Source organism: Cryptomeria japonica, chromosome 6, assembly GCF_030272615.1.
Source record: "Cryptomeria japonica chromosome 6, Sugi_1.0, whole genome shotgun sequence".
Classification (NCBI taxonomy): Eukaryota; Viridiplantae; Streptophyta; class Pinopsida; order Cupressales; family Cupressaceae; genus Cryptomeria; species Cryptomeria japonica.
In genome coordinates this window covers 679,488,738-679,777,095 of record NC_081410.1, presented here as the reverse complement: position 1 = coordinate 679,777,095, position 288,358 = coordinate 679,488,738, and the positions used below count along the sequence as shown (strand labels likewise).

Below are 288,358 nucleotides of genomic sequence, written 5' to 3'. Positions count from 1 at the left end.
GAGAGGGAATGGAATGTGAGATAGACATGAGAGAGAAATAATGGGAGAGAGAGAGAGGGGGGATATAGAGAGACCTGAGAGGATAGAGGGATTGTGTGTGTGTGTTTGAGAGAAAGATATATCAAGTGAGAGAGAGGGGGAGTAGGAGGGAGGGAGGGAAAGAGTGGGAGAGAGAGGTCTGAGAGAGAGAGAGAGAGAGAGAGAGAGAGAGAGAGCCCAAGTGAAAGAGGGAAAGAGAGGGAGAGATACCTAACAGAGGGAGGAAAGGAGAGGCAGGCCCATAGGGGAAAAGAGGGAGAGATACTTCAAGAGAGAGGGGGAGGAAGGGAGGGGTTAAGAGAGAGAGAGAGAGAGAGAGAGAGAGAGAGAGAGAGAGAGAGAGAGAGAGAGAGAGAGGTGGGGGTTGAGGAAGAGACTAGAGAGAGAGATCCCAAGTGCAAGAGAGAGATATGCAATAACCAAGATAGAGAGATGGGGGACAGAAAGAGAGAGTGAGAGATAGAGAATCTAAGTGAGAGGGGGGAAGGGATGGAAAGAGAGTAAGAGACCAAAGAGAGAGATGAAGAGAGGGAAAGGGTGAGAAAGGAAGATAATGAGAAAGGGAGAGGGGGAGGGGGGAGAGAGAGGGAGAGAATGGGAGAGAGATACACCTGAGAGAGGAGACGAGATAGATAAAGAGATAGAGAGTGGGAGGGAGAGAGACTTAAGAGAGAAATAATGGAGAGAAAGAGAGAGGGGGAGAGAGAGAGGAGGGGGAGGAGGGAGTGGGATGAAGAGAGGGAAATAGAGAGAGACTTGAGAGAGAGAGAGAAAGGGAATGGAAGGGAGAGAGGGAAAAAGAGAGACTTGAGAGAAAGAAAAAGGGAGGGAGGGAGAGAGGAGAGAATGGGAGAGAGAGAGAGACCTAAGAGAGGGGGAGAGAGATAGAGAGATAAAGGGTGAGAGGGAGAGAGACTTGAGAGAGAGAGGGAGAGAGACTTGAGAGAAAGAGAAAGGGAGTAGGAGGGAGAGAGGGAAAGAGAGTTAGAGGGAAAGAAAGAGACACTTGAGAAAGAAAGAGAAAGGGAAGGGGAGAGAGAGAGAGAGAGAGAGAGAGAGAGAGAGAGAGAGGGAGAGGGAGATAATGGGAGAGAGAGGCACCTAAGAGAGGGAGAGAGAGTGAGAGATAAATACTTCAGAGAGGGAGAGAAAGTGAGATCCCAAGTGAAAGAGGGAAAGAGAAGGAGATATACTTGAGAGAGGGACGAAAAGAGAGGCAAACACCTAGGGGGAAAGAGAGAGAGATAACTAAGAGAGGGAGGGAGGTAGAGAGGGAGAGAGAGGGATATGGAAGAGAGAGAGATATGGGGGAGGGAAAGAGAGGGATACACCAAAGAGAGAGAGCGGTTGAGGGAGGTGGGAAAGAGAGGGAGAGAGAGCAAGGGGGAAAAGAGAGATTGAGAGAGAGAGAGAGAGAGGGGGGGGGGGAGATATAGAGGGACCTGAGAGGTGGATGGATGGATGGGATGGGTGGTGAGAGAGAGAGAGATACTTGGATAACCTTGAGAGGTGGAGGGGGGATGGTGAGAGAGAGGGGGAGGGAGGGAAAGAGTGACAGAGAGAGATACTTGAGAGAGGGAGAGAAAAAGAGAGCCCAAGTGAAAAAGGGAAAGAGAGGGAGAGATACCTGAGAGAGGGTGGAAAAGAGAAGCAAACCCCTCAGGGGAAATAGAGGGAGAGATACTTGAGAGAGGAAGGGAGGGGCTAAGAGAGAGAGAGAGGTGAAGGTTGAGGGAGAGACTAGAGAGAGATCCCAAGTGCAAGAGAGAGAGAGACTTGAGAGAGATATATAGTTCCCAAGATAGAGAGAAGGGGGAGGGAAAGAGAGAAAGAGAGAGTGAGAAATAGAGAGAGCCCGAGTGAGAGGGAGGAAAGGATGGAAAGAGTAAGAGACTAGAGATAGAGGTGAAGAGAGGGGGAGACAGAGACAGAGAGAGTGAGAGAGTTCTCAAACCTTTCTTCAACAACTTCTGCACTTGTCTATTCAGTTCTTCATTCTCTATTGATGTCAGGCGGTGTGCAGCTTTGTTAAGCAAACTAGCTCTGGGAACCAAGTCCATGCAATGACTAATACTTCTTACAAGTGGCAATCCATCAGGTACATTATCTGAAATGATGTCCTCATATTCTGTCAGCAGATCTCTTATCTCTTCTAGGTGTTCTCCTTCCAGTTTTGGTCTCTCAGTCTTCTAAGGAACTAAGGCAAAACATGTACATTCTCATGTCTCAGTCCATCCATGAATTTCCTTCCATCTACTAAACAGATTCTGACATTCGTGTACAAACTTTATTCTTCAAAGGTTCCTCCAAAGGTAACAAGGTTTGCTTCATCCCATTGGCCACAATAGTGTATGTGTTCTTCCTCCCATCATGTATTGCATGTCTATTAAACTACCAAGGTCTACCCAACAAAAGATGACAAATATCCATAGGCAAAATATCACACAAAACTTCATCATGATAATTCCCAATTTTCAATTTCACCAAACATTGTTCACTAACTAACAACTTGTGTTCATCCTAAATCCATGTTATCTGGTAAGGCTTAGGGTGTTTTAATCTCTCCAATTTCAACTTATTCACCATCTCCTCTGAAACAAGATTATCTAAACTACCACTATCAATAACAACTTTACAACACTTATCGGATACCTTACATCTAGTCTTGAAAAAATTCTTCCTCTTCAAGGGCTCTTCATCTCCTCCTGTATGACACAAAGCTCTCCTCATCATCAACAGTTCTCCATCTTTCAGTTTATTGTCTGACCCGGTGGGGTTTTCTTCCACAACTATTGCTCTTCTGGTAGCCTCTATCTTCTTACACTTGAATGCACAGTGTCCTTCTCCTCTACACTCAAAGCAAGTTCCTCTAAATGTCCTCATGTCCTATCTTCTAAAGTTCTCATTCCATTAACCATCCGGTTCTCTCCTCCGATAGAAATTTTTATCATCCTTCCGGTATGAATTACCTTCTTTGCTCACTTCCTTGTCCTTGTTATGATCTATACTAGTTCCTCTTCCTCCAGTATATCCTCTTCCTCTTTGAAATCTTCCTCTGGTAAACCTTCCACCCCTACCTCTTTGTCTCTGCTCATGTCTTTTGTTCAATTTCTCTTCAGCCTTTACGGCATACTGGTAAGCCTCTTCAACACTCTTCAATTTCATCATACTAAAATTATCTTCTATAGACATCCGCAATCCATTCAAATATCTTGCAATTTGTCCAACTTCATCGGCAACATCTTCAGATCTGATGTTCAACTTGTAAAATTCTTTGGTGTACTCCTTCACACTAGGTTCCTTATGTCTCAGATTCTGCAACTTCCGGAACAAATCCACTTGATAATTCATCAGCACAAACTTTGATTTCAACTTAGCAATCATCCTATCCCACGTCTTAATCTTCTCTTTACCTCTTCTCTATTTGTCAACTTGCAAATTCTCCCACAAAAGAGATGCATGACCTTTCAACCGGTTACATGCATATTTCACCTTCCTCTCTTCAGCAATGTTTTCAAAATCGAAATACTTCTCCATCTTCGAGGTCCAATCCATCAATTCATCTGAATCTAACTTCCCATCATATTCCAGTGGGGTAAAATGAGGTTTAGTGTTGTTGGTGTAAATAAATATTCATTTTGGATATTATTACACTTACTTAAGTTAACTTAGGATAATGCATCTCTTCGTAGTTTGGATTTGAGACACTTAGGGAAGTGTGCACATAGGGATAGAGCTTGTAGGAGAAATTCCACCTTTTGTGATCTTATTTTGCTGTTACACTCCACATTCAGTGGGTCATCCACCTCTTGTGGAATATTATATTATTTCTCCTACCTACTCCTAGTATTTCTTACCTACCCTTGTTTCTCATTGAGCCACATGTCATATTTGTGTGCTCATACATCCATAAGGCCTTGCCTATATAAGCAAACCTATATTCATTGTATTGGTTAATCCAGTTGATCATTTGCATATTAATGAGAATACAGTTTGTTCTTGTCATTCTATTATCTCTTGTATGCTTTTCATTGTGCCCTTGATCTTGGCAAAATCCTACATGGTATCAGAGCTATTGGGGCTTCATTGATTGGTTTTTGGAGACATCGTGGAAGGCTTCTATTTTCGGATTTGGGGATCTTCATTTTTTGGGGGCATCATACAGTGATTTGGACATCACCGTTGAATCCGGGAGGCTGTTTCCATAAATTTTGACTATAAAGTCGACCTATTTTGGTGAGAAATTTTTTTTCCCCATTTTCACCATTATCATACGGATTTCGAAATTTAAAAAAAAAAAAAAAATAAAAAAAAAAAAAAAAATTTTGCTATGTTTGGGGGTCCGCAAACCCCCCCGTACCCATAGTACGCGTGTTGCAGGACGTACCCGCTGTCAGAACCGTGACCCTTGCCGCCGTCGAGTCCCGCCGTAGTCGCCGCCGTGCACTTTCCGCAGAGTCTAGGTTTCCCGCAGCGCCGCCCGTACCTCCCGGTCTTTGTGCCCACACCGGCCGTGTACCCTCCAAAGCCCGTCGCCGCCACCAGCTGTCCCGTCCTCCCGGCTTCCACCGCGCCCCGCTCGCTGCTATCACCGCCACCAGCCGCCTCGCTAACACCGCCGACTTCCCTCGGCTCCTAGCCCACCGGGATATTCTTCTCCGGCAACACCTCTTTCCGTCGGTAGTTTTTAAACCGGCGACCCACGTCCACCACGTGGCAGGAGGCCACTGGCCCGTGGCCTCCTCTATCTACCACGTCAGATCCGTACGCCCTGTCAGCCGTACTGCACAGTCACCTACACAGTCATCTACCCAGTCAGCAGCTCATACAGTATAGATGCCAGTCAGCAGGGAGGCGAAGTTTTCGAGATGGTCATACGGTCGTCAAATTTAACACAGTAAATTGCTGATGTCAGCGCCACATCAGCAGTGTTTTGAAATTTTTTTAACCCCTCCACATTGAGCTTTTCAGTTTTGCAGTCCAACTTTGAAAGGCCATATCTTGCTCATTTTTGCTCCTTTTTTTGTGCAAATTTTTTTGAAATGGGCTAAAATTTCATGATCTTCGTAGTGGTGTGGTTATTTTCTAATTTTGGTGCACAGGTTTTTTGGAATTTTTGGATTCTCTCAGCTGTACCTGTCCAATCCTCAATTCTGCAACTTCAAAGGCCTCGTTTGAGCTCATACAACCTCCTTTTCAGGTGCCGTTTTTTTTGAAAGTGCATATTTTTTCGTCTACTTTCATAATCTATGATCAGATTTCATAGATTTTGAGTGAAAATTGTACTTTCAGATATTGGTCTTATTTGGCCTATTAGGTACTTGTAAATTGCTTGGATCTTAGTTAGATCTCTTGCATTATCAGTTTGAGACTCTTTTGGCCTTATTGAGGCAGTTGTAAAATTGTAAATCAGAAGTCCACTTTTCCATTTTTTGCAAGTGGCCCATTGTATAAGCACTACTGATAAAGTGCCAAAATCATCACTTTTTGGGGGGGGTTCTTTGATTGAGTGAATTTGGGGGAGTGTCTTGTGTGATTGTGCCTCTCTTTGTGCTCTTTCCATTTTTGTTGCAGTGAGTCCTAATAAATTTCCACCTTTAACTCCACATAATTATGCATCATGGAAAATTAAAGTATGGAGTAAATTAATGGAAAAGGGTCTCACACATTACATAGATGGAACAATAACAACACCACCTGATCCTAAAGCTGATCCAAATGCTCAATTAGAATGGCTCACAAAGAATTGCATGGCTCTTGGAACCTTGCGCAAGTATGTATCAGATGACCTCATTTTTCACATTGAGAAGTGTAAAACAATCAAAGAGGCTTGGGATATGTTTCAGAAATTGTATGAACAAGTTGATGAAATCAGAGGCTATTAGATTGACAATGAGCTCACCAACTTGGATCCCAAGAGTTTTGATACAATCCAAGATTATGTCACCAAAGCAAATGAGCTAAGAGCAAAGCTTAAGGATTGTGGAATTGACAAAAACGATGCTTAGTTGATATTCAACTTGTTGGACAAGCTTGCACCAGAATATGCAGCATTTGTGTCTAGCTTCCAAACTTATCATTTGACAGTGGGGAGTTCTTATGTTATACCTTCATTTGATGCTTTCACATAAATGTTAATATTGGAACAATCTAAGTTGTTGAACATGGGGTTTCTCAAGTCTTCAAAGTCCAAGGCTTTGGTGGCTAATCAAGGGAATCAAGGAAGTCAAGGCAAAGATTCCAACAAGAAGAAGAAGCACTCTAAGTCTAAGCCACACCAAGAAAAAGGACAATCATCCTCTCCATCACAAGGCGATTTTTCATCCTCTTCCAAGAAGGGGACACCACCTAAGAAGGATAAACCAACTTGTGCATATTGCAAGAAGTATGGTCATGATGAGCATCGATGCCACGCAAAACAAGTTGATGAGTTAACTAATCTTCTCAAGAAAAACAACATCAACTTGCCATCCGCCTACACAAAGAAGGATTCATATCCTTCCTCTTCCTCACAGTCTAAGGGAAAAGGGCAAGCATTTGTGGCTACAACAGGTTCTTCACAACAATGGATACTTGACTTGGGTGCCTCATATCACATGGGTTCTACAAAGGAGCAGTTTTCTTCATTGGAGCCATCTAAGGTACCTCACATTTACATAGGTGATGATACACAAGTAGAGGTTGAAGGGAAAGGTTCAGTTGACATGGATGATGGAACATTTGAGAATGTTCTCTATGTTCCTAACTTGTCTACCAACCTTCTCTCCATCTACCAAATCACTCACTATGGGAATGGGAAAAAGGTTGAGTTTACACCAGACTCAGTTGTGGTAAAGGAACTTGATGATGATGCCTTGGTAGTAGTGGGACAAGTCAATGACAACTCAAGGCTTTATTCATTTTCCCACTTTGTGCCAAGTTCACCTTCTAGGGCCTTGCTTACTCATTCAAATTCAGAAAGTAAGCTATGGCATGAGCGGTTTGGTCACCTCAACTACCGCTATCTTCAGCAGCTTAGCACTAAAGACATGGTCACAGGTCTACCTTGAATCAGTTTTTCAGAGGGTGTATGTTCAGGTTGTTCCATGGGCAAGCATCTCGAAGAGATGTTTGATAAAGGGAAAACTTGGAGAGCTTTGGAAGTTCTTCAGCTTGTTCACAGCGATGTAGCAGGTCCATTTCCAGCACCTTCATTTAGTAAGGCCCGCTATGTTCTCACCTTCATTGATGACTACTCCCGCTTCACTTGGGTCTACTTTCTCATTCATAAGAGTGAAGTATTTGACAGATTTCAGGACTTCAAGACTCGTGTGAAGAAGCAATCAGGGAAAGTGGTCAAGATTCTTCGCACAGATAATGGAAGGGAATATGTGAACAAAAGACTTGAGGATTTTTGTACATTTGAGGGGATTGATCTTCAACATTCGGTCGCATACACTCCACAACAGAACGGGGTTGTAGAACACAAGAATAGAACTCTCAAAGAAATGGCTAGTTGTATGATACATGCACATTCTCTTGATCCCGCCTTTTGGGCAGAGGCTATCAGTTGTGCCACACACATCCAGAATCGGGTTCCTCATAAAGCTTTGCAAGGTATTACTCCTTTTGAAGCTTGGGCTGGTAGGAAACCGATTGTGAGACATTTCAGAGTCTTTGGGTGTCCAGCATGGGATCGCATACCTCCGCAGAAACGCAAGGCATTGGAACCGCAGAGTCGGCCTTGCATATTTGTTGGATATCCTAAGGGTGTTAAGGCATACAAATTGATGGATCCAGAGACACATGAGGTATTCATTGAGAGGAGTGTTCACTTTGAGGAAAGCTCTCCTAGCTTAGCCTCTCTACCTCCTCCACCTTCCTCCATTGTGGATAGTGATGTTAGTGATTTAGATGATGAGACTCCCTCAACTCCGACTTGCAGGGTTACACCTCCGTAGGGTCCACTTGCAGTTGAGGAGCCTCGTTCTCCACCTCCACCTAGACCTCGTTGGGCTTGAAAGACACTTGAGTCTGCAGGTTCTCTTGTTGGGGATCCTTCAGATACACAAAGAACTCGATCACAACATCAGGATCTTCCACATGCATTCATTGCTACCGCTTCCGATCCACAAACATTTAGGGAAGTATCAAGGGTTCCTGAGTGGGACCAAGCTATGGAGGAGGAGTATAGTTCCTTGATGAGGAACAACACATGGAATCTAGTCCATCTCCCTAAGGGGAGAAAGATGGTTTGATGTAAGTGGATCTATCGAACCAAGTTTGCAGCGGATGGTAGTGTGGATAAGTATAAGGCTCGGCTTGTTGCGAAAGGTTTTTCACAGGTTGGAGGTGTTGACTATACTAAGACCTTTGCACCCGTAGCCAAGATGAACTCCATTCGTTTGACACTTGCTATTGCTGCAACTCATGGTTGAGCTGTACATCAGATGGATGTGAAGAGTGCTTTTCTTCATGGTGATCTTGATGAGGAGATTTATATGGAGTAGCCACAGGGTTTCATCCAGGATACTTCTTTAGTTTGCAGACTAAGGAAATCTCTCTATGGCCTTAAGCAAGCCCCCAGGGCTTGGTACGCCAAGATGGATTCCTTTCTTCTCTCCGCAAGGTTCACCAGGTGTCATTCCAATCCGAATGTCTACTTTTTGCGACAGGATGACTCTCACTTGATACTTGTGCTCTATGTTGATGACTTGATCATTACAAGGAGTACTTCATCCATCATTAGCAGGGTCAAATCTGCTTTGCATGACAGATTTGCTATGACTAACTTGGGTCTTTTGCACTACTTTCTCAGGATAGAGATTTCACAGTCACCTTCCGGGATTACACTATCGCAGCCCAAGTATGCTTTTGATCTACTTGCACGCTTTCATATGGCTGATTGTAAGCCTGCCCTGACTCCCTTTCTTTCAGGAGTCAAGCTTGAGGCTCAATGTTCTTCTCCACCAGTTGATGCCACTTTGTATCGTCAGCTTGTGGGTAGTCTCATCTACTTGACTCATACATGCCCTGATATTTCATTTGCAGTTGGCATGGTTTCCCGCTTCATGCAGGAACCACATGAGCTTCATTGGAAAGCCGCCAAACGCATCCTTCATTACATCCAGGGTACACATCACTATGGGATTCACTATGCAGCAGGCACAAGACTTCGCTTGGTTGGTTACACAGACTCCGATTGGGTTGGCGATCTTGATGATCGTAAGTCTACTTCTGGTTATAGTTTTCACCTTGGTTCAAGCCCCATTTGTTGGCAGACCAAGAAGCAACATGCTATTTCTCTCTCTTCGACTGAGGCTGAGTATCGAGGCGTTGTTAACGCAGCGACTGAGACCATTTGGCTCCAGCAGATTTTCACAGAGTTTGGATTCACCACTCCATGGCCGACAGTTCTACATTGCGACAATCAAAGTGCTATTGCAATCTCGAAGAACCCGGTCCAGCACCAGCGGACCAAACACATCGAGATTCATATGCACTATATCCGAGAGCTCATCCAGGAGCAGGTCATTGATTTGCAATATTGTCCTACAACAGAGCAAGTTGCTGACATATTCACCAAACCTTTCACCGAGAGTAAGTTCCAGCAGTTGAGAGCTCTCTTGGGGGTGAGGGATGTGTCATTAGGGGGGGTCAGCTGACTTCTCCTTCCTCTCTTATGGGGGGGACTTTTTCCTCTTTGAGGTTTTGTCCTTCTTCTTTGAGAGTCTTTTGTACATTCATCTCTCTTTTGTGGGGGAGTTTTTTTTCCCACTAGGTTTTCTCCCTTTCTCCGTTTGTGAGAGATTGCATTGCATAGTTTTGCTTGCATTTGCATTTTGTACATGGGTACCTATCATGGCCTAGTAGCCAGGACCCATCTTGCATTGTTGACTTGAGTCTTCATTCCCCTAAGTTGCACTTAAGGGGGGGTGTTGGTGTAAATAAATATTCATTTTGGATATTATTACACTTACTTAAGTTAACTTAGGATAATGCATCTCTTCGTAGTTTGGATTTGAGACACTTAGGGAAGTGTGCACATAGGGATAGAGCTTGTAGGAGAAATTTCACCTTTTGTGGTCTTATTTTGCTGTTACACTCCACATTCAGTGAGTCATCCACCTCTTGTGGAATATTATATTATTTCTCCTACCTACCCCTAGCATTTCTTACCTACCCTTGTTTCTCATTGAGCCACATGTCATATTTGTGTGCTCATACATCCATAAGGCCTTGCCTATATAAGCAGACCTATATTCATTGTATTGGTTAATCCAGTTGATCATTTGCATATTGATGAGAATACAGTTTGTTCTTGTCATTCTATTGTCTCTTTTATGCTTTTCATTGTGCCCTTGATCTTGGCAAAATCCTACAAGTGTTCGCCCTACTCAAAACCCTCAAAAACCTTTCTTCATCTAGATCAACTGTCGGTAGGTTTATCGGTTTTGCTGAGGCTTCTTCTCCTTCATCTTCACTCGCATCTTTAATGTGTTGGCCTCTTCTATGGTATGTCTCCACGACTTCTAACCGGACCGCTATTCCACGTAATATCTCCATCACATCAGGGTCTGCATTCCCATGCACTCCACCATTCCTATTTCCTCTTCATGCCATCGATCCATGCTAGTCCTCTACAATTGCAGGTCGGATCCGTAATTTGCCACCCTACAACAAAAAAATTTAGGACACACAACCTCTGGAACGAAACTTCGCTCTGATACCACTTGAAGTAGTCATCGGTGAGGAAGGACCTCAAAGAAATCAATCCAGAACGACCAACAAGAGTAAACACTATGGAAACACAAAGATATGATGGAGGCAATGCAGAACAGATTGATTAATTGCATGAAATTTGATTAAATCCAACCGGTAACTACCGGGTTACAACATACCGGCTCACAGGTCTCGTAGAATAGGTCACAATCGGGACCTTGAATTGAAAGATCTATCTTCTATACACTATCTAGCTATTGGATTCCCTCTTTGATTGCATTCTAAAGCATAATTACAAATATATATTGATCCAAAGGATCCAGTCAGCCCAAAAGGGATCAAAACCCGAAGAACAAGACCTAACATGAAAATAACAAATGTCAGTCTCCACCAAGAGATTCCTCTAGAAAATCCAAATGATGAAACGTAGATCGCGGGAAAAGGTTGGCCATACACCAAGAAACAACAAGATCAATGCCCAAGGCTCCGCAAGCTTTGATATGGGTTCCGGTAGAACACCAAAATAGGTCTTAGGCAACTGGTAACAAAGGAACAACCAGTAACAAGAATCTATCATTGAAACTGGTGGCAATATCTTGTCGGAAAGTGATCCAAATGCGATGCGATCTGAAAGAAAGAAAGATGATCAAGTCTTCAAGTAGAATCCAACTCCACAGGATCTGGTGAGCCAAAACCAGGATAAACAAAAAGGAAAACTGAAACTGCAAACATAAAGAAAAATGGAAAGGAAAATGTTTTTGGTTGATGCAAGATTGTTGTGAACTGGGGACGCTGCTGCATTAGCAGAAAAGATGCTCTTATACCACTTGTACTGTCCCCTTAATTAAAATCTTAAGGTTTGGGGACTATTCACTTAGAACTTCAATTTCAAAAGACTTGTTTCTATTAAAACCCTTACAAATGCAAAGTTAATTCTCTGAGCACCTATGCAAGTACTAGATTGTTGACCAAACTTGTATAAGAATGGTGACCCCTATGCTCAACTAACTGTGTAAGTCTTGTTGATATGTATATAATTGTAATGAACTACTGATATGTAGAACAGATCATAATATGGTGATATGTATTAAATGCAATACAATCTGATGTACATGATATGTCTTCTCTTTTCTATATGAATCTTATATTATACAAGATTAAAGGATTATATCAATATCAATGTATTGATCAACTGGTATCACCGATATCTTCTTGAAATATACATGTAGTATACTATCCCACAATACCCTGCTATGATCCTTGATGATGATATAAGTCAATTAATCTGAAGTAGTATGTTGGTCACTACTTCAGAATCCTTGTTAAACTAATTTTTGTCTTCAATAATGGTTTCATATGATGTTGACTATCATTGTTCCTGATATGTAAATCCTCTTGCTTACGTGGTGAATTCTAAACTAATTGTGATCCTTAAGGGATCCCTTGAATTCTGATTGAGATTTCTATTAGTTTACATGAGCACTCAAACTTGAATAACAATAAAACCTCAATTCCTCCCTTGTCTCAAGCGATCACGCACCCATAAATACTTATGCGGTCGGAGATACAAAGGCACGTCTCTTAGTCGCGTCCTCTATATGTTGGTAGCCATCTAGATATGACTTTTAAGAAATGGGATAATATCCCCATGTGTTTTCACAAAGTAATAAGCATCGTTAAACATAATAGTTAATAATTAATTTATTTAATAATTAGTTACTATTTTGTCATTAATTTAATAGTTAATAGTTATTCATATTAATTAGAATCTAAATAAATATATGTTTCTGTTATTGTCTATTGTGAGGAGACAATCTCTGACACAGTAGTTTACTTATATTTAATTTAATAATTAACTTTATTTTTAGGATGATTGTTATTCTATTCTATATTGTTTTTATTGAATAGTTGTTTTTCTGAATTTATTTATTATTATATTTGTTTTTTAATTACTTTGTTATTTTGTCAATAATATTATATTGTAAAATTTATATTAGTATTTGGTAAATATGAAATTAATATTAATATTTAATAAATATAAATTATATATTAAATCTTATTTATTAGTATCATTAAGATTTTATTTAGTTCATTCTATCCATTTATTTGGTTATATCTATCTATCTATCTATCTATCTACCTATCTGTATGTATGTATGCATGTATTATTATTTAGTATTAAATTATATTTTAAAGCGGGCATCATCATGTTTTGATGTCCCCAGAGCATGAAATTTACAAGAAAAAGATGTTTGTATCAATTGAAGATTTGCCACCAAGATATAACAATAATTCAGAAGTTCAAAACATCAATAACATAACTTCTCTTCCTGAAGATATGGCAGTCTTTGGTCAAAAAGAGAATAAGGATTTGCATTCTACATTTGAGGGAACACATGGTGCAAGCATGGGTTATGATGATGTGAATAATAATACTGTTGAAAATGTTGTCATTGATGTCGAAGATGCCAGAAGACAAATTAATCATTGATGTCAAAGTTCACAGAGAATTCATTTGAGCAGATAGTAGTCATGCATGAAAATCATTACACGGAGGTTGTATATCAGTTTGCGTAAAGTGGTAGCAATATATTCAAAGTTGTTTATACATCACAATACGAGAATTCTACAAATGGTCTACAAAGAAAGAGAAACTTTGCAAATTTAAGAGGTTTCTTTTATAAATGGCATGATAATAAAAGCTTAATCTCCCAAGTCTTAGAATGATGTATCAATGAAATAGTTGTGATTCAAAATCATCGATTGATTGTTGAGGATCCTGTTACTATGGAGTATATCACTTGTAATATTGCAGGTCTCCAACAGAAGTACACACTGGGCGGTGGAGTGAGGCACTTTGGTTTGTTGACACACATTATATGCTTTGTTCCATATACAAGTTTCCTTATCTAGCGAAGTGATTATGGCGAGAAAGATGCATGTAAGAGAAGTCAGCGATGATTAACCATTAGTCACAAAGATTCGGCAGTGGTCATGCAAAGAGAAGATAGAGAATTGACAGTAATACGTGTATAAGAGATAAAAGAGTGAATGTTTGGACTAGTGAGGAATGCATAAAGTCATTATGATGGAGCAGCGATTACATTCATTAAGGGGTCAAAGGAAAGTAGCGATTGAGAGACTTCATATATATCTAACTACGATTATATATGCAAATCTGCAAACCAACTTCATCATCAGACAGGAAATTAAAATAGCGGCAATTAACTCATCCACTGCAGCGTCTCAAGTGACAAAGGTTATTATTGTTTGCCAAAAAACGTGAATAATATTATGATCAGCGATCAACAAATTAAAGACAGTACAAAGTGCGATGGAGAGTGATGATCACAATATTTGTGCGGCGACCAGAATTGGTTTAAGATGGCTGTTCCTGTGAATAAACATACAAACAAATGGCTTAATGAAAGATATAAATGAATGAGTCTCAAAGGGTATGAATTAGTGAAGGTTCCAATTGATATGTATGAAAGATATGTCTCCTTAACAAAGGGTATAACTCTTAGATGACGAGATATGTATGGGGAGGGTTTGGAATTAAAAAAATGTGCAGTGCATGGCATGAAAAAGGAATATATATAAAAAAGTGAGTGGGAAATATGATGCTGAGATTACAATACAGAAAATAAAGAGTTCTCGGAGTTATGTGAATGTGAGAAAATAAAAGAATATATATAGGACAGATAATTGTGAAGAGTATCTCAGATTTGTTTTGTTAAATCTATGCAGTCCATTCATGAAGATTTGTGAAAGATCATCGCAGATTTATGTAGTGTATTGAAGAAATTGTAAGGAAACAGTAATCAGCTTTTTATGATAGGTTTATGGCCAAGTTATAACAGATTTGATTAGGAGGTTGTGGCTGATTTAAGAAAGAAAATTATGACAGATTAATGAGCAGATTATGATCAAATTTATGTGACTGATTCGTAATATTTATCGCAGCAGATTTGAGAAGATCAAATTGTCTATCATCCATTGTTATAGCAACATTGTCAAGGTGGGAATTCAGGATTATGTGAAGTGGGTTGGTGTAAACAAAAAGTGGGGGTTGGTGCCTTTAGTAGATTGGTGCCTACGAACATTGTAAAAGAAGATATTCATATAAAAGCATTGATTTGTCGTGGTTGTCTCCCGTAAGGGTTTCCACTTATATATCTTGTGTTCTATTTGTGTTAATATTAGTTAGATCCACTAATACATTTGGCCTAAATTTCCGATGAAGGTTTCTGACGGAGAAGGCATATTGCGACCAAATTTGATTTTTTTTTTTAAATGCCCGTATTCGTTGGAATTCCGATGATAATTCAACATTTTGTTTTGATGGAGAAGGAATTGGCAATGAAATTTGTGTTTTTTTGAAAAAGTGTTCGCGTTCATCGAAATTCCGATGACCGCGGGCATTACTTAAAAAAAACCAAAAAAAACCAAGTCATTTGATAAACATTAATCCCGCCTCTTCGTCCCGTCGACCTCTGCGATATTCACAAAAAAATTGGGCATTACAAGGAGGGAAACAGTTCTGGATTGTGGTGCCGCCAAGATCCGGTTGAAGGAAAAAGGTAGGGTAATCAACCAATTCATTCAAGCAATGTTTTCTTGAAGAAAAAATCATTATGTTTGTGACAATGTGTCGAATTTGGTTTATGTAGTGATGAAATTGCTTGAAATATACATAGGAGGTTGCATTTGTGTTGGTTGATGATCAAGTTTTATCTTTATTATAATGAATTTTCCTGCTCATAATTTTTTTTCCCTAACTCATATTCAGTTTGGTAAAAAAAGAGAAAAATAAGATTGATTTGGATGGTTGATCAAATGAAATGATCAATTATCCTCTTTATAGGCATAACCTCTTAGGGCAGACCCTAATTAAGGACCAGGATGACCTAAACCTGCGTGATCAAATATGGAAGAACACAGATTGTGTCACTCTTGTATCCGACATCCATTGGAAGTGGCCTGAACGTAGGGTCTAGCTGAGGAGCTTACCTTGGGTATGGATGTTGGTATATATGGTTGTGATAGAAACTCCCTGCTGTAGGACCGTCAGACCACTGTGTAGTGATCGAGTGCCATTTTTTGTCGGTGTTTTAGAAGGGAGGATAAGCGTACCATGATAGGAAGGTGGTATAAAATGGAAGGTGAGAGGTATAATGTTATGAGGTGTGGGTTAGGATAAGATAGGGAGGTAAGGGATGAAGGATATAATGGTGAAAGAGTAAGTTAGGATATGTTAGGGGAGATAATGAACTCTTTTGTGAGCTAATTTAACAGGTGAATCCCTCACAAAATGCATTGCTCTCAACCAAATCAATTTTGATTTAGATTAACTTATTTGTAAAAACACTTACAAATATTTCCCACTCTGCACTTCATGCTTGAAATTCCACTTAATTCAACACCAAACATTTAGTTTTCCCAGAAATCCTTACTGAAACTACTATTAACAATAAAATTAGGAACAAACAGACAATTTGAATACTTTCAACATAAAATTAATGATTCTTAACTTAGCTTAGCCATGTCAAAACTAGGGGCAGAAAAAAGATTCAAATTTCTTTCCCTCAAAATTGAATCTTGACCTCATTTAACCACATTTATTAACACTTGAAATGATCACTTATCCCAATTACATCAAGTTATTCACCTAGGGTACAAATTTCAAGGTACATGGAGTAAGGAGACACTTTAAAAGGTGCACAACATATTCAAATAATAAGTTAGACCATGATACCAATGGACAAAGTGCCAAGGTTATGGTACCAAAAAAATGGGGCACATCCAAGATTGACCTTTGTTGATAGATCTTAAGAATGTGTTTCACGCAACCCTTAATTCACATCAAATTAAAGGAGGCCCATAAACTTACCCACGATTTTCTGTGAAAACAACAACAAAAGCTTTAAAATCTGCAACTCTCCATAAAACCATTTGTTGCAAACTACTGAGTGGCTATCTAATGCAACCCCAACAATGACAGGGCGAATTCCAGATAAAGGTTCAATTCTCTCACCAAAAAAATATTATATTTTGATCTCATCGTAGAAAAATTCAAAAATATTTCTTGCCCCAAAATTACTGAGTATCAACCATATTTAACAAGCTACATGAATTATCTAAAAGATCACTTGATCTATTTTACTTTATTTTGACATAGCATAGCCAACCATGAGTAGTAGCTCAAAATGTTATCAAAGCTAGGTTAGGTTAGGAGCCCCAAGAACCTATAATGTGTCTTATGATGGATCTTGAAAATAATCTACACTCAAGCCAACAATGGAATGGTAAGAAAGGGGGTGGTAGCTCAATGGTAGAGAAATTTATTAACAAATAGAATGCCTTAAGTTGGATTCCTAGCTATTTTATGAGTATTAGCTTAACTTTTTTATGCGTAAATAATATCTACTCCCACTACCATAGATCCAACTTCCACCATTTTTGCTTCCACAACCTCGAGTCACCTTCATGTACTAGAGCCACTAGTACCACTCCTTTAGTATGAAAAATCCTTCACTTATCATCCACCATATGGCCTATTTATCAAATTTATTTCTTCTACATGTAAAAGCCATATGCACAAGATGGAATGACAATTGGTAGATTTAAAAGCCATTTACTATGTAGTGATCGAGTGCCATTTTTTATTGGTGTTTTGGAAGGGAGGATAAGCATACCGTGATAGGAAGGTGGTATAAAATGGAAGCTGAGAGGTATAAGGTTATGAGGTGTGTGTTAGGATAAGATAGGGAGGTAAGTGATGAAGGATGTAATGGTGAAAGAGTAAGTTAGGATATGTTAGGGGTTTGGAAGGTAGGAAAGTGAATGGGGGGAGATAAAAGGATGTGAATGATGGAATGGGGTTAGGTAAGTGAAGTAAAAGTAAATTTGTATGAGGTTAAGGTTTAGGATAGGATGTAGGAAAGTGAAGGAGGTTAAGAGAGGGGATATGAAAGGTAGATGGAAGGTAATAATGATAGGAAGTGAGGTAAAGGTTATGAGGTGTGGGTTAGAAAATAGGGTGTAGGAAATGGAAGGAAGGGTCATCCATGTCGTAGTGCTTCAAAAGGAGCACATTCACATGAAGGATAAGAAGAGTCATTTCATGTCGTAGTGTGCCTCCTTAAACCTTCCACCAATACCAAACTCAATAACAAAGTCTTTCCCAATCTCGCTAATGGACTAACTCAACTCACTGTCAAATTGTGACAGTCAATGCAAGGTTTAGGACAGTAGTAATTAGGATCTTCTAATTATGACGGGGCCTAGCCAACATAGGTTTATATGAGGTAGGGGTAAGTTCAACACTGATGTGTATTAGATTGTCATCAAAGTTTCCTGTTAGTGTTACTTTGTATCAGCATTAACCACTTATTGTCATTTCATTATAATCAGTTTGTTATTCCTTATAAGAATTTGCAGTATTACCATAATTTGCATAGCCTAAATTTGATTGTATTATGTATTCTTGAGATTATGTGCAGATATATATATATTTATATGTTATGTTTGGCAGTAACGTTATGTTATTTTAATGTTGTTTGAATAAATAGATAAAATTTACCTTTTTAACTTAATATGATATTAATTGTCATTGACTTGATTAAGAACATCTTAATTTATATTCAATGATGCACAAATCTGAATTTAAATATGTATATCATACTAGCTGATATATACTCTAATGCTAACTCAGGAAATTCATGCTTATACATACTTGACACTGAACTTACCCCTGTCTTTATCCCTGTTGGTAGACTATCATTATTCATCTTGGATATGCTCTCTAAACTTGGGCATTAAGGTTGTCCTATGCATTATCACATGACTATTTTTTTATGTTCTTAGGGTTGCCTATTTCTCTAAACATGATTAGGCTTTTTCACTATGTTGACTACCACCTTTAATGGACTTCCATCATGAAGACTTATTACTATTGCCCTCTTTAACTGCCACAAGATGACTAAAATGTTTGCATAGATCTAGGACTAGTAAGATCCTTATATAGTTACTAGAAGTCATGTCAGAGACACATAAAAGCATGATACCCAAGTTAGTAAGATCCTCTAATACTTAGTCATAGATCATATTCTAACAACAAATAGAAGTCGTATCTTGGTAACCTAACTAGTCCATGAGTAGTAGCTCAAGATGTTATCAAAGCTAGGTTAGGTTAGAAACCCCAAGAACCTATAATGTGTCTTATAATGGGTGTTGAAAATAATCTACACTCAAGCCAACAATGGAATGGTAAGAAAGGGGGCAGTCGCTCAATGGTAGAGAAATTTATGAACAAATAAAATGCCCTAAGTTGGATTCCTAGCTATTTTATGAGTATTAGCTTAAAAATTTCATGCATAAATAACATCTACTCCCATTACCATAGATCCAACTTCCACCATTTCTCCTTCCACAACCTCTAGTCACCTTCATGTACCAAAGCCACTAGTGCCACACCTTTAGTATGAAAAATCCTTCACTTATCATCCACCATATGGCCTAATTATCAAAAATTATTTCTTCTACATGTAAAAACCATATGCACAAGATGGAATGACAATTGGTAGATTTAAAAGCCATATTCCACAACCTTTGCTAAAATCCTTTCTGCCAGTGCTAAAATGTGAGGTTTGTAACAGGATGCGACATCCATCAAAGCATAATAGAGATGATATTTCATAATGTTTTAACGAATATATCATAGTTTTTCCAAAAAATGTCAAAAGCTTGCCTAGTGTTTACCGAGTGGAGTAAATAATGTATAGTTTGGTCTCCCATGCATATAAATTCACTCAAATGTGTGGGAAGGCCTTTGTTCATGCTATGCATCATATTATGTTGTGTGCAGGGCTCCAAATTAGATTTGGTACGTGTTTGGGCATGAGGATAGTCTGATATCTCTATGTATCAGACAGTAAAAGGCGGTAAGAGTGAAGAATTTGGTGGGAAGACCAAGCGATTGGTATTTTGAAGTGGTTGATGACAGAGAGAGGGGTGAGGCGACCCTATGCAACCTCGGAAGGGTTTGTGGATCAAAACCAAATGAAATAGATTAGATTTCCATGATTGTCCTAAGGGTATTGATTGTCACAATCATAGTTTTACTAGTGATATTGTTTTTGTTTTGATAGAGTTGTGTTTGTAAACCCAAGTGTGGACATGTAATGGAGTCATGAGATGTCTTAATACTACATCAATACTTAACAAAAACATAGTGTGTAGGCACCTAAAATATGAAAAGATTACATATTGGAAGGCGCGTGTGATGATGCCATGAAAGGTCTGATATCCCTATGTATCGGACTAAGAAAACCAGTGAAAGACAAAAAAAAATGCATTGAGAAGGCAAAAGGTTGAATTGCTTAATGTTTGTTGTTGAAGTGATGTGTGGGGACCCTGCCAAGTCAAATACCTTGTTGTAGTTTCAAAGGGTGGAAAAAGAATAAGCATTTTATTTACCGTCCTAATAGACCATCCATCATAACAATTATTACCAATGATGTGTGTGTTGCAAACAAAGTTCTAGAGGAAGGCTCTTTCTATTGTAACACCAAGTGAGTGTTCATAGACCTTGTGTAGGGTTCTCCAAGCCTAGAGTAAGGAGTTTGAAGCCTACATACATTTATTTTGCCTTGTGGTCATCAATGAGTGTTAACCCAATAGGGGAAGTCTTGAGACTGACAATTTTGGAAGTGTGGCATTTTTGAGAGCCAACACTTATGTGTGAACCCCGTCTTCACGTATTATGATTAGTTGCCATGATACTTGACCCTATCCTCATGGTGTTGGCTTAATTCATGTATTAGTGTGTTTTGTTGAAGAAACATTATGTGAGAAATTTGATACAGAGGCAAGGGTAGATCTCAATATTTCATATAAGGACAGCAACCACATTGATTAGGCAAGTCAGATAAGGTCTCTCCAAAGTTTAGGATACTGAATTCACATTAGACACTCATGGATTACCCCAATTAGACATTAGTCAACTTAAGATATGATACAAGGATTGCATACCACAAAGCCATTAGATATGTTTTCAGATGAAAAAGAAGAGTTAAATTGTTTTGGTACAATGATGATAATTTCTATTTTCAAGTAATTTAATTTGGTATATTATACTGAAATGTGATTTCATAACTAACATTTCAACTTCTATATAACTAGTTCTATATCCTGATTTTCTTGCCTATGAAGAAAGACCATGTTAGACAATATCAACGAACAACAAAATAAGGAGACAATTGCTAGATTGTGGTCTAACTTGAAAAGAAAAGGTGATGGAAAATGTTTTTATCCCTGCAAAATTTGTAAGGGGTTAAAGACTAGAAGACTTCTAATCAAAACCGCTAAGAAACATTGTAGGTTGCATGGTCACATTGAAGGTGGACATGATTATCATCCATTGGTAAGTTTTTCATTATATCATTTTAACAATTTATATACATAATAAATCACTTGATGATGAGATCATGATCATGGTTTATTTATGTTTATCAATTTTATATAGGTCGAGCACCCCGGAGCACATGATATGGATCAACACAACCCAGAGAATATGGTTTTCAAAGTGGACGAACATGGAGGTGTGAATATCGAAGCTGAAGATAATGATCCCATGGAAGATGACGATCATGAGCCACAAAACATAATTGAAGATGATGGTACAAATACATTGATCCATGACACATTTAGTACTCGCGCGGCTGATCATGATGATGAAGATGACCTTAATGTTGTTCATGATGTCCCTCTACTTGAGAAGGCATTTGAGGCCCTTTACGAAGGCTCGTAGACAACTCTTCTCTTCGTTGTATTGTTGTTGGTGAACTTGAAGGTTATGAATGGTTTATCCAACATAACAATCTCACATATGTTAAGGTATGTCATTATATATGTCATAATAAATGGTGAATCATGTTGTACCATTAATATTCTTTATATTAACAAATTATATTTTTTTGTTGTAGATTGATAGGTGAGTTTTTGTTACCACCATCAAATATTCTACCTCGCTCATACTGATAATTATCTGCCATTATGAAAGATATTGGAATGGAGTATCAAGCAATAGATTCTTGTCCCAATGATCATATTATATATCACAAACAACATGAAGGGTATGTGCACAAAGATGGTGGTCAGAAAAGTGGACACCACCCAAAAAAAACATGGAAAAACAAGCAGCACGTACGCGGTTTTAAAATTTGAAATTCTCGTGTACGCGCTTAGGTTTGTTCTTCCCAATCCTAGAGAGGATAGCGCGTACGTGCTGCTTTTAGGAAAATGAGCGCGTACGTGCTACACCTAGGAAAATGAGCGCGTACATGCTGCTCTTAGGAAAATGAGCGCGTACACGCTAATAATCCAAATATAACCACATACGCGGTGCCTAGTAAAAATAAAAAAATAAAAAAAATTGGGTCTCATTTACCCGTGAATAGCGTGTTTTTTACTTTGTTTTTACCCATTTCTTCTCCTAAACCGCAAACAGGGTGCTAGATTTGTCCTCCAAGCTATGAATCAAGGTTAGTTTTTGTTTATTTTTGTCTTTCTTTCCCATTTGTTCAATTTGTTTTACATTTTGAATTTAATTTCATTAATTTTGATTAGGTTTTTTCATTTTTTGTTTCAAAAACCAGATTATTCTAATCCAGAACAAGAACAACCAAATGCACCTCCTAAACATCCACAAGAACAACCAAATGCACCTCCTGAAAACACACAAGAATAACCCCCAATTCCTCCTTTTGACCACACACCCAAAACACAGGAACAATTAATTAATCAATTAGGACAAAATACATCTAAAATCAATAGACTGATAAATTGAAAACTTTTGAACTTGAGCATCATCAATCTCTCGCCACTAGCCTAGAAACATTAGCTAGTGGTGCCATAGTTGTTTCCACATAAATTACCAAATGGGGAAGCTTTAGGGATAAGTGTCGTCAATTTTATGTCAATGGGCTATCATACGATGAAGTAAAAAACAAAAAATATTAGTAAACAACAAATATGTGCCCTTTTCGTTGATCCCAAAACTGGTCAGTCATTACCTCTTAATGCAAAGAGGTTTCTCATACATTGGTGCACCAATGTGCAGATGAAGAATCTTTTTTGGCAGAGGTGGTGGATGGTATTTGATGATCCACCTTGTAATAATTATGAGGTGCCATTATATTTTTTGAGAAAAGTATATTGTGAGTTTATGCTCAATTTGCGCCCAAACTATTTTGACATGAGAGAGTTCTATGGTAAAGGTGGTGGCTCTTCCCAAGATAGACTTGGAGTCCGTAGGCGATTACTCGTGGAGAGTCGCCGCCCCCTAGCACCCAAACCCAAGGTGCATCAGGTTGTCCCAGTAGATCTGAAAGAGTCTGTGGAGCTACAGACTCTTTAGGCAGCCACAACATTGATTGGTGCCATCATCCAGCATGGGAAATCATTAGAACACCCTATTGTATTGGATGATGAGCCATTAGGTAGTGATAGAGAGGCCATCCAACATATGTGTGTCAATTGCTCGGGGATATGCTCGGGGGTAGATGATGCAACCAGTGCAGATAGATCCTCATCTCATCTATGCATGATTTGCAGGAGTAGATGTCAGGCCCACGCGGTTGAGGATTTCGTGCTGAAAGATGAGTTGATGGACATGGTGTTTTCCCATGAGCCACAGACACAGGTGTGTTGATTTGAATTCATAGCATTTTATTTATCAGTCATTTTAAATTTGTAATCACATAAATGAATTTTCATTTATATATCGATTTAAATTGAGACAAATAATATGCATTTCAGGATGCAACAGTGGTATCCCGTACTCCTCCCCCAGTTACTATAGTTGCAACTTCGATGCCTGAGGTATAAATTTTGTAACATGTTAAAATAGAATAGTACACTTTGAATTCAAAAAAATACAATATATACTAACTATCTTTAATGTTTGGTCCAATTTTTGGTTTGTAGGTGTTGACAGGGGACGAAATGTCCCAGATTGATGACATCACACTCTTAGCGATCGATTTTGGCCTCCAAGGCCATACGGTATCATATTTTGTAAAACCCTTTTCATGTATTGTTTTGATGGAATATGCCAGTCATTTCATTTTAGATTTTTAAAATTATGTTTAATTTATTATCTATACTAATATCTCATGTTAATTTTTTTTTCAGGGTACCCCCTTCGCATCTAGGGCTCATCCTAGGAAAAAGGATTCCTCGAAGACGCCAAAACGTAGGAAGAAGGTAATTGAACACATTTTTAGTTGTACAATTGTTTGAAAATGTTGAAATCAAGTATTAGTTGAGGTTTGTAGATTGATTAGTGTTTTTTGTCTATTTTACATGTACATCGGCCATTGAGCTATGTGGATTTGTTGAATGCACCAGATTCACCCGTGGACCAAGAGAGGGCGGAGGCATGTATCTCTACTTTATTTTCTTGATTTCATGATTATATGCATGCATACATGTGAACTTGTGATATATTATAATATTATAATTTTTTTATACAGGAAATATCCATACCTATTTCATCAATGGCGAACCCTCCTCATTGCACTGGAGAAGCATCTCAAGATACGGTATAGTTTTGTTTGATATGTAAAATTAATTGTTTTTAACCTTCAATACTTATCACTATATTAATTATGTTTAATCTTTGAACACTTTTTGTATAGGTAATAGCGATAGTTTCTACATCGATGGTGAGTCATCCTCAGTCCATTGGAGAAGCATCTCAGGCACAGGTACGTCATTGTTCTCTATATTATAGTTTTTAAGTGTTTTTGATATATTTATGTTAGTACATTGTATTAATTGTACATTTAATCTACAATAGACCCCTTCGCGGTACGACCATAATGTGGATCCATTTAAGTATGTCTTCAAGAAAACTCCTAAGAGTGACAAGGAGAGGAGAGCGAAGACATTAGCTCCTAGATCAGCCGATGAGGTAATCCACATTTCAATTGCAAAGGAATTAAAGTTAAATGCATAGTTATGTTGTTAATTATGAACTATTTTTTACAAAAGAATTCTAACTTGGCTTTTTAATTGTGGTTTTGCAGCCATCTACAGAGCCGCGTACTGCATCGAAGAGGCTTGATTTTGATGACTGCCACAAGTTTAGGATCATATAGTGTTAGTTTTGGTCATAGAATGACCAATACATATAGATATATTCTACATTTTTATTGTATATCGATTTGGACATGGCATATGCCACATTTTTGTAATACTTGTATTGACATGGCAGACATGCCTTTTTTATATATATAGATATCGATATTCGATCCAATAAATGTGTACGGAGTTCATTATTTTGTATTTGTTGTATTTTGTGGCTGTCTTTTTATAAATTTAAATGAATATTTGCATATGTAGTCAACAATATGAATATAAACAACAAAAATATATGATATAAAACATTGCAATTGTGGAATATGATTTGATAAAATTTCTAAAATGTTGAATTAACCCTACAAAACTCCTTGTATTCAGTTCACTATTGTGTATTCGATGTATTTGGTGGATGCTCTTTTATAAATTTAAATGAATATTTGCATATGTAATCAACAATATGAATATAAACAACAAAAATCGATAATATGAATATAAACAACAAAAATCGATAATATGAATATAAACAACAATATGTGTTTGGTGTGAGAGCACCCTCATGCTTGCAATGGTCAAATTTTGTTCGTTGTGTGCAAAATCTCGCGAGCGCGTTCGGGTGGGCCAGTTTACGCTAGGCATGCCCCTGTCATGTATCCCAAAGCACTGGAACGTCAAGAGTCATACCATACCGGTGCGATTTTTCAAGTGCCCTAAGTCCAAAGAATTGTCAAAACTTAACGGACTGTTTCTTCAAATCCAGGACACATATGTTTGATCCGTTTGAAACCATGGAGTCACGTGAGGCTCCTCTACAATGGTCTGTCTCGATTTTTTATGACTCGGAGTCATTTTTTATTGGTAGCATTTTTTCGCCTGTAGCAAAAATTGTTAGTTGCATGCAATGCAAAGTTGTCAGATTGGCTATAATTGATTTGGTTCGTCGTGTGCACAAACAAACATCACGAGCGCGTCCAGGTGGGCAATTTTATGCTAGGCATGCCCCATTCGTGCATCCCAAAGCATCGAGATGTCGAGAGTCATACCGTACCGATACAATCTCTCAAGTGCCCTAAGTCCAAAAAATTATCAAAATTTGACGGATTATTCCTCACATCTAGGACACATATGGTCAATTAATTTGAACCCGTGGGGTCGCATGAGGCTCCTCTACAATGGCCTGTCTCGGTTTTTTACGATTCGGAGCCATTTTTTATTGGTAGCATTTTTTCGCCTGCTGCAAAAACTGTCAGTTGCATGCAATGCAAAGTTGTCAGATTGGCTAGAATTGATTCAATTCATCGTGTGCACAAACCGATGTCATGAGCGCATCTGGGTGGGCAATTTTACACTAGGAATGCCCCTGTCATGCATCCCAAAGCATCGAAACGTCAAGTGTCATACCCTGCCAGTGTGATCTCTCAAGTGTCATGAGTCTAAAAAATTGTCAAATTTTGACAGACTGTTTCTTCCAATCTAGGACACATATGGTTGATTTGTTTGAACCCATGAGGTCGCGTGAGGCTCCTCTACAATGTCCTCTCTCGGTTTTTGACGACTTGGAGCCATTTTTGATTGGTAGCAATTTTTGCCTGTTGCAAAAGTCGTCAGTTGCATGCAATGCAAAGTTGCAGGATTGGCTAGAATTGATTCAGTTCGTCTTGTGCACAAACCGACGTCACGAGCGCATCCGAGTGGGCAGTTTTACACTAGGCATGCCCCTGTCATGCATCCCAAAGCACCGAAACGTCGAGTATCATACCCTACCGACGTAATGTAGAAGTTGTTTGACAACTTTTTTGACAATTTTTTTGACAACAATGACAATTTCTGCTCAAATTGTATCTAGTCTCAATCTATGACCCCTATGACCCGATAATGACTCAAATAATTCTCCATGATTATACAAGAATCAAGAATGCTCATGATTGACCAAGGACACATCACATATACTTAAAACATAGTCACAAAATATTGACACACAAAATAGTCACAAAACATTGTCACATATTATTCAAAAATTTGCCTCTAAATATGGTCAAATCAGCTCTTGGCTATTTGATTATACAAAATAATGTCTTAAAAATCATCTCATGGGATTTTATACAAGATTTGGCATTACAATATGTGCGATTTAACTCATCGCCATTTTAATATACAAATCATCTCATGTGATTTTATATAAAATTTGGCATTACAATATATGTGATTCAGCTCATCGCCATTTTAATATACAAAATTTGGCATGTACATATGTACAAATCCGCTCATTGCCATTTAAATATACAAAATTATGCCCCTAAACATGTAAAAATCAGCTCATGGGCATTTATATATACAAAAAATGAATATAGACTAATTCATCGACGATTTATACAAAATTCTCAAAATCATTCTACTCTGAACCATAGAATCAATCAAGTGAGCCTTCAGGATCAGCTCTAACCCGTATTGTGTCAAGTATTGTCTCGTGGTCAGATTCACGAACTTTCCATAAAATCTTGTTATGAGGTCTACCACGATACTTCATCAAATGAATATTTGTTGCAACAACAAGGTTAGAGAAATGAAGAATATGTCTATGTGTTTCAAAGTCCTCAAACAACCAAACATCAAAATTATTGATAGGGTATCTCTGAAGTCATGTTCTTGTCATGACAATAGACCCTAATGGGTACTCAATACCCTCTTCGTCAATGATTGTGGTTGTCAATTTTTTTTTAGGCTCAACACAACGACACAAATAGTAATTTGTTCTTTCTTCATTGTTTTCTTCTGCAACAAATGCATACACATGACCTGCATTTTATAAAGTGTTAATTAATACCAAAAATAAAGTATGATGTACAACAAAATGAACCAAAAAGAATACTTGCAAAAAAATTAACTCAAAAAATCACTTGAATCCACTAGATCGGATACATGGTCAAAATCCACTGATGTCTCTATCTGGCTCAATTGTAGTGCTTTGAGAATTTGATATGAATCAATGGGAACCAATGGTCTACAAGACCATTTGTCAACCCACTCTTGTGATTCACATTCTTCCCACAAACAATACATGCATGAAGAACAAAAGCATACCATTTGTCTCGTATAAATTACCAAAGAACTTGAATTTGAACTCATAAATGAGTGCATGTCACTCGATCTTGCAACTATACAACAATCTAGATAGTTTTCAATGTTATATTCAGTGATCAACCAAAAATATCTACGAACCATTGACGTACCTGGATTATCTAGACCCATCATAGACTTACACCATCGCACAATTGTTTCTGTATCTATCAACTCAGCACCACCTTTGTACTTCAATTCTTCCCTAGCTAGGGCTCTTTTCACACATGCTCCAGCACCATCGTGCTCTCCCTTACCATGTCCAGCCTCAGTGAAATTCCAAAAATGTTGTACACTGCTTGTCATATGCATCCTTGTCAACCAATAAAACATCCTCGCATTCTTGAATTGTGTGGTGCAATTATCTGACCATATTAAGTGTCGGTTGTATCGTATGTTTCTTTCCCTTAAACTATCATAGAAAACTTTAAAGCATCCTTGTACAAACTCCGATGAATGAGTACGATCATCACTTATGTAGAAGTGATACTCTCTTACAACCTTTCCATCCTCCTCTGTGCTATCATCTACATGCATGAATGTTGTGTACAAAAATAGAAACTTATGTAGAGTGATAATACATGGATTGCACTTCATTTTGAGGTTGTAGTGTTTAATTTTCAGCGAAATCAACGATAGAGACAATGGTGCCAAGAGAAAATGTGTCCTTACATAACTTGAATTGCTCATCTAGCCATCGAGCTCTATGTGTTTGCATTATGTACTCATAAACTAGTTTCTCTTGAAACATTTTCATAAATTGAGTTACACATATGTAACGCCATAAAACGGTTAGTCCAAGGGTTAGTCAAATCAACATAAAACTAAACCATTAAAAAGCATTATCAAGAAAGATTAAGCATAGAAGCATATTAGAGATAAAAACGAATAAATATTAAGACTTCACTCATGATGCTCCCTACGCCATTAGCTTTCTCTTGTTCCTCTCCTCTCCAAGTTCCCAAATGAGTGTAGCTCTCAGTAGCTTTTTGCACTATTTTTGGACGTCTTATGGAGATTCAAGAGTATGAAGTAAATGTTCATGAAAATGCAAACATGAACAAGCTAAGAAATGAGATATTATGTAACTAACTAAGATTAATTCTAGACCAAAGTGAATTATGCTAAATACTCTCTAGATTTTACTATAAGCTAGATGCATGCAAGTTTTCAGGATCTAGATTATGAAGAAATGGGATCTATTTATAGGAAAAATGGAGCAATGGATGGTTGAGATCGAGCAATCTCAACAAGGGTCAAGATTGAATGATTTGAGATCCATGTTTGCAATTTGCACCAATGAAATGGTGACAAGTGTCAACATAAGACTGGTTGAGAAAAGGGGTTGGAGACATTAAATGTCTGAGAAGACCTCATGGTTATCTAGAGGGTAAGAGTCAAGCCTAAGTTAGGATTACCCACTGGATTAAGAGTTAATCCAAGGATAAACCTTTGTGCAAATGATTAAGAGATAATCATGGTCAAAGCATTAAAGGCCTGATGAGACCTTTGGGTTGGGTAAAGGTTGAGTCAAAACAAATGTTTTAACCATGTAGGAGGGTTTGAGTTAACCATTAATGGTTTTTGGAGACTTTGGGGGATTAAGTGGTTGAAGGTTGGAAGCCTTCAATGGTTATCAAGGACTTTGAAGAATTAAGTGGTTGAAGGTTGAAAGCCTTTAATGGTTATCAAAGACTTTGAGGTTTTGAGAAGTGACTTCCCTTTGCTTAGGGATGTGACAAAGTTTAAAAGATGGGTTAGGCTAATTAGAAGCGATTAGAAGAGTCTAGAAGGGATTAGAAATAGGTTTTAGAATGCAAGTGGGAGATGTAGGAAAATGCAAGTGGGGGGGGATTTATGATTTAAATAAATGTTTTATTTAATTTATTTAAAAGAGGAAAGAGGATTAAATTGAATAAATAAGATTTATTCATTTAATTGGGTGTGAATTTGGTTGAATGAATTAATTAAAATAAATTGAATAATTTATTTAATTAATAGGAGAATGTTTGAAGATGAATTAATTAAATATTAATTTAATTAATTGATTGCTTAATGGATTTTTAATCAAATAAATAGCAAATATTCATTTAATTAAAATGGACATTTTTATGTGACTACATTTGCCCCTCTTTGAGATGGTGCGGTTTATCGTGTCGTTTCAAAGAAAGAAAAATAGGTGTGAAGAAATGCCCCATAAAATGTAAATTTAATGGGTGGTATGCCCCTCGAGAGATGGGACAAATTTTTTTTATTTTTATTTTTGAAAAATCGGACGATCTCTCGAAAAAGAATGAAAAGTGGAGGGGAGGTAGAATAGAAGAAATTAGAACTAATGATGAAAGAATGGGAGAAATTGGAGTGAATATGAAGAAACAACAAGCCAGCGAGTACCCTAAGGTCATGCAAGAGATACATAGCAGATGTAGTGTGGGGTTTGGATTGATGCAATACAATTGATCAAAATTGGTTGGACAATCTGGTGCAATCGGTTTAATTGCTCCGGTCAAGTCAAAGCGTGACAGTTGATGTCAGTTGGTCTCTTGGACATGATAAAGTCTGAGTAAGTGAATCAAAGTGACCTGATGTGACTTAGACAATTGATATAATTGTCCGATGAAGTCAAGGTATATGAAGCAAAATACTCGTTGAGACGTAGACAATTGATGTAATTGTACGTTGGATTGTGTTTGAGTGGTTGATCAATTGATAGTGTGTGCATGTGATGGATGGTTGTGGAGAATCATGGCAACCCCGTTAAGACTAGGTCATTATGATAAATGCCTGATATAGTCTAGGATTACCATAATCGATTACCTGTTGAGACCCGAAGATACTTGATCAGAGTATCTGTTGATAGTCTAGGTGTGTGGGAGTCGATGTATCTATGGAGACAGAGTAACTGGCTTAATTTTGTGGATGAGTGAGAATGCGAAGCGATGAAGGGATTAGGATGATGTTGATGATCAAGATAGGGAGGGTGAGGGGGGATTTGATGTTAGATAGAAGATATGGAGGACTAGGACCGAGTCCTATGGAAGAAGATGAGTAAAATAGAGTATGCATTATTATGACTATGTATGCATGATATGCAGCTATTATGAATGTATGGATGGGTGGAATGCAACGAAATGTAATATATACATATGAGATGGAATGAGGATCCATGGTGCTTTATTTTTCATCATTGAGCTTTAAAATGTTGTAAGAAAATACAAGCAACTTGACATAAAGATTCAAGATGACCAGAGTATTTCTTACATGGATTTTATATAGCAAGTTAATACAAGCAACTTGATATAATGGATCAAGTTGACCTGAGTATTGCTTGCAGAACAGACAAGGATTATCTCCTTTCATGCATGACTTGGATCGTCCTCCTTGATCTTAGGCTGATCATATCCTGAGACAAGTGCATACCGTAATAAGAGATAAAACCTTTATCTAGTTTGGATGAGGTAGGAGGAACCAAAGAAAGAGAATTGTACCTGCAAACAAACAATATATACATAAAGAATAAAGAATATGGATCCTTGGTAATGGTTCATGCTCATATGGTCGAGGTATACACTGTAGTCAGCAAGCCGTAGTGATCTATGACTATATTTTTTCCTATGATCACATAGCTTAGTGAACTTCCCACGTAGACACCATTAGTACATGCCCCAAAACTTCATCGGAATAATGTGTCGAAGATACACAAACAATGTCGTAGGAACCTGATATAAATTACTAGACCATAAATCAACCAAGTATTTGATAGCGTAAACATAATTTTCTTGTCAAAGAAAATGTCATCTTGTCTTTGTTTTGGTAAGGAAGGATGCATCCTTGTTGAAGACAGTTTTGAGTGTTGATGTTGATTGTGTGGTCGATTGATAAGTGGTCATTTTGTGGAGTATATCACAATGTTTGTTTGGTATCTGTGTGGATGAGTATGTACAATGTGTTGCCATGTTTTTGTTTTATTTTTGATGTTTTTTGATGTTTTTTTTATGTTTTTGGATTTTGTGAGACCTTTTTGAATATTTTTGGATTTTGTGAGACCTTTTTGAATGTTTTTGGTTTTTTGAAGTGTTTTGGATGTTTTTGGATTTTGTGAAATAGTTTTGAATGTTTTTGGGATTTTGTGAAACAGTTTTGAATGTTTTACCCAATGAATCACCAGTAATGTAGAGTTCACTTCCACCTACTAGATTTAAGGGCATTGCCCCCAAGTGTAGACATGACTATGACAAAGCGGGATGCAAGACGCATGAAGTAATTTCTTTGATTACAGATCAAATAACAAGCCATGGTTTAGATGGATGGATGTGTGGATGCATGAATGTGATTGCAACAAATCTGAAAGATACTGGAGCCATTGTCTTTACGAGTGGCGCCTATTTGCCAGGTTTTCACCATCGCACTTACCCAAGGTGCCACCGGGGTGGTTGTTCACCGTTTGGACGCATGATTTTTCTTTACTTTTTCGAATGTTTTTGTATTTTCTTCAGGACATTTTTTTGAATGTTTTTGGTATTTTTTGGTATGCAGGCGAGCCTATGCTCTGTACAGCTTAGGTATAAAACCGTTTTAGGTGCATGCTGTTGATTGGATCTGCAAGCGGTTCTCCTTCTGATGTAGCCAACTAATATGCCCCGAACCCGAAGATAGCAGTGACAACATATGGGCCCAGCTAGTTTGATTCAAACTTGCCTTGATGTTCTCTGTTTGGTTGATTGCGAGGATTCTCTCATAGAACAAGATCTCCTACCTCAAATGTACGAGGTCTAACTCGATGATTGTAACTTCTGCTCATGCACTGCTGATAGGCTTTGAGATGGTTGTATGCAGCTTGTCACTTCTCATCTAGTAACTCTAAGTCTTGAAGACGTGAGACTCTGTAAGCTTCGTCATCTATCAGATTATGCAAGGAAACCCGTAATGATGGTATCTCGACCTCAATAGGCAAGATAGCTTCTGCACCATAGACCAATGAATAAGGAGTTGCACCTGTAGGGGTTCGAATGCTAGTTCGATATGCCTATAGTGCTGGATTCAATTGAACATGCCAATCACAATCGACATCATTGACCATCTTCTTGAGGATTCTTAATATGTTTTTATTGGATGCTTCAGCCTGACCATTGCCTTGTGGGTAATAGGGAGTGGAAAAGCGATGTTGGATATGAAATTTCTCACAAAGTTCGCAGACATCCTGATTTTTGAAAGGAAGACCGTTATCTGTGATGATGGACATGGGTACACCATACCGGCAGATGATGTAGTTGAGGATGAATGAAGCGATCTTCTTGCCGGTGACTTGGGTAAGTGGAACAACTTCGATCCACTTTGTGAAATATTCAATGGCGGTAATAATGAATTTATGGCCATTGGATGAAGATGGATGAATCTTACCCACAAGGTCAAGACCCCATTGACAAAAAGGCCATGGTGTTGTGATTGGTTGCAGTTCCTGAGCTGGTGCATGTATCAGGTCACCATGAACTTGACATTTCTTGCATTTTCTGACAAAGTAGTAGGAATCCTTTTCCATAGATGGCCAATAATATCCAGCTCGCATGAGTTTCTTGGCTAGTGACGGACCACTTGAGTGAGTCCCGCAAATTCCTTCATGTACCTCTTCCAAAACCTTTGTGATCTCATCTTGTTCCAGACATCGAAGGAGAGTACCATCAAGACCGCATTGGTATAGGGTTTCAGCAATAATGGTATATCGAGCAGTTTGGCGAATGAAGGTTTTTCGTTGGTTATTCGATTGGTTGGGAGGAAGGGTATGATCGTGGAGATAGGTGTAGAAATAACCATACCATGGGGATTCAGAACTGACAAGGCGACATATCATCTCAGATTCAGGGATATCATAAGCGGGGATCCAAAGTTGTTCTACCAAGAACTCATAGCGTGTTGAATTTTGTGGAAGATCTAGGAGAGATGCGATGGTAGCCATAGCGTCAGCAGCTCGATTCTGATCTCTTGGTATCTGCTCAAAAGTGATAGTAGTAAATGATGTCTTTAGAGTGTCCACCATTTGTTTATATGGCATGAGTTTATCATCCTTTGTCTGATATTCATTTGTTGCTTGTCGAATGACCAGTTGTGAGTCACCATATACTTGTAGTTCTTGTAATTTCCATTGTACGGCTAGCTTGAGTCCTGAGATCAAGGCCTCATACTCTGCTATGTTGTTTGTGCATGGAAATGTGAGCCTATAAGACTTCGGGATGCTATCACCCTGAGGTGTGATAAATAGAATGCCTGCCCCCGAGCCGTGCCTAGTGTATGAAGCATCAAAATATAGTTTCCATGGTTGTGTTGTTGTGATCATGAATATCTCTTCATTTGGAAAATTGGAAATGAGAGGATGATCGCCTATGAGTGGTGCATCGGCCAACTGATCTGCAATAACTTGACCTTTGATAGCTTTACGGTCCACGTACTCAATGTCAAATTCACTTAGAATCATCACCCATTTGGCCAAGCGGCCTGTCAATGCTACTTTGTTGAGTAAATACTTGAGTGGATCAATCTTTGCAATGAGTTGTACTTTGTGTGTTAATAGATAGTGCCTTAGTTTAGTGGCTGCTAAGATTACTGCTAGGCAAGCTCACTCAATAGGTGTATAATTGAGTTCATAGCCCACCAGTGTGCGAGAGATGTAGTAAATAGCACACTCTTTTCCTTCTGCATTATGTTGTGCCAGTAGTACACCCAATGTTGTACTTGTTGCTGAGATATAGAGTAACAATGGTCTACTTGGATTTGGTGGCATCAGCAATGGTGGATTCATGAGATAGTCTTTAAGCGTCTGAAATGCTTGTTGGCATCGGGCATCCCACTGAAAGTGGATGTTCTTGTGTAGTAGGTGTGTGAAGGGGTGACACTTATCAGCCAATTGTGCAATGAATCTTCGGATGGATTGAAGTCACCCTTGTAATGTCCTTAGCTGACTGATATTCTTTGGTGGTGGCATATCCATGATTTCTTTTACCTTTGCTGGGTCGACCTCAATACCTTTGCTTGAGACAATATATCCTAGAAGTTTCCCAGAGGTTACTCCAAAGACACATTTCTTTGGGTTGAGTCGAACATGGTATTGTTCTAGTCTATCAAAGATTTTATCTAAGATGTGGAGATGCCCTTCTTTGGTGAGTGATTTTGCTAGTAAGTCATCCAGATAATCTTCCATCATGGTATGCATCATGTCATGGAAGATGGTGGTCATTGCTCTTTGATAGGTTGCTCCTACATTCTTTAGACCAAAAGGCATTACATTCCAGCAATATGTGCCCCATGGACATGTGAAGGCTGTCTTATGTTGATCTTCTGGTGCGATCTTTATCTGATTGTATCCAGAAAAGCCATCCATGAGTGAAAGAATGGCATGTCCTGCTGTCAAATCCACTATGATGTCGATATTTGGAAGGGGGAAGTCATCCTTAGGACAGACCTTATTCAGATCTCTGAAGTCAGTACAAATGCAGATGCCCCCTTTTGGCTTGCCGATAGGCACAATATTGGAGATCCATTCTGCATAATCAATTGGTCTAATGAAACCAACATCTAGGAGTTTCTTGAGTTCTTTTTTGACTAGCACTGCAATCTGGGGATGCATCTTACGAAGCTTCTGCTTGACAGGTTTGACTCCTTCTGCTACGGTGAGGTGATGCATGACTAAATCAGGATCAAGCCCAAGCATGTCTGCATATGACCATGCAAAGTTGATCTGACGCTTCTAGAAGAACTCTATAAATTTAGGTTGTTCCTCTGGAGTGAGAAGAGATGCCAGATGTATAATATGAGGATTTTCAGGAGTCCCCACATTGTATTCTTTGGTTTCCTCGATGAGAATCGTTGATCGTTCCTGTTGTGTACTATCAGGGAGAATGTCAAACCCTTCATCCTCAGGCACCTCAGAGAGGTTTTCACCGTTGGATACGCTCTTTCTTTTTACTTTTGTCGGATCAAACAGTGCCACATTGTGGTTTTCACTGGAAGATCCATGTTTTATTGTTATATTCTTGCAGCCGAAAGGTTTGGCATCCGCCCCAAAGTATGTTGCGCTATTAAGTTCAATGGCGAATCCAGCTTTGTGATCCCCGCTTGGTAGGTTATCCCTTAATTCCAAAAAGTCAATGATAGCCTCATCGTTTTGGAAGAAGTCAAGACATGGGGGATTTGGTTGGTTCCATTCGATGAGTTCAGGGTGGATAATGGGCATTACTTCATCGATTAGGTTAAGTGCATTAGATGTATCAGTGAGGGTTAAGATGTTATGGTGAAGGTCGTTGATGGTACTTTCCCTGTCAGAATCAGGTGTAAGATGAGACATAGGGTCTGTGGAAGATGTTTCTAGTTCAGGAACCCAAGTGGTCTTTATCTGTGCTTCTCCATAAATAGGGATGTCTTTGCGTGGTGGAGGTGGTGATGTGTCTTCCTCATCTGAAGTGTTAAGCTATAATGAATCAAATTCCCACTTATGTGAGTCGGTCTCTGAATCACTTTCCAACATCCGATTACTATACCATACTGGGATGTCCTTTGAGTTAAATATTGTAGGTGTGATTGGTTGATGTACCTTTGTAATGATCGGTGCTCCAAGGCGGTTGATGGGGATTAAAGGATCTGGTATAGGGAGTATCGGTAATGCTGTCTTAGTGGCTTTTGCTACAACTGTTGGTGCCATAGATGCTACTGCAGGTTCTGATACAGTTGTTGCTGCTAGTGGTGCTGCTGGTGGGTTTACGGGTTCATTAAATGGCTTTGGTGATGGTTGCGTTGGGTTTGTGAGCGTCGATGGGGCAGTTGGGATGGTGCTTGAGGCTGCTTTAATGATGAAAGGTGTCCTTTTTTGCCGTAGGCAGACAAAATGGTTTGCTGGGTTTTCCTTTGAATCTGAGTTTAGGAAAGATCTCTTTTTCAAAGCCTAGGCCTGTATTACCTTTGGGCTTTAATTCCGGCAGAAGGGGTTCATGTCGTCCTTGTTTGCAATATCCCAAAGCACTTTGACCATCATACCCCATTCTTTGCATAATGAGGAGACCTTTGCCATACTGATCCGTAGGAAGTGTAACTCGTGGTATATCAGTGGTGATGGGATCTTTATAGATCCATTCCGCTAGGTCCTCATCTTGTGTTTCTTCCTCTTGACTCTTCCCAAGAACGAAGGGCGTCAAAGCACATGCTGGTATGTTTAGTGGTTGCTGGAGTACCTGTTGTGGTTTACCATGTGTTCTAGGAGAAGTGGGCATTTGTCCCACACAAAAGAGTTGACTCAAGTTGTATTCCCCAGGACCTTCCTCTGCTATCTTCATCTTAAGCTTTTCTTGCTTGGGTATAGTGGTGTTTGAATGGGCAAGAGAGGTGGGACTTATATATGATGTGGAAGAAATGGCTTCTCTATTATTAGGAACGGTAATCTCTAGTTGATGGCTGATATTATGGCAATATGCAAAGGGATTTGCATCGCCCAGGATTGTGATCTCTACACCGTTATGTGGGAACTTGGTACATTGATGGTAGGTAGATGGAACGGCTTGCATGGCATGTATCCAAGGTCTTCCTAACAATAGATTGTATGGAAAAGGAAGGTCCAGAACCTAACAAATGATGTGCTTTACCACGGGACCCACTCGGATTGGTAGTACCACAGCTCTTTTGGATGAACGCTCTACATCGTCATAGGCTTTGATTGTGATCTTCTGACGAGGATCCACTAATTCTACTGCATATCCCAATGCTGTGACCAACTGTAGTGTACAAATATTTAGGCCTGCTCCATTATCGATCAAGAGTCACTTGATCCGATGCTGGTTAAGAAATCCTTCAATGTGGAGTGAGGTGTTATGCGGTTGTTGGAAGGAAGAGTTGTCACTTTCAGAAAAAGTGAGACAAGGTGATGACTTGAGACTTCCAACCATGGCTTGAAATTGGTCTGTATTCAGATTTGCAGGGACTGATGCCTCTTGGAGTGCTTGATCCAAGATAGTTTTATGAGAGGGTGATAGGCGCAAAAGCTCTAAAATGGATATAAGTGCAGCGGTTTTGTCTAATTGTTCCACAAGATTGTACTGCTTTGGGGTGGAGGTGGTGCCTTGTGGAGCTGCCTTTATGGTAACTTTGCCACGACGCGTAACAACATTGCAATTTGAATTGGTATTTTTGAAGGTTATGGTTGCAACTTGTTCACTGGCATTATACAGATGATTTACAGTGTAATTATACGCAGCCTGTGTATAATCAGTGGTATCAGTGCCTCGCCTAGAAGTGGAAGGACCCCTTTGATCTTGTGATGGAAGTGGATTTTTGAACATCAGATGATCATTATTTGTTGTTTTTGGGTCATGTCCTTCAATTTCAATTTCTCCTCGATCAATAAGATCCTAAATGAGATCTTTCAATCGGTGACAATTACTTGTCTTGTGTCCTCTTCCTTGATGGAATTCACAGTGTTCAGTATCTCTCCACCATGCTGGTTTGACCTGAGGCTCATAGTTTGATAGTTTAGGTAGAGTGACCAAATTTTGAGAAATGAGTTGTCGCAATACTGTTTCAATGGGTTCCCCTAAGGGAGTGTAGGTGCGTTTTTGTTTTTGCTGACGAGGTCTAGGTTCATCATGAGATGTGATGCGACCTTGATTAGAAGGAACATTTGTGTTGTTTTGAGGTGGAGGATTTTGTCCTGCAAACCAAACCACAGGTTGTGCGTTTTGGATAGTCCGGGCATCAACAACCCCATCATTGACGATATTCTTGTTTTTATTCCAGAAGTTTGGTTTATCGCTATTGAAGCGTGGGCGAGGACCATCTTTTGGTTCATTAAAGATTTTGATGAGTCCTTTCTTGATGAGTGCCCGTTCACATTTTAAACCCTTAGTGATCATATCATTAAAAGAGTCTGTGTCTTTGACATCCAGGTGAAATTCCATTTCTTCGTTTAAGTTAGAAATGAATATTTCCACTAGTTCTTGTTCAGGTAACTAAAGAGAACGTCTGCTAGACATTTGACGCCATCGTTGCAGGAATACTAAGAATTGTTCACCTAGTTTTTGTTTGGTGTTGCACAGATCAGCCATGGTGATGTCGTGTTCAATGTTATGAGAGTAATGAGCTAGGAACTTCTAGATGAGTTCCTCAAATGTTCTAATGCCTCCTGGTAGTCGGGAAAACCATGATGTGGTTGTTCCTCCCAAGCTTTGGGGAAAAAGGCGCATTAGGTATGTGTCTTCATATGCTACTTCGAGACAAGTAGAATGAAATTCTCGGACATGATCGCGGGGATCCCCCTTTCCTCTATATTTTTCAAATTTGGGTGTTTCGAATCCTCGTGGAAATGGTGGCATGTAAAGATTCCTATCAAAAGGATAGGGACAGATGTCATTGAGTGAGAATTGGTTAGTCTTGACACCACTATGAAATTGTTGGGCAAGATTCTCGACTTGTTGCCGCAACATCTCAATTTCATTTGGAGGAGGAGGTGGTGGGTTACCTCGGGGAATATTATATCTGATGGCATCTCTACCTCTTTCCTCTTCATGACGACTTTGTCTTTCTGATGCTTGTCTTAATTGGGCAAGATCAAAGTCAGAGGGGATTTTTGCTCCTTCTTGAGCGAGTCTTAAGAAGTGAGCATCCGCATTGCTCCTGAGTATTTCATCAAAAAGTCTATTAAAGAGAGGGTTATGCTGAGCCCTTTCTATTGTTGCAGGAGTGGGAGTACTTGGGTTTTCGTCATCTGCATTTCCTCCAAGTGCTTCTTGAAATTCATTGAGATTTTCCTCTTCTTCTTCTTCCCTTTCTATTTCTCGTTGCCTGGACTGTCATCGGGTTTGGGCCATTTTGTTTATAAGCTTTTTGTTGAAGTTGTGTGAAAATGATGATGAGTTTTTGTTGAAATGAGAGGTTGATGGTTGGTGAATTGTGTTGCACGTGGATCTCTAGCACCTTTAAGGTGGATGTAACCGAAATTCCTTCTTTGAATTGCTTGTTTGTTTGATAAGTTTTGATGTGATAAGGTGTAGAGAAATCTGAGATGTGTTACAGATTTAACTACCTAGTAATGAGAGGATTCACTCATGAACTAGTTTTAACCTTCATAGATGTGTCTCTTAGGATGAGCTTATCCTAGATGTAGAAACAATCTAAAAAGTGATGTGATGTGTTTGATTTCAAGCAATATCTAAAAGAGAACTTGGGACAAGAACCTCTTAATGTTTTGAGAGTTGGAACGGATTGATGATGAAGTGATGATGTATGAATAAGATGATGGATGAAATGTTTTCAACTTCAATAAAAACTTTGTGTTACAAATGGGACAAACTCTACCTCTTCCCTTTCGGGTGTTGGTGGTATTTCTTGAGCTACGTTGTATGTGAGACAGACGTTTGGGAAGAAGTTTGGATTAATCTTTCCTCCTTGATTTTTGTGATAACTCAGAGCTCTGTATTGCATAAAAGATCTGCGGTTCAATGACTCTGAATCAAATTCGTTTGTTTTGCCTTGAATGTATAGACGCATGCGATGTAGAAAGACTCTATGGGAGACAAAGATTTGTCGATTGATATAGAAGAATTTCCTCCTTTTGATCAAAGCCTTTGAGCTTAATGGTCTTCTTTTCAAGTTGATATTATGATGACACTTCTTCTTTCGCAAGATGTGAAGAATGGTCATAAAATTTGACTCTTTGTTGTTTGTACCTTGTTTTTGATGTGTTTGTTTGTTTTGAGAAATGTTTGGTTGGATGAATACTTTGTTTTGAAAGTGATTTTTGATTTTTCTTTGACAAGAAAACAAAGCAAACACACAAACACAAGATTGTAGCCTCAAAGGCACAAATGAGTATGGGTCTAGATCAACCCAATCCTTGGACTTGTATATGACCCTTCCTTTAGATGTATTTTAAGGTGTATTTCCAAAGCCTGAAGTCAGCTCAATTTGTACTTGGTCTTTAAAATGAACACACTTCAAACACTTTTTATCCCTAAGGTCAAATGGCCAGTTGTGATAAATTTAGCCCACATCTTGATATTTCTTCGACTTTGGTACTACATACCTTATGAATCCCGCCTTGGCAGGTAAGGATGTGATATACTAAGTCTTGCACGAGCATAACAAATAGATGATCCCTATGATGGGGGAGTCACCACTTTTATCAAGCCACAAGTGACTTTTCAAAAAGCTATGTTTCTACTCAAGGAAATAAGTATGGTGAGTATCTTGGGAGTAAAACCATCTACGCTCTTGCACTAAATTATATCACAAATATCCTCAATCAATAGAACGGGTGGGCTACTATTTAAAGGTGTTTAGTCATGTTCGATGTTTTTGGACTTAAGTTCATTCTGCAGTGACTCACTTAAGAGCCTTGTAACTGGTGGTGGGGCCCATTTGTCCTTTCGGCCAGTTACACTATAGGAACAGCTATACCCAAGGCTACAGCTTTCGCTCACTCCTGATTTCTATAGCGGCTCGAAGGATTTACCACTCAAGGTCGTTCCCAAGAGTATCGATCCCTTGGCAGGCCTCTCTTAAAAAGATAAAATTTTGAGTGTTACTAACACTTTTCTCTTGCACCTAGGACCACGAAAGCCAAGGGAGAGGATAGTGTGTATTAGAGGTAGGACCACTCGACTGACTTTTTGCACAAGTGTGCCAAGCACGAAAAACACTTGTTCTTTTTAACCCATCATCGCAATGTGATCTAACTATTTGGAGATGTTGCTCCAATAGCCATGGTGTTCTTTTTAGCCAAGATAGAAAAATAAAGTGTTTGTTTTTATCCAAGATTGCAAAATGATTGTTCTTTTTAAACTTTGAAAAATAGCAAGTGGATTGTTCTTTTTAGCCCATATTGCAAGATGTGAATGTTCGTTTTAGCCAAGATTGCAAGAATGATAGTTTGTTTTAATCCAAGATAGCAATGTGCAATTGTTCGTTTTAGTCCATATGGTAAGATGTGTTTGTTCTTTTTACCCAAGATTGTAGCAAAATGACAATGTGATTGTTTCTTTTAACCGATTTTGCAAGATGTGAATGTTCTTTTTAACCAAGATTGCACAATGTGATTGTTCATTTTAAACCATTTGTTGAAAAAAATGAAATTGCCTACCCAAGGATTGATCAATTTTGCCTCATTAAATGATTTAAAGAAAATATTGCAATTTGAACATCTTCAAACCTAGCAAGACAATTTGTTAAAAATACACTCCGTGATGTCCTGCACAAGATGTAAACCCAAAATTAGTCTATAAAGTCAAAAATAGATTGATACTATCGAACAAATTAACATGTTGCGAAATATTAATCTAAAAATTAATCTAATCACACTTACCAAATTTAGACTTAAAAAATAAAAAAAATCTAAATAAGAACAAAACTTAACTACCAAACTAAAATTTAAAAATTAATTAACAAACTTAAGTTTAAAAACTAATTTAAAAAAAAAAAAAAAATTAAAACTAACTAAATAAAAGAAACTAATTAAAAACTAACTAATTAAAAGAAACTAATTAAAAACTATCTTTACATACAATTATAAAAGCTATTCTAAATCAGAGAAAGAAAGTAAAAGTAATACTCCTTTAGCTTCCAAGATGTTTCCATTTTTTTTTTTAATTGTTTTTTTTTTTAAGAACCTTTTTGGTAGGATATGCCTAATAAGAATGTTTTAAAAAGTATTTTGAAACTTTTAAAACAGAAGCAATTGGCAGGTATAGAGCCATATTCTATAGTCTAACAAAACTGCCTCACAGAGATGTCAACTCGGAAAAGTAATGACTAGAGGATATTACCAAAAATGAATTTGTTGTAGAAGGCTTTAGAAACTTTCAAGTAAGATGTAAATGACAGGAGCAAAGCCAAATTCGATAGCCTTTGGACAAATATGAATGCAAAACATGGAAGCATAGATTAAGGCATGGTTTTGACAGAATGCCAATAAAGAGATGTCATTTCATAGATTGGATATGCATAAAATGGATTTTTTTGGAAAAAAAAGCGTTTGGGAATTTGCTCAAGCAAATCCAATTGGCAGGCTGCGAACCAAAGTCCACATGCTTCACCAATGTCCTCACCACCTGCGCTGGAAGGGATATTGTGTTCTTTAGACAAAATGCCTCAAAGAGATGTCAATATCATGGAAAGCATTTTGAAGTGACAATGTTAAAGTTCCCTGCCAAAAGAAAATACACCAGAGCCATACATGAAAATCAAAAGAAATAAGGTATGATCAAACATATACGCACTATTGAAATCTCTTCTAAAGCACTCAAAAATAAAGAAGATTGTGATACAAAGACAGAACAAGAGATTGAGTTATCTAAGCAAATATAACAAAGTAAAGATGGATTTTACAACTCGAAACGTATCTGAAAAACAGACTGTATGGAAAGAGCAACTTAAAAATTTATGCCATCAGTGTGTATATGTTCTAAAATAATGCATAAATCTTTCAAAGAGTTGCGATCTTGAGGAATGCAATGAATTAGCAACGATATGGAAATGAATCTGCATACACATGCGTTAATAGATTTCAAGAAAATGCACTTTAGAATTGTAAAAAAAACTCATTTTTACAACAAAGAGATATTAGCTCACGAAATGCCATAAGTGCAGGGTCCGATTCACGTCGGGTTCACCAAATGTAACGCCATAAAACAGTTAGTCCAAGGGTTAGTCAAATCAACATAAAACTAAACCATTAAAAAGCATTATCAAGAAAGATTAAGCATAGAAGCATATTAGAGATAAAAAAGAATAAATATTAAGACTTCACTCATGATGCTCCCTACGCCATTAGCTTTCTCTTGTTCCTCTCCTCTCCAAGTTCCCAAATGAGTGTAGCTCTCAGTAGCTTTTTGCACTATTTTTGGATGTCTTATGGAGATTCAAGAGTATGAAGTAAATGCTCATGAAAATGCAAACATGAACAAGCTAAGAAATGAGATATTATGTAACTAACTAAGATTAATTCTAGACCAAAGTGAATTATGCTAAATACTCTCTAGATTTTACTATAAGCTAGATGCATGCAAGTTTTCAGGATCTAGATTATGAAGAAATGGGCTCTATTTATAGGAAAAATGGAGCAATGGATGGTTGAGATTGAGCAATCTCAACAAGAGTCAAGATTGAATGATTTGAGATCCATGTTTGCAATTTGCACCAATGAAATGGTGACAAGTGTCAACATAAGACTGGTTGAGAAAAGGGGTTGGAGACATTAAATGCCTGAGAAGACCTCATGGTTATTTAGAGGGTAAGAGTCAAGCCTAAGTTAGGATTACCCATTTGATTAAGAGTTAATCCAAGGATAAACCTTTGTGCAAATGATTAAGAGATAATCATGGTCAAAGCATTAAAGGCCTGATGAGACCTTTGGGTTGGGTAAAGGTTGAGTCAAAACAAATGTTTTAACCATGTAGGAGGGTTTGAGTTAACTATTAATGGTTTTTGGAGACTTTGGGAGGTTAAGTGGTTGAAGGTTGGAAGCCTTCAATGGTTATCAAAGACTTTGAGGAATTAAGTGGTTGAAGGTTGAAAGCCTTTAATGGTTATCAAAGATTTTGAGGTTTTGAGAAGTGACTTCCCTTTGCTTAGGGATGTGAAAAAGTTTAGAAGATGGGTTAGGCTAATTAGAAGCGATTAGAAGAGTCTAGAAGAGATTAGAAATAGGTTTTAGAATGCAAGTGGGAGATGTAGGAAAACGCAAGTTGGGGGGGGATTTATGATTTAAATAAATGTTTTATTTAATTTATTTAAAAGAGGAAAGAGGATTAAATTGAATAAATAAGATTTATTCATTTAATTGGGTGTAAATTTGGTTGAATGAATTAATTAAAATAAATTGAATAATTTATTTAATTAATAGGAGAATGTTTGAAGATGAATTAATTAAATATTAATTTAATTAACTGATGGTTTAATGGATTTTTAATCAAATAAATAGCAAATATTCATTTAATTAAAATGAACATTTTTATGTGACTACAACATATATCATTTTTCACTAGCTCACATCTTTTCAAATTTTTCCATCTTTAACTCCATATGTGACTGTCTTGTATTTTCCGAAAGAAACTAGTTTCGTACGAATTTTATGTGTGCTCTCCAAATGTACGCATCTTGGTAAACGTTGCAAACCACCACATATAGCACAAGAACCTTCCAAACAAGGCATCTTATAATAAATGCAACCATCATGTCTATTACATAACACACTTGAAATAAATTCTCTTGCCGGCTTAGGAGGTGTTTGTATATTACATTCCTACAAAACATCATTAGTGTGCAAAGTAGAACAAATATGATGAAAAATATCATAATGCATGGAAAATTCAATATGCATCCTACAACAACATGTGGTGTGTACATGATTAATCTTAATATAAAAAGGTTTTACCATTTCAAAAAATCTTTGAGAAATTCTTATTTGAGGAAACTTTTGAAGGAATCTTTCATAAATTTTAGTTTGAGTCATATCCAAATAGTGTTTGGCATGTGGCTCATGATTTGTAGACCCAATACATCTTCTAACAACATCTTTTTGGTTGGGTGAAACTCTTGTGTTGTCTTGCCAAAAAATTTCAATTAATGTTTTTAATGCATCAACAACAACCTTGTCTTTGCGTGGTCATCTACCCAAGAATGCCCAAAGAGAATTATTGTTAGGTTCCTCTTTTTTTTCCCACCTCTTTAATGCTTTACTTAATGTTGTTCTACTAATGTTTAATGACTTACTTGTTTTGCTTATCAAATGATCTTTTTTTTATTTTCTTGCTCATTATGGTTGATGTAATGACACATCGAGTAGCATTAGAATATTTAGTACGTGATTTTCAACCAATAGCTTGATATGCATCAAATAGATTTCTCACAATAGTTCTTTCACTGTTACTTTTAGATGATCTTAGGCCTAGAATTTTCATTCTCTCTAAAATTCAAATTTTTAATCATTTGAACAATTAATTGACATCTTGCGGTTTGATTTAAGTTATTATAATAAATATTTCATAGTCTTTTAACCATTCTCCTACAGTTCGTTCATTCATTTTATTGGGCATTGACTTCAATATATTCTCATCAATGTCAATTAGATACTTTGGTTTCCTATGAATGATTCTAGGAGGTGTTAACATCAGTGCATTATGTACATTCAATTCATCAAGTAGAGAAGGTGTAATATGTCCATCATTTAATTGATTATTCAATGCGCTATCTTCTTCAATTGCATTAGGTTCAAACGGTAAATCAAATGTCTCTTCTTCAATTGCATCAGGTGCATTATATTCGTTTGGTAAATCGAATTGAGATGTTGAGGATGACATACCTTTTTCTCCCATTGTTCTTATGTCACACAATTTTTTCATACGTTGTCTTTGTCTTTCCTTTTGAGCCTCTCGTTGTTCCATCGTTCTTCGCTTGTTATTTCTCATGGTTGATATCAATTGTCCTAAATAGAATCATATTACATACATATGTAAACAAAAGTTCACAAACAAACAAATAACCATAAATATGCATCTTATCACTATTTTTTGGAATCAAACTATTAAACAATCACAATACTGTTGACAAAAACTAATAAGAACAACAATTCAATCATTTGAAATCATGCAAAAACAAAAAATTCACTTACTTCTATGTATAAAACAGTGATAGAAGTGCAGACACAGTTCTAATGGGGCCTTCAACGACCTCAAAAACTTCTTTTGAGGTCATTGAGGCTCTTGGGCAACTAAAACTATGTCTATAAACCGTGTACGTGCTACATTAATAACCGCATACGCGTTGTTAGTCCATAAAATGTTGACAAGCCCAACGATATTCTTTTTTCCCATTCTGGGCTAATAAGTAGCGGGGTGAACTCACAATACTGGTTCCCACTTTTTGACCAACTTTGACACTTAGATGAACATTTTGCAAAAAACCTTCACTTTCCGACACCTATAACTTTTAAATCATTAAGAATTTGAAGATGATGTAAACTAGTGATTTGTAACATCCTTTTTGTAGATTCTAAATATATTTTTTTCAAATTTTTTTGAATAAAATTTTATTGATTTTTCCATCTCCCTCAAAAGTAGTTTTTTTATAGAAAACAACATTTTTTAAGAGTGATGTGCATCCTGAAACATATAAATTTTTTTTTATAAATGATAAAAACTTATCTCTTTTAAATTTTGGTTTGTAACATCAATACCCAGGGCATGCAGTTGGTTTGATAGTGATATGTTGAATATTTTTTATTTTATTAAGTTTTGAAGTCCGATTAATTATAATTTAGATATAGGTGTACGTTTGAACACATAACTTGCTCTATATATATCAAAATTAAGTTTTATTTTTTTTGTTAGAAAGAAGACATCAATACCTAGGGCATAGATATTTTTCAGAATTTTTTTGAATTAGTTTGTTATTTTTCCCAATGCATTGAACAAAGAAGTTCATTTTCGGTGAAAAACCTACATTCATGAAAAATAAAATAAAAATATATTAATAAACTTAAATATATTAAAAATTATACTATTTGGAAAGCTTATAATAAGGACTAAATCCTCATGAAAACAAAAGTTCTAAATGAATTCGTTTGACCCCTCAAAAGCTAATGTAAAATTGGTTTTTTATCAGCATTTGATAGATGCAAAGGAGACTCCATTGCAAGTATGATTTAGAAGTAGAGAGGTTCTATCCAAGAAATTTTGATCTAAGAGCCTTTGATCTAACTCTCTTCAATTAATTACTTCAAATGGGACCTCTTAAAGCTTAAATAATTATATTTTCCAAAAAATGTATGATTTCAACAAAAATCAGGATGTACCAAAATGTGGGAACCAGCTTTGTGAGTTCACCTAGCGCGTACACGCTCCTAAGCCTAAAAAATGTTATCGTATGGTAACGAATAATGGGCTCAGTAAAAGTAATAAGTACCGCGTACGTGCTCTTTTGCCTTAAAAAAGTTATGGCAAGGCAATGAACTAATAGTTACAGTACCCCGTACGCGCTATTGGTAGTAGAAAAGATGTGAATGAAAAGGGAGAGAGAGAGAGAGAGGGGTGGAGGGAGAGAGGAGGGGGGGCGGAAGGGAAGGAGAGGTAGAGGGAGGGAGAGAAGAGGGAGAGAGGTAGAGGGATTGAGAGAGAGAGAGAGAGGAGGGGGAAAGGTGGGAGAGAAGAAGGGGTATGGAGGAAGAGAGGGAGAGATAGAGAGAGAGGGAGAGGGGGAAGAGGTAGAGGGAGGGAGAGAGGGAGAGAAGAGGTGGAGGGAAAGAGGGAGAGGGAGAGAGAGGGAGAGGGAGAGAGAGAGGGAAGGAGAGAGAGGGAAGGAGAGAGAGAGAGAGAGAGAGAGAGAGAGAGAGAGGGGGGGGAGGTAGAGAGAGGGAGAGAGGTAGAGGGAGGGAGAGATGGAGAGAAAAGGGGAGAGGGGGGGAGAGGTAGAGGGAGGGAGAGAGGGAGAGAAGAGTGGGGAGGGAAGGAGGGAGGAGGAGAGGGAGGGGGAGAGAGAGAGAGAGAGAGAGAGAGAGAGGGGTAGAGGGAGGGAGAGAGGGAGAGAAGAGGGGGGAGGGTGGGAGAGAGAGAGGTAGAGGGAGGGAGAGAGGGAGAGAAGAGGGGAGAGAGAGAGGGAAGGAGGGAGAGAGAGAGAGAGAGAGAGAGAGAGAGAGGGAAGGAGGGAAGGTAGATAGAGGGAAAGAGGTAGAGGGAGGGAGAGTGGGAGAGAAGAGGGTGGAAGAGAAGAAGGGGTATGGAGGAAGAGAGGGAGAGAGAGAGAGGGGGGGGGAGAGGTAGAGGGAGGGAGAGAGGGAGAGAAGAGGGTGGGAGATAAGAAGGGGTATGGAGGAAGAGAGGGAGAGGGGGGGAGACAGAGACAAAGACAGAGAGAGAGAGAGGGAGGGGGGGGAGAGGTAGAGGGAGGGAGAGAGGGAGAGAAGAGGGGGGAGGGAAGGACGGAAAGGGAGAGAGAGAGAGGGGGGGAGGGAAGGTAGAGGGAGGGAGAGAGGGAGAGAAGAGGGGGGAGGCTGGGAGAGAGGGAGAGAGAGAGAGAGAGAGAGAGAGGGTGGGAGAGAAGGTGTATGGAGGAAGGGAGGAAGAGAGAGAGAGAGAGAGAGAGAGAGAGAGAGAGAGAGAGAGAGAGAGAGAGAAGAGGGGGGAGGGTGGTAGAGAAGAGGGGGGAGGGTGGGAGAGAAGAAGGGGTATGGAGGAAGAGAGGGAGAGAGAGAGGGAGAGGGAGAGGGAGAGGGGGGATAGGTAGAGGGAGGGAGAGAGGGAGAGAAGAGGGGGGAGGGAAGGAGGGAGAGGGAGAGAGAAAGGACACAGGACACCATATGACTGATCTCGATTGTGACTATAAGAATTACAAAAGAAGATAAAGAGGGAGGGAGAGAAGAGAAAGAGGGATGGGGTATGGATGAAGGGAGAAGGGGAGAGAGCGAGAGAGAGAGAGGGACAGGGTATGGAGGAAGGAAGAAGGGGAGAGAGAGAGGGAGAGGGAGAGGGAGATAGGGAGAGAAGGAGGGGGGACAGAGGGAGAGGAAGAGATATTGAATCCGAGACACAATATGACACTATATTATCCCTATAGCACACCATAGGACCTATAACGACACCAAATGGTGTCCTAAGGGTCATAGAACACCATAGGACCCTTTAGAACACCATATGGTGTTGTTATGGGTCATTGGTGTCTCGAGGGGTCTTAAGGGGTCACAGGACACCATATGACCTCTTAGGAAACAATACGACCTCTAATGACACCTAAAGCATCATATGGTGGGCTAATAAAATGATATATTAAATTTAAAGTTATAAATAGAACATCATACAATGAGACTCCAAGCGAACAAACAACGAGGTTTCGCTAAAAAGCAAGTGTAAGAGCTTGACCTAACCCTAAGACTACTTCCTAAGTTCTAAAACATATGATGCTATTAAATTTGCAAGGTTATAAGACTGATCTCGATTGTAACTATAGGAATTACACACTTGATTTCTTTCATGGGTATGTACCATTCCAAGATGTTTGACAAGTGATGATCATCATATACTACCACTGCCATGCATACAACAAAGTTTAATTTCTTTATGTGACAGACGTTGTGTAACAACATGGGAACTCTTGCATACCCACCACTATCATTCTACAAGACATCATCTATGTTACTCTCCCTCTTTCTCTTCCTACCCGTTGTTTCCTTTTGAAAAACATATTGCAGGTACTCTGACTCATCATGTTGCTTTGTTGACACTATTTTCCACATCTGCTCTGCTCATTAAAAACACATTCAAGAAGAATATTGTTGCAGGTTTCCTTATTTGTCATGGTAATACACTCGTGGTTCAATTTCAAACCCTATTCCTCCTATTCAATATACACACACAAATCCATCAGTCAATTTTCTTAGGAGCGCATACATGATAAAAATCAAAGAGGAAGTTGCAAACAAGAAATAAATTCACTTACTTCTATAGAAGTGAAGACATAGTTGCAGTGGGGTATGGAGGGAGGGAGGGAGATAAGAAGAGAAAGAGGGATGGGGTATGGAGGAAGGGAGAAGGGGGAGAGAGAGAGAGAGAGAGAGAGAGAGATGGGGTATGGAGGAAGGGATAAGGGGAGAGAGGGAGGGATGGGGTATGGAGGAAGGGAGAAGGAGAGAGAGCGAGGGAGAGAGAGAGGGATGGGGTATGGAGGAAAGGAGAAGGGGGGAGAGAGAGAGAGACAGAAAGGCACCTTGTATGCGTTTGAGAGGGGGAGACAATACACTTACATGTGTATATATATGTTTAATATATTATATATATATATATACATATATTATATATTATATGTATATACACATATTATATATACAATATCATATTATACACATATTACATATATTATATGTATATACACATTATATATAGAATATCATATTATAGAATAGCGCATATGCGTTGTTTATAGTAAAAAGAGCGCGTACGGGTTGCTTACACCATAAGTACCCCGTATGCGTTTTTGACTGTTTAGGCTTGGAAATAGGCCTAGATGACAAAGTTATGGTTTGGAAGTTTGATTTCCCTCCATTTCTCTCATTTTTGATGTGTTCTATTTTATCAACTTGGTTTATCGACTTTGTCATCATCAGGTTTACACTTCATCAAGTGGATATTTCTAAAATTTCCACCATATTTTCACCCATCTTCTGAGCTTTCTAACCATATAATTTTTTTCCAATTTCAACAACAATAACATATTATTATTGAATTTCTTTTACCAATGTCTCCATAATTTTCATAGACATAGGTGCACCATTTTTTGAATAACTTTTGATATACTTATCCAAATTTAAAAACCTTTATATATTATTGTAGTGCACCTGATTCATTACAATTTAAAGAAAAAAAATGTATTTTTGATTTGTTTAGTGCAACTTATGCTTCACGCACGAACAAGTACCTAATTTTTAGGATGTTCTCGATTGGAAAAATCATTAAAAAAAAATACTCAACAAAAAATTACAAAAAAATACACATCTTCTAGTGTTCACTCTTAACCATCTTTGTGTCAAAGGATTTGTCAAAATACTAAATCTAACTATGACTTTTTTGATGCACACGTCAGACACTATGTTATGTTTTTCAGAAAAAATCAAGGTCAGTTTTTCGTGTGCGAAGGATTTGACCCCTTAATCTTATCCAATTTTTAAAAAGTTTAGTAGTTTGGAAACTAGATTTCGAGTACTACAATATTTGTTCTTTGATTATCTTCATATCTTAAGTGGATGACTTTCAAATTTTGTCTCCAAGTTCAGGTTCACCAAATTTTTTAAAAAAAGTGTCCACTTGTACCCCCCTTTTTTACCACCATCTTTGTGCACTTACCTTGAATTTTGAATTGAATGCCCTGAATGTCATATCAATAGATATCGAACAGATCAAATAACAAAAAGGGTTCCTCGCAAGGTTCTTCGCTATATTCTCATTATTCCACGTATGCAACGATTATTCGAGTGCACTAACTTGGCACAATTTATGGATTACCATGCACGCAATAGAAGTCGAGATGACATTATTCGAATGCCTGTGGATGGTTTAGGATTTATGAACATAGAGGAAAAGTGGCGACACTTTAAAGAAGAACCTCGTAATTTCAGGCTTTCATTGGCAGCGGACGGTGTCAATCCATTTGGAGAGATGAGATCTGTTTACTCAGTGTAGCCTGTTTTTGTTATCAACAATAGCATTCCTCCATGGATGTCAATAAAGAGGGAGCACATAATGTTGGCAATGATTGTTCTAGGTATTTTATCATTTAAAATATAGCCGTCTTTTGTTCATTCGATTAGGTAAGTACCAAGTTAAAGATACTAATGTATATATCGAGTCTCTTATCGACGAGTTGATGGAGTTATGGAATGGTGTCACTATGTATGACATCTCTAGACCAATAGGACAAAGAAAATTTCAATTCCATGTGATGGTTCTATGGACAATACACGATGCCCCAGGGCTAACACATTTTTGTGGTATGTTATAGTATTTAAGTTGTGCATGAACATTATAATTCAAAAAATTATCATATTTAATCCAATTATACATTATCTTGTAGGTCTTCAAACAAAGGGAAAATTTGCATGTCATGTTTGTGGTCCAAAGATAAAATCTCGTCATTCAAAATGTTTAGGAAAGCAAGTGTTTGATGAGTATAGGCACTTTCTCCACAAAAACCATAAGTATCAAAATATTGAAAAACATATTTTCAATGGGAAAGAAGAGAATACATCAAAGCCACGAAGAATGACACCTCACTTGTGGAAGTTGGAATATAATAGAATTAATCATCAAGGTAACGCCATTCCATCTAATGGTTTATGTCATAAAACGGCCTTTTTATTGTGTTTTGCTTACTGATGATGTGATTGATGATCGTGAAGGTCGTCAAGTCATTAATGATCACCTTCCTAAGGGACTAAAAAATTATCCCCGAAAATTTAGTAGATTGGCCTACTACGAGTAGTTACAAATTGTACATTTGTTTGATACTATGCATATTGGAAAGAATATAACAGAGACATTATGGAAAATATTGGATGGAAGGTGTGACAAAAAAAATAAAATTGTCAAAATGTGTAGTGACATTCAGGATTCTAATCATGCAATGATAAATGTCATTCAATCAAATAGCCATGGAGACTAGATTAACATAAATGAGCTTCCTTGGTTATTAACGGACCAACAAAGCAATGCTATAAAAGAAGTCATACGAAAAATTCGATTTCCCACAGTATTTGCTACGAACATAAACAATCTCATATCAAAGAAAAGTGAATTTGGGCCAGGGATGAAAACGCATGATTGGCATACCTTCATTAAGGTAATTCATGTTCTTGTGTTTTTACTATGTATTTAAGTACTGCACGTACATGTGTTTTTCATTGTATTATGTTAGAAAAAAATGAAAAGATAATTTTATAATTGTTGCAGTACATTCTACCTCTCTCTCTCCTAAACGACTTCGACAATAATGTCAAGCAAGTCATATATGATCTTAGAAAATACATGAGGTAAGTAGTGATATTTGTTCAATTCTTTGTATAAATATTATATTTGCGATTTGTTTTAATTGTTATGTAATATATTTTTTTGCGTCTTGAATATCTTGTAGATGGTTGTCATGTAAAGAAATCCATAAAGAAGATATAAAATATTGGAAGAGAAAAATTTATCATTTAATGTATAAAATGTAAAAGTGTCTACCTCCAGCTTTTTTCAATGCACAAGAACACTACTTCATACACCAAATTGAGGAGATTGAATTGTGTGGACCTGTACACACTAGGTCAATGTGGATGGTTGAGAGGCACTTGAAATTTTTGAAGGCTTTAGTTCGACAAAGAGCACATCCTGAGGGTTCTATGATGGAGGGATATATGGTATACCAGACTATGGTGTACATTTATGAATATCTTCCTAAGTTTGGAGCAAAGATCCACGTGGATCACATTTGCGATCCCAACCCTATTAACAAATTCGAAGGGGAGTACTCGACGAGGAAAGGTAGATTGAAGAAAGTGAGAGGTAATTATAAGATGTTATTGTAGTTAATCAATTCTTAATCTTCAAAATAAATCGGTTGTAAGACGTCTATTTATTTTTTGTACAGTTGGTCGAGAGTGGGATGCGCTACATTTGTATATTGCAAACAATCTTGACTAGATGACAGTATGGATTGAACGTTGTCAACATTTTGGATGCACGTTAACATGGGAAGGTGTGGCTTCATTGGTTAAAGAAGCTTATCGTAATGGATATTCCAATGTTACGCAAAGGGAAATTGATTTAGCATATGGTTTAAGAGATAAACAGGTACGTATAAATTTATTAATCACCCATATGTTTATCAACTCACAATGCAATAAATTTTACATGTTTGACATATCGCAGGTCAAACACCACAGTGCTATGTGCTGCAATGGTCATAAATTTCACATAAAAAGTTGGATGACATGAAGAAAACTTGTGATTTTGGCATCATTGCAGTCTTTGAGGTGAGAAATATTTCATCGAGAAATCGCATACATCCTCAACAGTCTCAAAATTTATACTATGGCATTTTGGATGATATACTTGAGTGACTTTAATTCCTTCAAATTAGTTTGTTCGTCGTCAAATGGTACAGGCTACGATTGAATAAAAATGATCCTGATAGAACTGTTATTGAGCACGATAATTGTTTTACAATGGTTAATACAAGGTCATTTGAACCAGTTGGGGATGAGCCCTATGTTCTTCCAATCCAATGTGAGCAAGTATTTTACTCAACGATTTCACATAAACCGGGTTGGTCATTTGTAGATGATGATGGTGATGGTGATGGTGATGGTGATGGTGATGATGATGAGGTATGTGATTAGTATATTATCTATTTAATATTGATTTCTTGATAGAATTTTTTTTACATAATTAATTCATTATGTTTTGAATTCTAATGCGATTACATAATTAATTCATGATGCACCTTTTAATATGGAGATGGAGATAAGGAGAGTGACTATTTATGTGACATGTTTTAAACTTTGTGTTTATTTATGGAATTTGGATTGTTTATTAGCTATGTGATGGATGTTGATTTAAAATACATATGTGATGGATTACATGTTTATGATAATGCATGTGACATTTTTTGAACTTTGTGTTTATTTATAGAATGTGGATTGTTTATTACCTATGTGATGGATGGTGATTTATGATACATATGTGATGGATTACATGTTTATGATGACACATATGTGATGCTAATTGTGATGCTCAATTACATATATGATGATACTGTATATGGTGAAAATGGATAACAATAATAACAAAATTGAAAGGCTCAATGAATTCAACCACCAAACCCTAGCCTAACAACAACAAAGATCCACCATAACATATGAAGATTACCTAAGACAATGCAAATCAAATGAAATCACAAAGATTATACCATCACATGTCCAATAGGGTTTTGATCTCCCTTCTTTCTATCTCCATTGATCTGGCTTGATATATTTGCTCTCAGATTTTATGTGCACAAGAGCTCAACAAAGAACGGAATGTGGTTGCAAGTAGGATCGTAGTGTAGTCAAATGATCAAAAATAGTTCATTAGGTCATTAGAGTTTGATAATGAAGAAGACATCTCCTTAAATAGAAGACACAATATGAAATGGAGGGATAAGATTGAGAGGTGTAAAAAAGGAGGTCGGCTAGGATTAGAGGGTAGGTAAAGGAAATAATAAAATAATGAAAGGGGTAGGTAGTGTATGAATTAAGAGATGAATGACATGTGTCATGTGTAGAAAAAGGCTAATGAATTAATTAAATAAATAAAGATTTATTTAATTAGTAGAAGAAGTGGGATAATTAAATAAATAAAATATTTATTTAATTTAGGAAAAGGATAATTTAAATAAATAAATGTATTTATATAAATGAGAAATAAGGCTAGAAGAGGATAAATGAATTAATTGAATAAATAAAGATTTATTTAATTAATATAAGAATTAGACTAAGATAATTAAATAAATAAAATATTTATTTAATTAGACTGGACAATTTTGAGTGTCTACATTTTGCCCCTCTTTGAGACAATGCAGCTTGTCGCGTTGTTTCAAAGAAGATAAGATGAACTGATACAGAGTTGCCCCAAGATGGGAATGATACGCCCCCTCGAGAGATTGGATGAATATGTCTGGAAAGATCACAGACAATCTCTCGATAAGAAAGACGGGATAGAATGGACTGATCGGATAAAGTGACAAAGTCACGAGATAAAGAAGACTGACTCGGTAAATGAGGGCGAGGGCTAGGGGAGGCTATAAGATAGACCACAGGCAAAAGACATCCTCATTGTCATCCTCACATCCACGAGAGTAGAGTGCAGAGAGAGAAAAGAGCAGTAGTAGTCAGCAGTGATGGCTTTCGTTCACAGATTCGACCACGTTCGTCGATTCCAGAGGCCAGCAGAGGCAAGAGAGCCGGTAAGTACCACAAAACCTCCTCGTACTTCGATGCATTTATTTTTGTCATTAATGCATACTAGGTAATGTAATAAATGCACTTAGAATAGGGTCCAAAAATGTCAAAAAATGGTTAGGTGCGTCTGCGTTGGTGCCAGGCGCGTCTATGTCCGCTAGGCACGTTTGTGTCTTTCAGGCGCATCTGTGTTTTTCAAGCACGTTTGTGCAGTCTTTAAGCACGTTTGTGTCAGGAAAGCACGTTTGTGTCCAAAAAATGCGAATTTTCGTCTTCCAGGTCAAATCGGCAGTTCTGTGATGAACATACACTGTCAATTGGATAAGCTACTGAGAGGATACACTCAAGCAGGTCCTCTAGAGAAGACGAGGATAGATCAAGGAACTTTGTGATGAACAGTGAGTACTAAGATAGAGTACTTTGTGATGAATAGGGAGTACTAAAATATGAGCAGCACTTTGTGATGAACAGGGAGTGCAAATGTGAGCAGCACTTTGTGATGAACAAGGAGTGCCAAACACGTAGTACTTTGTGATGAACAGGGAGTACTACTAGGATAGAAGCAACACTTTGTGATGAACAGTGAGTGTCACTAGGATAGATAGCCATATGCATTTAGATAAAAAGTAGCATTTTGTGATAAACAGTGAATGCCACTATGACTGACATGTTGATTTGCTTGACTGCAGAAGTATTTGCTGATGCTAGAGTCACGGGAGAGATTCTCGTCGACACAGAGATTGCGACCTGAGTTGACACTTGAGGACCGAGCCACGATTGAGGCTATGGGATTGAGATACATTCTGTATGTACCTGAGTTTCGGGCAAACATGGGATTGCTGATGTAGCGTCGTAAATTGTACGCACTTGCTAGGGTGGTACAATTTCACACCTAGTTTAGCACCCGCCTTAGTGCATTTTACATTTTGCATTGCATTTCTCCTTTAGCACTTAATTAATCAAATTAATTAGGTCTAAGGTCCTATTTCATTGTCCATTGTATCATAAAATTGGGCCCTTTCGCTAAAGCATGTCCTTTGCATTTTATTCCTCCAATACATCACTCAATCAAAAACCCTAATTAAGTCCTATTTCGAACTTGGGGGCTTGGTTTCGGGGTCAAAACATCTCGAAATCACCTGTAACTTCAGGATTCTCTCTAAAATCATCATATCCGATGGCCCTGAAAATTTGGTGAAAAGTTGTCGGGACCGTGGCGTCCGGAGTGCACATGGTCCCGGACATTTTTCCCAAAATTTTGGGAGCACGATCCAATCATAAAATAAAGCTTAACCCCAAGAAATTGGCAGGATATTCAATCTCTAGGTCGGCCAAAAGACGAAATTACGATCTAGGGTTTCCTACATAAGAGCTCTCTTTCTTCATTTGGAGGGATCCGATTTTTGTTTTCAGGAACTTCATATGCAGCGAAAGAGCAGATCTTTGAAGACTTCAACAAAATTCAACATCCTTCTATCAAGCATCTATCAATTTCATTCCTTCACTTAGGGCTTGGAAGACATTGAAGAACAATAGGAGATTACCGACTGAAGATTGGCTTGTACTCCTCCCTTGAGGGTTGGGTATGATTTCATGTTGTTTTCATGTCTTTGCATAAGCTTCAATATATCATTTATTCATGCTTTAGATCATTTTGCATCTTGATTTAGAGCATTTACATTGTCATTTACAAGCAATTAGGGTTTACTTTCTAGGTTGCTCTAGTTTGCTTTCTTGCATTTTAGGACCTTGCACACACACTAGGTCTGCACACACAATACATTTACAATACAACTTGGCTATTCGTGGAGGTGGAAATCACCGAAGCGGGGGTTTGACTAAGGCAAAACCCTATATAGCCGCCCATACACCCTTTTTCAGATATCAGTGCAGGTTCAGGACTCGGACGACGCCGCGAGATATAGATCCGGAGAGAGTAGGTCGAGACAGCACTCTGTATCAAATTGCAGAGCAGAAGACTGGGACAGGGGCACTGGGCGCCCTGGTCCTACCAGGACAGGGGCGCTGGGCGCCCTGGTCCCTGGGATAGAGGCGCTGGGCACCCTGGTCCTCCGGACAGACAGCTTTCCGACAGTGTTTCAGAGTGCAGAACGACAGTTTCTGGTGCAGTTTTCAGGACAGTGGCGCCCGCGCTCCCGTCCCGAACATTTTCAGTCCGATTTTGACTCCGGGTACACATCTGCATTCTTATTTCATCCTTGTATTTACAGTTGTTCATTGTTTAATCTCAATTCTGCAATCTTGTTATTAGTTCATACTTGCATTTTGGGATTAGGGTTTGAACTTGTATCATTTTAGCTTTCAATTTCAACAAGGGAATAGAAATCCTAATAGATATCCCGTGGCTCTCTCTTTCACAAAAAAAAGTAGCCAATTGTGCGATATCTCTAGGCTCTTTCGTATTCCGTAATGTGTGTCAAAAGGTAGGATTAGGGTATGTTAACCTAGTCTCGCTTTTTCCCCAACACATTTTGGTGAACCGGACGTGAATCCATCATTGCTTCCTCTTGCATTGCATTTGTTAGATCTAGATCTAGATTTAGTGTGTTTTCATTTCATTTTCATTAAAAGAGAAAAAAAAAAAAAGAGTGCGTTTCTTTGCATTGTGTGTTTAAATTTTATGCAATCTTTTCAAAATGTCAGATTTTTATTTGCAAAATGTTCATGCTTTTGATGATTATTATGAGTATAGCCAAGATGAATTAGATGAAGCTTTAGATGAGTTTTTAAACCCTAAGGATGCCAAACCTTCATTTTACCAAAAACTCATAAACCTTGTTACTATGCCATTTAGGTGTGATGAGAAAGATAAGTCGAATGATTCCTCTCAAGGATACATTCCTATCAACTCTTCCCCTGAATCTAATAACATGGTTGTTTTCAATAATCCCCTCTATGAGGAGATGTCCCCTTTTGAATCAAAAGACAAATCTTTTAACCGATATGATCATGCTTTGTTGGATGATGCTCTTGATGACTTTGTGGCTTTGTCGAAATCTTTAAACAAGAACAAGACTGCTAAATTGGTTAACATGATAAACTTGAATGAACATAATAAGCCTCTCTTTGAAGTCCAAGGTGCTTATCCTTCTCCCACCTTTCAAGTTCCTAAGTCACCTCTCCTTACTGTCCAAGGAGGGTATGATCATGATTCCTTTCGTACTCCGAATAAACCAATCATCACTGTGCAAGGAAGAAAACCTATAAGTCCTTATAGTTATGCCAAGCAAATAACTAGAGAGAGTTATCATGCGGTTGCCCATACTTATCACACCAGAAATAATAGGCAACCTAATCCCCCTCCTGTTATTCCAGTTTCTCTTCCTAATCCTCAACCAAGTCTTCCTCAAGCTCCCTGTATCTCGCAAGTTATGGGTAAGGAATATGATCTCATAGAACAACTTAAAGCTACCCCTGCTAAGATATTCCTTTGGGATTTGATTCAAACTTCTTCCGCTCATCATGGAATGTTACAAGATGCCTTGAAAGATTTGAATGTTCCTCCACCGAATACATCTAGTAATATAACATCTTTGGTTAACTTTGTGATGAATCCTAAAGCTCAAATTGTGTTTACCCAAGATGAGTTGCCTACTAGTGAAATTCAACAGCAATATGATCCATTGATGATTGTGGTTATCATGAAAGACACTGCTATAAGACGAACACTAGTGGATAATGGCTCTAGCCTTAATGTGTGTAGCATTAATCTATTGCATAAGATGAATGTGGATACGTCTCTTATTGAACCTGACTCTCGTCCCATTCGTGGCTTTGACAATGTGGCTAAGACTTCATTAGGTATTATCACCTTACCTCTCACAGTGGGACCGGTTACTTTGCCTACTCCTATCCATGTTATGTCGGGAAATTTAACATATAACTTGTTATTAGGGAGGCCTTGGATTCACAGCATGCAAGTTGTCCCCTCTACATTGCATAGACAAGTTAAATTTATCTATAACAATAAGACATATACTTTGATAGGTGATACTAATTTTCAAGCTTGTCTACAAACATCTAATTCCAAAGGAGATTCTTCTAAGCCATCCTCGTCTAGTGATGACTCTTTAAACAAGAAACCTATCAATGAGTCCTCGCTCTCCGATGATCAAAATTCTTTGGATGAGTCTGGAGCTCCTGAAGAAGATTCTTCTCAACTTGAAACTACACATAAGAAGGATTTTGATCCTGAGAAGGTTCTCGCAGAGGATGATTGGGGATCTCTTGATTTTAACCCTACCTTTGTAGGTGAATATAAGGTTCCTTCTAGAGAACTTAAAGTTGAAAAGAAGGAAGAAGCTGAAAATCACAAAGTTGAAAAGAAGGAGGAAGCTAAAAATCAATCAACCTTACCTGAATCTATGAGTAATAATTTTGTGGCCGCCTCTCAAACTTCTTCTCCTCACACCTCTAATTATGAAGAGTTTGATTCTTTGTCTTATGAAAAACCACCTTCTCTTCCTGAAATGGCTGATTGTTATGGTCGTGGTTTTCGCATTTTTGCTAAGCATGGGTATCATGGAAAAGGTTGTGGTGCTCATGAACAAGGGATAAGAGTTCCTCTAGAGACTAATTTTCACAATTATGCCTTTGGACTTGGCTATAATCCCTGCAAACGTACTAAAGCTTCTAAAAGACCATGCATTAGTGTTAATGCTATCTCTACATCTTTATCAATACAACACCCTGAGTATATTGATGGGGATCCTTCCGGTGATTGTGCTTTGGATATCTTCCCTACCGATGATGCTTTAGCTGAGTTCTTGGGAGCCTATGACACGCTTCCTCGTTATCATCACAATAGGGGACTCCCTTATTGTTTGAACACTGAAGCCTATTTTGGAAAAGAGATCGATAATGATGAGATTGTGAAAGAATTCCCTCAGTTAAAGGATACTCCTCAACAAAGTAATCTTCTCATAAGTGACACCACTGATGTTAAGATGGATCCTTGCAATAAAGAGAAAGCTATTAAAATTGGGAAATGTTTGGATGAAGAGGAACAAAAACAATATGAAGATTTATTGCACGAATTCCCCGAGATCTTTGCTTGGACATACTCTGACATGCCTGGTATAGATCCTAAGATTGTTACTCATAATATTGTCTTAGTTCCTGATGCTAAGCCCGTGAAGCAAAAGATTCGAAAAATGAATCCCAAGGTGGCTCTGCTTGTTAAGGCTGAGATTGAAAAATTATTGGAGGCTGGATTTATTCGCCCTATTGACTATTCCCCGTGGATTTCAAATATTGTCGCTGTGGCTAAACCAGACAACAAAATAAGAATGTGTACTGACTTTTGGGATCTAAATAAGGCTTCTTTAAAAGATGATTTCCCTCTTCCAAACATTGACATGATAGTTGATTCTACGGCAGGACATGCCTTGTTATCCTTCATGGATGGTTTTTCAGGCTACAATCAAATTTTCATAAACCCTCAAGATCAATTCAAAACCGCTTTCACCACTCCTTGGGGTACGTTTTGTTGGATAATGATGCCTTTTGGACTTAAAAATGCCGGTGCAACTTATCAACGAGCAATGACCCTTATCTTTCATGATTATATGCATAAGATTTTAGAGGATTATGTTGATGATATTTTAGCCAAATCCTTTCTTCGCATGGATCATGTTAAAATCCTTCATCAAATCTTTGAAAGAATTAGTAAATATCACATGCGCTTGAATCCCCGAAAATGTGTTTTTGGTGTGGATAGTGGAAAACTATTAGGATTCATAGTTTCGCATCGTGGGATTGAGGTGGACACTAAAAAATAGATGCTATTGTCAACATGCCACCTCCTAGAAATGTGTCTCAACTTAAAAGCTTACAAGGAAAGATTCAAGTTATTCATAGGTTTGTGTCTCAACTCGCGGATCGTACCTTTCCTTTTACTCAACTTCTTAAAAAGGATATAACTTTTCAATGGAATGAAGATTGTCAGCAAGCATTTGAAGATTTAAAAGTGTATTTGGCTAGTCCTCCTATTCTACAACCTGCCAAGCTGTCTAAACCTTTCCTTCTGTATACAGCTGCTTCCTCTCATGCTCTCGCAGCATTGTTGGCACAACATGATAAAGATGGTAAGGAATGTCCGGTTTATTACATAAGTCGTACCTTACTCGATTATGAGACCCGATATTCTGCGATAGAAAGACAATGCTTGGCCTTGGTGTTTGCGACTCATAAATTAAGACATTATCTTTTAAATTCAGAAGTCCATGTCATGGTAAAGTTTGATCCTTTGAAGCATCTTTTCTCTAAAACTGATTTATCAGGATGTCTAGCTAAGTGGGTTATGATGTTAACTGAATTTGACCTTAAATTTGTTTCACAAAGAGCAATTAAAGGACAAGCGTTGACCGATCACTTAGTTGAGGCCCCTTCACCTTTCTCCTTCCCTAACCCTGAGTCTTTTCCCGATGACTTTATTCTTTGTATAGAGAAAGATGAAACTTGGGAGTTATACTTTGATGGCTTTAAGTGTCGTATGGGATCGGGGGCAGGTGTTGTTCTGATTTCTCCTACAAGGAAATCTATTCCCTTATCCTATCGTCTAAATTTCCTGTGTACCAATAACATTGCTGAGTATGAGGCTCTTATAGCGGGAATAAAAGCAGCCTTGGCTCTGAACATAAAACACATACATATCTATGGAGATTCGCAATTGATTATAAGACAAGTGACAGGAATATATCAAGCAAAACAAGACAAATTATCACAATATAAAGACCTTGCTATCTCTTTATTACAAAATTTTGATTCTTATACTATGGAACCCGTTCCTCGAAAAGATAATCGACATGCGGATGCAATGGCATGTGTGGCTTCTCTTGTATCTTTAGAGGACCCTGTGGTTGATCTTAAATTCGTTATTCACAACCTTATTTCTCCAGCTATTGTAGACGATTCTAGCTTGGTAACATGTTGTGGTTTTATAGACTCAGATGAATGGTACTCGCATATCGTAAGATATTTGACCGATGGTACCTTTCCTGATTCCGCTAATAGGAACACTAGGGCTAGAATCCGCAAACTGTCTGCTAGATATATCATTCTTTCTAATGTCCTTTACCGAAGGGGTTATGATGGTCTTCTCCTTTGCTGTCTTAACAAATCGGAAATCCCCGTTGCTCTTGAAGAGGCGCATTTAGGTGCCTGTGGGGGGCATTTTGGGGCCAAATCCTTGGTTCATAGATTGCTTCGTATGGGATACTATTGGCAAACTATGCAAAAGGATTCTTTTTCATTTGTTAAGAAATGTCATCAATGTCAACAACATAATAATCTGATTCATGCTCCTGCCCAAGAACTTCGTTCTCAAGTAGCTTCTTGGCCTTTCTCCGCATGGGGTTTGGATCTTATTGGTAAAATCTCTCCTCCTTCATCTCAAGGACACACCTTCATTATAACCGCAACAGATTACTTTACGAAGTGGGTCGAAGCTATTCCCCTTCGCTCTACTACTGCTGAAGTGATTTGTCAATTTCTTCTAGAAAACATCATTTCTCGATTCGGGATACCTTCCACTATTATCTCAGATAATGGGACATCGTTTAAGAACAAGGACGTGGAGAAATTCCTCGAGAAGTATCATATAAAGCATCAATTTTCTACACCATACTATCCTCAATCAAATGGCCAAGCCGAATCATCCAATAAGATAATTGAACAAATTCTTCGCAAAACCGTGAATAAGCATGGTAAGGATTGGAGTAACCAGCTAATCTATGCTCTTTGGGCCTACCGAACGAGTGTACGAATTGCTACGGGAACTACTCTTTATAATCTTGTTTATGGTGCTGACGCTATTATGCCCTTAGAGTTAGAGATTCCATCACTTAGGGTTTCTCTCAAAGGTATAGTAGATGATGACTCTTATAGAGAACAACGACTTCAACAGCTTGAGATGCTTGATGAACAGCGTATAAACGCTCTTGAGCATATTCAAGTGTATCACAAAACTCTACAACGAAGCTATAATGATAAGGTCATTCAACGTTCCTTCTCAGTAGGTGACTTAGTCCTCTATGAGAATCAGCGCAATGTGAATGCCTTACCTACAGAAAAGGGAAAATTTAGTCCTAATTGGCTTGGACCATATATCGTTATTGAGGATTATGGATCAGGTGCTTACAAAATAGCGGATGTAGACGGTACGCCTCTTAAAGAACCTATCAATGCTATGCACTTGCGTAGATATTATACTTAATTATTCGTTCCTCATCTATCTTCTTTTCAATTCTTCAACATTGGATAATATGTTAGTATCTCTTAATTAAAGCAAAATAGAATTAAATGTTATGTTGTTTAATCTATATTGCTTCATTCCTGACAAGCGCGTCTCTTTACTTTAATAGTTTGTCTTGAATTCATATATGTAAATTGTAAAAGATTTACATTTCCGTTATGCTAGCATATTATACAGTGTCTTTATGTGTTAAGTAGAATCGTATCATGTTGTGTTTAAGTTCAAAATTAAATTACATTAGTTATATGATTCTTAGACTTAATGCATATTTCTTCTTTATCATCAATGTAGTACTTGATTAAATATTTTAATTAAGTCACACATGTATCAATTTAATCATGGAGCATTGAGAAATCAATCACATGGAAATTAAATTCTGAACATACACGTACATTTACCAAATGTATTAGATTTAATCAAAACAAAATATACATTGTTTTAAGCATTAAAGATAACACATTTGAGACAAAAGAGAAGCATGTATATATACATATATATATGTGTGGATCGTATACAAATGTAGGTCACTGTATATCCCAAAATGTGACCTCTCTTTTACATCATAAAATCATCTTCTATCCCTAGGACTAGTGGCTGGAGAGTGTCGACTGGATGCTCCCTCCTGATCTGGTCGTGAAGGCGGACCCATGGGTGTGTAGCGTGATACAGATCGTGAGTGACTCCGAGAGGAACTCCTACGATCCCTATCCATAAGGATCGCATGATAGGTGGTAGCCTCGGCCTGAGCTGCTGCTAGATCTCGCCGCGCCCGCTGAAGGTCCTCTGATAGGACTCTCTCTCTCTCCCTCCATATGTCTACCTGTACTCAGAATGGGGAAAACAAGTCCTCGTGCCGACCCGCGTTCCCCTGAGGCCTATAAGCAATCTGTGAGGAACTGGGGATCTGTGCTATCATGGAAATGTCTGTCACTGCCTGCTGAATCAGGGAACACCACTCCTGCACATTAGCTGTAGCAGTAGAACAGATTTTTGTTAGTACCATTCTATATCGTCAAAACATTAATCAATCAATATAAACCTACTATACCTGGATCTCCCTCACGCCAGTAGGGATCATGATATGGTAGCATCTGTGCCTGGGAACCGCTAGGCTCCCTGCGCTCGAATAATCTGTGCACGATGGGTGTAGGATGGATGGTACTAGGAACAGGTCTCCGTATCGCCTCATGTTCCCCCTGTTGGGGAATAAGAGGTGGATTCAGAGCTATGGTATCGTCTCCTGAATGGTGGGGAGCTGCATCCGACTCCTCCTCATCATCTCTATTCTCCTCCTCGTCGTCCTCCTCGTCATCCTCATCCTCGTCCTCATCCGCATCATCACCTGCATCCTCCTCCTCCTCCTCCTCTCTATCTGTATCCTCCTCCTCCTCCTCGGCGTTGGGCTGATCGCCTGTAGGTGGATCGGGGTCTCCTGCCTCCTCATGACCCTCTCCCTCATCTGGCTCCTCTGACCTGGATCCCTGGTCCTCGTCTCGATCTCCATGTCTCCATGGGCCTGGATAGCCTGTCGGATGATCTGGTGGAAAGATAGGACCCATATATGATCTCATAAACCATGAGACGTACCTGCGCTGTGCTCCAGGCTCTGCAGAATAATCAGTGACTACATCCTGATCCGATCCCTCTATATCTGTCGTCTCGATATCATCTATCGTCGGTCTCGCTACTGCTCTAGGTCTGGGAAGGACCCGTGAGTGTCGAGTATAGATGGGCACATCGGCTGGAACACACTGCTCTAGCCCAAACTGCCTCCGTACTCGGTCGAAGTAGAATGAGACTATGATGTGTGAATATCGTCCCTGCAGTAGGCGGTTCCTCTATAGACATGCTAACTGTCTCTCCATCCCATCCCATCTGTGCATCCGTAGGTAGGGTCTCCACACTGTCACCTCGGCTGTCAGTCTGTCAAAAATCACTCTCCAATATAACAAATCTCCAAATCTCCACTCGCTGGTAAGTGGATAAGCAAACACCCTAGGTCGCTCGCTAGCCGTACTCAGCGGAAAGCCGACAGGCCTGGTGCATGTGAAGTGCTCTAAAATCCACACCTGCAGAAGTGTGCATGTCATCAAACTATAACCCTGCCCAAATACGTACTCCTCAAGGTCGTGATAGAGATGTGCAAGCATACTCCGATCCCAAGCATACACTCTCTTGTGTCTCTCCATCGCTCTGATACACCATGTGAGACCCCCATGCATGTGCGTACCTCGCCCATTAGGGCAGACGGCTAGTGCTATGATGGCGATCATAAGGCATCTCAGAAGGGGTACCTCCCCTGTAGGATGTAAGAGCCAGCTGACCATGATGCGACCTCTCGTCTCGCTTGGCATGACTCTCCCTATGCAATACACCTGCTCTCTCTGATGATCCTCCGCTGACTGATCGGTCGCGTATGTAACAGTCGCTCCTCTGATAGGAATACGAAGTATATAGTACACATCCTCGAGTGTAACCGTCAGCTCTCCTACTGGAAGGTGAAAAGTGCATGTGTCAGGATCTTATCACTCCATCAATGCCATCAGCATCGCAGGATGGAACCGAATGGCTGGCATGAGGATCACATACCACAATCCTACAATCGATAGTGTGTCTCTCTCTGCCTGAGTCAGCCGCGGAATCTGATCTCGCAAACTGCGAAGAATATGTCCCGCTGTATGCTCTCTCATGTATGGGAGACCCTGCAACACAAAATCATAACCGTAATCAGTACTCGATCATCAAAATCGCTCATGCAAACTGTCGAACATCGTATGCCAGCCCTAAAACCCCTCGCCAAGCCCTGATTGGGGACCATGGCGCCCTGATGGGGACCATGGCGCCCTGTCAGGGACCATGGCACCCTCAGGGGACCATGGCGCCCTGAAGGGACCATGGCGCCCCTGTTAGGGACCATGGCGCCCTGAGTGGACCAGGGCGCCCCACAGGGACCATGGCGCCCTGGGTGGGCCCCGGTCAGCCTTCAAGGCCCGCATACGATCACAAAAAAGTCAAAATGCGAAAAAATCAAAAGTCAAACGTTCAGTCAACTCACCTCGTCCAGTGGCTCGTCGTCGATCATGGCCTGGCGCAGGATCTCAATCCTCGTGGGATGCTCCGGTTGTCGTGAAGGCATGATGATGGCTATGTGGGCTCCGCTGCACTGAATAGTATTCTGAAATCAACAAAGTGACAAATGTAAGTGTCACTTTCAAAGTATATACTTTCATTTGCTTATCTTCACTTTTGAAACCCTAATTTTCCTCTATCATTCATTTTATCATAACTTGGGTTTGAGAGATGCGATTTTCGAGTCGTTTGTTGCGTTGGAATCGTATTTTCCTTCTCTTACTCTCGGGATGTTCCAAAAAGTGCTCTGATGAAGCCTATTTAGTGAACACCCCTCATCAATACTCTCTTACACAATTTGTCGTAAGTAAACATGCTACCCTATTTCACCTCCCTAATAAGCAAGTCGAAACAGGGGGGGCATATAGCTACTCACAGATTTCATCACTTTCCCTAGTAAGCATTAGGTGATTTTGTGATCTAACGTGTGTTTCGTAGGGTGCGGTTCCTAACTGTGTACTGCAGATACCGCTGGGGGCTTCGTCCGACAACTTATGGATATATTCTTTTTCAAATGATGTTTACTTTTCTGTACTTTAGCTTGCATATGCACGTAGTACTCATATGACCGCTAAAGTGGGGGCTAAATGTAGCGTCGTAAATTGTACGCACTTGCTAGGGTGGTACAATTTCACACCTAGTTTAGCACCTGCCTTAGTGCATTTTACATTTTGCATTGTGTTTCTCCTTTAGCACTTAATTAATCAAATTAATTAGGTCTAAGGTCCTATTTCATTGTCCTTTGTATCATAAAATTGGGCCCTTTCGCTAAAGCGTGTCCTTTGCATTTTATTACTCCAATACATCACTCAATCAAAAACCCTAATTAAGTCCTATTTCGAACTTGGGGGCTTGGTTTCGGGGTCAAAACATCTCGAAATCACTTGTAACTTCGGGATTCTCTCTAAAATCATCATATCTGTCGGCCCTAAAAATTTGGTGAAAAGTTGTCGGGACCGTGGCGCCCGGAGTGCACATGGTCCCCGACATTTTTCCCAAAATTTTGGGAGCACGATCCAATCATAAAATAAAGCTTAACCCCAAGAAATTGGCAGGATATTCAATCTCTAGGTCGGCCAAAAGACGAAATTACGATCTAGGGTTTCCTACATAAGAGCTCTCTTTCTTCATTTGGAGGGATCCGATTTTTGTTTTCAGGAACTTCATATGCAGCGAAAGAGCAGATCTTTGAAGACTTCAACAACATTCAACATCCTTCTATCAAGCATCTATCAATTTCATTCCTTCACTTAGGGCTTGGAAGACATTGAAGAACAATAGGAGATTACCGACTGAAGATTGGCTTGTACTCCTCCCTTGCGGGTTGGATATGATTTCATGTTGTTTTCATGTCTTTGCATAAGCTTCAATATATCATTTATTCATGCTTTAGATCATTTTGCATCTTGATTTAGAGCATTTACATTGTCATTTACAAGCAATTAGGGTTTACTTTCTAGGTTGCTCTAGTTTGCTTTCTTGCATTTTAGGACCTTGCACACACACTAGGTCTGCACACACAATACATTTACAATACAACTTGGCTATTCGTGGAGGTGGAAATCATCGAAGCGGGGGTTTGACTAAGGCAAAACCCTATATAGCCACTCATACACCCTTTTTCAGATATCAGTGCAGGTTTAGGACTCGGACGATGCCGCGGGATATAGATCCGAAGAGAGCAGGTCGAGATAGCACTCTGTATCAAATTGCAGAGCAGAAGACTGGGACAGGGGCGCTGGGCGCCCTGGTCCCTAGGACAGAGGCGCTGGGCGCCCTGGTCCTCCGGATAGACAGCTTTCAAACAGCTTTCCGACAGTGTTTCAGAGTGCAGAACGACAGTTTCTGGTGCAGTTTTCAGGACAGTGGCGCCCGCGCTCCCGTCCCGAACATTTTCAGTCCGATTTTGACTCCGAGTACACATCTGCATTCTTATTTCATCCTTGTATTTACAGCTGTTCATTGTTTAATCTCAATTCTGCAATCTTGTTATTAGTTCATACTTGCATTTTGGGATTAGGGTTTGAACTTGTATCATTTTAGCTTTCAATTTCAACAAGGGAATAGAAATCCTAATAGATATCCCGTGGCTCTCTCTTTCACAAAAAGAAGTAGCCAATTGTGTGATATCTCTAGGCTCTTTCGTATTCCGTAATGTGTGTCAAAAGGTAGGATTAGGGCATGTTAACCTAGTCTCGCTTTTTCCCCAACACAGCTGACTGTATTGGCGGAGAGGTGGCATTCCGAGACATGTACTTTTCATTTGCCGATGGGGGAGATGACAGTCACCTTGGAGGATGTATACAGGATTATGCAGATACCGATTGATGGGGAGTTGATTCCGTACGATCGAGACGGAGACAGGGATGCCCTTAGACGAGTGTTCTAGGATCTGGGACTGGAGATGAGGGTGGGACACGTGGCATGGGATACCATGACATGGACAGGATTAGCACTACCAATAGTGCTGGCAGAAGTTATCAGTGGGTTCCTCTGTCTGGATAGGGCGACACAAAGGGTGGTTGCAGGGGACACAAGGGCCAGGAGAGATGATCTTGGGGTGGGTCCTTCTAGGGCTCAAACTCCGTCGAGGCCAACCAGCTCTGAGGAAGGGAATTCATCATAGTCGTAGAGGGCTCCCTATGTATCAGTATTGTACCATTTTGTATGATGATGTAGACACCTGCGGGTGATTGTAGCCATATGATTTTGACATCGTTGTATCATGACACTTTATATATATATATGAGATGATTCATCTTTGCGGCAGCTATATGCATGTGTACCTATGTGATGAGATGTTCTTATGTGATGCTTATGATATGGATGCAAATATGTATATGATGCAATGCAATATATATATATATATATATATATATATATATATATATATATATATATATATATATATATTATTTTGTTCGTTTATGTTTAATATGTGTATGCATGATGCAAATGTGAATGTATGTGATGCAGATGAATATAATAATGCAAATGTAAATTGTGCTAACAGGTGTTGTGTGCAGGATGTGATGCAGTTGTGATATCTATATGTATGTATGAAATGCTTATATGTGGTAATGCAGGTGCAAACTACATGAAATGCAAATGTTTTTGGTGTGTCATTATACTCAGTCATGTGATAGTAGGCTACGCGGACTCAAGAAGGACGATGGAAGTCAATCAAGAAAGGGGGATGAAAGATAGAAGATATGAACGTGAAAGAGCTTCTTATGCGTTATCATCATTGAGCTTATTATGGCAAGTAGGTTATGACAATCGAGACATATGTTCAACCCAAAAAGTCATTGTACCTGTTTGCATGGAGATAAGACAGTCACAAACAAGGAATGCCCCAGTTCATACTAGACTCACAGTGTCCTCATATCCTTGGACAAGTCATAGCATTACTAAAAGACAATCCACAAACAGCAAATACAAATAGGTGACGATACCCCATCCTTGCCTTTCTAGTCAAAGACATCCTGGAGATAGAATCTCTAGTCAGAGACATCCCGAAAAAGCTAAAAGACATGTCACCAAAAAAGATGAAATCAAAAGAAAACCAAGACTCGACACCAACATCCACTGTAGTCCTCAAGTTTAGTGTCTCTTGTCACTTGTATAAGTCTTATTTGATTGTGGTCACAATGTTTACTTTCACAAAAAAAATAGATAACACTGAACCATATGTTGTCTGAGTCTATTAAAAGATTTGATTTTGTTGAAGCCCATTGTTGTTGTTGTCTCATCTGAAACTGACTGAATCCATGAAGCTGATACTTTATTGCGGAGAAGATGAAACTTTATTGTGGACTGGCGATGCAAATGTTGTTTTATTGCAGATTGTGCGCAGATAGACTGAAGGAAGCTAGAAGAAACTGTACTCCTCGAAACATGTGATGTTCTTAGTTCCACACCCATCACTAGACATAGGATTTGCCTTAGCCACAGATAGGATTTGATTTATTATGGATGGAAAGGGAGGTTTATTATGAATGGCTAACCAATCTTGGGTAGATCAATAACAAGCCATGATGGGAATGTGTAAGTTTATTATGGATGAATTGGTTGTGAGTGTGTGCAAAGTGAAAAGATGAAAGTGAATCCTGAAGGAGGGAGGAGCAATGTCTCTACACATAGCACTGGTGACCCAATTTTCACCATGGTACTTGCCCAGAGCACCACCGAAGTGGTTTTCACCGTTGGACGAAATTATTTCTCTTTACTTTTTTTGATTTTTCAATGTTTTCTGTGTCACAAGGCGCCTGTTTGCCAGGTTTTCACCAAGTAACGATTTTTTTTGTTTTTATAATTTTTTTGTATTTTTGAATTTTTTTTTTATTTTTTTTATTTTTTAATTAGGATACTCCAAAGAGCTATGTGTAGAACCTGCGAAGGTGCATGCTGTTGATAGGATCCTCCAAAGGTTCACCTTTTGTAGTTGAGAGCTGATATGCCCCAGATCCATATGTTGTTGTAATGATGTAAGGATCAAGCCAGTTTGGTTCGAACTTGCCCTTCTTCTTTTTGTCTTGCTGATTTTTTGGGTTTTCTCTGAGAACCAAATCACCTACTTCAAATGTGCGAGGCTTAACCTTATGATTGTAGCTACGTTGTTCCTTGATTGAATGATGTGTAGCTTGAGTGTCTGTCTTCCTTGATAAAAGAACTGAGATAGAATTACTAGTGTGTGGACCACGTAGGCCCATATGCGTGTCACCTAAAGAAGTTTGGGCATCACTGATAGCAAAGTCCTTCGAGGAAGATCCATTAAAGGTCCATGATGTATCGCCAGAAGGGAAGGGATGTGTGGAACAAGTGGATGAGTTATGAAGGCTTATGATTGCAAAAAGAAGTGAAAGTATGATAGCATGATGGAGACTTAGGATCAACAAGTATGCTTTTTGATTTGAAATTTTAGAACTTTTGCCCCCAGTTATTTTGATATTAGGGGAGATCAACTCTTGCTCTTTTTGCTTCATAGGATTTTTATCCTTGACTTTGATTTTTGCAGAGTCTAATAGCTTTTGATTTTGATTTGGACTAAAGTACTTTTCTTTATTTTTGACTTTTAGTTTTTTTCTTTCCGAAGCTTGATTTTTTATCCCCAATGAGTAAGGGCTTTTCTAATTCTTGTTGATCCAAGTTTGGAAGTGGAGTGGAAATGGAATGAGTGGATGAAATGGTAAGGCTATGTGAGTTATCAAGAGGGCTAGCGATACGCTCAATAGATTCTTTGTTGGAACCACTCTTAGGACTATTGATATCAAGAGATGCTTGCACCACTAGAGGAGATTTGCATTCAGACTTAGTAGCCACAACACTAGGTGGTTCAAACCTAATTCCTTGGCATTGCAGATTATTTATAGATTGTTCCTGTCGACTGAATGTCTTAGGAGATAGTGGGAGTTGATCAACATGAAAGATATACTCACCACATCCTAGGTCTTTAACCTTGAACTTTTCTTTGATCTCTGCTTGATTTGATGTAGAAGCTTTCAAGGATTCTGGATCCACATATGCCGATGAAGGAATAGCCTCTCGATTGGTTGGGATTGTTATTTCTGATTGAGGTCGCAGATTGTTGCAATATATGAATGGATTTGGATCTGCTTTGACTTTACTTCAACTCCATTGTGAGGAAACTTGATACATCGATGATATGTAGAAGGGACTGCGCTCATTTCATGAATCCAAGGACGTCCTAGCAATATGTTGTATGTGAGATCAAGATCAAGTACTTGACAAACCACATCCTTTGTAACTGGCCCAACTCTGAGAGGTAAGGTGACTGTGCCTTTGGATGAACACTCTTCATCGTCATATGCCTTGATGGTAATTTTGTTTGTAGAATTCACAACTTTATCAGAATATCCCAATTGTTTAATAGTGCTCAATGTACAAATATTTAGACCAGCTCCTCCATCTATCAGGACTCGTTTGATTTTATGTTTGTGTATGAAGGCTTCAATGTGTAATGGTGCATTATGTGGCTGACTTACGGAGGCATCATCGGCTTCTATGAATGTAAGGGAGTGTGGAATGGAAAGGTATCCCACCATGGCTTGAAACTGGTCCACGTTCAGATCAGTAGGAACGACGGTGTCTCTCAAGATTTTGTCAAGAATAGCTTTATGAGCGGGGCATATGCGTAAGAGCTCAAGGATTGAGATAAGTGTGGGTGTCTTCCCTAACTGTTCTACAAGGTCATACTCAGGTTTGGTTGATGAGGAAGCGATGTTCTTGGCTGAAGCACCTTGCAAAGTGAATTTACTTCGGTGAGTTGTAACATGACATTCAGAGGTAGGTTCAGAAGAAGATCCAATACCTTTTAGGACAATGTTGGGTCTCCGAGTAGAATCCTCAGACGCTTTTTCCTTGATGATAATGATAGAGACATAATTGTCCATCGATATGTGATTCATAGTTGAATCATAGTTATAAGATGCTCTGGTATAGTTGGTTTGATCATCTGTGGCTTTAGCTTTTCCCTTGTCATGCTTTGGGAATGGTTCCTTAAATATTTCATGCTCTTGATTAGAGGAATGTCCTTCAATCTCAATGTCACCTCTATCAATGAGATCTTGTATGATGTTCTTCAGTCGATGACAATTTCCTGTCTTATGACCCTTGCTCTTATGAAATTCACAATCTCATCATCATTCCACCAATTTGGTTTAACCTTTGGTTCATATGGAGGAAAATCTGGAACTGTGATTACCTTGTTTGTCACAAGCTTTTTGAAGACTGACTCAAGTGGTTCTCCCAATGGAGTGTACTTCCTTCGTAATCTAGAAGTTGTTTGAGTATTCACTTGATTGTTTGTAGAACTTGATCCCGAAAAGATGAATTTGGGTCGCACTGTATTGGCATCAACAACACCATCATTGACTGTGTTCTTGTTTTTATTCCAAAATCTTGGCTTGTCTTTTCCTTTAAAGTCGTCTTTGTTTTCCTTGAATATCTTAATGACTCCTTGTTCAATTAGGACCTTTTCTGTTGCTAAGCCCTTTTCAATGACGTCCTTGAAGGTGGACAAACAAGATTTTCTTAGATCATAGCCAATGTCTTTGTTAACGTTATGGGTGAACATTTCTACCATTTGTTTCTGTGGAATTTCACAAGAGCATCTGCTGGCTAGATTTCTCCATCTTTGTAAAAATGATGCAAAAGATTCTCCCTCTTTTTGCTTAGTATTGCACAAATTAGTGACTGATATGTCTATCTCTATGTTGTAGGAGAAATGTTGAATAAAAGCCTCTGCTAAGTCACCCCATGACTTAATTCCAGGTGGAAGTTGGGAGAACCATTCCATAGCTTGATCACCTAAGCTTTGTGGGAATAATCTCATCAAATATGTCTCTTTTGAAGCTACTTCATTGCAAGCTGTGAAAAACTATCTTATGTGTGCCTTAGGATCCCCTTTTCCTCTATACTTATCAAATTTAGGCATCACAAAGTGCGTAGGAAATGTAGGCATTGGAATGCTCTTGTCAAATGGATAAGGACATATGTCTCTCATTGTGTATGTTGGCTTCGGTGTATTTATGTCCTCCATTTTCTTTTGTAAGTCTCTGATTTGTTGCTCCAAATTGCTCTTAGGTGGAGATCGACGTCTCAGACCATACCCCATGCTTGAGGCACCAATTGGAGGAGGAGCTTGTTGCATATATGGATGATATTGATCATACACATGTTCATATGGAGGAGGTCTATAATGATGCTGCCTATATGGACCACTTGGTATAGATTCATGTTGAGGAACACCATATCTATTTTGTGCATATATACCATACTCTACAGGCATGTCATGTTCTACTGTGTTGCCCCCAAATTTGACATGGGGTTTCCTTGTGTCCAAATTTTGAGCATGCCTTTTGAATATCCAATTGTTTTGGTTGATCCATAGCTTGAGTATGTGATTGAGCATATCTATCTGCATAAGACTTCCATAATGGTCTGCGAAGGTGAGTATCATATGCTTGACCATGTGTATGTGGGACCTCTGGTTTTTGAAACAAAGATGATGGTGATTCAGGCACAAGATGTGGTCCTCTATTTCTTCCACTATTAGGTCTCCTTTGATCCATTTTGGAGTGAGTTTGTTGCAAAGGTCGATTTTCCATTATTTGAGACATGTCAAAATCATGCGGTATCTTGGCTCCACTTTGTGCCATCATTTGTAAGAAGTATTGTCTATCCCTCCTCATTATTTCCTCAACCAACCGATTGAAATGGGGATTCATAATGGATTCTTCCACATCTGTTGAATGTATTGAAAAGTTGTCCATATTGTCATTGTGTGTAGCATTGTTGTTTGTAGTGTCCATGTTCTCAACATTTGGAATGTTTCTATAGACATCCATGTCAGGTAATGTAGTGTGATCAGTATTGAAAAATATATCGTTGTCATACTCATAAGAACTCTATGTTTGTGGACTCTTGAGCCTCTTTAGTTTCTCTCCTAGATTTTTGAAGACGAGTTTCAACCATGAACTAGGTATTGACCAAGATGTGAGAGACTAAATGAAAAATGGAAAGAGTATGGAAGACCAAGAGTTGAATGGAATGTAAATGAGTCTGAAGTGTACTTGCAATGTCCAAAGTGTAAGACCAAGTATGTATGTAGTAGAGTAGGTGTGACTTCCAAAGAGGATAGTTTCTCTTGATGAGGTAAGTTGACCTTGATTCTAAGTAAAACCAAATGAGACCCAAAGGTAAGAAACCTTGATGAGGGACCACTTAGCAAAGTGTTGTTGTATGTAGTGTGTTGACAAAGTATGATGAGGACAAGCAAGTGACCTTTTGACTCAAGTTTAGACAAATGTGAATGTAATGTAAGGTGTAAAGCAATGATGGACTGTGTGAAACCCAAAGACAAGTTGAATGCTAAATGAAACCTAGAGAAATGACCTAGGAAGCTCAAGAATTTCGAAACTGATTGCTCTTGTTTGCTGGACTGTAAAATTTTTCCAATTTGTGAAGTTGTTTGTTGTGACCAAATCTAAATGTTTGACTGTTTTTCGTGACAAGAGGACACAATGTTGATGAGGACTCAATGTTTGCAAGTGTTTAGACTGACAATGACTCCAAGAAAAGTGTGTTGTTTGATGTAAAATTGTTTTGCATACACTTGAAGACACAAAAGACACAATGTTTTGCTGTTTGATCTTGAATGTTTGAATGTTTAAAATAAGTCAAGCACAATTCTTATGGCTGGCCAAGACAATAGTTGTTGATCCCACATGAGGTTTTACCCCCGAGGCTACGCTATTCAGAGCGGATACTTAGATGCTTGACCTCACTAGCTCCACCCTCGGCACTCACTTCTCGGGTCAGCCAAGCATCAGTCCCCATGAAAACTCCCCATGGTGAACTTTGTATCTCTACTAAGAACCGTATATGTGTGGGCCGCTACCAGAGGTCTGACCTCCTGCCCCAACAACTAGAAGGATTTGGGCTTCTAAAACAAAAAGGTGCTAGTAAGGGCATCCGTTCATGTGGCCATACATGCGGCACTTTTAGCTCTGTAAATACAGAAGGCTCCCAGCCGGTAGGGGTTACGCCCTACAAATGATCAAATAAATTTGATCAAACGGGTTTATGGGGAGACATAGTGTCGGTATGAACTAATCAGCACACGTTATCCGTAGTTTTCACCATGAATACATTTGTTTATAGTGGTTCGGAAGAGGTGGGTTTTCTTTGCTACCACTTGGGTCGTTCTCTTCTCACTAGTAGTCCTAATGACCACATGGGAAGACAGGCCATCTAAAGATTAAACAAAAAGAGCCTATTGCTCAAGACACAAAAGACAATGATTTAATTTTAGTGCACCAATTGAAGTGTTTGCTAGTCTATGAAAACAAGACACACAATAAAAATCCAAAAACCCTTGCCAAGGACCTGCAATAAAGATTTATTAGTAGTTTGGATTGTTTGAAATAATCACCCCTTCCTGCAAGCACACAAGTTAGGTAAACTTTAGATCCAAAAGACTTTGTGAAATAGGGGCCTTCAACAATGCGTTTTGTTGACCAATTCAAAGATTTGATTCATCATTAAAAAAACCACCTGTAAAATTTCAAGAGATTTCCACAAATGTAAGAAAATCCAAAAAATTTGCTAATTTGCTCCAAAAATTAATTTTTTATGAAAAATCATAAAAAATTCATATAAAATGCAAAATCGATCCAAAAAATCTGAAATTTTTACTGGAGAGTCTTGATGGTCTTCCAAACTTGCACAAAAAATTTTCTGCAACAAATCCTAGCAGTTTGTGAGATATGAGTAAAATAATGCAAAACCCTAATTTTCAAAGATCTTATTTTTAAGGAATGATTTTGCATCAAATTTAAAATCACAAAGAACAGATCCTATTTATAATTATGAGAGATTTCCAAAAATGTAAGAAAATCTAAAAAATTCGCTAATTTTCTCTCAAAATTAATTTTTTATGAAAAATCATAAAAAATTAATATAAAATGCAAAATCAATCCAAAAAATCTAAAATTTTTATTGAATCCTTCTGATACTGTTTCTGACCTGCAAAAAAAATTTTATGTCAAAATTCGAATCCGTTTGTGAGATCTGATCAAAATAAGGAAAAACCCTAATTTTTAAAGATCCAATTTTTAGGGAAATATTTTGCATCAAAATTAAAATCACAAAGAACAGATCCTATGTACAATTATGAGAGGCTTCCAAAAATGTAAGAAAATCTGAAAAAATTTCTCATTTGCTCTCAAAATTAATTTTTTATGAAAAATCATAAAAAATTAATAGAAAATGAAAATGTACTTCAAAAATTCTAAATTTTGGATTGAGAGCTCTTGATACTTTCTTCAACCTGTAAAAAAAATTTGGTGCAAAATTTCCAAGTCATTTATGAGATATGATCGAATCTCTCCAAGATCTTGATTTTGTGTCCAAAACCCTAGCTGCACAAGGTTATTCTCCAAATTGTTTTACAAAATAGCAATATAGGGTTAGAAAAATTTGCAAAAAAACACAGATCTAAGAAAAATCCATGTTCCACGGGGTGTGCCAAAATGTATATGGTGAAAATGGATAACAATAATAACAAAATTGAAAGGCTAAATGAATTCAACCACCAAACCCTAGCCTAACAACAACAAAGATCCACCATAACATATGAAGATTACCTAAGACAATGCAAATCAAATGAAATCACAAAGATTATACCATCACATGTCCAATAGAGTTTTGATCTCCATTCTTCCTATCTCCATTGATCTTGCTTGATATATTTGCTCTCAGATTTTATGTGCACAAGAGCTCAACAAAGAACGGAATGTGGTTGCAAGTAGGATCGTAGTGTAATCAAATGATCAAAAATAATTCATTAGGTCATTAGGGTTTGATAATGAAGAAGGCATCTCCTTAAATAAAAGACACAATATGAAATGGAGGGATAAGATTGAGAAGTGTAAAAAAGGAGGTCGGCTAGGATTAGAGGGTAGGTAAAGGAAATAATAAAATAATGAAAGGGGTAGGTAGTGTATGAATTAAGAGATGAATGACATGTGTCATGTGTAAAAAAAGGCTAATGAATTAATTAAATAAATAAAGATTTATTTAATTAATATAAGAATTAGGCTAAGATAATTAAATAAATAAAATATTTATTTAATTAGACTGGACAATTTTGAGTGTCTACAGATACATCATGTGATGCTTATGATGCTTATGATACGTATGTATTTATTGTTTATCAACTTACAAATATAGTAATGCTTATGATGCTCAATTGATGGTGTGGATTTCATGTATAGTCCGTGTGTGATGTTGTCACCTTTGGTGGGAATAGGTCGTTGACTACAGACATCGTCAACCATTTGGGTGATGATCCTGCATAGTCTACATAAAGTAAAGGTAAGGAATTAAAAAAACTTACAATGATTTTGATGACAACATCTTTTTATTATTTATTACTCTTTTTGTATACAAAGTTCATGGTGTTCATGTTGTGTACTATGTAATTTTTAGCTAATATAAGATAATTGAATTACATGTGCAGGAACCTGAACCCCTTTGACGAGGATCCTGCACAGTCTCATGGATGGACAGGTATAACTAGTCAATACACCCTATAGAAATAGTTTCTTTTTTTAAAATTACTTGGAAAACAAACTTCCTCAATTTTTCAAACCTCGACATTAGCAAAAAATTTAATACAGTTATCAACACTTGAGGCTCCAGTTGGACTTATTCCAATTTTAATCCCAAAATCAACTTTAGGACTGACTTCTTCATCAACATTACCCTCATTTGCAAAAAAAATCTCTCATTACCAATTAACTCTCTCATTTGATGGTGTGCAGGTACCCCCAAATAGGTATTTGTCAGATCTATCTTCGTCGAGTGAGGGAAATGCAGGAATAGAAAATGAAAGTGAGACATGTAGTAGGTTTACAATAAGGAGATCAACAAGAGGTCAAAAGATTAGAAGAAAATTCAATAAATGGATGAAATTTTTCCTTGCTCAAGGGGGGTCATGTTCTTATGATGATGAGACCAAAGGCGACATTCAGGTGACACTGAGGTACAAACATCTACAGAAACAATGGGTGCCCAAGGAACTTCCTCCAATAAACACCGATTTTTGTGTTAACGATAGGATATATCGCATAGCACCTTTCTCGTTACATGGTTTCGGCTTATTTTCCATGGACGGCATAAAGGTCTGTTACAACAAAATTGTTGAATTGATGGAGTTTGTAGGACCTTGTTACAATTACAATAATTGGATGCAAATTGTTAAATATAAAAAAAGTATGCGTAGGTATGCACTGTCAGCAAATTATATACAACAGAAAGATAATGATCAAAGTAAAAGAGTGGTTGTATACATTGATGGTTGGCCAAAAGCAACAGGGAATATTGCAAGTTTTATAAATAGTACGCGACCTGGGTCAACTAATAAACAACCCAATTGCATATTTGAAGCGCGCGAGGGAAATCATGTATTCGTATGTGTGATAAAATCAATAAATGCAGGCAAAGAGCTTCTAATCGATTATAGTTTGAATCGTATAGATACAAACAAAGTAAATATCATGGGGGTGGTATGTATTATATACCATTTAAATTAACCAACATCCAATTAATGAATCTAATATACCATTTTATTATGAAGTTTTTTTGTTAAGTCTATTGGTTTAATTTCGATAACGTTTTTTATATTTTTTCTTTGTCACAAGGTGACATGGATCCATCACATATCGCAAACAAGGATGTAGGTTGCGACACTTCTACCGAGCAAGTAAACCTCATTGTAATTGTACAAATTAGATATAAGCAAACTATTACATTATTATGTTCTTTTTTTTAGTGATTTAGACTAATTTTGTAATTGTTAATGATATTCTTGACACAGACGGATGTTCGGGGAAAGGGAAAGGGAGCTATAGTACCTGAGAACCTCTCTAGGGATGTGGAATCAATAGGATTAAGCGATGATGACCCTGAAAATTCCACACACCCTATGGAATTCATAAAAAAGCCTCTCAGAAAAATTACTAAAGAGATTATTGCTTTGGCAGCCATGCTTCCTATGACTAATGAGATACGAGAGAGGGTGGAAGTATTGATTCGAACAACAGAAAACTTGTAAGTAAGTAGTAATGAAAGCTTTAATTATAACAAAAGTTTAAATGGTTTATATTTTAGTCTCTTTTATGTCATTAACTAAAATATGTACGTGTTGTTTTTACAGCAATGTATCCGCCCTCATGAAAGTCGCTGCCATGATCAAGGTGTTGCAGGTACTTCAGGTGATGACGATTTTCTTGTATTATTGTTTGCTTGGCTTATCACTTTGAGTACCCAAAACACATCATACTTGATACTGTCAATCTTCAAAATAAAGGTTCATCCTTGTTTACAATTCTTGCACTTTTCATATATTTAATGCTTGATATATTTAATGTATTATTCTTCAGGTGTTGTCAATATTCCTGTGCAAATGTCGTTGCCGCCTCATCAGAGGTTAGCCCCACCTGTATTGCCGACTGCAATGTCGACAACATGTAGCATGCAGACATCCTCTACTGCACGTCATATTGGCCCACCCACTGTTGGTAGATCCCTCTTTTGCTCTATCTCCTGTTATGTGTTTATTTCCCTTCAAGCGTTCTTTCTTGGGGGCATTTCATAGTGGATTCATTTTCTGCAGGAGGAGATGCACATGAAGATGCGCCAGAGGCAACTACTATTGATAACATACCATCATTTCCTGGTTCTTCTTCTCATATTGCTAGTACGGGAAAGTTGCAGGCCACATTGGTGGTGAGCGATGAAGAAATGATTCCCTTAAAGATACAAAAGATTCCAGGTACTTTAAAATTATTATTATATATAGTCTAATTGTAATTTACTTTATGATCACTCGTTTTGGACTAATGATCCCATGAATTTTTTGTAGGAAACGATATTTTCTATAAACATCTTAGTGACATTGCATTGCAGATATTTGGGCCCACCATACATAAAAGGTGGTACATCATATGTGAACTAACCCTAATCCACTATTTTGATTTCATATCATTGCTAGAATAGTTTTCTTTTGATCCATTTCTTGAACCGTAATAAATGTAGCTTTAGTTATTTCTAGATCTAATAGGTTTGTTTATGCTTTAAAATGTGTAATGACCAAGATCGAAAAAAGGTTAAAAGATGAATTGACAAACCAAATGGTTGAGTGGTTTGGAAATGACACCCATGACAAAACCAAGCTCCTTGAAAAAGTTGGCACATATCTAAAGTATGTGAGGGACCAATACAAGACTCATTTAGAGAGGAACCTAAAGTATGAGCGTCCCCCTATGATTCCAGAGAGGGAGTGGAAGGACCTGATTTTGGATGCCAAGGGGAGAATTGAAAGGAAAAAAAGAAATACACCACCAGACGTCAGAAGAAGGTACGGGATACTATTAAGAATGTAATTATGTACTAATTAATTACTCTTTATATTTATATAATCTAACATATTTCAAATTTTTTATAGACTGAGTGACATGTCAAAGGCAACCAAGGCAAGATAAGAAAAGCACGGGCAACACAAACTCGGCTCTGGTGGTTATATGAAACTTGTTGCATGAATTGTAAGTATCTCATGTAAACGAAATATTACATCAAAATATTAATAAATTGCAAACAATTTTTTTTTTAATCAAACAATGCAAGCAAAATTCATGATACCAAGCAAAAATGCAGGGCTCTGAATTCAATAGAGCTCCCGCAGAAGATGACAAGAGAATTGTCTACCAGCAAGGTTATTCAGTCATGGTTGAACGGCTACGAGAATTGAGTGGGCATACACAATATTTGAATGCATCTGTCACACAGGTAAATATGCTAAATGGAAATTGTTTCAAATTGAATACTTTACCAATAATCTAATTGATGTTGAGTTCCAACATAAAGTGACTATATTTGTTTTAAATAAGAAAGCAATGATAACAATGTGTGTGACATTGGAATGCAGCCTGCTAATCGTGAAACACCACCTGCACATGAAGGTCTAGATGTGCATCCCAGTAGTGGAGGTATTCATTTGTTATTCAAATTTATTTATGTAGTTATTAATACAATTAAACATCTTAATTTGTAATTAGAGTGGTAATTAATGTAACCATTTTTGTTAATATTTTAGAGCATGTAGTCGGTGGTGACCAAATGGAGCATGATCTGGGTACATGATGTTCCCCACTTAGGTAAAGAGGACCACTGTTATTCTTTTAAAAAAATATAATTGCAATTGGTGTTCAGCATTAATGTAACCTTTAGTATTTCAACTCAAGATGATCTAGAGGGTGTTCAGCATGTTGAGGTTGAGGCTAAACAAAATGATGTGGCCCCGTCAGGTCAAGAGTGCAACAGTTATGTTCTCTAAATTAATGAAATACTTGTAACAATAATAAAAAATGTTTTGAATTTAACCCATTTCTTTGTTATTGCAGAGGACCCCCCATTCGCTTCGGTGTCCTCGTCCTCAGTATAAGACTAGGCATACATCGAGATCACAAGCAGAGAGTGGAACAACTGCAGAGGGGGGAAATGATGATGAAACCGATGTTCCACTTAGTCTTTTCATAGCTTCAAAGAAAAAGCAAAAAAAGAAATGATTGTAATCTACCTTATTTGATAATGACTAATTTTTATGTGTTAGTGAATGTAATTATGTGCTAATTAATGGTTATGGATGATATGTGTTAATTAATATTGATGAATGTTGTGTGTGAATTAATGTTAATCAATGTTATGTGTTAATAAACATTATGTGATAGTAATGAATGAATGTTATATTTTATTAATGGTAGAATGAATGAATGTTATGAGATGTCAACGGGGAATTTAGAGTGATGTTAGGGGGGCGGAGGGGGGGGGGGGGAGGGGCCAAATGAGCTTCCACCTTCACGTGGTTGGCCCTGTTAAGTAGATAATATTAAACTATTCTCGAAACCAAGCGAAGCTCAACAAGATAACACACTTTTCAATATTTCATTATGTTGCACAGTTAATCTTATTGACTAATGTACATTGAATCTTAATTGCAGGGTCCCAGAGAGCCAACACAAACAACAACACCACAAGTTGCTGGGTATAATGAACTCATATTGTCTTGTATGTACACTAACAATATGAGTTGCTTCTAGTGTTGATATCCATGGTGGGACTGCAAAAGTTATGAATATGCCTCATCCTCGTAAGTTTTTTAATTACTTGTCATTTTCTTTAGCATTTTGTTACTTCATGAATGAGATGTTTTCAAATGTCTATTCCATGAATACCTCTCTATTGTATGCTTCATGATCTCGCTTCTGATTCAACTCTTTATATGTCCTAAAATTGTATGAGCCTAATAGCTTCTACTCTTGTTGATAGTTTGGTGGCTCTGAACAATGGCTCCTTCGAAGAAGCATGATCCTTGTAATTTTGGCCTTCCATGATGTGAAAAAGAGGTTATGTTATGAATAATGGTCCAAATGATTTAGTTATTTCTTATTATGTTAAGTATGAGTAAATTTGGGCTTCCTTGGCTATGGTCACTATTTTGTACTAACTATTGTCATTTAGTGTGATTTAAGCATGGACTTCAAGTAATCATGAGGGTGGAAACAATATTCAAGTGTAAAGGGGTACGCGGCCTTGACCAAGGGATGAAAGTATCAGGAAAGTACAAGTGATTCATGTGTAGATCAATGTATCATTCACCTATTTATTCCTAGCAACATTCTCAAATAAACAAGCAAAGAGGTATGTTGAGTGCATATATACATTTTATGTTGTCATGATATAAGTAAGATATCAAACACGTAACTTAGATTGATTTGCAATTTCAATCATAAATATTAGATCTTCCTTGTGGATTTTTGAATGCATAATGTCTCGTTGATTTCAATATCTTTATTGCAAGTACTCTTTCCAGCATGAAAGTCCACTCATTGAGGTCTCTTACTAAATGCAAGTCAGTTATCCTATCAATGATGATATGTTTTGCATGCATTTTATGGGGAAATCTTATTAATAGCTATGGTTGGGTTGTTAATTGTTTTGTGAAAATATATACAAGTAGATTGGGACATTAGAGTTATAAACAACGTAAATTGTGTTTGAGATCATTGTCCTAATTGTAACAGTCAACCACCATTGGCCCAAGGCCACACCAACACCGTTGTGACACCAAGGTTTGTGCATACTGGTGTAAGGGCTAATCTTAAAACATTTCATTACCATAACATATACCCACCTAGTGGGGTTTCCAAACACAACTTGTTTGAGTAGGCAGTATCACTAATAAACTTGTGATTGTCACAATTGGTACCCTTAGGACAGTCATTAATATTTGGTCTATGGCACTTTTTTATGGCTTCTAAATGCTTCTATGGGGTGTGTAGGAGTCCCACACATCTCTTCCAACATTCCATCCAATATTAAAGTAATAAAGTTAATTAGAAAGTTTCAAGATGCAAAAAGGTTAAAAACATATGAAAATTTCTCCACTTTATATCCTTCCTTTTCAAATGAAAACTTCTCCACTTTATATCCTCCAATGTGAGGGAGAGGTCACACTTATTCATTATGGATGCCTTTTGGCAAGAAACACACCCTTTCACCATTAGCACCCTTTGAAAGAGTGCAACTCTTCATTACTTCTGCCCTTTGAAAGGGACACAACCTTTCACAATCAGATCTACACTTCTTATTTAAATCATATCTACACTTCTTATTTAAATCAGATTTGCACTTCTGATTCCCAAATTATCCCCCTTAAATGAGGTTCTCTTCTCCCTTTTATAACTCATGTTTGAGGGAGTTGCAACTTTTCATTTCATGCCTTTGACCATTCATTAACTTAATTAAAGTTTAATTATATTTAATTATATTCGTTATAATTTAATTTTAATTTTATTATTATCATTTATCATTATATTTCAAAGTGGGGACATTACATTTTGAGTGTAAGGATTCCACTATTTGTTTGCCGGAGTAATTTCAAGTTTCATTGAAGGTATGTTTGATTCTAATACTCATGCATTCTTTAAAATACAACATAGATTGCTCAAACTGAAGGAAAGATCATTTTTGTTATTAAAATCTGAGTACAAGAAAAAAAATTAAATAATAACTTTGAATTCATCAATACAAAGTTGACCTCAATGCTGGTTAATAAATCTGGAATATATAGACATTGCTCAAAACCTCCCACACATGATCCAATTTCTATGACAAATCAGAACTTGGCCACTTCAGAATCCATCACCCAGCAGTCCACCATCAAGTTAAAGAAAAATTGAAAAGGTTTTTTCCTATTTTGAATCTTTTTTTTTGTTTTTTTAAATTTCATTTGTCTTTTATATTTTCTTTTCATATTTATTTCATGGAACACCCTGTTAGACATTGTTAAACAGATAGACAGATTTGTATTTGTCATTGATGTCAAAAGGAGATATATAGAGATGTCATTGCCCGTAGATCATATAATAGCAGTTACTCACTGATTTCATACTCACTGAATTGATAATCATTTGGTCCTTATTAGTGGTTGTATTAATATGTATTGTGGACTGCATATTGATCGGATTTGAGATTTCTAAAGATTTTCTTATTTGCAGTCTCATGATTCATGGGGATGAGTTATATTAGGTTATCCAAAATGAGTTATATGTTTCGAATGCGAACTGTTGTTGTAAGTATCGTATTGATACAAGTACCTACACTTTCAGAACAATGTTAATGGTAAATGGTGATAAGTTGATAACATAATATACATTGAATATACAACAAAAGTGGTGTCTATCCTTACCTTTGATCTGTTCTAATTGGATGATTTGTTTACATCAAAACATGGAGATAAATATATCTTGTCTTTGTATGTTGATTGTGTTTAAGACATTTGTTAGATCCATCATGATGATCGAAGTAATTGTTATGAACCTGTGTTATGGTTAGATCGATATATTTATATTGAGTCCATCCTAGAGATTAGGTTAGAACTACTTCTTATCAGCTATGGCACAATGAACTTTATTATTGTTTATGTCTGCAGTTTATATAGTTTTATCATCAGCAATACAAAGGTGTGTTGGCATTGGTTATAGTTGTTGAAATTAGTAGCTAGCTCGGATTATATTAGTTTGGATTATCAAACTTTAATGTTGCTAAAAGCAATTAAAGTTTGATCGTTATCTATGCATTTAAACTCATTAGGGTTGGGCCCAAAATAATTGTAATTAAACTGTAATAGGTCTAGACCTATTTTGAGCGGTAAATGAAAGTCTTGTAATTAATCATGCCCTATATGTAACTTGTGGGTTTTGGCGCCAAGTTGAAGGACAAAATTAAGATTATATGTGCTAGCCGACTTAGGTGAATTAAGGAGGCCAAGTATCCTATATATATGCAAGTATCATTCATTGTATCTACACATCTTTAGCGAACTTCTCCATTCTGCAAGTTCAATCTTCTATCAGCGAAATACTTCTAAGCATCAGCGAACTATTGGAGAAAGTAAACAAACCCTATCCAAGGTCAGCAGACTATTTGTCTAAGGTAGGGAATTGATTTGCAGGTGTAGTTAAGCTCATCTACAAGACAACAGAGGCAGCAAAATCCTTCCTAGGCATAGCGAACATATCCTCGTCTGCAATTTGGTGATCATTGAACTCCTTTGGCATAGTGAACCTCTTCTCACAGTCAACAAACCATCTTGCAGGGTCAACACACATACCTTCAGGTCTGCTATTTATCAGTGATCAACAAACTCCATTTGTGGACTGTAGATAAGTTACATGCTTGTTCTATTTGCTGACCTAATACTACTGTGTTAAATACTTAATGTTCTGAAGCTAATTGTAAAGAGACCTATTGATCATTGATTAATAAGATCGAAGAAATTTGGCTGGGTTTTTCACCTCCAAGAGGGAGGTTTTCCCAGGATAATTGTTTGTGTTGTCTTGTGTTTCGTTTGCATTGTTTACTTCTGAGTTTTTTTATTAAGTCTCATCACTAAAACTAACATATGGTGTGTCCCCATGAGCACATACAATGAAAGGCAAGCCCGCACATGGAGCGTTGGGACTTGTGCAAAGAGACATACGATGACACTTCCTCCACTACACTCTAGAATCTAATGCCTTGTGTAGTTTTAAAGTAGTGACCCTATGTGGATTCATTACTTTGTATCATCCTTCTCTATTGATGTTGCACTGTATTGTTCCATTACTTGTGTCATGTATGCATCGTGTATGGCATGTGTGAGCATATCATCCCCCTTGTATACTTTGATTGACTATTTGGAACTATCTCCACAAGCACGATGGGGTGGACCTAAGGGTTCCACGTGGTCGGGTGGACTTAAACAAAAGAAAGGTTGGAACTATTTTATATCAAGTGTTTTGTGGGTGGTCATAATGCATTTATGTTTTCTTTTAAGATGCTAGTAACATTATTTTTAGTACTATCTTTACCTATTGTACTTGGTTATTGGACTCGATCAACCCAATAACCTTGTACATGTGATTTATTTTATTAAAGAGGATATTCATGTAGTCTGGAATGCATGATTATCATCTTTAAATATATGTTGAATATATAATAACGAGTGACTACTTAGTATGAGATATATATACACTATCTTTACCTATTGTATTTTGCTATTGGACTCGATCAATTCCCAATAACCTTGTACATGTGATTTATTTTATTAAAGAGGATATTCATGTAGTCCGGAATGCATGATTATCATCTTTGAATATATGTTGAATATATAATAACGAGTGACTACTTAGTATGAGATATATACATGTCATTCAATAGGTATATGTCATATATTGACATAGGATGACACTTTATATGAGATTATCAATTTGGGATATACTTATAAGAAATATGTGTATATATATACTAGATAAGTTTTGGTAGCTCCCAAGAACAACTAACTTAGATAAGGTAGGTAAAGTCATTTCATCTCCCTGATTGGCTTTAAAGGCTCTTGTATTTGGGTTAGCTAATTCCCTATCAACACCATTTTTAATAGGATTATCAGTACTCAGTGGTTCATACAGTCCTCTTAGGAGTTGGACCATCTCAACCATGGTGCGCCTGATCATATTAGCTTGAAACCAGTGTGCCTCATATTAGCTTCAAACCTATGCCCCCTATTGGTAGCTGATGAGGATAGAATATCATTCGATATACATATCAATGAGGTTTGCTTTACGTCTAGATAATAATTAAAAAAAAAATTTAAATAAATAGTCGTCGGAATTACAACTGAGACTAAGCTTTCCACCGACGATGGAATCGTCGGACCAACAGCGTTCTCATTGGTGCAAAGTTTATGGAGTCGTCGAAATTCTGACTCAAACTACACAAACAGCCAATGAGGATGATGTATGTCTGATGGCACTTCCTTGTCAGACAGTCGTCGACGCATATTAATGGACCGACGACAAAATCGTCGGACAAACAGCATCCCCGTTGGTCCAAAGTTTTAGACTTCCGTCGACATTCCGACGCAATCTAAACAAACATCCGACAACTTTTTTGACCGGAAGAGCGATCATGCCCGCCGTCGGCAGAGTCCATGGGGTTGTCGTATTTTCGACAATCAGAGGCATCGTCGACAAGTTCGACGATGAGTTTTCGACGGCTACTTTTGTCGGCAGTCCAACGAAAAGTAGTCCCAATTCCAACAATCGGGCGTCAGAAATCAGTCCCGAATGTACTAGTGATCACATATGAAAGTTGGTAAACAATGAATATTTTAATGAGATAAGTTATATACTTGTGAATAGTTTACATTGGTAACATTTGTTGTTATATTGATTCATCCCCCACCCCTCTCAATATAACCGTGTGTTCTTAAAATACAATCCATCATAAATCAAATTTTGTGTACTTTGGGGTAGCAGATATAGAGCATTGTCAAAGGCTGAATGAAGATTGGTTACATAAAGCTACTCAAGCAAAGATGTTTGTTGCCCAAGCAAGACAACACCTCCAAAGAGTCAAAGAATGTTGCAAGGAAACAAAGAGAATCATCCATTAGATCTTTATTTCTTCCAAAGGAAGAAGAGGACAAAGAAGATATATTGAAGAGGTATAAGCATAAGTCTGATTTTTTGAGTTTGATCAGCAATTCTCTTTCATCTAGTGAGTCAAATTTGAAACCTTGCATTGGGAACATTCAAGTAGGGATGGCTAGGTGTGAAGTTGATTCCTTCCTATCTAGAGTTGATGGGATATTGGGTGATGAAATTTGGTTGTATTTGGGTACCTGATCAGGCCTTGTTGTCGGAACCCATCTTTCCTGCTTTTAGTAGTTGTTCTAGGTTTTAGCTTCTCCTTAAGTCTAGTTCAAGGGGGGGTGTTAGAGTAATTGGGTCTTTACTTGATTAATTAAACAACATTTGTTTAATTATTTAAGTTCCCTTTATCTCTTTTACACTTAAGCTAACTTTAGGTGCATAATAATTAATTCTTTATTCTTTGAATTAATTATTATGTGTAAGCCTAGGGTTTTCCCTTTTGAGTTTCTTGACCTATTAGAGGTTAATTTTTTTCTTTGTATCATTCGATTATTACATTACACATTTTGGTAAATATTGAACTCTCATCTTTTTGAGCATATTTTCTGTGTATTTGTTTTTCCTTTGTTGCTTCCTTGTTTCTCCTTGTTTGCAGAGATCATTTGGGCTCCTATGGTGTTGTATTTCTCAACTCTGACAAGAAAGAGGGTGAGGGAGATGAGAAAGAGAGGGAGTGATACCTGAGAGAGGGAAGAAAGTAGAGAGGGAGAGAGGGAGAGGCCTAAGAGACAAAAAGGTAGGGGTTAAGGAAGAGAGAGAGAGAGAGAGAGAGAGAGAGAGAGAGAGAGAGAGAGAGATAATGCGGATATGAGCATGTTGATTACTGAAATCTGACTGTCTGAAATTTATAAGTATACTCAAAAAACTAGAATCTGCATTATAACTCTTAGAGATCTGAAACCACTCTCAAACATCCTCTCAAACATTTCTCTTTGTTTTTTATCTTTCTTATACTTAAATCTTATATTTTATGTATATATCTTGTCGAAAAACCTAATGGAATGCTCAATGAATTGCATACAAGTACATATTACTAATTTAAATTTTATTGACAGACAAACGTGTATGTAGTATACAAACTAAAACCACGTATGGGGTTTTAGTTTCTAAAGCGTGTATGCGGTTAGTATACTTTAAACGCGTAGGTAGTTTAGCTTCAGTTGGGCTTGACAAAACGAACCTAAACGCGTACAGGGTTTTTTAAATTTGTAATACCCGTGCGCGTTTTGTGTTTTTTCATGATTTTTTTGGGGGGTGTCCACTTTTTTGCACACCGTCTTGGTGCACACACCCTCAAGGATCCTTATAAACTATATGATTTTAAATCTGAATTGGCTGCTTTAGCATTGGCTTGTTGACTAAATGCTCCCTGACATTGGCTAGAATTGAAGAGTGTGATGTTTTAAACATCACTACCAATTGTAATACTGAGCTGAAACCATTGTTGTATACAACTCTTATCAAGATTTTGTACTGTCACCTTTTGCTATTCTCGTCTTCTTCCAACAATCGGACTTGCTGCCAAGGTCTATATCTATGAAGTCCATGGCTCAAATGAAATCCATTAAGTTGTTTGGAGTTCCCTTCTTGAGCCTAGTATTTCCTTTTTCCCCACTGTGTGCTTTGATTGTGTAGAAGTACCTTATTAGGATAAGAGGATGTGATGAGCTGCCATGTACCAGCTTTATTAAGATTCGTGATTCCATCATTTCTTTGGAATGTATATGTTCACAATACAAAAACTTGCAGTCTATAAAGAAACATAAATCAGCAAGCCCCCGCAAGTGAACAATGTTCAAGACACAATCATGTAGTTGTGGATTCCATCGAATAGCAAGTTTAGTTCGTTTATTCCCCAAGGACTTAATAATTTGGTTTGCTTCAGATTTTCTGACCTTGTTTACAGCAAGAGGACAATGTCAATTTTGTGTTCTTTGATTTTTCTGTGTAGTAGGTAGTGTATTCAGAGAATCTATCCTCATGTTCCAAGATAGTATGATCATTACTGTGTCAAATTCAGATCCTCTTCTTCTGATGCTATTGTTTTCGGTGTCCAGATCTGTAATCAGATTTTCATTTCTAGTCATTGTGATAGGTGACTCCTGCCATGCTGGTTCATTTCCTATTTCTGTTTCATAACTGAAAATGAATATCCTATACATTTCTTATGTGTGCACTAAGAGCATAAGAGTATACCTTTTCAGATCAATCTCTTCAGGGCATAAATGTAACTGCTTGCTTTCTCAATTCCTTGCTTTAAATTAAGTGTAAGTTGCAGTTACATTGATAACATCTAGGAAAAAAACTGGAAAATCCTCTTAATGTAATAAAATTTGTATCCTCTACTCAATCATCTTATTTCTGGTCAGAGAACCTCAACTTTGTTACAAATTAAAATTGTGGAAATCAAAAGTTAGCATTTTTGACAACTTTCACTGACCTTATCATGTAAGTCATGTTTCAAAGGTCAAAATACTAGAGTTCTTTTAAACAGTTCTCCAAAACCAATAAAATTCAATAATAAACTGAACAATATAAAAAGTTTACATTACTGGTTGAAATGAATATAACAAAGCAAGACTCTAGGCCATCCAAATTTTGTAACGAAGCAAGTGTCTAGGTCATCCAAATTTTCTAACAAGCAACAAGAAAATTACTTCTGTATATAGCTGATAAAATCTCATTTATTCACAGAGATTCTATATACAATGGAACTCACAGATGTAACATATGTTTGAAACAGAATTGTGTAGGCCAGATGCAACAGAACCAACTGTGTTCATAACAAATCTGCTCAGTGATCTCCATTTGTTGATGTTTTTGGGGTAAACGCAAGCTGACAAGCTAAAGCTAGATGATCACTTCCCCATTTCTAATAACCAGTTGACACACTGTTAGTCTTCACATCATGCAATAAGAGAATGAAATGCACATATGAAACAAGTTCTGTGTTTGAATCATCTAAAAATATAATCCCTTAGATTTTTCACATGCTTAAACTAAACAGTTACTTTACTTATATCATCCAAAAATGTTACATCATATATTGACAACATGCGTAGAGGGAAGTTAACCGAACATATCATGAATATATTCAGAACTCATAAATAAAGAAATGATCTTAAATATTGGCAAAAAATACCTCGGGAATAAAGATATGTAATCAGATGCTAGGTATCAAACTAGAATAACAGCAACACAATGAACATAATGCTAAATAAAAGTCTCAAAACTAAAGAATTTCAACCAAGCAATTCAACTCTAAAGGCTATTTGTCAAGGGAAATTGTCTGTAGTTAAAAAAAAAATTCCCAAGAAAAAGACATTTTATAGTTGAAAGAAACCCAAGCTTTACATGCTTTCCCCAGACAATATTGAGACAGGCATAGAGAAAATTAGAGATGAAAATACACATTGAGAGAGGAGACATACCCTTGTTGGAAATCCCCTTGTACGCTGAAGAACATGTATTGGTAAACTATCCAATATTTTAACAGTCTGGAGACCCTCAGTGCACCTGTATCCAAATTGATTACCTTCAATATCTAGATAGCTTGTTATTTATTTTCCGTAATATCTAAGCATTTAAGTTTGGTAAGGCAGTTTTCAAATCATGTAATGATCCTTATTGGAATAATGCAATTTTTTTGTGATTCCTGATTTACACAAAAACAGGAAAAAATAAGGAATACAAAATAGCACTATTGAAGTTCAATAATAATTAATTATTATTATTAAAACCAAAATCTGAAACAAGATACAAAATCCCATCAATCAATAAGTCCCAGCAGAAATATCATTAATATTAATATGCTGCAGAACCAACTTATAGATTTAGCGAACGAGATCATGTCACATTGTACAGCTGCTAAAGTGGAAATACTAATAGTATGGCAACAGAATAAATAAAGTTTCAACTATATGAACATGTTATGGGTCCCTCGTGTAATTTTGGCACTCCCTTTGGAAATAAAATAAAAATAATGCAAACTGCTTTGGCAGACTTGGTTGAGGAGACGTAACCTTTGATTGAAGAGTTGCTTGGTTGGGTATAAATAACAGATCCTTTTAGTTTTATTATTAGAAATCTGATTGAATATCATTCCTATTAAAGGCAGTTGTAAGCAGAACTCAGAAGCAGATTTAAGGAGCCTTTGTGAGCAGATTGTTGAAGTTTCATTTCAGACACAATGAGCAGACCTGTTTAAGTATAAGGAGCAGTCTTACGAGCAGACTTACTTCAGTTCATAAGCAGAATTAATGAGTAGACTTCTTCTCATAAGCAGGCATATTAAGTAGATTTATTGAGCAAATTTTCAGTTCAGATTTGGTTCAATCTTATGAACAGATTGTTGCAGACTTAAGGGCAAATAAGTGCAAAAAACCTTGAAGAACATAAGCAGAATTGAGAAGAATTCTTGAGCAGACTTGTGGAGGAAGATCAGATCTATCACTTATCACTTTATTCTTTTAGAGGTTGGTGCCTCAAAGAGATTGGTGTCACTTGCTGAGTTGGTGCTCAGTTGTGGGGATTGGTGTCTCCACTAGGTTGGTGCCTACGAAACCACTGAAGTGGATTAGTGTTTCCTGTGGGTTAGAGCCTACGAAAAATAAAAGCAATATATTGCTGTGATTTTCTCCCGCAAGGGCTTCCATGTAAATCATGTGTTCTTTTGTTTCTATTTGCTAGATCTTGCATTTGTGGTTGATCATGCTTTGAAGTATTACTATTGCATCTAATCAAGGTTTGAAAAGTAAAAGTTTGTTGATATATTCTTAGGTTCTCATAGGCTAAGTGGATATGGTTAGAGGACTCAATATCCTGAGGTGAGCCCTAGTAGAGGTTTTCAAAGTATTCCAACAGACTTTCTATTTTTAGCATATGGCTATTTTTAATAAGTGTTATTTTTAGCACTTGGTCTTGGCTTTTATATCTCTCAGTTCAGTGCCTTGGTGAGTTCTAAGGTTTTCAAATTGATATTTGATTTATGTTACTTAGTTCTTTTATAAAGTCACTTTATAACTTAAGTGAGGGTAATGGGTGAAGGAACAAAAATGGACCACTAAGAGGGGGGTGGATCAGTGGTAACTAAAACTTCAACTTATCAAACTGATTTAAATTCTAATAACATAAATCACTAAGCTATGAGTAGAGATATTAAACTAGTCAACACACACACATAAGAGGCAAACCCATAACACAAGATATACGAGGAAAACCCAATGTGGGAAAAACTTCAATGAGAAATGTTGTTGGAGTCTACTGCTCCAATCTAGCGTCATAGTAATAACAGTTTACAATATTTATGGGCACCAACCCAAAGGAGCTACAACCCCTGAAGTTTATGGGCACCAACCCCTAGCTTTATGGGCACCAACCCCTTGCTCTGAGCACCTACTCAAAGATTTACAATGAACATATATTGAATACAATTTAAATAACTTGTTGCAAATGAGGTTTTGCAACTCACAAATATTCTTCTCTTGAGATTGAACTGACTCGTTTCTACTCTCTGCTCTCTGCTCTCTATCTTCTGCTCGGGTCACTTCTCCCTCTCTGCCTCTCATAGCGTACATAACCCACTGTGTTATCTGCCTCTGCTCTCCACACTTTGGTCTCTGGTTTCTGCTGCTCTCTAATCTCTACTTTCTTCGTGTGTCTACAAACAGCTCTGTTTTTTGCCTACCTTTGTCTCTGCTCTGATTAATCTTCCTTCTCTGCCTCTTTGTGTGTACAACCCTCTGTGTTCTCTACACTCTGGTTTCTACTCTCTAGACTCTGATCTTTGTCATACACTTAAGTCTCCTCTCTTTACCCTCAGATCTCTGCACTCTGGTCTGACTCCCTTGTTCGCTATCTTCTCTTTGCTTTACTCGGTGTGTATTACCCACTGTTTTTTTCACACTTTGTTCTCCCTTCTTTGCTTAGTGCCTTTTTGTATCTACTTTCTTTTCTTTTATGCACTTCTCTGTTCTTTGTTCTCAGCACAACACCACCTTCTTCTCTGCACGCCTTTGTGTAATGGGGATGTTCCTAATTTACTTCTATGTGCTCTACTTTCTATACTCTGTTTTGCATTTTCTGTTTATGCTTATCTTCTTCTCTTGTCTGCTCACCTGCTCTTCACCTGCATCATTCACACCCCTCTCTATTCTACAAACTACTTCACTTCTCTACACACTTGCTACAATCTGCATCTGCCTTTTGATAATCCTTTGTGCACTGTAAGGTTTCTGGGTTCTACACCTACTCACCACTGTGTTTTCTACACATGTTGTAGCTTCTTCTCTGCAACCCTGTTTTTACAATTTTGTACTATGTTTTTACAGAGCTGCTTCACCTCTCTCTCTACACGCCAGCAACTTGCCACATTTGTCAACTACACGGACACCTTTGTCAAAATAATTCCACTTAATAAAAAACACTTTTCCTCTTAAGGTTTTCCCTCCAAAAGATAATTCACAAGAGATCTTCTGGAGTCTCAAAAAAAAAATATTTTTAACAAATTGATCGGATGCCATCATTAATTGTATCTTCTTCCTTCCTTAGATCGAACTCTGAGTACAGATTACTAAAGTTAGTAATCTTCACCTGCACACTGCACTGATATCTTGTCTGTTGAAAATCATCTGATCTTCTCGAGCCTCACACTCAATCTTCTATAGGTTTTTCATTAAATGCAGTCACCTTCCTTAGATGTAGCTTCCACAATAATCAGATTTTATCAAATGGGCCCCAGCAGTTCCTTGACAACAGCATCTAATTTGTTCCATGCATGCCACGTTCTCCACGTCATCATCATCGTCAAGTCAAAGAGTGGTCAAGCATCCATGTGAGCCAATTTTGTGTCGGCACCTGGTGATATGCCCATCGTGTTTTCAACATCGCAAACCATACCTGCGGGATCGTGTGACTGCGCACCTTCTCCCATTTTACTTATCCCGCGAGTTGTTTTTCATCACCCTTCTGAGCCGCGGGCTAGCGAGACCATTGGTTTCGCAACTTGGTATGATATCCCACAGGGTCTTTTGTCTTGTCTTCCTTGTTGCGGGTTGGCAGGGCGTGGCGCAAAACACATCGTTTTAGCTAATGCAGCAAACATTTCTTCCATCTGATTACCTCGCAAGATCATTTTAATTCATCTTCTTGCACACGGGATAGTCGGGAACTTCATTTGCTTCACTTTTTGTTATCCCATAGGGTTATTTTCCCACATCCATCTTGTCACTAGATAGCAGGAAACTTCAATTGCTTCACTTTTTGTTATCCTGCAGGGTTATTTGCTCCCATCCATCTAGCCGCGGGATAGCGAGGGCCTTCATTTGCTTCATTTTTTGTTATCCCGCAGGGTTATTTTTCCACGTCTATCTTGTCGCAGGATAGTAGGGGCCAGTGGTGATAAACACAGCGTGATATCTAAACATCTTTTAGCTAGCTACCTTGGTCGAAGCAAAACATGTTGACCTACGAAACAACGACCACACTCTGTTCTCTGTCTACGCATGTAGTGATAAACACATCGGGTTTTCAACAACATTTTTTATGAAGCTTTATTGACAAGACTCGATTGATCTCAAAAGCAGTCAAGGCATCTTGCCGAAATGAAAACTCTTATCAATAAACTCAGGAGCCCTATTGCATGTAGATAACATGGTGGGATGTCTGCAGTGCAACAATACATTTTCTGAGCCAATGCAATTTGCCCAATTCCTTCACAGCTCTATTGCCTTTTTCCTTTTATCCAATTATAGTTCCAAATAGCTGACCCCATTGCCTTCTTTATCTTTTTAGTGACTTTTGACTACATGCACCTTCCATACTTATTCAGGTTGCTTGTATACAATAAGATCTACTCAACTTTGACAACATGAATTAATCAGCTCTTCATCAGCACCACAACACCTTCAGCCAATCTGATCTTCCTTTGGGATATGCATCATCCAACATTTTTGTCCAATCTTATCTACACACTTGAGCACTCACAATTGCTCAACTCTGTCAATCTGAGACCACACCATCTCAACCAAACCTGATCTTCATCTGGGGCATTCATCATGTTGCATCTCTGTCTAGTGGATGTCTCTGCATCTTCTCAACTGTTGACATCAATGACAATCTAATGCCAACAATGGGTTTATGAAGTGTACCCCTTGTTATACACCTAGTAAAGTGGTAACTTAAAGTTGTTTTAAAAGGGGCAAGAATAGACTTCCTAATGTGACACCAAGAAAGGGGGATATTTTAACAGATAAATATTTTAGCCTCCCAAAAGTGATGCTAAGACATAAGGAGAAAATAAAGTATTTTTAAAATGTTATTTTATGAGTTCAAGGATGGGTCAAACCTTTTAGGGTTCATTTCATGTTGCTTGAAGTGAAATGGGAGGGAAAATAATTCAAATTCAAATTAAGATTGCCCTAATTCTTTCCTCACTCTTATATTGGTTTGAGCTCTCATTTGGTGATGCTTGCTTTGACAACTTAATGTTATGCTATCGATTGATTACTGGAGTTAATCTTTGGCTAGATTGAGGACAAAATCCCTTTATTGGGTAGCTGGTTTTGGTGGTGAAACATCCACACTAGCTGGTTGGTGCTTGTGGTTAAAGTTATTCAGTGATTTTGGCTTTGTGGGTTATTTTGGGTTCACTTAAGATGAGGATATATTCAATTTTCTGATGTGAGAAATTAGTTGCTGGTGTATATTTTTTGTGTAGCTGGAAATCAGATTTATGCTCAGTACTCAATGGGTCTACTAAGTTTCAATCTGGGTATCTTTCCATTGTATTCCTCTTGACTGCAGACTATCTTTTGGGCTATCATTTGTGAGTTCTGATGAAGAACAGAGTTAGCTATGCAAAATTGCCCCTACCACTAGGGGACCCCTCCTTGCTAGGTCATGGGTCTTGAGAGGAAGAGTTAATTGAGCATTGTGGGTATTGGAAAGTGGTCTACATTGGATTTTTATGTTGTTCACAAACATAGATTGCTGGAGCGGATTTTGAGCAGTTGGTGACATATTCTTATCCCAAAAAATTGTCTTTCACCATTTTATGCGTTGCATTGGTGTTGAAAAACATTTCTGAGCATTCTCTTTATGTTTTAAAGACTTATTCAAGTCTGCTGGGTGAAAATTTTGTACACTTGGGGAATGTGCAAAATTGTGGTTTTAGCCACGGCGTGTGAGTATGATACTCTCCTAATTTAGGGAAGGCTCCCCCTATCTACAAACTAAGCTAATCTAATATGGGTGGGACAACAGACTTTCTTCTTCTTTCAAAAAAAACTATACTCTTTTCTCTTCACAGAAAAGTAATAGCAATTGGAAATAAATAACAGCAAATACAGAAATGAGACTTTTTTGTAGGATTTTTGGAATATAAAGGGAAGCAAAGTTTCCATGAAAGCACAAAGACCTCTGTCACTTCCCCAAGATAGGAAAACAGAAATGAAAGCATAAAGTCTTCAGCGCTTCTACTGTTCAATCAACCTTTGTAGATGATTTTCTGGTAACTAAGCACAATATGTAGCAGCTCAAAGTCTAACCACACAATGCACCTCTTATGCACAAACATAGAAAATAAAAGTAGCACAAAGTCTGCAAGTTACCCCTTTGCTTGAGCGTCCTGCAATGGTTTCTTACGTGACAAGCAGCTCAAAGTCTGCAAGATTGAGCTCAAATCCCTCTTGTGTAACACCTCAAAACTCACAATCAATCTCTAAAAAATGTCGTCACATAACACCTTGAATCAACACAAAGTTTGAAAGCAATTTGTGTCTTTTAATTGACTGCAATCTGATTTACAACTAAGCTCAAAGTCTTGAGAGTGTACATACAAACTAACAGAGTTTTGTTGCATTGCCAAAAGATAAAGATTACAATAGATCCCCTCAAGTATTTATAGGAGAGGAGGCTTGAGAAAAAGGTGGGAGGATCCCAACTAACTCAAGAAATTCTCTCAACCACCGTGACTTATTCCAACTACAGTCCTAATTGAACTCAACTTGTAGTTGCTTTACATGTAATTACAAAAGTGCAAGTGATGAGTTCACTTGAAATTACAATTTTTTTGTTTTTTTACATGTAACTTGTCAAAACAAAATTACAAATGCATAATTAATCTAACTGTCCAAAGACACGACTCCAACTACATCATCCTTTGTTCGTGATGATCTTCATGCCACTTCAGGATGCTAGAACTTGAAGTATTCTGGATTGGTGAAGACATCTTGAACCAGAACGAGAATTTGCATCCTTAATGATCTTTGTGTCCTTGGCCAACGAACTTCAACCTTATCTTCTTGCTTGGGGTAGTACTGGCTTTTCAGGAAGGAAAGGGCTGCCTTCCTCTTTTCATGTCATGACCATCTTTGTCTTGAAAGCATTCTATAATTTGCATCCATGAATTGATGTTGTATCTCTTGTTTGTATCATCCTCCAATCTTGAAATCTGCTTGCAAAATAAGGCCCATGCCTTAATCCATTGATTTGGTAGGTCGCGTGTGCAAACAAGACAGACAAGGGAAGGGATAAATTGATGCAAAAATGAGCTTACAAGTGAATTTTGGGTTCTGGAAACTGCATTACATGTGTGGAAAAACAAGAACATTAAGTTGCAATTGTGGAGAAGAAACATGCAACTTCATATCTGTAATGGGTAACTACAAGTTTGCACTTGTAATTGGACTTTTAAGACTCATTTTCAAGTCTTTTTTGAGTGCATTTTGGACAAATTGAGTTTTGGAAGGCTAACTGTAAGTGAAGACACAACTGCAATCGGGTTTAAAAATTCGGACTGCAAGTAGACTTCAAGTGGGAAAAATGAATGAAGGTGAAATGAATGGATGAAATGGGGTTTTGACATGAGGGGAAAATGGAAGGAATGATACAAACCGGTAATGGCAAACTTGGAAAATGGGAAAAGCTCTTGTTTGCAATCAGATTTGTAAAACCCGAAATCAAATGAATGAGTCTCATGGCAATTCTTCAATATTTGTTAATTTTGTAAAAAAAAGATTAACTCTATTTACCATATGGGAAGAACAAATAAAAACCAGAATTTAAACAAGATCAATGCAACCTCTTTCACGTCCAAAATCCAAGGCTCAACAACCGGCATGAATGTAGGACACATTTACCAAAAAATGTTTGAAGAAAACGTGTTCTGCTTGAATGTAAACCACCAAGTATTAAGTGCCAAACACTACAATTTGAATGTAATGCAAAACGTGGCCAAAACATGAGCCAAAAACGGATTCAAAAACGTCTTCAACAACATCTTCAAAAACGCCTTTAAAAATGCAAAATGTATTTGCCAAAACCGTTTTTGGTGAAAAACATGGCAATCAGCATTGATTCCCAACAATTTTGCATGAATGTTGGACAGATTTTGGGGAAGAAAGCCACAAAAAACGGATTTGTCGGAGCAAATGTGCAGGTCAGGTTCTTCATTTGCAAATACAAGTACCAAATGCCTTAAAAAAGATGCAATCAGGTTTTAGAAACCCCATTGCAAATTTTAATTACTTCACTTTTCTCTTCCTTGGGCATATTCAGGTTTTAGGGAAGAAAGAACAAAAAGACATGTCAAAATAACTTGTAATAGGGAAATACAATCCCCTTTACAAGTTTAAAATAACTTTGACAAAAAGACTTGTAATAGGGAAATACAATCTCTTTTACAAGTTTAAAAGACAAACAACTAAAAGGACATAAAACATGTAATAGGGAAATAAAATCCATATTACATTGTAATGTCCCTGTTTTTGTGAGCGTCAGAGTTCGAGGGATTAGCCTATTATTTGGACTCTCGTAGGCTAACATTCGGGATAGAGAGTCTCAGTGGCAGTTTCACTTCTTCATTTCAGTCTTGGTTTCAATATCAGGGCCTTTGCAGTCAGTGTATGAGCTTAGTTGAGGGACTTCTATTTATAGTAAGTCAATCTGGTAGTTGTGATATTTTTAGTCAGCGCACCTGGACACATGGGGGTTATTCAATATTGACCCCAGCTTTTGACGGCACGTCAAAAGACTAAATATTGAAGGAGATATTAATATTTTAATGGTTAAGCTATTTAATTAACTTATATGGATATTATAAAGTCATAAAGTGACTTTATTAAAATTATAAGCCACTTAAATATTATAAAGTGACTTTATAAAAAATTAAAAGGTCACTTAAAATATTAAAAGTGATTTTAAATCATTTAAATGTAAAAGTGCATCCAAGATGAATTTAAACTATTGAAAAGTGATTTAAATACATTTAATGTATTTAAAATTGCATTTGGGCATACTTTCTTGGCATTTGTGTTGTTGGGGATATAAGGGAAAAAGAGCAATTCAAACTCCATTATTGATTATTTGACATTGCTTGATTTTTCTCTATGGATTGTCTGAGACAAGGGTTTCAGAGGGTTTGCTATTGAAGAACGTTCATTCTTCATGGATCTGTGATTCTGAGGCTATGAAAGATCAGCTGAACCATTGCAAACTAAGAGGGCTTCATTCAGAAGTCTTTATGTGCTTCACTGGTGGTTTATTTCTGCAGTTATTTACAATTTGGAATAGGGAAGGAGGCAATACAATTTAGATGCCTCACTAGCAGCATTTTGAATTCAATAAAGGCAGCCGTACCTCCTTTGCTGGCTGTACACTTTCAACTTGCCATGTGGGGGTTCCAAGAAGGACGTTTTTGGTTGGAGGTTGAAACGCCTCCCTAATTTGCATTTTGAGTGCACAGTTCCCAACGCCTAGCCTATTCAGGCTATTCTATCAACTTTCAAACTTAGAGAAATCACATTCTGGACTTGTACACCAATTTTGGTCAGTTTCCCAGTTTTGGCTGGCAAACACCAAAATTCTTCATTTAAAATAAGCTAAGGACCTACGGTTATGCAATTAGCAGTAGAATTTATTGTAGCAGTTATCTTATTCATAATATAGTTGCAGTTGTTCTCAATTTCATTTCTATTTGGTTCTATGTGCAATTCTTGCCTGGCACGTGTTATTTTTTGCTTTAAAATTGTTCAAAAACCTTGAAAATTCAAAAACACGTCAGCAATAGTAATTCAGGAGAGTTAGAACCAGCAGGGTTCTTACATACATCTAAAAATCACTAAGTAGGAATTTTTAAAAGAAATTACAAGTTCTTATAATTTTAAATTCACTTGTAATTTGTCCAAAAAGTTCCCACGACGATTTTAAAGACATAAAAAGCAAGGGGGAAATAAAAAGTAAGTTACAAGTGACAAGTTTTAAATAAAGTGCACTTGTAATTGTTTTAAAATTTCCCTACAACACTAAAACAAGAGAAAATTAAAACTAGCAATCAAAGGAAAATTTCCCACCTGCAGTGAGGAAGAAAAAACCCGAAATTGAAGAAAAAACATAGCAAACAAACTCGAAACACGATGAGATTTCAAACGTGAATCGAGGATGGATCAAAAATCAGTCCAATTCAACAAAGAGCAAAAATTTTGCCTCGAGAAGTGTGCCTTGAGAGTAAAATCTTCAATCTGCAGTGACTACTCTAAAACCCGAAATTTGCACAAATATCTAGGAAAATGAAGACCAAAACTCACCAAAACTTGGACAATGATGGCAAAAACACCCCCCAATGATTTGACACTAACAAATGTGAGTTTTGCACCTCGTAAAACGTGCCTTGGAGACAAAAATGATGCATTTTAAACAAAAATTTGTAGGGGTTGTCACATTTATGAATTTTGAAAAATGAGGACAATAGTCTACAACATGTTTTGAACCTGATTTGCAATGTTTGAATAAGTTCGATGAAGTTTGAATGAAGACTAGTTGTTATCAGTTCGTAATGTTCTAGACCATGTTGCAAAGTATCATGTTTTATGTATGTCTCTTATCTTGAACGAAATCTGAAAGAATCAAATAGCAAACTCATTTCATTGATTACATAAACTTGCAAAACATATACTACAAAAAAAAAAAAAAAATCAGGCATGGACATTTCATGAAGATAAGCATATGGGATACAAATCAGACTTATAACCAACAATCAAAATGTCATAAGCATGTATCCTTGTCACATGGGAATATTATGGTGCTCATAAATAGATAACCGGAACTCGATGAATGCAAGAATATGCTTGCCAATGTTATTCCTAGAGGCACAACTAGAGCTGTTATGCTTAAAAAAGAATCAAGAGAGCAATCAGAACATAAAAAGAAATATAGGATGCTCTAATTTTAAACAAGCTAGTTTCTACATCCCTTTGTTATTGGAGTTGGTGGAGTTGGTGGACCGTTAGCCTATTCAGTTTGGTTCTTCGTTCTTGTAGGCTAATGTGTAAGGGTTAGAGAACTTTGGAGGCAGTAGTATTTGATGTTTACTTGAGCTTCCACCATTATTATCAGCATATAGCCCTTTTCTGGAGTGATTTTGGGTTAGTCTTCCAATACTTACTATTTTTAGTAAGTTTGTTTCAAGCACCAACTGGACCAACTAGCAAGTTACTATTTTTAGTATTGTCGGTGGGTTTAATTTTGATGATTATCTCAATGTTTAATATAGTCCAGTGGTTTTAAATAAAATAACAATGTTTTTAATTTATAAAGTTAAATTAAAGATTTAAATTTATCATTATTTTAATTATTTAATGAAGGGACTATTAAGGCTAGTTATAAAGTAAAAGGTGATTTATTTTAAATGGGTGGGGCTTTATTATTTAATGCTAAATTGGGAGATTAAAAAGAGACTTTATTACATAAAAAGCATAAGTGAAAGGGGCCGAAATGCCTGGGTGAGCTAGAAAGGGAGTTTTGTGAAACTCATTCGTTATATTGAATTTTGATATTTTAATATTGCCATTTCTTTTGGAGGAGATTGATCTTCTTTGGTTTCTAAGGGCGAAACCCCTTGCAAGCAACATTCTCCACGTTGTTGAGAGATATAATCTGGAGAATTTCTTGGTGTTTTCGTACAAAAAACACAGTTGGGTTCATTTGTAATTCAAATTTCTGATATTGCGAGGGTTTGCATTGCACATTTGGTCAGGAAGGGTCGATTTTGGGGAAGTTATTTCTGCTGCTCACATTTCCTAGCTTGGCTGTACATCTTCTTGGGCTGGGCTGTACCATTTATTGCTGGCTGTACTTCATGAGCAAGCCGTACTAATACAAGGAGGGGCGTGAGGGCATTGTGAGCAGGTCATTGGCTGTTGGAGGCGATTTGTGAAGGGTTTCATGGGGTTTTGATTCTTTTGAAGCATTTCTATCTATCCTCTTCATGCCATCCAAGTTGAAAGCTATCTTGCTAGGAGCCTACAGTTTGGAGCCTTGTATTTTCTGGTTGTTTATTTGCTGCAGTACTCTATTCTTCTTACCAGAAAATGGGTATGTCATATTTATGTTTGTAATCAGATTTACCCATCCAGGTATCTTCAGTTTTGGCTCTGTAACGCACTTTTAGTTTATGCCTGATTTTAAGTATTGAATATTGCAAGCAATTCATTTGTATTTTCTGTTCTAGTATTGTATTTATTGCATTATAAATCTGCTCTTATGTTCTCTCTATCAAACATTCCCAAAACACATTTCAAAAACAAAAAACAAAGGCAAACAGGGCTGCATTATACAATTATCCACTCTATGTATGTCATTGCTTATTTAGCTGAAAATATTTGTACTTATTATCCTCATCTGTGCATCAAGTCAACAAATGACACTATATAATCTTTATTTTTTAGTGCTTGGCAATAACAGATGGAATAAACATTATCATCTGTTTCCAAGCCTGTCTATCCTAATTAATGTTAATTGTAACTAGGGATATAGGGGTTCGGATTGCCTTAAGGCAACATCCGAACCCCATTTTAGGACCGGGTCCTATCCTAGGGTGACGTGACCCTATTCAATGCCACGCTAAACTCACGCCATTTAACATTGGCGCCAAAATCCAAGGAGGCCGACTTACATTTGAAAGAATAAATGATGCATATAAGTAAATGAAAATTTGCAAGTCAATAATCAATCAAGTTCGATAATATACAAGGCGATTTAGCTTTGCTGTGCAAAGTCTTAAGAAGGGTGCGACCTTAAGGAAGATTGAGAACTTGTTCAGCTTGGTGCGAAATTGTCCAAGAGGACATAGTGGATCTTGATGCAAGCCTTTGAAGTATACAAGGAACAGATCTGATATGTGCAAATCAGATTCAAGCTAAGTATTGTACTTATGTTTAGAGGAGAATATATATAATCTGACCTGTGGGTCTTTCATGCTAGGTTTTTCCTCCTTGGAGGTTTTCCCAAGGTATGCTTGTTTGTCTGCTGTTCCATTTCTGATTTATGTTGGCTTATTAAATAATGTAAATCTGAATACAATCTAGGGCACAATTAATCTATGTTGGTTTACTAAAATACTGCAAATCTGATTACAATCTAGGGCACAATTAATCTATGTTGGTTTACTAAAATACTGCAAATCTGATTACAACCTAGGGCATAATCAAATATATGAATCTGATTAACATACCTAGGGTTTAAAATAACATGGTATAAGAGCTATAGGTGTCATTAACCTCTGATTTTAGCAAATCAATTGTTGCATATAGCTGTTGTTTTGTGTTCAAATTAAAGATGTCAGGTTTGAAGGCTGAAGATAGGCTTGAGGGAGCCATTGATTTTGCTGCTTGGAAAGTTCGTATTCTATTGATCCTTGAAGAAAATGATCTACTGAAATTTGTAGAAGAAGAAAGGCTGTCTCCTCCAGAAGATGCTGAAGAGCTGAAACTGTTCAAGAAAGATTCCCTCAAAGCTAGAAGGATCATAATTGAGTCTGTCAAGGATCATCTTGTCACTGTCATATCAAAGTTTGTATCTGCCAGAGAAATGATCAAACACTTGGAAGGGATGTATGAAGTCAACAATCTCAGCAGGGCTCTTGCCCTAAGACAGCAACTTCTTCACATGAAAATGAAAGAAGAAGACTCAATCATAGCCTACTTCATGAAGATCAATGAACTAAAGGACAAGCTAAGCACTCTTGATTGCCAAATCTCAGATAAAGATCTTGTTATGATTGCATTAAATGGCCTACCTGATGAATGGGAACCATTCATTCGTAGCATTGGTTGAAGAGCCGATCGTCCCAACTTTGAACGTCTTCAATCTGATTGCATCGAAGAGGAATCCCGAATTGAGGTAAGAGGAAAACTGAAGAACTCTCTCAAAGATAATCATGTTCTCTTATCTAAATCTAGGAATGGTGGTCATTGGAAAAAATAGAAGAGAAGCAAAGATTTTAGATCCTCCTCCTATGATCCAAGGAAAAAGTCAAGAGATTCCTCCCACATTCGTTGCTTCAGATGTGACAAATATGGTCACTATGCCAGAGATTGTCAGAATGACCCAAAGGAAAGGGAAGCCAACTTAAATGAAGTTGCCGAACAAAGTGAAGACTACCTTCTTATCTCTGCTCTTTCCAGCAATGTTCCTACGGACAGCAATACGTGGATTCTTGACAGTGATGCCTCCAGACACATCTCAGGATTTCGTGAGCATCTCTCAGATCTGATTGAAAAAGACACCAATCTTCATGTAGTAATCGGTGATGATGCTCGATACTCAGCAAAAGGTTCTGGCACTACCTCTTTAAAACTAGATTCTAGTATTTCCTTACAACTCTGTGATATTCTCTTTGTACCTGGTATTAAAAGAAATCTTATTTCCATTTCGGCTTTAGAAGATAAGGGTTTGCAAATAGCATTTTCTGAAGGGAAAGTACTCGCTTGGCCTAAGAAATCTAATTTCAAATCTGCTCGTATTATTGGAAATAGATGTTATAGTTTATATAAGCTTGCAGCTAATCCAATTCAAACTCTCAATCATGAGACCCCTGAATCATGTGAGCTATGGCATAGAAGATTGGGTCATCTTCACTTTCAAGCTCTTCCCACTCTCGGTAAAATGGTCAAAAGTATGCCTAACCTCAGTTTATCTCATGATGATACTTGTAAAGGTTGTGCAATGGGTAAGAATGTAAAGAATCCCTTTCATAAAAGCGATAGTAGGGCTAAAGAAAGGTTAGAACTTATTCATTCAGATTTATGTGGTCCTATGTCTCTAGCATCTCCTAGCGGTTTCCTATATTATGTTATCTTCATAGATGATTTCTCTAGGAAAACATGGATCTATTTTCTTAAAACTAAAGAGTCTGAAGAAGTCCTAAACAGATTTAAAGAATTCAAAGCCTTAGTTGAAAATACTATAGGAAATCGAATTAAATGTTTGAGGTCTAACAATGGAGGTAAATACACCTCAGGTAGCTTCTATGACTTTTGTATTAAAGCAGGAATTAAGAGGGAGTTTTGTGTTCCCTACAACCCTCAGCAAAATGGAGTTGCTGAAACAAAGAACAAGACCATTGTTGAAGCTGCAAGAGCCATGATACATGATCAGGACTTGCAACCTTTTCTATGGGCAAAAGCATCCAAAACCGTAGTTTATATTCAGAATAGATGTCCTCGTCGAGTCCTAAAGGATGTGACACCTGAAGAAGCCTTTTCTGGAATCAAACCAGACATCAGTCACCTAAGAATATTCGGAAGCCCTGTGTATGTTCATGTGCCTAAAGAAAAACGAACCAAGCTGGATCCATCTGGAAAGAAAGGCATCCTAGTAGGATACAGCGAATCTTCCAAAGCCTTCAGGATCTACATTTCAGGTCAAAGGTATGTTGAGTTAAGTAGAGATGTAACTTTTGAAGAAGATATTGCTTTCAAAAGATCTAAAGGTTCATTAACCAACTATAATGATATGGTGATGGAAAATCAAGATTCAATTGTTGATGCTAACCCTGAGTTACAGGAGGAGTCTACTGATCTTCCAAATCAAGAAGTTCAGAATGACTCATCAGAACCCATGCAATCTACCGATATTCCTCAGGATATTGTGGTCTGCAAGAAGAGACCACTTTGGGTTAGAAATACGATTCAAGATGCTGAAGGGTTTGCTGCTCCCAGAGGAACTTTCAAAAATAGCAAGAGTGTTCAAAATCACGCCAACTACATTTCTATGATGTGCAATATAATTGAGTCTGAACCCCACAATATCGAAGAAGCTATGTCCGATCATGCTTGGAAATTAGCCATGGATGAAGAGTATGGGTCTATCATCAAGAATAATGTCTGGGACATTGTACCCAGACCCAAAGGTAAGTCTGTCGTTTCTTCTAAATGGTTGTTTAAAATTAAACATAATGCTGATGGTAGTATTGAAAAATATAAAGCTAGATTTGTAGCACGTGGTTTTTCTCAAAAGGAAGGAATAGATTATGAAGAAACCTTTGCCCCTGTTGCTAGATATACCTCTACTAGGTCTATAATAGCTATTGCTGCAACCAAAGGTTGGGAGCTGCATCAAATGGACGTTAAGACAGCCTTCCTTAATGGTGTCATTGAGGAGGAAGTCTATATTGAGCAACCAGAAGGTTATGTAATCCATAAAAGAGATTCTCATGTTTGCGGGTTGAAGAAAGCCTTATATGGGCTCAAACAGGCTCCTCGCGCTTGGTATGAAAGAATTGATAAGTACTTACTAAGTTTAGGGTTTTCCAAGAATGATGTTGATGCTAACATTTACTTGAAAGTTTATAATGATGAGATGCTTATTTTAGTTTTGTATGTAGATGATTTATTTCTCACGGGTGAAAATAAATTAATCATGAGATGTAAAAAGGAATTAGCCTCAGAATTTGAAATGAAGGATTTAGGTCTAATGCATTACTTCCTAGGGTTAGAAGTATGGCAAAGAGCTAATGAAATCTTTCTAAGTCAGGGAAAATACACTATTGATATTTTGAAAAGATTTAGAATGATAGATTGTAAACCTATGCGTACTCTTATGGAATCTAACTTAAAGAAGTTAAATGTTTCTGCAGCTAACTCTGATTTTGCAGATCCCTCTGAGTACAGGCAGTTGATTGGCTCCCTGATGTACCTAGTCAATACTAGGCCAAATATCTGTTATGCGGTTAATGCTCTTAGTCAGTTCATGAGCTCACCTAAACATGTTCACCTGGTTGCTGCCAAGCACATTCTAAGATACCTACGTGGCACGATTGGTTATGGGCTGAAGTATTCACTTAATACCCCAATTCTCCTGAAAGGCTACTCAGATTCAGATTGGGCAGGAAGTGTCAAGGACAGGAAAAGCACTTCAGGCATCTGCTTCAATTTGGGCTCCGCAGTAATCTCTTGGGCATGCAGAAAGCAATCTTCGGTAGCATTAAGCACTGCACGCACAAGCTAAATACATTGCCGCATCTGTTGCATCCAGAGAAGTAGTGTGGCTTCGTAAGCTCCTTGTTGGATTATTTGGTCAAGCCAATGATCCCACCACCATTCATTGTGATAATCAAAGCTATATAAAGATGTCAGTAAATCCTGTATTTCATGATCGGTCCAAACATGTGGAAACACACTGTCATTACATTCGGGATATGGTGCAGAGAGGCGCCATTCATCTAAAGTACATTAGCACAGATGAACAGATTGCTAACATCCTCACCAAACCTTTATCCAAAGTGAAGTTCGAGTACTTCAGAGATAGACTTGGTGTCATGGAAAACAGAATCCTGATTGAGAGGGAGCTTCAATCTCAGTGACTATGTGTAGCACTTTGAATCATTCCTTGTGTGTGTGCAAGAATGAATTACATCCAATCTATGCTTGTGTGCTAGATGGATAATTGTAATAATGTAAAGACCCACTGGTGTATTACACTTTCTATGCTTGTGTGCTAGAACCATCCTATGCTTGTGTGCTAGGTGGAAGATGTAATTCTATGCTTGTGTGCTAGATCCATTCTATGCTTGTGTGCTAGATGGAACTTAAAGGTTCAGATTATGTATTCTCCTCCTCCCTAGTAAAGAGGGAGTGTTAATTGTAACTAGGGATATAGGGGTTCGTAATGCCTTAGGGCAGCATCCGAACCCCATTTTAGGACCAGGTCCTATCCTAGTGTGATGTGACCCTATTCAATGCCACGCTAAACTCACACCATTTAACATTGGCGCCAAAATCCAAGGAGGCCGACTTACATTTGAAAGAATAAATGATGCATATAAGTAAATGAAAATTTGCAAGTCAATAATCAATCAAGTTCGATAGTATACAAGGCGTTTTAGCTCTGCTGTGCGAAGTCTTAAGAAGGGTGCGACCTTAAGGAAGATTGAGAACTTGTTCAGCTTGGTGCGAAATTGTCCAAGAGGACATAGTGGATCTTGATGCAAGCCTTTGAAGTATACAAGGAACAGATCTGATATGTGCAGATCAGATTCAAGCTAAGTATTGTACTTATGTTTAGAGGAGAATATATATAATCTGACCTGTGGGTCTTTCATGCTGGGTTTTTCCTCCTTGGAGGTTTTCCCAGGGTATGCTTGTTTGTCTGCTGTTCCATTTCTGATTTATGTTGGCTTATTAAATACTGTAAATTTGAATACAATCTAGGGCACAATTAATCTATGTTGGTTTACTAAAATACTGCAAATCTGATTACAACCTAGGGCATAATCAAATATATGAATCTGATTAACATACTGTTGTGACCATTTCACACATCGCCCCATTAGAATGGGGACCCCCTCTTTTTTGTTTTTGTTTTGCTTGTTCTTCTCTCTACTTTTAGGGTTTTGAGTGAGTGAGTGGTTTGTTTGGGCTAGGGCTAAACCTTAGGGGTTTCTTCTAATGTTTTTTAAGCTGAGTCCAGTCAAATTTTGAAAGTTGTTAAGCGTCCTCCCTAGGATTGACGATTGAAATAAGGTAAGTCTTCCAGAGGAGTTAAATAGGTCTCAGGTTAGGTCTAATCAAGTTTTTTGGAGTAAAATCCAAATTTTGTCTAGGTGTTAGCATTTTGAAGGTGAAATCGTGTGTTCTTGCCTAAGTAAATTTTGATCAAATTGTAGAGGTAAGATGATACCTGAAACAGAGAAATCGCTCCTGTCCCTTGCTGAGGGCCCAGGGCGAAATTCATTCCAAGTGCAATTCCTTGTTTTTTGATAGGCTTGCTAACTGGTTCCTGGCCTTGAAGATGACCTAACTCTGCCTTGTGAAAGTGATTGGAGACTTAAATTTTGAATATTTTAGCCAGAAAGGGTGAAATTGCTCCTGTCCCTCTCCAAGAGACCAGGGCGAAAATGTTATTTGAGGTGTATTTGTCACTGACTTTTCTATTTTGTTTTGTGCAGGGTTTCCAGGAGAGATAATTGGACGTGACTTGATGCTTCTGAAGATTTTGAAGGCATGAAAATGATGAATTTTGAAGGATTAAGAGAAAATCACTCCTGTCCTTCACTGAAGGACCAGGGCAAAAAGACTTAGCAGAGTCATTCCTGACCTTGTTTGGTCAAATTGAAACATCAAAGGCATGGTGGAGGACGAAATGAACGTGATAGAGCATCCAGACTTGATTAAAGACAATGAAATGATGGAGTTTTTGTCTAGAAGGGTAAATTCGCTCCTATCCCTCACCAAGGGTCCAGGGCGAAATTCTTTATATGCACAATTTTAGACCTTTCTTGGACATTAACTCTTATTCATAGCGCAAAGTAAGATGAAATCTTCCCTAGCAAAGGAATTTCGAGATGAAAAATGAAACAATTTGATCATGGTGGCAAAAGGCGCTCCTGTCCCTCACTGAAGGACCAGAGCTTGAATTTCAAATTTGCACTATTTTTGCAAGATCAAAGTGATTTTATGATTTGAAGAGATCAAGGAAAACATGTTTTGTCCGTTGAATATAACTTGAGTAGTCCACAAAGGAGGAAATCAACCCAAATGACAAAAGGCGCTCCTATCCCTCACTGAAGGACCATGGCGTTTTTTCAAGATTGTCCTCTTCGTTTGAGATTTTGAGGCAAAACCTGACTTGGATGGGAGGGAGAAATGATGTTTTATGCCTTAGATGCGATTGAGGATTTAAAGAACAAGGAAATATACCAAGAAGTAAAAAGGCGCTCATGTCCCTCTCCAAGGGTCCAGAGCGATTTTCTAAAAGTGCAAATTTCTTGCAAAGACAAGGCAAGTTTTGTGATTGAAATGAATGGAAGAAGGCATGTTTAGCCCGCTGAAGATAATTTGGAAGGCTAGCAAAGGACGGATAAGCTTGAAATTGCAAAAACACTCCTGTCCCTCTCCAAGGGACCAGGGCGAAAAACCTAGTATCCAGCTCTTCTATCCAAGTTTGGACAAATCTAAGCCAAGGCGCAAGTTTGAAAGAGTGTTTAAAATGCCTTGAGGTGGAATTGGGATGCAAGATTTACAAATTTTGATGATAATAAGGAAAATCGCTCCTGTCCCTCTCCAAGGGTCCAGGGCGAAATTTCCAAATGTGCCCATTTACCTTACATTTTGAAGTGATATTTTTGTTCCCAAGACTCAAGAGGTAGTGAAGTGTGATATTCTACGCCTGGAGGGTAATTTGAAGATTGATGTGATCATGAATTTGTGCAATGGACTCAAAGGCGCTCCTATCCCTCACTGAAGGACCAGGGCGATTTTTATAAAATCAACAATTTCCCTCCAAGATTACGCTAATGGAGGGTTGTGCAAGATGGGAAAGGTCTTCTAAAGCATGGTGAACAAAGGTTTGACTCCAAAACTTGATAATCCTAGGCTAAAATGCAAAAGTCGCTCCTGTCCCTCTCCAAGGGTCTAGGGCGAAAATCTTGGGAGAACCTATTTTGCCTTGCAAAAAACAAGTTAAGCATGCATAGAGTGAATGAAGGGGATCATTGCTTACCCCACAATGAGAATTGACAAATAAAAGATGAAGGATTGGGGACAAAAGTGAAAGTTCGCTCCTGTCCCTCTCTGAGGGTCCAAGGTGAAAAAGTCCAAAGGCACTTCCCTTCTAAAAATCAAGTGAAATTAAACTCAAAGCTCCAATTAAAAATGCCATTTTGATGCCTAGATGAAGTTTTGGCGATTCAAAATGAAGAATGCAAGGCTTAAATTGCAAGTTCGCTCCTGTCCCTCTCCAAGGGACCAGAGCGAAGTTAATGACATTCATTATTTTTTACCATATTTGGGCGTTAATATCCTCCAAATTGCATTAGATGCCAAAATTGCCAACTTCGAAATATTTGGAAAAATTTAAATTAAATTGGCATTTAATAAAAGACACATTGGTATTTAATAAATTAATTTTGAGCCTCAAAAAAATCGAATTTTTTATTATAAAGGCATTTAAAATTAATTTTTGTGAAATTAAAATTAAAAAATGGAGCGCTTGAGGGCTTATTTTTATTTATTTCATCAAGTTGGCCTCTCCTTTTTGCAATTTTATTTATTTTTTAGGCCTATTTTGCCAAGTCGGCCTAGGGGGAGTAAAGTGGTGAGCGCCCTATATATTAGGAGTGTTTTGATCAAGTTTAATCAATCATTCACTCATTACTTCAAGTGCGAATTTGGAGATCAAGAAGGAAGTACGAAATCTGGCCTATTTGGAGCGAATTTATCTCAAGTGTTGGAGATTGAGAGGTGGAGTTGATTCTTGTGAAGACTAAAGGAGGCGCATGTTGCTAAAGGGAGAGCTTAGATCTACATTTCGCCTAGCCAAAATTCACCTTATTTTTGCATCATTTCTTAGAATTAATTCTCAAGTGGAGGTATGGCTAGATCATCCTAGTCCCAATGTTGAAGTTCTGAATTTTGAACTTTAAGTTTTTGAAAATTGTGTAGTTAATTAGGAAATGATAACTCAAGATTTATCATAAAGTTTCCAAATTAATATCTTTTATCTTCCTTTTGAATCTTCCTTGCTACTCTCTTAGATATTTTACTAATTATGAAATGTTGTGTAGGTGTCAAGATGGCGACTCCAAAGGCAGGAGCATCTACTAGTCATCCAGCCCTCATGAAGGAAGATCAGAGGAATGAAGAATTGGAGACCAAGATCGTGTCCAAGTGGAGTAACATCGGAGATACCAAATTGGGAAACTTCAGTGTGAAGAAGTTTCAAGAGGTCCCTTACATTGGCAAGCCATCACCTGTCGCAAAGAGAATAATTGAAAGTGGCATCATCAAGGCGGCCGGTTTCCCTCCAGCAGTCCAATGCCATGAGCTAATGATCGAATGTGCCCGCCATTATGACTCACAATCGAGATCGATCCTATCCAAGGAAGGAAACACTTTGGCTTACCTTTCAGAGGAGGCTATAAGTGAAGCTTTCCATCTTCCAGAGCATAAAGATATGACTTACAAAATCCTAGAAGGAGCCAGATCAATGTATGAAGATGATCCCGACACTTGCTTGAGTATCATCAATAAGAATTGGTTACTCAAAAGTCGTCCTCGCCTAAGCAAGATTCCCAACACACCACATAGGATCGACTTCCAGGAGGAGTACAGAGATTTGATAACTTTGCTCAATCGAGTTACAGGGGCCCCTCAAGCCTTCTACTTTGAGAAGTGGATGTTCTACTTCATCCAAGTGATGGTTCAAGGGAAAGGGACGATTCATTGGGCTACAATTATTAGCCATTGCCTGGACGTGCAGTTAAGAAGACTAAAGCCTACCAAGTCATTTCAAATGAGCTCATACATCATATATGCCAATGAGCTCATACGATGAACATCACTAGGATATTGCAAGGCGGGATTCACAATCGACTATCTCTGGATGCACAAGAGCTTGTGAAGAGGTATGGTGCTTGGTTCATTCAGTTTCAAAAGTTTACATATATCAGAGTTCATGGGTGTCCTTCACCTCCCTACGTGTTGCCGAGGTATCCGAAAGACAGGGTAGTGCTACTTGAGGTGACTAGGCAGTTGGCAGCTTATGCGAAGACATTCAGACATAGGCATGGAAATGGAATTCCCGTGCCCATCATTTTGGGGAATTCAGTTGAGGTATGTACTAATGCTCAAGCCTTGGATGATGCAGAGAAGGAATTGGCTTTATATTCATTCACGTTCTTTGCCTTGAGGGAGAATTTTGATCCTTATGGGTATATGGAAGAGACAGCTGGTAGGAAATACAAGCACGAATTTCAGGTAGAGGACTTTTGGATGAATCTTTCAAGCAATTTAGAAGTGAAAAGAGAGATGCACTCCCGATTACCTTTAGATTTCATCAGGAAATGCAAAGTCTACAGAGTGGCCGATCAAGCTCAGGAGTCACAGTGGCAGACATCTCCAGTCATCCTATGACAGAGAAGACAAAGCAGTGAAGATAGATTGGAACGAGCCTGAGATTTCAGACTTGAGAGCTTTGATGGCCCCAGTTTTGTCATGTACTCGCAGATGGGTGGATGTACAACATCAAAAGTTAAGAGAACAGAACATACCAATGACTTTTACTTTGGAGGAAAGACCAGAAGAAGGAGGAGCAAGCGCAAGTGAAGGCAATTCTCATCCTAGAGGCGCGAAGAGGAAATAAAGACCTGAGAAAAGGGAACCCTCCAAGAAGAAGCAAGAGGCCAATCGAGATCGCTCATCAGGCACATCTTCTCAATATGCAAAAAGGACAAGTCAAGTTGAAGGACAAGAGAAGACGTTGCCTAAGGTTGATGAATCTATGGAGTCGATGGTACAGAATGATAAACCTGAAAAAGGGCAGGCACCTCAGCATTCATCAAGTCAATCCCCCCAAGTTGATGAGCTACATGAAGAAAAGAATGATGATGAAGTGACATCTCCTCTCCGAGAAGATGAACCATTGCTTAAGGAAATACAAGTTAAAGAGACAAGATCCGCCATTCTAGATTGGTTGAAGGAGAGACTGACAAGGGTGATTGTGATTGAAGATGAAGATGATGTAATTGACTTAGAGAGCCTTATAGGGAATTCTCAAGAAGTAACAGAGAAGAAGAAGGCCACCAAAATATCCAAGGTGATCAGAGATGAGACAGGGTCTAGGAAGTTGCAGATAGCTACACCAGTAGTGGACAAGTATGAAGGTGAAATCCTTGCAGAAGAGTATGATGTAGAAATGTTTGAGCTTGGTCCACTCACTGCTGAGCAGACACTGGATGAGGCAATCGATTCGTTTGAAGCACTTAAAGACAAGCTTAAGGAAGAAATGGAAAAGAATAGAAAGCTTGAGAGAGAGGTCGATGCTTGGAAAGGCTACTTTAGCCATCTCAATCAGCCCTTGGGACGTCAGGATCCAACAGTGTCTCCTGTGCAAGCACTTCCCCTTGAATCAGTTGGCGAGGCAGAAAGAGTCAAGAGCTTGGTTCAGCTTATGAGCTCTTGGATTGACAAATCCCACACAGTAGTCGTTGAATTTACAACAAGAATGATGCAGACAATCCATCGAGCTATCCAGGTCCTTGAGATCGTCCACAACCTAATGATAACAGTAGCCGCTTTCGCTCACCCTAGAGATGTTATCATTCCTGTTCTGCAAGTGATCAAGCAAACACCAAGGAAAATCCTAGCACAAGAAAAGATAATGGATGGAGGAGCTCATAATTTGCTTCAGTGGTCAACTCTACTCCAGATGAAAGAGGTTCTTTTCGAGGACATCAGCACCAAATGCAATCAAGTCGAGAGCGTCATCCATCCAATTCAGGATAAGGTGTTTGAACTATTGTGTACCATTCTTGGCAGGAGGATCGAAGTTGAGACAGATGTGGACCTTCAAGAGTTGGAAGAAAGAGTCAAGGTCATCTTTTGCAAAGATGAGAATGTCATCACAAATGAGCAACGGGATCTAATGTTCACTACTATGCTCCTGATTGAGAAGATCAAAGAACTCGAACCTGGATGGGATACGGCTCTTCTCAAGGCCTTTGATTGGGTTATCCATTTGGAGGAGTGAATGAGGAATCTTCCCGAAATTCCTATGGCTGAGATTGAAGGAATTGTGTCCAGATTCGTTGCATATGCAAAGAAAGAACATTGGAAGAGGAATAAGGTTCTAGAAGAGAGGTTGTTATAAAATGATGTGGCATCTTAATTATCATTGGTCTATGTTTCCTCAATTTTTGTGCCAATTAAATATTTGGCTATGCATTTAATAATGTTCAACTAAAAAGGAACTTTTTGTAACAAACCCTAATTAGGGTTTAGGTGTCAAAATCTCAGCTGTTGATCTTCTTTTGATCTGGGCCGTTCATTGTAATTGAGGATGCTATATATACTCTCACTCATTTTCATTTTGTCATTAGATAATTAGCAATTAGAAATTAGATAGCTAGAGCTTTTGGAGAGAAGAAAGTTATTTTGTAGCAAGATTGAGCATTGAAGAGAGAATTTCAAGCAATTGTTGTCTATTTTGGCTTTGAGATCAATAAAATATTGAAGTTATGGTGTTTTATTGCAATTCTTGTGGCTATTTTCATGGTTGTTTACTTTCTTGAATCATTCTCAGTCGAAGTAGTATTTAAGTTTGAAGGACTAAGTGTTGGGCTTGATCTTTGGTGAGATTCACATTCCAAACCACTAGCTTCTTACTGATTGTAAGGACGCCTTGTGTGGTCAACTGGAGATACTTGGATTGCTTGAACCTTCGATCATTATCGAACTATTGATATGTATCTTTATGGTAGTATCTATACTTCTTGATGATTTGAAAATCACTAATCACCTTAGAAGATCACATCAATTCCAGTAGAGTTGTAATTCCTTCGCAATACTGAAATTGGTAGAATCTTACCAAGTCTAGCCTACATTGAGTCATTCTTAGGATTAGATTAGAATTCATCTCTTCCAAACCCTATCGTTTGATCTTTTTTGAGAACCTGTTAGTTTTAGGAGAATCCTGTTCCTGCAGCTCGAAAACGTAAGGCCCCTTGAAGAAACAGCATTTACAACGACCACTGCTGCTTATCCACACGTAGAGATCCTACAACGAAGAACCTTGGAGTCATCCTGATTGATCCTTTTTCGTGATATCTTCAGCAATCAGAGGCTTCACTCAAGAGAGGATAAGGTACCCTTGGGTATTTTATTCTGTGTTTGATAGTGTACAAAATACACGTCAACACATACCTAGGGTTTAAAATAACAATTAACATAAGGTTCTAAATAAACATTTTCTTGACATGTATTACTCGAATCATCACTCCATTTTAAAAAATTATTTAATGACATGTGAAAAACTAGTCATGGCAAGATGTGTACCAAAAGGATGGAAGATTGATACAGGAGAATCTTGTTGTGAATAAATTATATATTTATAATAACATTGTATGGTTTCACAATGTACTTAAAGATTGAAACCAAGTAGTAACCAATATGTCAATTATAATTTACAACTAAATTAAAGCCCCTAAATCTAATTTATCAGTAGCTGAATGATTCTGGTATTTGTTGGCAATAAAAGAATTAGACCTTAAAATAGAAAGGAAAACATACAATATAAACATAACCTAGAAAGGAAATTAAGAAAAGAAAATATATTCATGTCCACAAAAGACCAAAAATAGATCAACGAGACTGGAAGTACAGCAGGTACAATAGCAAAAGATTAGGGCGAAAACCCTCAAGAATGAGAACATTACATTATACTGGTCGGTTATCTTACCAAATATAGTCCACAGTACCCATAAATCGCCTATGGTAGCTTGTGACTTGTGGCTCCCCATTTGAGTCTTTTGTGCCAGCATAATCCTGAAAGCATGCAGTTCCTTCTGTTTAATTAATCTGGACCAATAAAATTTATGCTCAAGGCTTTCGAATATTTATAAACAAGAATTTTAAATGCATAAAAAGAAAAACCAAAAAAAGACAAATCATTAGGACACAAACAGTACTAGGCAATTGCAGTTTCAAGCATCTAGCATCAAACAAAGAAATAAAAGGACAATCCAATAAGAAGCAACACGCAAATCACTGAATGATCTATTCTCCAAACTATATCTACTGAGCTGGTGTGTTCTAGAGAACAAATTTGCAGTGTTCAGGACTAACAGACTTTCTACCCCAGTCCCTTTAATATCTACATGTGGAAAACAGGCAATGACTATGATATTCACAAGCTTTCATTAATCTTCATAATAAAGAAAAGAGGGTTTATTGCAAAAAGATTCCATAATATATACTTTGAATGTAGAAGTAAATCTGTGTCAGAAAATGACACCCTCAAAAAGATAGTGATAGAGTTCTTTCTCCATTTTTGGTTTTATGTGATGCAACAACAAAAATCACCAAAACTACCAAATTAACACCGCAGGTTGCTATCAAAATACCAAATCATAAACTCAGAAATTATCATTACTGCTGTCACAATTTCAATCAAATTCACAACTGTAAATGTTATGAATCTGACCTTTATTGTTGATATGTAAATATACAAGTTATGATTTCGAGTTTGTGCTTCCTTTCATATTTATTGCACATATACCTACAGTTGGTAGCTAAAATAAACTCATACAACACCTAAGGTCAATATTGAAATCTGTATGCTCTAAATCAGAAATGAGTATGTTTGCATGCACCACAAATACCCACTTGCTTCTCTAAACTACTTCAAACCAACTTGCAATCAAATGATATGACAATCATATAGAGCAGCTGACATTAAACGACCAAAATACCCATTAAAAGTGAAGCACTTTCCTATTAAAGTTCCCATGATCCTTTTCTTGGGCGGCAAGCAAGCTGAGAGCAATCAAACAAAAATAGGAAGAATATATCCCAAGAACTCCTAATATTTTTCCAGAGTAATCCAGGCCACTCTATCTTTACAAACTCGTAACCTTGAAATGCAATACAAGTTTAGCTAGCAATTAAATCAAAAAACTTACCCTAAATGGTATGGCCTCATAAGTGCAAGCTTGAATTCCATCTAACTTATTATTTGGAACACAAACCTTGATAAATTTGTAACCTACAGCATCTCAAAAACTTAATACCAATGAGGAAAAACATCTCTTCTTCAGCACCAACTTTAAACCTTCAATCAATCTACACATTTGTCAATCATTTTTGCACATGTTCGACTCTAAATGAATCGCACAGTATTGACTAGAAAGGAATCTTTTACCACCGAAACCAATCTTTTTCATCTAAGGTGGAAGAGATGAACTATGTTCAACCTCAAAGAGAAAATAGAGTAAAAGGAAATATCTCAACTGAGCTTCTTTTGTACCAATTTCAAACTTTACAGAAATTATAATTTAAAACCAACTTTTAAGAATAATCCTTCAACTCCATAAAAGTGAATTTATTTTAATACTTATATTTTCAACAACTTAAATCACTTAAAATTTGCCTTTATATATAAATGATATAAGTTGACTTTTAATTCACCCTTTCACAACTTAAATATTAGGTATTTAATATTTTAATTATTTTCCTCACATCCACCCAAAGTTGTAGAAAATATGAAAGTAGCCCAAAAGCGAATTTTGATTTCACCAACATACTCTGAAGCTCATTGAATATCCAACTTAATGAAAACTAATACTTTCCAAAAATAGAACACTTCTCCAAGAAGTGTAGAAAGAACCTAGAATGTTGAAACTGCTTTGAGAAAGAACCAATGGATTCATCTTGATCTCTTGATCACAATTTCTACTATCTAAAATGCATTTTGAAAAGGTTGGCACCATCCAAGAAAGTTGAAGCTTCCAAAGATGTTGAAAATGCTATAAAAGGGGGGCATTACATTGCTCAGATTATTTGGTTATGGCATTTATTATATGGAGTAGATATGTCTAATGTTTGACCTAAGAGTGCAAGAAATTTACAAGTATTAGAACAAAGGTTTGTGTCTGGAAAAGTTGACATGGACTTCATTTAGCCGTCTCACCCTACTTAGTCATTGTGAATTTCTATGCCAATCCGCATTCAAACATATGGTAATTCTGGAATCCGTATTTTGCGGAAACCTACATGGTTGAGCCCTTTGTGTGTATTTAATTTACATTTTGCATTGCATTTAAATTTGAATCAAAATGGGTGTTACCATGTTTGTGAATATTAATTTCTCACATTGAATACATAATATGTATGCCTGGTAGAAAAAGGTATGTCGAATTATTATATTTTGATAAAAGAGATTAAATTTATTAAACTATTCCTTCGAGATGAAGTATTTGGCTTTATAAAATGATGACTACTAAAAAGGTCATATCCCCGTTTTTAGTATAAGTTCAAAAATGACTCTTAGCTTAATTTCCATGTTTAAATGAAAAAATTAATTAAATAATTAAATATTAAAGTTGTCGAAAAAGTGACATTAAAATACAACTTATATTTTATTATTTAAAAAGGTGTTGTAGTGATAAATTTAAGTGTTATTTGGCTCATGGCACAAAAAGGTGACAAGAAATGACACTAAAATATAGTTTTATAAATTTTCAAAAATTATTTCAAAAAGAAATTTAAATTTACTAATTTCCTCAAAACTAAGTTATAAAAAGAGAAGAGTTTCAATTAAAGACTACACATTCTTTTTGAAAGATATTTCATTTTTCAAAAATGAACACATTAATCTTCTTGCTTAGTCCTTAGTGTAAGGTTGGCAAAACTCACAGATAACACAATGTTTTCCACACGTACCAATTATTCATGTACCAGTACATTAATATGTCATAGCATAAGTAATAATGATAAACAACTTAGACCAGAAGAGTTATATCTTTATTGATTTATCCCGAATATATCCATACATAATCTCCCATGTCGAGGTTCCATCCAAACAATATATAGACCCGACGGTTGGCCAAGTTGCCAACCGTCACCAACTCCCAACTACCCAACGGGAACCTCTCGGCGACGCAACATAACCATAAACACAACATAAACACAATTATAATTATTATTCTTACTAACGTAAGTTATTTACCCCTAACATTAGCCCCCCCAAAAACGTAGTCGTCTTCCAGACGACTAAGACAAAAGAGCTGAAATATAAAACATAAACTAGGACCGAGAAGAGGGAGGAGGTGTCCCTGTAGTGGCCGAAGAAGATTGCTGTCCGATGTGAAGTCTTAGGTTCTTATCTGCCAGCAGCTGCCGTTCTCATGCCTTCTTTACCATGTGGGCAGCTTCCAACAGTTTCTTATCTTTTTGCTCCATCTGTGAGGTACCGTACTGGCACCTGGCATACCAGTACCTGTTGGTACCGTACCAACACCTGTTGGTATCGTACCAATTCTTGTTGGTAACGTACCAGTTCATGTTGGCATTGTACCGTACCAGTTCCTGCTGGTACCATACCAGTACCTATTCTTGCTAGTACCGTACCATTCTTGCTAGTATTGTACCAACACCTACTGGTACCGTACTAGTTCCTGCTGACAATGTACTCGTACCTACTGGTATCGTACCAGTATCTACTAGAACCGTACCAGTACTTGTTGATGTTGTACCAGTACATGTCGGTACCGTACCAATGTCTGTCGTACCAATTCCCTGCTCCACCATTATGTCTTTTCCTAGTACAACCTCTCTTGCCACTATTTGATCTACCGTACTGGTGCCCTTCGTGGCTTCTGCTGCAAGTACAACCAAGCTAATCTGTGGTAATGCTACCTGTCGTTGTGCTGGTGGTTCCCCTTCATTGATTTTTCGGAACAGCACCCCTATTGGTCGTACGTCTCCCACGGGGTTGGCCACCATAAGCGCTTCCTACGGTACCAAGTGTGCTGAGGGTAATTTCAGAGGTGTGAACTTTACCCTCGTACTTTTTCATTGTGCCTGTAACCTTCCGTGCTGATCCTCCTCTTCCTGCTGCTGCAACTCTGCTTCCCCTTCATCCTCTGCAATTGTGTGTCCTGCCATATGGAACCCCTCATCATCACTTTCCTGCTACTCAGTCTCTTCCACTTCCTCCTTTGAATCCTCTACGCTGCTGACACCTTCGATCTCTATGGATGCGTCCAGTTTTCTTCTCTTTTTGGTCGGTCACATGGTGTCACCTAGTGTGTCCAGGTGGGTATAGTAGTACATGGTAGGTTTATTTGGTTCCACCCGTTCGAGCAATTCGAAGGTTCCCCACATTTCTGGCAGTACTTGCAGGCGTACAACATCCAAGAATAGGCTGATGGCATGGTGGCACATGTAGAATGTCTTGTGTTCTAGCTTGAGAAAATCATGAATTCTTTCCACCAGCAATTGCCCCCAGTTGTACACTTTACCACACTTAATCCCATCCATTAACCCTATCATCCAGACGGCTATGTCGGATGCACGGCTGGCTCCTATGAGGCGACTTTTTACCAAGTCCAGCATTCTCCATTCTCCTCGTACAACAAATGCACGCTTCAACCCCCTACTGTCTGACTAGGCACTCTTCCATTGTTCCTCTGTGAGGTCATCCCTGCATAACAAATCCATCAACCATTTCTTTTTTTCCTTGGTGAGCTTCTTGGTTGGTTTCTCTACAGATGCCCCCTTCTTCGGTATGCCAAATACCCTCCTAAAGTCCTCTGGTTTGAATGAAACTCGTACCGTGCATCCCTGGAACTGAATAATGGAAGCCCTTTCCTGCGAGTTGTATCCGGATACCATAGTCCGCAGCACTGGCTCAAAATCCTTGATGTTAAATGTGGGCATCTGGATGGCATGGTCCACCTAAGCTTTTCTGAGGGAATCCTTTATCACATGGTTGAGGAAAGTTTCCTCCCACTAGGTACGACATTCACTGCCAGTCACACTCTCAAAGGCTACATTCTCTGTCGTGATTCCTTCTAGATCCTTCTGCACTTTTGGCCTGATTTTGGCCTTCTTCCTGCTGTTGGCTGGATCTGTAGCTGTCATGGTTGCGTTGCAACTGTTTTGCCCTGTTTCCCTGTCTTTCTCCCATCCTTGGCCGTTATTATAACGGTCTGCCAGTGTGACTCGCCAATTGGTACGGACCATTATACTAGTTGTTGCCTCTCCACCGTACGGATTGGTCCATACACTTCCCTCTCCTGACCGTACAACCTCTTCAACTTTCGCAAACTCTGCAGATAACTCTATACGGATGGCACGAATTTTCCAACAAATGCTTTCAATTTTTATATGTGCCTGTTCCCTGCGTGTACAAACTTCCTTGTGTCGGCCTCCATCCGGTACCGTACGGTCTTCTTCTTCCTGTTCGTACAATCTTCTCCTCCTCTATGTCGGCAGTCGTACGCTACTGTACAAACTTCTCAACTCGTACGATCTGCAATGTACCCTGTATGAACTATTCTGTTATGATTGTCATACGTTGTGTTGTAGATTTTGTACATTGTATGGACTAGTTTGTTGTGATCGACACAAACCGTACGGGTTAGGTGTGATCGTCGTACACCGTACGGTGCATTGTTATGTTGTCGTTGTACATCGTACACCATACGAGATGTTTCGTTGTACCTTGTTCGCCTCGACTTCTACTACATTCATATGCACAATCCGTACACCATACGGATTCGATGCTTGGTCTTCACGCACCTTTGTTTGGGCAATCCGTATGCCGTACGGATCAATCACTGGTTCCTTCCATTCCTCCCCGCACTCGTCCATACGGTCAGTTCATAGGTTGTACGAATTCAATCTCTCCTCTGTGCTTGGCCGTGCGGATCCTTGTCTTCTTCTGCTCGATTTCGTCCTGCTACCAAGTCTTCTTCAATTTCTTCTCTTCAATTTACTAAGGTGCCCCCTTAACTTCCTCTTTGTAGTAGGTTTATCTCATTCAAACCGGTGTGCTGGTGTGACATCCACCCGTGCCATCCCTTCCTGGTACCTACCGTACTCTAGGGGAAATGACTGCTCTTCCGTACCGCCGCTTGATTCCCCAATCTTGCATATTTGCAACATGTGGCACTCTGGGTGGAAGACCTCATAGTCCTCTGTCTGCCAATGGAAGAGTCCAGCCAATGAACTAGTTCCATCTTCAAAGCATCCGTCCAATTCTTGCACTCCTTCCTCGTTGGGTTCCCTCCCTCCTCTGTCTCCTTCGGAACCCCACTCCCATCTGTTTGAGTCTTCTGAGTCGGAGTCAGACGATGCAAGCTCTTCACTGACGGATTGATTCCTCAGATCAATCACATACTTATGGCCTTCACTGTCGATTGAGAGTGTATTCTTCTTCCAATTATGATTTGCTCTAGCCATGATCAGCCACCCCCTTCCCAGGAGGGTGTCGTAAGCTTTTCTTTTAAAGAAAGAGAAAAACAAAAAGCTCTCAGATATCTAAAAATTCAAGAAAAACAAAAGTTTCCCTTTAAAGAAAGAGAAAAGAGGCAAGAAACAAATTGAGGAGAAAAACATTTTGATTTTCATCCAAAGAACCATGGGCACCTAGCCACAGATGTCTTTGAAGGGATAAGTCCACTACATTGAATTAGTGTTAAACAAAGAAGAAACAAGAACAAAAGATAAATAGCAAGGAAATGCAAGTGCTTCCATGAGACTCAAATCGAATAAAAATATTACAAGGCAGCTATTGTAAACTACCATCCGAATAAAATGGAAGATTTTTTACAAAGCATTCCACAATTGAGGGAAATAATTGCTACCACAATAGACAATAGTTGAAGAGGAAGAACGCGCCAACAAAAGGGTTGAGATTTCATAGTAGGAACTCCAATGGATGGTGATCAAGTAATAGACCACATGCAGTTAATGGCTAATGAGGCAAAGAAACCTACCATAGTGCATATGGAGATTCTCAAAAAGGATCTAACAAACACAATCATTGATGGAAGATCATGAGTGACCATACTTCCTCAAGATACCTAGAAGAGCCTTGGTAAATCTACAATCTAGCCACTAACTTTTCAATTGGTGTGAGCTGATCAACAAGGAATTAAAGCGTTGGGGGTCCCAATGGCCCTAAAGGACCCAATAGGAATTATTGTTGCTGCTGAAAAAACTATTGGATTAGCTATTATTCTTGCAATAATCATAATAGAAAATCAACTCATAGCTATTGTACTTTCCTTTCGCAGATTATCTTTCTAGTCATTTGCTTTCCTACGCTCCTTGGTTTGATGGCTCACTTTCTTACATCTTTGATAATTAATCTCCAATCCTTCCCTCTCCACTAATTGCAACCATGATCTCAATGCTAATTTTAATTCAACAATCCCTCGAATGGGGAGTGAGAGATCTGTCCACAAACACAATCTTGCATAAACACCAACTTCTCCTTACATGACATTTTAGTAAACCCTAATGAAGGACCCAATGAATCTCCAATGTTCACTTAAATTCTAGGTCACAATATTATGATGGGAGATTATAGAGGTGTATCCATATTAGAGTTCTTGGGATTGTGTATTTTGTAGCATCAAAGTTTAATTCCTAGTCTTTGAGATATACAATAACTCCATCATCATCCATGGTCCTCCTTCGATTACTTCCCTTTTCTTCTAACTATTAGGGCATTTATCATGAAAAAACCCTTTGGGAGCAACTAAATTTCATGTCAATCCACATATTTCTATGAATCCACTCTCTAATTTGTTCTCTTGTTGACCAATTGTTTAGCAAAGAAGGCACAAACCTGCAAACAGTCAATCAATATTCCCAAGATTGATTCATCAATCTCAATTATAAGACTCACTGAATAAAGTTTCTTTAGTTTGTTCCCCAGTAGAATAGCATTTTCTTTTGATGTTACTTTCAGGGGATTGAAATTGCTTGTTTTCTCTACCCATTTCAGGTTTAGTGGATATTGGATGTAAGTTTCCTGCTGATCAAAAAACATTTGTTTTGTGATTCCTCTAGGGCTTCAAGATGGCTGGTTTTTTCCCTTCATGCCAGTGATTTGCATTCTTTTCTCCATTTGAATCAAAAGGCCTTCCATTCAAAAACCTTGTAGAATCTCTCCTGGCCCTCTTATATTCCAACCTTTTCTTTTGCTAGGATGTTTCTCTGATTTTGTGTTCTCCAAAACTGTTGTTCTTCTCTTTATCAATCCCCATTTCACTTTTCTTGCAGTTTTTCCTTCTTTCACTTGGTTTTGCTCCAATCTCTAATGGATTTGCTCCAAATTAAATTCTATCTGCTGCAATGTGACTAAGCTCGCTCCATTTTCTAAACCTTGTTATAAATATACTATGGCATATTACATCTGTTTTATTATAAAAGTGTATTGTTTATATATACATACATATACATATACATATACATGTATGTATGTGTGTATGTATGTATGTATGTGTAATGTCCCCTAATGGGACCCTCTTATATTCCGACATTGAATCACAATTTTAGTGCATAGTGATTACAATAGAGGCACGCTATTGTCAACTAAGCTTGGTCTGGACCCCGCACAGCAGATTAGTCAGCATTTCCATTATGCCTTGATAGACTATATATTCAGCATTATTATATATTGTATAATTATATGAAGGATTCAACAACCCTTGCTCTCCCTACACCAGTTTCCATTATGGAGCTCAAGGAAAATCACCCAAGGTGCCTTGAGTCTATCCCTCTCCAACAAGCCCAAGAGCACCAAGGACCTCATCAACTTGGCCTCTTGGCCTACACTCAGGGTTGGTGTATTTGCTGGAGCCTAGTGCTCTTGCTTCCTTGTATTCTCCCTCCATAATTGGATGGTGAGATCGAAAGGTATTACAGACTCCATCATATAATTTACTTAATCGTCATATGAATAGTTAGTGATAGAAAGGCATTACTAAACTGTCATACATATTGCAGTCTATATTAATATTACTATTAAATTCTACATAAGAACATTATCAGACTTCATATATTAAGCATACATATTCAACTCCTCCCCATGCATACCAGGAAGAACAAAGGTCTTACTGCCCGTAACTTAATAACAGTTCTGTTCTGATCTGATCCATGGTAATGTCACTGGATGTTTTTGATTCCTCTCCTTTATATCTCTCAATGTGAGGGAGAGGTCACACCTCTTCATCATGTATGCCCTTTGACAAGAGACATGCCCTTTCCACCATTAGCACCCTTTGAAAGAGTGCGACTCTTCGTTATATCTGCCCTTTGAAATAGACACAACCTTTCATGGTCAGATCTGCACTTTTTATTTAAATCAGGTATGCACTTCTGATTCCCCAAATTATCCCCTTCTCAAATGAGGTTCTCCTCCCTTTTATATCCCATGTTTGAGGGAGTCACAACTTTTCCTTCCATGTCTTTTGACCATTTAATAACTTAATTAAATTTTAATTATATTTAATTATATTATTTTAAATTTTAATTTTAATTTTGTTTTTATTCTTTTATATTTTAATATTATTATTATTATTTGCTATTAAATTCTATTTCAAAGTGGTGACATTACTGTATGTATGTGTATGTGTAGTCACAGGTTCGTGCAATTTCGGCCATGAAGTTTGAAATTTGGCATGCTTCAAAACGTGACCAGAAATTCGCCTAATATTCATACTTGTAGGCTGCAAGGGGAGTTGTCTTTTTAATAAAATATTTTTTTTTTTACAATTTTCTACGGTTTTCTTCTGCATTTTTTTTTGTATTATGCCAGGAGTTTTTTTACCCATTTTTCATGTATCAGGGCACGAGATTTTTAACTGGGTTTTTTATGTGCTAAACTCAGCTAAGAAACAAAAGAGGGAGTACCCACAAACAGACACAAAAAGATTCATCGAATAGAGCATTTGCAATGTCATTCAATCACATCCCTCACTTTTTCAACAGTGGTATCGTATAATATTTGCAAATAAAGTTTATCTCAGATGTAATATTTTTAATATGTTCTTAATTTGTTTTTGTTATTTATTTAGATTGTGTTTTTATATATTAATAATATTATTTTATATGTAATTTATTAGTTTTCTTTATACATATTAGTTATTTTTTTATTAATATAAATATATATAGATAAAATTACATATTTATATTGTAGAAAATATATTGTTTTTGTGTGTATTTTAATATATGAAATATTTCTTTTTCATATATGTATATATATATAATCTAATGGCCAAATAATCCACATTATTAATGTCCATATGAATTCATAAAACCTGTGAACCTCCAAAAAATCGTTATTATCATCTCAATATGAAGTATAGACAATACCTCAACTTCAGTATATGTACTTCTCAATTTTAGATCATGTTGAAGAAAACAGCAGTCGGCATTTCCTGTCGCTGCCTCAATTTCCATTGGACTCCAAGAGTATGGATCATATGGTGCTATTGTCGCCTCTGCAGAGTTTCTGGAATCAGAGACAGAACCTGAATAAAATTCACTCGTCTGATTTCTTGATTCAAGCCCCAGCTCATTTTCACGTATATCCATATCCATCCCATTCTCAACATGCAGCAGAGGGATTTTTATAACCCCATCCACATTCATAGATCTCTCCTCTTCTCCCTGACTTTCGATGTTCTTTCCAAGTGATGACTCTGATGAAATCTCTCTTATGTTCAACTCAGCACTTTCAAAAGGAAGAATAGATAGTTGATCAAATTGTTTCAAAGTCTCTTTCTGATTCATAGGCCCTACATTAGAATTGTGAACATTTGCATTAGGTAAATGCTGTTTTTCACTCACTATATCATCAATTATTCCCATCCCACCAGAGCCAGTAGTGTTATTTTCCATACTTACTTTCTCAGTATTTGCAGCAACATGTTGAAATTCATCATGGGAAACACTTTGTCCTGCATGTTCTCTTCCAACTTCTTCGGGACACAACTCAACCTGAAGTTGAGGGCGTTTGTCACTCCCAAAACCATTCGTCACTACTGAAGAGCTATTTTCATTATCATCCTCCATCACACTTTCATTCTTCTTGAACATCTCCTGTTGGTGTGAAAGTTCTTTGGTTTCCTTTACCTCACTTGGTGATGATGTCACTACTGGTTCCACAGCTGAAAGTATGCTAGAATTTGCACTTGGTGAGTGCCTCCTACAGTCATCTGAAGCATCAATAGTTAAAACTTCTCTGTATTGCAGAGAATGGTTTGCATTAAGGTCAATATTTTTCTCAATGTCACCCTCCAAAGCAACCTCCTTCCCTAACAGAGAGTGAGTTTCTCTTAATACATTTTTCAACTGGCAAGATTCTAAGGAACTGCGTTCATGTCCTGACAGTTTACTTTTAACTTCATTGGGAGATGTCTCGTTCAGAAACGATAGGGATCCAATACTACTTCCAGATGCTCTTGCTTTTGAAATAGTTAAAATGAAGTCATCCTCCTCTCTGGTTGCAGTTTCTTGAGCATTTTGCTGGAAAAGTAAATGCCTCTTTCTTTTGTCTTCTTCATTTGATACTACACTTAGCTTTTCAGCTGTGAGAAGTCTGTCATTGGAGGATGAATCTAGTGATTTCCTTTTCTGATCCTTCCATGAATCCATAGTTGACACTTCTTGCTTAGCTGACACGGGGCAGTGTCCTATGTCAGTCACAGCCATAGAATAGTCTTCTGAGGAATTAACGGCCCGTTCCATGTTTACTGTTTCAAATTCAGAGGGATACCTCTTATCCTGGGTCCCTTTCACTTCTGAAGAACTGTAGTCACCACCTCCCTCTGTCTGTGATGCATTCCTCTTAACAGTTTCCAGTGCACTTAGACATTGACTTGTTTGCTTTACCTTTCCATGGCTGACTTTTGTATCAATAATTGAACTATTTATGCATTCTAAAGTGCATCGTGGCCCTGGCGGATATTTTTCACTTTTGCTACCAGCTGACACTAGATCTTTCTCTGCTGGTAAAGATGAGCATTTCATGGATGTATCTGTCAAGGCATTTGGGGTATTTTCTTCACTGATGCTGTCCCTTAAAGTTGGAGAATTTGTGTCAATTTTATCATTGGGTACCACTTCATTGTCCATCACATTTGGAGAAATTGTACCTGCCATGCGTGCAAGATCTAGAACATCTCTGCAATTATTATAAGATCCAAGTTAACACTTTAACTTGAAAAGACAAAATTAAATTAACGAGTCGACTTCCTTAACCTGTTTGGAGGACTTTGTCTGAAAGAGGGCTTGCTCTCTGTCTGTCCTGAGATTTGGTTTCGTGCCAGGCCAGATATGTCCAACTACAAAAAAATTCCAAATGCACTAATATAAGGCTAGAATTTTAAATAGGTACAACCTCAGTTTAAAATGCATGAATGTTTATTAAAATCCAAAGGCATATGTACAAGGCGTTATTAATGGTAACATAATTTAGAGCTCTAGGTGTGATTACTGGTCACATAATTTAGAGCTTATTGATGAAAGTATAGAAGATGAACTAACCTCATATTTAGATAGGTATTCATATAATGGACTCTGTCAAAATGCAAAAACATAAGAAACATAGACCAGAATCATGTCCCAGTAAACTTGCAAAAAAAGTAGCTTTGCAAATTTTCTCTGAGCAAACAAATGAAGCTCTATCAGATTGAGGCAAGACATTTACACAGCAGCATCAGATAAGGGTTAAGTTCAATTTATACCTTAGGGGTAGAGTTGAAATCACCAGCAATCACAACAGGAGCATCATCCCATGCCTTTGAAACAGCATGTGCCCGCTCCACAAGCACTCTGACCTATCAAACTTGTCAGATAGTTATTTTTTGTTCCCAAAACATTTAAAGCATAAATAATCATTATCCCACCTTTGCAGCTGATTAGCTTTTTGTTTCAAAACACTTAAAAGCATCAAAAATCTATCTGTTGAAGAGCCTAACTTTAGCAAAAGTCACAAGCTTGGCCCACCATATGTAAATACCTTCATTTTTTAGGATATTTACACACACAATGGCAGAGTTGCATAGAAATGGATATGTTATTTCATACAGGTAAAGCGAATTTTCAAGACCTACCAATACAGATATGGATGGACATAGCAATTATAAAACTATGCATATTCAATTATTTATACATCTCAGATTCTAAATGCATAGGACATAACACTTCAAATATTTATTTACATATTTTTTGGTTCTTATATTTTAAGCTTATAATATTTAATTTATTGTATTATACTTCTGTCTTTAGTGCAGAGTTGCATGGAAACAAATACAGACACAAATATTGAATGCCCCCAAATATAGATTTCACGGGATAGGGTAATTATAAAAAAATATATATATTCAATTATGTATACCATAGAAGGATATTTATCTCTGACGGAAATTTCTGAGCAAATCAAAATATAAAGATTTTTTCAATTTATCAAGCTTAAATAGGGAAAAGGCCAGAAAAATATTGGGAAACCAAACAAACACAGAAAAATTAAAAAAAAAAAAATATAGACCTAACTGCATGGAGTTTGAGACACAGACAGATAGACAGAAAGAAAATGACAGTGTACACCGTGAATTTTGAAATATGGATTTTTTTCATTAATTTTGAGATTGCTGATTATCATGCACACTGCAAGTGCATTTACAGCATAGTTCAATTTTAAATTTCAAATCTCAAAATAAGTACAAACTTGTTAAAAGTCGTTTCTTGTTAACAGTCACTTTTCAATTCCTACATCATCATGAAATTATTGCTCATCCGATTGTTAGATGAATTTTGTTAAGTCCAATTCTCACATATCGTTCTCTTCTGAATACCCAGAAAATACAGAATGTCTTTGTCATTGCTTGATAATGATCATTTGGGTGTCAATTTTAATTACCTCATTCTAAGGGTATAAATAATCTTCCCTCTCCCTTTTGGTTCTATTATATTTGTTTTCCTAAGTGGAGACAAGAGCCTAAGTAATTGTAATATCATTTCTGCCACACTACATTCAAAGCCACAAAACATGCATTTATAAAAAGGAGTTTAAATGTAATGTCCCTACTAGTTAGAGATCATTAACCTACAAAATAGATTGTTAGAATACAATAAACATATATATATATAGAAGAAATCTAAATTGCAATCTAACTTTAAAATACTTACTTAACATCATCACAACTTTTATCTAATAAAAAGGATACGATTGCCATACGACAGTATGTCCTTAGGCAGCTGTGAAGCTCGCCTTCTTGGAACCCATCTTGGTTCCAAGCCCTCTAGGAAGTCGAAGGTGAATTTGACTCCTAGCTTGAATGTGATTTCTTACATCCAAGCCCTCCAAGAAATCGAAGGTTAATTCAACTCCTGTCTTGAATGTAATTTCTTACATCCAAGCCCTCTAGGAAATCGAAGGTTAATTCGACTCCTGTCTTGAATGTAATTTCTTACATCTAAACCCTCCAGGAAATCAAAGGTTAATTCGATTCCTGTCTTGGGTGTAACCTCTTACACCCAAGCCATCCAAGGAAGACCCTATGTCAATTCCTTGCCTTGGATGATGCATCCCATCATCCAAGTCCTTAGAGGGGACCGGCCAGATCCGTCTCTTCTTGGATGAACTTAGTCAACCAAGCCATATATATGCATATAGATATTCATTATATACTGCCCTCCAGGGATTATCATAATCCCTCCATTAGGCTAAGGGAATTTCTTCCCTATAACCTTCATCATATAATCACATTAATATTACATTTTATAATTCATTACTGTTTTCCATTCCATAATTTATGTCTTCATTTACATATTCTTTAATCTTTCTAATGATCCTAAATATACATACATATTCTACATAGATTCCTATCTTTATTGCTACATTCATATAAGTAATCATTAGAGATATATGTATTCATAAAAATGCATATGTGTGTGTGTGGCACACACGTCCACACACATCTATACCTTAAGACTTCTTAACCCCTCTTACCTGTACGCAAATTGTAGCCTACGATTGGAGTTCGCACTGTAGATGTCGCCTGCAGATTGGGAGGCATACCATAAAGAACACAAATGTTACTTCCTGTAACTTGATAACAATTCTGATCTGATCTTATCAATGGTGATGTCACTAGATGCTTTTGATTCCTTCCCTTTAGATCTCTCAATTTGAGGGAGAGGTCACACCTCTTCATCATGTATGCCCTTTGGCAAGAGACATACCCTTTCACCATTAGCACCCTTTGAAAGAGCGCAACTCTTCATTATTTCTACCATTTGAAAGCGACACAACCTTTCATAATCAGATCTGCACTTATTATTTAAATCAAATCTGCACTTCTCATCACCAAATTATCCCCCCTCTCAAATGAAGTTTTCTTCTCCCTTTTATATATCATTGTTGAGGGAGTAACAACTTTTCCTTTCATGTCTTTTGACTTTTCATTAACTTAATTAATTTTTTATTAATCATATTTACTTATATCATTTTATATTTTAATTTTATTATTATCATTTATTATTAAATTCTATTTCAAAGTGGGGATATTATTATCATTTATTATTAAATTATATTTCAAAGTGGGGATATTATTATCATTTATTATTAAATTCTATTTTAAAGTGGGGATATTACATTAAAAGTGCTTGCCTATAAGAGAATGATATAAACAAAGATGCATGAGTGAGTGTTAAGATTTTTCTTCTTTGTCTCAGTCTGCCTTTGTCAAAATAAAAAGGTCTGTTATGGATCAACCTTCATGGTAGAGGCAAGAGGAGGAAAGTATGAAAGAAACCTAGTCTTTTATTCCGCACTTCTTCAAAGTGGACCAAAGTGGCTGTTTTGCAAAAGCAACATGGAAAGTAGAACTCACCTGTAATAGGCTGCCCTATTTGCTATAATTTTCTCCCAAACAGTCTTGATTAATTTCGTCAAACAGTTGCCATGCATACGTCTTGAGAACTGATTTTCTTCTTCTTAATGTATTGAGTTGTGGTTATGTTGATACCTGGTGAGTTTAAGTGTATAATATCTTTTCATCCAGAAGTAATGTTTGTTGGTGTTGGAAATAAGCCACACCTAGACCGACGATGGACTGGTCCAAGAGGGGCCAGTAGCTCAATGGTAGAGCACTCCAGCAGTGTATGGAAGGTCCTAGGTTCGAGTCTGTTGTCCTCATTTTTAGATTCACAAAAATGTGACAACCCCTACAAATTTTTGCCTAAAAAGTGCCATTTTTGTCTCTTAGGCACGTTTTACGAGGTACAAAACTCACATTTGATAGTGTCAAATCATTCGGGGTGTCTTTGCCATCATTGTCCAAGTTTTGGTGAGTTTTGGTCTTCCTTTTCCTAGCTTTCTGTGCAATTTCAGGTTTCAGAACAGTCACTACAAGTTGAAGATTTTACTCTATGGCATGCTTCTCGATGCAGAATTTCGACTAATCCTTGGACTAGCTTAATCCTCAGTCCATCCTCAAACTACGTTTCGAATTTCGTCAAATTCTAGGTTCATTTGCTATGTCTTTCCTTCAATTTCGGGTTTTAAAATCCCGACTGCAGGTGGAGAATTTTCTTCAAACTGCAAGTTTTAATGATGTCCATCGTTTTGGTCTTTGTAGGGGAATTTTTGGCTTATTACATGTGCACTTTTATTAAAAGATGAATACTTGTAATTTGTTTTAAATTTCCCTTTGTTGTTTTTATTATTTTTATTGTTTTTGGTCTTGTTTAGATAAAATAGGGATTTTTTGGCTAAATTACAAGTAAACTTGCAATTTGGTCTAAAAACCCCTACTTTAATGGTTTTTACATGTAAAAGGGATTTTAAACCCCTATTACATATGTGCAAGTAAGTTATAACTTGTTGTAGAGGTTTTATTTCCCTTTTACAAGTGCATAAAACTTGCTTCTCTCTCCAAAAATCTTGATCTTGCCTTGTTAGTGAAAAAGTGACAATTTAAAACTTGCACTTTGGTCTAAAAAACCCGATTTTGCTCATAAAGTACATTTTTGACATTTTAAACTTGCTATTTGGCCAAAAAATCCGATTTTGCGTAACATGTTGAAAAAGTGAAATTTTGAACTTGTTATATCCTCCAAAAAACCCGATTTTCATTGTTTCATGCATTTTAAACTTGCTATTTGTTCCAAAAAACCCGAATTGCAAGGAAAAACGTTTTTTTTTAGGATTTTAGGCAACTTTTTGTGGAGATTTTTTGGGAGATAGAAGGTGTTTTGGATTCCTCCCTATTTTTATGCATTTTCAAACACCTTTCATGCCACATGGAGGTTAAGATTGCTGGTTTTTAGCTTTATAACAGCAGCCACGTTTTTTCTAAAAACCACTTTTTTTTGCCATTTGGAATGCTACGAATCAGCAATGTTATGAATCGTTTTGGCTTGGTATGCTAAGGCGTTGAGGTTAGAAAGAGTCTTGGCCATTTTCCATGCCATTTCTCATGCATTTGCTGCCACATTTTTCAGTTTTGGGCATTTTTTCAAAAACATGGCTAGGGTTTTGGAATACAATTAATTTCTTTTTAAGAGATATTCTTCTTTATTTCAAAGATTGATAATCTTTTGGAGAGGCATTTTCAGATTGGAGCAAGGTAAGATTTCTTTTCTTCTTGTTTCTTTTTTCTTGTTTTCTTGTTTTCTTGTTTTCTTGTTTTTCGTTTCTAGTTGTAAGTTTGTAAATGGTTGGTTCTTTCCCAAAAATTGGTTTTTGTGAGAGAGATTTTCCCTTGATATGCAATTTTTGAATTGCATTGTTCTTCCCCATTTTCCCTCTTTACTTGTATTCGGGATTTTAAATCCCGGTTACAAGTTGGATGAAAATAATTGTTCTTCCCTTACGGCTAAAAGATTTAACCATCTTTTGTTGAAATTCCAAGTTGCAAAGATGAGAAATACCCATCCTTTCAAAATCCGGTTTTTGGAACCGGATTGCATGTTGAAAGTTCTTCCCATTTTCTTGAAGACGATCTTCCCAAAATCTTTTCATTTTCACTCATATCAAGATCCCTATTAAATCCCGGTTACAAGTTGGATGAAAATAATTGTTCTTCCCTTACGGCTAAAAGATTTAACCATCTTTTGTTGAAATTCCAAGTTGCAAAGATGAGAAATACCCATCCTTTCAAAATCGGGTTTTTGGAACCAGATTGCATGTTGAAAGTTCTTCCCATTTTCTTGAAGACGATCTTCCCAAAATCTTTTCATTTTCACTCATATCAAGATCCCTATTCCATCATCCGTACATACCATTCCATCCACTCATTTCACACCTTCATTCATTTTCCCCATTTAAAGTCTACCTGCTGTCAGCCATCCAGAACCCGAAATTGGTCCAAAATGCACTCAAAAAACACTTGAAAATGAGTTCTAAAGGTCCAATTACAAGTGCAAACTTGTAGTTACCCATTACACATATGAAGTTGCATGTTTGTTCCCCACAATTGCAAGTTAATGCTCTTGTTTATCCCACACATGTAACGCAGTTTCCAAAACCCGAAATTCACTTGTGAGCCCATTTTTGCATCAATTTCTCTCTTCCCTTGTCAGTCAGGTTTGCACACACGATCTACCAAATCAATGGATTAAGGCATGGGCCTTATTTTGCAAGCAAATTTCAAGAAATGGAGGACGATATAAATAAGAGATACAACAACAATTCATGGTTGCGAGCATAGAATGCTTTCAAGACAAAGATGGTCATGACATAAAAAGAAGAAGGTCGCCCTTTCCCTCTTGAAAAGCCAGTACTACCCCAAGCAAGAAGATAAGGATGCAAGTTCCCGTTCCGGTTCAAGATGTCTTTACCAATCCAGAATACTTCAACTTCTAGCATCCTAAAGCGACATGAAGATCATCACAGACAAAAGATGATGCAGTTAGAGTCGTGTCTTTAGACACATGGAATAGTTTTAATTATGCATTTGTAATTTTGTTTTGACAAGTTACATGTAAAAGTATTTTTTGTAAAAAGCAAGTTACACATTACTTGCACTTTTGTAATTACATGTAAGGCAACTACAAGTTGTGTCCGATTAGGACTATAGTTGGAATAAGTCTTAAGTAGTTAATGAAGTCTTAATTAGTTATTGAATAAGTCTTGGTGGTTGAGAGAATCTCTCAAGTTAGTGAGGATCCTCCCACCTTTTTCTCAAGGCTCCTCTTCTGTAAATACTTGAGGGGTCTATTGTAATATTTATCTTTTTGGAAAGCAAGCAAAAACTCTACCAAATTTACAGCAAGAAGTCTTTGGGCTTATGTATGTGAATTGAAGGTTTTGAAGAATAAGAAAGAAGAATTACTCAAGTTTTGAGTCTTTGAGCTACATGTTTGAGTTTGAATCTTTTTATTTCTTCTATGCAAAGTGTTTCTAAAGGAGCTTAGTCTAATCTAATTTGAAGTCTTTGAGCTGCAAGTAGAGAAGATTAATTAAAATAGGAAAATTTCTAGAAGGAGCAACAAGTCTTTAAGCTTGCATCTATTCTTGAGGAAAAATTATTGTTTGATAAGAAATAGCAGCAAGTCTTTGAGCTTGCATTAGTTCTTGTCTTTGTGTTGAAAGAATAGATTATTCCAGTCTTTGAGCTGTTATCTTTTATTCATTGTAAAATTTAGCATAGCAAAGGGTAGATAGGACTTCCAATAGTCAAGTCTTTGAGCTTGATATTGTTGTCCCGTCCCGAAGGAAGTGACGGGAGTCTTTGAGCTTTCAGGAAACTTTATTTCCTTTCTCTCGTTTTCATTTGAAGTTGTTACCATTATTATACATTTTCTTACTATCACTTTTCTAAGGAGAGAAAAGGGTATAGGTTTCCTTGAAGAAAGAAGGAAGACTGTTGTCCCATCCTGTTTTTATTTCAGTTTTAGATAGATAGGGGGAGCCTTCCCTTAATTAGGAGAGTTTTATACTCACACACTGTGGTTGAAGCCACAATTTTGTTTGCTTTCACGAGTGTACAAAATTTTCAACCAGCAAAGTCCTAGCTGGTCCATATCTCAACATGGTATCAAAGCCAAGTCCAGGCTAGGAGCCCCAAGCACACGAGAGGTGTGGCTTAAGGGGGGGTGTTGGTGTTGGAAATAAGCCACACCTGGACCGACCATGGACTGGTCCAAGAGAGGCCAATAGCTCAGTGGTAGAGCACTCCAGCAGCGTATGGAAGGTCCTAGGTTCGAGTCCTAGCTGGTCCATGTCTCAACAATGTTGACAAACATTAACAATCCATAAGGAACAAATTACTTATTTGAATCAAACTGGAAATGTCAATGAACAATTAATGTTGTACTTCTTTCCAGATTTCCATTACAATAAGACATTCAAGGAACTAAGGAAAATATAGGCCTAGCATCAAGAGGTGAAGTGCCCAAAACAATTAGAACCTGGTTGGTACCCTTTGTGATGAAGTTTGTCTTCAATGGACACACAGTTACAATCCTTAGCAGCAACAATAATGTTTGCGATAGACCCGCATGGTAGGTGAATTGGCTTGGGCCGTGGGTTTGCTCCCCATTGGTCTCAGGTTCGATTCCCTGCCAGGTCAACCCAGCGGTTGGGGATTGCGAGCGGACTCATCCGCTTCCAGAGGACTAGTCTCGCCTCATCTCGCCCCTCCTCTAACCCCAACTTGGCACCTATAAGTCCAAGGTAAGGCGGGGTTGGTCGCTGGGATGAGACGTGGGGATACCTCTGGGTTACCAAAAAAAAAATAATGTTTGCAATCTCCGCACAGCAGCAACTACAACAAGGGTAAATTAAGTATGCCAGGATTCAACACCAAGTCGTCTCCTCTAACAATGTTTAAGCCACGCCCAGTGTAATGTCCCCATTTTCGTGAGCATCAGAGTTCGAGGGATTAGCCTATTATTTTGACTCTTATAGGCTAACATGTTTGGATAGAAAGTCTCAGTGGTAGTTCCACTTCTTCAATTCAGTATTGGGTTCAATTCCAGGGCCTTTGCAGTCAGTGCGTGGACTAAGTTGAGGGACTTACTAATTATAGTAAGTCAATCTAGCAATAGTGTTATCTTTAGTCAGGGCACCTGGACACATGGGGGTTATTCAGTGTTGACTCCAGCTTCAGACGACATGTCAAAAGACTAAATATTGAGAGAGACTGTTGTGCCCTGCACACGCTCCCTATCGCTGAGAGGGTCCCCCTCGTTTCTTTTCGTCTTCAACCCGCCTGGTGTAGGATTTTGTTTTTTATCCGCCATTTTGAGATTTCAGCTGGTAGTAGTGAAGTTCCTGCAGGACAGTGGGTCCGTTCGTTTGCTCCAGTCTTGAGGAGTTCGTAGGGGGGGTCAGCAATGATCCCCTCCAGGATGAGAGGACTGAATCATGAGTTGTGTAACCATTAAGTTTTGGGGCGCCTGCTAATTCAAGTCGCAAGGCCAAGGGGTCAATTTGCAAAGAGTCTCGCCATCTGAAATATTCAAGATTTCTTCCAAGGGAGACTAAGTTTTAGCATAAGCCTGAAAATCAGCTAAATAGGCAAGAGTGTTAGTTGTCCCTGGGTTTGCAAAATCGCTTTTAGGGCCGAAATTGGCTTTTAATGTCAAACTTTTCATTTTATCCTCCCAGCCCGAAATTGGGCAAGTTAGGTAAAAAGGAGTAAAGCGCTTAGTTTAGAAACTTTTCAAAAGGACATTATCGGCCCAAAATAGGGAAGGTATCGTTTTTAATAACTTTTTAGAACACCCATTTTGGCCAAAAATCGCGAAAAATATAAAAGGTGTTTTAACACTTTGCAAAGTGGTCCCTTGACCCGAAAATCGCAAGTCAAGTGAAAGTCGCGCAAAACAAAAGAGGCGTAACTTAGCAAGTTTGCAAAAATAGGTTTTCACCCGAAAATAGGCAAGCAAATGAAAGAAAAACGTTATAACTAAAACTTTTCAAAAGTACCTTCCAAGCAGAAAATGGAGAGAATAAAAAGCGCTTAACTAAAACTTTTCAAAACGCCTGTTTACCTTGAAAATTGAAAATGGAGAAAATAAAAAGCGTTAAATTTAAAAACTTTGCAAAAGTCATTATCAGCCCGAAATGGGGGAAGGCGCAATAAGACATTTGCAAAAGGTTTGCATTTCATCCTTTTAACCCGAAAATGGGCAGGCAAAGTTAAAACGCAAACTTTGCAAAACTCCATTTTGCCCCGAAAATGGGCAAGCAAAGTGAAAATCGTGAATAAGTAAAGGCGTTATAACTCTTAAAACTTTGCATTTTACCCTTTCATCTCGAAAATCGCCAAGAAGGGTTAGATTGCGGAAAATATAAAAGGCGTTTTAACTTTCCAACTGTTTGCGAAACTCCCTTGCAGGTCGGAAAGCGCTAGTTAAGGGGAGGGAAAGCGTTTTAACTTGGTAATTTTTTCAGAATGGCTTCAAAACAGAGAAAATCGTAGAGAACAGGTAGCCGCAAAGTTTGCATTTTGTCTCTTTAGCCCGAAAAATCGCCCAGCATCCAAAATCACGGAGCTATCAAACATTTTTCAAAAGCCCTCTTAAGCGAAAACGTAAGGCAAGAAGAATGGAAGGGCAGCGATCTTTCAAAGTTTGCAAAACCCTTGGTTGTCTAAAGTCGCGAAAGGCATTGAACCTTGCAAAATAGCCCAAGTCTCCGAAATTTCAAGAGTTGCAATTTGTAGAGGGTCGTTTTTGGCCGAAGTTCGTTCATTGATTGGGCAATTCGCCAAGTAAGATTTGACTCTCCTTTAGGTCTTTAATTTGTGCAAAATTGGTCGTAATGTTTAAACAGTGGATTGGAGAGTGAAGTTTCGTAGGTTGTGATTTTACAAAGCCTAAACATAGCGCAAAGGCAAATTCTGCCAAAAAATTTGATCATTGAACTAAAATTCAGACTTAGAGAAATTTTCCATATCTAAAACGAACTTAGGCAAAACTCTTCTCTAAGTGCGAAAAGTGGCGATCATTAAACACCCGAGCCCTCAGCTGCAAAATTGAACGTCTTCCCGTACTGTCGTAATTAGTCAAAAGTGGCACTTTTTGGAGCCCACTCCAAGTGGCAAATTTTAAACGAAAGCAGCTTAATTTCCTGTTTCAAGTAGCGTCTCACTTTTAGTTAATCAAGCTCTTTTATTGAAGCGTCACGCTTTTTCGAATTCGATTTGATCATTGGTTTTACAATGTGCTAACATCATCCTTTGTTTTGACTAACTCGTTCACTTCCTTCATCTCATCTCGTAATCCATGTCTGGTTGTGCAGGATAAATGCCTAGATTGGCAATAGAATCCTCAAAGACTCCTGATGCAATTGGAACATCTCGGGTCTCCAAGTCTGACATCCCCGCAGAGGCGAGAAAATGAAGTACCAATACCAAAAGGGAGGAGTTAGGGAGTCGAAAGTCCAGAGCATATGGGAGAACGTAGGTGATACTGATATGGGACACATAGACATTCAGATTTCAGGAATATGTTCGGGCAGAGCGTACAGAAGGTCGAGACATCTGGAAGGAGTATTTGCACAGCGAGGATGAATTTTTGGAAAAAAGGTCCACAGCAGGAAAGGAGAGAGTGCTTTCCTAAAATACAAGTTTCTTTTTTAAATCTTAAAAAGCCCTTTTCAGACATAAAGCTATACCTAACTACCAAAACAGTTGTAAATCTTGAGCTCCGTGCATGTGCACTTTTTGGAGCAGCTTTTTGGGTAGTTATTGATTACCTTTTTGGTAGTTATTGTTTCTCCTTTTGTTGTTGCTGATATTTTGCCTCCCATTTATGGGTATGGGCAATTTTGATAAAGGATGAATCTAGCCCCCTTGATTAAGTTTAAATCTTGGCCATTCATCCATTTTTGGGAATTCTATATAAAGGAGTTTGTTCCTCCTTTGTTGTAGGTAGAAAAACAAAGATTGTTGCCAAAAACTCTGATGAAATACATACAAGATTTAATGGATGTTAAAGCTGTGTTTGTTTTACTGTGAGTGCGTGGTCCTCTTCTCCATTTATTTCATAATTTTGCAACTGTATTTACTTTCAGAAGTTATTTATGCATGTATTTGATGGAAAATCTTGGTTCATACCATTAGGAGATAGTTGATTATTGTTTCCTCTGCATGGTTAGTCTGAGCCCCTTTTGTGCTAAGTTCGGTTATTTGATTTGGATGAATGGGTGTAAGAGTCTATCATTCGAATATAATAGCTTGAAAATTCAAAATCCTGAGATGATTGCACTGGTTTTCACCTAGTTGTGCTAATTAGCTGGCAAAGTAATTTCTATTTATTTTGAGACTTCCGTCTATGTGTTGAAATATGTTGTCTTAGTTAAATCATTTAGCTATTCTTATTCACTCTTTATCCTTATCCCTCCTTTTTTCCTTTTCTAAAGAAGCCCACCAGTCAAGCTGAAATAACATCAATTAGAAGCAAATCAGATGAGATAGGACTATAAGACTATAGGGAACCCGTACAAAAACCAATTCCGTCTAACTGTAAGTCCCGTTTGTGTTTCCAGAAAAAAACATCAACTACTAAGCTATCCTGTAGTCAAGACCTGACAACCTAAACATTGAGGTAATCCCCATTGCTCAAATTAACATAGCATTAGGGATTTCCTTATCTCAAGAGAGGATGGGATTCTTAGCATTTCTATTCTGCATTGGCCGGATGAAGTCGTAGTTCCGCGACTTTAGCCACGTCAACAGAGATATTAATATTTTAGTGGTTAAGTTATTAAATTAACTTATATGGATATTATAAAGTCATAAAGTGACTTTATTATAATTAAAAGCCACTTAAATATTATAAAGTGATTTTTATTAAATCACTTAAGTGAATTTGGACGCCCAAAAGAAAATTAAACTATGGAGAGTAAATTAAATGTATTTAAATGACTTTGGGTGTACTTTCTTGGGAAATGTGCCATTTGGAGTTATTATAAAGTTATATTATTAACTTTATTAAAGTGGGCCACTTAAATAATATAAAGTGAATATCAAAAGGGTACACCCAAATGGGGAATTAATTCAAATGTTGCATAAAGTATATTAAATACATTTTAAATGTATTTAACTCCCTTCAAGAGGAAATCACACTTTTTGGAGCATTATGCCTTTTTGGATTTATAAAGGCAAAGCAAGCAATTCAACCTCTATTATTGATTATTGATTATTTGGCATTGCTTGATTATTTCTTTGTGGATTGTCTGAGACAAGGGTTTCAAAGGGTTTGCTATTGAAGAACGTTCATTCTTCATGGATTTGTTATTCTCGGGCTGTGAAAGAACAGTTGAACTATTGCAAACTGAGAGGGCTTCATTCAGAAGTCTTTATGTGCTTCATCAGAGGTTTATTGTGATAGTTATTTGCAGAATTTGAATAAGGAAAGAGGCAATGTAGGTTAGACGTCTCATTAGCAGCATTTTACAAATTCAATAACCAGTCGTACAAGTTTCCTTGTTGGCTGTACCATTCCAGCGTAGCACATTGTAATGTCCCTACTATTTAGAGATCATTAACCTGCAAAACAGATGGTTAGAACACCACAAACATATATACATATGTAAGTAATCGAAATTTACAACCTAACTTCAATGTTCAATTAACATAATCATAATTTTAATCTAATAAAAAGGATACGAATGCCATACGAATGTATGTCCTTAGGCAGCTATGAGGCATGCCTTCTTGGAACCCCTTGGTTCCAAGCCCTCCAGGAAATCGAAAATGAATTCGAATCCTATCTTGGGTGTAACCTCTTACACCCAAGCCCTCCAAGGAAGACCCTTGCCTTTCCTTGCCTTGGATGATGCCTTCATCATCCAAGTCCTCAGAAGGGATCGGCCTGACCTTTGAGTCCTGTCTTGAGTATAACCTCTTATACCCAAGCCAACCAAGGAAGACCCTTGCCTTTCCTTGCCCTAGACGATCATCATCCAAGTCCTCAAAGGGGATTGACTCGATCCTTCCCTTCTTGGTTAAGTTTGACCCAACCAAGCCTTGTATTTACATAACATTTTTGTTCATAAATATTCCTTTATGCTAACATGAACTCTTAATGCATTATATAATTAACTTATAGATATATATATCAACATTACTTTTCATCTTTCATATTTGCAATATGTTTCTTAAAATACCTTGTATTCTTAAGTCCCTCTTGATATGCAACTTATGTGTATATTATTTACAAGATTACCTTTTTCCTATTTATATCTAGTGAATGCTACACCCTACAATGTGTATACATTCTTACTAGACAATTATGAACATGACTTATCAATGGACTTACCCATTTCCCATTGTTCATTAATTCATACTAATTAATATTATTGCGCCTTCACCCTTAATCCTACTTATTAATATTAATAATAATAAAAATCTTTCATATACTATACCTTTTATTTAATATAGGTGGGGATTCTTACCTTGCAGTCCGATGTCCTCCTTCCTTTACCCTGCAGTCCGCATCCTGTCCTTTTTCCCCCGTAGGCTGCTGCCTTCCTCCCCCTTCCTCCCTCTTGCCGCTGCTCCTTATGTATCCCGTGAGGGGTTGTGTCCCCCCATGGTCCCCTTCCGCATGAAGGGGTGCGGGGGTAATCGCAGCTTAGGCTGCGGTTACCCACGCACCACTTCGTGCAGGAGTAACCAGTCTATTTAGGAGTCGGCGGTAAGTCATGCATGGTTTGTATATATTTAAATATATTAAATATTACCTTTAATTAAATATATTTAAATATTAAATAACATTTCATTTAAATATATTAATTATTAAATATCATTTCTTTTTTTAAATATATTAAATGTTAAGAATCATTTCATTTAAATATATTAATTACTAAATAACATTTCCTTTATTAAAATGAATTAAATATATTTCCTTATTTAAATATTACCTTTAATTTCATTTTAAATATATTTAAATATTAAATAACATTTCATTTAAATATATTAATTAAATATATTTCCTTTTTTTTTTATAGATTACTTAATTTTAACCATTTATTTACACTAGCCTAATTCAATTAATCCATATATTAACATTATTAAATATTTTACATCCGGTGTAAATTCTCTTAGAGTGCCCTATATGTCCTTAATCATGATCGTTGACTGATTAGTTTCTTAAATGGTGGTTCTTGCTAAGCACAATCCTTGAACCTATCTATAATAATGGTCTTCTGATTACATTAGCAATTTTGTCTCTTTTAGAGACTCCACAAAATTGAGGACCACTAGCGATGTAATGTCCGAATACATGTTAATGTCAATTAGTCTAAATACTATTCTTGTTTGTTGGAGAAAAAGCATGTGATTACTTTGTATGTAATCTTTTCACCCATCCTTAAGTATGTATTCTTTTCACCCATCTTTATCGTTTAAGGAATATTATTAGTTATAACTATTAATAAGTGTTAATTAAATAATAATATTTAATAAATAAATAAATTTCAAATATTCCTTCGTTGGTAATTATTATATAATTTCTTCTTTTAGGGCATCTCTCTCTTTCTCTTCGTATATGTATAACGATCCAGAAGGGGACATGACACACATGGGGTCCCAAATAGGGCTTTTTTGACTAGAGGATGAAACGCATCCCTTTTTTGCAGTTTGGTGACACATTTCCCAACACCTAGCTCTGACAAGTTGATTTGTCTATTTTCTGACCTAGAGAAATTGCATTCTAGACTTGTACGCCCATTTTGGTCAGTTTCCCAGTTTTGGCTGGCATACACCAAATTTTTTCATTTAAAATAAGCTAAGGACCTATAGGTATACAATTAGCAGTAGGATTTATTGTAGCAGTTATCTTATTTATAATATAGTTGCAATTGCTCTCAATTTCATTTCTATTTGGTTCTATGTGCAATTCTTGCCTGGCACATGTTATTTTTTGCTTTAAAATTATTCAAAACCTTTAAAAAATCCAAAAACAATTCAGCAATAGTATTTCAGGGAAGTTAGAACCAGCAGGGTTCTTACACCCAGCAAGAAGTGTACGACCAACAACAGTAGTGGAGCCTAGAAAAGGGAATCGCACTAAGCTTAAGGTCTAATGCCCAGGTAAAGAAAGTCACGCCCAGCAATAATGAGGAAACTAACCACAAAATACGGCCCAATCAAGACAAGAGTACGGCCCAGGAAGAAGAAGAAGCGATCAGCAAGTCTGAAACTGCAGTCAATGCATTGTATACACCTTCCAATCACTACCCAACTTGTAAATGTTTGGCATTTCAACTCTCCATCCACCAGTCAAATACACCCTGCAATTTTCCTTGGCTGAGCTTCAACCTATGAAGTATGAAGTCCATGCCAAGATACTCTATCTCTGCAATTTTAGTTTGAAGATTTCCCAAGCCTGATATTGCACAGGTGTAGGAAATGTTACCCATGAGGGATTTCATCCTCAAGAGCCAAAAGATTTCGAGAACTAATTCCAAAAATACAAATCTCAAGACACAATATCCAAGATGTCTCCAATAGCTTTACAAGCTCACATTTATAACTCAGTTTGGGCACAATTACCAATGCACCACAAATGTGGTATTAAACATATGTAATAAAATAACATTAACTCCTTATGTCTCCCATTTAAAGGGGACTTTTAATGTTTTCCCTTTAAACATTAGTCCCAGTATTTATTAATCACTTAAATATTTAAATTTAACTTTAGTAACTTTTAATTTAATTGCCCAAATAATTATTGGCTCATTAAATTTGAACACTTGATGACAATTAATGATCACCATAAATACTGGCATTATAAAATGCATCAAGTATTTCCGGCCACTAAGCCACAGTTGACTTAATATAAATAGTAAGTATCTAGAAACCCTATCAAAACACCTCTGATTGGCCTGAAACTGAAATTGCCTAGGCCAAATCCCTCACTGATCCTTGTAAAGTCCTGGTTAGCCCTCGGGATCAAGGCAAAATGGGCTAATGACACATCATCTGTTACCTGGCTAAAAATGGGGACATTACATCGCCACATCTTCCCTCCCATATCAAGTCTATCTCCACCCTCTACTCTCCACCAGCGCGACTTGAATTATAAGAAAAATAATTGGTTCCAAATACAAGTAATATTGCCTATGTGTCAATAGGTGAATGGTGCATGTAAAAAAATAGTTGTTGATTGCATGTGAACCCCAAAACATGAAAGAGAAAATACTAAAGACCTACATCTTTTAAAAGAGTTGTTTGTTTGCATCCAAAGAATATTGGAAAGTAGTGACTTGAGGAAGAAACACATGAGGATTTGTAGATGAGTGGATATTGTGAGCTGTTGGAAAGAAGTATAGATAGGAGGCAATCCATCATGAAAAGAATATCCAAAACTACCACCAATGCTTATTCCACTTTTCAGTATGCTTATTTCCAAAGGTTTTCCATAAGCTCGGGATTGTTTATTCACACTAGTCTCTCTTCTATTTTCCTTGAAATGTTGGCTTATTGCTGATTGTAAAGCAGGCTTGATCTCCTCATTTTCAAAAGTAAGAAGTGAAAAAAAATCAAAAAGGAAAAGTGGCTAATAAGGTGTTTGAGATAGCATAATATTTCTAAAGAAAAGTGAGCTAAGTTTGGGCTTAGTTCTTTGAACAAGGAGGGTATCAAGGTAGTAACAACAATACTTTGGAATGGCAAGCATCTCAAACCAGAAAAAGAAAGTTTAACAAGTAGGCAATCGAGGGGAAGCACTAAACAAGATTTAAGCTTTGAAATTCCAAGAAGATCCTTCCAGAAATGGTCAATCTCCTTCCGAGCAGCACATTCAAGTGACTTCGTAACAATAATAGAAATCATGTATTAAAGGGTGATACAATTGAGTGGTGACATACATCACCAAACAAAAGACTTCAAATAGAAAGCTTCTCTAGATAGCTAACAGCCTAACAAAGGAAGCCAATTCCAAGAATCAGTATGCATAGGCAAAAGTTTCGCATCCCACATGTCAGGTTAAATAAATTATAGAGTTTTAAAAAGGTGTTGCTTGAAGTAAGTGTTTCAAGGAAGAGAAAAAACTTAAGAGTTCTTTGATGTGACCACTAACCAATAATTATCTAGTTGGCAAGCAGCGAGTACAGAATAATGCTCTTTGTTTCATAGTCATTAGTTAGTACATTTGTTGTGGCTTACTTAATGGATGGTGAATGCTTGGAAAGTATTGTGAGTGATGGAGGCTTCCTTCCATTTTCCATGTCCTCCTTTACAGTCTAAGGAAATAATTTAGTAATTTAATTTAAGTTGCCCAAAAACTATCTTTATTTTTATAAAAAGGCAACTTCTATTTTATTACAGAATTATAAAGTACCTAAAAGTGATATTATTAGTGTTTTTGAAAAGAGGATCTAATTGATGCTACTTGCTCAAGGGGCAAATTGAAATATTAAAACTAAAAGAAAAAGAAATTCTGGATACTTCTTCTAAAGGGTTAAAAGCAGCCAAAAGAAGATTATAAAGGAGTTGGGCTCAAGGAAAAAGCAATCCATTGTTTGTTGCGAAAACCCCTTTCTTGAAGATTGAGCATCTGTATTCATCTTTTGGCTAGAGGACGAAAAGCCCTTTGGTAACAAAATCCAAACTCTCTTGATCTCCAAATTGGGGACATGTAATTGTTAGAATCTGAGAAACACATTACAACCCAAAATCGAATTGACAGAGTTAGAATCAAATTATAAATGCAAACGAGATGAAACAGCATTACAGTGATACCGAGAGATTTGATGTAAATGCTCGAATGGTACAATAGCATCAAGAGAGATCTATACCTCCAACATCTAAAAATACAAGATAGGTAGCATGTTTATATAGACTCAAGCGAGGGGTGGAGGTGGCAATACCGGCCAATGGGGAGAGACCACCATAATGGTCTACACATAGTAAATGCACCTCCTCGTAGCATGACGACACCTCAACACCCACTTGACTTGAGTAAAAATGCTTTATTAACCTAAGCAAGCTTAATAAAAAGATAGGAAAAACCTAGGACAAAAGGGAAAATAAAACCAAACTACGAAATAAAAAACCTGCATTGGGAGAATCCTTTGGCAACAAGGTGTAATGTCCCCTTCTCATTGATGACCTTCCAGTGGTCCATTAGCCTATTCCTGAGAGCCATAGGCTAGGTGGAATGAAGAATGAGGGTCCAACATTGATGAAGCGAGGACTTACTGTTTTTAGTAAGTCAGGGAATGGCTATTCTGGTGATATTGTCCTAATAAGCTCTCCATGCTCTGTCACTGGGCACGAAGATCATGCTTTTCGGAGCATTAGTTCTTGACTTACTATTTTTAGTAAGTGGCAGTATGGCATAATTCTATTTCTGGCAGTGGACAGGTTCCTGATCCTGCAGCAGTCCAGTGGTCTTCCTGGCTCAGTTTCATCCTGGTTTTGACAATAATCAGTACAGGAGTCATATGTAACGCAATTAAATATTATTTCCTTATCCTAAGGTTTAATATTTAATTAATCTGATTAATTGCCACTGATTTATGGAATTTGGGATTAATGTCTATTATCTCCTAAGTTTGGCGAAATTCATGTGTAATAAGGGATGTCGAAATTACTTAGAGGAATATTATTTTTATATTGCATCTCTAATATTTGCCAAAGTGTTTAATGTGGGCCCATGCCTTTGGCGTGAAGTTTGACTTGTGGGAAATGGCTCTACACTTGGGGTCCACATGAGGTGAAATGAAATGCAAATGAAGGAAGTGGAGTTTGGGGGAATTTGCATTTGAATTTTGATGGTGAGAAGTTATAAATAAGAGCCTTGGGCTCCCATTTGAGGCATCATGAAAATTTGTAATGTTATGCTGCCGGTTTGGCAACAGAACTTGAGGCTTCGGGTGCGTCTCCCTAGTGCTTCCCGGTTTCGTACTTGAAACATAGTACCTAGTTGCGTGTTGTATTCTACTACATTCTCAAAGCTTGCCATAGACATTTTTGGTGTTGAAGTGATTCTGGAGACTTGCTGGTTTTGCCTGTCGCTGAAGTACATTTTCGATCACACCTCTTTGCTGAAGCGACTGACGGTTATGGGTATCAACTCTATCCTCCTTCCCAGCAATGGCAATACATTTTGTGAGTTTATGGCAATTTTAATTAAGCTTTGAATTTCCTAGACCAAATCGAAATTCTTAGGCTAGGCGTGGGTTTTTTGTTTGCATTGGGATGCGTGCCAAATTAATGAGGGGTTTTTGGTAACATGGTTTTGGTTAGTTGTTGTTGCACTAGATATATTGTGGGTTTGGGACTAGTTTGAAGTGATTTGGATGTATATTGAGGGAGTTATGAGCTTTTTAGAATTTTCGTAGGCTGCTGATTTGTAATTCCAGCCTGCAGATTGGTTTTAGCAGAAATTCATGTTCTTATTGTGATAATCTGCATTACTCTCCTTCTCTTATCTCTATTTTTGTAAGGTTAAGTAGTAGTACTACTAACCAGTTCTACTTTGTAATTCTCATCCCACTGAAAAAGGAGAAGAGGCTGGCTTGCCGCCCACTATCAAGCAAATTTGTAAATTCAGTCCTCCCATTGCATAAGTGGTCGAGTGATAGTTATGTGTAATGGTCCTCCCGCTGCATAAGTGGTCGAGTTGAGGTTATTATGTAATTGTAGTCCTCCCGCTGAAATATTGCGGTTGAGTGATTCTTATTTTGTGTATCTTACTTGGCTGGTTCACCGCCAAGTTTCCTTGATTTCCCGCTGGATAAGCGGAAGGGGTTGGCTTGTCGCCCAAGCATTGCATTGTATTTCAGTTTCTTAAGCTAATGATCCCCTCAACACCGTATGCTATCACCTTCCCACATTGGGCACTTGGTGATCAAAAAGTGGAAGGGTTCCTTTCCCAACATGTTTCAGTTTATGATTTCTAACCTTAACGGGTTAATTTCTTGTTGATGTTTATTGTTGGCCTTAAAAATAAAATAAAAAATAACTAGGATATTACACAAGGCAAGCCTTGTACTTATCAACCGACCCATCTGTGGCAAATTTTGTCCGATAGATCCACTTGCACAGAACAAGTTTTCTTCCCTTAGGAAGAGGGACTAGATCCCAAGTGTGGTTCCTCTCTAAGGAACTAAACTCTTCCTGCATAGAAGCATCGCACTCAGGAACACCAAAACCTTCCTGAAAGGAATGTGCATCCGAAGCTGAGGCAATGAAGAGTTGTGGAGCCTTCTCAAACTGTGATCTTGTTCTGCGAGTTTCTGAAGGATCACCGACCCAATCACCTACTGATTCCAATGTCTGATGAGCCCAAAGAGGCCCTCTAGGAGAGTTTGGAGGGGAATCATCACCCTCTGAATGATGACTAGGAGGGGAAGAAGTTGAATCCTCATTATCCGTCACCATCTAAAGTGGAGAAAGAAGACTCCTCGTGAAGAATAAGATGATTAAGATCCTCAGAAGAACTATCATCATGTCGCACAGACTCGAAGGTGATAGTGGTGGGAGAAGTGGCAAAGGAAGAAGTGGAAAGTATCCTCCTCAAAATGAACACTACTCTCGATGAACAACTCATGGGTGGTAGGGTGAAGGAGCCTGTAGCATTTGACACCATCTAGGTACCCAACAAATATGCAAGGCTTTCTCTGTGGATCCATAGCCCTGCATTTCTTTGCTGGAATGTGGCCTCATGGAAGAGATCCAAACACTCGAAAGTGTTTTACTATGGACTTCCAACCAATCCAAGCTTGAAAAGGAGTGGCCCCCTTCACAGCTTTGTGAGGAACCCGATTCTAGATGTAACATGCACAGTTGATGGCCTCCGCCCAGTATTGGGGTGCCATTGACTTGGAGTGAATCATACAAGTGGCCATCTCTTTCAAGGACATATTCTTGCGTTCTGCGACATCATTTTGTTGTGGACTGTAGGGAACAGTGTGCTAAAGATCAATGCCCTCAAAAACACAAAATTGCTCAAACCTCTGGTTGACATATTCCACCCCATTATCTGTACGCAAAACTTTGATGGCCTTCCCAAATTGTTTCTCTACAAAAGCTTTGAAGTCCTAAAAAGACTCAAAGACCTCAAACTTTTGTTTGAGAAAGAAAACCCATGTGTATCTAGAAAGATCATCAATGAAAGTTAGAACAAATCTAGCCCGATTGAAAGAAGGATGTGGAAATGGTCTTGTCATGTCACTGTGTACCAACAGCAAAGGTTGTGAAGCCCTCCATGCTTTGCCTTTATTAAAAAAAATTTAAGGATATTTATCGAGAATGCATCCCTGGCATACTCCACTAGAAAAACTAATAGAAGGCAACCCTAAAACCATGTCATGTTGACTAAGCTACTGCAAGTAGCGGTAGTTCGAGTGGCCAAACCATTGATGCCACAAATGACTCACTTCATCTAAGTGAGCAAAGCAAGTGAAGGAGAATCGGGAACAAAACGAGAAAAGTGATACGATCTGGACTAATGATCAGCCATCCCCACAGCAACTGTAGACCCACTGTGAATCTCACTGATGACGGTTGTGTCTAGAGTGAACTCAACCAGCTTGCCAGCGCCAGTGTGAGTAGTCTGATAGACAGATAGGAGATTAGTCGACAACAATGGAACACAAAGGACATCATGAAATGTTCCTTCGCCCACATCAACAGACCTTCTCCCATGCACTTGAGCAAGAGTGTCAAAACCCAATAGAATAGATGGCATAGTACATGACTCCAAGGAAGGAAAACTCTTTTGTGATGAAGCCATGTGGTGTGAAGCACCTGAGTGAATAATCCAAGAATTGGGTTGTGAAGCAAAAGCAACTAGGGCCTTGCCCTTTCCTTTCCCCTTACTTTTATTTGTGTCCTTCGAGGATTTTTGAGGTGAATTATTCTTAACAGAATCAGATACCTTGATGTTGTTCTTCTCAAGAAGTTGAGACAAATGATCAATATGTTTCTTAAGGCACTTATGTTCATCATGGCCAGGTTTCTTACAATAAGAACACTTCATTTTTTCCTTCTTAGGCTTGTCGCCTGAAGAAGATGCAACATTAGCTGCTTTTGGAGCAGCTTGTTTTTGTTCTTGCTTCTTTTCTCTTTGGTTCTGTTGTTTCTTATTTTGCTTGTCATTGCCTTTCTAATCTTTAGTGCCCTAATTTGCAGCCAAGGCATGAGACTTTGAAGTCTTAATTGTGCCCATGTGAACCAATTTATCCTGCTCCTTAGTGAGTCCAACAACAAATTCATCTAAAGAAGGCATTTGTAGGTAGACCCAAGAGCACATTTTGTGGCATGAAATGTAGAAACAAATACTGAGTAGTTAGGACCAAGCTTAGAAAGAATACTTAAGATCAATTGTGTGTCTTTCTTTCCAAGCCCACTTAGTTTCAACTGCAATCTAATGGCTTTCAACTTTGTGAAGAAGTCTTGAATTGTATCAAAATTACATGGATTTAACCCTATGAGCTCATTCTCCAATTGGTGTCCCCTTAATTCATCTTGTTTACCAAACAATCCTTCTAAAGTAGTCCAAACTTCATTTGGTGTTGTTGCAAACTCAATATGAAAAAGAAGATCAGGAGACACAGACATACATAGAGTACCATAAGCTTCATCACATTTGTTAAACCATTTAGGCTTTTTTGCAATTAAATTTGGTTCAGTTTCAAGCCCCATTGTTACCCGATGTAGCCCCAATTTTTTAAGTTGGATTGTCATCTTAGACTTCCAATCAAAATAATTGTAGGGTGTGAGTATTGGTACTCTTAATTGTTCCATTTTAATGCAAAAAGTAAGATTGTTGTTTATTGTTGTGTAGAGAAAGAGAAAGCAAAGACCAAAGGAGCACACCAGACACCCCCCCTTTTCACTCAATCAAATGACCCCACCTCAAAATTGGCACTTTATAAGTTAGTGCATTTACAATTGAAAATAGGACCACTAGATGGGAAATAAAAAAATACACTTTAGCAAAAAACGACACTCAATTCCGAGCTACCGATCAAAAGTTATAGCAAAACAAAATTCCCGTAAAATGGCCTATTTTAATATATCAACACTCTAAACAATAAAAACTACACTTTGCTGATAACAAAGATGGCCTTCCAATCACTCGTTGGAATTGAATTGGAATATAGAATACAATGGTGGAATTGTGAGGGGAAATTGATCTCCTTCCAACTTGAACCTCACCCTTTATCTTCGACAAATGAAAAAACAAGGTTTTTAATTACACCATTAACTCTGAAAACATTTTTTTCTTTTTTCAAAATAAATTATTTTCTCACACAAATTTAGAAACTAATAATGCCTTTGTATAAATTAAAGTATTTTGACGTCATATGAGAGAAAATAAAAAACTATTATTGGCCAAAATTGAAATTGCTATTGCGTTGAAAAAGGAGGTAAGATGGTCGATTTTGGGACTGGTTGCAGGCTATAGAGAGCGATGAACAGCAGATCCTTCACCAAATTGATTGAATGCTCCTTCACCGAATTGATTTAATGTTGCTTCTACAAGGTAAATGAAGTCAAATCTTTAAAATGGAAGGAATGAAAGCTTGCTGCAAATGCATTTCACGATTTTTTTTTAAAACACCAGATTTCAGCCCCTTATATCAGCCAAAAACAGTCAATATACTTGGTAAAAAGCTTCTTGGGGCATAGTATGGCTATGGAGCAGCTATGTGTGGCTGGTAACAACAGGAATACATCAAAAATATGATGAAAAATGATGCTCTGAAAGCAAAAACGCCACTCCAAAAAAATAATTTTTGCCAGAAGCTTGTGTCCAAGTATGGACAATCTTTATATGAAAATGGAGGTTCTTGGGCCTTCCAGACACAATGGCAAGGTCTATTTGGCCTCAAAATGTCTCAAATTTGAGCTGTAATTTACAACCACTCTTTAAACCCTAGTTTGCAACTTGAGGTTCTGATCTTTGATTTTGGTGAAACAAAAGCCAAATCTGACTTTGTTGAGCCTTCTAGATGGTATGAAACCGTTGATAAAACATCAGGATTACCAAAAAGCTGCAATCACCCATATCTCATACAACACATGCAAAAAAAGAGGTTAACCGATCTTTGTAAACCCTTTCTGATTCTCTAGATCGTTGTAAAACAGAAACGCAAGAGAAGAGCATACAAGATTTTACTAGATCAAACATGCAAAGCTTATTAACCCTCAAAATCTCTCAACCTATGAATCTAATCTTTCATAACATAGCTTTGATACCATGTTAGAATCTGAGAAACAGATTACAACCCAAAATCAAATTGAAAGAGTTAGAATCAAACTGTAAATGCAAAAGAGATGAAACATCATAACAATGATACCAAGAGATTTGATGTAAATGCTTGAATGGCACAATAGCATCAAGAGAGATCTATAGCTCCAACGTCTAAAAATACAAGCTAGGTAGCATGTTTATATAGACTCAAGCAAGGGGTGGAGGTGGCAATAACGGCCGATGAGGAGAGACCACCATAATGGTCTAAACATGGTAAATGCACCTCCTCGTAGCATGACAACACCTCAACACCCACTTGACTTAAGTAAACATGCTTTATTAACTTAAGCAAGCTTAATAAAAGGGCAGGAAAAACTTAGGACAAAAGTAAAAATAAAAGCAAACTAGGAAATAAAAAACCTACACTAACAGTAATGTCCCTTCTATCAAGCTAAGTTTTAAAAGAGAGAAAAGTAAATTAATTATTTAATATTTTTCATTAAAGTAAAAATAAAAGAAAATATTAAATAATTAATTAGTATGTGACTTAGGCTTAAATAGATTAAAGTCACTTAAAAACAATAACACTGGGGGAATTGTTGCAATAGAAAAGTAATGTTATAAAAATAACTTTGGAGCTAGCAATAATCATGAATTGAATATTTTAATCATTTGCATTGATTTGATTCTTTCAAAAATTGGATTCTCGGGATTGGAACATGGGAAAACCAACTTCGACAGTGCAAGATCTGTCCTAATTGGTCTTGGAAGAATCACACAGATTCTTCAATTGGATCATTAATGGATATTTTCAATAGTCAACGAATATTGTATTCATTGGCTTTATTTTAGAGTCGACACATATTTTTATTTTGAATGACATTTGGTGGCAACAATTCATAGTAATACCATTGTGCACATTTATTATTCGAACTTGGTAGGAAGTGACCCAAATACAACAACAATTCATGATTTATACTATGTCTGTATATCGGTGAGTATCCCTTGAAGGCGTTCTTCTACCATAATGCAAGAACCCCAATGCTATTGAGACATTTTGGCTGTTTATGTCTCCTTGCATCATAACTTCCTGAAGCGCAAGTGCAGATGTGAGTGCAATTCTTGTCTTTGACCATGAATGAACTATTATCCATTGCCAATGGAATAAACGATTCACTTTCTAGTATTGGCCAGATACTCTTGTCATGGATATATTAGTCTACAATATCAAAAAGCACCAACAGCTTGAATTGGTTTTATTGGAAATGATTCACGACTTCAAAATCCCATGATTATGCTATTAAGGTGCTATCTCATTCAATAATATATATGGTAGTGTTGTGACCATTTCACACATCGCCCCATTAAAATGGGGACCCCCTTTTTTTTTGCTCGTTTTTGCCTGTTCTTCGCTTTGCTTTTTAGGGTTTTCGTAGTTTGTCGGTTGTCTAGATTAGGGTCAAGCCTTAGGGTTCCCTTTACGATCTTTTCAGGCCAGAGTCCAGTCAGTCTTGAGAGCTTTTTGAGCTTCCTCTTGTAGGATGCAAATTTTGAAACGAAATGAATTCGCCAGAATGGTTTATTTTCAATTGGAATTTTGAGTGTAGAGTCTTAATTTGTCTAAGTGTTGATGATGAAATTGTGAATTTTGTCCAATTGAGTAATTTTGACCAAATTTTGAGTTTTTTGATATTTGATCCCAGACGTTGTAAATGATTTGTTTTTGCCTTGTGAAGTGATTAAACTTGTGAAATCTTGATATTTTGGCCTGTAGGAGCAAAATCGCTCCTGTCCCTCAGTCAAGGACCGGAGCTCGTTTTCAAAAATCTTACTGTCTCTGCAGGGTCAAGACGATTTTTCGAGTGGAAGTGATAAAGAAAGGCGTAATCTTTCCGTTGAATATAAATTGAAGAATTTCACGAACACGGAAATGCCCCAGGAGTCAAAATCGCTCCTGTCCCTCAGTGAAGGACCGGAGCTCAAAATCAAATATCACCTCGTCCTTACAGGATTTGAACAACTTGACGATTTGAAGAAATCAAAGGAGATGTGTTTTATCAAATGAATATAACTTGAAGTGCCTTCGTGAAGGAAAACATGGCCAAAAGTACAAAATCGCTCCTATCCCTCAGTCAGGGACCAGGGCGAAATCTATTGTAGCTCCCATCCCTCTCCCAGGGACCAGAGCGAAATTCTTCATAAGGCAAAATTCAGGTAAAAACAAGCAAGTTTTAGGTTTGAAGGCAAGAAAGAGGGGTGAATTGAACCCGTTGAAGACAAATTGAAGATTACAAAACATCAACAAGGGAACCAAATGCTCAAGTTCGCTCCTATCCCTCAGTCAGGGACCAGAGCGATCTTTGCCTTAGACGAATTTCTTGCCAAGTTTGAATGATTTCCAAGCCAAAGATGAATAAAATGGGGCACAACAAGACCGTTGAAGATAATTTTTGAAAGTGGCTAAGTGTAGTTGAGCTTGAAAGTACAAATTCGCTCCAGTCCCTCAGCCAGGGACCAGGGCGAAATGATGATTATCTTGCCTTCTGTCCAGGTTCAGACCACTCCAAGTCCGGATACGTGGAGGCAAAGACATTTTTGAGGTATCTCGATGATGAACAAAGTTACAAAGACCACCAAATTGAAGGATTTGCACCAAATGTCCCAGTTCGCTCCTGTCCCTCAGCCAGGGACCAGAGCGAAATCTTCACAAAGGCTTAGATTTTGAAGGTTTATCAAGTATCAAGTGACCAAGAGGGATCAAAAGACTTTATTTTGCACGATGAAAGCACTGGCAAGTTGATGGAAGAGGACGAGCCCAAAGCATTGAAGATCGCTCCTGTCCCTCAGTCAGGGACCAGGGCAATATTTACCATATCACTCAAATCCTTCAAAAATCACGACGAGTTAAGGTTGTATAAGGTTGCACAAGGTCTAAGTGATCCTAACAAGATGATATGCAAAGGTTTCAAACATCAAAGGGTCATCAATTGAGCCAAAGAACCTATATCGCTCCTGTCCTTTGGACAAGGACCAAAGCGATTTTCATTAAAAACACTCATTTCCTTCAAAAATCACGTCAAAGACCAGGATATACAAGATCAAGGACATCATTTCGGAAGCAATGATCAAAGAACAAAGTTTGAGAGATAGCAAATTTTGGCTAGAACTTCAGGATCGCTCCTGTCCCTCTCCAAGGGACCAGGGCGATAATCCTCCAAACATCAAATGTGTCTCGTAGAAGCCAAGGGAAGTAAAGTGGAATGAAGAAACAATGTTCTTGTTTGCCTTACAATAAAGATTGGTGATCAAACAAGCAAAATCAAGGAGAAAGCATGAAGTTCGCTCCTGTCCCTCTCCAAGGGACCAGGGCGATAATGGTCATAAAAGGCACTCGTTCACACAAACAAGCACTCGTTCACACAAACAAGTTAGTCAAGTTCAAAATTCCTAGCAAAAATGCCAATTTAAACGTAAGGATGGAGATTTTTAACGTCAAAAGCACGAGATTCCAGGCTAAAATGATAGATCGCTCCTGTCCCTCAGTTAGGGACCAGAGTGATAAGGTTTGAATCTTCCCACTTCTCCAATTTTGGCGCACAAACAATTTTTTTGAATTTATTTAAATGCTAAAAATCGATAAGTTCGAAAATTCAATTAAATTAGCATTTAAAATTTGCGCTAAAACATTAATTAATTGATTATTGCCTTTTAAAAGTCGAGTTTGTTATTTAAAAAACAAAGGCATTTAATTAATTAATTATTAATTAATTAAAAATCAAATGGAGCGCTTGGTTGTAAGGTTGGCCTTTGTTATTTATTTAAAAAATCGTTTTAATTACCTTATTTTTACCAAGTCGGCCTCAAGGTAATTGTGAGGGTTAAGCGCCTATAAAGAGAGGGTGAAAATTGTTATTTTCACATTATCATTCAATCATCTCACATGCGATCTTGAAGGAGAAGTGCGAATTGTATTTAGAGAGTGCGAATTTAGCAAAGGAAGGCGCAAGCATCATCAAAGGAGGTGCGAACCTTAGTTTCCATATTGAGCGAACTTGCCAAGGACATTGAAGAACACATCAAGGACATCACCAAAGGTGGCGAGTTGATAGGAAGGACGTTTACTTGAAGATCACATAGAAAGGGCTTCAAACGTTAATTTTGCTTAGGCAAATTCCTTATTTTGCATTTTAAAGTTAGCTCTCAAGTGAGGTATGGCGATTTTAATTTATTGTTTTGATTTTAAATGTTGATCGTCATAGCTTAAATTTTGAATTTTGAAATTTTGAATTCCCCTAGCTCAATCCTTTTTAGGAAATGATAACTCTAGGACTTATCATAAGGTTTCCTAAAAATTTACTCTCTAATCTATGTTATGCATTGCAAGATCGAGTTACTTATTATGAAATGTTGTGTAGGTATGGCGACCCCGAAGGCGGGAGCATCCACCAGCCGTCCAGCTCTCATGAAGGAAGATCAAAAGACCGAAGAAGTGGAGACTAAGATCGTGTCGAAGTGGAGCAACATTGGAGATACCAACTTGGGTAACTTCAGCACGAAGAAGTTTCGAGAGGTCCCCTACATTGGCAAGCCATCACCTGTCGCCCGGAGAATAATCGAGAGTGGCATCATTAAGGCGGTCGGCTTTCCTCCAGCGGTTCAGTGCCATGAGTTGATGATCGAGTGTGCTCGTCATTATGATCCTCAGTCCAGAACAATCGTGTCCAATGAAGGAAACACTTTGGCATATCTTTCAGAGGAAGCTATAAGTGAAGCTTTTCATCTTCCAGAGCACAGAGACATGATATACAAGAGCATAGAAGGAGCCAGGTCAATGTACGAAGATGATCCAGATGCTTGTCTAAGCATAATCAACAAGAACTGGTTACTCAAGAGTCATCCTCGCCTGAGCAAGATCCCGAACACACCGCACAGGATTGATTTCCAGGAGGAGTACAGAGATTTGATCACAATGCTCAACCGAGTCACAGGAGCCCCTCACGCCTTCTATTTTGAGAAGTGGATGTTCTACTTCATCCAGGTGATTGTTCAGGGGAAAGGAACAATTCATTGGGCTAGAATGATTAGCCATTGCTTGGACGTACAGTTGAGGAGACTCAAGGCTACCAAGTCCTTCCACATGAGTTCATACGTCATTTATGCCTTGATCAGGAGTTTTGAGTACGCAGGACTACCTCACAGAGGAGTGATTGGAAGAGGACCCGGCGAGGTCAAAGTTTGTGATTCCTATGTCCACTTGCATCATCCGCCAGGAAACAACTACAAGCTAGTTAATGATACCTTCACGATGAACATCACAAGGATGTTGCAAGGTGGGATTCACAACAGATTATCTCAGGATGCACAGGAATTAATAAAGAGGTACGGTGCTTGGTTTATTCAATTTCCGAAGTTCACTTATATTAGAGTGCATGGATGTCCTTTACCTCCATACATGTTGCCGAGATATCCGACAGACAGAATTGTGTTACTTGAAGTAACAAGACAGTTGGCAGCATATGCGAAGGCATTCAGACACAGGCATGGGAATGGAGTTCCGGTACCTATCATTTTGGGCAATTCAGTTGAGGTATGTCCTAATGCTTTAGCTATGGATGACGCAGAGAAGGAGTTAGCTTTGTATTCTTTTTCATCCTTTGCCTTGAGAGAAAGCTTTGATCCACATGGATATTTAGAGGAGACAGTCGGTAGGAAGTTTAAGCATGAGTACCAAATAGAAGATTTTATGATGAATCTCTTAGATGATCTTGAAGTGAAATGAAAAATGCATTCTAGATTGCCTTTGGATTTCATCAGGAAATGCAGGATTTACAGAGTGGCCGACCAAGCACAGGACAGTGGCAAACATATCCAATCATCCTATGATCGAGAAAGCAAATCAATAAGGTTAGATTGGAATGAGCTCGAAGTCGTGGATTTAGATGCTTTGATGGCTCCAGTCTTGTCTTGTACTCGCAGATGGGTTGATGTGCAGCATCAGAAGTTGAGAGAGCAAGGCATAGCTATGACTTTCACTTTGGAAGAGAAACCAGCCGAAGGTGGAGCTAGTGTGAGCGAAGGCAATCCTAATCCCAGGAATACAAGTGAAGGTAACCTTCGATGTGCCAGTGAAGGCAATCTCCATCCAAGAGGTTCGAAGAGGAAAGAGAGACCTGAAAAGAGGGAGTCTTCCAAGAAGAAGCAAGGGGCCAATCGAGATCGTTCATCCGGTACATCTTCTAGACCAGAAAAGAGGACACTTCAAGTGGAAGAATCTATGGAGTCGATGGTCCAGAACGACAGGCAGGAAGAGGGACAAGCACCGCAAGGGTCACCAGATGGATCTCTCCAAGATTATGAGCTAAATGAAGATAGAGAAGATAACGAGATAACATCTCCTCCCAGAGAAGAAGAAGTAGTGCATAAGGAAATTCAAGTCAAAGAAACAAGATCAGCTATCCCAGATTGGTTGAAGGAAAGACTAACTAAGGTGATCATAATAGAGGACGAGGACAATGTAATTGATTTGGAGAGCCTTGTTGGACGTTCTCACGAAATAACAGAGAAGAGGAAGGCTACCAAGATGTCCAAGATGATTAGAGATGAGACTGGATCTAGAAAACTATAGATAGCTACACCGGCAATGGACAAGTATGAAGGGGAGATCCGGGCAGAAGAATATGATATACAGACATTTGAGCTAGGACCATCCACAACAGAGCAGACACTAGATGACGCCACCGATTCATTTGAGGCATTGAAAGACAAGCTTAGAGAAGAAATGGAGAAGAATAGAAAGCTTGAGAGAGAGGTCGGTGCATGGAGGGCATATTTCAGTCATCTCAATGAACCTTTGGGACGTCAGGATCCAGCTAGATCACCAGTGCAAGCACTTCCCCTTCAATCAATTAATGAGGCAGAAAGATTCAGGAATATGGTCCAGCGTACGAGTACTTGGATGGACAAATCTCATACAGTTGCCGTAGAATTTGTAACAAGGATGATGGAGACTATTCACAGGGCTATCCAGGTTCTTGAGATAATCCACAACTTGATGATAATAGTAGCCGCTTTTGCTCATACTAGAGATGTTATCATTCCTGTATTGAAAGTAATTAGACAAACATCAAGGAAGGTCTTAGCGCAAGAAAAGATCATGGATGGAGGACCTCACAGTTTGCTTCAGTGGTCAACCTTACTCCATATGAAGAGTGTTCTCTTTGAGGACATCAGTACTAGATGTAGCCAAGTTGAGGAAGTGATCAATCCGATCCAGGACAGAGTATTTGAGGTACTACGTACCATTCTTGGCAGGAGGATCGAGGTCGAGACAGATGTGGATTTGCAGGAATTGGAGGATAGAATCAAGGTCATCTTTTGCAAGGATGCTAATATCACAGATGAGCAATATGATCAGATGTTTGCCACCATGCTCCTGATTGAAAGAACAAAGGAACTTGAATCTTCATGGGACGCAGCTCTTCTAGATGCATTTGATCAAGTCATCCACTTGGAAGAAAGTATGAAGAATCTTCCCGAGATTCCAATTGCTGAGATTGAAGGAATCGTGTCAAGATTCATTGCATATGCTAAAAAGGAGCATTGGAAAGGGAATAAGATTCTAGATGAGAGGTTGTTATAGATGACATGGCACCTTAATTGTCATTGGTTTATGTCTCCTAGGTTTTTGTGCCAAATTTAATATTTGGCTATGCATTTAATATTGTTCAGTAAAAAGGAGGCCATTTGTAACAAACCCTAATTAGGGTTTAGGTGTCATGATCTTGACCGTTGATCTGCTTTCAATCTAGACCATTCTTTGTAATTGAGGATGCTATTTATACCCTCATTTTCATTTCATTTTGTAATCAGAAAATTAGAGATTAGAGAGAGAGTTTGATGTATTAGAGAGATTAGAGTTTAGAAGCAATTTACTTTTGTAGCAAGATTGAGTTTTGAGGAAAGGAATTCAAACAATTGTTGTACATGATGACTTTGAAATCAATGAAATATTGAAGTTATGGTGTTTTGTTGCAACTTTCTTGTTATCTTCATGGTTGTTCAATTTACTTGAATCATGCTCAATCAAAGTAGTGTGTTAATTCGAAGGACAAAGTGTGAGACTTGATCTTTGGTAGGATTCGCTTTCCAAACCACTAGCTTCTTGCTGATTGTAGGAACGCCTTGCGTGGTCAACTGGAGATATTTGAATCACTTAACCTTCAATCATTATTGTATCTTGGATATGTACCTTCGTGGTAGTGTCTTTGATCTTTGATGCGTTGAAAATCATTTCGTTACCTTAGAAAATCGCATCAATTTCAATTGAGTTGTTATTTTATGGCGAAATTGAAGTTGGTAGAATCTTGCCAAGTCTTGTCCACATGAAGTCATTCTTAGGGTTAGATTAGATTAGACCTCTTGCAAACCCTATCCTTTTGTTATTTTTTTTTTGAAAGCTTCTTTAATTTGGTAAAACTTCGGAACGTAAGGCCCCTTGAGGACACAGCAAATCACATCATACCACTGGAGCTTATCCACACGTAGAGACCCTACTAACCAGAACATTGGAGTCATCCTAACTAATCCTTCATGCGAATCTTCAGCAGTTAGAGACTTTATTCAAGAGAGGATAAGATGCCTTTAGGTATTTTATTCTGTGTATGATGGTGTACAAAATAAACGTCAACAGGTAGGAAATATATTTTCTTTACGGCACAAACAATGCCTAATATCGAGAATCTCATCATTTCACACAACGTGGTATTAATCAACACTTCTTCAGTAACGCCATGGCATACTCAAAGGTTCACAGAAGATGTTTGTTCCAATTGAACAGACAACAATGTTACCAAAGTAATGTTGGCGCCATGGTTGAAAAACTCGGACTTGCCACGAACTCGGCAAACCAAAAATTTGGACTCGGACTCGGACTCGTGAAAGACTCGTGAAAGACTCGGCAAGGACTCGGCAAAAAACCAAACCGTAGTTTTACAAAAAAACATAAAGAAATTAATGCATTTAGAGAACATAACAGCCATAATTGAAACATTACACGTCACATACTCATAGTTTCAAACTTGCAACTCTAAAATGTATAATACCAAGATTTCTTCAATGCTAATTATGCTTTTATATGGTGCCTAATCAAACTCAGAGGTTAAATTTTCCCTACTTCCATCGGCGCAATTTCCCCCTATATTTTTCGACGGGGGTTTGGGGGCAGCGACCCCAAGTACATGAATCCTGATGGAGAGACCAAATTTTTTCACATGTTAAACTCAATTTTAAAGCTTGCATGGCTTTTTTTCTGGGTCGCGCAAGTCCATCTGAAAGACTCACGAGTCCATGCAAAAGACTCGTGCGAGTCCTTGCAAAAGACTCGCGAGTCTTTCAGATGGACTCGCCAGGACTCGCCTTGCGAGTCCTTGGCAAGTCGACTCGTGGCTCCCATGGACTCGCGAGTCCATGGCGAGTCCGTGGCGAGTCCACGAGTTTTAAAACTATGGTTGGCGCAACTATCAACTGGTAATATCTGAGACTTTCAACGCAAACACAAACAATCTTATTCCTGGAGTCATTTGTTGCCAAAGTCACCCATTGTTGCTATGTTGAATATTTCAGGTGCAAATTAATCAATTTGTTCTGAAGCGACTTTTGATGATTCCTTATTGTAAATCTCTGAATTATTGGATAATTTGGTATTTTACCATTCTAAAGCATATCCAGCATCATGTTATTAACATTTCATTTCTATTGTATGTAAATCTGCAAAACTGGAATTCAATATAAACAGCATTAGCATAAAAGCGACATAAACTTTGCCCAGGGTCTTTATAGTGGTATCAAAGTTGAGCATCCTGCCAGCATGAGGGTGTCAGGTAGCTGTAGTATGAGAAAACCACCACATACACATCATTACTATCTTATGAGAAATAAGTCGAATCCAAACCTAAACTGGGAAGAAGGAAACACGATAAATATGAAAGATCAAGAACAAGATCCTAGCACTCGGGATATATTGAATGACTTAGCCAAGATGCCAACATGAGATTCAACAAAACTTTTCTCTCAACTCATGATGAACAACACTAACCAAAATAATGGAGGGAATAATGGGGGTCAGAACAGGGGGCATAACGATAAAGGAGACAACTCAGTTAGCAATAGAACTATCAGCTAGAATGAGAGAACTAGATCAGCCAATGCTATGCCATTCATGTCGAATTTTCCTCCTACAGACCAACAAATGGAAAATAAGCCCTCTATACAAAAACTCCAAGATCAAATTCTTCATGACTGGAAAATGTTCTTATCGGAAAAAATGTATAGTTTAGTAATGTTAATTATTGATAGTCAGTTAGCCGACGGGTAGGTAGTTGGAGTCGCGACGGTTGTGTCGCACCCCTTCGACTGTCATATATTGTACCACCTCCGGGTGTTGGAGGACATGTAATGTTGACGACGGATTATAATATGAACATCTTTTGACATTAATGGAAAGCTTATTCTGGTACTTCCTTTGTAATTGCATTGTGCATTGCTGTTCAGTTTCTGTATTCTTCCTGTTTACCCAGTGAGGTAAACATTTGGCGCCGTTGCCGAAATTATTTCGGGAGGGACGGGAATATACTACATGGCACAGGGATAATGGGACAACCATTACCCGAGGGGACGAGCAATAACCCTGACGAAGATCACCAAGAACTATTCGAAGGAGAACGAGCACTCACAAAAGATTCCTCTTGCATCCTTCAGGCGGCCATCGAAACACACGTACGGAGGGAAGCCACCATTGAGGCGGTTCCAGAGGATGCTGTGTGGAGCACACTTGGTGTAAGCCCGGCGGTGAATCGGTTGATGAGCAATTTGCCTAACCTTCTGGCTCAAGCATTTTTGGCTCTTCAAAACCGTAGAGAAGACACCTACCATGAGAACCGACGACAGCAAATCTTACGAGAATTTCATGAGTGCCAGGATGACGGACGTAGAGAAGACCGACAAAGGACAAATAATCCTTAAATTGTGAAGGGAGAGAAATAAAGAACAGTGTTAGAAGCAGAAGAATTATGTTGATTGTATACAAAAGAATGAATTAATAAAGACGTGTTGTGTTTTGGTTTATGTGTTGTGAAACATGAAATTGTACCATAATTAATGCCCAATTTACTGAATAAAGACAGAAATAAGAAATTAGAAACCAACGAGTGGGAGGCTGCGTAGAAGGCTTTGATTCTGGAACAACGTGTAGAACGTAGACAGAGGCTGAGGCAACTTGCCGAAGGACGACCTGCCGAAGGGTTGCCCGAAGGGAACCAAGGAGGTGTCACGGAAGGTGCAGAAGCCGAGGGGAATTTCTACGTGTCACCAGACTACTGTAGAGCGAGAAGCCTCGAAGAGTTTCTGGAGGAAACTAGGTTACGGAGAGAACTAGTTGAAGAGACTCGAGATCGGTTCAAAAACTTATCTCTCACGCCACAAAGGGAGGATCACCGAAGGGAGCCGGGCACGGGTGACAACGAAGGGGAAGCTAACCGCACGGTAGGTACAAGGCAGAACACCGTACCTTCGGTCACCACCATAGGAGACATCAGCGGCATCGGAGGGAGCAGCGCCGGAGGGCAGACACGGCCACAACCACCTCCAAGTGGACGACTTCCATCAATGGCGACCAAACAGAAGTTGCCCAAATTCAACGGGGATAGCAAAGATGATCCCGCACGGCATTGCCGTACCTGCGAAACCATCTGGACAGCCAACGGGGTGACTGACCAGGATGAATGGATGAAGCAGTTCCCCGCCACACTGAGAGGAGTGGCTATTGACTGGTATTCAGACTTGGATAAAACCAAGGTAACTACGTGGGATGAATTGAAGAAAGCATTCGAGAAGGAATTTCAACTTCTCCAAGATGATAATGAGATAGTCTCCGAAATCTATGGAACAAAGCAAGGAAAGAAGGAGACCGTACGGGCATATGGCCGCCGGCTAAAGGAATTAGTCGGAAAGATGGAAAGCCAACCGGCTGATGGCTTAAAGAAGCGGTGGTTTGTCGAGGGTCTGAACCCTAAGCTACGACGAAAGATGAAAATTGTGCCTCCGACATCCTACGATGATGCATACAACCGGGCCATGGACTTGGAAAGTGAAAATAAGACGGCCAAAAAGAAGAAGAATAGATCTTCGTCATCCTCTGAAGATGATACGAAAGAAGAAGAGAGTAGCAGTGATGAGAAGCCAAAGAAGAAAGTCATGGCCCTTCAGAAGGATATGGAACGGATGTTAAAAGAGTTTAAGACAATGAAGGGGACCACAAGCAAGGATGATGAATTGTGGTGCACGGATTGTAAGGAGAACGGCCACACAAAGGGTGCCTGTCCCAAGAAGGCATTCTGTGACATCTGCCAGATCATGGGACATTTTACAAAGGAATGCCCATACAATCTGAAGGCACATAACCAGCAAGTGCTTTTTGCACATGAGCAGCCCTCCACATCGGATTCAAACAATAATGCATCTTTCGGAGGCTACCGAGGAAACCGACGAGGCGGACGGCGGAATAATAATAATTCCACCAGAAACAGGTCCAATACGATGCGAAGGGACACCCGATGATTCACTGTAGGGCTTGCAATCAATGGGGTCATTACGCACGAGAGTGTAATAACAAGGACACCGCTCAAAAGCTATGTTGGTGGTGTGGCCCCGGTGACCATGAAGATGCCGATTGTCCGAAGTCTGGCATAGGGGCCAATCTGATTGATATCGAAGGCAACACACGGGGTAAAGAAGCCATCCTTGCTCTTACCCGAGGGCAGGCAAAGGAAGCCCGATACCCCCATCCCCGCACGAAGAAGCAGAGAATGACGGAGGCAAGGGAGGAAATAGAAAGGGCCATGAAAGCCCAACGGGGAGAGACACACAAGTCATCTGGACCCTACTGCACAGACGCGGAGAGGAACATTGTACGGCAGATGCTCCAAATGGAGGTACTTGTGAAACTGGAAGACCTCCTACACACCATACCGCAATTGGGGACAGTGTTGTTGGGCACAAAGGTTGATAAACCCAAACCGAGAGACATGGACGCTCCCATACTAGGAAGCTCGGCAACAAATCCAGTTGTACTTACCGTCAACAATGGCCGACACCCAGCCGTGGTGGAGATGGGCATCCTGGGCACCATCCTGACAGATACTATAGTAGACGGCGGTTCCGGAGTAAATGTCCTTCCAGAGGACACATGGAAAAAGCTCGGAAAGCCCACTCTGTGGCCACCTACGTTTAATCTGCTAGGTGCAGACCAGCACGGGATTAAACCCCTCGGCATGTTGATGGCACAGCAAGTCACCGTGGGTGCACAACCTTTTGTACTCGACTTCGTGGTCATTCCATTGAAACAGAAATGGTACAACGCCATACTTGGAAGAGGATGGTTGGTGGCAGCGAAAGCAAACCACAACTGGAAACGAAATACACTCTCGATGGAGAGCGGAGGCAAGAAATTCACTATTGATCGCCGGACGCAGTTGGTGAGCGAGGAACTTGCCTCTTCCTCGGGATCTGAATCCGAGAGGGAAAATGACCCACGAGACAAAGGGAGAGAGGGGATGGACCTAGATGCCGAAGGCATATTAAAAATCGGAGGTTGCTGTTCAGAGGATGACACAGATTCACTAAATGGATTGTTCCATTGGCAGCAGGAGGACTATGAGATGTTCTCACCCTCCTATAATGTATTAAGCGTCGAAGGAGAAGGAGAGGAGCCAGATCAATATCCTCCAGAATACGGGGAGTATAAGGAAGGAGAAGCTACAATGGACACCGTACCTGCACATCAATTTGGAAACAAGGAGGCCATGAAGTATGAAGAACCAACGGTGAAACCTTTGAATCTAGGTACGGAGACGGATAAGAAAATCATTCTGGTAGGAGATGACTGGAACCCACTGCTGAAAACGGCCGCATTCAAGATTTTCACCGAGTACAAAGATGTATTCGCATGGACTTATAAGGATTTGAAGGGAGTCCCACCGGAGTTATGTGTTCATCGTATTCTGTTGGTACCAGGCGCAATACCAGTACGGCAGTGACCGTACAGGATGAATAAAAACTATGCTGCAAAAGTACAAAAGGAGATTGAACGAATGCTGGAGGCCAAGATTATCTTTAGGGTGCAGAATAGCGAATGGGTATCCCCCATCGTAATATCTCTCAAAAAGGATGGTAACGAGATCCGGATTTGTGTCGACTTCTGGCGACTCAATGCAGTTACCATCAAAGATCCATTTCCCATACAGTTCACGGACTCTATTCTTGAAGAGGTGGCCGGCCATGAAATCTATTCATTTATGGATGGATTTTCCGGCTATAATCAGATATCCATAGCGGAGGAAGATACGCTGAAGACGACATTTGTGGTGGAGGACGGAGTATATGCTTACAACCGGATGCCCTTCGGTCTCTGCAATGCTCCGGCAACGTTCCAACGAATAATTCTCCACATTTTTGATAAGATGTCTATGGGTAACTTCAAGGCGTTCCTAGATGATTGGTCCATCTACAGCGGGGAGGAGACGCATCTGAAGGCACTCGGAGAATGTATGGACAGGTGCCGGAGGGCACGACTCGCACTGAACCCTAAGAAATGCAGATTCATGGTACCTTAGGGTAGACTACTCGGACACAGTGTGTGTAAAGCAAGACTTAAAACAAACCCGGATAAAGTTCGGGTGATTGTGGAGATGGAACCCCCACAGGATGTCTCAGGGGTAAAATCTTTTTTGGGACACATCGGATATTACCGAAGGTTTATAAAAAATTTCTCCCAGATATCTTACCCCCTGGATAACCTCACAAGAAAAGGGGAACCGTACGTATGGGGAACAGAGCAGTCGGAATCCTTCGAGGAATTGAAATCACGACTGTTGGCGGCACCAATATTGGCCTACCCAAACTGGGACAGAGAATTTCATGTGCACGTCGATGCCTCCAACTATGTAATAGGTGCAACATTAGCACAAGTTGGGAATCATGGGTTGGATCACCCGGTCTACTTCGCCAGTAGACTACTCTCGAAAGCTGAGAGGAATTACAGTACAACTGAACGGGAAGCGCTCGGCATGGTTTACGCAGTACAGAAGTTCCAACATTATTTGTTGGCGACACCCTTCACCTTCTATGTAGACCACCAATCTTTGATGTACTTGGTGAATAAACCTAGTATTCAAGGACAGGTGAGTCGGTGGCTGTTATTACTGCAAGAATTCACATTCAACATTATAGTACGGCCAGGGAAGAGCCATGTGATCGCTGACCAACTGTCACGAATCAAGTCGGGAGAAGGAGCGGAGGGGGTGAATGATGATTTCCCAGATGCGCACTTATTCCGAATTGCGGTTTTACCATCCTGGTACACTCATATTGGCGAGTACCTATCGACGTCCCAGTTCCCTCGGCACATGCCACCAGGGGAATGACGCAAATTGGTCCTAAGGAGCCGAACGTTCCAACTGATTAATGGACTCCTTTACAAAATGGGGACAGATCAAGTACTCCGCCGATGCGTGATGGAGGAAGAGATACCGGGGATTTTGAAGGAAGCACACGAAGGACCCGCAGGAGGTCATATGGGGCCGGACACGACGGCCAAGAAAGTACTATTAGCCGGACTATGGTGGCCGACGCTACACAGCGACACCAGAGAATGGGTCAGAAGCTGTGATACATGCCAGAGGGCCGGAAAACCACTAAAACGAGACTTCATGCCATTAAACCCTTCAGCGGCACAAGAGTTATTCGAACGTTGGGGGCTTGATTTTGTGGGGCCTTTAAAAGTCAGCAGACCGCGACGATGTACATACATCATGGTAGCTACGGAATACTTGACAAAATGGGTCGAAGCACGGGCCCTACCCGATAACACCGCGGTGAGTACAGCCAGATTTATTTACGAACAAATTATCACGAGATATGGAATTCCGCTTCAGATAACCAGTGACAGAGGAGGCCATTTTGTGAACCATGTGGTGAGACTCCTTACGACGGAGTTCAAAATTTTTCACTCCTTGTCCAGTCCGTATTATCCGAGGGCCAATGGTCAAGCGGAGGCGACCAACAAGATTCTGGTTTCGGTCATCTATAAGTCGTGCGGGGTAGAAAAGGAAGATTGGGAGGAGCGACTACCGTCGGTGTTATGGGCATACCGCACCACCTACAAAGTAACGACGGGCCAGACACCATTTCAATTAATGTACGGACAGGAAGCAGTAGTACCGATGGAGTTCATGGTGCCAAGTCTCCGAATTGCTATTGAGAATAAACTTGGCGATATAGAGAGCCTAAGGGAGCGCCTGTATGCCCTAAACAAACTCGATGAACGAAGGCTGATGGCACAATGGGTGACAGACGTGGCCCAGCAACGAAGGAAACATTGGCACGACCAACACATTCGGCGGGCGAGGTTCACCCCGGGGCAGTTAGTCTTGAAATATAATGGACGAAACGAAATTAAACCGAGGAAATTCAAAGTCCGATGGTTAGGGCCCTTCTGGATACGTGAGGTCAACACGAACGGGGCGATAAAGTTATGGACGCTGGACGGGAAGGAGATACCAGACGCAGTCAACGGATCGAAACTGAAGGTCTATCACGAACGGAGGGAACCGGGAACCCCCAGTCAGACAGCCGCGGCTAAAAATTAGAAAATTCGAAAAAATATATATAAAAGAAAATTCGAAAAAATATATATAAAAGAAAATTCGAAAAAATATATAAAAGAAAATTAAAAAAAAAAAAAAAGAAAGAAAGAGAAAGTGGCCACCGTACGGTGGGCCCACCGAAGGCGGCATCGCCGCACGATGGAACCACCGACGAAGGCGGCATCGCCGCACGATGGAACCACCGTGCGGTGGAACCACCGACGGTGGAGCCACTGTGCAGTGGACCACCGACGGTGGCACCACCGTGCGGTGGAACCACCGACGGTGGCACCATCGTGCGGTGGGACCACCGACGGTGGAGCCACCGTGCGGTGGAAGCCACCGAAGGCCGCGGAAATATAAATGCCGCACAGCAGCCGATGAACAAAACACCACGCCACGCCGCGCAAAGGAAAAAAAAAGGGAACACCGAGGATAGGAGAAGCCGCCACGCCGAGCAAAGGAAAAAAGGAACGCCACGCCGCACCGCACAGCCAGACCACTGCGCCACCACGCACAGCAAGGGAGTGTCTTGGATACAATGGTCGTGGTCTCGTGGATTTGGCTTCGTGACCTTCAGTGATGAGAAGGCGATGATAGACGCCATTGAGGCTATGAACAGCAAAGAGCTAGACGAGAGGAATAAGAGCCACAGGTAGATCAAGCAGCCGCACGGCGGCAGCCAAAAAAAAAAAGAAGGCCGTTACGAAGGGTAGAGTTTTTCCTAAACAAATCAGTTACAGGAAACTAATGGAGTCTGCAGGAAAAAGGAATTGGAAAAAACGGTTGCAGGAGGGCAGCCACATGAATAAGGATAAGCGAGTTCTCCCTTCGGGTGTACGCATAGCAGGTAGCACAAAGGACGCCACGCAGAAGAGAAAGATACCACAACAGCATGCCGCAAGAGGGAAGAACACATGGACTCCGCATAATATCACCTTTGAGGGATTGAATGGGTCCGAATGCAGGAAGTGGTGGCAGGATACACCAGATGATGATTTGGTGAAGAAGAGCCTTCGGAAAGCAGGAGTGGAGTGGGCCGTCCGAATGCCTGTGTTTGCTATCCGTGAGTACGAGGGAGCACTACGGTTCATGGTTGATACCTTTGATAGCCATTCACGGACGAGTACTTTTGAGTACCTTGGGAAGGATATCACGATATCCTTCAAACCGGCAGATTTCACGAGGGTGTTTGGCATTCCAGGAGTGCATGGCAAGAAAGTGGAACTGAAAGCTAAGAAGATGACACAGGAGGAAAAAGAATATTGGATTAAAAGAGTATCCCGAGACTTGACCACAGCAGAATTGGAGAGCATTGTTGATGCCACGAAGAGCCGTGGGATGCGTAGGTCTTTTGTTGCAGAGGGCCATTGGCGGTGCATAATGGACGTCCTCAAGAGCAGGTTGACGGGGTCTAGTAGGGCATCGGATATCGCTCTACCGCAGATCATACTGATGAATGAACTTCTGAATGGCGTTGTGTATGATTGGGCTACATTGTTATCAGAGCGGATGTGCGAGTTCTTGAGGATGGAGCATCGCACGTTTTACATGCCCCACTATGCCATCGGATTGTTTTTGGAGGCCACGCGAGAAGTAGTACCGGAGGCGGAATTGGAGATACAGCCGCAGAGACCATTGGCTGTAGGTGAGCCTCCGATCATGCATTGGAGGCACCTTGACATTGGCCATTCTTCCGCGAAACGGAAAAGGATAGTAGAGACCCCCTCGGCAGAACCTAATAGTGGAAGAGAGACTTCCAGCAGCGAAGAGACTTCGGAGGAAGAAGATTCGGCGGAGGATAGTAGCAGTAGGGCGACAGAAGAGGGGAGGATGGAGCCCGCGGGGGAGCGAGTCTTGTTTGCGCCACCCTCACTACCACTTGGCACACTTGTGAGGTCATCCGCGGGAGTGGGAGGCACGTCGATTCCAGCTTTTGGGGAGGGCCGCACACCCGTTGCACTTGGGCCAATGCAGCAGGTGGCATCACCTTCCATCGTACCACCTCCGCAGGCTAGTGCGCCACCCGCGGGACCGCCTCCGGCCATAGAGGCACGTACAGAAGGCATAGCGGAGTCGTGTGGATCACCGCAGCCAGTAGTGGCAGAAGAGGAGCACAGGGAGGTGGTCGACGCAGAGCCTCAGGTGCGGTTGGACGTTGTGGGATCTGAGGCAGTCGTGACTGCGTCTGCCTCTTTGTTGGAGGAGCCCCTGGAGAGACACACTTTAGAGGTGGAGAGAGGCCCGGAGGTGTTCAGTACGGATCCATCGGTGGAGGCTATGGGGAGTTGGTTGACCCGGCGATTTCAGATGACGGTGATGCCACCAGTAGGAGCTGTTGTATTCTCACCCCGGCGAGAGCCTCTGACGGAGGTGGTAGACTTGGAGGATTCATCGGGTGAGACACCGGTACCAGCAGTAGGGCATGAGATAGGAGAAGTCGTCCCTGCTATCCAGGAGCAGGCGGGGGTAGAGGAGACACCTTTGTGCCAGCAGGATGCAGCAGTTTTGGTCCCACTCGAGCCCCCTGCACCTATATCGGGGTCCCAGCCTTCGGGGCAGGATGGGGAGGACATTGAGGCTTACTTAGCAGATATGGTGACGAGGGGTCGGCGAGTGGTGGCAACGGCTCAGACGCGAGCTTTGCAGCAGGTTGTGGAGGAATTAGAGCAGGTCCTCCAGTTTATGCGAGTAGGCTGTTCGACAGCTTTTGCTACATGCTTTGAGTCACAGGGGTGGCCAGCTATTCAGACAGATGCGATGCTCGAGGCTTGGAGTGTGCCTCAGCCCGTCGTGGAGAGTAGGGTGACTACTCTCGTCCGACAGATTGAGCAAGTTTACAGGGATGCCTACTATGCACTGCGACAGACGCAGCATGAGTCCGCAGTCCGCGAGGCTGCTCGTGTAGAGATAGAGAGAGATCTCGCCAGACAGCAGGCTTCGTGGGCAGCCGAGAGGACGCAGTTGTTAGCACAGCTTGAGACAGCACGTGCAGAGAAGGTTGCGGTTGACATCCGCCTTTCGGAGGAGCAGAGTGCGCGGAGCCTTGTGCAGCAGGAGTTGGATGCTGTTACTGCAGAGCGGGGTTTGTTGCAGACTCGGTTGGTCGGTATGACAAAGTCCGCGGATACCAAGGAGAAGGAGTTGCTGGAAGCTGCGCATATGGTGAAGACGGCTTTAGAAAAGGTGTTGGTGGCGGAGCGGGATGTGGCAGCACGCACTCAGCAGGTTTATGACCTCCGCGCCCGCCTGGCGGCCCAGACACCAGCATCCCAGCCTTCGACTTCAGGGACGCTTCCTCAGCCCCCTCCTTGACTTTGTTTTGGGTGTATATATGCATTGTCTCCATTTTGTTGTTAGTCGTCGGAGACGACTTCTTTTTGGGGGGGGATGATGTTATCGGAAAAAATGTATAGTTTAGTAATGTTAATTATTGATAGTCAGTTAGCCGACGGGTAGGTAGTTGGAGTCACGATGGTTGTGTCGCACCCCTTTGGCTGTCATATATTGTACCACCTCCGGGTGTTGGAGGACATGTAATGTTGACGACGGATTATAATATGAACATCTTTTGACATTAATGGAAAGCTTATTCTGGTACTTCCTTTGTAATTGCATTGTGCATTGCTGTTCAGTTTCTGTATTCTTCCTGTTTACCCAGTGAGGTAAACAAATGTTAGGTGCTGATTTCCAGTTAGAAATGTCCTTTAGAGAATATATGGATCTTTGTCAATACCCTACTATGATGGATCAAGGAAAACCTAAACCAAGGTTTGGGTACAAAAAATGGACAAATATTTCTAATTAAATCCAACGCCTAAAGATGGAGCCATTAAATATGTTTCCTTACATTTAGAGGGAACAGCTCAAGAATGGTGGCATCAAGGGTTGGTTGAATTAGGTCATGATCAGATAGTTAGTTACCTATGCAAATTTCACAAAACGATTCATTGATAGGTTTGACAGGAAGGACATCAAGTTACACTTATAAGAATTGGCACAATTTAAACAATGGGGTTCAGTTGATAATAATAATGCTGATTTTCAGAGATTGTCAGTGATGGTCACTGATATATCAAAACGGAAACTTCTTGTACTTTTCATAGATGGGTTATCCAATTCATTGAAAGGATGAATAAAAGCATTAAATTTGTCTACTTTACAAGATGCTATAAAATGGGCTTGAGATATGGAAACCTCAACAATGAAAAAAAAATTACAATACAAAGGTTTCCTTCAAAAGAAAGACAAAGACAAGAAACCATTCATGAAAGATGGGCCACCAAAAAACAAGTTGGATAATAAGGTTCACAACAAACTTCATAGGAAAAACTTTGTTTCAATTGTAGAGAACCACGAGAGCTAGGCCACTGGTGCTTGGGAAAAGGAAAGATTCACTATATAGAGGTTTTATCGGGCAGTGAAGAGGAAGAACTCACAAAGCGAGGTCAAAACAGCAATCCTTGTGAGTCAAATGAGGAGCGGCCTCATAAGGAGAAATCATCACCTATTGATGTAAAAGGAATCATTGCTGCTCTATCTGCTACACCTCTATATAATATCTTTTGGGTGCATGCAGTTTTACAATGGGGCAACCCACAATTTCATAGATGTTGCTTTAGTTGCTAAGAGAGGATTGTAGACTACAAAACATGAGGGTTTTGATGTTAAGGTGGCTAGTGGCCATCAACTACCTTGCTTACATAAAATTCCATAGTTGAGTGTCACTTTAGGTAACTACATTGTTACAAACAATTTTTTTGTGATGGCATTAGATGATACAGATGTTATTTTGGGCATTCAATGGATGGAATCTCTTGATAAATATTCCCAGAGTTTCAAGAGGTTGGAAAATTTCATTTAAGGTTGACGGCAAGAAGGAGGTATTGAGGGGAATGTCAGATGGTGCACCTAGGGTTGTTTCAACCAAGCAGATGGAGGCTATCTTCAAACACGAAGATGTTGCTTGGGCAGCAAAACATTTGATCACTTCCCAATCTTCTAATAGCAATCCTAAGTATTATCATGATGAGATCCAAGGAGTGTTGGATAAGCACAATGTGGTGCTCAGTGACATTACACCAAGCAAACCGCTAGATAGAGGATTCAAACATACTATTGAACTTGAAGAAGGGTCTAAATCAGTCATTACAACTCCGTACAAACATCCCAAGAAATTCAAGGACAAAATTAAGAAGGCAATTAAGGAGTTGTGTAAGTAGCCTGCTTGTTCTAACTCTCCTAAATTACTATTGCTGATGTGTTTTTGAATTTTCAAGGTTTTTGAACAATTTTAAAGCAAAAAATAACAAGTTTCAAACAAGAATTGCACATAGAACCAAATAGAAATGAAATTGAGAGCAACTGCAACTATATTATGCATAAGATAACTGCTACAATAAATTCTACCACTAATTGCATACCCGTAGGTCCTCAGCTTATTTTAAATAAAGAATTCTGGAGTTTGCCAACCAAAATTGGGAAACTGACCAAAATTGAAGTACAAGTCGAGAATACAATTTCTCCAAGCCAAAAATGAGATGAATCCACCTGATTATACTAGACATTGAAAATAGTGCAACTAGATTGCAAATTCGAAAGGTGTTTCAGCCTCCCAGTCAAAACGTCCCTTTTTTGGACCCCACGTGCCAAGCCTGAATTGTACGGCCAGCAACTGAAAAGTGTACAGTTGCTTATGGAAATGAAATATGCTGCTAAAAGGGGCATCTAACCTGATTTGCCTTTTCCTTATTGAAAAATCTGCAATATCTAAAATAAAGAATCTTTGTTGAAGCACAATAAGACTCCTGAATGAAGCCTTCACAATTGCAATAATTTAGCTGATCTTCCACAGCCTCACAATCACAGATCCATGAAGAATTTCCGTTCTCCATTGGCCAAACCTCTGAAACCCTTGTCAAGGAATTCCACAGAGCAAATAGAAGCAATGTCAAATAATCAATAATCAATAATAATTAGTTTTAATTGCCTTTTTCTCCTTATAACCCCAAAAGCATGAATTCCAAGAAAGTATGCCCAAATGCAATTTTAAATACATTAAATGTATTTAAATCACTTCTCAATAGTTTAAATTCATCTTGGACGCACTTTTACATTTAAATGATTTTAAATCACTTTTAATATTTGAAGTGACCTTTTAATTTTTTTATAAAGTCATTTTATTATATTTAAGTGGCTTATATAATTAATAAAGTCACTTTATGACTTTATAATATCCATATAAGTTAATTAAATAACTTAACCACTAAAATATTAATATCTCCCTCAATATTCAGTCTTTTGACGTGTCGTCAGAAGCTGGGGTCAACATTGAATAACCCCCATGTGTCCGAGTGCCCTAACTAAAAATATCAAAACTGCCAGATTGACTTACTATAAATAGTAAGTACCTCAACTAAACCCATACATTGACTACAAAGGCCCTGGAACTGAAACCAAGACTGAACTGAAGAAGTGGAACTGCCACTGAGACTCTCTATCCTGAATGTTAGCCTACGAGAGTCCAAATAATAGGCTAATCCCTCGAACTTTGATGCTCATGAAAATAGGGACATTACAAGTTGTTGGACATGGAGCATATCAGACCCACTTTCAGTTTGTGTGCTTCATTTGTCGTCTTGGTGAAAAAGAAGGATGGGATGATGTGAATGTATATCAATTGCAAAGCTCTCAACAAGAAAACTATCAAAAATAGGTATCCTATCCCGAGGATTGATGAGTTACTAGATGAGTTACATGGTGCCATGTATTATTCTAAGATTGATCTTTGTTCAGTCACCATCAGATCAAATTGAGGGAACAGGATATACATGATATGGCTTTCAAATGTCATTATGGGCATTATGAGTTCCTAGTTATGCCCTTTGAGCTGACTAATGCACCCGCAACTTTTCAATCATGCATGAATCATATTTTTAATAAACAATTGCAAAAGTTTTTGCTTTTATTTTTTGATGATATTCTCATATATAGCAAAACATTAGAAGACCACCTAGAGCATTTGAATGAGGTATTAGGGATTATGGAGGCTCAATCATTATATACTAAGGCATCTAAATGCAAGTTCGGAATGACAAAAATCCTATATCTAGGTCACATGATTAGCACTCAAGGGGTTCAGGTTCAGTAAGAGAAAATATAGGCAATCTTGGTTTCTTTAGTTTATGCAATTACTACAGACAGCTTGTTAAAGGGTTTTCACAACTTGGGGCACCCTTAATAGATTTCACCAAAAGAGGAGCCTCCAGATGGACAGATGAGGCTCGACGAATTTTGATAAACTCAAGGAGGTGATGATCTCTTGTCTGATCTTGGCATTACCAAATTTCACCCAGCCATTTGTGTTGGAACGTGATGCATCTAGTGAGGGCATTGGAGTTGTGTTGATGCAGGAATAGGCATCCCATTGCAAGTGAAAGTTGGAAACTTGGATACAAAGAAACGTTGCTCCATATTTGACAAGAAATGCTCGCCATCATGCATGCATTGGTGAAGTTCCAATGGTATTTAGTAGGGGGAAAATTTGTAGTCAGAACAGATCATAACAACCTTAAGTACTTCTTGGAACACAAAGATCTTAATGAGAGACAACCGAAGTGGGTCAATAAAATTCAGGCGTATGACTTTCATATTGAATATGTTAAAAGCAAAAAAAATGTTGTTGTTGACACCCTTTCTCGAAGACCCATGGTTTGCTCTTTGACTGAAGTTTCAGCTAATTGGAACACTCACCTTTTGGTTGAATACTCCAAAAATTATTTTGCTTGCGACATGTTGGACGACAAATTTACAAATGACAGATTTAAGGTAGTGGATGATATCATCTACTACAACGATAGAATATATCTAGTTCCTAGATCTAAGCTAAAGGAAAGAATTATGAAGGCTATCCATGATATTCCATTACCATGTCACCCTAGATATTTCAAAACTTACAAGCAAGTTAGAGAAAGGTTCTCATGGAAAAGCCTTAAGGATGATGTATTGAGACATGTCAGGAGTGCATGACCTGTCAATAGAAATGGTAGAGCATACTTTCCTTATAGGATTATTACAGCCACTAACTATTCTGGAACAAAATTGGGAGTGTATCACTATGGATTTTATTAATGGGTTACTAAAAGTTTAGGGCAGGGATTGTATTTTAGTGGTGGTTGACACGTTAACAAAGTTTGCTCATTTCTTCGCCATATCATCAAAGTACAAAGCATCACAAGTGGCAGATTTATTTTTCAAAGAGTTATATCAACTTCTTAAGTTACCCAGGAATATTATTAGCGATACAAATAGAAGATTTCTTGGTGTATTTTCACAATTGTTCCAATTAGCTAGCACCAAACTAACTCCTAGCACTAGTTATCACCCCTAAATAGATGAACAAACAGAAATGGTGAACAAGTGGTTGAAGGGTATTTGTGCAATTATGTTTCAGGACAACAAAAGGCATGGATTCGATGGTTGCATTTAGGGGGAACCAAGATATCCTCAAGTCACTAAAGGATAATCTCCATCACACTCAAAACCAACAAAAGGTTTATGCAAGTAAGCACAAGATTGAGTGCAGTTTTGAAGTTGGTGATATGGTTTTCTTATGCCTCCAACCTTACAAACAGTCTTCATTGAAAAGGAGTGGTGCCGAAAAGTTGAAACCACGTTACTGCAGGCCCTACAGGATTAAACGAAGAGTTGGGGAAGAAACGTATGAGTTGGAGTTACCTAAAGGCAGCAAAATACACAACGTATTCATGTATCGTGCCTTAAAAAGGCACTAGCACAATAGAGTGTGGCATCTTTAGAGCTTCATCCATTAGATGAAGAAGGCAAGTTGGTATTGGTGTTGTTTTTAGATCAGACTGATAGCAATAACTAGAAATAACACAATGAACACACAAAACACAAGAGTACCCTGGGAAAACCTTCCTCTTGGAGATGAAAAACCCAGCAACAAAATCTCAACTTGTATTAGGCAATAATCAGACTGTGTCTTTACAATTTTGCTTCAACACTTAAGCAATATGAACAGCAGAATATAACTTTACACTAGGGCACACAGTAGTATGAACAGCACCAGAAAAATCTGAGTTATAACAAACTTATCTACAATTATCCTTGACTGAGAATGATGCCCTAATCAGAGAAGACAATTCACTGATTAAGGAGACCTGTAGCAGACCATGAATGAGGTTCGTTGTTCAAGCACAGATTCACTGACCTGGGAGATGAGTTCGCTGCCCTTGGATAAGTTTGTTATCTTGATAATGCAATTCGCTATCTTAGAGAAGTATTTGCTGTCTTGGATAAATTCGCTGCTAAAGGAGGATGAAATTTGCTGACTTGATGTGTGTCTTAATGCATGAATGAACCTTGTATATATATGTGCCTTGACCTCATTGTATACCTCAGGTCGGCCTTGCAAATAATAACAATAATATGCTTGGCGCCCATTATAGGGTCAGCCCTATAAGCATTTACAAGTTACATGTTTAACATAGGGTCAGCCCTATTCACACTTGCAAGTTATATTTGCACATTACAAGTTTCATCGCCCATTATAGGGCCGGCTCAATTCACAAGTTACCTCACTCATTTAGAGCTAGACCAAAATACAAGTTACATGTTGATTTTTGCACATTAATGTGACTAAGGCCGATAGGCCAATTAGTCACCCATATGCTAGGTCGGCCCTAGAAGGAATCTGACCTAGCTACAAAAACATCAACACTCCCTCTTAGCTAGGGAGGAGTCCTTCTCAATATCTGAGTCACATAGTGACATCCACCATGGCTACTCCCAGAGGGTAGGTCCATCATGGCTACACCCAGTAATGAAAAAAACAAATGAACACAAGTGCCCATCACAGAATCGTCAATGTGATGTCGTCATCTCATCATGACGTTCACCATAGCTACTCCCAGAGGGTGAATAAACACAAGTGCTAAGTCATGGAGTCTCTCACATGACATCCATCATGGCTACTCCCAGAGGGTGGATCCACCATACTGTTGTGACCATTTCACACAATTAGAATGGGGACCCCCTCTTTTTCTTAGGGTTTTGCTTTCCCTTAGTTAGGTTTTCTCTCTGCTTGCTAGGTTCGGAGTGAGTGAGTGGTTGCCTGGGCTGGGTAGATTAGGGTTTCTTCTGAGATCTCGTCTTAGGGTTTCTTTCAAGCTGAGTCTAACCTGGTTTTGGGTGGTCATTAGTTGTCTGCCTGGAACCCTAGGTTTGCCTTAGTGGAGCTTTTCCTTTCAGAGGAATGAAGATGGATAGATTGAGTGAAAGAGATGGTGGGTGTCAGGTCAGGGTAGGTCTAGAATGATGGTTTTCTTGTCAGAGTCTTGTTTTCCTCCAAGTCCGAGTCTATTAAGCGGAGTCAGTGGTCAGGGAGAGATGGAAGTGGCGATTTCAAAAGTGGATGAGCAAATGCACCAGATGATGATTGAAGGAGTTTTGAAAGGATATCCAAGGTTTGAAGTATCAGAATAATGGAAGTTAGTCTGGAAGAGGAAATTAGCTCCTTACCCTTCCAAAGACTCCAGAGCGAAATCCTCACCTGACCCCCAATTTTGGCCTAAGGCATGCAGAATGAAATTTTCCGAGTCAAGTGGACGGCAAGTAGACATGATGGTACTATGGAGAGATGAAGTTGATCAAGTCTGGATTGAGAAGGAGTGGAATTGAGTGTGAAATCAACCTAAAATAGGGATTTCTCTCCTGCCCCTTCCAAAGGGTCCAAAGCGAAATCTACCTTTTCTCCACTTTGCTCAAGGATTTGACCAAAATTGTAGACTTTTGAGGCATAATTGACAAGGTTTGATGCAACTTTGCCTTAGAGAGGAGGTTTTAGGCCTTGGGATGATGAAGGCTAGCCTGAAAAGAGAATTTCGCTCCTGACCCTTCCAAAGGGTCCAGAGCGAAATCCTCCATTTAGTCTTCTCTTGGCCTTAAAAATCTAGTTTGACCTTGCCTAGAAATCTAGTTTGACCTTGCCTAGACCTAGTTGGAAGATGCATTGTTTGGATTGCGATAGAAGGAAGTTGAATTGATCAAGTTTGGAGGAGAATGAGATGAAAGGAAATGAAAATCAACCTGGGAAGTGATTTTCGCTCCTGACCCTTCCAAAGGGTCCAGAGTGAAAATCCTTGAAGACAGCAAATTTTTTCCTTGTCTAGGCCAAATTCTTAGTTTCTAAGACATGTTTGGAGGTGTTTTGAATGTTCTAGCCTTAGGGAGTGACTTGAGGTGGAGGAGATAAAGGATTTTGGCCAAGAAAGTGAATTTCGCTCCTCACCTTTCCAAAGGGTCCAGAGCAAAATTCTTGAAAACACTCATTTTTCCTTTAGCCAAAGTCAGGACCAAGGTGGAAATGAAAGGAGAGTAGTCTATGTTTGCCTCCCAAAGAATATTAGAGTTTGGAAAATCAAGAATCAAGGTCAAATCAAGATTTTCGCTCCTGACCCTTCCAAAGGGTCCAAAGCGAATATCCTTATAGCTCTTGTTTTGTTCCTTGTTTTGGCTAGGTGTTGGCATGATGGAGGATAAATTGGTATGTTCTTGCCTTGAGAGGGAGTTGGACACTTTGAAAGATGAAGATTTTAGCCCAAATCATGATTTTCGCTCCTGACCCTTCCAAAGGGTCCAGAGCGAAAATCCACCTAGAACTCATTTCCTCCGTAGTTTGACTTAATTTTGATGCCCAAGGCATGTTGAAAGGGAGAATGGACATGTTGTTGCCTTTGGGAATGTTTGAAAGCATTGAAGAGTGAGGGTTTTAACCAAGAAAGGAAATTTCGCTCCTGACCCTTCCAAAGGGTCCAGAGCGAAATTCCTTGCAAACCTATTCTTTTAACCTTGCTTGAGCTCAAGACTTTGTTCCATAGGTGAGAAATGATGAAATTTATCTTGTCAAGAAGAATGAGATTGAAAAGATGAAAAATCAAGCCTAGAAAGGGAAATTCGCTCTTGACCCTTCCAAAGGGTCTAGGGCGAAATTGTGCAAAACCTATCTTTTCCCTTAATTCTATGCCAAGTCTAGTGTGGATCAAGATTAAAGAAGTCCTTAGGAATGACTTCAAATTGCCAATGAATATCAAATTTGAAGGAATTGAGCCAAATAGTGAATTTCACTCCTGACCCTTCCAAAGGGTCCAGAGCGAAAATTCTTCAATCACCTATTTTTCCTTGCAAAATCAAGTCAAACTTGGGTTTTTATAGCTTGGATGAGTGAGGAGAAGTGTTTTCTTGCCTTTTGAGGTGGATTCAAGTTGAAATGATGGAAGAATAAGCTCAAAACAAGATTTTCACTCCTGACCCTTCCAAAGCGCCCAGAGCGAAAATCCTAAAAACCACCTTTTTCTCAAAAATTTGAGTGAAGTCAGGCCTAGACAAGGGTGAGAGAAGCCATTTGGATCGCCTTGGAAAGACTCTTGATCACCAAAGAAGCAAATTTTGAGCTAAAACTGGAAAATCGCTCCTGACCCTTCCAAAGGGTCCAGAGCGAAATTCTGGATAGGTCCTGTCCCTGGCTAGGTTTTTGAGCGAATTTTCCTTTTTGGGCCTTGCGAAGATCAAACAAATGTTGCCAAGTTGGAAGGTGGATTCAAAATGAGGGAGTCAAGATGAGTTGAAGTGAAGGAGATTAAAAATTAAGCCTAAAAGGTGAATTTCGCTCCTGACCCTTCCAAAGGGTCCAGAACGAAATTCATAAAAAGTCATGTTTTCCTCCAAGATAACATTGAGCCAAGCCAGTGATCAAGGTGAATGGATCTTAGAGATTGCATTAGAGAAGGTTGTCAATCAAGCAAAGGTAAGTTTTGACCTAAAGAAGGAATTTCACTCCTGACCCTTCCAAAGGGTCCAGAGCGAAATTCCCATTGTCACCTAATTTGCCCATGTGAGAAGCTAAAAGGATGGATTCCTAGACTTTGTTGAACTAAAACAAGCATATACTCACCTTCTGGAGGATTTTGGAGTGAAAAAATGGGGCAATTAAGGCCTAATCAAGAAAATCGCTCCTGACCCTTCCAAAGGGTCCAGGGCGAGATCCTTGAGAAAGCCTATTCTTCACCTTGTTTGGACCTTGACCAAGACAAGTTGCAAAAAATGATGATTAGAGCATGAAGTGATGACAAATCAAGGTTGTAAAGATGTTGATTAATGGAGTAAATAAACCTACATGAGAGGTTCAAGCAAGCCTCCTTGGGGTGGTTTGAGCCTTCCTCATATTTTGAGCATTTTAGTGCTTATGGAGAAGGTGAGCCTTCATCAAACCTTGATCAAATTCTACCATCTACTAGGTTTACCTATATCTTTTCACTAAATTTGCTAATTAAATCTCATTTGGGGGACTAAGACAAATTCGCATGAGCTAAGGCACTAATAGAATTGATTAATTAATTTCTTCTAAGCCTTAAAAATAAAAAATTTCATACCTTAGCGCTCAGCACATTTTATCTTTATTTTATTACCAAGTCGGCTATGCTTTAAAATGATTTTATTTCATTTTTTTTACTCATTTATCAAGTCGGCCTAGTGGTAAATTGATGGGAGCGCCCTATAAAAGAAAGGTTTGTTTTGATTTTTTTTTAATCATTCATTCATTCTTTCATATGCGAATTGGAGAGCAGACCTAAAGGTGCGAATTCCAGCAGACTTGGGCGAATTTTTTTGATAAAGAAAATTTCTTGCTTAAAGGCTGATTGGAGGCTGGCTGGAAGCTGATTGGAGGTGAAGCCATCATCAAGGACCTGAAATTCAAATCAAACACCTTTGTCCAGCAGATCTCCATTTTTCCTTTATTCATTTTTCAAGGTTGATAGCTAAAAATCAAAAGGAAGGTATGTACAATCAGATTTTGAAAGCATGTTGAAGATTTGATTTAATTTGCTATATCCATCCTTTGTAAGTTTAAATCTTTTACAATCTGATTTAGTTCATGGATAATCTTAATTTGAAAAATCAATTCTAAGGATTTATCACATTATTTTCAAATTATTATCTTGAAAGGTCTCAAATCTCCTATCTTAAGATATCATGCTCAAACCTAACTTAGGCATTTCTTGTAGGTATCAAATGACGACCCCCAAGGCCGGTGGATCCACTACCCAGCAGGCTCTCATCAAGGAGGATCAGAAGAACGATGAATTGGAGACCAAGATCGTGTCCAAGTGGAGCAATATCGGAGACACCAATCTAGGAAACTTCAATGTGAAGAAGTTTCGGGAAGCGCCCTACATCGGCAAGCCATCACCTGTTGCAAAGAGGATAATTGAGAGTGGCATCATCAAGGCCGCAGGTTTCCCTCCTGCAGTCAAGTGTCACGAGTTGATGATCGAATGTGCCCGACACTATGATTCACATTCAAGGACGATCGTAGCTGAGGATGGAACTGTCTTAGCCTACCTTTCAGAGGAAGCTATAAGTGAATCTTTTCATCTCCGGAGCAGAGACATGATCTACAAAAGTTTGGAAGGAGCTAAGTCTATCTATGAGGATGATCCTGATTCCTATTTGAACTTCATCAACAAGAATTGGTTGCTCAAAAGTAGACCTCGCCTGAACAAGATTCCCAATACGCCGCACAGAATTGATTTCCAAGAAGAATTCAAGGACTTGATAACCATGCTCAATCGGGTTACTAGTGCCTCTCAAGCCTTCTTCTTCGACAAATGGATGTTCTTCTTCATACAAGTGATTGTGCAAGGAAAAGGAAAGCTCAATTGGGTTAGAATCACTAGTAATAACCTGGACATGCAGTTGAGGAGGCTAGCCCCTACCAAGTCATTTCACATGAGTTCATATGTCATATATTCCTTAGTCAGAAGTTTTGAGTACGCAAGGCTACCACACAGAGGAGTTGTCGGGAGAGGACCTGGAGAGATAAGAGTTTGTGATTCTTATGTTCAACTACATCATCCGCCAAGGAATGACTACAAGCTAATCAATGACACCTTCACGATGTATATCACCAAGACATTGCAAGGAGGGATTCATCATCGATTATCTCCGGAAGCACAAGAACTCGTGAAGAAGCATGGTGCATGGTTCATTCAGTTTCCAAAATTCACCTATATCAGGGTCCATGGATGTCCTTCACCTCCCTACATGTTGCCGAGATATCCTACAGATAGAATAATATTACTTGAGGTGACTAGACAATTGGCAGCTTATGCTAAAGCATCAAGACACAAACATGGAAATGGAATTCCCGTGCCCATCCTGCTAGGAAATTTAATTGAAGCATGTCCTAATTCTCAAGCCGCGGAAGATGCAGAGAAAGAATTATCTCTATATTCATTCACATCCTTTGCCTCAAGGGAGAATTTTGACCCTCATGGTCACATGGAAGAGACAATTGGAAAGAAGTACAAACATGAGTTCCAAGTAGAAGATTTATGGATGAATGTTCAGGATGACATAGAGGTGAAAAGAAAGATGCATTCCAGATTACCCTTGGATCTCATCAGGAAATGTAAGGTTTATAGAGTAGTTGCTCAAGCCCAGAACAGTGGTAGATATCTCCAATCTTCCTATGAGAAGGAGGATAAAGAGGTGAAGGTAGATTGGAACGAGCCCGAAGTTGCAGACTTAAGAGCATTGATGGATCCTATTTTAACTTGCACTCGCAGATGGGTGGATGTAGAGTATCAAAAGTTGAAAGAGCAAAATGTATCCATGACATTCACCCTGGAAACAAGAACAAAAGAAGAAGCAAGTGTGAGTGAGAATACTTCTCATTCCAAGGGATCAAAGAGAAAAGAAGGACCTGAGAAGCGAGAGCCTTCCAAGAAGAAACAAAAAGTGAATCCTGACTGTCCATCGAGTACATATTCTAGGCATGAGAAGGGAGCAAGTCAAGGAGAAGATCAGAGACAGATAGTGTATGAAATTGATGAGTCAATGGAATCCATGGTGCAGAATGATAAACAAGGTAAAGGACAGACACCTCAACATTCATCGAGTCAATCTCTCCAGGTTGATGCTAATGAACAGCAAGAAGAAAAGAATGATGATGAAGCAACATCTCCTTTCAAGGAAGATAGACCTCTGCCTAAAGAAATACATGTGAGGGAAAGGAAGTCTTCCATTCCAGATTGGCTAAAAGAAAGGCTGACAAGGGTAGTTGTGGTCGAAGAAAAAGAACAAGTGTTCGACTTGGAAAGTCTCATAGGAAGTTTTCATGAAGAGATTGAAAAGAGGAAGGCCACAAAGATGTCGAAGGTAATTAGAGATGAAGCAGGATCCAGAAAGGTACAGATAGCTACACCAATGGTAGACAAGTATGAGGATGAAATTCTAGCAGAAGAATATGATCTAGAGACAGTTGATCTTGGTCCACTTACCTCCGAGCAGGCTATGGAAGAAGCAACTAATTCAGTGAGAGCACTTAATGACAAACTCAAAGAAGAAATGGAAAAGAATAAGAAGATAGAAAGAGAGGTCAGTGCTTGGAGGAATTATTTTAGCCATCTAAATCAACCTTTGAGACGACAGGATCCAGCAATATCTCCTTTACATGCACTTCCTCTTGAATCAATAAATGAGGCAAAAAGGGTAAAGAGCTTAGTCCAACTCATGAGTTCTTGGAGTGATGAATCTTACAAGGAAGCCATTGAATTTGCAACAAGGATGATGAAGACAGTCCATCGGGCTATCCAGGTTCTTGAGATTATTCATAATCTATTAATAACTGTAGATGCATTCGCTCACGCTAGGGATGTTGTCATCCCGGTCTTGCAAGTGATAAGAAGGACATCAAGACAGATTCTAGCACAAGAGAAGATAATGGATGGAGAAGCCCATAACCTTCTGCAGTGGTCAACTTTGCTCCAGATGAAGGAAGTTCTTTTCGAAGATATCAATACCAGATGCAGCCGAGTTGAGGACACCATCCACCCTATTCAAGACAAGGTGTTTGATGTATTGTGTACAATCCTTGACAGAAGGATAGAGATCGAGACAAATGTGGATGTCCAAGAGTTGGAAGGCAAGATTAAGAGCATTTTCTGCAAGGAAGAGAACATTGTCACAGAAAGGCAGCGAGATCAGATGAATGCTACTATGTTCTTGATTGAGAAGACAAAAGAACTTGAGCCTGGATGGGAGGCGACCCTTCTCACTGCCTTTGATCAAGTCCTTCACTTGGAGGAACGGATAAAGAATCTTCCTAAGATTCCAATTGCTGAGATTGAGAAGATCACGTCCAAATTCATTGAATATGCTAGAAAAGAGCATAGAAAGGGGAACAAACTCCTAGATGAAAAGTTGTTATAAAATGATGTGGCAACTTAATTCCTATTGGGCTATGTCTCCTCGTTATTTGTGCCAATTCCTATTGGCTATGGATTAATAATGTTTATCTAAATGGGGACTTTTTTGTAACAAACACTAATTAGGGTTTAGGTGTCAGAATCTCAGCCATTGATCTTCTTTTGATCCAGGCCATTCATTGTATTTGAGAGTGCTATATAAGCCCTCACTCATTTCATTTTAGAGAGTTAGAAAGTAAGAGAGAGAAAGTTAGAATTTAAAAGTTTAATATTGTTAGCAGCAGAGAAATAAGTAGTGAAGAGAGAAAGTTGAACAATTGTTGTTTTATTTGGCTATGAGATCAATAAAATATTGAAGTTATGGTGTTTTATTGCAATCCTTGTGGCTATTTTCATGGTTGTTTATCTTCTTGAATCACTCTTAGTAGAGATAGCATTTAAGTTTTAAGTTTGAAGGACGAATGTTGTGCTTGATCTTTGATAAGACTCATATTCCAAACCACTAGCTCCTTACTGATTGTAAGAAGGCCCTGTGTGGTCAACTGGAAACATTGAGATTGTTTAAGAGTTCAATCATTGTTGGAGGCATTGATGTGTATCTTACTGATAGTATCTATCTCCTTAGTGATCTGAAAATCATTGAATCCCCTTAGAAGATCGCACCAATTCCAATGGAGTTGTAACCTCTTGACAATACTGAAATTGGTAGAGTTCTATCAAGACCAATCATCACTGAGTCATTCCTAGGATTAATTTAGTCTCACCTTCTTAAAACCTTTATCTTTTGATCTTTTTTGAAAGATCAGTTAGCATTAGGAGAATCTTGTTTCCTCATTTGAAAGTAGTTGCACGAACAAGCTTTCCCTGAAAGTACGTAAGGCCCCTTGAAAAACAGTAAACACAACGCCCACTAGTGCTTATCCACAAGTAGAGAACCTACATAACAAAACCTTGGAGTTTCTTCGATTGATCCTTTTTGCGATATCTTCAGCATTCGGAAACTTTACTCAAGAGAGGATAAGATACCTCTGGGTATTTTATTCTGTGTTTGGTCGTGTACAAAATACAAATCAACACATACCTACTCGCAGAGGGTGGAACAAGAGCTTTCACCTCAAACTTCTCTCGCAGAGAAGAATGCACTAACAAGGGCTTGCACCTCAAACATCTCTCGCAAAGAATAATGCACTAACAAGGGCTTGCACCTCAAAATTCTCTCGTAGAGAAGAATGCATTAACAAGGGCTTGCACCTCAAACTTCTCTCGCAGAGAAGAATGCATTAACAAGGGCTTGCACCTCAAACTTCTCTTGCAGAGAAGAATGCATTAACCAAATCTTCAAGACGATGAGGCTCCCTCTGAACCTGAAATGTCAGGCTCCCTCTAAAGCTGAAATGTTATTTCCTCCTTTTAGAATAAGAACCCTTCTGAATTGACATTAGACCTTGGCTCCTCCTGAGGTGTCCCTATGTCAATTTCCGCAAAAGAAGCTAGATGAGTAGACCTAAATTTGCAATCCCGGGCAATGTGACCATACTTGTCACACCTAAAACCATAAATCCTTCTTCGTTTTCGGTTATGAAACAGAATTTGGCTCTCTATCTCTATCCCTCTTTCTTCTTTTGCCTCTTTCCATAGAAGTATGAGTAGCAAGGACTTGATTTTTCACATCATAATGGTTACGCCCAATTCCTCTTGTTACCAGCCTTGACTCTTCTTCAATACAATCAGCTCGAAGGCGATCAAACTTGGGTAACTTGGATCTCCCATTGATGCTTTGAATGAAGGGTTCCCAAGTTTGAGGGAGACCATTAAGTGCCATCAAAACAAGATCTTTGTCAGCAATATTGTCCCTGTTGTTGTGTAGCTAGGTCGGATCCCTTCTAGGGCCGACCTAGTGCACAAAATGCCAAGTGGCTTGTCGGCCTTGGCATTTGGATATCTCAGTTGTATGAGTCTAATTTGGGGAAGGCCCTATTTGGGCAAACCACTTGTGTGTAACTTGTGATTAAGTTAAATGTAACTTGCAACTAAGGGAGACTCATATGTAACTTGTAATATATAGGTCTGACCCTATGCTTGGCGCCAAAAGTATATGGCCGACTTGAGGTCTATCAAGAGGTATTGACTCATATATATGAAGGGTCATGATTGCATCAATAGACATGAACTCAATAACATGAAGGACATGTAGTGTGCTCGGGGGTGACGATAAGAGCTTATCGTCTATGGTTGGGAAGGCAACAAATCTAATGTTTGCCTATGGTTAATGAGCACTACCATAAAATCAACATGGTATCAAAGCCAGGTCCAGGCTAGGAGCCCCAAGCACACGAGAGGTGTGGCTTAAGGGGGGGTGTTGGCATTGGAATAAGCCACACCAGGACTGACGATGGACCAATCCAAGAAGGGCCAGTAGCTCAGTGGTAGAGCACTCCGACAGCGTATGGAAGGTCCTAGGTTCGAGTCCTAGTTGGTCCATGTCTCAACATGGTATCAGAACGGGTTCCTTCTATAGAGCCTAACAGCTTGAAGGTAGATCCTATGCTTTCAAGGGAATTCAATCAGAAACAATTGCAGATTTAAGATCTCTTCCAGATCGAAAGGCAACTACAGAGGATAATGCAGTGATTACACTCACTGACCTCCGCCCTTCACTGTGGCGTCGGTCAGGCATCTAAACGAATCAAGAATTTCCAACTTGATTTGAGAAGTACTAAAGAGTCATCAATTGCACAAAGGAGATTGGCTTAAAGGGCAGAAATGAAGTTCCGAGCCTTAGCCGTTATTCACCGAATTAACATTCCTTAGCATATATATAAAATCGTGGGAGTTTTGTCGAGTGTTGCCATTAAGTCAGATTGGTATTGAGATTTAGGAAGGAGTCGTTCATGGTTTTGAAGTATATTCGTATTGCTTTGGGAACTTGATCACTTCTTCAGAAACATGGGAGTTTGGGAAAGTGTGTTGATTCAAGTCTGGGCATACTCATGTTCCTAAATTATTCTTGTGAATGTTATACAGCTGTGTATATTCTTGACGTCACCATTATTGCGAGAATCGCTTAGTCTTTTGTGGTGATATCTTCCGCATCATACCTATCTTGTGGTTCGAATATTTGCTATTGCCATCCCTCAACTTATAGCCAAGTCGTGGACATTGGAGGCAGTTGTGGGACCTTGTATGTGGCCAGCCTTGCACAGTTGATATAGCCGCTGCCCTTGTCTTATGTTACAAGTCTGCAAGTGTGTGGCATGAGGATCTTTGGGGCAAGTCACCCAGCTACTAGCGCCAGGACTTGTTTAGGGAAGCCATGTAGTTTATGCTAGGCATATAAACCCTTGTTGTGTGAGGTTTTCAATTAATGTCATATCCAATTTGCTATCATGGCTTCCATTGCCAACCGTGAGACTTCATCAGCAGTTGCCATTGCTTGGGAGCTGCACATTGCATTCATGGACCCGCTGAGTCTTCACTTGGAGTTTGAGCATTGTTATTTTGTGTATGGGGATGAGATATATGTGGACTTCCTTCAGAGTTTCTACCACTTCTAAAGACATTCATAGTCAGGAGGCCGGAGATAATCATCGGCACCTTGTTACTATTTCAACTCCAGTCAAATGTCATTACTAGGGGATGGATCGTGGATGCCCAGGATGATGGAGATGACTTTGTTATTGATAGTGATGCAACTGTCAGCCAAAGCTGAAAGCTTGGCCTGATCGCTCCAATTGTGTCCCTACTATAGTGAAAATAGACTAAGGTTTTGAGATCTATTAAATAAGAGATAAGTATTCCATGCTTGATTAATGCACATGATTTTTTTATATAGTTATTAATTCATGCTATAAGTTTGATAGTGAATCATATATGCTTCATTTACATTAGATAATCTCTTTGAAATGCTTTCAGGACGAACTAAGAAGCATAAGAGATTGCATTCAAGGAAGGAAGAACTTGATAATTGCTGCTATGAGACAGAGATGATGGCCGGTAGAGTTTCTTCAAGGAAGGAAGACTTTGAGGCATCCTATGAGGAAGCATCACAGGTTGAAGTCTAGAGACAATTTGCTGCCATAAAGCTGAGTTGATGATACATAACTAGAGAACCTTGGACAAGGAGGTCTAAAGATTGATTTCAGCTTCAAAGGGAGCCTGACATTTTTCAGCTTCAGAGGGAGCTTCATCGTCATGAAGACTTGGTTAATGAGTTCTTCTCTGTGACGGATAAGTTCGAGGTGCAATCCCTTTTAATGAGTTCTTCTCTGTGAGGGAGAAGTTCGAGGTGCAATCCCTTGATAATGCATTCTTCTCTGGGAGAAGCTTGCGGTGAAAGCCCTCATTCCACCCTCTGCGAGTAGGCATGGTGGAGATGCATTCTTCTCTGGGAGAAGTCTGAAGGTAGAGCCCTCGTTCCACCCTCTGCAAGTAGGCATGGTGGAGCCACCCTCTGTGAGTAGGCATGGTGGTAATGCACCCTTCTCTTGGAAAAGGTTGAGGTGAAAGCCCTCTTCCATCCTTTGTGATTAGGCATGGTGAGTCCACCCTCTGCAAGTAGGTATGCTAGGTATCATGGAAGAAATTCCATGATGTGCTTGTTCACCCTCTGGGAGTAGCTATGGTGAACGTATTATTCATGGGAGTAGCCATGGTGGTAGGCACTATGTGACTTGGTTATTCAAAAGGAATCCTCCCTAGCTAAGAGGGAGTGTTGTTGTGTATCTAAGTCGGATCCCTTCTAGGGCCGACCTAGTCCACAAAATGCCAAGTGGCTTGTCGGCCTTGGCATTTGGATATCTCAGTTGTTTGAGTCTAATTTGGGGCAGGCCCTATTTGGGCGAACAACTTGTGTGTAACTTGTGATTAAGTTAAATGTAACTTGCAACTAAGGGAGACTCATATGTAACTTGTAATATATAGGTCTGACCCTATCCTTGGTGCCAAAAGTATATGGCCGACTTGAGGTCTATTAGGAGGTATTGACTCATATATATGCAAGGTCATGATTGCATCAATAGACATGAACTCAATAACATGAAGGACATGTAGTGTGCTCGAGGGTGACAATAAGAGCTTATCATCTATGGTTGGGAAGGCAACAGATCTGATGTTTGCCTATGGTTAATGAGCACTGCCATAAAATCAACAGTCCCCAATAGTGCTCAACTGATTTCTCAAATCAGTAATCTTCATAAAGAATGAGATCATTGATTCATCTTTATCCATTTTTACATTGTGAAGTTCATGCCTTAAGGCGAGAGCTCTGCTGGTGTTGTTGATCTCATACATAACTTCCAAGATTCTGAACATATCTCTAGCTAAAGACATCTTGGAAATGATAGGTACAAGATAATCCTTCAGGGAGTCAATCGGGATCTTCTTTGCTTTGACAGCATTCTTCTCGAATTGGAGTTTCTCTACTTGATCTTCAGGCTCAGGCTGATCTTTTCCTTCTACAAACTAAAGAAGATCATTTTCCTCAAGAGTAACAAGGGTTCTGCTCTTCCACAAAGTGAAATTCGAAGCTCCATCAAATCTATCTTCAACCTTCAAACCGTACACCATTGTCACTGCTGGAAATTGCTTGTTGAAGATGAAGTAGGAGGAAGAGCTTCGCTGCTATCAAACAATCTGATCACGATCGATCCAAACCTGCTCCGATACCATGTTGTTTTTAGATCAGACTGATAGCAATAACTAGAAATAACACAATGAACACACAGAACACAAGAGTACCCTAGGAAAACCTCCCTATTGGAGGTGAAAACTGTGTGTTTACAATTTTGCTTCAACACTTTAAGCAATATGAACAGCAGAATATAACTTTACACTGTTTTTTTCGCTGTTTTTGGGGGGTCCGCAGACCCTCCCCCGTGCAGTCCGTACCTGCGTGTCGCAGGTGTTGCAGGTCCGGACCTGCCGCTGTCAAGGCCTGCCGTCCTGTCTCGTCCTCCTGCCGTGCCGCTGCTGAGACCTGTCGCCGCCTTGTTCCGCACACCACCTCGCAGAACGTCCCGCCGGTTGCCCAGACCGCCCACCGCCGCCGCAGAACGTCCCGCCGGCCGCACAGGAACTTCGCCGGCTGCCTCGCTCCCACCGCCGGCTCGCTCAGCTCCCACCTTCGGCCGCCTTGGCTTCCGGCGACTCCGGCAGCCTGCTCCCGCCTCCGACGACGCCATCCTCCCACCGGCGATTACAAAACCAACGGACCCGCGCCCGCCACTGGCCCGCGGGTAAAACCCGTACGCACAGTCATTCGCCACATCATCTGCCACGCAGAGCTGACGCACACCGCCTAGTCAACCGTCCGTACGGTACGGCAGCTCAGTCATCTGCCCAATCAGCAGTCCGTACAATACGGATGCCTAGTCAGCAGGGAGGTGAAGTTTTTGCGACGGTCATACGGCCGTCAAATTTAACCCCGCAGTTTGCTGACGTCATCATTTTTCAAAAATTTAGCAGGCCCCTCATTGAGCATTTTGATTTTGCAGTTCAACTTCAAATGGCCATAACTTGCTCATTTTTGCTCCTTTTTTGGTGCAATTTTTTTTGAAATGGGCTAGAATTTCGTGTACTTTCACGTGGTGGAATTATTTTCTGATTTTGATGGACAGATTTTTCAGAATTCTCAGTTTTTGGTGACTGTACCTATCCAATCCCCGTTTCTGCAACTTCCAGGTCTCCGTTTGGGCCCATACGAACTCCTTTTCAGGTGCTGGTTTTTTTGAAAGTGCGTTATTTTTTGTCTACTCTCAAAATATGCTATCAGTTTGCAGCAATTGTGGGTAAAAATTGTACTTTCATCATATGGTCTTATTTGGCCAATCTGGCATTTGTATTGCATAGATCTATCTTCTGATCTTTTGCTTTGTAGTTCTCAGCCTATTGGGGCAGTTGTAAAACAAAATCAAAAGTCCACCTTGCCATTGTTTTGCAAGTGGCTCATTGTACACGCACTACATATAAAGTGCCAAAATCATCACTTTGGGGGGGGTACTTTGATTGAGTGAATTTGGGGGGGTGTCTCTTGTGCTTTTGTGCTCTTGTGTTCCTTCCTTTTTGCTGCTATGGGTTCTTCTAAATTTCCTCTCTTAACTCCTCATAATTATGCTACTTGGAAAATTGATGCATGGAGTAAACTTATGGAAAAAGGACTCACTCATTACATTGATGGAACTATTGTTGCTCCTGCTGATCCTAAGGTTGATCCAGTTGGTCACTTAGATTGGCTCACTAAAAATATCATGGCAATTGGTACCTTAAGAAAGTAGTATCAAAGGATCTCATTTTTCATATTGAGAAGTGTACTCTAATCAAGGATGCTTCACAAAAGTTTCAAGACTTGTATGGTCAAGTTGATGAGATTAGGGGATATCAAATTGATAGTGATCTCACCATATTGGATCCCAAGAACTTTGATACTATACAAGATTATGTCACTAAGGCAAATGAGTTGAGGGCACAACTCAAAGATTGTGGCATTGATAAGAAGGATACTCAATTGATATTCAACTTGATAGGCAAGCTTCCACAAGAATATGCAGCATTTGTTTCTAGTTTCCAAACCCATAGGATGACAATGGGTTCAAGCTACAAAATGCCTACATTTGATGCTTTCAATGAAATGTTGATGATAGAACAAACTAAGTTGATAAGCATGGGCATTCTTAAGGCTTCTAAGTCTCAAGCATTAGTGGCAAATCAAGGGAACAAAGGAAATCAAGGAAAGGACAACTCAAACAAGAAGAAATGGCAATCAAAGCCTAAGGACAAAGCACCATCTTCTCCAAAACAAGGAGATTCATCCTCTTCCAAGAGAGATAATTCACCAAAGAGGGAGAGACCTACTTGTGCTTATTGTAAAAAGATTGGTCATGAGGAGCATCGTTGCCATTCTAAGAAGATTGATGAGCTCACACATATCATTAAAAAGCATAACATTGATTTGCCTAAAGTCTACAAGAAGGATGATTCATCAACTTCCACTTCCTCACATTCAAAAGGAAAAGGGCAAGCATTCATGGCTTCTACAAGTGGGAAGACTCACTCTTTTGGAAAAAGAAAAGGAAAAGCTCTATGTGCTACTATTAGTCATAATTCAGAGAGATGGCTTCTAGATTCAGGGGCTTCTCGTCATATGGCATCTTTGCAGTCTATGTTCTCTACATTTGAGCCTTGCACCATGCCACAAATTTTGATGGGAAATCATACATACATGGATGTGATTGGGAAAGGATCTATTGACATTGGGGATAACTCCTTCAATGATGTGTTGTGTGTACCCCACTTGACAAACAATCTCCTTTCTATCTATCAAATCACACATGGCGCAACTAAGAGAGTTGTGGAGTTCACACCTGACTCAGTTTTCATTAGAGACTTGGAGACTAGAGCTATCATTGCGACTAGGGTGGTTGATCATGCATCTCAGTTATACTCCTTTTCAGATTTTGTTGATGATGATGATGATTCTACACATGATGATCACACTTCTTGTGATAGTTCAGATTTTGAGGAGAACTTTGGGCACTTGAACATGGGGATTCTCACATGTGACCCCATTCTTGAGCCTTGTATTCCATCTCCTCATATTGATATCACATCACCTATTGCACCTGATGATGCGGATAGTGCGACAGGTTTGCCTTCATGTCATTCAGTGCAGCAAGATATTCATTGTCTTCCAGCTTCAGATTCATGGGATGATTACTTGACAGATATTGCAGGTTTATTTGTGGAATCCTACATTGCAGATTTGGGAGACATCATTGATGACATTCATCTTCTCTTTGATGAAGGTGATCCTTCTTCGATTGTTGCGAGCGCACACTCTGACCCTCTTGTTCATTCTCTACATGATCATTCTTTCGAGGTTGACATGATTGTGGATACTTATGTACAGCAGTTGGAAGAGGTCTCTTTATTTTTCGAGGAGACATGTGAGTCTTTGGGACATGTTCTACATCCATCTCCACTAGATCTTGGAGTGCCTTTTTCAGCAGTGTGGCACAGTTTATCACCTTTGGAGGGGGTATCTTTCAGCATCGACATGGGGACACTTGAGCAGTTTTCAGAGATTCCTTTTATCATGAGTTTTCTTCATACATCTTCCCTTCATGATTGGGGAGACTTCATGGATACACCTTTGGTTTTGTTTCTTCCTAAGGGGAGGAATGTTGTTCAACGTTCGTGGAGCAATTTCTTCATACATCAAGCTTCTATCATTGGTGCAGATTCCACATTGAGGGGGGGCTTCCTAGCTTCTCTTCTTCTCTCATATGGGGGGGACTATTTCCTCACATGGGGTTTTGTTCCTCACATTCTTCTATGAGAGTTCTCTTGTATAGCTTTCATCTCTCTTTTGGGGGAGGGTTTTTTCCCATTAGGTTTTTCTCTCTTTCCCCACTTTGTGAGAGATTTCATTGCATTGGTTTTCATGCATTTGCATTTGTACATGGGTACCTAACATGGCCTAGTAGCCGGGACTCATCTTGCATTGCTTAGTTGCATTGTAGACTTAAGTGCATTCCCCTAAGTTGCACTTAAGGGGGGGGTGTTGGTGTAAATAATTATTCATCTTGGATATTATTACACTTACTTAAGTTTACTTAGGAAATGCATTTCATAGTAGTTTGGGTATGAGACACTTGGGTGTTTGTGCACATTGGGATAGTGTGTGTAGGAGAAATTCCACCTTTTATGGTGTTGATCTTGTTGTTACACTCCACATTCAGTGGGTGATCCACCTCATGTGGACTATTATATTATTTCTCCTACCTGCCCACACCTATTTCCTACCTACCCTTGTTTTTTATTGAGCCACATGTCATGTTTGTGTGCTCACATATCCCTAGCCTTGCCTATATAAGCAAGCTCATCTACATTGTATGTAATTATTATTATTGATCATTTTCTATTGATGAGAATACAGTTTATTCTTGTCCTACATTGTGTCTCTATTTTGTACATTTCATTGAGCTCTTGATCTTGGCAAAATCTAACAGTTACATTCACACATTACAAGTTTCATCGCCCATTATAGGGCCAGCTCAATTCACAAGTTACATCGCCCATTTAAAGCCACACCAAAATACAAGTTACATATAGATTTTTGCACATTAATGTGACTAAGGCTGATAGGCCAATTAGTCACCCATATGCTAGGTCGACCCTAGAAGGAATCCAACCTAGCTACAAAAACATCAACAATTGGAACCCTATGAAATCTTGGAACTTCAAGAGTGACAACTTAGAAGCCGTACTATCAAAGAGAATCCGATCAGATGGAAAGATTTGCCAAATGAGGATGCTACTAGGGAAGGCGATCAAATTCTACAACACCAACAGTTGCAGTTGCTTGAGGACAAACAAAGTCGAGACAAGGGGACTACAATGTCCCTTCTATCAGGCTAACTTTTAAAAGAGGAAGAATTAAATTAATTATTTAATATTTTTTCTTTAAGTAAAAATAAAAGGAAATATTAAATAATTAATTAATAAGTCACTTGGGCTTAAATAAATTAAAGTCACTTAGATTTAAACAAATTAAAGTCACTTTAAAACAATAATCGTGTGGGAACTATTGCAACGGAAAAGTAATGTTTTAAAAATAACTTTGGAGTTTGCAATGATCATGAGTTGAATATTTTAATCATTTGTATTGATTTGAGGATTCTTTCTCAAATTGCATTATCGGGATTGGAACCTAAGAACACCAGTTTTGACAATGCAAGATCTGTCCTAATTGGTCTTGGAAGAATCACACAAACTCTTCAGTTGGATCATTAATGGAGATTTTCAGTAGTCAAGGAATATCTTATTTATTGGCTTTATTTCAGAGTCAACACATTTTTTTATTCTGAATGACATTTGGGGGCAGCAATTCATAGTTTTACCATTGTGCATATTAATTATTCGAAGTTGGTAGGAAGTGACCCAAAGACAACAACAATTCATGATTTATACTCTGTCCGTTTAAATCAATGAGTATCCCCTGAAGGTGTCCTCCTAGCACAATGCAGGGACCCCAATGTTATTGAGACACTTTGGTTGTTTACGGCTCCTTGCATTTTAAGTTATAACTTACTAAAGTGCAAGTGAAGATGTGGGTGCGATTCTGGTCTTTGACCGTGAAGGAACTATTATTTCATTGTCAATGGAATAAACGATTCACATTTCAGTATTGACTCAATTTTACTATCGTGGATATATTACTCGGCCATATCGAAAAGCACCGGCATTTTGAATTGGTTTTATTGGAAATGATTCACGAGTTCAAAATCTCGTGATTATGCTATTAAGGTGCTGTCCCAAATATATGTTCTTTGCGTTACAGGACAAACCCGATATCAGGACTCTTATCATATCACACAAGGTATTAATCAACACTTCCTGAATAGTGCAATGGCATACATGGAGGTTCACAGAAGACGTTTAATCCAGTTGAACAGGCAGTAATGATACCAGAGTAATGTTGGCGCAACTATCGGCTGGTAATATCTGAGACCTTCAATGCAGACATAGACAATCTTATTCCTAGAGTCATTCGTTGCCAGAGTCACCCATTGCTGCTATGCCGAATATTTCAGGTGCAAATCAATTAATTTATTCTCAAGCAACCTTTGATGATTCCTTATTGTAAATCTCTGAATTATTAGATAATCTGGTATTTTACCATTCTGAAGCATATTCCACATCATATTATTGGTATTTCATTTCTATTGTATATATATCTGTAAAACTGAAATTCAATATAAACAGCATTAGCATAAAAGAGACATCGAGCTTGCTCGGTGTTTTGTTACAGGACAAAAACCCTCTTATCCAACAAAAGAAGTTACACTCGGGGATTGCATTTGTGAAGAAAAAGTAGTTCAAAAGCATATTGAAGGTTTTCAGATTTGGAATGAAGATCAAAAATTTTCAAGATTTCAGTGGTTTGTGGTTGTCTAGTTTAGCATTTTCCATTTTCAGTGAATTCAAGATTTTACATCAGTCAAGAAATTTCCAGAATATTATTGGTATTTTTATTAAATTGGCTGTACCAATCTATTATCAAATATTATTGAGGTGATTTATTTCAAATATATAATAGTTTAAATTTGGGTCATACCCTCGGTGGCTGTACTTCCGTACATTTTGAAGGCTTAAATATTGTGAAAGCAAATAACAAGGGAAAGAATACATGTGGCTCTGGCAGCTGCAGAACAAGGAGATCAAAAAATTGTTTTTAAAGTTTATTATTGAGATAAAAATAATCACAGCATTGTTTCCTGGTTTAATATTTTTTGTTTTGTTTGAACTACCCTGCTCATGATAAGGGATCGTAGCATTAAAAAAGTAAGTCTGAAAGTTATTAAGTAAAGAGAGCATGTCTAGTAGGCCCCACTAAAGTCAAATTTCTACTGTTTTTCCTTACCCGGCCAAGCTGAATAGGAACATTGTTTGACAATGTTTTATCTGTTGTCCAGCAGCAGCTTGTATTGAAATTATTTAACAAATTACAATCCACATTGTTTCCTTCCTCCTAGAATGAGTTGCAGCACATGGGAATTATAACTTAATCTTTATTAAAGTTGTTTGAAAAGTATGGAATGTTATTCACAACCTGTGGATAAGCTATAACAGAATTAAAGTATTAATAGTAGCTATTTATTATGTCATCAGCAACAGTTGCAGAGGTCTACATCAGTCTATGATAGCTATATTATTTGGGTTAATGCTGATGATTCCTACACCAGCTGGATTATTTTCTACAATAGTTTATGTTGAATTCATCAGTAATTAATCAGATTTTTTGTCCAGGTTCAGCACTCAATTGTCACTCAATTATATCAGCTCAATCTAGGTAATTGTTTTATGTGTTTTCAATTTGTTTTCCAACTGTTTAATGAAATGTCTACTTTCATATTGTTCAACCACTGTTTATCAAAATTCTTGGATTAGAATTTTTGTAATGTCCCTGCTAGTTAGAGATCATTAACCTGCAAAACAGATTGTTAGAACACAACAAACACACACACACACACACACACACACACACACATATATATATATATAAGTAATCTAAATTGCAATCTAACTTTAATACTTAATTAACATAATCATAATTTTCATCTAATAAAAAAGGATACAAATGCCATACAAAAGTATGTCCTTAGGCGGTCGTGAGGGTCGCCTTCTTGGAACCCCTTGGTCCCAAGCCCTCCAGGAAATCGAAGATGAGTTCGAATCCTGTCTTGGGTGTAACCTCTTACACCCAAGCCATCCAAGGAAGACCCTTGTCTATTCCTTGCCTTGGGTGATGCCTCCATCATCCAAGTCCTCAGAGGGGACCGGCCAGATCCGTCGAGTCCTATCTTGGGTGTAACCTCTTATACCCAAGCCAACCAAGGAAGACCCTTGTCTATTCCTTGCCTTGGGTGATGCCTCCATCATCCAAGTCCTCAAAGGGGATCGACCAGATCCTTCTCTTCTTGGTTGAGTTTTAGTCAACCAAGCCATACATTTGCATATCAGTTTTCAGTTCATAATCTATCCCTTTGTGTTAACATGAATTCCTAATGTATTCTTTAACTAACATATATCAATATGCTTTTCCATCTTTAACATATGCATTACATTTCATTAAATACCTTTGTATTCATAATCCTTCCTAATATGTAAACTTGTGTATACAACAATTAACAAGATTATATCTTTTACCTATTTTTAATGACCAGTGAATATTATACATTAATATATATATATATATATATATATATATTCACTAGACTGCAATTAACATCACCTATTAATGAACATTACCCATTACTCATTAACTAATATTAATGAGTGTTACACATTAACTAATAATAATGACATTACATATAATATACTTATTTAATATAAGAAAAAACCTTGTTTCTTACCTTTCCTCCGCAGTCCGCTCTCCCTTACCTTTTCTCCGCAGTCCGCTCTCCTCCTTCCTTACCTTTTACCCCTGCCGCTGCTTCTTAATACAACACGTGAGGGGTTGTGCCCCTCCACGGGCCCCTTCCGCATGAAGGGGTGCGGGGGTAATCGGGCTGCGATTACCCACGCACCACTTCGTGCGGAAGTAACCCAGCTATATCGGGTTTAGTCATGCCTATTAAATATTCATATTGTTGCCTTTTAAATATGTTAAATATTAAATATAAATCATTTAAATATATTAAATATTACATATTACTTCCCTTTTTAAATATATTAAATATTAAATGACATTTCATTTAAATATATTAAATATTAAAATATATTTAAAAATCTTTCCATTTAAATATGTATTAATTATTTAAATATCATTTCCTTTATTATTCATAGATTACTTAGATTATTATTGTAATTATTCATTTACAATAACCTTATTTAATTAATCCACACAAGTGATTTTACATCTCATGATACCGTAGGGGTTATCACAGATTTTGAACTAAAAGAGTATATCATTGCTTAATCAATCAAATTGTAAGTCTGGTCGGCTATGCCGCCAAGACATGGTTAATTGGTTAAATATCTTGCGCCCTTATTCGAAACTATGGAACTTATTAAATAATAAAATTTGAAGCTGTTGAAAAGTAACTTTAAATTATATTTTAAAAAGATGACGTATTTAATTATTTTAACAAGTAGGTAAAAGTGAATTACTAAGTGTTGCTAGGCCCAACTGAGTGAAAAGGACACTATTATTTTATAACTTCAAGGTAAAAGTAAAATAAATATATGTAATAGAATTATACTTTCCCTCAAAAAGTTATTAAAAGAGGTTTTGTCTCAAGAAAAAAACTTTTTGCTTATGTTCAATGTTCGCAGATGGAGATTTAAATTAATTAATCTGGATTGTAGTCATAGCAGTGTAGTTGGTTTGGATGTGTAGTTAGTTTTCTATATTTTAAAATTATTCTAGTTGATTTAAATTAGAAAAAATATACAAGAAATTTGCATATCTCATATAAATCCAAAAAGGGACATTACACGTTATTGTAAAATGCAGTCCAAAACACAAAGCAGATACTAGAGAAACAGAACTAATTTTGAAAAAGAAGGGTTGTAGCATTTTATCTTATGGTTGGACAAATGGCAAAAACATGACACTCATTTAGTGCCTTCAAGAGGAGAATCATGCAATGAAATAAAAATGTGGATAATTTTTGCAACTTGCTGGATGAGTTGGTGATGGAGATCGGAGAGGAAAATATTGTTAAAATAGTGATAAGCAATGCATCTACATAGGCAGTAGCTAGTAGATTAATAATCACAAAACATTCAAAGTTGCTTCATGGATTCAAGGATTCAAGGACCTATGTTACACAAAGTTAACACAAATCTTTTTATTAAATGAATTTTTCTATGAATAATCACAACACTTGGGGTTCAACTAGAATAGAATCTCGGTAGCATAAGCAAGCCTTAGCATTGCATTCTTTACACAAAAACAATTTAAACAATTTAATCTGACTTCAAACTAGAATGACAAGTTTTGCAACATTAGTCTAACATCAACTATAATAACAATTTGTGTAAATGAGATATTTATAGCCTTTAGTTGTAGTTTCCTTGAGTTTCAAAAATAATAAAATAATCATTTTGAAAGCAATTCTATTGTCATGTCCCCTTCTCAAGCATAAGTTCAATAAAGGCCCTTAACTCATTCTTTCATTTCCCATGGGCGAATGGGGTCATACAAAAGAAAAAATTTAATAATTAAAGTTGAAAGAATAACTTTAAATTATATTCATAAAAAGGAAACTTATGTTTTAATATTAAAAAAGGTTGTTTTAAAAGAGGGGCAAAAAACAATGCTAGAAATGGGATCCAAATTTAAAATAAAGTTTCAGGGAAGAGGAGAAAAAAAGATTATATTTACTTGCAAAGCCTATATAATGAGGGGTTAAGGAGTGAAAAGGGTTACCATAAATTGCATGAAACAAATTTAGATACAAAATTGAGAACACAGCTGATGATTAATAATTCAATGTCAATTGTCAAATCATAAATGTTAATGATAAATCAAAACGGTTTGTATCATTGTAGCATAACTTGGAAATGGGATTGACTCTGCAAGCCATGGAATTCATTTGCTCGAGAAATATATATAATTGAGAAAAACACAAAAATCAGCGTTGTTTCTATCTATCATAGCACTAAAAAAATTGGTTAGAAAGAAAAATAGAGTGGGTTAATGGTGAAGTAGTCCCCAACAAGATCGAGAGGCAGCTCAACACAAGGCTTTTGAGGCCACAAGGATCTCCAATATGCATGCTGCTTTTCCTTACTCATTTCGCTTGTAAAAGTATATTGTAACAATGTAAATGACAAAAAATGAAAACATAACAATGAATGTGAGAAAAGATTTTTGGGAGTTAAAAAACAGTTTTCTTTTATGTTGGGTTAGGTTATCAATTTTTTTGTTTTAAGTGTTTTATTTAAGGGTTTGAGTTTGACAAAGATGGGGGATGCCATGACATTCTCATGACATCCTTGGGATGTCACATGGATGTTGGCAATGGCAACATGTCACCACAAAGTCCCTATAAATTGGGGGCATCTTGAAAAACATTCCCCATTTTGGGTAGGCATCCCAAGGAATTAGAAAACTAGGGCCCATAAATATATGGAAACAAGACTCGCCCAAACATACCAAGACTCAACGAGTCCGAGGTGTGGCACCCTCGCCGAGTCTAGGAGACTTGGCTGCCAAGTACTCGCTAAACTCCCCAAACCTAGTGGACTTGCCAGACTTGCTGAGTCTAGGCGGGTCTCAACCTAGAGACTAAGCCATTTTAATTAATTTTTTTTTTAAACTTACAAAATTTCAATGCTTGTTTGGTTTATGACATGCCTATCTAGGATTGTAATAAAAGTATGAAAATGGTGTGCACCATGAAGGTTTGTGTGGTTTTGAAGGCCTTCAATTGGCTTTGGTGGTGTCGCCCTTTGACCCTGTTGGGGGTGATTACCCCAGACCTCCACAAGGGGCACTACCTCTAGGCCCCCACAAGGGGCACTATCCCTCAACTCTGCTTTGTTGTTGGCCCCAAACCCCCATCAAACTATAAGTCTAAGAAAGTGCAACGCCAATGATAAATCATGATCATAAAAATCACCAAAATACATATCTCTTGTTGCAAATCTCTGCATCTTCACAATCAACGCCACAATCAAGGATTATCTTGTTTCATGCATTGGACAACTTGTTTAGTATACAAGAACTGCTACAAGAAAAGTTGGCATGCTACAGTCATTGTACTGCTAAATAAAGTTAAGTCATAGTCCTAATACAAAATGTATCAATCATGCCTTGCATAGACAACTCATAGAACAATCCCATCTATTAGCATCCTAGCTAAGGTCAAAATAGAACATAACCAATTATCTTTTTAGTTAACTATTCCTCTTTGTTAATGAGGTTGTCAAGAAAACATGCAGTCTCAAAGGCTTCAAGAAAAATTTAATAATGAATTCCTCACTTGAATATACACACCAGCCACTGAGACACAAGCAAAAATCATGGCTACAACATCATACACGACCTATCTTCGACGCCAACGCACGACTTGTCATGATGTTGTGATGAGTAATACAACCTCCTTTGAGCCATAGACTTATATTTTAGTTTTGATATTTGTTTTGAAGCCATTGGATTCATATTCCATGAGATTTGTATACATTTGACAATATTTATATATCTAAATATTTAATTTCCTTAGCTAAAATTTGCATTCATAGTTATTTGATTGATGCATACTTATACATGTGATCAAAGTAGTTTCTATTTGATGAGGCTATTGTGTCTTTAAGGTTTATTTATTAAAAGGTGCATGAAACAAGTTATAAATCCTTTAAAATCTCCGGATTTCTTGGGTTTGTGTATGATTAGTCATCCCAATGTCATCCCCAAAACCTATCCCTACATCCACTAGTCTCAAAAGCTTAAAAACTCACTTTAATAGAGGATTAAAATAAAATTATATAATATTGCCTTTTTCTAACATTCAATGCTCTACCCTATGAATCCTCATCATCCTAAGGTATAGACATAACACAGACTCGGAGTATTTACAAATTTACATATTTTATTTTCAAATGTTTCCTTTACGTATATACATGTATGTGAACATTTCATACTTATTTTTCAATTAATTTTTAAATTCTTTTCAATAACCCTAAACTGGATACAGCACCAGACACTGCGATGCCATATCCAGACATATCAGATACAGCCCAAACAGTGGCTCTTATATGGATACATTCAGATACAGTATCAGTGTCATGTCCAGCAGTATCATACTTGAATCTGTTAATTGATACATACATGTCCAGGACTCCAGATATATCGAAAACAACCCAAATATGGGCTCATATATGGATACATCTCAATATGTTATCTGTGTCATATCCAGGTGTATGGTATCTGTATCTGGCATCCAGTACACCAATGCACATAGCTGGGCAGGGGAGGTGAAGTATCCAGCAACTCTGCCTAAGCCAAATTTAAAGAAAATGATCGACAAAAAACCCATGCTATTAGGTAATATCATAGAATAATGTATGATGGATGACCAAACTAGTACAATCATGCAACATTAAACATTGTAAGTCACCCTCTGATATCCAAACATTTGAATAGCATCACATTAACAAGCTTAGTCAATTGACACAATAAAATGGTTCAAACATGCAAGAAGATCAAACAACTGATACTCTCCTTTACCAATTTATATTACCAAAAGCTTGTAACTAGATTCACACTGAGAAAGGGTAACCATACACCCGCCATATGACTAAAAATCAAATGATGAAATACCTGTCCTAGTTTAACTTCGCCTCTCTTTGGGTTAAAAAGTACATGAATGTTACACACTACCACACGATTCACTGGCTTTCGTTCCTGACCACTGCAAAAATTTACAGTAACATTTGAATATCAGAATACAGCATTTTTCTCAGTACCATTTTTCCATGTTATACTTAATTTAAAACAAGAAGAAAACAAAACAAGTGCAGAAAAACACTAAAAGAAGTAATGGTGGACAGAAAAAGGTAAATTTCCAATAAATCAAGCCCAATATGAGAATGGTTTTGCCAATTAGATTCGCGTTATTAACTGTATCTATATCATTATGTATGGGCAATAGCTGTCAATAATATGGATCAGATCTCTTAAATGTAAATCCACACCGAAGCACCAAACAGCAAGATGGCTAAGGCATTTATTTGTTTTTTGATTTGTTGTACATCTCTCAGGCAGAAGTTTAAAGCAGATCCTGAGATAATTGCCCTTATCTATATTGAGAAATAATCAAGTTGATAAAAAAGGTGTGAGTCATGGAAATGATACTATGAAAAACCTCGAGGAGCCCGAGGTACAATACATGGAAACATCCACAGAAAAATGTATACGTGTGTGGATTGGCAACGTTCAGGTTACTCCTGAGCTTTGTCATGAGACTCAAATATGGATACAATTTTTAAATAAAAATTATTGACATGGAAAGAAATTCCCTTGACTTCCACAAGGGTGCCTCGTACACCAAATTGGCTTCTGGCTTGGCCATGATCTAAAACACAACCTTTACCAAAATGTAATACTTATAATACAATTGTGTGTCTCTATATATAGTAAATAATATACTAAAAAGTAGCCCCCTGCGGGCTAGCGGAGTTGGCTTGAGTCTTGGGTTTGCTCCCCGAGGTCTTGGGTTCGACTCCCTGGCCTGTGAATTATTCTGCCGCACACACTTGGGGGCGAGTGTCCAAACTTGGTTGTTGATGGCCAAGCCAAGGTTCTAGGTTTGAGCGCTGGGCTGAGTCACAGGGATACCCTGAGGATAACAAAAAAAAAATAATATACTAAAAAGTAAAAGATAAATATGAAAAAAAAGAATTAAAAAACATTTTTTTCTTTAGCTTGAAGTGAATGGAACATGATAAAATTGAAAAGTTCAATTTAGGCAAAGCTATTTCAATTATATCTAAAATTTAAAAATGCATATATTTAGCCATTCAAAATACATTTCAATGTACCATAGTCGTTAAATTTATACCAACAGTTTAGCAGTACATATCATGATCATATTGACACTCTACAACATTAAGGCCTTTAGAATCTCCAAAGAACATTAGATCTACATCAACCCCCTTCAGAAGTGCCACTATCAATTCCACTCCCAGCTGCTACTCTATAATTGGTACCTCTGAATAATTACAAGCTCAATTAAAACTTGTTACAAAATAATCAGCTATAATGTATTTTAGAAAATCTGTAAGAACCCCTACCAGGAAATTGATTACCACACTTGCAATTTTTGCAAATGTTGCTTGACAGGCATTTCATCAGACAGTTTGCTTTCAGCTGAATTGGGTTGTGTTATCAATTTGTTTGAAGGAATATTTAAAATTATCATCATAACATCAGATTCCCAATTTCTAAGTATTGATAATACATCCTTTACACAAGATCATTGCAAAGATATAATCAACTGAAATATTTTATAACTTATGAACGTTGCTGTTACAGAATGCAAATCCCAGAAAATTACAACAGCAAAATTATTATCAATGAAATTTCAATATTTAAATTCTCAAATGGCTGACCTGGATCTTTGAATGGTCAACACACCAATCAGCAACCACATCAAATCTTCCTTTGTTCTTCCTTGACCTTATTGCTCACCCCCCTCCCCCCTCCCAAAAAAAACAATTGTACGACAACTTGCATAAATAAATAAAAAAACAAACAACCAGCTGCAATGCTTCCTCTATATGCTGTGCCAACCCTGTTGGCTCTTCCAATTAGCTGCATTGATTTCAAAGAGGTTGGCTTTGAAAATTATGAGCATCCAAATTAATATTACAGCCTTCCTTATATGTTATTATATGGTACGGCTACTTTGATGGGGCTATGAAATACATGGCTAGGTAAAACCAGCTGCTACCAATTATTTTATTATTTTATTTCTTCAATTCCCAGCACACACAGCACAAATCTCTGTCCAAATCCCACTTCACACACACAGCACTTCATAATCTGATCATAAACCATTGCGCACACACCACAATACAAATTAATTATTTGCTTGCAAATTTCATAAATTTGTACCCGGAATACAGAAGCCAGCAAACCTGTGCATTTCAAAGATAAATCAATTTGCTCCACACTATGCAAACCTAAATTAATCTGCACACCTGCAAACCTTGTACAAATTTGTCAAGTGGGTTTTCATCCACAAAACCAATATCCACCTGAGGGTTTGTTGGAAATATTGTCATTGATGTCAAGGGCACTCAGTTGGGAGTGTTAGAAGTTCGTCATTGATGTCAAGAAGGTAAGAAGGCAATGTTATAGACAAGTTTGTCATTGATGTCAAGAGTGGATATATTGTCATTGATGTTAATATGCAGCGATAAGTTTATAAGACCTTTATTTTAGATTCACATTAACGCTCTTTGTTTATTCATTAGAAATGTGTATATATATGTATATGTATATATATATGTATATACATATGTATATAGGTATATGTATATATATGTGTGTGTGTGTGTACATATGTATATATGTGTACACACACACACACGCACACACGTATATAGGTATATGTATATATGTGTGTGTGTGTATACATATGTATATATGTGTATATATATAGACACACACACATATAATGTGTGTGTGTGTATATAACTTAGCAAAGCAAGGTCAACTCAAATTATTCACATGACCTTTGATATTAAATTTTGACACAATTCAGTTCATAACTATTATCAACAACAACTCTCAACCAAAATAAATTTTGTCGATACCTTGGTCTCCTATTATTGACCTGTCTAGCAAACATTTACTTTAAACACTACACGAACAACATTTCTAAACATAATAGTTGAGTGGTGGCTTTAAATCCTGACAATCTAATATTTAGTCCAATTCAAACATTTGGCCCTAGGTAGGCAATCACATATTGTAAGTGCATATGACTGCTATCCCATTTGCATTGGATTGTCCATGCAAGAATAAATAATAACATTGCAAATACCAAAACACGCACATACTGATGAAAGGAAAAAATGTTTTCAAAGTCCCTGAAAATAAATTGTTATATTTGCATTAGCAAGTGTCAGATTTACATAATCATTTGCTTTCTTCATACGTCTAAATCAAAATATATCCATAGAGAAGTGCTTTGTACAAAGGTTAGTATTTTAAAACAGGGGGTGTTTATTACTTAATACCAGAATATGGTTTCAAATCTGTTTACGAATTGCTTCTCAAAATCTATTTTATAAATTCCAATTGGATAGGAACAGTGATGGTTATTACCTGCTTTCCAAATAACTAGCTCCCGCTTGTGCAGTGCCCACATATTTTGACTAGCCAAACGATACCAAAGAATTCATCACAAAGAGTCACTTTTATTTGATTAATGATGAAAAGAATTAAATATCATGAATGAAAAGAAAAGAAAATTTCTTCTCTTGTGCACTACATCATATGATAAATAATAATGCAAAACAAACTATCAAAGTATACCTGTAGAACACAAATTTGTGCAACATTATCCCGAAGACCAAGCTTACTATATTCAATAAATTCTTCATGAAGCAATTCAAATCTGATAATAGAAAGAAAACATGTTATTCATGAATTGTAAATGATAAACACTTTAAAGCGAAGATTTGCATTTAAACACTCTTTAAAAGAAATGCATGTGCTAAACAGATCCTTTTATCAAAGATAACCAACATCTTCCTTTGAAACAAATGATTGTTACTAAACACTCACCTTTTTCTATTTTCATTTTATCAATCTCACATTTGAATGTCACTCAAACATTAGATACATCTGCTACCAATAGAATTCTCCATATGTTAATTCGTTAAAGTTACCAATAGAAGGTCATATAAATAACCAAGCATTTGCCCAAAAAAGGCTCAGCCCCAGATACAAGGTATATGAATATTAAGTGAGGTGATCATTAAAATGCTTGTATTCACATGGGAAAGTTGATCATTAAAATGCCTGTATTCACATGGTAAAATTGAACAGACAAGTATAACCCATAGCATATGTACGCTAAATTTCAAATGAATTAACAAAGAGTTCAAATATTTTAAGCTGAATTGGTATGCTCTATTAGATGTGTGTCACAGCTATTCTAGAAGAAACAATGAAAATAAATGTCTTATGTGAACCTGTAAGCTGGAAATATTACCGTGATGTCCGCCAGAAAATAGCACAACCATCTTTTGCCAAGCCAGTGCGTTCCTTCAATACATAAGAAACCTTAGTTTCTAGATGAACAATATATTCCCAATATATCAAAAAAATTGATTACAATCCCCAATAGCCAACAAGCAGAACGGTAATCATTTAGATCTGTTCTTAAGCTTCAGCAATCCATGACAATAGAAAGAATGCTTCTCAACAAGTAATGATATAAGGTTTTAATCAAGACATTTTACATCACACTATGCAATCCAATCATACCTTCAACCTGATAACAATAGAACAAATAGCATGATCTGCAACAATGATATCAAAACTCTCCATCACAGGTTTTCCAGAAGTAATCTTTGTATCATTTACATGACCCGCACATTGGCAAATAGTCAAGTATGCACTGATTAGCTAATCCTAAAAAATGACTTCCATAAACAGACTGATAGATTGTCATTGTTTGTGAATATACTTTAAACTGAATAGTGAATTCTGTAGGTCAGCCCCATACATACAACCAAATGCATGGCTGCCACTAAAACTTATTAATATGCCAAGAAATATCTTCTTCGCCAATCCCAATCTTGCACTAAGAAGCATACAAAAAATTTGTGAACATTCCTAGATGATACCTTAAATACACCACCATAGCCTCTTTGTCTGAGTTCTAGTAACAGATCCTGGTATTTGTCCACCTCCTGCTGTGGTGAAAAGTTGTCAGTTGTATTTGATAAAATTAACCTTGTTTGTAGAACAAATAGCACGAAACTTGGAAATGATTTCTTCTCTGATGTAAAATCATAAAAATGAGCAGGTTGCAGACACAAGCATCCCCAACTCTCATACAAATAAGCAGAGTAAACCAAGGCTGTCTCACCAACCAAATTTAATTCAAGAAAGTAACTGATAACTACATAAATAAATTCAGTTAACCAATATTGACATGCCTGCAGGCACATGATGTCAGGAGACCACAGGCCCAGCTCCAGTAGTATTCTTTTTTTGCGCCAGTCCCAGTCCAATATATAATGAGGTATGTGTAGGTAAAGTTGTTGCGAGTGATCCCTGACAAGATAGTCAGCAAGAATGTTGTATGATAGTATTGTAAACCGTTCTGCAAAAGTTGCAAAAAAAGTGGTTAGGTTTGCCATAAACGGGAAAAAAACAGGGTTATATAATCCATTTTACTATGTATTTATTATATTTGGGTTTGAAATTATCTGCAAAGATCCATATGCTTAAAAACATTAGACTTCTGTGTGTTTCTAAAGCGGAAAGATTATGAAGAAACATCCCCAAAATGGTCCCTATCATCTTATAATAGATATTTATCAAGGGAAAATATTGCTTACTGTATTGAACAGGAAGAAGTAGGTTGAAAAATTACACAAATAAAAGCAATGGTTGCAGATAGTATATAAAATGATACTAAAGTGATTATTTTTAATCTTCATCGTGAAGAAACAAGCAACTTGTTAATCTGTTATTATTATTTGTATCACAAATCTGCAAAATCCGTAAGCATATTCACAAGGGAAGCACTCAACAATGAGATGGAGAGGAAAACAACAATATGAATTAAGATTTTAAAAAAAAAAGGTAGCCAAATCCCAAATGCATGGAAACACCCATTCTTCCATTAGTCAGATCTTTAAATTGAACTCACAGAACCAAAAGAAGATAGCAGTCCAGAACTTGACCTGTAATAATATTGGATATTTCCATGAATAATTCATCAATGCATATGTTTAAAATAACTGAGCTGTTAACTCTCTATGTATGCAGAAATTGGTGTTTGCTACAGCTTTATGTTGCCATCTACATCGTAACTGATTCCAATGTGCTCATGAGCAAAATACATGACTACACTGCTGAAAATCAGATGTATAAACAGCCTAATCTATTGCATGTGCTTCTCTCTATGTAATTATCACAATCACTGCTCAATTGAACTATATACAATGATGAAACACATGTAGCCATGTTGAAACTATGTCCCTGCCTCTTTGTGAACACGGGAAATATTGAAAGAATGTAAATACCAATGCATCAAAGGCATTCACATAACAAGACACCAATGCTTATACCGGAAAAACCAAATATGAATAAAAGCTCCACCTGTTGAAGAAATGAATACAAACTAGAAGCTCTCTTAAAGCATGGAAGTTCATTAATTCCTTAACTATACAACACTGCAAACTACTACTACTTTGTTCATTCTTCTCCCTGCCTAGAAGACCTATACATTCTTGATGAGTTGATCAGAATAAACAGACTATTCTACATCCACACCATCGATTCTTGATTAATCAACTATGGATCTATTACATTAAATAATTGATAACAGTGGTTTGTTTCAGTTCTAGTCTTCCCCTTAGACATGTCATGGGAATATAGAATGAACTTTTCAGGTTAGGTGTAATCCCTGCTGCCATCTCCCTAGAAGGCCAAGGACCATAGAAAGATGATGGCTCCTTCACTAAAGAAGCATATAGGAAAAGTATACATACAGATCCTGATCTTTGTATTATATCTCAGCACAATCCAACAAAGCAGGCAATATCCTCAAGACCCTCATCATAAGGGCTTTCAGGATTTTTTATGATAAGCACTTGGAGAAAGAAATTGGACATCTAGTCAAGTTCTTTAAGAAAAACCTAAGTTGCTGATTCAGGTATGGGTGCAAATATGAGAACCGGAACCCAGTACAGCAGTATGGCAAAAAAAATTTCCCTTGGGTGCAGGTACAAAAATATATATGTATATATGTTCAAAATTATAAATTATAAGAACTATGATACTCAAAAAATTTAAATCCCTAATTCCCAACAAATAGAATATTTAAATATCTCATAATATCATATTCAGAATTCACAAAAATGATAATACTCAAGTCTCAAAACATCATTACAAAATGAAAATTACAATTACAATCGATATTTAATATTCATTTTCTTCTTCATCAAAAGCATCAAGGTGAACATGTAGTTCAACTTCATTGGAACCACAATCCATTGGATTGCCACTCCTACTAGCTATGTAAAGTGCGAAAGTTGTGCAACTATAGCATCTAAATCAGCACACTCAAGGGCTAAATCCCAATTCTTTGTCACACCCTCATTGTGTTCAAGTTTCTTATGTGACAAGAGACGAAGATTGGCGTGTACGTAGACCAAATCCTCTACTTTTTTTGCAACCAAATGGTTGCCCTTGACAAAATGGATTAAAGAGCATGCACTCCAATTCCACTCAGCCAAAGAAGAACTTGCAACCTATTGAGTCTACATACAACATTTAGTATTTAATTTTATAATTCAAGAATCAAAACTTAAAACATAAATTATAAAAAAAATATATTTTAATATAATTTATAGTATGATAGCATCGAATAAAAAATGAGAGAAATAAAAAATAAAAAAATGCATACTTGGGAGAGAATTTTAATTGCAAAAGGCTGCATGAAAATGGAGCCCTAACCACGTAGATACCACCACTCATCAACACTTATCCTACATTTGTCATGAAGAGTGGAAGCATCATAATTTTTTGAAGCTGTGAATCGGCCAAACTCGCTCAAGAAAATACTTTGGATTTCTTCATTTGTATATATATCTTTCTAAATTCAGCCTTCTAGCCAGCAGCAACCTCCCCAGCTCTGTATGGTGCCACCCTCCTCAACAATGAATGCCTCTTTGCTATAGTACTATGGCAATAAAGCAAATTCTAAGAGATGTAAGGGGGTGGTCATCTTGTTCCAAGGGTCAACAATAACTTTTGCACAATTTTGAAAAATGTTTCCATTGGATCATGTTCCTTGGCCTCTATTATTGCTCTTATTTTCTTCACCGTGGAGTCCATGTTGTAATGTCCCTACTAGTTAGAGATCACTGTCCTGCAAAATAAACTGTTAGAATGCAACAAATATATATATATATATAGCTAATCTAATTTGCAATTAACTTCAATTACTTAATTAAAACTAGTCTCAATTCTTATTAATAAAAAGGATACGATTGCAGTACTGGGACATGTCTTTAGGCGGTTGTAATGCCCACCTTCTTGGAACCCATCATGGTTCCAAGCCTTACCAGGAAATCAATGGATAATTCAATTCCTGTCTTGGATGTAACATCTTACATCCAAGCCTACCAAGGAAGATCATCATATATGATCAATTCCTTGCTACCAAAGAGGACCGGCCAGATCGTCTCTTCTTGGGTGAACCTTTGACACCCAAGCCCTAGCATATATGCATATAAATACTAAGTATATACTGCCTACCAGGGATTATCAAAATCCCTGAATTAGGCTAGGGGGAATTCTCCCATTAGCCTCCATCACATAGCCAAATTATTGTCATTCATTAATATCCAACATTTCATAACCATTTATATTTTCATTATCATTTAAATTATAATTTATGTCTGCCATTACCTACTTCTTTATTCCTATTATCGATTCTACATGAACAAGTAGATTGCAAATATATACACCTATATATAAATGTGTGGATACACACCTATACACATATTTATATATCTGTATGAGACAACATTATAATAACAATATAATTCTGTAACATACAACATAATAATAATAATATAATTATGTAAAATAGATTGGAGACATACTCTATATGACCGATCTTACCAAAAGAATATAGGCATATATATGTGTGTGTGTGGCACACACGTCCACACACATATACGTACTTGCGGCGTCAATGTTATCCTCTTACTTCCCCTACCGCCTCTACTGACGCAGCTGTCGTTCCACACTTTTCCATTCCCTCCGTGTGTCTCCCTTGCGCTGCGGGTTGTCTTTAATACCTGTGGAAGGGAAGGGTTGCGTCCCACCATGAGGTCCCTTCCGTGGGAAGGGGTGTGACAGTGGTCGCAGCCCAAGCTACGACTCCCGTCCCACCACTTCCCGCGGGGGGTAACCGTGGCGTGACTCTTCCCCCTTAATGCCTCGATCTTTTTTTAATAATTAACATTTAAACTTTAACTTAGATCATAAAATGAACTTAGCTTATTTAATATCTTAATTTAATAATTAGAATTACTTCCTTATTTAATAATTTAATTCTTCATCATCTAATATATTAAATATACTAACCTTATTTAATATATTATCATTATTAATCATTTATTTCCTAATTTATTATTAATAAATATTAAATAAAAAATAGTATTTAATAAGTAGATAAATTTCAAATAAGCATTTCAACAATAATTATTATATTAATAGTAATAATAATTGTTTCATTTAGGATATATATAACGATCAAGACAGGACATGACACATGCCATCACAAATTTCACCCAAACATGAGCAATTAGTATCAGCATACCTAAACATACTCATGATGGCCTCAGTGAAATTCAAAACATATTCCACACAAACCACCACTCATCATCTAGGATAAATGCTTTTGCTTTCTAAACTCTTTTAGGGCTTGACTGCTTCCATACACTCCACAAAATGTTGATGACCATAGAACTCAAAGCCTCTAGCACCTTCACAAGTCATTTTAAGATGATTGCATCAGATGCAAATCGTGTTTCGACAATCTAGCAAGGTATAAAAAAATACACATCACGTATCAACAATAAAAAATAAAATTTGAATTACCTTCATAACTCCAACTTAGAGAAGGCCATGCATATGGCTTGTGAAAATGATGTCTGGTCACAAATATTTGAATTTCCTCGACCTCCCCATAGACTAGTTTGACCATTCAATTTGTGTGCCAATATTTGGCAATATTAAATTGAATGAGTGGACTACATATTGTGTCCAAAAAATGTGACTACATGTAGAATTCACTATAGACCTGTTGATGTGTATTTTGTACATGACCAAACACAGAATAAAATACCCAAAGGTACCTTATCCTCTCTTGAGCAAAGTTTCCCGACTGCTGAAGATCTCGCCGAAGGATCAGTCAAGGCAACTCCAAGGTTCTTGTATGTAAGTTCTCTACTCGTGGATAAGCTCTTTGTGGTATGATGTGATTTTGTTGTAATCACAAGGGGACTTACACTTGATGACTAAACGTCTGATTCGCTTCGAATATTATTGGAACACAGGATTTCACTAGTCTAGATTTTGAAAAAAGGAAAAAAGGATGAGGGCAAGGGAAGGATCTAATTCTGACACTAAGAATGTAGGAGCAATGAATGACCTTTGATGAAATTCTAACTAAGTCTTGTTTTGACATCCCAGGACCATCTCCACAAGGTTAGTGCGATCTTCAGAGGAAAGCTTTATGATGTTCAGATCATCGCTAAAGGTATAGACACCATCAGGTTGATGCATATTAGTGAAGAAGCGACAATTGAAGTTAGGCTTAAGTTGAATGATTCCAGTTGACTACACAAGGCAAGTCTGCAATCAACAAACTGCTAGTAATATGGATATACGAATTTCACCATCAATCAAACACATTTCTTCCACTCATCTAATAACATGAAATCAAATATGAGAAGTATAGAGACCATGCAAATTGTTGAATCGACCCATAGATTTCACCATTTCTTCAATGAAGTTTTATAAGTTTTTTACAACAACATCTTGGCAACAATCTTTGCCTTCTCTTTCTATTCTACTTTAATTGCTATTCTATCAACTGACTATTCACTATTTCTAACTATTCACCTTCTAACTACTGACTAACTATTACCCTCTTAACTATTAGCCTTTTCAAATGAGGAGCCAAGGCTTATATAGCGCTCTCAATACAATTCAATGGCTCAGATCAATTTGAGATCAATGGCCAAGATTTTACAATGAAAACCCTAATTAGGGTTTGTTACAAAAAACTCAATTCTGACCAATGAAATAATTGCATTATTTGGACACATGTCTTCTTTAGAATATTTGACCAATGGATAACCAGGGTAGGTACATAGAAGTTAGTGCCATATTTGATGAGTCGGGTGCATTGAATCTGGACACGCTGAGGCGGACCAATCCGACTAGAGGAGTGATGACTGGGATGCCACCTTGTCTGACACTTGTTCAATTCAATGATGCTGAGAAGATAAATTTAATTAACTCTTTTGAAACTATCTGCTTCTCCAACGGACCCTTGCTTTTACCTCCTTTGTCTTTGATGTGCAGGATGGATGGTGTACCTTTCCTTGGAATGTTGGACTGGAGATGTCACCCTTTGATGATGCTAGACTAGAGAAGGTCATCCTTGTTGATGCTAGACTGGAGAAGGTCATCCTTGTCCCGACCTGATCTTCTTTCATCTGCAAACCAAAAGATGATTAAGGACACATGATAAATTCATTTCAACATAGCATTTTCCACTTAAATCATCAACAAAAGATATTAAAATGAAGCTCGCTCAAGATTATCCCCAGGGATAGGCCCTATAAGAATTTCGCCCTGGACCCTCTGGAAGGGTCAGGAGCGAATTTTGCATTCCTAGCTCAAATTGTTCTCACTTTGCAACCATACTTGCTTAGATACATGCCCAAGGACGCCCTCATTCTCAACCAACACCAATCTTGATGCAAATTTGGGGCAAAAGAGAGGTTTTTGAGAATTTCGCTCTGGACCCTTTGGAAGGGTCAGGAGCGAAATTCATTCCTAGCTTGTCTTCCCTCACTCAATTCCACTCTTCTCACTTTGTCTCCCCTTGATTCCCTCATTTGGATCCATCCGTCAATTTTGACCACATTTGCTTGATCCCCAAAAGGCCTGAAAGGGAAAATTCGCTCAAAATCAAGGCCAAGGACAGGACCTATCTAAGATTTCGTCCTAGACCATCTGGAAGGGTCACGAGCGAAATCCTTGTCCTAGCCTAAAATTCACATTCTTGGTGGTCAAAAATCATTCAAGGGCAATCCTAAGAGTTTTCCTCACCTTGGTCTAGGCATGGCTTGGCACAAATTTGAGAGAAATAGGTGGATTTTAGGATTTTCGCTTTGGACCCTTGGGAAGGGTCAGGAGCGAAAATCTTGTTTTGAGCTCATTCCTCCATCATTTCAACTTGAATCCACCTCACAAGGCAAGAAAACACTTCTCCTCTCTCATCCAACCCAAGTTTGACTTGATTTTGCAAGGAAAAATAGGTGATTAAAGAATTTTCGCCCTGGACCCTTTGGAAGGGTCAGGAGCGATTTTCATCATTTGGCTCAATTCCTTCAAACTTGATAATTATTGACCATTCAAGGACATGCCTACGGACACCTCTAATCTTGACCCACACTAGACTTGGCATAACACTAGACTTGGCATAAATTTGAGGGAAAAGATAGGTTTAGCACAATTTCGCTCTGGACCCTTTGGAAGGGTCAGGAGCGATTTTCCTTTTCTAGCCCAAAATCATCATTCTTTCCATCCCAATCTTCTTTGCAAGGTGAAATTTCATCTCTTTTTCGCCTAAGGAACAAGGTTTTAAGCCCTAGCAAGGTTGAAAATATAGGTTTGCAAGGAATTTCGCCCTGGACCCTTTGGAAGGGTCAGGAGCGAAATTTCTTTTCTTGGCCAAAACCCTCATTCTCCAACGCTTTCAAACATCCCCAAGGATTTCAATATGCCCATTCTCTCTTTCAACATGCCTTGGACATCAAAATTGGGTCAAACAAGGAAGGAAATGCATCTTAGGTAGATTTTCGCTCTGGACCCTTTGGAAGGGTCAAGAGCGAAAATCTCATTCTAGGCTTGATATTTCATCTTTTATTGCTTTCCATCATTTCTCAAGGCAAGAATATGTCTATCCCTCCTCCATCATGCCTTGGACACTAAGAACTTGGCCTAACAAGGAAGACAATGAGGTCCATGAAGATTTTCGCTCTGGACCCTTTGGAAGGGTCAGGAGCGAAAATCATGTTTTGAGCTTGATTTTTCATTTCTCCAACTCCAAACCACCTCAAGAGGCAAAGACATGCTATCTCACTTCCATCCACGCCATAAAAACCAAGGACTTGACCTCCTCCAAGGAAAAATAGGTGTTTCTAGGAATTTCGCTCTAGACCCTTTGGAAGGGTCAAGAGCGAAATTCACTATTTGGCTCAAAATCCTTCACTTTTCAATGCTTTCAAACATTTCCAATGGCAAAAGATGTCCATCCTTCCTTTCAAGATGCCTTGCAAATCCAAACTTTGGTCAATCTAGGGAGGAAATGAGCCTTAGGAGGATCTTCGCTTTGGACCCTTTGGAAGGGTCAGGAGCGAAAATCTTAGTTTAGGCTTGATCACTCACTTTTCAAACTTCAAACCACCTCAAGAAGCAAACTTAGATCATTTTTCCACCTAAGGAACAAGGATTGATGCCCAAATCAAGTAGCAAATCAGGTTTATAGTGAATTTCGCTCTAGACCCTTTGGAAGGGTCAGGAGCGAAATTCTCTTTTAGGCTAAAATCTTGATCTTCCAAAGCATGCCACTCCCTCTCAGGGCAAGAACATACTAATTCCTTCTCCATCATGCCAAAGCTTAGCCAAAATAAGGAAGAAAATAAGAGCTACAAAGATTTTCGCTCTGGACCCTTTGGAAGGGTCAGGAGCGAAAATCATGTTTTGACCTTGATTCTTGACTTTTCCAACTCTCATCCTCTTTGGGAGGCAAACATAGATCCCTCTCCTTTCATTTCCACCTTGGTCCTGACTCTGGCTAAAGGAAAAATGAGTGTTTTCAAGAATTTCGCTCTGGACCCTTTGGAAGGCTCAAGAGCGAAATTCCTAATCTTGGCCAAAATCCTTCACATTTTCACATCCCATCACCTCAAAACTAGAACATTGGTCTAAACAAGGGAGAAAATGAGGTTTTCAAGAATTTCGCTCTGGACCCTTTGGAAGGGTCAGGAGCGAAATTCCTACTTTACGCTAATTTCCATCATTTTGTCACCTCAAATCTCCTCTCAAAGACAAATGTGCATCAAAACCTTCCCATCACACCCCAGAAGTTAACAAACTTGGTCATATCAAAGAGCAAAGTGGAGAAAAATGAATTTCGCTCTGGACCCTTTGGAAGGGTCAAGAGCAAAAATCATCCTTGGGCTCAAATCCTGACTTCATTTTCACATTTCCTCATTCAAACAAGCGTTTTTACCTTCATTCAAGCCTAAGAATAGGTTAGTTCTAGGTTGTGGTCATGTCTTATGGAGAATTTTGCTCTAGACCCTTTGGGAGGGTCAGGAGCGAAATGCACTTTGGACCCTTTGGAAGGGTCAAGAGCGAAATTTGACATTTTGGTTTCTCCGTCGAGATCATTTTATGGAATATAACATTTAAGTATAAGTTATATTCCATATATACTGTCAGGATGTTTGAGAGTGGTTTCGGACCTCCAAGAGTTATATTGCAAAATCTAGTTTTTGGAGGATTCTTCAGTTTTCCAGACAGTCAAATTTCAGGATTAGGACATTCCAGACAGCCAAATTTCAGGATCAGGACATTCCAGACTTAGCCATATTTCAGGATTAGGACATTCCAGACAACCAAATTTCAAGGCATTTGAAGATCGGGATGACATTCCAAACTTCACCACTCACCAACTTGACCAAGCTTGGACCTTCAAGAATGATATTCACTCACCAAGCAAGACACAATTAGCAACAAGATCGAAACCAGGCCCTAAGGAAGACTTTCAAAGAAACCCTAATTTTGGGGCCCCAAAGACTCAACCTAGCTCAAGCAGAGCCTGCTATCCAGGTGATCCCCCTGGCGGCACTCGAAAAGCAAAGGCTAACAGACAAAACCCTTAAACCTAGAAAGCAAAACCCCACAAAGCGAAAAAAAGTAGGGGTTCCCATTTGCAATGGGGCGATGTGTGAATACGTCATAACAAGACCTAGCAGCCCTACAATTTTCAGAGTTGTATGTTATGACTTGGACAACATTTTCAAGCCCTACCATGTCAATAGATTCTATGAGGATATTGACCATGAAATTTGCATCTTTTACTTGCCCCTCACAATCCATTGCCTTCAAAAACATCACCCCTTTAGGGGACACCACTATAACATTGATCAATGGTCTATTTTTGCAATCTTTCCATCCATCAAAAATAATGGACACACCTGTTTCAGGCCATGTTCCTTGAACACTCCCAATGATGTCTCTACTAAAACTTTCTCAATTGTCAAAAAGGTAGTTCACACCTTTTCATACCCGAGACTAACATAATCAAAAGGTGTATTGCAAAGGGTATTCACCATACCCCACCAATAAGATGAACTAACAATATTGAAAGGAAGCCCATTGCCATAAACGCAACAAGCAATGCTCTAATCCGCAACCTCTCTAATTTCATTTTTGAAGGCCTTGTCCAATGGGCCTTTTTTATATGAAACTAAAACATTCTCTTCTTCAAAAGATGGTGGCATTGGCATGAAAGGATGTGGGTCAGCTAGTTGTGTGAAGCCACTAGGAGATTTTTGTGAGCTTTTCTTGGAAAGACAATGTGCAAGATTCTTTGATTTGTTACTTCTCATGTTGGCATCCTCTTGTTCTTTAATTGAAGCCAATATTAGATCTTACAGCAACCATTTTTATTTGGCCCCTTACAAGCTTTTATTCCTTGTAAATAGATGGCACATAAGTGAACTTTCACTCGAAAATATAAGCTTGTATATGTAATGTCCCTACTTTGAGATATAATTTAATTATAAATTATAATAATAATATTAAAATACAAACGAATAAATATAAAAAATTAAATTAAAATATAAAAGAATATAATTAGACATAATTAAAATTTGATTAAAGTTAATGAATGGTCAAAAGGCATGAAATGATAAGTTGTGACTTCCTCAAACGTGAGATATAAAAGGGAGAAGAGAAACTCATTTGAGGGGAGGAGAATTTGGAAAATGAGAAGTGCAGATCTGATTTAAATAAGAAATGCAGATCTGATTGTGGAAGGTTGTGTCCCTTCAAAGGGCAGAAAGAGTGAAGAGTTGTACTCTTTCAAAGGGTGCTAATGGTGAAAGGGTGTGTCTCTTGCCAAAGGACATACATGATGAAGGGGTGTGACCTCTCCCTCACATTGAGAGATATAAAGGGAAGGAATCAAAAGCATCTAGTAACATCACCATGGATCAGATCAGATCGGAACTGTTATTAAGTTACAGGCAGTAACATCTTTGTTCTTGGTGGTATGCATGGGAATGTGTGTAATAAGTATGCTTAATATATGAAGCCCGATAATGTTCTTATGCAGAATTAATAGTAATATTAATATGGACTGCAATATGTATGACAGTCATACTTAATTTCATATATATTCATAATACATAAGAAATTAGCATACTTATAGTCTAAATCATGTTATTGCTGTCAGTATTTAAGAAGATTAGAATGAGATGTTCCAAAGAGGGGCAGTCTAAATCCAAGCAATAGGTTAAGTCCCAAGACCCATAAGCCTTGAGGGTGTAGACCCAAGATAGGTAAGGGCTTGGATCTGTAAACTTTGAGGAAACCTATTGTATTTGGTCTCTAAGCGCTTTGGTAACATACATAGACCCTTCTCCCTTAAAATTGAAGTAGTAGCAGGGTCTGATAACTATATTAAGAACCTAAGTCACAGAGTTTGCCAAACTTCTGGCTTGGGGTTCGCAATTCAGCGAATCCATAAACACTTCAAAAAAATCGTTAAAAAATGCCTAAAGTTCGTAGGGCTTCCACGTCACTATCCCAGTTTTCAAAACATATTTTTTTCGGGCGCTTTTTAGGGTTTACGACATTTTTTTTTATAAATATAATGTCGATTTCGTCTTAAAAATGTATAAGTTCGCGGAGTAGGGTTTTCGACATTTGTTGTTCATGTTTCCGCCTTTGTGTTCTCCATTCATGCTGTGTTTGTGTGTTCACCATTCGTGCTGTGTCCGCGCCTGCGTTTCGCGTCATGTCCGCGCCTGCGTGTTCGCGCCGTGTTCACCCGTCTTCGTGCCACTAGAACTCCCAACCCAAGTCGCCCGACTTGCCCAGGTAAGCCATTATTTCGTCTGCCAGGGTTTTCGACATTTGTTGTTCGTGTTTCCGCCTTTGTGTTCTCCATTCACGCTGTGTTTGTGTGTTCACCATTCGCGCTGTGTCCGCGCCAGCGTTTCGTGTCATGTCCACGCCTGCGTGTTCGCGCCGTGTTCACCTGTCTTCGTGCCACTAGAACTCCCAACCCAAGTCGCCCGACTTGCCTAGGTAAGCCATTATTTCGTCTGCCATTTTTATTTCATCCACAGTTTTTATTTCGTCTGCGATTTTTATTTTTCGATAAGATTTTATGTTTTATATAAAAGATTGCAAAATATCTTATATAAATGTTTTATATAAAGATTTGATATTCAAATATTAGTTTTATATAAATGTTTTACTAATTTTGTTCAACTTTATAGAATATCTTAATATCAATCTATTTAATAAAACATAATAGTTATGCAATCTTTTCATTTTGTAGAATATTTGTTGGATATATTTATTAGATATTAAGATATTCTGCGATCTTTTATATAGATGTTTTTTATATTTTTATGTTTTATTAGATATTAAGATAAATTTTATATTTTATAATAATTTATATTTTGGATAAATTTTATGTTCTCTAATTTATATTTTAAAGAGATGTTTTTATATTTTATATTTTATGTTTTATGTTTTACATAAAAAGATAAAACATGTTTTAGAAGATATTTTTCAGATTTAATAATAAAAATTGATATATTTTTGTTTTATGCTTATTGAAATATAATTTAATATTACTTTTCCTTTTTAAAGTCAAAAGTAAAAAATTCATATATTTAGTTTTGATTTTTTTTAAATAGAATGTAAATAATTTAAATACTAAATATTGTTTTTCTTTTGAAACATTACAGATTGTAATAAAATGCCTCCTAAAAAATCAGATTCTCTAGTATGGAAATATGTGACACGTGATGGTAATGAACTCTTTTGTAAGGGATGTAAGAAACCTTTCAAAGGAAGTTTAACAAAGGCAAGAGACCACTTACTTGGAATCAGTGGGAGTGCAGGAGGAGGTGTTACAGCATGCCCAAAAGTGACTGCAGAAATGAGAGCTAGCTGGTTTAGAAAGAGAGCAGTCCTCTTCGATTGCAGGAATGCTCAAGACGACACAATAAAAACAAAGAATTCAAGAGGATGTGTCCAGGTTCACATCTATCTCTTCCTCTTCCAGTTTACCCAATGCCTCTTCCAGTTTACCCAAGGCCACAGGTGCATCAGGAGGAAGTGGAACATTGAAAAGCTTTTGGAAACCGGTAGAGAAACAACAAGTGGATGATGCGTTGGCTGATTTGTTTTATACACGTGCCATTCCATTCAACGTGGCAAGAAATCCTCATTTCCATAATGCAATTCAAAAAGTTGCAGAGCTTGGCAAAGGGTACACACCTCCAACTTCAGAGGCTTTCAAAAAAACTCTTTTAGAGAGGTCAAAAGATAGAGTGATAGAAAAGTTAGCTGAGGTCAAAGCTTCTTGGAAAGTAACAGGTTGCACCATATTGAGTGATGGGTGGTCAGATATATGTCAAAGGCCATTGATTAATGTTTTAGTAGCTTGCCATCTCTTCCTCTTCCAGTTTACCCAATGCCTCTTCCAGTTTACCCAAGGCCACAGGTGCATCAGGAGGAAGTGGAACATTGAAAAGCTTTTGGAAACCGGTAGAGAAACAACAAGTGGATGATGCGTTGGCTGATTTGTTTTATACAAGTGCCATTCCATTCAACGTGGCAAGAAATCCTCATTTCCGTAATGCAATTCAAAAAGTTGCAGAGCTTGGCAAAGGGTACACACCTCCAACTTCAGAGGCTTTCAAAAAAACTCTTTTAGAGAGGTCAAAAGATAGAGTGATAGAAAAGTTAGCTGAGGTCAAAGCTTCTTGGAAAGTAACAGGTTGCACCATATTGAGTGATGGGTGGTCAGATATATGTCAAAGGCCATTGATTAATGTTTTAGTAGCTTGCCCTGAAGGTGTTATCTTCTTGAAAGTGATTGACACCATGAACCAGAAAAAAACTGTTGGCGGCATTATTGTACACGGGAATAACATTAGTTAATTATGTGTAGTTGTTTTGGTTAGTTGGCAACCGAGGGGTGGAAGTTGAGGTGCGACGGTTGGCGCTCGCACCCCCTCGGTACCCTTTTATACTCCGGAATGTAACTTGTAAAACACACTTATTGATGAATAGAAGATCTGATACACTTTGTCTGATTTTTACGGCATTATTCTGCGTTATGTCCTTTATGTCTTAAGTTATTCACCCGAGAGGGCAAACATTTGGCGCCGTTGCCTAGACGAACTCGGGAACGGAAGACACGGATGGCACACAGACACAATGGGCCTACCCGTTGGTGAAGTAAACCCGGAGGCCGACGACGCGCGGACAGAACTTTATACAGGAGAAGACACGACAACGCGAGAATTTTCAATTTTGCTCCAGGTAGCCATTCAGACATACGTTCGACGAGAAGCGGCGGAGGCAGAAATCCCACCAAGTGTTGTGTGGACAGCGCTGGAGGTTAGCCCGGCAGTAAACTGGTCGATGAACCACCTCCCCCGGTTGCTTGCACAGGCATCGCTGGCACAACAGGCCCGCCTGGAGGAGATTGGAGATTGCCCAGGAAGAGCGACGACAACAAATCCTGCAACGCTACGAAGAGAACAGCTGACAGGACACGAACAGAGATGGCGCCAGGCCAGGAGGGAATTGAACTGTGAACTTCTTATTTTCAAATAAAACTGTCATTGACACGAGTTGTACTTGAGCAGATGAATTAATAAAGACATGTTTTGATTTAAGAATTGAGAGTTATGGAAATGTGCGACAATTAATGCCAAACCTATTGAATAAAGATAGAAATAGAAAACCAGAAACGAACGAGTGGGAGGCCGCGTAGAGGGCTTTGATTCTGGAGCAGCAAGTAGAACGTAGACGGAGGCTAAGGCAGCTTGCCGAAGGACGACCTACCGAAGGGGGGCCCGAGGGGAACCAAGGAGGTGTCACGGAAGGTGCAGAGGCCGACAGAAATTTCTATGCGTCGCCAAATCATCGTAGGACATGGAGCCACGAAGAATTTTTAGAAGAAACAAGGTTACGGCGAAATCTAGTCGAGGAGACTCGGGATCAATTTAGGAACTTATCCCTCACGCCACGGAGTGAAGATCACCAACGAGAAGCAGGAGTAGGAGCATGTCAGAACGAAGGGGAGGGCAACGGTACGGGTGTAGGTGCCACACGCGACAGGCAAAACACCGTACCTCCAGGACACACCACCAACACTACCGGAGGTAGCAGCGCAGGGCCACAGACACAGACATAGACACAACCGCCTCCAGGAAGACGACCAGGGATGGCGAGCAAACAAAAGTTACCAAAGTTCACAGGGGACGGCAAGGAAGACCCCTTACGGCACTGCCGTACATGTGAGACCATTTGGTCCGCCAACGGAGTAACAGACCACGATGACTGGGTACAGCAGTTCCCAGCCACGTTACGAGAAGTCGCCATAGATTGGTACTCCGATGTAGATAAGCAAAAAATGGCCACATGGGCTACCCTACAGAAGGAATTCACGGAGGAGTTCCGGTTGCTTCGTGATGACAACGAAATTGTAACAGAGATATATAGTACCAAGCAAGGTACTAAGGAGACAGTACGGGCATACAGTCGGAGGCTGAAAGAACTCTTGGGTAAAATGGAGAGCCAGCCGGCTGAGGGCTTAAAAAAACGATGGTTTGTGTAAGGATTGAAATCCTCCCTACGAAAAAAAATGAAGATTGTACCCCCAACGTCATATGACGACGCCTATAACAGGGCAATGGATCTGGAAAGCGAGTACAAAACATCAAGAAAGAAGAAAAGTAATAGATATTCATCTGACGATGATGAAGATTCTGACGGAGAGAGCAGTAGCAGTAGCGAATCGGGTAAAAAGGTACATGCGCTCCAGAAGGACATGGAACGAATGCTGAGAGAATTCAAGGCCATGAAAGGGAGTACAAGTAAGACGGAAGAAACTGAAGTATGGTGTATAGACTGCAGGAGTGATGGACACACAAAGGGTACTTGTCCGAAGAAGGCATTCTGTGAGATTTGCCAAACGATGGGACACTCCACCAAGGAGTGCCCATACAATATGAAAACCCGAAGCCCGAACCAGGTGTTGTTCACAGAGCAAGCCACAACATCCGCACCAGCGGGTACGGGCCAGCAGACTAACACAACGACATCATCTGGAGGATACCGGGACAATAGACGCGGCGACGGAAGAAACAATAACAATAACAACAACAAAAACCGGATCCAGTACGATGCCAAGGGCCGGCCGATGATTCAATGTAGGGCCTGCAATCAGTGGGGACACTTCGCCCGCGATTGTACGAAGGAAGCCAACACTCAGCACCTTTGCCGATGGTGCGGGCCAGGCGACCACGAGGACGCAAATTGCCCGAAACCTAGTGTACACCTTCTAAACATAGAACCTACGAAGGCAGAAGTATTGGCAATCACAAGGGCGCAGGCTAAAAAGATTGCCTACCCAAATCCCCACACAGAGACCGAGAGAGTACGAGAGGCCAGAGACGAGATCACAAAAGAAATGGCCGCACAAGGACAAAACAGTCACCAGACAACAAGTCCACCACGGACGAAGGGAGAAGAGGAAATCTTACGGCAAATCTTGCAGGTAGAGGTACCGGTGAAAATTCAAGACCTCCTGGAGAGTATGCCGCAGCTAAAAACGGCTATTTTAAACTCTGTACCCCCACAAGTAAAAACGAAGGAGGTCGTGCGCCCCACAACCAACCCTGCGTTTAGGGAGGTCGCGAGCCCCGCGGTCGACCCCATGTTGTTGGTAGTCAACAGCGGACGCCACCCGGCGGTGGTAGAAATGGGTATACTAGGGACCACCTTAACAGACACTATTGTGGACGGAGGGTCAAGAGTAAATGTACTCCCAGAAGCGACATGGAAAAAATTGGGAAAGCCTACGTTGTGGCCCCCTACGTTCAACCTACTAGGGGCAGACCAACATGGGATTAAACCCATTGGTACCCTCATGGGCCAGCAGGTGATGGTCGGCACGCAGCCATTCGTGCTGGACTTTGTGGTAATCCCCTTAAAGCAGAAAGGATATGACGCCATCCTGGGGCGGGGGTGGCTCATTGCAGCAAAAGCGAACCATAACTGGAAGCGGAATACCCTTTCTTTGGAAAACGTCAGGAGGAAGTACGTAATCGACCTCCGTACGCAGATGGTGAGCGAGGAGTTAGCCTCTTCCTCCAACTCGGAGTCCGAGGGACACCAGTTAGCGGAGGGTGGAAATAGATGCCGCATGGAGCCCAGTGATGAAGGGGTGTTAGAACTGGAGGCATGCTCAGGGGACGATGGGGACTCCTTGAATGGCCTCTTCCATTGGCAAATGGGAGATTATGAACTATTTACACCATCGTGCAACGTATTGAGCATCGAAGAAGAACCAGATATATTTCCCCCAGAATATGGCAAGTATAAGGAAGTGGAGGCAGCAGTGAATGAGGCGTCGGCACACCAATTCCTGAAGGGGGAGCCTATTAAGTATCAGGAAGCCACGTTAGAGGAAATGAATCTCGGGGAGACAAGTGACCCCAAGATCATCCTGGTCGGAGATGATTGGAATCCAGTGTTGAAGGCCGCAGCCTTCAAAATTTTCCTGGAATACAAGGATGTCTTTGCATGGACATACAAGGACTTGAAGGGCGTGCCCCCAGAGCTATGTGTGCACCGAATAACGTTGGTACCAGGAGCCCAGCCAATGAGGAAGCGGCCGTACCGAATGAACAAAAATTATGCTGTACAGGTGAACGACGAAATTGAGCGGATGTTGGAAGCAGGCATAATCTTCAAAGTACAGACAAGCGAATGGGTGTCCCCCATTGTGATTTCCCTCAAGAAAGAGGCCAATCAGATCCGGATCTGTGTAGACTTCCGGTGCCTAAACGCTGTCACTGTTAAAGAACCGTTTCCCATACCCTTCACAGACAGCATATTGGAGGAAGTAGCTGGACATGAAATCTATTCCTTCATGGATGGATTCTCTGGTTACAACCAGATATCCATCGCGGAGGAAGATAGGCTGAAAACAACTTTCGTGGTGGAGGACGGTGTGTACGCATACAACCGAATGCCCTTTGGTCTATGCAACGCGCCTGCCACCTTCCAGTGCATTATCTTGCACATCTTCGACAAGATGTCGGTGGGGAACTTCAAAGCATTCCTGGATGATTGGTCTATTTACAGCGAACAGGACATCCACTTAAAAACTCTCGGAGAATGCCTGGAGAGGTGTCGGAGGGTACGGTTGGCCCTCAACCCGAAGAAATGTAGATTCATGGTACCACAGGGAAGATTGCTGGGACACATTGTGTGTAAAGAAGGATTGAAAATGGACCCGGACAAGATTCGGGTAATAGTAAAAATGGAACCTCCGACGCATGTCACAGGGGTAAAGTCCTTCCTTGGTCATGTGGGGTGCTACAGGAGGTTCATCAAGAACTTCGCTGAGGTGTCCCACCCGTTGGATAAGTTGACAAGGAAAGGGGAACCATACATTTGGGCAGAGCCACAGAGCAAGGCCTTCGAAGACTTGAAGACAAGGTTGATGGCAGCGCCCATACTGGCGTACCCGAACTGGGATAAGGAATTCCACGTTCACGTAGATGCCTCAAACTATGCCATCGGGGCTACATTAGCCCAAGTAGGAGGACACGAGCTGGACCACCCCGTTTATTTTGCCAGCAGATTGCTCTCGAAGGCGAAGAAAAACTATAGTACCACAGAACGTGAAGCACTCGGTATGGTCTATGCAGTACAGAAATTCCGTCATTACCTCCTAGCCACACCATTCACATTTTACGTAGACCACCAGGCACTCATGTATTTAGTAAACAAGCCCATTACCCAGGGGAGGATAAGTCGTTGGCTATTGCTACTACAGGAGTTCACATTTTTAATTGTGGTAAGACCTGGACGAAGCCATGTCATCGCCGACCAGCTGTTGCAGATTAAGTCAGGGGAACCTCCAGAGGGAGTAAATGACAATTTTCCGGATGCACACTTGTTCCAAATAGCCATACTCCCGTCATGGTACAGAAAGATTGGTGAGTACCAATAGACATCCCGGTTTCCGGAGGGTATGCCTCCAGGGGAACGAAGGAAGCTCGCATTAAGGAGCATGACTTTTTCGCTCATTAACGGGTTACTTTACAAGATGGGGCCAGACCAGATATTAAGGCGTTGTGTCATGGAGGAAGAAGTCTCGAGTGTATTAAGGAAGGCACATGAAGGGCCGCAGGTGGACACATGGGTCCAGACACCACAGCCCGAAAGGTGCTTCTCGCAGGACTATGGTGGCCAACGGTATATCACGACGCCAGGGAGTGGGTCGTGAGATGCGACACTTGCCAACGGGCGGGCAAACCTCTGAAGCGGGACTTCATGCCCCTCAACCCGTCGCATGCTCAAGAACTCTTTGAGCGATGGGGACTCGACTTTGTGGGTCCTCTTAAGGCCAGCCGCACACGACGGTGCCGGTACATTATAGTTGCGACAGAATACTTGACCAAGTGGGTGGAGGCAAGGGCCCTCCAGGATAATTCGGCAGTAAGCACAGCGAAGTTTATTTATGAACAGATCATTACGCGATATGGTATACCTATTCAGTTGACCAGTGACCAGGGAGGCCACTTCGTGAACCATGTCATACACCGGTTGACATCAGACTTCAAGATTTTTCACTCATTCTCAAGTCCGTACTACCCACGTGCCAATGGCCAGGCGGAGGCCACAAATAAAATAATAATGTCGGTGATATATAAGTCTTGTGGAGTGGAGAGGGATGACTGGGAGGAGCGCCTACCGTCAGTACTTTGGGCATACCGAACGACCTACAAAGTAACTACTGGGCAGACTCCTTTCCAGCTAATGTATGGACAAGAAGCCGTAGTGCCAGTTGAATTCATGGTACCGAGTCTGCAGATTGCCATCGATAATCGCCTTGGCGACATGGAAAGCCTGAGGGAGAGGCTGTACGCGTTGAACAAATTGGATGAGCGAAGGATGATGGCCCAGTGGGCGACAGAAACAGCCCAGCAAAGACGGAAGGTGTGGCACGACAAGCATCTCCGGTGAATGAATTTTACTCCCGGACAGCTAGTGTTAAAATTCAACGGGAGGAACGAAATTAAACCGAGGAAATTCAAAATCCGATGGTTAGGGCCCTTTCGGATACGTGAGGTCAATACGAACGGGGCAATAAAGTTGTGGACGCTAGACGGGAAGGAGATACCAGACACAGTCAACAGGTCGAAACTGAAGATCTATCACGAACGGAGGGAACCGGGACCCCCCAATCAGTCAGTCGCTACTAAAAATTGAGAAAATTTGAAAAAAAAAATAATAATAATATATAAAAGAAAATTTGAAAAAATATATATATATAAAAGAAAATTTGGAAAAAATATATTATGAAAAAAAAAAAGGGCCACCGAAGGTGGCATCACCGTGCGGTGGAACCACCGACAGTGGAACCACCGTGCGGTGGGACCACCGATGGTGGAGCCACCGTGCGGTGGTCACACTGTGCGGTGGAAGCCACTGAACGCCGCGCAAGGTTAAAACGCCGCACACCGAGGAAGCCACCACGCCGCACACCGAGGAAGCAACCACCACGCACCGCACAATCAACACGCGCAGCAGCCAAAGGAAAAAAGGGGCCGCACAATCCCACGCACCGCACGGCCCAATCAACACGCGCAGCAGCCAAAGGCAAAAAGAGGGAGACCAAGCTGCACAAATCCCACGCAGCCACAGGTAGACCAAACAGCAAGGGTTATGCGCAATAGGCGCAAAGGGAGGAATAGAGCCACAGGTAGACCAAGCAGCCGCACGGCGACAGCCAAAACAAAGGGTCGTTACGAAGGGTGGATTTTTTCTACCCAAACCAGTTATAAGGAGATCGATGGATTCAGCCGAGAAGAGGAGTTGGAAGAAATAGCTGCACGCTTCTTCCAGTAGCAGCCAGAAGGATAGAGGTAGCAATATCAACATCTTAGCTTCAGGAGTATGTGTTGCAAGCGGCACCATGGATGCCAGCGCTCGGCAAAAACAAAAATAGAAAGCACCACAGGTTGCCGCAAGTGCGAAAAACACAGTGACGCCACAAAATGTTACTTTCGAGGGCCTGAATGGGTTGGAATGCCGAAAATGGTGGCAGGACACCCCCGATAATGACCTGGTAAAGCAAAACCTCCAGAAGGCACAAGTAGAGTGGGCTATTCGGATGCCCGTGTTCCCTATCCGGGAGTACGAGGGTGCCCTACGCTTCATAGTGGACACCTTCGACAGGCATACATGCACTAGCACGTTTGAATACCTCCGGAGGGATGTCACTATATCCTTCAAAGCAAGGGATTTCACGAGGGTATTCGGCATTCCGGGCAGCCAGGGCAAGAAAATAGACTTGAAGGCCAAGAAGATGACACAGGAGGAGAAGGAGCGGTGGATTAAATTAGTCTCCCGGAATTTGACCACAGCGGAGTTGGACAGCGTGGCTAGAGCCACGAAGAGTCGCGAAATCCGTAAGACTTTTGTTGCGGAGGGCCACTGGAGATGCATTATGGATGTCATCAAGAGCAGATTGACAAGGTCGGGTAGGGCGTCGAACATTGCCCTCCCTCAGATTATGCTGTTGAATGGGCTGATGAATGGCATCGTATATGACTGGGTAGCGTTACTGGCAAAGCGTATGTATGAGTTTCTGACGCTCCAGCATCGCACATTCTATATGCCCCATTATGCTATAGGGTTATTCCTGGAGGCCACGCGGGAAGTAGTGCCGGAGGACGAGTTGGAGGTACGGCCACAGGGACCGTTGGCAGCGGGAGAGCCTCCAATAATGTATTGGAGGCACTTGGACATTGAGCACTCTTCCGCGAAGCAGAAACGGGCAATGGATAGGGCCTCGGCCTCAGGGGAGCCTGACAGCGGGAGGGAGTTCAGCAGCACGGAGGATTCGGAGGAGGAAGATGAGGAGGACGATAGCAGTCAGGCAACGGAGGAGCCTGTCCGAGTCCGGTTTGCCCCACCTCTGTTACCGATGGGCACGACTGCGCCAGCATCTGGAGTAAGCGGCACCTGTATTCCGGCCTTCGGGCAGTGCCATACGCCTGTTACACTTGGTCCCCTCTAGCACGAGCACCAAGGAGCACCGTCGGGCCCACCCACAACAGCACTTACCGAGGACATGGCAGAGTCAGGGACGGAGGAGTCACCGCATCAAGTAGTGGGTGTGGAGGAGCAGGGGCCGACGGAGGTGGAGGATACCGAGCCTCACGTGCGGTTGGACGTCGTGGGTAGTGATGTTGTGGTGACTGTTTCTGCTTCGTTGTTGGAGGAGCCGACGACAGCGACCCATCCCCCGGTCACAGAGATGCGTGCTGACCTCGAGGCTATGCAAAGCTGGCTCACACAGCGGTTTCAGATGACACTGGCACAGCCGGAGGGAGCTGTTGTATTCTCACCGTGTCGAGAGACTGGAGCGGAGGTAGTCCACTTGGATGACTCGTCAAGGGAGGCAGATGGACTCACAGTTGGGAACGAGGCAGGGGAGGTCGCCTCTGGGCAGGCACTAGGAGATGGTGCACCTTCAATGGCGGAGGCGGTACCTTCACAGCAGGATACAGTAGTGCCCGTTCCACCAAGGATTTCCCAATGTTCAGCACAGACGGGGGAGGATGTTGAGACTTATCTCGCTGACATGGCTGATATGGTAACGAGGGGTAGGCGGGTAGTGGTCGCCGCCCAGACGCAAGCATTGCAGCAGGTGGTGGTGGAGCTAGAGCAAGTCCTACAGTTTATCGGGTGGGCTGCCCGACAGCCTTTGCTACCTGCTTTGAGTCTCAGGGGTGGCCGACTACGGAGACAGAGGAGATGCTCCAGGCTTGGAGGCTGCGTCAACCCATTGTGGAGAGTTGGGTGACGGCAGTTGTCCGCGAGATCGAGCAGGTCTACCAGGATGCCTATTATACATTGAGGCGTACACAGCAGGAGTCTGCAGTCAGGGAGGCTTCCCGAGTAGCGTTGGAGAGAGAGGTGGCCAGTCAGCAGGCCTCATGGGCAGCCGAGAGGGCGCAGTTGTTGGCACAACTAGAGGTGGCCCGCCAAGAGACGGCTGAGATCCGGACAGCGAAGGCCGAGGTAGAGACCCGCCTGGCAGCCGAGCAGACACGGTTGGCCTGCGCGACGGAGGCAGTGGATACCAAAGAGGAGGAGTTACTAGAGGCAACACACATGGTGAAGACAGCTCTAGAGAAGGTCCTCGTAGCGGAACGAGATGTGGCTGCACGCACTCAGCAGGCGTATGAGCTTCGTGCCCGCTTGGCGACCCAGACACCGCCATCTCACACTTCTACTTCAAGGACGCTTTCTCAGCCCCCTCCCTAGTCTTTCAGATATCTTGTATAGGTTGCATTATCTCCATATTTGTAAGTCGCCTGGAGACGACCTTTCTTTTTGGGGGGGATGATGTTGGCGGCATTATTGTACACGGGAATAACATTAGTTAATTATGTGTAATTGTTTTGGTTAGTTGGCAACCGAGGGGTGGAAGTTGCGGTGCGACGGTTGGCGCTCGCACCCCCTCGATACCCTTTTATACTCCGGAATGTAACTTGTAAAACACACTTATTGATGAATAGAAGATCTGATACACTTTGTCTGATTTTTACGGCATTATTCTGTGTTATGTCCTTTATGTCTTAAGTTATTCACCCGAGAGGGCAAACAAAAACTTCATAATATATTTTTCAAATACTAGATGAAGCCATTCTTGAAGTAGGGGTGGAAAATGTGGTTCAGGTGGTTACTGATAGTGCAGCGAATTGTGTGGGTGTTGGGAAGCTGATTGTAGAGAAGTACCCACAGATATATTGGAGCCCATGTGCAGCCCATTGTCTAGATTTGTTGCTTCATGACTTGGCAAAATTCCCATGGATACATGAAGCAATCCATAGAGGGAGAGCAGTGGCAAATTTCATTAGAAACCACCGTCTCACATGAGTCTATACAAGCAACATGCATCTAGGGAGTTGTTGAGGCCTTGTGACACAAGGTTTGCTTCATTTTATATCACTTTGAAAAGAGTGATTGAAGAGAAAGCAGCTTTGAGATTGGTTGTTTGTTCCAATGAGTGGGAAAGTTCAGCACTTTCTAAAAGTGCTAAGGGGAAGAACATAGAGCAAATCATTTTGAGCAGCAACTTTTGGGAGAGTGGAGCAAAAGTTTTGAATATATGTGGACCAATTGTTGATGTTCTTCGTATGGTGGATGGTGACACTCCTTGCCTTGGCATGCTTTATGAAAGCATGGACCGTTGTAAGGAATCTATTCAGCGAGCATTAAATAATGTAGAAGCAGAGTACATGGAGATTTGGGAGACAGTTGATTCTAGATGGAAGATGATGCACACACCTTTGCATGTAGCAGCATGCTATTTGGAGCCTAAGTTATTTCATATTGATAGACAAGCTAATCCTGAAATCATGCTAGGGTTTTATGAAGCCATTAGCAGGTTTGAACAAGATAGAACAATTGCAGGTCTAATTAGAGACCAAAGTTGGAAATACAAGAGAGCAAAAGGGTTGTTTGGAATAGAAGCAGCCCGAGATGATATGACAAGAGATGAGGTACCTGGCTATAGATGGTGGATGAGCTATGGAGCACTAAATCCTGAACTACAATGCTTTGCCATTCGAATATTGAGTAAGGGAGCGAGTTCGTCATCTTGCAAGAGGAACTGGAGTTGCTTTGACCACATCCATTCCAAAAAGAGGAACAAGTTGCTGTCCGGAAGGTTGGGAGATCTTGTCTACATTCGGAACAATTTAAAATTGTTCATGAATAGATCAGCAAATGACTCCACATCTTCTTCACAACAACAAATTTCAGAAGACATGGTAACTGGAGTTGTAGATGAGCCTGAGGATGACTTTGTGGATGATGAATTGGGCAGTGATACTGATGATGATGATGCTACAGCAGCAACTCAGCCATGTGCTCTTGACGACCTAGAGCTTTTTTGAAGCTCTATAGTCTTGAATTTTGTTTATACCTTTTTGACTAAAAACATCTTCGCAGTCTTGATGACTTGTAGCGTTTTTGAAGTTCTATAGTCTCGACATTTGATTGCATCTTTTTGATAAAAAAAAACTTGACAACCATGATATCACATGTTTCCTATGGTTTATATTAAGAATGTTGCATCTTTCTATAATGATTTTGAATCTATTCTGCAATCTTAAGTATATTGATAATTTGTCGGATATATTACTAATATTTTTTTTTTAAATTATATAAGGCGAATTTGATGCTGAATTTTTTTCCAAACTTTTTGCCCTTGCCGAACTTCATCCGAACTCCATAGCTGCCGACCTCGAACTCGAACGTTGTGACTTAGTTAAGAACTATGAATAATGAAATAAATTATCTAATGAAGAAAATAAATATGAACTCGTTAATAACTAATTGTAGAATAACAATCAATTTTAGTATATTGAAATAGATCAAGTAGGGGACATTACAATATACTCTATGTTAGAATAAATAGGAACTCTTTAATAACTAATTGTAGAATAACAATCAATTTTAGTATATTGAAATAGATCAAGTAGGGGACATTACAATATACTCTATGTTACAATGGTTATATTGCCAAAGAAAACTCCCACCACTAAAAATTGGTTTTATCATTGTTTTATATTGCCAAAGAGGCGACGTTGCATCATTTTAAAAGGACTCTCCAATTCAGCCCGGAGCAACCAAACTAGAACTTCTAGTTCTAGCCATGTTGTATGAACTTAAAATAAAAAACATTATGGAAAATTTAATTAAAAACTTGGCATTATAACCCCTTATTTAAAATAAAAAGCTGAAAAAAATATTCAAAACTTTTTAAAATAATTTAGAAAAAACTTGCAAATATTTTTAAAAAACTTGAAAATCTTAAAAAATTATTCGAAACTTGAAAAAAATGAAAGATTTACTCACCTTTGATGGCAAATCTTCCTTGTCCAACAATTCCTAAGCTTTCAGTGTGAGGCTAACTCCTTCATACTCTTAACCTTTGTAAAAAAATGAAGCAACCTTCAAAACCCACTTGGAGGAAAAAAATAGTTTTCTTGTTGCTTTGTGTTTGTGAAATGACTTCCAAACACCAAATAGAGAAAATTTAGGGCCAACTGCATCATTGGGGGTCATGAAAGAATAAAAAATGGCTTTTTTGGTTGAAAAAACGCTTTTTTGGGTGACCCATGCCATGGGTACTCCAAGTTCACTCGGCTAAATCTTAGGTTCACCCAAGGTACTACCTGAGCACCTAGGTATCATGTGGGTTCGGCAATACCCTAGGCAAACCCAAGGACAAAATAGCGCCACACTAGGACCCACACCACACTAGCACCCAAATCGAGCCCTCAGGAAAAGAACTTGGTAACAAAAGAAAAATGGATATAAAGGCAAGCAAATTTATAGAACCTTCAAGCAAACAATCAAATAGGGCATCAGAATCAGAATTGAGATTTTTCAAGGATTTGGTATATGTGGATGGGATCTCCAACAAATTTTCAAAATATTTTAGTGCCAAAATATCAAGGCTACATTCCCCCTCCCAATAAGTTCATAAAAGCCCTACAATCCTCTAAAAATTGAATGAAACCAAGGCTCAATAGTGATTTATAACTTTATAGCATTGAGTGCTCATTGAAGGTTCCTTACCATGGTGAAACATGGAGGTCTAGTATTAAAAACACCAAGGAACTTGACCCAGACATCTTACCAAATAAGATTAAAAAGTTGGCATCAGCTAAGCATCACATTTACTAATCAGTTAGAATTATCCATATAAGGAGCTATTGTCCATCTTACTATACTATTTCTTTATGATGATATACCTCGTGATGTGGTGTGATGTAATGTCCCACAACCAAGCTTGCCCTACACAATGTTAAAATCATAATTTTTAACATTCAAGTTTGTAGTTAACTATTATAACTCATATTGAATCACTTCAATCTAGTTCTAGTTGCGTATAGCTCAATGGAATGGCAAAACATTACACACTTCACTAGAGCATGGCATGACATGACCATAGGACTTGATTCATATGGCATCCCATCACTATCTAGGAGTACAAGTTATTGGCATCCTATTGATTTAAAAATCAAAATAAAAAACTAGAAAATAATTGGTTGTGAGGAAGTAAAGAGCCCAATTGACAAGCCGAAAAAGCTATCATAAGGAAAACCAATACTCAAATTTCCAATAGGCATGATACATGTTCATATGTACAAATTTCAATTATAGGTGTGAATGAATGAATGAATCAAAGATCTTAATAACATCCATAGGACCAAAGCAACCTATGTGTAATATGCTGCCCTGTTTTGCCTTATTTTTTTGTTGTTTTGTTTTGAGTTTGCAATGGTTTTTGAATAATAAATAAAGTGAAGATAATAGAAACATCTGCAGAAAACTAATGACTCGGAAAAGTCACAAAACTCAGGACTACATGAGGCTGAAAAATTCCAAATTTTATTTCTGATCTGAAAGTAATTTTTTTCTCAAAAGTAAGAGAAACCCAAACCATTAAATAGCATTACAATCTATTTCAAGCATACCCAGAAAAAGCAGCAATGGATTAGCTTGAGTTGTTCATATACTATGCAGGCTGGTTTCACTAGAAATGGGTGCCACACTCCAAAATCACCCTCTATAGCTAAAGTGATAAAATCTATGTATTCTCCAAACATAGGTGACTCAAGAACAGCAAACAAACCCCCCAAACCTCAGTCGGCCCCTATATGGGTCTAATGCACCACTTTCTAGCAAGTATGGCCTCATTGAGAAAGTATAGCCAACAAGAAATAGACCAAAAGATATGCAAAGAACTTTGTAAATCTCCTCAATCAGCCCTCATGAAAAATCTATAACACTCTACAGCTCTGGAAACTGAGAAACAGGGAAAAATCAAACACCATTAAACCTCAACTGTGATCACCGTGTGAAATCACCATGATATTCTCCAGATTGTGTCTTTCAATAATATGAAAAATGTTGCCTGTAAGGAATTTCGTCCTCACAAACCAAAGGAAGAACAATCTCCTCCAAAACAAGAAGCAATATCAAATATCCAATTCAGCATAATACAAATGAACCCCCGAATTCCTTTTTATATCCTCCAAGAAGGGGTCAGCCTCTTCTATTTTGCCTTTATAAAACATTAAAATAAAATCACCCTCTTAATAAAGTGGTGTTCATGTCTCTAAAAGGCCCCTTTTTAAAATTACCACTTTAATATTGGTGCCCCAAATAGTTTTATATTAAATATTAAAATAACGATAAAGTTGATTTAACTCTATAAAATATAAATTTATCGTTATTTTACTTAAAATCACCATACTATATTAAATATCACTATATTGATATCCACCAACATAGCTAAAAATAGTAACCCTGCAAGCTGGTTCAGTTGATGCCCAAAATTGACCAACTAAAAATAGTAAGTAGAGAACTCACCCAAACTTAATAACTGCCAGAGCTCAACTAAACCTCTAATACTACTATCTTGTTGGATCAAATGTCTCCAAAGTTCCCTAATCCTAACACATTAGCCTACGGGAACCCACTCGATAGGCTAACTGTCCACCATACTAAGCTAGTTAGGAAGAGGATATTACAATCCACCCTCCCCAAAATTGCTTGTCCTCAAGCAAACTCGACTTTGGATGCTGCAAAATCTGCTCATTTTCCCACGTTACATCCTCTACCGGCAAGTTCTTCCATTTGACTAAAAACTCCTTAATGACCCTCCTTCGAAGAGTCTGCTCTCTAGTGTCCATAATGACCTCTGGAATCAATATCCCCTCCTCATCTAATGGTGGCAACTATTATGAGGGAACTACATTGTGCCCAAGTGCCTTCTTAAGCCTAGACACATGAAAGACAATCTAGACTTTTGCTGCTAGCTAGTCATTCAAGCTCATAGGCAACCTTTCCAACCCTCCTAGACACTCTGAATGGACCATAGAATTTGGGCTTAAGCTTCTTTGTGTTGGCAGTAAGCCAGCGTCCCTCGCAGGGATTCGCGACATGGTTTAGCAGCCTCCTATGGATTCTATAAGTCTAGTGATTGTATCGGGCATTGATAGGTCGATCTTTTGGTGCAACGGCAACCCTAACTTGTAACAAGTGGTATCAAAGCTTGGTCACAGGTTCGAATCACGCAGGCCATGGCGATTGACGATGGGAGGGGGATAGTTGGCAATGGACCAACATCCCTCGCGGGGATTCGCGACATGGTTTAACAACCTCCTGTGGATTCTATAAGTCTAGTGGTTGTATCGGGCATTGATAGGTCGATCTTTTGGTGCAACGGCAACCCTAGCTTGTAACACTTTGCTCCACTCTTCTTGAGAGTAGACTATCTATATGGTTGAAGCCTCAAATAAACCATGTCCCCAACTTCAAAATTGTACTATACTAAGTGTTGATCAACATATAGCTTCTACTGATTTTGTGCCTACTGCAAATTCTCTTTCAACCATAAAGACAATCTACTCTAAAGATTTTGCAAATGGGGTTGCAAGCTAAGTGGGCTTAACCTTGGAGGAAACTCCATGGTTAAGTGAGCTTGAGTTGTAGTACTGGGATGGGTAACCTCCCAAGAACGCCCAATGCTTCACCTCTATTTATTCTCATGAGAGATGGGTTCTTGTGAACCACTACTCATGAAACATGGGTCAATGAGTTTGACTCGAAAAAAACTACACAGTTGAATCCTGATAGCAATATCACAATTCTCCTTCAGTGACTTCATGATGTTCTAACTCTCCTACAACAAATATTTTGCCTTAGGCACTTTGTTGTCCCCAAAAAGTAGGTCCACAAAAGTTGGGTGCCTCAAATCCATGAATTGTGGCGTTTTGATGGACACGTGATAGGTAGTATTATAGCAATACTCACAAAGGTGCAACCATTTGATCCAAGCCCTCTACTATCCCAAAAACTAGTTCTTGAGATACCCTTCCACCCCTTTGTTTACTATTTCAATTTGTCCAACTGTATATGGGTGGTAGCTCCATACTAGGAATGAGCTCAATACCACTTAATCTGATGTAATGTCCTTGCTAGTTAGAGATCACTATCCTGCAAAACATATTGTTAGAATACAACAAATATATATATATATATATATATATAACTAATCTAATTTGCAATTTAACTTAAATTACTTAATTAACACTGATCACGATTCTTATCTAATAAAAGGATACGAATGTTGTACGGAGATATGTCCTTAGGCGGCAATGAGGCTCACCTTCTTGGAACCCATCTTGGTTCCAAGCCATCCAGGAAATCAAAGGTTAATTCGATTCCTGTCTTGGATGTAACTTCTTACACCCAAGCCATCCAAGAAATCGAAGGTTAATTCAATTCTTGTCTTGGATGTGACTTCTTACACTCAAGCCATCCAGGAAATCGAAGGTTAATTCGATTCCTGTCTTGGATGTAATTTCTTACATCCAAGCCATACCAAGGAAGACCATCATATCTGATCAATTCCTTGTCTTGGATGATGCATCCCATCATCCAAGTCTACCAGAGAGGACCATCATATCTGATCAATTCGTTGTCTTGGATGATGCATCCCATCATCCAAGTCTACCAGAGAGGACCGGCCAGATCCGTCTCTTCTTGGATGAACTTTGTCATCCAAGCCATACATATATGCATATAGATATTCAGTATATACTGCCTACCAAGGATGATCATAATCCCTCCATTAGGCTAAGGGAATTTCTTCCCTATAGCCTCCATCATACAATCACATTTATATTACATTTTACAATTTATTACTATTTTCCATTCCATTATCTACATTTACATGTTCCTAACTTAACATGTATTCCATAACATATATTCAGAAAACATCCATTATCATATACTCACATTTATTTATTAACGTATATTCCTAACTATTCATTAATATATTTTCACATATTCATTAACATATGATTACATATTCCTTAACATCTAAAAACCCTTCATTAACATATATATTAAAAATATCCATTACTTATATTCATTACATATATATCAAATATGCATTAATTATATTCATTAACATATATATATTAAAATATTCATTTATTAACATATATATTAAAATATGCATTTAATTATATTTATTAACATATATATATTAAAATATTCATTCATTAACATACATATTAAAATATGCATTTAATTATATTCATTAACATATATATTAAAAAATTCATTCATTGCTTACCTGTTCGTAACCCGCAGTTCTATCTCTTCCCTTGCTGTTCGCAGACTGATCTTTTTCCACGAACACCTTCCAATCTCCTTCCAACCGGACTGCCAAAGGCAATGATCGCTCAAGAGAGCAGATCCGTTAGGATACCAATAAAAGACAAGACCCGATCCCTCCCTAATTCCTAATCGCACCATATTGATATTCTCCTTCGTGTTCAATATCCTTTGATGATTATCAGTTGTATGATTTAATGATCTGACTTTTTCCCTAATCTGAACCATTCCTCTACTTCCCTAACTCTGTCCCTTCTTATACTTGCAAACAGATATGATGCCTCCAAGAGACATGTCCATCGTTCCTTCATAACCGTTATTTATCAATGAGACTCCTTAAAATAATTACTGCATAACCATATATAATCACATAACAATTTATGCTGTGATGTTGTCTTGTTGCTTAATTTACCATCATTGATGCCTAATCATCCAACTCGTTGTCTTCTCCTTACTAATGTTGACCATCCCACTGCCTTACTAATTGTTGCCATGCCGTCTCAAACCCACCTGGTAATATTAAAGTTGTTGCTCATATCAATGATGTCTCTTATAATTGACGACATCACAGGTCGACGCTAACTTAAGGATCTTCATTGATTCCTTTAATCGTTGTTTTTGAGCCACATGCTGGTTCGCCTACTTGTCTGAGTCGACATTAATAATTATTGTCAGTCAACAATTGCTAGCTATGGTTTGTATATTATTGCATCCTCAAATAAGATAGCCTCTTTGACCATTGTTTACTTCTCGATAGTATCAATAGTAATATTGTAAAATTTATATTATTATTTGATAAATATTAATTAAATAATAATATTTAATAAATAAATAAATAGTTAATAATTCCAAATAATCATTCATTGGTAATTATTATATTAATTAATAATAATAATTTCTTCATTTCGGGTCTCTCTCTTTCTCTCCGTATATATATATATATATATATATATATATATATATATATATATATATATATATATCGATCCAGGAGGGGACATGACATCTGAAAAGCTCCTGCCAAAAGATACTTAAGAACTTGTTGTCCCTATCACTCACAATACTCTTGGGCATCCTATTCAATCTAAAAATCCGTAAAAAACAAATCAGCTACCTATGTTGTTGTATATGTTGCTGAAATAGCAAAGAAGTGTGCAAATTTGGTCAACCTATCAACCACCACATGAATGCAATCTTTGTCTTGTACCTTAGGTAGCCCAATAATGAAATCCATGGAGATACATTCTCATTTCTGATTAGGAATGGGTAAGGGCTAAAGTAGAACAGCTGGATAAGTGTGCTCATTCTTATTCTGCAAGCAAGTGGGACATTCTCTGACATACTTAAGGACTTCATTTGTAAGTCCTTTCCAAGTAAACCTCTCTGGGATCTGCCTGTAGATCTTGAAGAAATCCAGGTGACCAGCCATAGTTGCATCATGAAAAGTCCTCAATATCTTCACCTTAAGCTATGAAGAAGGCATCAAATACATTCTCTCCTTGTAAATAGTCAGCTCATTAGTCACCGTGTACTTGTCATCATGAATTATGCCCTCTATTACTCATGCTGCCCATGAATCTTTAGCATATTCTGCTACAATGATATTCTCCAAATTGCGTCTTTCAACAACATGAAGAATGTTGCTTGTAAGGGGTTTCGTCCTCACAAACCAAAGGAAGAACATCTCCTCCAAAACAAAAAGCAATATCAAATATCCAATTAAGCATAATACAAATGAACTCCCAAATTCCTTTTTATATACTCCAAGAAGGGGTTGGCCTCTTCTATTTTGCCTTTATAAACATTAAAATAAAATCACCCTCTCAATAAAGTGGTATCTATTTTGTATGAGTATGAATCATTCCAACCCTCTTGTACTTTTTTTGTACTACATTTTTTCCAACTGAGGTTGTTGTCAAAATTGAGCCCAAACAATTTGTATTCTTCCACTATGTCCAATGAGCTATCTTCGAATAAAAAGTTAATTTTCTTTTTTTTTCTCCATAATAAAAGATCATGTCTGTGCTTTTGATGTTGTTCATGTTGGAGTAGCAAACAATGAATGCAAAATTCAGAACTTCCACAAATGAATCAAGCACAATACAATAGCCAATAATCTATCATAAAACGTGTGCGTGTACAATGAACTCTCCTTGCATATATAGATCAAGGAGGAAGTGGGATGCTGAAACAGAAAGACTAACTAACCATCCAAGAGATCTAACACGTGTAGAACACTTGGGAGAAGTGTGGAGAAATGTGTCAATTGCCTATGAAGTGAGACAACTAAACCACTAAGTTAGCTTAAGCTAGTGTGAATAAGACTATTGGGTGTAGGAACTAGATAAATTTAACTAGATGCACAAAGACACTTTTCACACTAACACTCCCCCTTAGGTGATACCTGGGGAAAGATCACTGAATGATGAGTCCCAGCAACATGGCCTGATAAGGTACTCATGTACAAAATAAAAGTCTCTCACAAACAGAGTAAAGGAGAAAACCTATTTATTTGGAGAGATGACTACTTGTAAGGCTGTAATCTAAAGTATACAATGTCCCCTACATCAAAATTTCTCTTGGTTCTTCATTGATCTGCATATTGTTTGTACTAATTCTAAACTTGCTGCAGGTGCTCCTTAAGAATCTTCAACAAGTCTTGACTTGTTTGAATCAAATATTTGGCCCCTGGAACCCTACAATCTAAAATGACCAAATCATCATAAGACAGAGTATCATAACCATACAAGGCCTTGAAAGGAAACATTTGATGCATTGTACAGTAACTGTACTACCCCAAGTAGAGGAATCTGACCCATGCCTTTTGCTGCCCTAAGACACAAATCCTTAGATATCTTTCCACCATTTGTTGACTATTTCCGTTTGGCCATCTATCTATGGGTGGTAGCTTGTGCTTGGCGTGAGTGCAATGCCCACTAGCTGAAACAATTCTCTCCAAAATATACTTCAAAAATCTGTTGTCATTATCCCTTACAATTGGTTTTGGTAGCCTATGGACTCTGAAAATTTCTCTGAAGAACAAGTCTGCTACTTGTGGTGCCTTGTAATCCACTGAAATAGGAAAAAAATGTGCATATTTTGTTAGCATGCCCACCGCCACATAAATACAATTCTTACCCAATGTTTTTGAAATTCAACATTCGTGTACATACTTGAGTACCTCTTCCTCCATGCCTTTTCTCAGAAAATCTCTCTCTTATCCATCTATATGTATTGTACAATCATGGATGTCCTGCTAGGGGGAAATCAAGAACTGCTTCTAGGATTTTCTTTTTTAATAACTTTGATTCGGGAGTCAAGAAGATTCTTCCCTTATACATGATAAGTCCATCAACTACATTAAACTTTTCACTATTGAACTTTTCATTCAACATATCTTAGGAGAAAGCATTTTTGGCATATTCAGCTATCAATAAGTCCTTCCGATCATTAGAAATCTCAGAAATCAAACATATGCTTGGCCTCCTAAAGAGTGCTTCAGCCACTACATTATTTTTCCCTTTGACATATTCAATTTCAGAATTGCAATCTTCGAGCTTACACACCCATTTATGTTGACAATCATTAAGGTCTCGTTGGTTTAGAAAGAATTTCAAATTGTTATGATTGATCTTCACCACAAACTTGCCATACACTGGGTATCTCCTAAAATTTGTCAGGGTATGCATGATGCCGAGCGTTTCTTTATAGCTATGTGGTGGTTCTTTTACATTAGCACCACTCAAATTTCTTCTACAGATGCATCACATTCAAGTACAAAAGGACATAAAAATCTGGTATTGCAAGTACAAGGCAAGTACTCATTACTTCCTTAAGCTGTTCAAACACCCTTTGTGCTTCAGCATTCCAAGAGAAAGCTCCCTTTTTTGTTAGATCAATCAATGGCGTTGCCAGCTGAGAAAATCCACAAGCAAGTCTTCTATAGTAGCTGTAAAGACCTAGAAATTTCCTTAACTATGTCAATGTTTGTAAGAAATGGCTAATTGGTGATAGCTCGGGTTTTTGGTTGATCCACCTAAACTCCTTGACCACTAATAACATGTCCTAAGTACAAAATTTCAGTCAATCCAAACTCACATTTGGATTCTTTTGCATATAAGACTGCTGCTCCAAAATCCCAAGTACCTCATCCAGGTGTCTAAAATGTTCCTCCCATTTCTTGCTTTAAATCAAGATATCATAAAAAAATAAGAAAATAAATTTGCTGAGCTGCTTACTAAATATATGATTCATGCATGACTGAAAGGTGATGGTAGCATTGGTGAGACAAAATGGTGTGACCAAGAATTCAAAGTGTATGTAGTGGCGATGGAAAGTTCTTTTTGCTACATCTTCATTAACTTGAATTTGGCGATAGCTGAATCTCAAGTCAACTTTAGAAAAATAAAAAGATCCATGGAGTTCATCAATTCAAGGAATCAGACACCTGTTCTTGATGGGTCTTTTGTTCAGTGCTCTATAGTCGATGCACATCTTCATAGTGTGATAAAGCTCACTTTGATGTGCCTTACTGCCAACAATTCTTTGATTTCCTTTTATATTTCCTCTTTGTGCATTCAATTCTATAATGTGATGAAGATCTTGATTTAATGGAAGCCTCAAGGGTATATCCTTGAGGACCTTAATTAATTGAATGTCTATGGGTATGAGTCTCTTTAGGGAGCTGATTCTAATGAGCTGATAAGGTAACTGAAAGCCAGTGTAATTTGGTATTTACAAAAGGATTTATCCATCCTCTTTGCCCTGACGATACTAGGCATCTCATTAGAAATTCGTCTAAGCACAACCTTCTCATTTTCTAGTTTAAACTTGAGTTCCACTAACTAATAGTTGTGAGTAAATTCCCCGAAGGAGCATAGCCACTGCACACCTAAAACTGCCCGTGTTTCTCTACATTAACCACGTAGAAGTCTTCACATATTTTGTGCTGCCCTCAGGTAAAACTAAGCTATCTCACTCTCTGTGCAAGGAATTGTATATCCGTCTGCAACAATGACATTAAAGCCACTGAACTCATTTATACAAAGGCCTCTCTTGCTCATCAATCCTTCATCGATTAAATTATGCATGGCCCCACTGTCTATAAGAATGGTGATGTGTCATGCACCCGCCCTGACTCCTTAATCTGATATACATCACTAATTAGAAAATTATCTTATTTATAAGACATCACAATTTTCTTTAACAAAATATTTAAATTATTATCTTTATTCAGGGCCGACCCCCTTCATTGCAATATACAGAACATGGCCTTGGCCAACTTCACATATGGAAAAAATAAAGAGAGGGGCACAGCAGAGAATAATATAATAAGGCAGCGAAGTGGCCTGGTTAGCAAAAAAATGGGCAGCAATTAGTATATCCCAATAAAGCAGCGATTAGGAATGAACAAGGCAGCAATTACAATTATGACCGACTTGTAGACAAGAGGCAGTGATGGTGAATAATTAATAATTGTTTATTAAGAAGCACGAAGGGGTGTAACCCTTTAAAAGGGTTTTAACGGTGGAAGGGTGTGACTCCCTACATAGAAAGGAAGATATAAAGAGAAGAACTCCATTTGGAGGAAGAGCAGAGAACGAGATTAGCAGGTATATATATATATATACACCTGATGTATGCAGTAATAAATGAACAAATTCTTATTTAATAATATAATATATCTATGCACTTAACACCAACCATGTTAGTTATTGGTAGTAGCATAATTTCCAAGATAGCAATAAACGATCATGACAAGAGGAGTAAGGGAATGCATGGAGGGGGAACGGCTATAGATTCCTCACTGGGCACACCACTTCATATGGGATGGCAAAAGGCCACATGAGGCCAAGAGGGATGGGATATCCACTCTTGGGCTTAGGGAAGAGGATCACTTTGAGCACCCTATTGTAGCTTTTTCCCAACCTCTACACTGATTGATTGTTGGGATGAATTCAAGGTGAGACTCAATCATAAGAGGGAGAAGAGGGATGACATGATGAGGGGACGACTATAGATTCCTCACTGGGTACACCACTTCATATGAGATGGCGAGAGGCCACATGAGGCCAAGAGGGATGCGATATCCACTCTCAGGCACCCTATCATGTTCCCTTATCCTAACCCTTTATGATTGAACTCCATTAGTGGGTTATGATTGAGTTAATGTTCCTAACCCTAGTAGGAAAGATCTATGTTTTTAGATTCACGTAGGATGGATCCATTTTATGGATTATACTTCGATTATTCTCTAACATGATTGCAAGGTCTCAACCAGTATCTATCTTGTTCCACCATTTAAATTGGTAAATGATATCCACCAACTCTATTCCATTTCTTGTTTTACTTGGAATTGTGATTTAGGGCACAAACTAGGGCATTTACAAAAAGAGGACATTACATGATGCACTGTCCCAACAAGACTCCACGAACACTAAGAATGTAGAACTTGGCAGCTCCTGAAAGTACAGCCAAAGTGCTATTGTTGGTTCCTCCTCCCATTATTTCAAGTTCAAGCTCTTTTTCTGTGGTTACTGGTTCAAGATCTCTTGTTTTCATTTCATCATCAAAGGCAACCTCGATGTAATGGATTTGTCCCTTTGCCAGACAATGATGGTCAAGCGCCCATGGCTCCCGACAATTGAAGCGCAATTACTTCCTTCTCAATTCATTTTTTGAATCCACATAGAGAAGTAGCTCTCGACAATTGAAGCGCAATCACTTCCTTCTCAATTCGTTTTTCGAATCCACATAGAGAAGTAGATTTCTGTCCTCCTTTTCTAAAATTCCCTTTGTTTTGATTGAAAGGAAGTCCTTAGGAGATAATTGATCCCTTTCTTCTAAAGTCTGAAGCTCGCTCCCCTTTTTCTATGGTGTTTTGCAATTTGTTTAATTGTCCTTTGAGCAGCTTATTCTCTCTTTCTAGTTTCTAGTTGGATTCCGTGACTCATTCCATCTAGATGTCTTCATATTGACTCCTTGCCTCTAAAGGCTGAAGCCCTTCTTCATGATCATTAGCTCGTTGGATGGACTTCAACAGTAGCACATGAAAGAAATACTCTTTCTTCTGGCATCAAAGACTATGCACACAACAAAATAGGAATTTACCAATCAATAAATCTAATAAAGAAGTAAACAATACCATACCATGTTGAGATGGAGGTAGCCTGAGAGCATACTGCCAGTGCCGATGATCATCGGGAGGCTGTGTACGCAATGGCCTATCAAAATTCCTGGGCACTATGGTTGGATTTGGGCTGGTATACGCATTTGGGTACAAATAATGACCTCTCACGTTGCCACTTCCGCCCCTGTAAGGAGGCCTGCTGCGCGGTCTTTCGCCATAGCCTTCATTACTTCTCAAATTGGCATTTGTTTCATTGACTGCCCTGTAGTGAGCGTCCCCCGTTACATATGTTGGCCAACCCCATGGAGGCTGCTGATGAGGATTATTCTCGGGCATAGGACCTGCCAGGGCCTGGGCGTTGGGATCCGGGTTCGAGTTTGAATAATTGCAGTAGTAAGCTCTGTTGCTGTTACCGTGCATCCTCCAATCACTCTCCAAGCTCTGCCCGACTAGCCACTGCTGCAAAAGCCCAAACCGGTTTAATTTCAGACATTAAAAAACTGAAAATCTGAACGAACATACACGAATAAGAATTTAAGTAGCACTCAACTGAGCGGCCTAGTGCCAAATTCCCCCTGGGAAACGACATTCAGCAGGTTGTTTTTGTACGAATTGTTTTCAATTAGAATGAATTTAACAGTGTTGAAACAACAATTGGGAAGTCATCTTCGTGGGATAGCATTCACGGAAATGAGCGAGCCCTCGAAATCAGCTTTGAAACTTTTAATACCGTGAATATTTTTACACATTAGTTCAATATAGGTGCAGCAGATTAGCTTTTTCTTCTTAATTGAAAGGATGCAGATGATCTGAATTGTGTTCATAATTTCGAGGATTTTATTTTTATTTTGTAATTATTAGTTCATGGAGGTGGCAAGTAGATAACAGTTTGAAATGATAATAACAAATTCTTGTATGTTGTAAATCTTAATTTTATTAGATTATAGTTTTGTTAAGAATGTTAGAGGAGAAGAAATGAAGATTATAGTTGTTAGGATTAATGAAGATTATAGCTGTTAAGAATTTATTGGTTTATTTGGCAATTAAGTAAATGGTTGTCTTTTTTTTATGTATTTTATTTGTTTGATTGATTCAATAAAAAAATGAAGATTATAGTACTAGAGTTCAATTCTTTATAACAAATATTTGTTAAATATTGATGAGCAAATGATATATTTGGTAAAGAAATTTATGTAGATTGATTGGTTGATTTTCAGTTTATTAAATATTATGATCAAGTGATTTGATAATAGAGTAACTTTGTAAACTATATCATATAGATATCATTCAATTAATATATAAATTAATCTAATGACTAAGAAATAACTTGTGTGATGTTATAGACCTATAAATAAAAACCAAAATGTTATCAACTGATATGTAAAATAAATTAAAATGATTCTTTAAATATAAATAAAAAAATCATATAAATAAAATAAAATAATTTTAAAGCAAAACAAAATAACTCTTAAGTAAATAAACTAACTTTCAATTAACAATAAAATAAAGAATGTAAATAAAATATAATATTTTTTCAATAATGAGATGGTTAAATCATGGTATTGGTGTTATTGACATCAAAATTTTTAAAAAATTATATTAGATCATTAATCGCAAGCATTATATCCTCGAGGATCTATCGTGCTCATAGATTAGAATCTTCAAAGTTTTTTGCATTCACATCAGTGACTTTGTATTTAGATTTGGACTATGTGTGGTAATGTTGTGTGTTCAAGGAATGAGATCCCATGTTTGTGGCCTCACATACCTTGGGCTAGGTTGAAATTTTTTGTGTTACTAATGAAAATAAATTCAAGGCTAATATTTCTTCTTGTTACAAATAGATTTATATTAAATAGATATCTAAAGCAATTTAAATTATTACTAACATTATAAAGAAAAACGAATTCTATCACAAAGTAAATACTATTATTATAATATTAGAAAGACAATTTTTAAACTAGTCAACCTCAACTTCTATTATATTGGTCATAGTTATGCATAGTATGAATCAAACTTAAATGCAACATCTACAAGACATATTGTCATTGATGTCATTTAGGAATTTTGTTTTTGTCATTGATGACAAAAGATCATGGAGATCCATGAACATACACAAGTTTGAGTTATTATGTTTTACATTATATGTTGTCGTTATGCCTTACAATATGTCATTCATGTGAAAGAAGGTAAGAGGAAACCATTAAGGTCAAAGCCACCATCCATCGTTCAAAGATGGGTTCTATGCATAAAGTTAAGAGGAAATTTGTAGATTCAAAGAGGATGTCAAAAGGCAAGGGTAAAGTTGTTGGGCATATACCAACTTCTAATAATGTGCAATTTTTGAATGTTATAGTTGAGATATTTGAACAACTTAGCAAAGAGAAGGCATGCTAAAGGAAGATTATATGAATCTTTATCAGCGAGCACTAAGAATATTCACATTATTTATTGTTTATTATATTGAGCCATGCTCCAAGATTAGCTAGTGGAAATGCTAGTGTTGCAGTATGACTTAGTGCATTATCTCCAATGGCTTTTTTGGGCACAAGAATTAAGCAAAGTGAGTCTTAGTAGAAAACTTCATCGTCAAACTAAATGCATTGCCTAAGTAATGTGGAGTTTCAACTTCTAAATATGGAGCGATCATGATTTAATGAGCAAAGATTATCATTTAAGAAGGCAATGATTAATATGTTTATTGATTAGAACAAACAAGCAAGCAAACAACTCTATTAAGGAGTTAAGGAAAGGTTAAAGAGCAACAATTTTATTAAGATTTGATTAATATGCAGCAACTTTAGTTGAAAAATGAAATGGATAAAGTTCACCACACAAAGGATGGAGGATACTATCGCGAGGATCTCAAGTCTCTTTGGGTGGATGTTGTAGAGGTGACCATGAGGTACATAACCTTAGATGGTCTCTATAAGAGCATTATTACCTATCATTTTACTATTCTGAATCATTTCAAGCATGATAGATGTATTTCTATCATTTTTTACCTGATTTCATCTTTGACCAATAGTATTAACGCCCATTTGAAAAAGAAAATCTCCCATGTCTTCATGAGGATTTAATCCTTTTGATTATGGGGCATGCTAAATCTCTCGAAATTAAGTCACACCCCTCGATCTCTAGAAAGAATAACATCCATTATGCCCAGAATGTCCATTGGTATTATACCGATGAGTCCATCGAGTCTAAATCCTCTGATGAAGAGGCTTTCCATCTGGGTACCCGTAAAAAACCTAACAAGGACTCTGCTAAGGGAAAGGGGTATGAAATCGACAAGTAAATCTTAGACAAGGGGGACTCTTACTATATTCCATCTAAGGAGTTCATCTCCAACTACTTAAGCCTTGGCTCTACTAAGAAAGGCAAGGAACTTGTGCCCTCGTGCCCCTTAGGTCAAAGCAAGAAAATTAAGAAGGGCTTTGTGTCGGGTGGGAAAAGAAAATCATGTTCCCACCTTCTAATGTCCATTCAAGGAAACAAGGTTGCCAACAAGAAGAAACAGAAGGGCAACACAAACAATTTTTTCCCGCCAAGGTTTGATGATGAACAACAAGATATGGATTTCTGAATTGAAATCCCAATTGAAGTTGAAAAGGGCACCCCAGTGGGTAAGGACATGGGATCCTCGATGGTGAATGCGAGGGAAGGGGAAAATGTGGTGAAGAAGCAATGGATGGATAAAACAATTTCTTCAAATGGGTGGTTGTGGAGATTTTGAGGCTGAAATGCAAAATCAATGACCTAACCTCTGGACAAAGCACAATGAACACCCCTCAAAAAATGCAGACAACATGTTAGACCTCGGTAAGAAATTGGTTATGGATTTTAAGGTGATGAAGATTGATCATGAGGAGAAAATCATGAACTTGGAGATGGCGATGGAAAAGATAAATGAGAAACTGAGAGCAATTATTGTTGTCAGCGGGATAGCCATGACAAACAACGTGAAGGGTCTTCAGAGACTCAATGAAAAAGCTTGATCCCTCAATGTTTCCCCCTCAGCTGCTCATTCTTCCCCTTCCATTTTGGTTTGTGGCAAAGGAAAGAGAAAGTGCCTAATCTGGAGGGTGATACTCAAGCCACTTTGGGACTGTTGGCTCACACTTGTAGTAGGGACAAAGGTAAGCAGGTGAATGCTAACATTATGGAGGATTTAGTTGAGATTAATAAGAATGTTATTGATTAGAAGGTTAAATCATATCAAATGTTGAATAATATTACGTAGTTTTTTTGTCACTTGACCCTATTTTTTGTTTTTAAGTTGTTATTGGCCCGTTGTGGCTTGGCGTCTGGTTTGTCCTTGTGACTAGTTTTTTTTGTCTGTGTTTCAAGTCCCTGTAAAACCCATTTTACTTTAATTAAAAACTTTAGTAATATTAAATTACATACAACACATAAGACAAAACCATAAAAGTCAAATTACAGACATGAGATAAAAGTTAAATAAGACAAGATTTGTTTTATATAAGATAATATTTCATATTAAAAAGGTTATTAGTTAATAATTGAAATCCAATGATTGGTTCATTGAAAGAACATCATTGACATTTTGAAGGGGTGTGATCTTATTACAATTAAGAAGTTGTTAACATAGTGACAAAAGCATGCAATTAGTCAAGCAAAAGAGATGCCTCTCTTGGGGTCTTTACAAAATATAAAAAAGAACATGAGTGAAGGAAAAAAGATGTAGAAAAAATTATGAAATATTATTTTTTATTTTTAGTAGATTTATATAGAAATAAAAGAATATCTTTGAGATTAAAAATAAAAATATGAAAAACATATTAGAGATGATTATCTAAGGGAGTAATTAAAGTAAACAAAAGTTAGTTAAAAAAGGTCATATCCATTGAAAAGGTTATCTCTTTAGTGAAGGATGCCTCTCTTCACTCAACCATGAGAATATAAAAGGAATCAAATTTGTGTGGATAAATTGGAGGTGTGTATTGTGTGTGAATAAATAAAAGATATATTAGATTTGCACATTCAAATCTATATAGGAAAGTAAGTAATGATTTATTTTTTAATTTAAAGCAGAGATAAAGGAAGAGAAGGGGCAAAAATATGAAGAATGTTTCAGATTTGTATTCAAGAATATATATAGCCTATGTGTAAATGCTACATGCAAATATATATGAAGAACATATGTGATGTGTAACAGCAAATTTTGAAGGAAGAGAATGAAATATTTATGATCGTCTTGCGAAAGAAGATCATGCATAATTTGTAATGTCCCCTAATATTAGAACTTAGGAAATAGGGACAACTAAATTGCAAAGATCAATTGCAAGATATTTATTTATTTCAAAACTTAATTATTACTATAAATAATGATGTATGATACCACTTTAATGTTTAAATTGTGCAATTGATAAGATAGATAATGATAATGTTATTCAAAGAATGACATATATATTGACTATAGAACATTATTACATTTGATATAAATTGATACAATTACACAAAGATGATATTGATGTTGGCCTCCTCTGATTTGACAATGGATGGTATGCTATAATATCCTCCAATCGCCTATAGAGATGGATTGATATTTATGATTTCAATATTTAAGTATATGCAATGTAGATAGGATGACTCAATATTGCTTGAAGCAATATGTTGTTTCATATTTGAATATAAACACTTGCAACAGTGATGATGATGTTGTTTTGGTATAGTCTATTTTCTTTGTTTCTGGTATAGCCTATATTCTCTTGCAACAATGGTAATGATGTTGTTCCAGATATGGTCAATTTTCTCATGAAACAATGGTGTTGCTTCTAATTAATTCCTTCAATTTATACAACCCAAAAATAAGCCAATGGTAGATGCTCTGCAAGCCAATCCACTAAAGGATACAAAGAAGTAAAAATAAGTTTCCAAAATCGATGATTGATTAAATGTGGTTGAATGTCTTCTTATTCCTTGAAAGTTGAATGGTTTTCACCACTTCATGGGCGATGAGACACAACTCCTCCCCAATGTCTCCCTTTATAACAATTGATTTGTTTATTGATTAGTCTTCTTAACATAATTTCTTCCTATTCATTGTCATATTGAATCTAATTAATCCATCTTCTTAACAAGCTCCTTAATTAATCATTGTCAATACAATAACTAATCAATGGATCCATTTATTCCTTTCTTTGACTATCATTTTATCATTAATTGATACTTAACTTGAAGAATTCATTGACATTGTTACTTTCTCTCAATGCCTTAGCCACAATTTGCATTGTTATTGATCTGCAATTGATATCTTTGTACCTTTAATCATCATCGATTGTATTGACTTTGTGTATGATTGATCTAACGCTCATGTTGACTACTATCCTCTCTAATCTTTTGGGTAGTTTGTCCTTAAGTAAGGTGAAGATGTCATGATGATTAACTTTATAGTAAGTAGCTTCTTAACATGCTTTCCTTTGTTGATAGGGATACCAAAGATGGCTTGCTCTTATCAGCAATAAACATATGTTCTCTTTTCAAAATCATGAGACAGTAGATGTTCTTAATACCTTGTTTTGACAATTAATAAGAAGTTAATATTTATGTATGTTATCTTCATTGTTATGCCAATATGGATGAGGCCTTTATGAGAACTTGTGTAGCATCACCGCTTCAATATGGGTCATACCATCCTCCATGTTGACTTGATGAAAATGTTGAATAATCTTATGAACATACCTGATTATGAATCCCTTATTGCTTATGTTGATCATATTCAATCAATATGAGTAATGATAGGGTTAGGACCCATGTGTGTGTAAGATGTATTAAGTTTATCATCGTGTATCTTCTACTCTTTATGGATAGATAACTTAAAAACTTCTTGTCTTTATTATGCCTTGATCTATTCTACTTCTCATGAAAATCCGATAGAAAAATCATGAAGTCTTGTGGAATAAGACAATTTTCCACAATGTTCTCTTATTGTAAAATTGATATAAATGTATTGATAACTATTAGTATTTTGAAAAAATTATTATTTTCTAATTCTTAACTACTTAAAAATATTATCAAGGCTACCACCCTTGATCACACCATTATTTATTGTTGGCTAACTCTCTAGGTTAAAGATGGGGACATTAAATAATTGTAATCAGACTTGAAAGACGAGTTAAAGGTGGAGTATATCATATTTAAAGAGATTTTTGAAATAGCAATTCAATTTGTCCATCATTTGTTGTAAAAGCAACATATTGAAGGTGGAATCTTAGTTTGGAAGTTGGTGGTTCCTAAAGGGGAGATTAGTGTCTCTCACTAGGTGTTTAGTAGTATGAGTTGGTTCTTCCAATGGGTTGGTGCTCACAAACTAAGTTATGGGTTGATGCCTCTAGTATTTTGGTACCTACAAACATTGTAAAAGAAGAATTATTTAAAAACATTGATTTGTCATGGTTTTCTCCCATTAGGGTTTCCACATAAACATTATGTTAATGTGTTCTTATGTCCATGATTGTTGGAATTTATTAAATAATCCTATTATAGTTGATAAAGTTTTAATTGGTAAAAATTGTTGTTATACTGATCCACCCCCCCTCTCAGTATAATTGTGTGCTCTTCAACATCAAACCTAACAAATATAATTTTATTAAGGGTATGTGTAGGATCATGGTGGGCCAAAACAGGCCCTTAAGTGGCAATGAAATTTTAGAAAAACGGAGTTAGGCAACTTGACGTAAAAATTTGAATAAGTTATGAAATTTCAATGCAGTAGTACTAAGTGAGTACTAAAATTTCAGGAAAATGATAAGAAGTAGGTGTATGTCTAACCACCCTAACCACAATCAAAACATAATATTTTTTAATAAAATTTTAAATATAAGTTGTAGAATCATGTCTGGGTGTGACACATATTCTTTTGTAAAAAAAAAATTAAGTAAATAATTAATTATGAATTTAACTACAACTTTTCATAAATATTAAAAACTCGTATGTCTGACCACCTTAACTTGGTCAAAAATTTATGAAATTCAATATTATTTTTCTTATCCTATAGTAGACGAAGCATAGAATGTGATGCATGTTTCAGATTCAAAAAATGTGATACCTTTTGAAAGTTATGGATATTTTTCAATCAACTTATCAATCGGGACTTTAGTTAAAATTCACTTAGAAAATGAATAATAATTATTTATTAAAGTTAAAATAAGGAAAACCTTATATTGTTGGAAAGTTGAGAATGTCCTTAAAAATCCCTTTTTGTTTCATCAATTTCAGCTAAAAAAAGTGGTCCGCCACCAAAGCGAAGTCTGGAAAAGCAAGGAACACTCAAAAACATGTTTTTTCTGTTGACTTTCCAGGTTTGACATTTCCTAGCCAGATCCCAATGCAATCCTGAGCCAAATACCAAGGTTTTGAATTTTTGTCAGAGAAATTAGATATCTATTTTTTTATAATGTTTTATTATAAATATAATTAATAATATTAGAGTATATTATTATATATTGTATAGTGTTAATATATAAATGTATAATATATTAATAAAATATTAATAATTCATATACAATATACATTATATATTAATATTATAATATATAAATATATCTATTGAAATATATTAATAATATATATTATTAATATTTTTATTAATATATTAATAATAAAAGATATCGGATATTGGATAATATCCGATATTCGATACCTTGTTTAGGAGAGAGAGAGAGAGAGAGAGAGAGAGAGAGAGAGAGAGAGAGAGAGAGAGAGAGAGAGAGAGAGAGAGAGAGAGAGAGAGAGAGAGTCTTGAGGAGAGTGAGATTATAGAGAGAGATAGAAGGGTAAAGGGAGAGGGATAAAGAGAGACTTGGGGAGAGTGAGATTATAGAGAGAGGGAGAGGGTTGGTAAGGGATGCTTAGTAATCATAACATGGATGCTTAGTGGTGACAAATGACAAGTAAAAAATTGATCTAAAGTGCACATTTTGTTATAAGGGAATCTCTTACTTGAAACAATCTTTGTAAACTCAAAATGACAAATCTTCCAAACATATCAACCTCCATGTATGAATTTGCTATATATTTGAACACAACAAAATCTCCCATTTTCAAACTGTGATAATTGGCAAATTCTTTCCAACCATGTCCAAATTCTAGTTTATAATTTGCATTCTTTAATTCCAACTCACAGTCTTGTCCATTTAGGCTTTGCAACACCATATGGGAAATCATATGATTGTTTTTCTCATCTATGAACTGTGAAAGAAATGCAGGAGGATTGTGCTACATTAAAGAGAGTTGATTAGTGTTTATGATTTGCATATGATTGTCTTTTTCATCTATAAATTGTTAAACAAATGCAGGAGGAATGCGCTACATGAAAGAGAGTTGAGCATTGTTTATGATTTGCATATGATTGTCTTTCTCATCTATGAACTATGAAACAAATGTAGGAGGAATGCGCTACATGAAAGAGAGTTGAGCACCATTTATGATTTGCGTATGATTGTCTTTCTCGTCCATGAACTGTGAAACAAATGCAGGAGGAATGCACTACATGAAAGAGAGTTGAGCATTGTTTATGATTTGCATGTGATTGTCTTTATCATCTATGAACTGTGAAACAAATGCAAGAGGAATGTGCTACATGAAAGAGAGTTGAGCATTTTTTATGATTTTCATATGATTATATTTCTCATCTATGAACTGTGAAACAAATGCAAGAGGAATGCACTACGTGAAAGAGAGTTAAGCACTATTTATGATTTGCATATGATTGTCTTTCTCATCTATGAACTATGAAACAAATGCAAGAGGAATGAGCTTCATGAAAGAGAGTTGAGCATTGTTTATGATTTGCATATTATTGTTTATGATTTGCATGTATATGATTGTATTTCTCATCTATGAATTGTGAAACAAATGCAGGAGGAATGAGATACATGAAAGAGAGTTAAGTACTATGAAACAAACCCGCCCCCCCCCTCTCTCCCATGGTGTCCCAAGGGGTAATATGGTGTTCTAACACATGTGTGGCCCTTTAGGACCCCATATGACCCCTCAGAACACCATGTGACCCCTTTTAAAATCCTAGTACACAACATGACCTCTTGGGACACCATATGACCCTTTAGGACAATATGATGTCCTAATGGATCATATGGTGTCCTAAGAGGTCATGTTGTGTTCTAATAAATGTGTGGCCCTTGAGGACCCCATACGAGCCCTAATGACACCATATGACCCCTTAGGACACCATATGACCCCTTTTAACATCTTAGTACACAACATGACCCCATAGGACAACATATGACCCCTTAGGACCATATGATTTCCACATGGTGTCTTAAGGGGTCATATCGTGTTCTAACACATGTGTGGTCCTTAAGACCCCATATGACCCCTAATGACACCATATGACCCCTTAGGACACCACATGACCCCTCAGGACACCATATGACCCCTTAGGACCATATGATGTCCATATGGTGTCCTAAGGGGTCATATGGCATTCTAACACATGTGACCCCTTAGGACCTCATATGACCCCTAATGATACCATATAACCTCTAAGGGGTCATATGGCATTCTAACACATGTGACCCCTTAGTACCTCATATGACCCCTAATGATACCATATGACCTCTCAGGGCACCATATGACCCCTTGGGACAATATGATGTCCTAATGGGTTATATGGTGTCCTAAGGGGTCATATGGTGTTCTAACACATTTGTGGCCCCTTAGGACCCCATATGACCCCTAACAACACCATATGACCCCTTAGGACACCATATGACCCCTCGGGACACCATTTGACCCCTTTTAACATCCTAGTACACATCATGACCCCTTATGACACCCTATGATCCTTAGGACTGTGATGTCCAAATGGATCATATGGTGTTCTAACACATGTGTGGCCCCTCAGGACCCCACATGACCCCTAACAACACCATATGATCCCTTAGGACACCACATGACCCCTTTTAAGATACTAGTACATGAACATGACCCCTTAGGACACCATATGACCCCTTTTAACATCCTAGTACATGACATGACACCATATGACCCGTTAAGACACCATATGACCCATTAGGACATCATATTGTCCTAAAGGATCATATGGTGTCCTAAGGGGTCATATGGTGTCATTAGGGGTCATATGGAGTCCTAAGGGGCCACACATGTGTTACAACACCATATGACCCATTAAGACATCATATTGTCTTAAAGGGTCATTGGTGTTCTGAGGGGTCATATGGTATTTTTAGGGGTCATATGTGGTCCTAAGGGGCCACACATGTGTTAGAACACTATATGACCCCTTAGGACACCATATGACCCATTAGGACATCGTATTATCCTAAGGGGTCATATGGTGTCCTGAGGGATCATATGGTGTCATTAGGGGTCATAAGGGGCCACTCATGTGTTAGAATACCATAAGACCCATTAGAACATCATATTGTCCTAAGGGGTCATATGTTGTCCTGATGGGTCGTATGGTGTCATTAGAGGTCATATGGGGCCCTAAGGGGCCACACATGTGTTATGACACCATATAACCCCTTAGGACACCATATGACCCATTAGGATATCATATTGTCCTAAGGGGCCATGTCGTGTATTAGGATGTCAAAAGGGGTCATAAGGTGTCTTGAGAGGTCATATGGTGTCCTAAGGGGTCATATGTGTCATTAGGGGTCATATGGGGTCCTAAGGGGCCATGCCACATGTGTGTTAGAACACCATATGACCCCTTAGGACACCATATGACCCATTAGGATATTGTATTTTCCTAAGGGGTCATATGGTGTCCCCTTCTCTCCCTCTCCCTATTCCTCTCCCAATGATAAACTTATAAGGCACTGAGGGGGGGTGAATCAGTGCAAGCAAAAAAATTATAAATCTGATCACCACTTTAATCAACTTGAAGCTTATCGGTCATGCAAGGAAAATAAACACATGTAACTAACACCCAATAACATATGAACCACATAACACAATGTTTTTCACATGGAAACCCAAATGGGAAAAACCATAGTGGGAATTGGTACCCATAAGATTAACTATCTGTAGAATAGGTATCTGACTGGTTAAGGTCTTACAATTGCTCTGTTAGGAGCACACTCGGTTAAGAGTGTCTTAGCCCGGTTAAGAGTCTCTTAGCCCAGTTAAGAGCTATTACAATAAGGCATGTTAGGACCATCCCTGTTAGGAGCTACCCAACTATTGGATTTACAAAACACAAGTTAATGTGTGACCCTGTTAAGGGATTTAACCTTCAGACCTATGAGGATCCTACTGCACCCTGTTAGGAGTCACCTTGTTAGAGGATTTTATCTTGCTGCAACTGTTAGGGAACAACAAGTTTAATTGATATGCATATAGCACCTTTGTGCCTGATTAGATCTACTTTAGTTCTGCTTCTAACACCAACTAAACATCAATACAGAGCTTCTTCTTTCACCGCAGAAATCAAATTTGTACTATAGATCTCATGTCTGATACCTCATCACACAATATACTCATTTTTATAAACAACTCTACTAAGTCGGCTAAGACCCTTTGGAACAATTTCCTAGGTTTAATGTATCTAGTCAATCTTGCTCATCACACTTTCCTTATGCCGACCACACAATTCACAACTAAAAAATAAAACATTATGTCTACCAGTTTACCAATCTAAGTAACTTCGCTCTACCGGTTATGTGTTCTTCATGACTAACTGCTCAGAACATCATAACTCGCTCATTCCATCAAATATGTTGATGCAATTCTGGTCATAGACTCCTGCCAATGTCATAAGCATGTGTTTCAAACCACAACACTTAAATCATCACCAATATTCTGTACCAGTCACTTGAACATAGCTTTGTCACTATTTACCAGTTTGTTGTCCTATTTATCGGTTCACTGTTTAACTGCTTCCTCTACCAGTTAGCCTTTACCGGTTGGGAAAAATGACTTAGATGACTAACAAAACATGGTTTCCATCAATGACAACACAATCCAATTCATCAATCAACCTATTACATCATATCATCATCAAGCCAACAATCTTCACCTTTGACATTGATGGCAACTCTTAGGAAAAAAATTGTCAACTAAGTGTCACATTACAAAATTATGACTCATGACTCAAATACATACAAAACTCCCCCTTAGCAATTACATGCTATTACAAAATTTACAAACTTACAAAATTTTCATACTACTACTCCCCCTTTCACAATAATGACAAAGGTAAGCAAATACATGCGAAACAAAATGAATACAATATACCAAGATTTGTATTACTAGTGCAAAGTGTATAAGAGTCAACAGGTTACATATTACATTTTGAAAAAAATGTCATCAAAATTAATCTTCAAAGCCTGAAAGTCATTAACCCATGTTGCCAAAAGAGTGGATGTGATCTCAATGTGTGTCTGGATCTGGTATGCAAGATCTTGTGACATCTAGAGTGCTCATCTCTGGTGTTAGTAATATTGCCTCTGTTTCCTTGTAACCTCTTTGCAAAATTTGTAACTTGGGAACTACATGTGTCTGTAACTCATGTAGAGTTGCAATCCTCTTAACCTTTTCTGCCTCATATGACTTCAACTTATGATGTACACTTACAATAGAATGACCAAAAATTGTTGCTGAATCATTTAGAGGATCAAATGATTCACTAATAACCTTTATTGCATGTTATTTTGCCTTGATCTTCTTGTCTACATCATCAAGAAATTAAAAAAAATTACAAATTATAGACAATATTTTATGTCCAGTCTTTAGTGCATATTTTATCTGTTCCATATTATCACTAAGACCTACCCTGTCTTTGTTAATTTCCTTGATCAAAATTGCAATCCTTCTCTTCTCATATTCCTTCTTAGCATTCTTGATTGCAACTTCTTCTAGACTCTTCATCTGCTCCCTTGCAGATGTAACTAAATGATTTGATTTTTCAATTGGAGTGGAGAGATTATCAGTGTCTGTCTCTGGTAATAGACTGGATAGAATATCAACAACACTTTGAACATTTTGTGCTTCTTTCTTCTGTGCTCTCAGTATCTTCTTGTGTGCTCTAGATTGCATGGCAGATGCATTCTCCATCAGCTTTGTTGGGCTCAACATATCCATATTTAGAGGACCTTGTATACTAACTGTGTCTTCCTCTACATCATCATCAATAATTTTTTTGGATGTAAGTGACCGGGAGGTCACTTTCTACTCATGCTCTTCTTCTTTCTTCTCTTCATCTTTATGCTTCATATGCAACTCTCTTTTCTTGCTCCTTCTTCCTCTTACCCATGACTACTGGTGCTTTAGGTGCAAGGGGCTTGATTTCTTTCCCCTTTCTCGAAAATTGAATTTTAGAAGGTTTCTCCTTAGCAGTTGTGCTTCTTGTTTATCTACCGATAATGTATCGGTTGGGGCACTAGAGGATTCAACAACCTTCTTTGCTTCAAATTTTTCTCTGGCCTCAACAATCGCGTCCTTTGTAAATCCTTATTCAATGGCAAATTGTTCTACCTCTTTTCTAACCTTCTTTGCAATAACTAGTTTGGAAAGCTCTGAATGCACCTCGCTATATTTTTCTGTAAAGGTTCCAAACCTGCTTGCATTATAATCTATTGGTTGTTCTAGAAGATGATCAACATAAGCAATTAGTAAATCAACTTCAACTTCATAACCCATCGGCATCACCCATGATGTCCTAGGGTCTCCTGCCTCCATATGACATGTGTCAGTATCCACCATGAAACAAATTGTATCTTCATACCTTTTAACAACTTGATCTAGTGTCCTTTCTCTTCCATGCATCCTCTTTTGAAATTCTTTGAAATATCCCCAAATTACCTTTGTAAACTCATTACCGATCATCTTGATGTTGTTCTTAATATTTAACATTGTCGGTGTATCAGTTAACCATTGTATATCACCGATACCAGGAAAGGAGTTCTGAAAATAGAAAAGCAAACCTATGATCAGTTGTCCTAACTTAAATTTCTGCCTTTTATCCTTCTTAATTGATTCCAGATTCAACATCAATTGGGTTCTCAAGGCTTCAGCAAGATCATAGTCTGCATTTTCTTTTATCATCTAGTAGGCAGTGTGAATTGCAGCTCCAAGGATAGTGTTTGTTCTGCTTGAATGATAAACCCTATATCCGATGACCATAGATGCAAATTTCACCTCAGGGTCTTGAATCTCATTTATAATAGCTCAACCATCCCATTTAGACTTTGTCAATTAGGCGACTTCATCCTTCGGGATTATGCTCAAAACAGGAACTACACTGGTTGCCCACAATCCGGTGACCACATGAATAGCTTCCTTAGTGATCTTATGCGGCCAATCTAACCACATGAATTGATCATGTATCCTACTCAACACATACTTGATATGGGCTTCCTCAAAATCATCAAGAAAATTCACGGCATGGTGAAAACCCTCGTCCGTAACCCTTTAGAATTGATCTTTTATAACTCCTTGCTTATCATACAAAGTTCGATACTGATTAAAGATAGCAAAGGTTCCCAAATTGTCTAGTTTGCAATGAATATAGGATCTAATATTTAGACATGCAACACACCATAAGGTACGTTGGATAGGGCTTTAACAAGATCAGTTTCAATCGACTTATGTGGATGCCTCTTGAATTCTAATCGAGGCCTTTCAGTAACATCTACAAAGTGTAGTGTATCCATTACAAAATATCAAACACAAAATTAGATCACAGAAGAATACCTTTCAAATCCTTCACCTCTAGGATTTCTAAACCAAATGCACTTTCACCGATCCACTTCACTGCAAATCTCCTCAATCCATTGTCAACTTTGCCAATGCAGCAATGAAAATCTCTTTTGTACTTTTGTCGCTCTCCAATATGCTCTCGAGAATGAAAAGGTAACAAATGAAACTTGTAAAATAATTTTATTTACCTTTTACAAACTGCATTAAATGCAATACCGATTGAACTTACCCTAATCATCGTTCAACCCTAAAACTTGTTATCAGTTCTCATAACACATCCAATATACTGGTTAGATCACAAAAAATCTTCATAACATCATAATGCATCAATATATGTAGATTTGACTTACCACACACCATATAGGGGGTCCATAAATGGATCTGACAAGAAGCTCCCCCTAAGATTTATACATAGCTTAGTTTACCGGTGAGGGATTCTCCACACTAGGTGAAGAATTAGAAGCTTCTGATGGTTTCTCCTCACTCTTCTTTCTCCAGATCTTGTTCATCTCAGCCCTGGTCTCTTCCACATGAACCTTCTTCTTACCTTTTCGGTCAACAAACTAATTAACCGGTTTGATCATTTTTGCTCTGCAAAACTTTGCAAGGTGTCTTTGTTTGTGACAATGAAAACAAGCCATTCTAGATGCTTTCCAAGGTCTAGCATTGCCTCTACCAGTTCTTCTCCGACAATTCATAGCAACATGACCATAGTTGTAATAGATTGAACAAGTCACATTCTATCTATACTGCATTTCATATGGACTAGACCGGTTTACATAAGGTCTTTGCCAGTTAGGGTTTCTTGGGTCATTGAAAGATCGCTATCAATCACCACTAGGTCTCTGATTCATGTAAGGTCTTTGATTATTCATTCCAGACCTGCACTCAACAACTCTATACCCATACTTGTTGCAATTGTAGCAATAACCATTAAAAGTGATAGGTATATATCCATCATATGTATTAGGTTTATAACCATTGACAACACTGGATCTACTTTTATAAACATTAGTAGTATGACCTATGTTATGACAGTTAAAGCATACTAGTTTCTAGAATTTCTTACCAGTGGTTTTCTTGTTCTTAGGTGCAAATTTACCTTCATGCATGATGTCTTTGGTACTTGAAGGCTCTCCTTGCTCAAAGGTTGTGTATCCCAAGCCATGTGTATCTCCATCCTACCTTTGTGATTGAATCTGCTCATCACGCATAGTAGTTCTCTTGTTGTATTTAGCCAATATCTAATTAGCATCAACCAACTCCTTAGTAAGATCTTCATTCTTTTTCATAAGACTCTCTCTAAGGGACATGTCCATGTCTAGATCGGCTTTCACCTCCTTTTTTTCTTATTTTTCTTGATGAAGATGTGCAAACAAGTCACTGATCTCTTGGTTCAGTTTAAATATCTCATGATCCTTCTCTCTGATTTTATCTTCAGTAGCCCTCCTGGCTTCCAACTCTTGACTCATCCTAATGGTAAGGGCTTCTAGCTCTCTCCTTAGATTTCACTTATCATCATTCATCTTTTCCACCTGATTAGCTAATACATCAATGTTAGCTTCTTCAGATGAACTATTTTCACTAAGTTCATACAACTATTCAGCCAACTCTCTTTGCTTAGCCATTGAAGCTTTATACTTGACCCTCAATTCACCTAGGGCTTCTTTAGATTCTGCAAGCCGGTTAGAGAGCTCCCTATAACTCATATCCCCCATGATAGCTTTAAGGATCCTTCCCAAGCGGTTAATCCTCAAGGGAATTAGGCTCCGATACCAATTGATAAACTTATAAGGCACTAGGGGGGGGTGGGGGGGGTGAATCAGTGCAAGCAAAAAAAATATAAATCTGATCACCATGTTAATCAACTTGAAGCTTATCAATCATGTAAGGGAAATAAACACATAAGCTAACACCCGATAACATATGCACCACATAACACAATGTTTTTCACGTGGAAACCTAAATGGGAAAAACCACAGTGGAAATTGGTACCCACAAGATCAACTATCTGCAGAATAGGGATCTAACCGGTTAAGGTCTTACAATTTCTCTGTTAGGAGAAAACATGATTAAGAGTGTCTTAGCCCGGTTAAGAGCTATTACAATAAGGCCTGTTAGGACCAACCCTGTTAGGAGCTACCTAGATATTGGATTTACATGACACAAGTTAATGTGTGAACCTGTCAAGGGATTTAACCTTCGGACCTGTGAGGATCCTACCGCACCCTATTAAGAGTGACCTTGTTAGATGATTTTATCTTGCAGCAACTGTTAGGAAATAACAAGTTTAATTGATCTGCATATAGCACATTGGTGCTTGATTAGATATGCTTCAGTTATGTTTCTAACATCGACTAAACATCAATACAGAGCTTCTTCTTTCACCACACAATCAAATTCGCACTATAGATCTCATGTCCGATACCTCATCACACAATATACTCCTTTTTATAAACAACTCTACTAAGTCGGCTAAGACCCTTTGGAACAATTTTCTAGGTTCAATGTATCTAGTTAATCTTTCTTATCATGCTTTCCTTATGTCAGCCACATAATTCATAACTCAAAAATAAAACATTATGTCTACCGGTTTACCAATCTAAGTAACTTTTCTCTATCGGTTTTGTGTTGTTCATGACTGACTACTCAAAACATCATAACTCGCTCATCCCATCAAATTTGTTGTTGCAGTTCTGATCATAGATTCCTGTCAATTTCATAAGCATGTGCTTCAAACCGCAACACTTAACTCATCACCAATCTTCTGTACTAGTCGCTTGAACATAGCTCATCACCAATCTTTTGTACTAGTCACTTGAACATAGCTCTGTCACTGTTTACCAGTTTGTTGTCTTGTTTACCGGTTCATTATTTAACTGCTTCATCTACTGGTTAGGCTTTACCAGTTGGACTAAATGACTTAGATGACTAACAAAACATGGTTGCCATCAATGACAACACAATCCAAGTCATCAATCATCCTATTATATCATATCATCATCAAGCCAACATCTCTCTCTCTCTCTCTCTCTCTCTCTCTCTCTCTCTCTCTCTCTCTCTCTCTCTCTCTCTCTCTCTCTCTCTCTCTCTCTCTCTCTCTCTCTCTCTCTCTCTCTCTCTCTCGATATGGGAAGAATTAGATATCAGATATCCGATCCCTCTGCATTTGCATGCCAATGAAAAATTTGGTGTCCATATAAAAAAACACGTTTAGGTATCAAATATTTGATTTAGATTGTATATCCAATATGTGGACCACACAAAATAGGATGGTGGGCCATTTTGTGCATTCCAAGGGTCCATACATTCTTTTTGCAAGCGACGAATACAGATTTTTAGACATATAGTTACAAATTTCTTCTAGACAAATTTGTCATTGGCAATCATTTTAGAGCATCTTTGTTTAAAGCATCAACGTAAAAGAAAGCTTTCAAATGAGCAAATTGAAACTTATATATACAAATAGGTAGAGAAGGTCATAGAAGGAGAAGACAAGGTATGTCAAATATTGGTGAAGCCTTTGCAAAGGTTACTTCAAGTGAAGAGGAATTGAAAATGAAAATGTTGAACATGATATTCAAATTGGGAATGACAATGTTCAAATAGATATTGAAATTGTTCAATATGAAATTGAATTTAGAAATGAAAATGTGGAAATGAAGATTGCTAAAGATGCAAAAGATGAGACCCTTGCTAGCCAAATTGAAGATTCATATAAACAAGAAGATGGAGAAAAACTCTATTATTATCAAAAATATTTTTAATGCTCTCAATTCTATTAGAAATAATGACAAGGAAAAAGATAAGAGAGTTGCTCAAAGAGTGATTACAACCTTCTTAGTAAGCCATAATTTGAGAAAGGCCCGCTTTATGAGACAAACTTGTGTTGATTTGAACATAAATCATAAAACTTTGGATAAAGCACTTGCAAGAAGAGAAAGACTTGATGATCCTCTTCAAAATGATACATGGGATTTTGGTGGGAGGCTTCCTCGTGTTTATAAGAAGTTGACCGACAATGTGAAGGAGGAAATTCAATAATTTTGGCACTCTAATTCTATAGTATCACCCAATGTAAAGGATGTTTTAAAGTTAAGAATTGGCAATTAAGACCGCACACCGCATCCTAAACATTTTTTGGAATCAAGCGAAACAATGTTATAAATTGTTTTTGTGAAACACATCCAACTTTTCAAATATTGCAAAGGGCCTTTGAATATTTGAAGCCATTTTAGTGTAACTCTTAAGATTCATAATACTTGTTGTTACAAATACCATGTGGAGTTTTCAATGTACCATTGACTTTTATGTTATACTCGTTCTACGTTGCATACAAATGAAATGTTTTAGGAGTGCAATGCAATGCAATTTCCAAGATCATCAAGAGACTTTCTAGATCTATTTTTATATCCTAGAGATGATGGATGCTTTTTCTATAGAAATGATTGTTTAAATGAGAAGTTCTCACAATGTGGTGGCTTGTCAAAGTTTTTTTTGTCTTTCCATGAGGGAAGTGAACACAAATTTGGGAAGAATAGTGTTGAGAAAAAGAGACGAGACAATGAAATACACTTTGAAGAGTGGAGGTGAATGTTCTAGATGCAAGTTGGTCTCTAGAGAAGTTAGTGTTGTTGATTTTATTTTAGATTTTAAGGAAAATATTTTTCTACAAGTATGCAAGGCATTCCCATAGGTCTCAGTGGATGGATCAGTAGTTTAGGATGTGTAAGAACTCTTTCCCAATAAGCACTATTATATCGGTGGTCAATTTTGCATAAACCTATAGATTGAAACCACAAAATGAGGTACATGCTCAGTATTACAATTCAATTCAGATTGATATTTTAGTTCACATAACATATAGGCATGCCCTTGATAGTAAGAGAGAAGGACAAGAAGATAATCAAGGAGTATCATTTTAATATGAGTGATGATAGATCTCACTGCTCCGAGTATATGCAACATTGTTTTGAGATTTTTTTTGAGTTTTTGCAGGAGAAAGCTATAGCAATAGACTAACATCTCACATGGTTAGATAACTACATGGGTCAATTCAAGAATGCTCGTATGTTTTATTGGTTGAGTAGAATGCACATAGAGAGGGGTGTACCTAAAATTTGATTTTTTTCTTAAGCACGACGTGGAAAGGGGGAGCATGATGGAGCAGGTGCATGTTTGAAGAGAGCTCTAGTTAAGGATCAATTGAGGATTTTAGGTGTAAAATTATCTGATGCATGTTCTATTGTTGATTGGTGTAGTTCAACAATGTCATAGGGAGGGATAATTGATTCAGAAAAGTGCATATTCTTTTGGTTGGTTGAGTAGGGCATAGTGGGAGACAAATTGGAGTGTCAAACAATTAAAGATTATTCAAAGATGCATTCATTTCACAGCTCAGATGCAAGTACATGGACTATTTGGACACTAGAATTGGCTTGTTTTTTTCATAATTATGTTCAGTGTGGCTGGGATCAGTGCAAGTCAAGTGAGTGGGTGGATACGTGGGTTCCATAATATCTATCTAGTTTATCTCAAACAATATCCATACCAAAAGATGGCATGGGAAGATCAATTGAGTATGTCCATATTTCAGATCTTCCACAACCAGGACATGTTTTTGCAATGGTTGCACTGTAGGGGAAGGAAGAGAGATTAGACTATTGGTTGGCATAGTGTGTATAGGGAAAGCAGAAGATAACACATCCAATGATAAATGATGACGGGTTCATGTATCCTACAAGTTCAGTTGTTGTTGTAGGAACTTGGTCGTGAACATAAAATACTAGAAAGAATCACATACCTGAATTTGGAGACTACAAGAGACACAAAACCATTCTCATGTATTCACACCTTATTATAGCTACAAATGTCAAGTTGTTGAAGCATCAAGCAAGGCAAAAGACAAAAGAACTATGGACAGTGAGTAGTGTTGATCATAAAGCAATATTGGATACTCTTAAACAAAGAGATGACCCTTCATGCACACTTGAGTAGTATGTCTTTATTATCTCTTAATTTCCCTATCATGCATTTTATTTCAAATAATGATCATAAATGATCTTGCATTGCATTTTATTAACAATTCTTAAAAATGTAGGTCTTTTTGATGGACAATACTATTGCATCACCATTTTGCTTCAACATCGTGGGTACATTCAATGCAATTCGTAAGTAGGTATATTCATGGTATACAATCGTACCTACTTTATTATCATGCATTTAATTTCAATCAATTATCATAAAACTTTTTATGATCATGTTGTTAATGTTTATATTAACAATTCTTAAAAATGTAGGTCTTTTTGATGGACAATACTATTGCATCACCATTTTGCTTGAACATTCATGGTACATTTGATGCAATTTGTAAGTAGGTATCTTCATGGTATACTATCCGACCTCTTCATTTAATATCATTCTTTTAATTTTGAATAATGATCATATTATCATAGTACTATGTTGTTCACGTTGCTCATGTTGTTTTTCATTTATATGCAGGCGTTGCTCTACACAAGCTTGGAGTAGGATGTGAGGATATTAGATGCACATGGAGTAGGATGTTGTACTTATATATGAGTACATTGATGTAATTTTTTTAAGATGGTATTGATGATATGCAATGTATTTGTACATGAGTACATTGGTGTAATTATATTGATGATATTCAATGTATTTATACATGAGTACATTGATGTAGTTGCATTGATGATATATATAATGTATTTGTACATGATTACATGGCTAATCAAAAGGAGATGTAGTTGTAATGGTGATTATGTGTCACAATGTATGTAAATCATGATGATTATGATGAAAAATGCATAGACTTACAAATCTTATGTGTATGACCCACTTATGTATGTTCATGGATGTCACATGTAAGTGTTTAATAGTAATTATGTGTCTATAATATATGAAAATAATTATGATCATGGTCATTAGTGCTTCCCTAAATTCACTAGGGTTCTCCTAGGTTCATTACAACTTAATATAGGCTTGTTAGTCTAGGTTGTCCAAGGTTCAGTAGGCCACCGATAGGGTATGGCCCTGAGCGTTTGATCGAGTAGGAAGGAAAAACAAGAGCATGTTAGGGTCAAAATGCCTAACCGTATGTGTTGCAACCGATGGTTCGCACCCACAACGAGCAGAGTGAGAATTTCACTCTATTGCAACATTTCATTGAATGAATCTAACAATTTTTCCATCAACTGAAAAAACACTGTCATACAAAAACCGCTCTAAATCTTGAAAATCTAAGATAATCTATTGTACATGGTCCTCATGTGACCTTGTAGGTTTAGAAAGATCATTCACAAGTGCCATGGATTCTAAGATATGACCTTTCAAATTTTGACAATTATTCACACTTAGGATGGACGACATCGCTACAGTACGACCCTAAGCGTTTGACCGAGTAGGGAGGCAAAATAAGAGTATACCTAGGGTAAAAATGCCTAACTGAATGTTTTGGAACCCATGGTTCATTCCCACGATGAATAGAATGAGAATTTGGCTCTGTTGCAACTTTTCATTGAATGCATCTGACGATTTTTGCATCAATTGAAAAAATGTTGCCCTAGGAAAACTGCTTTGAATCTTGAAAATCCAAGACAGGCTATTGTAGAGGGCCCTCACATGACCTTTTAGGTTTAGATAGATCATTCGCAAGTGCCATATATTCTGAGATACGACCTATCAAAGTTTGATAATTTTTCACACTCAGGGCGCTCGAGGGACGACGCCACTATAATATGGCCCTAAGTGTTTGACCGAGTAGGGAGGAAAAACAAGAGCATGCCTAAGGTAAAAATGCCTAATTGAATGTGTTCAAACTGAAAGTTCGTACCCACAATGAATAGAATGAGAATTTGGCTCCATTGCAACTTTTCATTGAATGCATCTGATGATTTTTGTATCAACTGAAAAATGTTGCCCTAGAAAAACTGCTCTGAATATTGAATATACGAGACAATATATTATATATGGCTCTCACATGACCTTGTAGGTTCAGACAGATCATTTGCAAGTGCCACAAACTTTGCGATACAACCTGTCAAAGTTTGACATTTTTTTCGCACTCGGGGCGCTCGAGGGACAATGTCACTACAGTATGGCCTTGAGCTTTCGACCAAGTAGGGAGGCAAAACAATAACATGATTAGGGTAAAAATACCTAACCGGACATGTTGGAACCGACGGTTCGTGCCCATGATGAACTAAATGAGAATTTGGCTCTGTTGCAACTTTTCATTAGATGCATCTGACGATTTTTGCATCAATTGGAAAAACACTGCCCTAGGAAAATCACTCTGAATCTTGAAAATCTGAGATAGGTTATTGTATACGATCCTCACGTTACCTTGTAGATTCAGACAAATCATTCACAAGTGCCACGGATTCTAAGATATGACCTATCACAGTTTGATAATTTTTTGCACTAAGGATGCTCGAGGGACGATGTCGCTACAATATGGCCCTTAGCATTCGACCAAGTAGGGAGGCAAAACATAAGCATGCCTAGGGTAAAAATGTCCAACTAGATGTGTTGGAGTCGATGGTTTGTGCCCACAATAAATGAAACAAGATTTTTTCTCAGTTGCAACTTTTCATTGAATGCATTTGACGTTTTTTGCATCAACTGAAAAAATGCTACCCTAGGAAAACCAATCTGAATCCTGAAATTTTGAGATGGACTATTGTAGATGGCCCTCACATGAACTTGTAGGTTCAGATAGATAATTTGAAAGTTCCATAGATTCCAAGATATTGTCTATCAAATTTTGATAATTTTTTGCACTTAGGGCGCTCGAGGGATGACATTGTTGCAGTATGGCCTTGAGCGTTCGACCAACTAGGGAGGAAAAATATAAGCATGCCTAAGGTAAAAATATATAATTGGACATGTTGGAACTGATGGTTTGTGCCCACAATGAAGCAAATAAGGATTTGGCTCCATTGCAACTTTTCATTGAATGCATCTGACCGTTTTTTTGTCAACTGAAAAAATGTTGCCTTAGGGAAACCACTCTGAATCGTGAAAATACAAGATAGGCTATTGTAGACAACCCTCATGTGCTATTATAGGTTCAAACAGATCATTCACAAGTATCGTAGATTCCAATATACAACCTTTCAAAGTTTGATAGGTTTTCATACTTAAGGCGCTCAAGGGACAACATCGCTAGGGTATGGTCCTGAGCATTCAACCAATTAGGGAGGCAAAACAAGAGAATGGCTAGGGTAAACACGCCTAACCGGACATGTTCAAACTGACGGTTCATGACCACAGTGAATAAATTGATAATTTGGCTCTATTGTAAATAAGTTGTCTTCATTTTTCTCATTTTTTTTTTAATATTATACTCATACGAGGATTTGGGTGTGTGTGAATTGTAAAGTCTAAAAACAATGCAGTAAATTAATGCAATCTAATGTCTTGTTGGGTTAAGTAACTTCAATTTTTTTGTCATGGTTTGGATTGTAGTTGTTCGTTAAACCATGGCAAAAAATGATTCAACATCCATGAACTATGATTAATAACAATACCAATATGGCCATTAAATTTGGTAAAGTTTCAAAAGTCAACCAAATTTAACGCTTAACATTTAGATGTAATAAATTATATCAAATCTCAAGACTATACAAATAGCATACTATTGTTCATTATTTAACCATTGTTCATTATGACATTCATGATTAAAGTTTCCAAGAATAAAGCCATGCACATGAGGAACAAATTATATCAAATCTCAACTTCTATATATCAAATTGTCAAATAATTATAAATGTATTCCCAAATACAAAAATGGCATAAACGCCAACTCAAACAAAATGTATGTCCATATACAAGATATGCATGCCAACTAGACATGTAAGTATCCCAAAATGTCTCTATTACATCCTAAACTATTGATGGATCATCAAAATCGATCCTCTTTGAAACATTCCTTGGCTCTGAAGAATCCTGTACAAGAAAAAATAAACCACAATTGAGATTAGTTATATTATATAATTTACATTCAAAAAGTTAACATAAGAATAAATATACATTTAACTATAATTGAACTCTAAAATTGAATTCTTGATCACCTCATGTCTGTATTTTCTCTTAAGATGGTTGAGAGTCCTAAAATATGTCTTTGATAGAGTAGGAATGTTATCAAGATTTTTGTAGACAACCTATATATGTGCACAAACATAACATTGATACAAGTTATCATATAATTCTCGATGATAGGAACAAATTATATCTACTAAACACAAAATAAAATAAACACATGTACTTGAGGCATCTCTTCTGCTTCTTCAACTATTATGGGTGCAGTCAACAAGGATGTGAAGCCAGTAATTCTCTATACATAAAGATGACAAGTATGCGAAACTATCAATCTATGTAGACATGTATAATCATCATTAGTTATTTAAAATCTTAATTCAATCATATTTGCATTCAATTACCTTTCCCTTGTTTCTGGCTATGCTTCTAGACCCTGGATTGCGTGGCACCGCACTCGCGCTAGTTGTATCCTATAAGAATAAAATAAGATAAACATGCAAGTTAATGTATAATTTAATTAATGACAAGCATGTATACAATTAAAAATGTAAATGACTAGGTGCAATAATATATACCGTATAGCTATCAAGGCCAAATGAAATAGTTGTCAGGGTGTTGTCATGGACCTGTGATAACTCCTCGACATCAACTATTAAATAGACCATGCATATAAACATTAGTACTTAATACTATCTCTTATAAATATTCATTTAAAATAAAATGTACTATTAAATTACAAGTTAAGTCTTACCACTATATCGTCAATGTATGATGAAGGTACCTCCTCGTCTCTAACACGTGAGGTCTCCCCAGGGCGTACTCTAGTCCCTGTCATCACATTTGGTTCACCTCGTAATTAGTTGTGTCTATGGGAGGATCAATAGGTTGTTCAACAGGACCTAAACATACTTGATGATACATAGCACAAGTGTATGACACACAAATATGTGGAGCTGAGGAGGATATGTTAGGGGCACCTGATCCACCGCTAGCATCACCAGGTCAATCCCAAGGTATACTCAAAGAGTGAATAGCCGATATAGTTTGTTAGGTTGCCTCAAAAATAATATCTAGAGGTTGTATTGGAGGTGGGGGATCAACAAGAGGAGGGGGAACATATGGGCCCTGTAATACTCAAACTGCCCTAGGTCTATCCTGAGGCATACCTCCTCCCACACCCTAGACAGAATTGATGTCAAAGTAGTTGACATGCTTGCCCAAAACAAACTTAGCATACAATTTTTTGATGAAGTAGAATGGAACATAGAGATCGTTGTTGGGTGGTCTATCAAAAAACATCCACTAATGATCCCAAAAGTGCTTTACAATATCATCATTTTGATATCATTTGATGGAAAGTTTTTTTTTTCACATTTATGGGTTGTCTAGTGTGGGGATTAATAAACAAGGTGGCAATATCAGCTTTAGATATCTCAAGCTTGTTGTTATATGGAGCCTAATAAAATTTGAAGGTTAAATTTTCCCTACTTCTATTGGCATGGTTTCCCCCATATTTTTCGATGGGGTTTGGCGGAAGTGCTCCCAAGGTGGGGTCAAGGGGCAGTGCCCCTTGCGCGTTCCCTGTCATGATACAGGACGGGGTCGAGGGGCAGCGCCCCACGAGGCCAAAAATACTTTTATTATTTTATAAAGGCATCATGTATTATTTATCTATTGGCTAACATGTTGTAACCCTAACTTTGTAATCGACATAACTCTTGATAAAAAGGCTAAGGGTTAGGGGTTTTCTATAGTGAATTTTATAGCATTTTGTAGCGGTATTGAGTTGCAAGGGATTGCTGGTTGTAATCGATTTTGATTTACTAGATAAGAATATTGGACTCTTTGTTTGATGGATGTAGCCCGAGATTGGGTGAACCACGCTAAATATTGTCTCTTCATTGTTCTTATTTATGTGCTTTTCATTCCTGTGTTAATATTTATCTACATATAATTGATATTTTTTGCACGCAATTCCTAACAAAGCTCCTTCACCTAATCATTGGTCAATCCATCTGCATATTTATCCCTTGTGGCCTCTTGCCACAAAATAACATAATTGTGCTCAATGGTGACGATTTCTACATTGTTTATTATAACATTTAGTGTGGTTAAAATTGGGGATATACGAGGGATTCTACTATAAATATTAGCAATGCCCCTCAATTGGTTTACCAAGGGGGTTTGGTAATGAAGGGTTTGGGGGGTGTGGCGGTTGTGGATTGTCATTCTTATCACCCATTTTATCTAATTGAAGCTGAAATTTTGGATTTAATTAACAAATTTCAAACAATATGTATTTGAAATTAAAAAAACCTAATTCATATAATTTTTTTTGAAATACTATTAAAAAATGCGAATAAATCATAAAAAAACAAAGAAATCAATAAAAAAAATTGTTTGCAAGATTTTGCAAAATAATGCTTTAGAAATTGGATATCGGGTCAAATCAGATATCGAATCATTGTTTTTTGCCAAACCCGTGGGTGAATATGACCCACAAGTTGTCTTAGTCGGGTATAAAAATACCCATAGGGATCGGATATCCGACCCGTGTTCCCTTTTCCGTTTAAAAAATGTGATTTACATATATATATATATATGATATTTAATATATTATATATAATATATTATTATTATTCATATATATTGTATAACATAATATATAAAACAATACATAATACATAATACATAATATATAATATATTATATAATATATAATTTTAATAATATTGGATTCTATCTTATTATGATTTGTATTTTGACATGACTAAATGTACTAACATCCAAGCAAATAAAAAAGTCAGTTACACAATTTTTTTGCATTTTTGGGCAAGTGGAAAAGGCAATTTTTTTTTTCATATTGCTAATTTTTGGCCCCTCATGATCCTGCACATACCCTTAACCTAATTTAAGATTGGTGATATGTATAGCTTGCAAGAATCTATTGATCTCAAACTACTATTCGATTTTCCCTTAATTGGTATAACATAGCTCATATGTCAACTAACAAGCAAATATTATTATTGCAATATTACAAAGGCAAATATTCACCATGTAGTGACAACTAGCTACCTTTGTAGTATTGCAATATATATTTGATGATGCACAAGTAAAACAAACCTAACTCAATGAGTGAGAAGGTAAGTCATTGAGCAAGGATCATAAACAACATATATTCAACAAATGTCACTGTCAAAAATATTGAATGCATATTCCATCAAGTAAGTTATAAAATCTTCAAACAATAGCTAATGTACACTATGTTTGAGTAGACTAGAGATAAAAGTTTTTATTTTACACTTAAACCTTTTGTGAGTTGAAGTTCATTTCAAATTTGGGTCATATGTTCATTTTTTCCAAACAAGATGTATGGATGCACTTTTATGATCATACAAGATATGCAAAAGTCATCAACATGAAATAAAAAGGTTTATCTAACTCCAAGGTAGGAATTTTATTTGATTTGTGACGTCTTAATTGTTGGAATCAAGGATCACTAAGAGGGAGGGGGGGGGGGGCAATCAATGATCTACCAGTTAAGAGATTTTCAAATTTAGCTTTTAGCCACCAGAAGCATACACTTAAAACTGAAATGCAGAAACAAATAACAAACAACCACAAGATCATAATATCGATATTTTTACGTGAAAACCCAAATGGGAAAAACCACGGTGGGATTTGAACCCACAATATTATTTCACTATGACCAGTAGCAAAACAATGTTACAAATGGGAATGCACAAGCATTCAGGCACACTGCCTAGAGCTCACTACTCAAATGTAATTGCCCGAAGGGCTACAACCCTGAGGGAAGTCTCACTGACTTACACAGTTGATTACAATGATTAATTACAATGCGAACTCTGAAAGAGCATCTACTATGCTTGGAAGAGTTCCAGTTAGGCACAAATTAACTGACTGGATCACTTTCTCTGTTATGCTCTGTTCTACCCTATACACTGTCTCAGTTGGCTACTGGATCAAGAATGCACACGTGAATACCCATTTTGAAGACTTTCCCCAAATTTGGAGAAGTGACTCCCCCCAATTTAGGGATGTGACATGATTAGAGGAATTTAGTCTAGTTAAGTGGGATTTGAGGACTTCTAGAAGAATGATTAGGAGATTAATGAAAAATGTAGGAGAATGCAAGTGGGATAAATAGGATTTTTATTTAAAATAAATTTTTTTATTTCAACTAAAATTAATGCAACCTGCATTTGTAGGAAAATGCAAGAGGGGGGATTTTACAAATAAATATTGATTTATTTATTTGCAAAAAGGATTTTAATTAAATGTAAATTGAATTAAAATAGTGGAAGGGAATTTAATTAAATAAATATAATTTATTCAATTAATGGAAGAAAGGAAATATTAATTAAATGTTGTATTTAATTATTGTATAGATAAAAGAAAAGGTGATATTAATTAAACCTTAGTTTAACTAATATGATGGATAAATGGTAATTAAATAAATAAAATTCATTTAATTAAGTGTGCAAGTTTTAGGCATCTATAGTATGCATGACAACAATTGATCCTTTTGGTATTGCATATTGTCTGGAGTTAGTTTTTAGGGTGATTTGTGGTTATTTGGACGACAATGCCCTATGTCTTGATGTGAGATGCATTGGGTAATTTAGTTGGAATATGCCTTTTTGGGCCAATAGGTAAAGTGTTACATGTCTCATCTATATGTTACCTTGTTGCCCACTTGGGAAGGTGTGTGCCAGTGTGTTTGATGCTTGGGTATGCATAGAAAGATGCAATAAATTGCTTTTGGTCCACTTTATCTTCTAGTTTACAACTCTTTCACTACAAACATGTTTTGTGGCTGACTTTGTTGTGGTCATTGCATGTCTCTTGTTCTGGTCAGCTTAATTTGATGTTTTCTTTGCTTGTAGGGGATATATTTAGTAGATCAATCAATTGCAAAAGTGTGGGATTGTAAGATGTGAAGTGTGAAGCAATAAAAGTGGGTGGTTGGAGATTTTAGAGCTGAATTGCTTAATAGCTATTTGAGGCAATAAGTTAAGGGTAACAATATTCTTAGGAGATTGTTGGAGGCTATGAGTTGGAATCTTATTCATTGTAAATCAAGTTTCATGTACCCTAATCTAAGATAGTTAATCTCTTCACTAGGTCCTTGTATCTTTCCCTAAGGTAGTGAACCTCTTCAACAAGTCCTTTAGGGAGCAATGTGCTTCCTTAGGTAGCAATCCTTAAAACAAATTGTAATCATGTTCTTATTTGTGAGGTTGGATTTGGATAGTAGATCCAAGTAGATTTTCTCAGCATGGTTTTTCACTTGTTAGGTTATCCACATAAATCTATTATTCTCTCATGCATTAGCATTCATTGTTTTATCTTTTATTGTTGTTGATAAGTTAAATGGTTTTGAATTTGAATTCTGCTAAAGGGTTTATGTTTTTTTAAAGACTAATTCACCTTCCCCCCTCTGAATCATTGGGTGTGTTCAAAATTTGGTACACTAGAGCCTTATTCCTCAAAAGTAGCTTAAAGACCCGAGGAAGGCCCAAGATGGCACAAGGTGAATGTTAGTATGCACCTAGGTTTGATGGAACAAACTACACTTTTTAGAAAGTAAGAATGAAAGCATATTTGACCTCTTTAGGGTTTGGAGTTTGGAACTCAATCAAGGATGGTTATATTGCTCCTACTACTTCTCCAATAAATTTGATGAAGATTAGGTTATATGAAAACAATGGCAAAGCAAGAAATGCAATCTTGAGTGGGTTAGCATATTTAAAACTTGTGAAGGTAATGCATTTCTCTATTGCTAAAGATATTTTTGAAAATCTTATCAACATTTATGAAGGAGATTATAAAGTAAAGAAAATCAAGATGCAATAATTCAAGTGCAAATTTTAAATTTTGACGATGTCAGAGGATGAATATTTTGCTAGCTATATGCTCTGAGAGGATGAAGTGGTAAGTGACATTGAAGAGGTATTGGTAGAGAACTAAAACAAGATGAGGTTGTGAAAAAGGTACTTAAATCTTATAGTCATAATTTATCTACTAGATTGAGAAAAGTAAGGACTTGGATAAATATTCAATGGATCAACTATATAGTGCTCTCATTGGCGTTGAAATGAGTGAGTTTGATAAAGATGCCCAAAAGAAGGAAGCACCATTTAAAGTTAATAACAAGGTAGAGGATAAAGCTATTGATCAATTTGATGGCTTTAATGAAGTAGAAGCAAACTTTGAGAGAAAATTGAAGTAGGCCATCAACAAGTACAAAGGTAAGTTACCTTTCAAATGTTTTAATTGTGGGAGAAATGGTTATTTTACCTCTAAATGTACTTTTAGAGAATCAAAAGATAGAAATAAAAGAGAGAGGTTTAAAAAAAGTGTGTATTCCAAGGAGAGTAATTGTTCTTTAGAAGATTGGGACCATGATGATACAAATGATGAACACTCTCGATGGCCTTGAAAGTTTGTGACAAAATGGGTAACATTGAAAAATGTAAGAAGTCTGTTACCTTGTAGGCTAACAAAGATAATGGAAAATCAATGATTATATGGACCATGTTCCATGCAAAAGAAGAGGCTTGAATGCTTAGGTGATTTATAGTGGTTTTCCCATCACATGACTAGTGACAAAAGGAATCTCATTGTCCTTAAGCAGTGGAATGGAAAATCAGTCAAGTTTAGTGATGAAGGCTCTACACAAATATGTGGAAAGGGTACTTGTAATGGTGGAAAAACTAGGGTTTCACCAATAAGGATAGTAAGACCACTAATTTTCCTTGGGGACCACTACATTGGAAGAGGGGCAAACCTAATAGATATAGCCATAATCCAAATATGGAAAGGGCTTAAATTTTGATTAGATTCACTCGTTATGTGTTTTCCCCCTCTTTCTAGTTAAAAGTTGGGTGTGAATTGGGAAATTGGGGTAAAATAAGGAATGACTGAAGTAAATGGTCAAAAATAGACTGCTATAGATATCCTACTGAGCCACAAGTTGAGACTTGGGCAAAATAAGATGTCTAGAACTTGTTCCCAAAAGTTCGACCTATTTTTTCAAGACTAGGTAGTACAAATTTCCCCTAGTCATCCAAATTTTGTTCTATCGAAAGCTGAACCTATTCATCACTATTGACACTATCAGAATCCCGGAGTACAACTCTTGAGCCTATTCACTACACAAAGAAAGAAAGGAAATAGGATTGTGGATAGGGGTTTGCCTTAAGGTGAAATCCCAGTTTTGGAATTAACCTTGTATTGAATAATATAAATACTAAAGTAAATGCTAAAAAGATATACCGTAGATTTGCAATGGCTAAGCGAAGGATTGATGATGCAATGCTCTTTGAATATAATCACAAATGTTGAATGTAATGGCATGACAAACATATGAACATGAAAACCATGATCAAACACACATGCTTGCATGAAGATTGATGTAACTTTGCTCCATGAAGGGTGAAATGTTGCCTCAAATCTCTTAAAGTGCTTGATGTTGATTGCTTAATGGATGCACAAATATTAGGTATAGATCATGTATGTCAAAACAAATTGATAGAATGTCTTTATATAGGGTCCCGTATGTAAAATATCGATTAGGCCAACCTCCAAAGGTCAAGTGCAGCCATGGGGATCCAAAGCCATTGGTGAAGGGGAGTGCTTGCTTGGTTCCAAATTAGGACCCGATTAAGCAGGACTAGGGTGTTGGGGGGTGCCTTGGGGGCAACCTAGTCCAAGACCAAGGTTTCGAGCATCCTAGTCCTCCAAAATCAAGACTAGAAACTAAGATCCCAAGGGAGGACAGATCCAGGATGGGGCCCACCTAGTGGCATCAATAGGTGACATCAAGGTTGGAGGAAAATGGGGCCAAAATAGGCCTAGGGGAAATGAAAATGGGACACGCTAAAGTAGGAGCACAAACATAACATGTAAAACAATTGATGGAAAGAACACGATAAAGGATGTTCACTGAAACAAAATCTCCTCAGTGTTAGTCAAATGTACAACAAAGGATATAATCTTACATTTCATGACAAAGGATGTGAAGTTAGAAAAAAAAAAATCAAGAATATTGGTTGCAAAAGGATTTGGGACTAATGGTAATGTCTATCACCTTAAGGAGGCCATTGGGAGAAGTTGTCTATTGTCTCAAACTAGTGATTGTTGGCTATGGCACAAGAGGATGGGGCACATCAATTTTGAAAATCTTGTGAAGATTAGCACCACACAAACGATAAGGGATGTGCCAAGAATAACAAGGCTTGTAAACATCTTATGCAAGGAATGTCAGATGGGAAAGAAAACAAGGACAAGCTTGAAGAACAAGGAGTACTCTTCTACAAAACCTTTGGAGTTGATACACACAGACTTGTGTGGACCAACCAAGACAAAGGGACTCAATGGTGAAAGGTATTTTATGTTGCTTATTGATGATTATTCTAGAATGACATGGGTTGCATTTTTAAAATAAAAACCATAAGCTCTAGATAAATTTAAAGCTTTCAAACCTATGGTTGAGAATGAAGTAGACGCTAAGATAAGATAGAGGAGGTGAATTTATTTCTAAGCTTTGTGAAAATCATGGAATTAAGAG

General features: G+C 38.2%; 1 protein-coding gene across 2 annotated transcripts; it reads right to left on the bottom strand.

Moving 5' to 3' along the window:
* Positions 1-92,992: 92,992 nt before the first annotated feature.
* LOC131069246 (carbon catabolite repressor protein 4 homolog 6) lies at positions 92,993-254,784 on the bottom strand. 2 transcript variants are annotated; one of them, XM_058004609.2, is made up of 15 exons: positions 254,546-254,784; positions 254,016-254,454; positions 215,420-215,586; positions 215,105-215,170; positions 214,468-214,520; positions 213,786-213,867; positions 213,576-213,625; positions 210,063-210,153; positions 132,825-132,917; positions 132,625-132,657; positions 132,340-132,422; positions 130,450-132,262; positions 120,020-120,105; positions 93,943-94,027; positions 92,993-93,383 (listed from the first exon to the last, which is right to left on the bottom strand). In XM_058004609.2, the coding sequence occupies exons 1-15, from the start codon at positions 254,582-254,584 to the stop codon at positions 93,306-93,308; spliced, it is 3,258 nt and encodes a 1,085-aa protein (XP_057860592.2). In that variant the 5' UTR covers positions 254,585-254,784; the 3' UTR covers positions 92,993-93,305. The 2 variants fall into 2 exon arrangements, with proteins under 2 accessions (XP_057860592.2, XP_057860593.2); XM_058004610.2 differs by having other exon boundaries at positions 254,016-254,451.
* Between the last annotated feature and the right edge of the window lie 33,574 nt (positions 254,785-288,358).

Coding starts and splice junctions, on each gene's coding strand:
- LOC131069246 (XM_058004609.2), bottom strand. CDS start 254,584: ATGTCGTTTCCCAGGGGGAATTTGGCACTAGGCCGCTCA. Junction 213,868..214,467: donor ATTTTCTGGCGGACATCACG/GTAATATTTCCA, acceptor TTCTATTATCAG/ATTTGAATTGCTTCATGAAG. Junction 132,918..210,062: donor GCGAAGTTAAACTAGGACAG/GTATTTCATCAT, acceptor CAAGTTTGATAG/GTCAGAGTGCTTGTGGAGCG.